General features: G+C 41.6%; 2 protein-coding genes across 3 annotated transcripts; one reads left to right on the top strand and one right to left on the bottom strand.

Moving 5' to 3' along the window:
• Positions 1-310: 310 nt before the first annotated feature.
• TMEM169 (transmembrane protein 169) lies at positions 311-6,886 on the bottom strand. Its single transcript, XM_061204805.1, has 3 exons — positions 6,796-6,886; positions 3,100-3,495; positions 311-1,392 (listed from the first exon to the last, which is right to left on the bottom strand). Exons 2-3 carry the CDS (start codon positions 3,368-3,370, stop codon positions 770-772), a joined length of 894 nt encoding a protein of 297 aa, XP_061060788.1. The 5' UTR covers positions 3,371-3,495; positions 6,796-6,886; the 3' UTR covers positions 311-769.
• A 6,911-nt stretch (positions 6,887-13,797) lies between these two features.
• On the top strand, positions 13,798-155,661 carry LOC133100552 (melanoregulin). Of its 2 annotated transcripts, XM_061204785.1 has the most exons (7): positions 13,798-13,981; positions 30,446-30,542; positions 39,593-39,705; positions 115,100-115,259; positions 153,177-153,267; positions 154,469-154,632; positions 155,195-155,661. In XM_061204785.1, the coding sequence occupies exons 1-7, from the start codon at positions 13,845-13,847 to the stop codon at positions 155,327-155,329; spliced, it is 897 nt and encodes a 298-aa protein (XP_061060768.1). In that variant the 5' UTR covers positions 13,798-13,844; the 3' UTR covers positions 155,330-155,661. The 2 variants fall into 2 exon arrangements, with proteins under 2 accessions (XP_061060768.1, XP_061060777.1); XM_061204794.1 differs by lacking the exons at positions 13,798-13,981; positions 30,446-30,542; positions 39,593-39,705 and adding an exon at positions 79,832-80,022.
• Positions 155,662-232,196: the final 76,535 nt, after the last annotated feature.

Here is a 232,196-nt window from a genome sequence, read left to right as displayed (position 1 = left end):
GGGCCTTCTGAGAAGCCGCCTTAGCCTAGGAGTGTGTATGTGCTCTTTGTTACCCTTTCCTCTGTTCTATCCGAAACAGGGATGTGATGGCTGGAGATGTAGTCAGCACTGGGTGCTGAGGATAAAGGCAATGAGGGTTGGGGAATAAAAAAAGCCTGGGATTCTGATGACTTCCTCAGTTTCCCTGATGGTCTGCCTCCAGACTTCTTCTATACAGGGAAGAAACAGACTTCTATCTTGTTTAAACTACTGATATTTGGATTTTAATTGTATTTAATATATAAATCAAAATCTAAGTGGTACACACATATCTTTACATTCTGCTACACTGTTGCAGCCTGCTTCTTAAATATTTCACTCCATCCCTATCTATTATCTTATTGGTGGACTTGGTCTCCCCTGAGCCTCCTTATTCTCCCTGTCACATTTAGTCACATCTCCCCTGGGTTCCAGGCACCAGGAACACATCCAAGCTCCTGAACTGACATACACCTGAGCTCCCTTGTCTCAGATAAATGGTCATCTTAAGGCAAGGAATGAAGAAGAGTTTATCCATTGGATGGACTATTTGGGCACAAATTGCTTTTCTGTTTCCTGCCCTCCTGGAAACCAACAAGATGGTAGGACAGATCAGTGTGGGCTAAAATTTTCCAGAAGAACTGTGTATGGGGGAAGGGGGGGGAGGAATAATTTAAAGAAGGAATATTCTGAAATTGGAAGATGATATACAGGCTACTGAGACCAGAGAATGAAGTAAGTTGTTGGGAGTTTAGACGGTGGATGTTTCTACCTCCTGGGTGGCATCCTTGTTGGACAGAGTGCCTGAGATATTGTCAGATTCAAGCAGCTCCACAATGCTGTAGGGAGAACAGTCTTCCAGACCCAGCTTGCTGCACAGCCAGCCACAGAAGCCTTTCTCCATGTCCCGGGCAGCTTGCCACCATGCTCCCCAGGACCATGAGAGCTGGACCACGGCAGCATAGAGGCCCAGGGAAGAGGCCATGGCCATGATGAGCACTGGATAGAAGAGAATGAGGCAAGGGCAACATGAGATCTTGTGCCAGAAGGTCCTCTCCTCGTTGTACACAAGAAAGATATTGTACCAGGTGATGGTGCCATAGTAGAAAGAGACCACGAAGGAGAGGATGAAAACCACAGGCAGGCAGACCAGCGTCCAGAGGACCACGTGGGGCCCACGGTCTGCTCCCAGCTGGCAGGCCTTTCTGCCTTCAGGTGCCATTTCCCTTGAAGACATTTTAGGCTTGGTGAGTTCCTGCAGCTCCTTCTCTGTCAACGTGACATGGATGTCCACCATCTGCCCCTTTTTCTTCCCTCGGGTGATGGTCCCAGTTAATGTGACATAGCGGCTGTCCACAGGCATGTTCCACATACCTGCAGGGCATAAAGAGGGGAAAGTCAAGATCAGAAGAGTAGACATTTCATCAGAGCGTCATCCCCTGAGACTGGAGCTGAGTACAAGAATGTCCATTATTATAGCCCCTGACACGGTACACCCTGACATGGTACGAAGTCAGTGATTCCACGATGGACTGAATAGGTCTCCCTCAGGGGAGGGATTAGTGCTCCCACGGTAAACTCTCACATCAGGGCCCTGAAGCAGGTTAAACTTGTTTCTTATATTCTCTCTCCACTTTTCTGGGCCTCTATCATGTCTGTGATATGCAGGGGAGTGAGGAACTCTACCACAGACACCACTTCATAGTGACTTTATTTCTAGTTTACAAGTGCTGTGAAAATACTGTTTCTGAGTATCAGCTACTGTGTGTAAAGGCGGTGCTCTTCTCTCCTCATTCCTAACCCCATGCTTCTCTGAGAGGGTCCTCCTCATATGCTGGTGGACATCCCAGCCTTCATATCCAAATTCTGTACACACACAGGCACCACACATACACACACACAACATACACACATTCCCCAACAAAAATACACCAGCATCATCACCACCGCCACCACCACCCCCACCAAACAGCCACTCTTTGGCCATCCCAGCGGTGAGATTGCAGGTAGTAAAACAGCAAAGTCCGCAGTCCTTAGTATGTGAAGTGTAGTCTAGAAGTGGAGGATGGGAGGAGGGTATAGGCTTTCGGTTGGCATGTCCCCCAGGCCCTGTGGACTCCTAGCCCCCAGCTGGTAGACGGACAGAATGGGGCTGCCTCAAGAGCAAACGTCCCTTCCTCCGAGAAGCATCCCCAACCATGCAATCTTTCCCTCCACCCGCCTCCCTCACTTGCTCATCTTCCCGTCACTGAGGTTTACTGTCTTTGGAACCTGCACCACTACCTGCAATTGTCTCTTATCTGCTGACTTGTTTGCTGTCTGTCTTCCCCTGACTGGAAGGTAAACTGCATGAGGGCAGGGGCATTGCTCGTCTCGTTCACCGTGGGCATATGTCTTAGGGATGACCATCGACACAGAGATCTACCTCATCCATCTATTGCTGTGTAGTGACACTTAATATGGACACTCCACAGTTTCCTTAACAGCAACAAACATTCTTATACATGCTTCCTTACGCACATGGGCATGGGGTAGATACTGAGAATTTCTTGGACATAGTCTATGCATATTTTGAATTTTAAATTTAATAGATATTGACAAATTTCCTTGAAGCGGATTCCTCTTCCACATGAGGTATATGAGAATATATCCATTTCCTCACATTGATGTTATCATGTTTTACCCAATTTTTGGCCATCCTACATGTGAAGGATTACTATAACTCGTTGTTATAATTCACATTTTCCTGATTATTATGAAAGTCAACTATTAGTTTCTTTATCTTACATGTATTAAATAGTTAGCATGGTCGTCTTGTATTACTATTTTTTGTGTATAAATCGGTCTCTTCCATTACACAAGGAGCTCCAAAAGGGCAGAGATCTCTTCCGTATCACCTAGAAGAGAACGTAATAAATGCTCAACAAATACTATCGATTTGTTGAATGAAGACTGCAACACTGCGAGAAGAAATGTATCAATAAGAAGTACGTCAGTGAGCAAATGCCTGTCTGTCTTCTGGAGGATCCTCATTTGGTTTCCTTCCTGTGGCTTTAAGTAGGTGGCCCCAGAGAGACTTACCATCATCCGCAGGATAGTCTAGGAAATCATCTCCCTCCTCCTCTTTAGGCTGATCTCCACCTTCTAATTCCCCAGGCTCCTCATCCAGTTTCTCACTCTCTGACCGGTAGATGATAATAGATTCTGGGCGGGACTCTTTCTTCTTCTTTTTCCTGCGACCCAGTGTGGATTCCCCATCAAGGGCCAGGGCAGCTGCCATGGCTTTCCTCAGAGAGCCCTGGTGGGGGCTTGGGAGCTGGCCCTGGCCTTCCACTGGTGCTGGCTCTTCCATCCTAGTCCTCAAATCTAGCTATTCCTTGTAAAGAGTCCAATTTGCTTGAGCAAACTCACGATCCACACATCACAGAGCTTCTTCCAGGATGGGGCTATGCAAAGACGTTCCAACGGTGAGTTGCACTTGAAAGATAGGAAAGCAAAATCATCAACATGGAATGAATAGGGTGAGATGGAGAGGGGTTTAGGAAGTGGTCCTCAACTTGGCAGAAGCCTTTGCCTCCCTTTATTTCTCATAAAACTTTATTTTGGGAGTGCTATGGAAATACTTTTACAAGAATGAATCGTTAATGAAATTTTGTGTTGCCATATTTTGTGTTGCATATATTATGCAAAACTCATCAATCTAGCTGGGGGATGCCAAGTATAAGGAAGTTGGGTGAGGAAGCCTTACAGACAGATTAAGGACCATTCTTCCTCCCACCATAGATGGAGAGTGCTATGGCTGGGACCAGCACTCCAGGTTTCTGGCTATTGGGTCAGCCATTAAAACTATACTCAAATGGTTGAATGAACTTTGAACAAGCCATCCAACGATGGCACAACTTCACTAACCATGCCTTCTCTGATATTCTATAAAGACACTTGCCTCCTGGCTTCTTGTTGGCCCAAGATCCCAGAATGGCTGGGATCTGTACTATCACCTTCTGGGAGACCAGTGGAAAGAATGCACACTTTTCACGCAACACTTTTCTCCTCTTTTGTTCTCCAGGTAAAAAGAGGTGGGAGAGAAGAGAGTCTATACAACATCTTTTAAGGAAGAAACTGATCGGCCTGTGTTCTTGGTACATGGAGCCATTAAGAGGAACGGAATGTTTTGAGTGCTATTGCTAAAGAGGTGCCAATTAGCAAATACCCAGCCAGTCACATTTAAACAGGTGGCTGCGGGACTTCCCTGGTGGTGCAGTGGTTAAGAATCTGCCTGCCAGTGCAGGGGACGTGGGTTTGATTCCTGGTCTGGGAAGATCCCACATGCCGTGGAGCAACTAAACCCGTGCACCACAACTACTGAAGCCTGTGCGCCTAGAGCCTGTGAGCCATAACTACTGAGCCCGCTGCCACAACTACTGAAGCCTGCACACCTAGAGCCTGTGCTCCACAACATGAGAAGCCACCGCAATGAGAAGCCCACGCACCGCAGCAAAGAGTAGCCCCCACTCGCCGCGACTAGCAAAAGCCCATGCATAGCAACGAAAATCCAACACAGCCGAAAAGAAAACACACAAAAAACCAGGTAGCTGCTTGTATGCTTCTTTCAAAAAAATGTTATTATATTATGAAACGTTTCAAACATGTAAAATGAGAACATTTTTATTAGGGAAAGTGGCAAACCTTTATAAAATCAAAGAGAATAATTCAAATGAATCCTTATTGTACCTCTCACCCAATTTCAACAATAATCAAAATATTAGTAGCCAATTTTGTTTTATCTCCTCATATTATTTAAAAGCAAATGTCAGATATCATTTCATTTCATCTGTAACTGTTTCAGCATGTACCTCTTACATATAAGAACTCTCTTTTTAAAAAAAGATTATCACCATACCATTATCGCACCTAATTTTTTAAACGATTCTTTAATATCATCAAATATCTGGTCAGTTCAAATTTCCCTGTTTAACATTTTAAAGTCTATTTTCTTGAATTAGGATTCAAATAAGATCTATGCAATGGAAACAGATCGTACACCTCTGTCTATAGCAGCGCTGTCCAATAGAACTTTCTGCCGTTGCACCTGAAATGAGTCTAGTGCAACTGAGGAAATGAATTTTATTTTTATTATTATTAATTTTTTGGACACGCTACTCAGCTTGTGGGATCTCAGTTACCCGACCAGGGATTGAACCTGGGTCCTCGGCAGTGAAAGTGTGGAGTCCTAACCACTGGACCACCAGGGAATTCCCCAGGAAATGCATCTTAAATTTTATTGAATTCTAACCAATTTAAATTTAAATAGCCACATGTGGCTACTGGCTACTATATTGGATGGAACAGGTCCATATGTTCCCCAACCAATTTTTTTCCTTTTCCTTTCTATTTATTTGTTAAAGAAAGGTCATTTACCTTGCAGATTCTCATAGCCTAGATCTTGAGGATTGCAACCCGCATAGTGTGTTCCTCTGAACCATATATTTCTTACAAATTGGTAGCTAAATAAAGAGGCTTACTCAGATTTGGGTTAGAATTTTTTTGATTGGTTGGTTGTTTTGGCAAGATGTTATAGATGGTGTTTTGTATTTCCATCAGAAGGTAGCTAATATCTGCTTGACTCTGTGAAATTAGTAGCCATTGACGACTGTCGGCCAGACCCATTCGTTCATTAGGTGTTACAAAAATGATGACATTCTATTTCTCTCATTTCTTCTTTATTTATTAGCCAGAATACTCTCATGGGCCCTTTTTTTAAAAAAAATTAATTAATTAATTAATTAATTTATGGCTGTCTTGGGTCTTCGTTGATGTCCACGGGCTTTCTCTAGTTGCGGAGAGCGGGGGCTGCTCTGCGTTGCAGTGCGTGGGCTTCTCATTGCAGTGGCTTCTCTTGTTGCGGAGCACGGGCTCTAGACGCGCAGGCTCAGTAGTTGTGGCACACGGGCTTAGTTGTTTTGCGGCATGTGGGATCTTCCCAGACCAGGGATCGAACCCGTGTCCCCTGCATTGGCAGGCAGATTCTTAACCACTGCGCCACCAGGGAAGTCCCTCATGTGCTTTTAACAAACCCAGTTTTAAACTTAGTGGAGGAGGCAAGTGGCGCCATTGTTATATAATATTATTGTCAATTATACTGTTAAATACCTTTCTTTAATGACAACAGTGGCAGCTTCTATTGATATGAAAAGTTTCTGAATTATTTAACAAATGTCCTAATTTCCAAATAACTGTATTTATAATTGAGAATTGTAGTAGAATGTGAGTAGACTCTACTCACAGTTCTGTTGCTCCAGGCGCCCGGAGACTGTTTGCTCTCAGTAACTCCAGGGTGCCAGCTTTTTGTTACTTTTGTTCCCAATTCTCAAATCTTCATTTTGTTTCAGCTCTCTGAGTACTTCCTTTCTTTCAAAGCCACATGCACACTCTTTGGTGTCCCTTTATCCCAAACAATAAAACTTCTCCTCTTATTTGTATTAAATGGTCCCCATGTTTAGTGGACTGGCCCAGTCAGGGCAGGGTGGGGAATGGGGAGGATTATGAAACAGACAAAAACCTAACTAGGCGCTAAATGCCATTCAATTTGAAGCAAATCCCATGTCTTAATATGATGCATCTTCTGTATTACCAGGTACCAAGAATGACTCTATCACATTTCTTTAAATGCCCAAACTCCCCAAAGTCTGAGCAACCTTCTCAGCAGGTAGCTCTCCTCCATTGTCCAAGTATCACCTAAATACTTCTCCTTTGTCCTCTAATTGTTAATTTTCTTACCTGTTTCCCCACTGGCTGGCAGGTGGGTACTGGGTCTTATCACCTTTGTATCTTGGGCACATAGCCCAGTGACTGAAACAAATGAGGTGCTCAGCGACAGAACTGAAAACGCCCACAGGTGGAATTAAGGTTTCACTGAATCCTCAGAGCCTGACTTTGCCTGTTTGAACAAAATAAGTACCATTACCTTCACATTCTTATGCATGGAGCTTGTTGGACTATGAAATTCATTTGGTGACGTCTCTAAGAGCACATGATGTTCTAAAAGTGGGAAGATCCAGAGGACAGGAGCTTTCTGTGATGAAGTATCTTCTAGTGTCCTCACTTGACATTATGAAGCTCATCCACGTTAAATAAAGAAGTGAGAGAACTGGATTTAAGCCTAACTTGCACAACTCCAGTCTTACGGAACAAGCACTATTTTGCAATGAGGACATCTGGACTTAATAATAGTAATAACTAAAACTTACTGGATGCTGACTGTGTGCCAGGTGCTGTTCTAAGTGCTTTTCAATAATCATTATTGTGTAATCCTCACAGCAAACCAAGGAAGGAGGTCCTATTATTATCCCCATGCAGAGGAGTAATTTGCTCAAGGTTACATAGTAATGGTGCTGTGACTCACACGCAGGTTTACTAATTTCAGAGCCCATGTTTTATTTACCATGCCTTGCTGCCTGCCAACATTTACCCCAGATTTTATACTTAAACCTCTAGAGCTGTCTTTGATGAATCCATCTCCTATACTAAGGATATATTCCTATGTCCCTATTACTAATCAGCTTCTAAGTCCTGCCACTCATTCCTATGGAATCTCTTTGGTAATGTGTACATTTCAATTTCTACTACCATCATATGCTAGAATACAGCCCCTACACTACTTCCCGTTCGTAGGTTCCTCTGCCTTCCATTTCAGAGTTCTTCCTCTACCATTTTAAACGGTGATTAATGACACAAGATATTTTAATTTTATCCAGTAATCGTCACTATCTTGCCATTTCTGACTAAAATATATCTCAAGGGTCTGCCTGGTGTTTGAGGCTCTCCATATTCATGTTCCATCCTAGGGTTCCATAGCAGTTTTTCCCACTCCCCATAACATGACTAGTTGACACATTTACTTATGTCGGTTCCTTCACCTTTTTCACTCTTCTCCACCTCTTTCAAGCCTGGCTCAAGAGACTCACTCACTCATGTTCCCTTCTGTGACCACCCCAGCCTACACATGTCTCTCCCCGACCCCAATCCTGTTGTTGCAGGAGTGAGGTGAGAATGCCATGAGTGTTCGAGTGTCCAATGCCTAGTATGAGTTGATGCTTCATAGATGTTAGTTTCCAATCCCTTTCTTCTGCCTTTTCCTACTCTGTACCAGTAGTATTTGTCATCTGTACCATACTCTTAGTGCTTAATTATGCAGCATTTCATATCATCTTGAACTGATTATGAATGGCTTTATGATTTTTCATTCATCTCCCCACTGAAGATTATAAAATTTTAGAAGTCAGGAACTGTCTTATACTTCTTTACCTCTAATGGGAAGACCCCAGGGCTGGACATGTAGCAGATACTCAGTACGTACTTGTTGACCCGGTAAGGCAAAGGGGAAGGGAAAATGCCTATTTGTAAATATGACGTGAACGAGTGTTAAGAGAGGAAGGCTTAATTATTTTCCTCATTTTTGTACACTTTATTATGCTGTTAGCATTTGAGCTGAGAAGTAGGTTTTGAACATTTCTCCTTTCTTTTACATATCATAAGAGAGAGGGTAGGAAGAAAATTTCTCTAGTTTCCAAGGTTTTAGTCAATAGAATTAAGAGAAGACACAGGACTGTGCTCTTTTTCCTGGAAGGTAGGCTTTGCCCATCCTCCACCTCCACCCCCAGTCCAAAGATTATTAATGAATGTGATACTGCAGACTGTTAACCTCAATCCACCATTAGCTCTGACTCCTCAGTCATTCTGGGGGGAAAAATAGGTTTTAAAGTATATACTCAGACTCTGGACCTTACACATAAAATAACTGGTTTTAAGCCACCCTTGAAGAAAATTCTCCAGATAATTCTTAAATGCATCCACCACTTTTTCCCATCTTCATTGCTACCACTCTGGTCTAAAAGGCCATCATCTCTTACTAAGGTTCTAAAAATGCTCCTTATCTTCTGGCTTCTACTCTTGCTGTCTTCCAATCAACTCTCCACTTAGCAGTTAGAACGATCTTTTGAAAACATACATAAAATCAGGCCATTTTCTGCTTAAAATCCTCCAGTCACTTCCCATTGGTATAAAATGAAACTCAAACTTTTCATGTGGCCTAAGGACTTGTGTGATCTGGCCCCTCCCTGTCCTGCCATCCTAGGCTATACCATCTCCCTCATGTATACCTCCAATGCTTCAATCACACTAGCTGCCTATGTACTCCTCTAGAGTTTCATTAAAAGAAAAGCAACAGCTCTTAAGCAGTCAGTAAACACCCAAAAACTCACAACACCACAAAATGAACTTACCTACCCAGGTATAGTGCCTTGGTAGAGCTGAGTCATCAGCAGGAAGTCTGGTCATTACTCCCATCCTGTCACTTGGTCACTAACTCCCACTCCCACCTCCACAGTGGTGGCTCACTGCTGCTTCACGGACCTCTCATCATCACGCATGAATTCCCTGGAGTCTGCTCATGATTCTCTGCTCCTAGGTGGTCACTGAAGCAGACCTGATCCAGGGCCTTCTCCAAACCCACCCAGATACTCAGCAGAACTTGTGGGCTTGGTGGGTGGAAAAGCCAGGGAGTTTTGAAGCCTCTGCTCTTAGATTAATTGCAGGGAAGCAAGTAACATATATGGATGAAGTGTGGTTGGAAAAAGCTAATAAATGGCAATGACACCAAGCCTTAGCAACTGGACACAGGGAATGGTGGGGGCTATGGTAAACATAAGCGCTCACTCAGGTCTCATCTGAAATAGCAAGTTACTGTTCTCCTCTCTTCTTCCCGCCAAGCCCACTGTTCAGCCAACTGCTTTCATAGAGAAATTCAGGTCCATTTGGTATGGGTTGTCTGAAATTTCATGAGAAAGTTCCTGATTTTAATTACTGCAATTAGTCCAAATTTAAATAAATTACCATGTGGACAAACAACCAAAACAAATCACAGATAGGCTGCCATTTTGCTGTCTCTGGCTTATAATGCTTCCAAATTAGGGTGCCCTGCTCCACTGGTTTAACTAAGTACAATCAGGAATTGACTTTTTTGCACCTTCACTGATATTAACACATCTTCCTCTTCCAAGGAACCTGAACCGGGGCTAAGTGGGTAAAGTATCATCATTTTCAAGTTCATTTACGACTACTACAGTGAGCTGTGCCTTGCTCCAGCCCTGCTGTTCTTCCAGTTCTTTTCTGACTTGTGTATCTGGCACTCAGAGGGCTACATATCACCTGTCTGGGGTGGCCAAACTCCCCCATTAGCATCTTGGTTTGCCACCATTAGAGGTACTAGGCCAACCAGGAAATAAAATGTTTGCCATTTTCTCACTGAAAATTACTATTAGCCGCTCTCAGAGAGACAGTCTCACCAATGTAAAGATGAAAGGAAATTTGGTTCAGACCAGTATCAAGTGATTGGAACGACGATGGAACAGCAACTTAGAATTCGCAGCTTCCAGCCAGTTGCTGTGATTGGCTGTGAGCACAGTCAGGCTGTAGCCTTTTCCTTTGTGGTCCTGTGAGCAGCATTTCTCTTGTCTCCTGGTCCTGAAAGACTCCCACACTGAGGCTGGTTCATCATCTGGGGAGCATCTGACTGTCTACAGAGGAAATATTTCCCAATAGTGAAGGTAGTTGGTTATAAGGAGCTTGAGCAGCTTTAGTGTAAGAGCTGTCAGATCTGATCTTTATTGTCTGATCTTTTGTTTACTTATTGTCCTACCTCTCACGGCACACATACCCCTTCCACCCCCAACTACCAACATGTGTACATCCTAGAACATAAACTCTACCAAGGCAGGGACACCTAACTGTCTTGTCCACTGTACTGTAACCCCCATGTCTAGAATAGTACCTGGCACATGACTCAATAAATAATTGAGTGCTCAATAAATATTGGCTGAATATTGTGAACTGGTTAAGAATCTTACTTATAGAAGTTGGCTCAGGACTGCTTTTACATCAAGGCAGGCGGGGCTAGATATGCCTCACTGATATTCCTTCAGCACTGAGATTCTGTCTCAGTGTTGAGAATCCCACAGGCCCCTGTCAGTCTGAGCCAGCAGCTGCTTCGTGAAGGGGAGAAAATGAAGTTACTAGGCAGATGGGGTGGGGGAGGGGTGGGAAGATGGGTGAGCAGCCATGCAGAGCATCTCAGAAGATGAACGGAGGGAGTGCTAATGGGCTATGACAGAGCGGGAATGTGGAAAGATCATAGCCATGGTGATCTTTCCCCAGGACAAAGGGGGCAGTGATGCAGAGTGCCAGGTAGCATTTGATTTGGCCAAAGGGACAGTCATTGCAGCAGGGCACGGATGCCCTGAGAAGAGAGGGCTCAACCAGGAGTCAGAGCTAAAATCTGGAAACAAAGAGCCTTCAAGAGGCAGAACTACTGTTGTGCCTCCAGGCCTTTTGGGGTTAGCAGACATTCAAACCCCGACTGAGGTCAGAGGCAGGGGCAGAGAGGACATGCCTTTTTCTTTTTAACAAAAGATCTCTTGAAGAGACTCCACATCTCCCTTAATCACAGGCTCTCTTTGGACTGTGAGAAAGAGCTTTCTGACGGCTCATAGTGCAACTTCCTTTAGGCTGAGGAATGGCTCCTTGTCATCCTCAGCAAGCAAAACTGGCTTGAAGCCAGTCCAGTCACCTTTTCACTGGAGGACTGCAGAATCCCTCTCTGAGGCCACTCAGCCACCACACAGAGGCTGCAGTACAGCCAGGCCCATGTTGACCCGCCCTGGCAGAGTTCCGTGAATCCACAAGTCCAGACCAGGTCACAAATCACATTTAATTAGATCTTCAATAAAAGTACCTTTGAAAGAAATTTAAAGTGTTCCTTCCTCCCAAGAAAGAAAGCCTGGAATTTTTTGGAATAAGAAACCTCTTAGAACTGAGTTAGTAGAAGTGATTCCTTGATAAACTAACCAGCAAATGAGAAGTGGAAGAGATAGCTTCCCTTCTTTAAGCGGTGTTGATTGGAATCTGTCAGCAACAAAGATAGAGGGGTAAGTGTTTCTCAAAGGAGGTCAGAGGAGGGCAGGGGGATGGAGAAACAGGGAGGAAGTGATGTCTGATTCCACTCTCAACCAGATCCATTTCCAATTCACTCTAACTCGGTGGTGGACCCAATAAAAGAATGATGGCATTTGTTTGTTTTTACATTATTTTAATACCTTGCAGGGGAAAATACAGTACTCTTGTTAGGGGAACCACTGACTGAAACCACCCACCCTGGCCAGGCCCAAGAGTAACCACTTGCATGAGTTATCTTAAACAGGAGGTCCTGGTAAGGAATGCGGAACTAACAAGCTGCCACCAACTGGAAGAATTCAGGAAAGGTCAAAAGGAGAGAGGAGACATCAGTCCATATGTCCTACTAACCTCCCAGATTCCTTCTCGCTGGAATCCATCTTGGCTGAGTGATGCGGGAGCCACCAGGAAGGACCCTGAGTCAGAACGATTGGCCAGGGACAAACTGGAAACTAACCCCATCACCGTAAAACCCTGAGACTGTGAGCCACGTGGTGGAGCAGTCCTCCTGGGTTCCCTTACCCTACTGGTCTCTGCCCGGGGAACCCCTTCCCAATAAAATCTCTTGCTTTGTCAGCACATGTGTCTCCTCCAAAAATTCTTTTCCGAGTGTTAGACAAGAGCCCACTCTCGGGCTCTGGAAAGGGTCCCCCTTCCTGCAACACTCTGACAACAGACTTAGAAACATGATCCTGCCTGGATTGTTAAGACCACAGCACCTGACACATTCCCTAGATTTGTCAAGTTCTCAGGCAAAGTCTCCCCAGGCTAGTCCAGGTGTAATTCCACTCCGGTGGGTTGACAGCAGGAAGCAAGATGGAGAATTTGAATAATAAATCACTGTTAATGGGCACCAAAACACGGATGAGAAATTTCCCCCATCCTCAGGAGGCTCGCTCCCCTGCATAAGGAATGAACTAGAGGGTAGGATCTCAAACACACACCTACAGCTGCATTCTTGCAGGAAGCATACACCCTTCGAGGAAAGGTCCTCTTTTGGACTCATCAATTTATGCAGCCCAGCTGAAATGTATCAAATCTCAAATCTGGTAAAGGTTCCTTCTTCCCTTCATTCCTCGGTGAGGAGAGGGAAATGAGGTGGAGGTGGGCTCGAGTTTTTTCTAAAAATCAGTTATTATCTTGGTTCTCTGCATAACTACAATTGTATTTCCCTCCTCCCCCTCTCATTCGCATCCCTTCCGGAGGATGAAGCCGGATTTCTCCGCCCTCAGCTAAGGTTGCCCCTTTCCCTCCCAGCCAGCTGCACACAGCAGCTGGAGCCAGAGCATCGCTGGACTTCCAATGCGGGCGGGCGCAGCAAGGAGGCAATACGGGAGGCTCCCGAGCTGCAGCCTCTCTTTACCCAGATGCACTGGAGATTTAATTTTAAGTAACCGTGAGAGTTATGGCACTGAGGATTGAATTTTTCAAAATAGAGCACAATCCCGCTTTTTGTCTTCTTCCCTTTCCCAATAGCATCGAAATAACACACACACACACACACACACACACACACACACACACACAAAAGGAACAAAGAGTCTCACCTACACATGCCGGGGAGATAGGCAGGCGGACAGTTTGGACGGTAAGGACGCCGCCTTGGGAGAGCGGTTCTGCGCTGGGAGAATAGAGAGCCCCCGAGGCGGCCGCGCGGGGTGAGGCGGGGCGATGGACAGGGGCGGGGCGACGCGAGGCAGTGCGAGCGGACTGGGCGGGGCGGGGCCCGGGCGGTCACGTGGACGTGAGCCCTCTCTCCGGCATATTTAAAAGGCGGCGTGGACCCAGTGACTTAACCTGGCCTACACTTCATCACTCAAATGTCCCGTGGCCGTGAGTTCTTAGGTCAAGGGCAAAAGCTGCCTGGCAGCAGGCTTGATGCAGCACCAAGTGGCCATCGTCACCGGCGGGGGTACGGGCATCGGAAAGGCCATCGCGACCGAGCTCCTGCATCTAGGTGCGTGAGCAGGCCCCTGGGCTACGGTACTCAGAGCGAGGGATCCTTAGAAGCTGGCGTAACCTGGGGTCGGAAGCCAGGGGGCCAGAGGCGGGCTTAGGAGAGCGTGAAGTTGCAAAGTAAAGGAAGTGTAGCTGTGGGTGAAATTTAAACCGCGAGGGAGAGTGGAGAGAGGAGAGTTCTAAGAAAAGTTGTGGAGAAGCGGTGGATGATGAACCACTATTTGTAAACTAAAGGGAAAATTTAGAGCCAGAGATACTGTGTCCGAGGTGGGGATTAAGGAGACGTGTGGAATCATGCTATGGAACTAATTACGGATGTGAGTTTAAAATTAATTCTTTCTAGGGAATTCCCTGGCGATCTAGTGGTTAGGACTCAGGGCTTTCCTGCTGGTGGGCCTGGGCTGGATCCCTGGGCGGGGAACTAAGATCCCACAAGCGGCGCTGCTGGGCCAAAAAAAAAAAAAAAAAAAAAAAAATTCATTCTATTTATTGCCTAATGAATGATTAGGAAACATGGGAAGACTTCATTTAGCTGGAAAAGGTGAAAGGCTCCCATCATATAATCTTCTCGAATCTCTTGTAATATTTACCTTAACTTGGGTGAAGGGAGGACTTTATAAGCAATAAACAAGGAAAGAAACCACAAAAGGGAAAATAGATAAATATGAAGATGTATATCCTCATTGAATTAAAAAATATATATGAATAAAGTTTGAAGGAACATGAAGAAAAACATTTACAATATACAACAAATTTATTATATAAAGAGATCTCATAAATAAATAAGGAAAAGATCTAACAACTGATAGAAAAATAGGCTTCTGTTATGGGCCAAGCATTTTAAATCAAGAACTAAAAAAAAAGCAGTAAGTATATGAAAAAATAGTCAACTTTTTTGGCAAGGAAATGCAAAATATAGCAATAAAAAGGTGCCATTGTTTTTTTAAAAAAATTTTAAAACATTGGGGAAAATGAACGTGTTGATGAGGAAGTGAGAAGACAGGCAAGAATGTAAATTATTACAAGCTTTCTAGAGGTCAGTTTGGGAAAAAGAATCCAAAAGTGTTAACAGTATTTGTGCTGTATGACCTAGTAATTCCTCTCTCAGGAATTTACTCTTTGGAAATAATCAGGGACAAGCACGGATTTGTGTACAAGAATGTAGTGTTGAATAGTGAAACATGATAAGGGAAATGACTAAATCAGTAACAATGAAATATGCTGCTATTTAAACATCTTGCTATTGAAGATTTTGTTGTCAAATGCATACCATATAATTGAAAAAAATCAGGATTCTAAACAAAATGTAGCATTCCAATTTAATTGTTAATGAAAAATATATATGCAGAAGAAGACTGAAAAGAAGTTTATAACATTGTTATCAGCAACTACTTTTTCTGGAAATGATTTGAATGATGAGTGGTTAAATTGTACTCATTTTTCAAATTTTTTTAATGAACATGTAAGTTGTCTTTGCTTACCATTGTGTTTCTAATGCCCGGCACAGAGTATGAACTTAAAAAAAAAAGTATGTTGAAAAAAAGGAAAAAATACATCTTAATAAGAAAAAAAAAGGAAATTAGCATTTCTTAATCTGACCCTGGTGTAGCTTCATCACCATTACTACCCACTTTACTTCCAACACCAAAACTCTAACCCTGTTCAGGAAAATCCTTTAGAAAAGTAGAATCGGTTATTATTTTCTGTGAAGGTCAGATACCAGGCTTCACAGCAGATTGGTCAGATCCTGGTTCAACCTTCCAATGTACTTAAAAAAAAGTAATGTTGTATTGGAAATGCATTTCCTTCAGTGAAAGAATATACAAATAATTTTTACTCTGACTTGCTCAGCTTTATTTTTTTATGCCAGGATTAATGGCTGTCTCCTGAAAATTGTTATAGAAGCCCAGATTGGGCAAATAAAATAAAATGTTAGCCAATTCAATTTCCAGTGAGAAGGCTTCTATTTTTTGGTGTGAATTACAAGCTGGATTTTGAGGCATGCTTTTTTAAAATAAATTTATTTATTTTATTTATTTATTTTTGGCTGCGTTGGGTCTTCGTTACTGCGCGCAGGCTTTCTCTAGTGGCGGTGAGCGGGGGCTACTCTTTGCGCGCTGTGGTGCGCGGTCTTTTCACTGTGGTGGCTTCTCTTGTTGCGGAGCATGGGCTCTAGGCGTGTGGGCTTCAGTAGTTGTGGCGCGCGGGCTCAGTAGTTGTGGCTCGCGGGCTCTAGAGTGCAGGCTCCGTAGCTGTGACGCACAGGCTTAGTTGCTCTGCATCATGTGGGATCTTCCCGGACCAGGGCTCGAACCCGTGTCCCCTGCATTGGCAGGCGGATTCTTAACCACTGCGCCACCAGGGAAGTCCGAGGCATGCTTTTAAAAGTGATTATTGTGTTGTCTTTCACATCCAAATGATTTTGACTGTCCCTTTTCTGAGAGGATGCTGAAAGCCCTAGCTCACAAGGGCAGGATGTAGCGAACAGAATTGGAACCCTCTTCCTCTATTTGACAGATACTCTTAGACCAGAGGAGTCCTGATTCCATCAAAGAATATTGAACCTAAGACCATTCACATTGAATTCAAGCCAGATCCTTGTCTCTGTCCTCAAGTTAGTCATTCTCTTTCTGTGACAGTGGATGAAATGAAAGTAGGAATTGCAAGTGGAAATTGTGAGGCAAGACAGCACTCTTTCTTGCTCTGGCGACTAGGCTCTTATCAACACCAGGGACCTAGAAGGTGCTTAAATGTAGCACTCTGAGTTGAAGATTGAAAGGAATCAGTATCAGCCCAAGCAGAAAAGCAATATATTTGGCTACAAATGCCTCTGATGTGGAAATAACTCATTATTTGCTAGTTACTTCTGTACCTTGTTCTAAGTAAGTTTATCAAGCTTTCTGAATTTCTCTAGCAACTCATATAAACAACAAAAAAAGTCCATCCACATCATTTAGCATAATGGTGAGGAGAAGGATATCATTTAATAATTTTCTAGTTTATTATAAAATAAGAGCATTGCAATAAATTCAGGTAGTATGGAAGTATATAAAAGAAAAAAATGAGCTTTCCCATTCTGCCCATCTCCTAAATCCCTTTCCTGGTGATTTTCTATGAGTCACCCACATGCACACATATACACGTGTGTATTTTGTTATTTACAAAACTGTGACTGTAGTATTCTTACTGCTCTGTAATTTTTCTTTCCATGCTAGTGCATATAGTAGTACTTCATTCTTCTCTAAGTTATATAGTATTCTATTGTATGGATGTGTAATAATTTATTTAACCATTCCTTTAATGGAAATTTAGGTTTCTAGTTCTACCCAGCACTGCAGCATTCTGCCTTGTAATACCTTTGCCCCCTGGTTCAAGTTTATATAGCAGTTAAAATAAATAGCCTTTTAAAGTTGTGTCCCAGTATAGCTCTGCTAATATTAGATAACTTTCCTGAAGCCTTCAGGGTTCAGATAGTAATTAGTGATAATTTAGTAAGCTTCTAATTAGATAATTCCTGTGAATAATCCTATTTATATTTTCATTATATCTCTTATTTGAGGCCTTGGACAAAGTCAGGCATTAATCACCTTAGTATTCTTGAGGATTTTTTTTTTTTTTTTTTTAATGAGGCTTAACTTCTTAATGTGGATTTAGGAAGAGTTGTAGATGTCAGATTTCCATGCCTTGTTAGCCTGTGCTCTACTCTGGGAACTAGAGCAGTTAATGCCCATCTTTAAGGCAGAAAGATCAAAGAAAAGAAGGTGATGGGCAGAGACAGTGGCTAATCCAGGGGAACTTGTTTCTCCTTTCCATTTTATTAATCAGATTAGCTATTCCTCCTAACTCAGGGAAACCTGGCTGAGGGTTGGACCTGGGCTAGAAATGTGTATTTCAATTCTTTCCCCTCCTGGGAGTAGAAGCTTCCTCCTGGAAACAGAAGATGAAAGGAATAACGGTTCTCCTGACAGTATAATATATGCTTTATTGAAAATTATACATCGATTTTTTTAAAATAAATTTATTTATTTATTTATTTATTTATTTTTGGCTGTGTTGGGTCTTCGTTGCTGCGCGCTCCTCTAGTTGCGGTGAGCGGGGGCTACTCTTTGTTGAGGTGAGTGGGCTTCTCATTGCGGTGGCTTCTCTTGTTGCGGAGCACGGGCTCTAGGCACGTGGGCCTCAGTAGTTGTGGCACGCCAGTTCAGTAGTTGTGGCTCACGGGCTCTAGAGCTCAGGCTCAGTAGTTGTGGTGCACGGGCTTAGTTGCTCCACGGTATGTGGGATCTTCCTGGACCAGGGCTCGAACCTGTGTCCCCTGCATTGGCAGGCGGAGTCTTAACCACTGTGCCATCAGGAAAGTCCTATACATCAATTTTGATAAATTGAATTCTATTTTAAAGTTAGTCTTGTCTTGCAAGGAATTCATGGTGAATCTTTTTAATATTTGCTTTATAAAACTCTCAGATTGCCTATCAGAATTTCCAAAAGTTGTCTGCATTTGTAACTCACTAAATTATAACCTAATCTTGAAAAGTAGTTTTTTAAAGTGCCTTATTTTAATATGTGGAAGCTACCTCATCATGTACAACTAGAATGGTTGTGGTCAAACAGAGAGCCATTTTATTCTTTACCTTTCTAAGTGTCATTTATTCCATACATGAATATTGAATGTGGACTGTTTGTGAGTGTAATAATTACAATGACAGGGTCCCAATCCTCCAGTAGATGATAGGGAGTGGGGGGAGACTGTTAATTATCATACAATACTGGTTTAAATGCTGTATTAGAATGAGGTCAGGGATATGGGAGCATGTAGAAGGAGCTGCCAATCTGGGCTCAGTGAGAGAGAGGAAGGAGGGTCGTCAACATAGTTGTGATTATCAATATAGTTCGCTTTAAATCTGCCATATACATCTGGGCTTCCCAGAGGTGGTGAGGCTCTTCCCTCTCTCTGTTTCAAGGCTGTCTTGGCACGTATTTCTGCTTTTTATATTTGTACATGAAAAGAGGGAAGCATTCTCTTTAGGATAAACTAACATGTAAGGCAACAATGAGCAATAAGGTTCAGGATTACTTAGTAAGGTAAATGAATAGTCCAGTGTCTCATAGCTTAATATTTTTACTTAAGGAAAGCACTGGTGGAGTGTCAGCATTCCCATGGGTAGCTCTTCCTTTTATAACTCCATTTACATACAATTCTAATTTCACTTTCAGTGTTACCAATTTTTATTTCTTTGTTGCACTTTCGTCTTCGTTGGCCAGTCTCTCCTTCAGTCATCGGTGTTTGTAAAATGTCACATGGGTTTATCCTTGGGAGACAAGGAAGCAACACAACTGCATTCTTTGTCATCTGTGCACGAATTGAAGAACAGATGCACAGTGGCCAATCACTTACAGACAGTGAAAGAAGTGAAACGATTAGTCACTGACCGTGATGTGCGTCTGTTATTCGCATGCTGATTTGTGGATTTGTACTGGCGGTGCAGTTTATATCTTATGCAATTACTCACAGTTAATCTGCCATGGTAACTGGAATTTGAACAGTGTTGTTGGGGGTCTGGTGTTATTTAAACCAAGGTAACTGAAATTAGCGTGTATTAGAGCTGAGCAAAACAAGGACTGCGGATACTTCTATTTCACCCTTCCTGGACATTGTGTAACAATTAAATGCTGTTCTCATACATTTTATTTCTACATATGTTATAAAGCCTACAATACACTGATATCATTTTTACTTTAAACAATCACTACCTTTTAGAGAGATTGAATAGAAATAAGAAAAGACTTCATATTTACTTTATTTACTCACATAATTACCATTTCCAGTTCTCTTTCTTCTTTCGTAGATTTAGATTTTCATCTTGTATCATTGTCCTTCTGTTTGAAGGCCTTCCTTTAATCTTTTTGTAGTGCAGGTCTACTTTAATGAATTCTTCTGGATATCATATGTGTGAATAAGTCTTTAATTTGCCATTACTTTTGAAACCTATTTTCACTGGGTAAGAGTTCTAGGTTCCAAAACTCCCACCACCACCCACATCCCCAGTACTTTCAAGATATTCCACTATCTTCTGGCTTGCATTGTTTCTGAAAAGAAGTCTTCTGTCTTCCTTGTCTTTTTTGTGTTTTTTTTCTCTGGCTGCTTTTAATATTTTTCTCTTTATCATTGGTTTATTTAATTATGTCATCAGTGCCATTCCTGGGCCTGTTTTTATTAATTTACTTTTCTCCTCATTCTGGGTTGTATTTCCCTGCTCCTTCGTATGCCTTGTGGCTTTTTGTTGGATGCCAGACATTTGAATTTTACCTTGTTGCAGGCTAGTTATTTTTGTATTCTTACAAATATTGCTGAACTTTGTTCTGTGATGCAATTAAGTTACTTGGAAACAGTTTGAAACTTTGTAGAGATTGGGAACAATCTTTCCCCAGCCTCAGATTGTTTCCTTACTTGTATGTACTGATCAGTGCTCAGCTGAAGATCTGAGGGAACTCTACAGATCTCTGGAGTTCTCTCCCTGTGTACCTCCTTTCTCTCTGTGCCCTGTGTAATCTAGCTGTCTTGGCCTCCCTGGACTCCCAACTTCATCTCTTCTACCCAGGAGACTGCTGGGCTCTGAATGGGTTCCTCCTCCCTATGCTGCAGCCTGAAGACTCTCTAGGCAGCAATCTGGAATAATAATAGGGCTCACATTGTTTGTGTTCACGCTCTGGGATCACTATCCTGTGCTACCTGATATGCAGTGCCTGGAAATCATTGTTGCGTATATTTTGTTCAGTTTTTAGTTGTTTTGGGCTGGAGGGTAAGTTCAGTTCCTATTACTCCATCTTGACCATAAGCAGAGGTCCTAATTCATCTTTTTTTACAGGAACACATGAAACATTTTCTAAACATTATTACTTTCAGAATTTGGACAATCAGTGAAAACATATTTAGTTGTTCTTTGACTGTTGTCTCCTCAGGGTGTAATGTGATCATTGCATCCCGTGAGTCTGATAGATTAAAATCTGCCACAGATGAACTGAAGGCCAGTCTGCCTCCTACCAGCCAGGCTCAAGTCATGCCCATAAAATGCAACATCTGTAATGAAGAGGAGATAAAGCAAATCTATCTTTGTTTTTTTAAATTTTATTGTAGTATAGTTGATTTACGATGTTGTGTTTAATTTCTGCTGTCAACAAAGTGACAATTATACAGATATATATTCTTTTTCATTTTCTTTTCCATTATGGTTTATCACAGGATATTGAATATAGTTCCCTGTGCTATACAGTAGGACCTTGTTGTTTATCCATTCTATATGTAATAGCTTGCATCTGCTAATCCCCAACTCCCAATCCTTCCCTCCCCCTTGGCAACTACAAATCTGTTCTCTATATCTGTGAGTCTGTTTTTGTTTCATAGATATATTGATTTGTGTTTTATTTTAGATTCCACATATATGTGATGTCATATGGTATTTGTCTTTCTCTTTCTGACTTAGTTCACTTAGTATGATAATCTCTAGATCCATCCATGTTGCTGCCAATGGCATTATTTCATTCTTTTTAATGGCTGAGTATTATTCCATTGTGTGTGTGTGTGTGTGTGTGTATGTGTGTGTGTGTGTGTGTGTATTACATCTTTATCCGTTCATCTGTTGATGGACATTCAGGTTGTTTCAGTGTCTTGCTATTGTAATACTGTTGCTATGAACATTGGGGTGCATGTATCTTTTCAAATTATAGTTTTGTCTGGGTATATGGCCAGCAGTGCAGGAGTGGGATTTCTGGATCATATGGCAACTCTATTTTTAGTTTTTTGAGGAATGCAAATCTATCTTACTTATTCATTCATTTTAATTTATAGTAGTTGTCCCTAAACCTGACCGTGCTTTAAGTTTTCCCATAGTAGCTATCTTAGATGAGGTTCACTAGAAGCAGAGCCTGTGAAGGAGATTCTTGAGCTAATGATCCATTGAGTGAGTGGCCTCAGGAGAAAGAGAGGAAAGGAAGAAATATAGGGAAGCTAAGCAAGGACAGTTTCATCTGGAGACTACCTTTTGTGCCTTTTGCCCTTTAACTCATTTCGTAATGTCTGTTTCATCCTATCCATTATTCTGTGTTGGTAGCTTACAAATTAAAACAATGGAGAGGGTGATCCAGGTCCTTGGATAAATCTTATCATTAAAATTCCAAATTTAGCTTTATGATCTATGGGTATCGGATACTGGTAAATTATTCACTGATATAGGATTTTCAGGTTTATTCATTGTGACTACCTCTCCGTTTACTGTGGTTCTCAGAGTTACTATTCACTGTGAGACACTGCAAGCTCTGCTACTCTCCTAAAGCAGGTGATAAAGTCCAAGTAGCAAGTTAGGTTATTAACCAGTTCACTTTTAACATTTTATTTATTTATTTATTGAAGTGTAGTTGATGTACAATTTATATGTTACAGGTGTATAATATAGTGATTCACAATTTTTAAAGGTTATACTCCATTTATAGTTACCATAAAATATTTGCTATATTCCCCATGTTGTATAATATATTCTTGTAGCTTATTTTATACCTAATGGTTTGTACTTCTTAATCTCCTACCCCTACATTGCCCCTCCCTGCTTCCCTCTCCACATTGGTAACCACTAGTTTGGGCTCTATGTCTGTGAATCTGCTTATTTTTTGTTATATTCACTAATTCATTTTTTTTATTAGATTCCACATATAAGCGCTATCATACAGTATTTGTCTTTCTCTGTCTGTAACCAGTTCATTTTTTTTTAATAAATTTATTTATTTTATTTATTTTATTTATTTTTTGGCTGCATTGGGTCTTCGTTGCCGCGTGCGGGCTTTCTCTAGTTGCGGCGAGCAGGGGCCACTCTTCGTTGCGGTGCACGGGCCTCTCACTGCGGTGGCCTCTCTTGTTGCAGAGCACGGGCTCCAGGCATGCGGGCTTCAGCAGTTGTGGCACGTGGGCTCAGCAGCTGTGGCTCGCGGGCTCCAGAGTGCAGGCTCAGCAGTTGTGGCGCATGGGCCCAGTTGCTCCACGGCATGTGGGATCTTCCCGGATCAGGGCTTGAACCCGTGCGCCCTGCATTGGCAGGCGGATTCTCAACCACTGCACCACCAGGGAAGCCCCACCAGTTCATTTTTTAATGTTTTTCTTTAGGTGAATAATTTGGTCAAAACCACCTTAGATTTTTATGGTCAGATCAGTTTCTTGGTAAACAATGGAGGAGGCCAGTTCTTCTCTCCTTCTGAACACATCAGTTCAAAGGGTTGGAATGCTGTGATTGAAACCAACCTGACGGGCGCCTTCTACATGTGCAAAGCAGGCAAGTGTGACCAATCATCCAAGAAGTCCAAGTGTCTTTATGTAAAGATCATGGAGAATCCTGAAAGAGAAATTGTTATGGGCTCAGAAGCTCCATGTCATCAACACTTACTGCCCTGATTTAACTTATATACAGCATAGCAATGCAAATTGCTGCATTTCTGGATAGTAATTTGGCCACATTTATAAAATACAAATATTGTTTGATCTGTTAATTTTATTTCTAGGAAGTTATCATGTAAAAATTATTCAGAATTTGTACAAAGATATTGCTACAAAGTGCTTCATAAAATAAAGGAAGACTCCACACTTATTTTGTTTTTAAGAAATGAATCTGTTGAATCTATTACAAGGACCTATTAATTAATTCAGTGAAATCTTCAGGGAGAATACCAGAGTCCACATTTGTTATGACTAATAAGTAATTAGCACACATGCATAGTCTTTAGATTAAAGCTTATGTTTCATAGGTGGTAATACTCAACCCTGAAGTTGGGTAACTGAAGAGTTCCCTTACAAACTATCCAAGACATTTTTTATGCTGAAAAATGTAGAACGAGTATAATTCTGAACCACAGGGTCTTCACCCCAACATGGGTTAGGCTTTATATTCTTAGTATCTCTAAATCAAAGATCTTGCAGACACTTCCAGCCTCATCTTTATCTAACTGGTAATATACAGTTCTGTATTAATTGTGATACAGGATGAGCTGCTGAAGTGTAGAGACCCATAAAAAAGAGGAGCTTGAATAAGATAGTTGATTTCTCCCTCACATAGAAACTCAAGGTATATAGTCCAGGGATAGTATGGTAGTTCCATAATCATTAGGGAATAAGGATCCTACTTCTTGCTTTACTATCTTTGACATGTGGTTTCCATCCCATGGTCCAAAATGGCTGCTCCAGTTCCTGTCATTGTAACTGCATTCCAGACAGTAGGAATGAGGAAAAATGTAATACTCACTCATTCTTTTTAACAGCACCATCTGAAAGTGGCGCCATTACATTCACTGACATTCATCATCAGCTAGAACTCAGTTAAACGATCATACCTACCTATAAGGGATACTGGGAAATAGAATCTTTAGGTGAGTAGCTATGTACCTAAGTACAAATTCAATTTCTATGTAAGAAGAGGAGAATGAGTATTAGGAGATAGCTTGTAGTCTCTAACCCACCCTTCATAGCTCAGCACTTCAGCACCTTCCAGCACTCAAGTCAGCAGTCTCTTACCAACCTGAGGTTCCTTGCCAACAGCCATTAATTAGAAGTCTGCAGAGTCTAGATTCAGTTATGATTTTTATTAGCCAGAATTGAATTAAAGAATACAGGGCCTATAGTTTTTGTTTTGTTTTGTTTTTACTCTAAACAATGGGACTTAGCTTTTGGTTTTGAAAACAAGGAATATGAAATATACATTTTTCTGTACCATAATAATAATAGTGGAAAACTGAAAACCATTTAAATATTCTAGAGTAAAATATTAGTTGAGTGAAGTTTTATACATCTACAGGATAGAGTGCTATGCAGCCACTAAAAATATGGGTATAAAAATATACTTCTCAATATGAAAAGATATTCCCAGACATCGAGTGAAAAGCAGGTTATAAAACATTCTATCCAGCATGATCACATTTCTGCAAAAAACAGTATATATTTATATATGGCTGTATATGAATAGACATAATTCTGAAGGAGTTTATACCAAAATACTGACATATTATCTATGGGAGGTAAAATTACACATTATTTTCATCTTTTTGCGTATCTGCTTTTTCTAGTTTTTCTAAAATGAACATGTATTTTTTATGTAATTAAAATGATTTAAGTCATGACTACCCTGAAGTTCCAGGTTTTTCGACTTGTACTCTTTGACACAATATGCTATTGTTAAAGACTTGTGGGAACATCCACATATAAATTACTGGTGAATTTAGACTTTTCTATAGCCTTTAATTATTCATTTTACTAATAGAGAAATTTCTTTCTCCCAGTTTATTTTTGGAAACCTCTTGAATGTGTGAAAAAGTTAAAGAAATAATACAGTGAACTCCTATTAGGCATACCTCATTTTATTATGTTTTGCTTTATTGCACATCGAGGAAGTCTGCCAGCACTGTTTTTCTAACAGCATTTGCTTACTTTGTGTCTCTGTGTCATATTTAGGTAATTATCACAATATTTCAAATTTTTCATTATTATTATATTTGTTATGATGATTTGTGGTCAGAGATCTTTGATGTTACTATTGCAAAAAGATTACGACTTGCTGAAGGCTCAAATATTTTAAAATTAAGGTTGTACATTATTTTTTTAGACATAATGCTATCGCACATTTAATAGACTATAGTATAGTGTAAACATAATTTTTATATGCACTGGGAAACAAAAAAATTTGCGTGATTCACTTTATTGCAATATTGCTTTATTGTGGTGGTCTGGAACTGAACCTGCCGAATCTCCGAGCTGTGTCTGTATACCTTTCATTTAGATTCACCAAGTGCTAACATTTTGCTGCATTTGCATTCTCTCTCTGTGTCTTTTCCCCCTCTCTTCCTCCCTCCCATCTCTGGAGCTCATTTAGGCGGTGCCCTGAATCCCCTCTCCTCGCGCACCCTGAAACAATGGTCTCTTGCCTCTTGGGCAGGTCCAGACTTTTTCCCGGACTCCCTCCCGGCTAGCTGTGGCGCACTAACCCCTTCAGGCTGTGTTCACGCCGCCAACCCCAGTCCTCTCCCTGGGATCCGACCGAAGCCCGAGCCTCAGCTCCCAGCCCCCGCCCGCCCTGGCGGCTGAGCAGACAAGCCTCTCGGGCTGGTGAGTGCTGGTCGGCACCGATCCTCTGTGCGGGAATCTCTCCGCTTTGCCCTCCGCACCCCTGTGGCTGCGCTCTCCTCCGTGGCTCCGAAGCTCCCCCCCTCCGCCACCCGCAGTCTCCGCCCGCGAAGGGGCTTCCTAGTGTGTGGAAACCTTTCCTCCTTCACAGCTCCCTCCCACTGGTGCAGGTCCTGTCCCTATTCTTTTGTCTCTGTTTTTCTTTTTTCTTTTGCCCTACCCAGGTACGTGGGGAGTTTCTTGCCTTGTGGGAGGTCTGAGGTCTTCTGCCAGCATTCAGTAGGTGTTCTGTAGGAGTTGTTCCACATGTAGATGTATTTCTGATGTATTTGTGGGGAGGAAGGTGATCTCCATGTCTTACTCCTCCGCCATCTTGAAGGTCCCCCCCTCCCCGAAAGTCCCGCTTCTATGTTTTTTAGCCGACACTCTTCCATAAAAAGACTTTTAGTTACACCACAACCATCACTTCTCCCTATATATGTTATTATTATTATTATTAACTTTTTTAGTATACCACTATGGAATCAAGGATTTCTTTTCAAATTCATTGTTTCAAATGCACACATTGTCTCAAATTTAATAGAAATTTGTGTTTCTATGTTTCACTATTACAAATAATTCTGTGATGAATAACATTGTAAATATTTGTTTCATATTTGTGGACGTATATATTTAGGGTGTATCCGGGAAGTTGGACTGCTGGGTGAAGAGTAAATGCATCCTGTTAGGCATTTGCAAGTTTCTTTGCATTTTGCACTCCATCATCAATGAATGAGAATGCCTGTTCCTCACAGCCTCACCAAAAATGTGTCTTGTCAATTTCTGGACAACTCTGATGGGCAAGAAATGGTATCTCAGTGCAGCATCTTTTCATTTGTTGAAAGGCTACCTGGATATCTCTTGTGTGTGTGTGTTTGAATTGTATTGCTGTCTTTGCACGTGTTTCTCTGGGGTTCTGATCATTTTCTGACATTTTCAGTGTTGTCTAAGAATAGTCCAATTTCCATTACAATCTGTGCAGAGGAGCTTAGACTGACCTGCTGATCTTTTGGGTCATTGTCAATAATTACAAGGGCAAGAGATGGGCCAAAAAGCAACTCATATCTCCCATGGAGAGAGAATTCATAGCCCAAATGCCTATCAATGAGTGAATGAATAAACAAATCGTGGTATATATGTATAATGTGCTACTCAGAAATGAAAAGGAGTGAACTATTGATTCATGCAGCAATGTGGATAAATCTGAAAATAATTATTCTGAGTGAAAGAAGCCAGATAGAAAAGAGCATGTATGTATGATTTCATTTATATGTTTAAGTCCTGGAAGCATTGAAAAAGAATTGTTAGTGCTAGATTCACTGAGAGTTAGGTATTATTCTGCCTCCTATTCATAAATTACAGGAAGAAAATGAAGCAGTGTGACAGCCTTTAGGGTGGTTTATCGCTCATAATCTCTTCCTTCACACAGTGTAAGACATTTCAAATCATATCTGATACACAAATAAAGCCTTAGTATTTCAGAACATTTTCTCAGTGAAAGAATGGCTGTGAGACGTTATTCAGATGCCAAAATGAAATCTCATGGAACTCCTAGTCCAGACAAATGCCCTTCCTTCTCTTCTGGGCTTTTGCTTCAGAAAAGTGGCTGGAACAATGCCTCATGCGACATAGTCACCATCCTGCAGCTGAATTGTCCACCATCTGTTCTGTTTTGATGGAGGTCACTTTTTTCTCCTGGAAGGGGAGTTTTTACAAACCTCGTGGTCCATTCAGGCATCTCATCCACCTGGACCTCCCAGTAATGCCAGCTGGAATCAAATCCTTCAGAACCCAGGACTACTGGATAAGCCGTAAATCTCTCTGGATAAACTCTGCTTTTTCTTCGCAAATGTCACCAATTTTTTTTTAATCCTCGGAGACAGAGAGACTAGGATATGCTGTTTCAAGATCCAGAGTAACTTTCAGTTTCTGTGTAATTTTCTGCAGTGCCAAATACTGCAGAGGAAGACCGTCTTCTTCCTTCCTTATGGAACGAACAGAGAGCTGGGCGCTTCAGGCTTTCACACCTGTCATGGGTGGTCTCGACATCCAGCAGCACTTTCCCTTCTGACATCACACTCTTCTCTGCCAACTTCTTTAGTAGATCTTTGAGTGTGGAGATGTAGTCTGAAAATGCTATTGTGTTTGCATTGAGTTTGTATTAAATGTCCTTCTTGGCTAACCTTGAGAACTATGTAGGGGAGGATAAATAATTTTCCCTCTGCCCTTCTGAGCTCTTAGCTGAGACTCCTGTAATAAAAGACAGATGAACAGGAGAAAAACAAATAGAAGTTTATTCGCATGTATACCTCATGTATACATGGGAGGTACCCAGGGAAAAATGAGCAACTGCCTGTCGTGGCTTCGAATTCAGGGCTAAATACTATCTTAATAGGGAAAGGAGAGAGGGGAAATAGGCCTCTTGGGGTGGGGAGTATATGATTTTTAGGAAAGATGAATGGGCCCTTTGAAGAATGGATGAGAGGTATGAGAGTTGGTGACAAAGTTTGTCCGCATGTGGTGTCGACATCTAGTCTCCCGTCATGTGACAACAGTCAGCCTTCCCTGGTTGATGAGACTCCCAGGGAGAAGATTTATGACCCTGCGTTCCTTTTAGCCGATGAGGGGGGTTCAGAGAAAGCCTCTCTCTGCATTTGCTGTTTTTCAAGTGCCCACAGCTGAAAATAATCAATATACCAGCGCAGCAGCATATTTGGGTGGCATCCCACTCGCTTCAACTGCCTCTCGCTCACATTCAACAAACTGGTCCAGGTGCACAAATTCAGAGAGTAATTTCTGTCTCTGATTTTCCAACTCTCTCTCTCTCCCCCTCCCTCCATTCCCCCCCCCACCCCAGTCCTAGTGTGTTTCTTTCTTGGGTGGCTATTTGTTTCTGAACACCTGCCACTTTCTTCTTCAGGGGCTCTAGGTCACTGCTGAGCCTTTTCCTATGATGAGAGGCAGGACCTCATATGGTGGCCCTGGTGGTCAGGGGATGAGTGCAAGGGGACAGACACCTCTAGGTTCTCCTCACAGAAAATTGCCCGAACTCGACTATGCTCCCTGCATATGCTCATCTGTTCTGCCCCGCCTCTTGCTCCTGGTGGTGTGAAGCTGCGTGTTCACCGTCGTGTCATCCTATCCAGCTGGGCATTACTCCACAAGGGCCCCTCCTAGCATTGGTGGCAAGCAAGGAAACCTGTCCTATAAGTCCACCCGGGACTGTTGGATGCAGAGTGGCACAGGTGGTGGCCACATTTGATGGTGGTGAGGTTGCTCAGGTGATTCTGGCAGATGGAGCCGTTGGTTTCTGCCTGGAGTCCTGCCAGGGCTTTTGCAGCCAACATGGGGGCTGAGGGGGACTTTCTTCAGGAAAATGAATCTATGGAGGTACTCTCTAGTGAGGAGTGGGTACACCCCCAGATCTCACATACTTGGTTCTGAGGACCTTTTAATTAGAAATTCTAAGCCATAGTATGTCTATACCTTTTTGCACCATATGGATACAGACCTAAGTATTTGAACCTCTTCTCTGGAAACATATTAAAATTAATTTAAATTTTTTTATGTCTAGAAATTCTGTTGGTACTATTTCTAGCCTGAAGTATGGATTTCATATCCCTTATTATCTAAAATTGATTTAAAAAGTAACCACACTTGTAACCCTCAAAATTACCAATTTGTTTGTTTTCTTCCATAATCAAAAGTTCTTCAGAATATTCCTCTTTTTTTTTTTTAATTAATTAATTTTTGGCTGTGTTGGGTCGTTTCTGTGCAAGGGCTTTCTCTAGTTGCGGCAAGCGGGGGCCACTCTTCATCGCGGTGCGCGGGCCTCTCACTATCGCGGCCTCTCTTGCTGCGGAGCACAGGCTCCAGATGCGCAGGCTCAGTAGTTGTGGCTCACGGGCTTCGTTGCTCCGCGGCATGTGGGATCCTCCCAGACCAGGGCTCGAACCCGTGTCCCCCTGCATTGGCAGGCAGACTCTCAACCACTGCGCCACCAGGGAAGCCCCAGAATATTCCTCTTATGCACATGATGATTTGGGGGATCTTATGTGGGCCTTGACTTACGTGAGATTTGTTTGACTATCAGATAGCTGTGGTTTTGCTTTAATATTGAAGGACCTGGTTCTTTCTTATGGTTCAGACAGGGACTCATAACAAGAACATTGTTGTGGGACTCTGGCAGGTCATTGGTACACCTATCAATTTAGTTAAGGGAGACATACTCAACAGAAGTTGATTGTAATGTTTGTATTTTGTCTTTTAAAGGCATAGTGGAGCTGCCAGAGAAGGTGTTTACAACCTCACCAAATCCTTAGCTGTGGAACGGGCCAGCAGTGGAATAAGCATCGATTGTGTTGCCCCTGTAGGTAAATGTTCACTATGAAAGCCGTTGACAAATTGTGTTCTTCTGATTCCATTTGTGTTGTTAATAGAGGTATTTGTTAATATGCATGTATACTAGAAAAGATTGGCTTTTAAAAATAGATAAAACCAGAAAGAAGTAATCTTTGATTTACAACCAGATTGTCAAGAAGGTTAAGTTAAGCCAATGATTCTCACTCCTGGCTGTATATTAGAATCCTCTGTGAAATAAAAAATAGTGGTATATAAGCTTGACTCCAAACTATGAAATCCAGGTGTTGGTATTTTTTTAAGCTGATTCAATTGCACAGTGAAGGAAATTCAAGTTCACTGTGAAGGTTGAGAATCGCTGCTTTAAAGAATGAATTTTTCTAGATTATCTTGTTATTTTTTGGTATATCATTAATCCTTTATTAGGAGAGAGAGAAACTTAAAGTCAAAGTTCTAGGAAGGAATTTCCAGTTGAAGATCAACTATAAGTCAAGGGGAAATTTCTCTGAAACATAATGTAAATGATAGGGAAAAAAATAACAATTTGTTCAGCTTTAAACACTGTCATATTATGTGAAGTAAGACATAGCTTAAGCTTCCTTGGGCATTACATATTGGCCATGTACTCCACGAGAGATAATAAATGAAACGTCTCACACGTTCTGCAAAACTCAGCTCAAATTCACTTCTCTGTGATGATTCCTGGTCATTGCTAAGATAGTAATCATCCCTCAATCTGAAACTCTGTCATATCTGGGGGTATTACTTATGATCTATCTATATAGTATCCATAGATTTTGTTATCTATGCTACTCAGTGGGAACTAAGCATGAACTGACTTGTAGATGTTAGAGAAATCTCATCTCTAACAAATGCAGGTTCCTAGCCAGAAACTTCACATCCCTTCAATGCTTTGGGGCTGACATTACCTTATCTACCTTACTCTCAAATATTTATAGGGTAAATTAGATATAGTTGCATTCTGAATGTCGATACTTCGGAATACTGGCCTCCAAATGTGTATTTCTTGGTAACCTTTAATGATGTGTTGGTGTTATAAGCACAGTACTAAAGTCAGGTTTGTCCTCCACAGATTTTTTTTTTTTTTTTTTTCACACACACTGTATTTTATTTTTACAAGAGATAAATAGACTGACACCAAGCATTGTACATGGATGACCACAACAAAAGCAACAATGATTGCAATTACCAAACATGAAACACACTCATACTATGTCATAATATTGACATTCAGTCCAGTAATCCTCCACTGTAACAGCTCCTTTACTTTGCAGTGAAAATTGATTTGTATATTCTTTGCCTCTGAGTTCTTGTGGGATTTTTTCTTTTTTTAAATTCAACCAGAAAGTCACAAAAATTATACTCATCCTCATCAGTTCACTCAGTCCCATGTAATTAATTTTTTTTTTTTCATCTTGATCTTTTGTTAGCACTTTTATGAGCTCCTCAGTTTTTCATTAGAGTTCTGAAAATGCTTATTCATTCAGTTCAGCAGTACAGTCAGGTACCAGAAACCTGTACTTGTGAGAGTCTTTTCCATGAATTTCGTGAAGATGAAACCCTTTTATAGGAACATATTTACAAAAGCATCAGGGTACACCCAGAACTGTCTGTAAATGACAAAAGACTTAAAAATGACCACGGTTAAAGATTTGATGAAAGTTCATAATAATGCAGTTGACAAGAAAATTAGTTATTTCTGAGATGTACATTTTAAAGTAATAACTAGGGTTATGACTTATAACATTATACCAGAACATATAAGATTTTTAGAAATTTCATGTAATGTCTGAAACATTTATATTAACATATTTCCATACAAATAACTGAATGAAAGTTTAGTATTAGTTGTTTTGTTTGTTTGTTTATACTGCAGGTTCTTATTAGTCATCCATTTTATACACATCAGTGTATACATGTCAATCCCAATCGCCCAATTCAGCACACCACTATCCCCGCCCCACCGCAGTTTTCCCCCCTTGGTGTCCATATGTCTGTTCTCTACATCTGTGTCTCATCTTCTGCCCTGCAAACCGGCTCATCTGTACCATTTTTCTAGGTTCCACATACATGCGTTAATATACAATATTTGTTTTTCTCTTTCTGACTTACTTCACTCTGTATGACAGTCTCTAGATCCATCCACGTCTCAACAAATGACTCAATTTCGTTCCTTTTTATGGCTGAGTAATATTCCATTGTATATATGTACCACAACTTCTTTATCCATTCGTCTGTTGACGGGCATTTAGGTTGCTTCCATGACCTGGCTATTGTAAATAGTGCTGCAATGAACATTCGGGTGCATGTGTCTTTTTGAATTACGGTTTTCTCTGGGTATATGCCCAGTAGTGGGATTGCTGGGTCATATGGTAATTCTATTTTTAGTTTTTTAAGGAACCTCCATATTGTTCTCCATAGTGGCTGTATCAATTTACATTCCCACCAACAGTGCAAGAGGGTTCCCTTTTCTCCACACCCACTCCAGCATTTGTTGTTTGTAGATTTTCTGATGATGCCCATTCTAACTGGTGTGAGGTGATACCTCATTGTAGTTTTGATTTGCATTTCTCTAATAATTAGTGATGTTGAGCATCTTTTCATGTGCTTCGTGGCCGTCTGTATGTCTTCTTTGGAGAAATGTCTATTTAGGTCTTCTGCCCATTTTTGGATTGGGGTGTTTGTTTCTTTAATATTGAGCTGAATGAGCTGTTTATATATTTTGGAGATTAATCCTTTGTCCGTTGATTCGTTTGCAAATATTTTCTCCCATTCTGAGGGTTGTCTTTTCGTCTTGTTTATGGTTTCCTTTGCTGTGCAAAAGCTTTGAAGTTTCATTAGGTCCCATTTGTTTATTTTTGTTTTTATTTCCATTACTCTAGGAGGTGGATCAAAAAAGATCTTGCTGTGATTTATGTCAAAGAGTGTTCTTCCTATGTTTTCCTCTAAGAGTTTTATAGTGTCCAGTCTTACATTTAGGTCTGTAATCCATTTTGAGTTTATTTTTGTGTATGGTGTTAGGGAGTATTCTAATTTCATTCTTTTACATGTAGCTGTCCAGTTTTCCCAGCACCACTTATTGAAGAGACTGTCTTTTCTCCATCGTATATCTTTGCCTCCTTTGTCATAGATTAGTTGACCATAGGTGCGTGGGTTTATCTCTGGGCTTTCTATCTTGTTCCATTGATCTATGTTTCTGTTTTTGTGCCAGTACCATATTGTCTTGATTACTGTAGCTTTGTAGTATAGTCTGAAGTCAGGGAGTCTGATTCCTCCAGCTCCGTTTTTTTCCCTCAAGACTGCTTTGGCTATTCGGGGTCTTTTGTGTCTCCATACAAATTTTAAGACGATTTTTTCTAGCTCCGTAAAAAATGCCATTGGTAATTTGATAGGGATTGCATTGAATCTGTAGATTGCTTTGGGTAGTATAGTCATTTTCACAATGTTGATTCTTCCAGTCCAAGAACATGGTATATCTCTCCATCTGTTGGTATCATCTTTAATTTCTTTCATCAGTGTCTTATAGTTTTCTGCATACAGGTCTTTTGTCTCCCTAGGTAGGTTTATTCCTAGGTATTTTATTCTTTTTGTTGCAATGGTAAATGGGAGTGTTTCCATAATTTCTCTTTCAGATTTTTCACCATTAGTGTATAGGAATGCAAGAGATTTCTGTGCATTAATTTTGTATCCTGCAACTTTACCATATTCATTAATTAGCTCTAGCAGTTTTCTGGTGGCAGTTTTAGGATTCTCTATGTATAGTATCATGTCATCTGCAAACAGTGACAGTTTTACTTCTTCTTTTCCAATTTGTATTCCTTTTATTTCTTTTTCTTCTCTGATTGCCGTGGCTAGGACTTCCAGAACTATGTTGAATAATAGTGGTGAGAGTGGACATCCTTGTCTGGTTCCTGATCTTAGAGGAAATGCTTTCAGTTTTTCACCGTTGAGAATGATGTTTGCTGTGGGTTTGTCATATATGGCCTTTATTATGTTGAGGTAGGTTCCCTCTATGCCCACTTTCTGGAGAGTTTTTATCATAAATGGGTGTTGAATTTTGTCAAAAGCTTTTTCTGCATCTATTGAGATGATCATATGGTTTTTATTCTTCAATTTGTTAATATGGTGTATCACATGGATTGATTTGCGTATACTGAAGAATCCTTGCATCCCTGGGATAAATCCCACTTGATCGTGGTGTATGATCCTTTTAATGTGTTGTTGGATTCTGTTTGCTAGTATTTTGTTGAGGATTTTTGCATCTATATTCATCAGTGATATTGGTCTGTAATTTTCTTTTTTTGTAGTGTCTTTGTCTGGTTTTGGTATCAGGGTGATGGTGGCCTCATAGAATGAGTTTGGGAGTGTTCCTTCCTCTGCAATTTTTTGGAAGAGTTTGAGAAGGATAGGTGTTAGCTCTTCTCTAAATGTTTGATAGAATTCACCTGTGAAGCCATCTGGTCCTGGACTTTTGTTTCTTGGAAGATTTTTAATCACAGTTTCAATTTCATTACTTGTGATTGGTCTGTTCATATTTTCTGCTTCTTCCTGGTTCAGTCTTGGAAGGTTATACCTTTCTAAGAATTTGTCCATTTCTTCCAGGTTGTCCATTTTATTGGCATAAAGTTGCTTGTAGTAGTCTCTTAGGATGCTTTGTATTTCTGCGGTGTCTGTTGTAACTTCTCCTTTTTCATTTCTGATTTTATTGATTTGAGTCCTCTCCCTCTTTTTCTTGATGAGTCTGGCTAATGGCTTATCAATTTTGTTTATCTTCTCAAAGAACCAGCTTTTAGTTTTATTGATCTTTGCTATTGTTTTCTTTGTTTCTATTTCATTTATTTCTGCTCTGATCTTTATGATTTCTTTCCTTCTGCTAACTTTGGGTTTTGTTTGTTCTTCTTTCTCTAGTTTCTTTAGGTGTAAGGTTAGATTGTTTACTTGAGATTTTTCTTGTTTCTTTAGATAGGCTTGTATAGCTATAAACTTCCCTCTTAGAACTGCTTTTGCAGCATCCCATAGGTTTTGGGTTGTCGTGTTTTCATTGTCATTTGTCTCTAGGTATTTTTTGATTTCCTCTTTGATTTCTTCAGTAATCTCTTGGTTATTTAGTAACGTATTGTTTAGCCTCCATGTGTTTGTGTTTTTTACGCTTTTTCCCCTGTAATTCATTTCTAATCTCATAGCGTTGTGGTCAGAAAAGATGCTTGATATGATTTCAATTTTCTTGAATTTACTGAGGCTTGATTTGTGACCCAAGATGTGATCTATCCTGGAGAATGTTCCGTGCGCACTTGAGAAGAACGTGTAATCTGCTGTTTGTGGATGGAATGTCCTATAAATATCAATTAAATCTATCTGGTCTATTGTGTCATTTAAAGCTTCTGTTTCCTTATTTATTTTCATTTTGGATGATCTGTCCATTGGTGTAAGTGAGGTGTTAAAGTCCCCCACTATTATTGTGTTACTATCAATTTCCTCTTTTATAGCTGTTAGCAATTGCCTTATGTAATGAGGTGCTCCTATGTTGGGTGCATATATATTTATAATTGTTATATCTTCTTCTTGGATTGATCCCTTGATCATTATGTAGTGTCCTTCCTTGTCTCTTGTAACATTCTTTATTTTAAAGTCTATTTTATCTGATATGAGTATAGCTACTCCAGCTTTCTTTTGATTTCCATTTGCATGAAATATCTTTTTCCATCCCCTCACTTTCAGTCTGTATGTGTCCCTAGGTCTAAAGTGGGTCTCTTGTAGACAGCATATATATGGGTCTTGTTTTTGTATCCATTCAGCAAGCCTGTGTCTTTTGGCTGGAGCATTTAATCCATTCACGTTTAAGGTAATTATCGATATGTATGTTCCTATGACCATTTTCTTAATTGTTTTGGGTTTGTTTTTGTAGGTCCTTTTCTTCTCTTGTGTTCCCCACTTAGAGAAGTTCCTTTAACATTTGTTGTAGAGCTGGTTTGGTGGTGCTGAATTCTCTTAGCTTTTGCTTGTCTGTAAAGCTTTTGATTTCTCCATCAAATCTAAATGAGATCCTTGCCGGGTAGAGTAATCTTGGTTGTAGGTTCTTCCCTTTCATCACTTTAAGTATATCATGCCACTCCCTTCTGGCTTGTAGAGTTTCTGCTGAGAAATCAGCTGTTAACCTTATGGGAGTTCCCTTGTATGTTATTTGTTGTTTTTCCCTTGCTGCTTTCAATAATTTTTCTTTGTCTTTAATTTTTGCCACTTTGATTACTATGTGTCTCGGCGTGCTTCTCCTTGGGTTTATCCTGTATGGGACTCTCTGCGCTTCCTGGACTTGGGTGGCTATTTCCTTTCCCATGTTAGGGAAGTTTTCGACTATAATCTCTTCAAATATTTTCTCTGGTCCTTTCTCTCTCTCTTCTCCTTCTGGGACCCCTATAATACGAATGTTGTTGCGTTTAATGTTGTCCCAGAGGTCTCTTAGGCTGTCTTCATTTCTTTTCATTCTTTTTTCTTTAGTCTGTTCTGCAGCAGTGAATTCCACCATTCTGTCTTCCAGGTCACTTATCCGTTCTTCTGCCTCAGTTATTCTACTATTGATTCCTTCTAGTGTAGTTTTCATTTCAGTTATTGTATTGGTCATCTCTGTTTGTTTGTTCTTTAATTCTTCTAGGTCTTTGTTAATCATTTCTTGCATCTTCTCAATCTTTGCCTCCATTCTTATTCCAAGGTCCTGGATCATCTTCACTATCATTATTCTGAATTCTTTTTCTGGAAGGTTGCCTATCTCCACTTCATTTAGTTGTTTTTCTGGGGTTTTTTCTTGTTCCTTCATCTGGTATATAGCCCTCTGCCTTTTCATCTTGTCTATCTTTCTGTAAATTTGGTTTCTGTTCCACAGGCTGCAGGACTGTAGTTTTTCTTGCTTCTGCTGTCTGCCCTCTGGTGGTTGAGGCTATCTAAGAGGCTTGATGGGAGGCTCTGGAGGTGGGTAGAGCTGACTGTTGCTGTGGCAGTCAGAGCTCTGTAAAACTTTAATCCACTTGACTGTTGATGGGTGGGGCTGGGTTCCCTCCCTGTTGGTTGTTTTGCCTGAGGCAACCCAACACTGGAGCCTACCCGGGCTCTTTGGTGGGGCTAATGGCAGACTCTGGGAGGGCTCACGCCAAGGAGTACTTCCCAGAACCTCCGCTGCCAGTGTCCTTGTCCCCACGGTGAAACAGAGCCAGCCCCCGCCTCTGCAGGAGACCCCCCAACACCAGCAGTTATGTCTGGTTCAGTCTCCCCCAGGGTCACTGCTCCTTCCCCTGGGTCCCGATGCACACACTATTTTGTGTACGCCCTCCAAGAGTGGGTTCTCTGTTTCCCCCAGTCCTGTCGAAGTCCTGCAATCAATTCCCACTAGGCTTCAAAGTCTGATTCTCTATGAATTCCTCCTCCCGTTGCCGGACCCCCAGGTTGGGAAGCCTGACGTGGGGCTCAGAACTTTCACTCCAGTGGGTGGACTTCTGTGGTATAAGTGCTCGCCAGTCTGTGAGTCACCCACCCAGCAGTTATGGGATTTGATTTTACTCTGATTGCGCCCCTCCTACCGTCTCACTGTGGCTTCTCCTCTGTCCTTGGATGTGGGGTATCCTCCTTGGTGAAGTCCAGTGTCCTCCTGTCGATGATTGTCCAGCAGCCAGTTGTGATTCTGGTGTTCTCGCAAGAGGGAGTGAGAGCACGTCCTTCTACTCCGCCATCTTGGTTAATCCTCTCTCAATTTTTCTTTTGAAGATTTTCATGTTAGAAAAATACAGATGGATCAAGAAGTTCAATCCCCGGGTCTCTCCACTAAATGTTAGAAACTCCCCACCGTCACTCTTCCTCAGCTGGAGTTCCTTCTTCCTCCACAGATGTTTTTAGGTTTAATGTCTAAACCTTAATACTACTGGAAGATTCCATCCTCTTTATTTATTTTTAAAATTTATTTAATTTGTTATTTTATTTTTGGCTTTGTTGGGTCTTCGTTGCTGCGTGCGGGCTTTCTCTAGTGGTGGCGAGCGGGGGCTACTCTTCATTGCGGTGCACAGGCTTCTCATTGTGGTGGCTTCTCTTGTTGCAGAACACCGGCTCTAGGTGCGCGGGCTTCATTGGTTGTGGCTCGCGGGGTCAGTAGTTGTGGCTCGCGGGCTCTAGAGCGCAGGCTCAGTAGTTGTGGCGCACGGGCTTCGTTGCTCTGCGGCATGTGGGATCTTCGCGGACCAGGGATCAAACCCGTTTCCCCTGCATTGGCAGGTGGATTCTTAACCACTGCCGCCACTAGGGAAGTCCCGATTCCATCCTCTTTAAATAAAAGGTTACAAATTGTTTAATTGGAAACCAGTATATTACCCCAGTATTGTTTGGAGTAATTAATACTGCTAAGTTTCTTCATCTTACTCTCATCCCTCCTGTTTCCTCCCCTTTGAATAACCTCTGCTGTATATAATTATAAGCCAGTAATAAATAGCTTTATCCTGTGTTGAACAGTTTTTGAGTAATTTTTTTGGCTTTATAAACCATTGAAAGCTACTGAAAGCTGAATAAAAGAATTCTTAAACAATTAAAATTTAAATTTATTTGTATTGGATCTAAATTTTTTATTTGTGATTTTTCTCTAGGTAAGAAGCCATGAAAATATTGCATTTTCTAAGTCCTACTTAACCATAGGCCAGTTTTCCATTGTAAAACATAGAAGCTTTAGTGGAAGGTAAAATAGACTCCCCTGACCTATTGTTCCCAGTTAAGGGCTTCTCTGATCTACTCGTATGATTATGCTTTCAGAAACCAAGTCTTTTATGAAAAAATCTCGAGCTTGGCTGGTTATTATGGGAGGGGAGGTCACAAAGTGAGCATTCAGATAATCCTTTTGAGTAGTGGTTGACTGTACTGCTTTGACCATTTTGAGAAAAATTAATATTAGAAATGTTAACTTTTCTATTAAACGTAAACAACTTGGTATTGGATGACAGACTGCCTTGTCTTTACAATTAAAATTTAATTTTATGTACTTTATTTTTTCCTGTTTTATTTTAAACATAGGGAACCATTTATTCCCAGACTGCTTTTAACAACTATGGTCATTTGGCAAAAGACTTATTTGAAGGGTACTTTCAGAAAATCCCAGCTGAAAAAGACTTGGAGCTCCTGAGGAGGTGATGTATATATCTAACATTGGTTGGAGTTACTTTGTTTTATACTTTGGTGACTGGTAATATTTTGGTGTCCTTTTTAAATAGTCTGGTTGGCTAATAGAGAAGATTGCTCCCATGCCAGGAAGCCATTTCCCCTGTTCCTTCTGGCTCCCAGGAATCCTATCCTGATGGTGCTTTGAATACTCACAGTAGCATTTATTCAGGAGTGAATGCAGTGTGGATTAAGAGCAGCATGTTTTTATTGTTTCATTGTACTTTTCAGCTACTTTGTTTTATCACGTGGCATTTATGGTACACAGAAACCTACGCAAGTCAGACAATTATGACAAAATGAAGCTCCATACACGATTTCTGGAAGGTGGCCAGTTTTAAGTATGTAAAAATCAATAGCTTTCTTAAATGCCAGCAAGATCAGTCTTAAATTGTAATTTTTTTATAAAAAGGAGATCTTTTCCACAATAATAATAAAAACTAAAATACCTGGAGTAAACTTAACTCTAAATGAAAAAATGTGTATTACTGAAGAACAGAAAAAAAAGACCAGAATAAACACAGACATGTAACATTCCTCAATGGAGAGGCTCAATTTGACTAAAAAACAAGTTTCCCTAAATCAGTGTATACATTTAATGTATTTTTGTAATTAATATACTGATTCTAAAGTTTGTCTTGAAAAATATTTATGGCAAAACTGCCAAAAATGTTTTGAAAAAGAATAATGAGGGGATTTGACCCTCCTGCTACCGAAACATACTATAAAACTATACTTATTTACCACATTGGGGGCTGGTACTAGAAGAGGTTAAAATTAGTGGAACAGAATGGACTCTCGTATCAGTACCATATATATACGGGGAGTTTATAGGATAAAAGTAGCATTTCAAATCTGTGAGAAAAGGATAGACCATTCAGCAAAAGTCTTGCAGCAATTGGCTGTTCCTTTAGAAATAAATTAGAGCCCCCTATCTCATATCACATGCAAAATGATTTTCAGATATATATATATATATTTTTTTTTTTAATTTTTATTTTATTTATTTATGGCTGTGTTGGGTCTTCGTTTCTGTGCAAGGGCTTTCTCTAGTTGTGGCAAGCGGGGGCCACTCTTCATCGCTGTGCGCGGGCCTCTCACTATCGCGGCCTCTCTTGCTGCGGAGCACAGGCTCCAGATGCGCAGGCTCAGTAATTGTGGCTCACGGACCCAGTTGCTCCGCGGCATGTGGGATCTTCCCAGACCAGGGCTCGAACCCATGTCCCCTGCATTGGCAGGCAGACTCTCAACCACTGCGCCACCAGGGAAGCCCAATTTTCAGATATATTAAAATGCTAAATATAAAAGCAAAGCCATAAAACTCTTAGAGGAAAATGTGTTCTAATTCCTAGAGCTAGCTTTCATTATCAGTTTGATGTATATCTTTCCAAAATTTTACTGTGCATGCTCAAAAATATTTTTATTTACAGACTTTTTTACGAAAATGGGATTCTACTGTATGTTTTCTGCCACTCGCTATGGATGTAGCATAGTATATTTAATTAGACCCTATTGTTGCACATTGAGATTCTATTTATATTTTTTATACTTCAGTAATTCTGCAGTGAACATCCTTCAATGTAGTCATGCACTCTTGGGTGAGGAGGTAACTTTCTAAAAGTAGAATTCCTGAATTAAAATAGACTTGCATATTAAATTTTAGAAGATACTGTTAAATCCAACATTTGATGAGCTATTTTGAGCAAGGTGCTTGGATTTTTATCCTGAAAACTGAGTGATTTTTAAAGAATTTTAATCAAGAGAATGATATAACTAAATTTTTGTTTTGGAGAGAACACTCCTTCTATTTTATGAACTATATTTTCTATATTTACTGTATTAAAAATTGAAATTGAGAAATTTAAGAAATATTTATAAATTCATTTAAAATCATCTTAATAAAGGCATTACATGCTATGAATAATATTTTTACTGAAAAATAGCTACATTTTAAAATACAAAAGCAAACTTTTTTTTGCATTTGTTTTACATTTTTTACAAATGGCTTAATGTATGGCTTAATAGAAAACAGCTGGACTCACATCTGCTTCTGCATTCAGTCTGTTACAATATGTTGTTTTGGTTAAAGCATGTGAAGCAAATCTGGCTTTGTGCCAGTTGGAAAAGGGAGGAGTATTTCAATAGCCTTTTTGGGTAATTGTGGATATTCTTCTTTGATACGCAACAAGTGGCAGTTTCTTAAAGATTAATTGCAGTGTGGAATCTGAAACCATGTCAGTGAACTTTTTTACTCTGTTACATTAAAATTCCTTGGTATTCCTTGCACTTTTACTGGGTCTTTCACCCATAGATGATTTTGTAACATCAGACATTGGTCTTTTGGAAAATATGGGTTCACTGAATTACAGACATCTTCTAAATGTTGACACACAATTCATGATACAGTATCAAAAGTTCACATTTGTTAATATCACCACCAATCTCTTCCGAAAAATCTTTAAGTATTAGAAAACTGTCAAACTCACAGTGACATGTACAACTTTTCCAAAATTCTGGTTTTCACTTGAAAGCTCAAATCTTGTCATTGACACCAAGCACCATCAGTTGTCTTCAGCTGCTTGACGTGGCAGTCTCACTTGGTTCATTATTGGAAAAAATGTCTGCCAAATACCCAAGTGTGAATAACTGTAGTTTGTTAGTCATTCTTTCAAGTAAAAAATGATGTTTTGTGAAAAAAGTGACTAGTTCGGTTCGTAGCTCAAGCACACGTTCTTCTCCTTGAGACAACCTTTATACTTCCATGTGCAGCACAAGAGCTGAAGGTGTAATTCTCACCTCATCACACAGGATATTAAAAAGATGTGTACTCAATAGTTGAGATTAATATGATTAATAATTTTCAATGCTCATCAAGGACATCTGAAAGTGAAACAGACTTCCTCCCACCAGGAGTGCTTGCTGGTGAAGAATATCATGATCATGCTAGTATAATGACCCCTACTTCACGTTTGTGTTCCTGCCGTGATTTGTGCTGAGGCTGCAGCTATTTTTCCCATCATGGCTTTGACACCATTAGTACAAATGTCAACACTGTGAAAAAGGTAGATAAGGACTCAGTATTGTTATGAAAACAGTTTTGACCTCGCAAATCCCCTGAAAAGGTCTTAGGTATGCCCAGGGTTTTGCCAACCGTGCTGTGACTAATGTAGGTAATACCTTCAAAAAGTTTGCTTGTAAGGGGAAGAAGAGGTGATGAATTGCCATGAGTTGCAGAATAAGGAGAGCGTTTCAGCCTCTGCTTGATAGGGTCCTAGCATCCCTAGGTCATGTTTCCAAGCTACTCTGATTGCCCCAGCTAATCACTAATGCCTTTTTTGGGGCAGAACTTTCACAACAGGCTATTGGTGAACTGCTTATCAGTGAGTTGTCTTCTTTTAAGTGACGGTTCCTGGGACTGAGTCAGTCCCTTTTAAAAGGAACTGCCAGGGCTCCTGTGGTGCCCTCAACGTCTCTTAGAAGGGAGTACAGCACTTGGCAGGCCCTTCAGACGGCTTATACTTACACTGTACACTCATTTTACAAATTAAGAAACCAAGAGCCAGTGAGGTTCAGTAACTTGCCTAAGGCCATACTCAGGTCATGGTACTAGGATTCAAACCCAAGTCTACTTATTACTGCAGCCCTATTTACAATAGCCAGGACATGGAAACAACTTAAATGTCCAGTGACAGATGAATGGATAAAGAAGATGTGGTACATATATACAATGGAATATCACTCAGCCATAAAAAGGAACGAAATTGGGTCATTTGTAGAGACGTGGACGGACCTAGAGTCTGTCGCACAGAGTGAAGTAAGTCAGAAAGAGAAAAACGAATATTGTATATTAACGCATATATGTGGAATCTAGAAAAACGGTACAGATGAACCTATTTGTGGGGCAGGAATAGAGACGTAGATGTAGAGAACGGACATGTGGACACGGGGGTGGGGGGAAGAGGAGGGTGGGACAAATTGGGAGATTAGGATTGACGTATGTACACTACCATGCATAAAATAGATAGCTAGCGGGAACATGCTCTAAAGCACAGGAAGCTCAGCTTGGTGCTCTGTGACGACCTAGATGGGTGAGATTAGGGTGGGGGGATGGGAGGGAGGTCCAAGAGGGTGGGGATATAGGTATACATATAGCTGATTCACTTCATTGTACAGCAAAAATGAACAACATTGGAAAGCAATTATACTCCAATAAAAATAAATAAAAAATAAAATAAAATCCCTGTGATCTTTAATAAACAGAGCTGAAAGTAAACAGATAACTGAGCTAAAAGAGGTGTTACCCACATAGATGACGTGGATACAAGTTGCTAGACTCCTATAGTGTTTATTGATTGATAACATGCCTGATTTAGTACTTCATGTTCATCTGTCAAATGGATTCCATTAAAATGAAAGTTAGGAAGAATCTATCTGAAGGTATTATAATAGTGCTTAATTTGGTAATTATAAAAATTTTTTTAGTTCATTTTACCTCCAAGTTGAGTTCCAAAAGTAAATCAGGTATCGTGAATATTTATGTCTTTTATTAATACCTCGCAGGTAGTTTCAGTCCAATTCAGTATTATTTAATGGTGCCTAGTCTGTTGGCAAAACACTGTATTGAGAGCTAGGCAATGAAAAATCCCTTTATTTGAGGGGGAGAGGTGCAAAAAGATTCTTTCCCTCTGTCAACATTTATTAAGTAGTTATTTTATGCTAAACGCTGTCAAAGGATGGAGCCACTGCTCAATATTTGAAACAAAACTCAGCACAAAACCACATTTATTGCTGGTCAGGCACAGTCTCTTGGAGTAGACTACTGAGGCTTTTTTTCCCCCGCCTTGTGGGGAAGTATGGTTTTAGAGATTTGCAGAAGTCATGGTTACTTGGGTGAGAGGGTTGCTGTTTGGCTGACACTCAGAAAGGAGCTTATTGGACTGAGTCTTCCTGACTGGCTAACTTGCAGAGTCAAAGAGCTCTCACCGATTGGTTGACTAACAAAGCGTGTTCTCAGGGCGAGTTGTCATTGATTGATTACACAGGGTAAAACTAGTTCTGATGGTTACCTGTTACTAGGCCCCATCAGCCCTTTCCCAGGAATGTGGGAACTTTTAAATTAATTCTATACTAACTCTGTCCAATAGAAATGTGATAATAGTCACATATGTAATGTTAAACTTCATAATAGCCACATTAAGAAAAGTTTTAAAAAGAAGTGAAATTAGTTTTAGAAATATATTTTATTTAACCCAATATATCTAAAACATTATCATTTTAACATGTAATCATTATAAAAATTATTAATGAGATTATTTTACATTCTTCTTTCCATACCAAGTCTTCAAAATCTGATGTGTGGTTTTACACTTATAGCACATCTCAATTCAGACTAGCTGTATGGGAATGCTTTGGTTGTGTCATGCGGCTAGTGGCCTCCATTTTCGACAGTGCCGTCCTATAATAGCTGCTGGGGATACAAGGATGCAGAGAAGGCTATGCTTCCCTCCAGGGTCTCAGAGTCTCAAAGAGTCACGGCCATGTAAACAAACATGCTATAGTGCTCTGTGCAGGCCCAGGACTGGGGTGAGGCAAGCAAGGTACAAACACAATATTTAAGGACCCACTTGCTCTCAGGGTTGCATAGGTGCAGGGTCTGCCTCCAGGGTGAGCACCTCCTTAACTGCTGCACCCTTGACCCCAAGCACCTCGTTAGCCTCACCCTAGTCCCAGCCCTGCTTGGCAACCTGATCAAATGGCAGATTCTGGGGCCCCAACTCTAGAGCTTACAATTCAGGCAATCTCAAGTAGGGTCTTGGAATCTGGAGTTTCAGTAAGCACCCCTAGGGATTCTAATGCAGGAGTTTAAGATCACCCTTTGAGAAACTCTGCCTGTGCCAGCAGCCTCATGTGAGAGTTCCTTGACATCCAGTGAAATAATTTCTGTCTTTCTCTTTGGTTTTGGAAGTAGATGTTACTAAACTCATCAGTTCCCTATCTGTACTTTTCGGGGCTGCAGTGGGATTCTCAGGTCCCTCTGGTAGAAAGCTCTGAGTTGCTGGGCTTTTGGCCTAAAAGGACCATGGACTAAACAAACTAGAAAGCCAGTTTATTGTAATACAGACACAATGACTATTTCAGGGAGAAAACTATAAAAGGCATGTGGTGGTGTTGAAAACAATGAGGATTGTGGAAAGAACTGAATTATTTGAGATGGGGGAGAGCAGACCCTGAGCACTGCATGCATGCACTTTTGGCTGCTTCACATTGCGTAGTTCGTTTGACACTGTCCAAGGCTCTTTTTATCTTGCCTTCACCCTAGTCACGTACCTAATTTTAATGATGCTCAAATAGAAAAAGGCGTCTGTCTATGCACCTTCAGATTATAGCGCACACAGACTGGCATTCTAGGCTGTAGGATTCAAGATACAGACTTGTAATTTCAGATGCGTTTACTCGGGAATGTGAAGCAGCCAAAAATGAGGAGTATCTGATTTTTCGTATGCATGTGTGTGCCTCTGTCTCCACCTTGGTATGCTTCCTGCTATCTCCTGCAGCTTCCTTTATCACCGGACAGTTGGTGGATGTGGATGGGGGCCAGTCTCTGTACACACACTCATTTGAGATACCAGGTGAGCAGTCGAGAAATGAGTAGTCACTCACTTTACGCCTTCTCCTGTTCAGGTTTTCAAAAGTTCTTTAGGTACTTAAGAGATAAGCGGTTTTTTTCTTGTACAACATCAAAAAAATACAAAATATTTATAGTTCTCATATGATTTTTAAAGGCAATGTCCCTAGTCCAGAAAATATCTGAATATATTATAGCACACAGCTTTACATATTAAAAAAGTTGTTTGTGTGTGCATAGGCTGGTAAATTTTAACCTTGAAAAATACTCTCAATATGAGTATATATGTACGAGGAAGAGATAGAACAGAGGCAAGAAGGTGCCATACTTGTGAGAGTGAACTTCTCTTTGTTTCTCCAGTAAGAAGTGGCTTGTGTATCTGAGCGGAAGAATCAGACCTGTTAGGTGGGGAGGGATGATATGGTGCTATTTTATACTATCTTTGGGTTATAGATTGAATGAAACCATATGAATTTGCTGTGTTCATTCATTTTTGATGTACAAAACAGCAGTTTTATAAGGCTCATCCAAATGTAGATATTACACACAAATATCTGTGTGTGTGTGTTTATCTTATGACTGGACCATAGAACTTTGGGGTTGGAAGGGTCCTAAAAAATCTGTCCAGTATCCTGATTTTACAGATGACAAAACACATCCATGGATTCAAGCCATGTCCAAGCTAATCACTCCCAAAATGTAGAAAAGAATATGAAATTCAAATGTGTTTGAACTGTTGCTAAAGATAGTTGATTAAATGGCTGCTAGTGAATTAAAATGTGGTTGATGTAACATATGTGTACTTGAATTTAGTATCAGGGACCTACTCTTTTCAACCTACTCTTTTATGTGCTAATAGTCTTATCAAGGGTTCAGACCTTCTTTGCATCAATCACTGATTAGTTTGGATCTGTAATATTACTTATTATTTTCCCCTCCCGTATACTTCTTTACTAATAGCACCAGTGTGGTGATGTGCATAAGATACTGTGGCTTTAAGGATCTCATTTGGAAACACAGAAATGCCTACATGGTTATACAGTATTGTTTTCTGATAGTACTTAATGTAGCAAGGGTGGGGGGAAAAATCTTTCCACTTCCCTCACCAGTGGAGTTGAGTCAGTATTTGTTAAAGTGAGGTACATCGTTTTTCCTTTTTTTTTTTTAATTTATTTTTTGGCTGTGTTGGGTCTTCGTTTCTGCGCAAGGGCTTTCTCTAGTTGCGGCAAGTGGGGGCCACTCTTCATCGCGGTGCGCGGGCCTCTCACTATCGCGGCCTCTCTTGTTGCGGAGCACAGGCTCCAGACGCGCAGGCTCAGTAGTTGTGGCTCATGGGCCCAGTTGCTCCGCAGCATGTGGGATCTTCCCAGACCAGGGCTCGAACCCGTGTTCCCTGCATTGGCAGGCAGATTCTCAACCACTGCACCACCAGGGAAGCCCCGTTTTTCCTTTTTAAAGAAGAAGAAAAAAAAAAAACTCGAGGTGACTGCTTCTCCAGGCCTCCAGTGAAATGGTTTTCTTTTGTAATTCTAACACGGTTTTTTCATCAGTACAAAAAACATTTTTTAAGTTTTTGAAGAAAGCAGCCACATCCATCTTTTAAGAATATACTCCCCCCAAATAATGAGCAGGCATAGTCAGCCTTTCCTTCTAAAGTTTTCTTTAAGATTGCCAGCCCTGCAGTGAGAATGCCTGGGATGGAAGCTTGGCTATACCCTTATTAGCTGATGTTCTTGGGAAAATTCATTTCTGGAAGCCTTCATTTTCTTTTCTATAAAGTTAGGTCCCTTATAGTATTCATTTCATCAGCTGTTGGGAGGATTAGATTAGTTAATGCATGTTTAAAGTCCTGTGTCAGATAGGATGCTTTTAGCTACAACTCAAACTGGCTTAAGCAATGAAGGAATTTGTTGTCTCAAATAACAGGTGAGACTTGACTCTGCAGCTCAGTGATCTCATTAAGGGCATTTTTTTCCTTTTCCCTCTGTTTTTGCTGCTATGATGTTGGCCATATCATAAGATGGACTCTCCTGGTAGCAGGATGGCTGCCTGCTGCACCTGCAGCTACAGGCTTCTTTGTTCACATCCACCTGGACAGAGACAGAGGGGAGGGAATGACTTTGTCTCAGCATTTCTAACCAAATTCTGAGACTCCCTCTGCTTGGGACCAGCTTATGCAAGTGTTCATCCTCAACCAGTAACCCCAGCCAGGGGAACAGAGTGCACTTATGACTTAGATCAGTCAGTGATCTGAGTAGGGTCACTTCCCCAGAACCTCATGGTTTTCTAAATGGAAACCGAGGCTGTTGGAGAGAGGAGATGGGAGACTGGCTGCTGGGGGTGTGGGCAACTCTAAGTGTCTGGTACAAAGTAAGCATGTTTTAGAAGGTGTTATTATTAAGGAAGTAAGATTGATTGAATGTCTACATTATGTCCAGCACTGTACATAGGAATCACATTAACTCTCTCAACTTTAACAGATAGATGTTGTTATCCCCTTTAATAGATGAGGAAACTGAGGCTCAGGAAGAGTAACTTCTCCAAATCTGTAGAAGTAACTTCTACAAAAGCTGCTAAGTGGCGGAGATGGGATTCAAATTGAGGTTTTTTTCAAAACCTTTGCCATTCGTCCCAGTAATTTTTTTTTTCTTGCTGACAGACGGGGTGAACCAGGGAAAATGACAAAATGGTTTGGTGGAAACTGAGAGGACTAATGAGGTTAATAGATTTGCGTCTGACCTGAGGTTTTCCACTTACTTAACAGATCATGACAACTGGCCCGAGGGAGTAGGGGACCTTTCTTTTGTCAAAAGGATGAAAGAGTCTTCTAGGCAAAGAGGCAAGCTCTAGGCTAAGGAAACATGGAAGTGTCCTTTGTCCCCAAATGCCTTAACATCTCAACAATGCACTTCTATACTTTACAGGAACATATAATCTGTATGGAAAACTTACATTCTGATTTTTTAATGTTATCAATTACATCTATGCAAAACTATTCCTGAAATAAATGCATTTTTAAGTCCCAACCAATGCCCTTTAGCTTGTGATCAAAAAAGTTTTTAGGAATGGAAGTTAACATACTTTATGATTGTACTTTTTATTTCTAAGAATGGCATTTGAAAAGTGAAATATTTCAAATTAATGATAGGGGTATCATGATCTCCCAAAAGGATTTAATATTTAATTGTAAAGGTAGGCAGTAAATCTAAATTGTGGCATCATTATGATTTTTACAACAGAAATATACAAAGAATCATTTTTGTTGGCAGATATAATACTTTTGGATCAGTAAAGCTTTATGTAATTATTGCTGCCTGGTTTGTCCATGAAGCCAAACTTGTGTAAACCCTCTTAATTAAAAAGAAAAATAAAGTCGTAAGTAGTATTTTTTGCAGTGCTTGATATGTGTCTTGATTTCTTAGCCAAAGATTCCTCTTTCTTCATGTTTCTCCTTTTGTATGCAAAAAAATTTTTTATTTAAGATTTATGCAGTTGTATTAGGGTTCAGTATTCTTCCTTCAGTTTATCCTTTCTGGCAACCAGTCCCGATTTATGAAGTGCCATCTACAAATTATGTATGTTCATTTCTTCTCTTAATCAATTAAACCTCTTTAAAGTGACTTCTTCCCTCTTGAAGTGAAATAGTTTCTTTATCAGTAACAGTCAGTTCAAAGTGTATGATTGACCAAGCTCTGGGGTGGGGGGCCCAGAATCTGTAATTTTAGCAGCATCCCAAGCAGGTCTGGGACTAGGATGAGGCTGATGACCTGCCTTGGGCCCCACGTAAGGAGGTGCTCACCCTCGGGAGTGAACAAGTGCAAGGTCACCCTTGAGAGTGAGCCCATGTTCACTTAAACGTTGTCCTCATTCTGTGAACGTGGAAAGATCAGAAATCTTCTTTTCCTCCTAGACTACGTTTTAACAGTAGCCTTCTGAAGATGATAACATCACAGCTTCTAAGAATTACAAGCCACTTTAGAGGGCAGGGTGGCCCTGGCACAGGTTGGTGTGGACGATGGAAGAAGCAGGGCTTGCTTTTCAAATCACTTCGTGTTGATGACTGCTGACAACCCCTTATATCTCCATAGGTTGACATTTGCTTATTTCTGTTTAAGACATGGAAGCTGCCCTACGTAGCACTGAACTTAGCTCCAACTCCTTATTAGATCTTCTTGTTCGACTGTCACCGTACAGCTGATCATTATCTGTGCTCTAGAAATATAAGTCTGCTCTCCAGGATTTCTGAGTGTGTCATAATAGCGTCTTGTCAATAACAGTCTTCTGCTACTACACTTGGTAAATTTTGCTGTAGATTGGATGTTCCTGAATAGCCTTACTCATTCATTCAACTAATAATTTGGAGCCCCTACTATGTGCTCAGCATTATGGTAGGAGTTGGGTGTTCAGTAGTGAAAAAAAATATTCACAGAAATTTAAAATTCCCAAATAATCTTTTTTTGTTCTATTTATTTATTTTTATTGAAGTATAGTTGATTTAAAATGTTGTGTTAGTTTCAGGTGTACAGCAAAGCAATTTAGTTTCATATATATATATACACACACACACACACACACACACACACACACACGTATATCCTTTTTCAGATTCTTTTTCCATTATAGGTTATTATAAGATATTGAATATATACTAGTGTGTATCTGTTAATTCCAGACTCCTGATTTATCCCCGCCTTTCCCCTTTGGTAACCATAAATTTGTTTTCTATGTCTATTTCTGTTTTGTAAATAGGTTCATTTGTATCATTTTTTAAGATTCTACATGTAAGTGATATCATATGATATTTGTTTTTCTCTGTCTGACTTATTTCACTTAGTATGATAATCTCTAAGTCCATCCACGTTGCTGCAAATGGCATTATTTCATTCTTTTTTATAGCTGAGTAGTATTCTGTTGTATGTACCACATCTTCTTTATCTCATCTATTGATGGACATTTAGGTTGCTTCCATGTCTTGGCTATTGTAAATAGTGCTGCTATAAACATTGGGGTGTATGTATCTTTTCGAATTAGAGTTTTCGTCTTTTCCAGATATATGTCCAGGTGTGGGATTGCTGAATCATATGGCAGCTCTCTTTTTAGTTTTTAAAGAACCTCCATACTATTTTCCATAGTGGCTGCACCAATTTACATTTCCACCAGCAGGACAGGAGGATTCTCTTTCTCCTCTCCAGCATAAAATTCTCCATTATTTTAAGTGCTACAGAGGATAAGGTCATGGTACTAAAGGCATATAACAGGGAGAAAAAGACACCTCGAGAAAAACAAAAGCAATTCTATAATCATGTTAAAAGAGGTTGTTGATAAGATGACCTTTGCCATCCCCTTCCACACACACTGCTCTTTTGGTTCGTGGCTTGTGTTAGTTCAGGTCCTCAGAGAAGAAGATGCCAGGGAAGAGTAAGATGTGCTTGAGACTTCTGGGGAATGTGCCTGTGGAGGGTAAAGGGCAGGGAGCCTGAGAAGGCATCCACAGCCTTCAGACTGTGATGGAGTCTGACACCTGTAAAAGAAGGAGGAAGAGAGGAGTGGGCAGGAAACACCTTGGACTGTAGCCACGGTTGCCACACGTGCGCAAACACAGTCACAGTGGGGCAAAAGGGTATCAGGAGGCATTCAGTGGGTCACCTGGTTCCCTGTCCCTCCCTGTCCCCACTGTATAAGAGTAGCTCTGACTCCTGCTGGTGATGGCAACTCCTTTTCTCACCAGCTGGTACCTGGTCACAGGGAGTCCAAAGTGCCCTAGAATCAGACACAGTTTAGTTCAGTGGAGCCTTGCTGTGTCCCTTGACAAGAGTTGCCCCTTTGGGACAAGGACCTCCAACGCTGCAGAGCCCAGAATTGCAGGGATGGGGAGGACAAAGTCCCATGGTGGATCTTAGGGAGTGATGGCAAGTAGGACCACTCCCTCTTCCACTCCTTGGTTCCCAACGTGTTCCCAAAGCCAATGGTGACACGCGTCCTGAAAAACAGTACTCCGTCCTTTCAGATGGTCGATGGCACTTCAGCTGTGCCTTGGCTGCTTTAGTCCTCTGTGAGGCTGGCTGCCTCTGGAGGTGTGGGGTGTGACACAATCAATGGTTCCATGATCAGGGAGCCACTCTGATCACCTGGTAGGATGCTGGTGCACGGGATTCCACACCTGTGGATCCCACCTTGTATAAGCCCCCAGATAGCAGTGATGTCTGAGTCCCTGTGAACAGGAAAGGCAAACTCTTACCTGGAATGGTATCTATCACTTCTCTCACTGTAAGGTGTGACACAGATAGTACGCAATCATTTGAACAGGGAAAGTTTAATATAAAGAATTATTAACTCTAACAGGGGATTGGCTAGTAGGAAATAAAGAGAACTTTAAAGAATACGGGAATAGTAGACAGAAGGGGTAGCTATACAGGGCTGATAGAAAGAGAAGAGCCCATCCACCCACCCCTCTGCCCAAGGGCTGAGGGAGGGCATGACTGTGGTTCATTGGATGGCAGAGAAGTCACTCGTCATCTGTGGTGCTCTGCTGGTGGAATTTGCTAGAAATCCGCCCTCTAGGGTGCCGGGGGCAGCTGCTGCAGTTGCTGGCCGTGGTGCACTGCCGCCTGGGGGCTGCCGGGTGGCGGGCAGTCCAGGAGTCCAGAAGCAAAACCCTTTTCCTCCCGCGTCTCTCCATCGCCCTCTACTGACAAAGCTTTGGTGCTAGCTGGCAAGGAGAAGCTATGTAAAGGGCCTGGATCCATTTTCACAGAGCAGAGAAGAAGTACATCCATAACTGACCCACGTGTCGACTTGCCGTCCAGCAGCACTTGTTCACCACGAGGAATGTGCCATCTCGGGGCTCAGCGTTGGTCTCTGTGTGGACAGATTGGACATTCAGGGGCAGCACTAACTATATGGGCCTTGGGTAGTTGGGGTTACATGCTGGATTTCTGCTTTCCTCCATCCCTGAGCCCATGGTGCCGGCTCTGGGGTGGCCGATGAGGAAGCCCGCGCAACACCGACGGGCTGAGTCTTCTTTTCTGCTTGGTTGTTCTGTGCCTCTTCCATGATGGGTGCTTTCTGGGGAGCATTACTGTGTGAGACGGAAATAAACACTTTGTGCCCACTCCCCTGTGTTTATCCACGTGTCTCTACCCCAGACCCCCTGGTTTCCAATCTTTCAGTCCTTTTCCTTCCAGGTTCTTGGCCAAAGAACCAGACCTTGGGCCACTGTGCAGGAATCTGTACATTCTCACCTTGGCTTCCTTTCTTTCCAGTGTGGATACCAGCTGCACTGCCTGCAGACTGCCTCTGAGAAAGATTTTTCCCACTCCACTGTCTTACAGGGCCACCCCTGAATGTGGCTATAATGAAGTTCTGACAACGGTGAAGGAGAGAGAGAAGGAAGGAGGCCTGGGTAGGAAGAGTCTCAGACTGCCGCACGGTCGGAGGAAGGGTCCACCAGGCTGACCCATCAGCTGCCCAAGTTTTTGGGCCAAAGTCACCCATTGGTCTCTCAGGAATGGGTGTGAATTAACAGCTTAGCTGTGCTCAGTCGAGGTGGGAGCAGCCCAAGGGCAAATGCGGTGGTGGATACACTGGTGCCGCAGCTAGAGCTGTCAATCAGCTCTGTTCCCCATGGCAGGAGATGTAAACAGTGCATTTTCATGGCTGCCACGGGGCTAGATGCTGTACCTGTAAAAGTTACCATTGGCCACAATTGTTTTTGTTTTTGTTTTTTTTTGAATTCTTGAATTTTATTTTTATTTTTTTATACAGCAGGTTCTTATTAGTCATCGATTTTATACACATCAGTGTATACATGTTGATCCCAATCGCCCAATTCAGCACACCACCATCCCCACCCCACCGTGGTTTTCCCCCCTTGGTATCCATAGGTTTGTTCTCTACATCTGTGTCTCAACTTCTGCCCTACAAACCAGTTCATCTGTACCATTTTTCTAGGTTCCACATACATGCATTAATATACGATATTTGTTTTTCTCTTTCTGACTTACTTCACTCTGTATGACAGTCTCTAGATCCATCCATGTCTCAACAAATGACCCAGTTTCGTTCCTTTTTATGGCTGAGTAATATTCCATTGTATATATGTACCACATCTTCTTTATCCATTCGTCTGTCGATGGGCATTTAGGTTGCTTCCATGACGTAGCTATTGTAAATAGTGCTGCAATGAACATTGGGGTGCATGTGTCTTTTTGAATTATGGTTTTTTCTGGGTATATGCCCAGGAGTGGGATTGCTGGATCATATGGTAATTCTATTTTTAGTTTTTTAAGCAACCTCCATACTGTTCTCCACAGTGGCTGTATCAATTTACATTCCCACCAACAGTGCAAGAGGTTTCCCTTTTCTCCACACCCTCTCCAGCATTTGTTGTTTGTAGATTTTCTGATGATGCCCATTCTAACTGCTGTGGGGTGATACCTCATTGTAGTTTTGATTTGCATTTCTCTGATAATTAGTGATGTTGAGCAGCTTTTCATGTGCTTCTTGACCATCTGTATGTCTTCTTTGGAGAAATGTCTATTTAGGTCTTCTGCCCATTTTTGGATTGCGTTGTTTGTTTCTTTAATATTGAGCTGCATGAGCTGTTTATATATTTTGGAGATTAATCCTTTATCTGTTGATTCGTTTGCAAATATTTTCTCCCGTTCTGAGGGTTGTCTTTTCGTCTTCTTTATGGTTTCCTTTGCTGTGCAAAAGCTTTGAAGTTTCATTAGGTCCCATTTGTTTATTTTTGTTTTTATTTCCATTACTCTAGGCGGTGGATCAAAAAACATCTTGCTGTGATTTATGTCAAAGAGTGTTCTTCCTATGTTTCCCTCTGAGAGTTGTATAGTGTCCGGTCTTACATTTAGGTCTCGAATCCATTCTGAGTTTATTTTTGTGTATGGTGTTAGGGAGTGTTCTAATTTCATTCTTTTACATGTAGCTGTCCAGTTTTCCCAGCACCACTTGTTGAAGAGACTGTGTTTTCTCCATTGTATATCCTTGCCTCCTTTGTCATAGATTAGTTGACCATAGGTGTGTGGGTTTATCTCAGGGCTTTCTATCTTGTTCCACTGATCTATGTTTCTGTTTTTGTGCCAGTACCATATTGTCTTGATTACTGTAGCTCTGTAGTATAGTCTGAAGTCAGGGAGTCTGATTCCTCCCACTCCGTTTTTTTCCCTCAAGACTGCTTTGGCTATTCAGGGTCTTTTGTGTCTCCATACAAATTTTAAGATTTTTTGTTCTAGTTCCGTAAAAAATGCCATTGGTAATTTGATAGGGATTGCATTGAATCTGTAGATTGCTTTGGGTAGTATCGTCACTTTCACAATATTGATTCTTCCAATCCAAGAACATGGTATATCTCTCCATCTGTTGGTATTATCTTTAATTTCTTTCATCAGTTTCTTATAGTTTTCTGCATACAGGTCTTTGGTCTCCCTAGGTAGGTTTATTCCTAGGTATTTTATTCTTTTTGTTGCAATGGTAAATGGGAGTGTTTCCTTAATTTCTCTTTCAGATTTTTCATCATTAGTGTATAGGAATGCAAGAGATTTCTGTGCATTAATTTTGTATCCTGCAACTTTACCAAATTCATTGATTAGCTCTAGTAGTTTTCTGGTGGCATTTTTAGGATTTTCTTTGTATAGTATCATGTCATCTGCAAACAGTGACAGTTTTACTTCTTCTTTTCCAATTTGTATTCCTTTTATTTGTTTTTCTTCTCTGATTGCCGTGGCTAGGACTTGCAAAACTATGTTGAATAATAGTGGTGAGAGTGGACATCCTTGTCTTGTTCCTGATCTTAGAGGAAATGCTTTCAGTTTTTCACCATTGAGAATGATGTTTGCTGTGGGTTTGTCATATATGGCCTTTATTATGTTGAGGTAGGTTCCCTCTATGCCCACTTTCTGGAGAATTTTTATCATAAATGGGTGTTGAATTTTGTCAAAAGCTTTTTCTGCATCTATTGAGATGATCGTATGGTTTGTATTCTTCAATTTGTTAATATGGTGTATCACATTGATTGATTTGCATATATTGAAGAATCCTTGCATCCCTGGGATAAATCCCACTTGATCATGGTGTATGATCCTTTTAATGTGTTGTTGGATTCTGTTTGACAGTATTTTGTTGAGGATTTTTGCATCTATATTCATCAGTGATATTGGTCTGTAATTTTCTTTTTTTGTAGTATCTTTGTCTGGTTTTGGTATCAGGGTGATGGTGGCCTCAGAATGAGTTTGGGAGTGTTCCTTCCTCTGTAATTTTTTGGAAGAGTTTGAGAAGGATGGGTGTTAGCTCTTCTCTAAATGTTTGATAGAATTCACCTGTGAAGCCATCTGGTCCTGGACTTTTGTTTCTTGGAAGATTTTTAATCACAGTTTCAATTTCATTATTTGTGATTGGTCTGTTCATATTTTCTATTTCTTCCTGGTTCAGTCTTGGAAGGTTATACCTTTCTAAGAATTTGTCCATTTCTTCCAGGTTGTTCATTTTATTGGCATAGAGTTGCTTGTTGTAGTCTCTTAGGATGCTTTGTATTGCTGCAGTGTCTGTTGTAACTTCTCCTTTTTCATTTATAATTTTATTGATTTGAGTCCTTTCCCTCTTTTTCTTGATGAGTCTGGCTAATGGTTTATCAACTTTGTTTATCTTCTCAAAGAACCAGCTTTGAGTTTTATTGATCTTTGCTATTGTTTTCTTTGTTTCTATTTCATTTATTTCTGCTCTGATCTTTATGATTTCTTTCCTTCTGCTAACTTTGGGTTTTGTTTTTTCTTCTTTCTCTAGTTTCTTTAGGTGTAAGGTTAGATTGTTTATTTGAGATTTTTCTTGTTTCTTGAGGTAGGCTTGTATAGCTATAAACTTCCCTCTTAGAACTGCTTTTGCTGCATCCCATAGGTTTTGGGTTGTCGTGTTTTCATTGTCATTTGTCTCTAGGTATTTTTTGATTTCCTCTTTGATTTTTTCAGTGATCCCTTGGTTATTTAGTAACGTATTGTTTAGCCTCCATGTGTTTGTGTTTTTTGTGCTTTTTCCCCTGTAATTCATTTCTAATCTCATAGTGTTGTGGTCAGAAAAGATGCTTGATATGATTTCAGTTTTCTTAAATTTACTGAGGCTTGATTTGTGACCCAAGATGTGATCTATCCTGGAGAATGTTCCGTGTGCACTTGAGAAGAAAGTGTAATCTGCTGTTTGTGGCTAGAATGTCCTATAAATATCAATTAAATCTATCTGGTCTATTTTGTCGTTTAAAGCTTCTGTTTCCTTATTTATTTTCATTTTGGATGATCTGTCCATTGGTGTAAGTGAGGTGTTAAAGTCCCCCACTATTATTGTGTTACTGTCGATTTCCTGTTTTTTTGTTTTTTTTTAATAAATCAGAATCTCTTGGTGGAACATGGTATTTTTTTTTTAATTAGTTAATTAATTAATTAATTAATTAATTTTTGGCTGTGTTGGGTCTTCGTTTCTGTGCGAGGGCTTTCTCTAGTTGCGGCAAATGTGGGCCACTCTTCATCGCGGTGCGTGGGCCTCTCGCTGTCATGGCCTCTCTTTTTGCGGAGCACAAGCTCCAGAGACGCGCAGGCTCAGTAGTTGTGGCTCATGGGCCTAGTTGCTCCACGGCATGTGAGATCTTCCCAGACCAGGGCTCGAACCCATGTCCCCTGCATTGGCAGGCAGATTCTCAACCACTGCGCCACCAGGGAAGCCCCGATTTACTGTTTTTATAGCTGTTAGCAGTTGCCTTATGTATTGAGGTGCTCCTATGTTGGGTGCATATATATTTATAATTGTTATATCTTCTTCTTGGATTGATCCCTTGATCATTATGTAGTGTCCTCCCTTGTCTCTTGTAACATTCTTTATTTTAAAGTCTATTTTATCTGATATGAGTATTGCTACTCCAGCTTTCTTTTTTTTAAAAATTTATTTATTATTTATTTATTATTTATTTTTGGCTGTGTTGGGTCTTTGTTTCTGTGCGAGGGCTTTCTCTAGTTGTGGCAAGCGGGGGCCACTCTTCATCGCGATGCGCGGGCCTCTCACTATCGCGGCCTCTCTTGTTGCGGAGCACAGGCTCCAGACGCGCAGGCTCAGTAGTTGTGGCTCACGGGCCTAGTTGCTCCACGGCATGTGGGATCTTCCCAGACCAGGGCTCGAACCTGTGTCCCCTGCATTGGCAGGCAGATTCTCAACCACTGCACCACCAGGGAAGCCCCCAGCTTTCTTTTGATTTCCATTTGCATGGAATATCTTTTTCCATCCCCTCACTTTCAGTCTGTATGTGTCCCTAGGTCTGAAGTGAGTCTCTTGTAGACAGCATATATATGGGTCTTGTTTTTGTATCCATTCAGCAAGCCTGTGTCTTTTGGTTGGAGCATTTACTCCATTCACGTTTAAGGTAATTATCGATATGTATGTTCCTATGACCATTTTCTTAATTGTTTTGGGTTTGTTTTTGTAGGTCCTTTTCTTTTGTTTCCCAGTTAGAGAAGTTCCTTTAGCATTTGTTGTAGAGCTGGTTTGGTGGTGCTGAATTCTCTTAGCTTTTGCTTGTCTGTAAAGCTTTTGATTTCTCTATCGAATCTGAATGAGATCCTTGCCAGGTAGAGTAATCTTGGTTGTAGGTTCTTCCCTTTCATCACTTTAAGTATATCATGCCACTCCCTTCTGGCTTGTAGAGTTTCTGCTGCGAAATCAGCTGTTATCCTTATGGGAGTTCCCTTGTATGTTATTTGTCGTTTTTCCCTTGCTGCTTTCAATAATTTTCTTTGTCTTTAATTTTTGCCAATTTGATTACTATGTGTCTTGGCGTGTTTCTCCTTGGGTTTATCCTGTATGGGACTCTCTGCGCTTCCTGGACTTGGGTGGCTATTTCCTTTCCCATGTTAGGGAAGTTTTCGACTATAATCTCTTCAAATATTTTCTCGGATCCTTTCTCTCTTCTCCTTCTGGGACCCCTATAATGCGAATGTTGTTGCATTTAATGTTGTCCCAGAGATCTCTTAGTCTGTCTTCATTTCTTTTCATTCTTTTTTCTTTAGTCTGTTCCACAGCAGTGAATTCCACCATTCTCTCTTCCAGGTCACTTATCCGTTCTTCTGCCTCAGTTATTCTGCTATTGATTCCTTCTAGTGTAGTTTTCATTTCAGTTACTGTATTGTTCATCTCTGTTTGTTTGTTTTTTAATTCTTCTAGGTCTTTGTTAAACATTTCTTGCATCCTCTCGACCGTTGCCTCCATTCTTTTTCTGAGGTCCTGGATCATCTTCACTATCATTATTCTGAAATCTTTTTCTGGAAGGTTGCCTATCTCCACTTCATTTAGTTGTTTTTCTGGGGTTTTATCTTGTTCCTTCATCTGGTACATAGCCCTCTGCCTTTTCATCTTGTCTATCTTTCTGTGAATGTGGTTTTTGTTCCACAGGCTGCAGGATTTTAGTTCTTCTTGCTTCTGCTGTCTGCCCTCTGGTGGATGAGGCTATCTAAGAGGCTTGTGTAAGTTTCCTGATGGAAGGGACTGGTGGTGGGTAGAGCTGACTATTGCTCTGGTGGGCAGAGCTCAGTAAAACTTTAATCCGCTTGACTACTGATGGGTGGGGCTGGGTTCCCTCCTTGTTGGTTGTTTGGCCTGAGGCAACCCAACACTGGAGCCTACCTGGGCTCTTTGGTGGGGCTAATGACAGACTCTAGGAGGGCTCACGCCAAGGAGTACTTCCCAGAACTTCTGCTGCCAGTGTCCTTGTCCTCAGGGTGAGCCACAGCCACCCCCCGCCTCTGCAGGAGACCCTCCAACACTATCAGGTAGGTCTGGTTCAGTCTCCCCTGGGGTCACTGCTCCTTCCCCTGGGTTCCAATGTGGACACTACTTTGTGTGTGCCCTCCAAGAGTGGAGACTTTGTTTCCCCCAGTCCTGTCGATGTCCTGCAATCAAATCCCACTAGGCTTCAAAGTCTGATTCTCTAGGAATTCCTCCTCCCGTTGCCAGACCCCCAGGTTGGGAAGCCTGACCTGGGGCTCAGAACCTTCACTCCAGTGGGTGGACTTCTGTGGTATAAGTGTTCTCCAGTCTGTGAGTCACCCACCCAGCAGTTATGGGATTTGATTTTACTGTGATTGCGCCCCTTCTACCATCTCATTGTGGTTTCTCCTTTGTCTTTGGTTGTGGGGTATCTTTTTTGGTGAGTTCCAGTGTCTTCCTGTCGATGATTGTCCAGCAACTAGTTGTGATTCTGGTGTTCTCGCAAGAGGGAGTGAGAGCACGTCCTTCTACTCCGCCATCTTGTTTCCTCCATCCACATTTGTTTTTAACACTACCAGGCGCTTGGCTCAAAAGTGTCACCCTGTGGTTAATTGTGGAACACCAGCCTGTCTGAGCAGCACCTTCTTGGATTTCCAAGATCTGGCTGCAGAGCTTCAACTTGAGCTGTAGTTTCCTCTCTTAGGATTTCTTCTGCACTCCTAGTTTACAAGGGTTTCACTTCACCAAGTAGCTGTTGATTGAAATAAGACCAACTGGCAGGAAGATTTGAAACCATATTCAAAAAAGGCCTATTAGATCAAAAGCTAGGGATTATCCAGCCTTTGTTTTGAGACAGTTATCTAAAGGGATACTTAAATCTCCAGTTCTCTAAAGGGATCCTTTGAATCTTGTCTTATGGTCAGTGCTATTTATGATTTGTATGGTGACCAAAGCCATCTGCTGGTTAGTGTCAGCTTTTGCCCAGCTGTGCCCTGTTGAGTGAGAGGCACATCTGCGCTTCACCCTAGTGGGAGTCAGATTGTGGGGACCTGCCAAGTCTCGATGCTGTCAGCATCAGCACTACATTTCTGGGAGTCTCCTGACTCCTCCTCTGCCCTCCCACCTGGTTCCATCTGCAGCCTCCAAACTTGCTCTCCTGGAGGTTGTCAGTTCTCTAAAAGGAAACACCTTGAAAACCCCCTCTGATTGAGGCCACTTTGCTGAGGTTACTAACAACCTTTCTGCTTATTGCTTCTTTGCATCCTCTCCCCCTGCTTATTTTGTCGTTTACTGTCCATTTCTGCAGAGCTCTTGGTGAACTCTCTCTTTCCATGAGTTATAGATTTTAGGGTCTGCTGGAGTCCCAACTGCCTGTGTTCAAATCCCAACTTCTACCACTTACTTGCTCTTGTGACAGCTTTGAGACAATTGAGGAATTTGAATATGGATTGGGTATTAGTAGGTAATGTCAGAGAATTACTGGTCATTTTGTTAGATGTGCTAATGGCATGGCAGTTACATTTTTCTAAAATACCTTTACCCATTAGGGAAGAAATGTTGGTATTGGGATTTGCCTTAAAGTACTCCAGTTTAGAAAAAAATGGTGGTGGTGGGGGGAAGCAGGTGAAACCACATTGGAAGCATGGTAATAATTGTTTAAGCAAGGTGACAGATACATTGTATGTTATATGGCTAATCCTACTGTGCTCTCTACCTTTGGATAAGTTTAGAAATTCCCAAAATAAAAAATTGTAAAATAAAAATGGTCTCATTAATTACTTGGGTAGAGGGTAACATGGACAAGAGTTAGTTGGTTATAAATAAACGTTATTTGGGAGAAACAGGAGGGAATTTGAACTGGACAGCTGGTGGTTTATGGGAGTACACAGGTGTGGCAGAGGGCATGGAAGCCCAGATTCAAAATGGAATATGTATTTAGTGGTACAAAGCCATTGCTTCTTAGACTGAATTCTGCCCTGCAGACCCTGGACATAACCCATATGCTCCTGGCCAGCCTCCCACACTGGCTTAGTCAATATTACCAATTAGTCAGCTCCAGCACAAGTCAGTTGAGCAAACGTGGAGGCTTGCCAGAGATGGACTCTAGTCCAATTATTCTGGTAGCATTGATGTACCTGAGTTCATGTATTGAATGGGAAAATGATATCCAATTGGTAAATGTGGACCAACTCAAACAAATCAGCAAAGTAAAAACAATATTCCTGGTTTCACGTGCATATTTTGGATCATTCAGTTTCTTCTTTTCATCTGTCCTGACTGAAGCACAAATTTATTTAGAGTTTATAGTTCTAAGTGTGACTCAACAGAGTCCCCTTCTTTCAAATGCTAATAATTATCATGGACTTAAATAGCAAAGATTTTTAAAAAGTCATTTCTATGGGTGATTCAGAGTAGATGTTATTCAGAATTCCTTACCCTGTAATTTTAATATTCTGAAGTAAGAGCTGTATATCAAAGCTTGTTTTGTTAGATTTCTTCAGCTTCTTGTTTTCAGATGAACCAAGAGGAATAGTCTATTTCTTCCTGGAGGAAGATTCACCTGTAAGGCATTGAGTCTGGATTTGGTGTTAGTGGGATTGACTGTGGAGGGGAGGGAGAAGAGATGGAGCAACTTCTCCTATATTGTTGGGATGGAGATTAGGGGACCTGGGAGGGTGGGTGCCCTTATCTGATTCTTTTTAATTAGTTCTTACTATTTTACTTGGAGGAATGAAACTACAGAGATTTCAGTGGAATACAGAAGAGCAGATTTTGATGAGCTAGCAAAGTGTGTGAGTGTGTCTGTGAGTGTGTGTGTGTGTGTGTAGGAATGGGCCTTGTAGTTGGCTTATGAGCTCATATTGGAGAGTAGAAATACAATGCCCACAAAGTTAAACTATAGAATCAATACGTGATAGATAATAATAGGTAGCATTTATTGAGCTAGTACTATATGCTGGACACAGCCAAGCACCTTCCATGCATGATCTTATTTTTAACCTTACGAAAACCACATGAGGTAGATTTCATCAGTACCAGCGTTTTACAATGAGGAAACTGGTACAAACAGATCAAGTAACTTGTTTAAGATCTCAGTTAGCAAATGGCAGAAGTGGGATTTGAACTAAAGGAGTTTAGTTTTAGAGCCTGTGACCAATGCAGTATACTGAGAAAGACCAGAACCAAGACATCAAGAAATAATTTAAAAAAAACTTTAATGGAACTATTCAAACACACGTTAAAGTAAAGAGAATAATATAATAATATCCACTGCCCAGCTTTAACGATGATCTATATTTTTCCAAATCTGTCTTTCTCCCCTACTTGATTTTTAAGTATTTTAGGGTAAATTCCAAATGTCCTGCCATTTCACAGAAAGTTAATTTTAATCTGACTGAAAATATTAATGCGAACAGAAAAACATACATCACTGTCAAAAGTGGGAGAGTGATCCACCGTGGTAGCGTAAGAAAAACCCATGTGGCCACCAACAGTAGTGCCCACCTACCACTAGTCATAAGGCACATGCCCCATCCAAGGGCAAATGTTCACTTTGCTTGGCGTATACATCCCTCTTTTGCAGAAGGATGCATCAGACTCTCAGTGCTAAATTCATTAAACCATCTATCTCCCTTTCCTCCAAAACCATGTCCAAAAATACATTCAAAAATTTGATCTTCTGGGCAGCTTTGCTAAAGGGAGCTAATGGGCTGCTCTGGCCCATAGGAATTTTCAGCCAGCTTGGGAGTTTAATTAATTAATTAATTAATTAATTAAATTAATTTTATGTTTGGCTGCGTTGGGTCTCCGTTGCTGCACGTGGGCTTTCTCTAGTTGCGGCAAGCAGGGGCTACTCTTCGTTGCGGAGCGCGGGCTTCTCATTGCGGTGGCTTCTCTTGTTGCGGAGCATGGGCTCTAGGCGTGCAGGCTTCAGTAGTTGCAGCACGCGGGCTCAGTAGTTGTGGCTCGCAGGCCCTAGAGTGCACAGGTTTCAGTAGTTGTGGCTCACAGGCCCTAGAGTGCACAGGTTTCAGTAGTTGTGGCGCATGGGCTCAGTTGCTCCACGGCATGTGGGATCTTCCTGTACCACGGATTGAACCCATGTCCCCTGCATTGGCAGGCAGATTCCCAGCCACTATACCACCAGGGAAGTTCCGTGCTTGAGAGTTTTATGTAAGTCTAGACAACATCCTTCAATTTCTGGTGAGTTTGTGAACATAATTCAGCATCCTTGAATTCTGAGAACTCTGGACAGCTGGATAACAAGTTTGAGTTTCTACACCTGCAAACAGGTTTGAGTTACTAGACCTGGAGCGCCAGCCTCCTGGCAGTGGGAATTGTTTATTACACTTCCTGCCTGGTTTTAATCATTTGCCTTGGCTGCCCTAACTTAGCAGCCTCAGTCCTTCTTTATATCACCTTCTATGATGCTATACAAATTCAAATTTTCAAAATTCAAGTATGAGAAAATATCCAGAATATATCAAGATCAAGTAGAATTAAATTAATACACTATAACTGGGAAAACATCAAGATATGACACATTTAAATCCTGCCTGGAAAGATCAAGTGGAAACTTTGCTGTTGATTTGTATATATTTTTGGATTGTCTAAGTTTTTTGGAGTCAATTTCTAAAAGGCACCTTTGGTTTACAAACATAACACACTTCAAATGTAGTTTATTTCAATTTAAAGCACATGTTTTATATCATATTTACATGAAACTTTAGCTTGTTAGTTTTAGTGCAGAAATACAAATTCTTGTATGGAATTCAAAATGCCATGTCTCAAATTTAAAATTTTTAGTCCGGAGTAACTGTACTGAAGAGAAAGAAAGAAAATTGCATTCTTGAAAATTCAGGTAAACATTAAAATTTTAAATTGCATTATATAATAGGTTTTAAATATGTTTTGAAATTCAGGAAGTATTTTATACAGAAACTTCAAATTTGGAATGCTTTAGAAAAACAATGAAATTTATAAATGGTTCTTTTATCAGAGAGAATGGGGGAGAGGATAATTGATTTGACTCTCACTTGCCTAGAACATGGACTTTTGCTGTTAGGCATATTTTATTTATTTTTATGTATGTATGTATGTATGTATGTCTGCGTTGGGTCTTCGCTGCTGCGCATGGGCTTCTCTAGTTGCGGCGAGTGGGGGCTACTCTTCGTTGCGGTGTGTGGGCTTCTCATTGCACTGGCTTCCCTTGTTGGGAGCATGGGCTCTAGGCGCGCGGGCTTCAGTAGTTGTGGCTCACGGGCTCTAGAGCGCAGGCTTAGTTGCTCCACAGCATGTAGGATCCTCCCAGACCAGGGCTCAAACCCGTGTCCCCTGCATTGGCAGGCGGATTCTTAACCACTGCGCCACCAGGGAAGTCCCTGTTAGGCATATTTTAAATCGACACTTGAAGGTCCTGGTATCTTAACTGTTTCATGGCTTTTGGACTATTCCTTTTACTTCAAAGTTAAATTTCTCTTATGGAATTTCAGACTATGCTGGGTAATAGTGGTGGAGTGGTCGTAGGGGTAAAGGGTGTTATTTGTTTAAATATAGCTTAATTCATATAACGTTTAGCTTCAAACAAATATATTTACACTGTTACTCTGTCTTTCTTGTCACCAAACACCAGACACATTAAAGCAAAGTATTCAGATGCAGTTCTTCATGTTTTTACCAGTAAAAGATGAATGTTTTTCATCAAGTATTAAAAAAAATTGTTTGTTTGGAGTGTGCCTTTCCAAATCATTTTGGAGATCCTGAAATATCTGAACATTATTTTTATTTCAAAAAATTTTTCAGGCTGTATTAATCACAATACTCCAAACTCCTTTTGAAGGAAAATATCCTTTAGTTGTAAACAGAAATTACTTGCCCCGTTTAAATGAATTGCTTATAGTTATACATAATTTTGTTATCTATTCAGTATCTACTTGACTACGATGCTTGATTTTAAATACAGAGTTTTACCTGACTTGCCTTGTGTAATCTAAAGTTACTCTGAGGACAGAGTTACAATGTTTTGATAATATCCAGTTACTCAAAAGTAGGAGGCTTCTACAGTAGAGGGTTAATTTTTTTTCTTTTTCTTTTTTTTTGGGGGGGGGCTGCTGTGTGGCTTGTGGGATCTTAGTTCCCCAACCAGGGATTGAACCCGGGCCCTGGGCAGTGAAAACACAGAGTCCTAACCACTGGACTGCCAGGGAATTTCCAGTAGAGCGTTAATTTTAATATAACAGACTGCCTCCAAAGAAGAGGATTTTTTTAAAAACTCATTTTAAAAAACTGAGGTGAAATTGACGTAACATAAAATTAACCACTTTTAAATGAACGATTCAGTGGCATTTAGTATATCACAGTGCTCTGCAACCACCACCTCTATCCAGTTCCAAAATATTCCCAAAGGGAAACTCTATATTTATTATAATCAGTTGCTCCCCATTTCTCCTCCCTGCAGCCCTGGCAACAACCAGGTGGAGTTCTATCCCTGTGGATTTACCCACTCGGGATATGTCATGTAAATGGAATCATACAACATGTGACCTTTTGTGTCTGGCCTTTTTCACCTACCATAAGTTTTTGAGGTTCATCCAAATTGCAGCATGTATTTTTAATCAATTTAATATAGGTGGGATTGCCTCCACTGTTGGACAGAATTCTCTGAGCCTTGATTTCTAGAATGTTCCCTCCTAAGAGCAGAAGGATTTTGTGATAATGCCTGGAGGACTTAATATATTTTACCACAGTAAAATAAAGGAAGGAAAAAAATAAAGATCAGCCTATCTTATTTTGAAGTAATCTGGTAAAAGAATTCCTGGCATTTCCAGAGGAAGGAAATTCTGAGCTCGTGGAACAACCCCAGGGATGGATTTAGGTCTAGGGGCTGCTGGGCAGCAGATGCTATGACGTGCCACGCAGATCCTCCCTCAGGAGGAAGGGAGTTACTGGGCCGGCTACTAGAAGTGCTGCCAGCAGACAGCCCTCAGCTGTCAGCCCCCTGCTGGACAACCTCAGCTGAAGAGAGCTGCCCTAGCCAAGGTCATGTTCCCTTCCCAGGCGGCCCTCATCTCGAGGTTGATTATCGTGGGAGTAGAAAGGCTCAGCCCTCTCTTACCAACCCAAACAGCTCAGCCATGAAGTTCCCCTAGGGCTGGCTGAAGCCCAGCCCTGCTCCCTTTTCTTCCCTTCCCTTCCACAGGTGTTGATTCCATGAGTGCTTCCCACTAGGCCTCCTGTAAGCCACGAGTGCTCCCTAGTAGGCTTCCTGCAAGCCATAAGTGCTCCCCTGTAGACCTCCTATACCTGGGTGCTCCCCACTAGACCTCCTGTAAGCTGTGAGTGCTCCCCACTAGACCTCCTGTAAGCTGTGAGTGCTCCCCACTAGACCACCTGTAAGCTGTGAGTGCTCCCCACTAGACCACCTGTAAGCTGTGAATACTCCCCACTAGACGTCCTGTAAGCTGTGAGTGCTCCCCAGGAGACCTCCTGTAAGCTGTGAGTGCTCCCCACTGGACCTCCCGTAAGCTGTGAGTGCTCCCCACTAGACCTCCCGTAACCTGTGAGTGCTCCCCACTGGACCTCCCGTAAGCTGTGAGTGCTCCCCAGGAGACCTCCTGTAAGCTGCGAGTACTCCCCACTAGACCTCCTGTAAGCTGTGAGTACTCCCCACTAGACCTCCTGTAACCTGTGAGTGCTCCCACTAGACCTCCTGTAAGCTGTGAGTGCTCCCCACTAGATCTCCTGTAAGCTGTGAGTACTCCCCAGGAGACCTCCTGTAAGCTGTGAGTGCTCCCCACTAGACCTCCTGTAAGCTGTGAGTACTCCCCAGGAGACCTCCTGTAAGCTGTGAGTACTCCCCACTAGACCTCCTGTAAGCTGTGAGTGCTCCCCACTAGACCTGTAAGCTGTGAGTGCTCCCCACTAGACCTCCCGTAAGCCGTGAGTGCTCCCCACTGGACCTCCCGTAACCTCTGAGTGCTCCCCACTAGACCTCCCGTAAGCTGTGAGTACTCCCCAGGAGACCTCCTGTAAGCTGTAAGTACTCCCCACTGGACCTCCTGTAACCTGTGAGTACTCCCCACTAGACCTCCTGTAAGCTGTGAGTGCTCCCCACTAGACCTCCTGTAAGCTGTGAGTGCTCCCCAGGAGACCTCCTGTAAGCTGTGAGTACTCCCCACTAGACCTCCTGTAAGCTGTGAGTGCTGCCCACTGGACCTCCTGTAAGCTGTGAGTGCTCCCCACTGGACCTCCTGTAAGCTGTGAGTGCTCCCCACTGGACCTCCTGTAAGCTGTGAGTGCTCCCCAGGAGACCTCCTGTAAGCTGTGAGTGCTCCCCACTGGACCTCCTGTAAGCTGTGAGTGCTCCCCACTAGACCGCCTGTAAGCTGTGAGTGCTCCCCACTAGGCCTCCTGTAAGCCACAAATAATTCCTGCTAACCTTCTGTAAGCTCACTCCATCTCAGAGTCTGCTTCCCTGGAAACCCAGTGCATGATTCCAGATTTCTTGCATGGTTACATGAGGTGTTGCAATGGAGGAATGAAGGCCTGCACCTCCTCTAAACTGAGAAGCTTTGCTTTTTTCCTACTGGAGACTTGCTATTGTACCAGAGGTCTTCTCTCCAAGTTAAAAAATTTTTTTCCTCTCAAGGTCTTTAAAGCAACCTCTCTTCTGGGTATCGGGGGTGGGGAGCAATGAAGGATTTTGCCTCTATTTTCAAGTCTTACTTTCCCCAAAAGTCTTACTTTTTCCAAGATGTAAGACTTATTTTCAAGTCTTACATCTTGGCACATCTGGCCAAGATGTGTATGTTCAAGGGTTCTTTCATCTTGTCAAGGACATCAGTGATGCCAGGAATCATGAAGGGGATATACTCAAATTTTGGGTTAAATTGTTATACCGGTTCTTCATGTTTATAATACATTTTCTAGAGGCAGGAAACCATCAATGTTTAATATGAACCGGGCAAGGATGGGTCTCCCTTGGACTGAGGAGTCCTTATGATCAAAGTAGTCTGTGGACAAAAAACAGGACACGTCATCTTCTTATGGGGTGTACAGGAAAGATGTAAGAGATAAGGAGGGTGGCTCCATGTAAAATTCCTACCCGAAGTGACAAAGGCCTTTCTAGATTGGAAACAGCTCAGGCAGAGCTAATGCAGGGTTTAGCAAGGGAAGGGAGAGCAGAGTTTACAGACTTAAGTAGCAAACTCTACAGTCAAATGAAAGGACCCTCTTGGCATATACTTAAAAGAGCCAGAGCTTTGGCCAAGTAGAGCATTAAGCATCTATCGCTTTGTTGGGGGTTTGACTCTTTCCCAGTCTAAGCACGGGCATGTGGTGCTATTGCATGATGGAGGGGTGGAGGACCACCTTCCTTCAGGTACAACTCACTGCCTGTGCTCGTCTGGTACCGGCCTTCCTCCTTCCTGCTCCGTCTTCTCTGTTCCAGCTTGTCCCCATTCCCTGCTCCTCACACTCATACTTGGCCTCCATCATTATGCAGAACAATGTAGTTCTCTTTTTTCCCCCTCTTCTACCCCCTTTATCAGAGGGAATCTTTACACAGTCCAAATGGCCTATCAGCACCTTTCACCAAACTTAAGTTCTTTCCCTGGGAAATTGCACGCCCACCTTCGAATTTATGTCATCCAGCTGTTTCCAAGATAGATTTATTTAAGTCGATAAAAAGCAAAATAAAATAATAAAGTGTAAAACCAAAAACACTTCCATTTTAATCATTTATTTAAATTACTCCTTTTAGATAAGTCAGGAAATATAGGTAATAGCCTCTGCTCTTTTCCATGGTTTTCAAGCTAATAAATCAAGTAGCAATGCTTAATAAGATCAAATGAAAGAGTTAGACAGTAATTGTGCAGTTTGGCCCATGCTAGTCAAGAGAAGGGAGGGCTTACTGCTCAATTTAGCAGCGCCCTGACAGGTTTAGAGTTTAGCCTCGAGCCAGTTTAAACCTCCAATTTGAGTATTGCTGTGGCCCTTTAAGACCTCAGTCTGCACAGGCTTTGTCGCTGCAGCAACTTTCCCTGTGTTGAGTGAAAGAAAGCTTTCTAACCTATGTCAGATCCTTAGTCCCATCTCCGAAGAAACTGCAGTTCATTTACAACGGAAGCCCATGAGATGGCAGCATGGAGAATTACAGGAGGGTTTATAGGGGAAGATTTACCTGGTCCTTTTACATTTGTAGAACTTGCATGGAAAATTTCCAGGGTTTTGGCCTGTTTCTGCATCCCTGTGAGTGTTATGGAGAAAGAAGTAATATAAATGAGTGGGAAACTAAAAACCCATTGGCATAATTCTTGTTGTCTGTTAACATTCATATTGGTAGGATCTGGGTGTAAGCTGGGACAAACCTTTAGGGGCTTTTCATAGCAAATATGAATGGTGGTAATGTTTTCTCCATTATTATAGTTTTTGATGCATGTCTTTTATTTGAAAACTTTGTGTCACCTTGTGTACAGCAGATGCTTAATAAATGTTTATGAAGGTGAGTTTAATTGAATTAGGAATAAATGTGGCATGATTAATGGGTCTGGGTTTATGTTTAATTTAGTTAGGTAGAATGTAGAGAGACTTTGGAGAATGTAGAATTCTTGGGATTGTAGGGGGAGGTGGTTTTCCAGAGGTGGGAAAAGGTCCGATTCCAGATCACATCTGAAGATGTGAGAACTGAGGCTGTTCTGGGCATCTGAAAAGTGTTGTTGTAGCAGGATAGTTAGCTATGACAGTAGAGTTAGATAAACGTATAGTTAGATGTGGGAATATTGTCAGAGGAAGCAGTATAATTAGCTATGGGAGTATAGTTAGGCATGGCAGGATAATTAGCTATGGGGGTATAGTTAGTAAAGGTATGACAGGATAGTTAGTTATGGGAGTATAGCTAACTCCCATAGGAGTTAGGCGTGGCAGTATTGTTAGGTATGGCAGCCTAGTTAGGCATGGCAGTATTGTTAAACATGGGAAAGTCGGGAGTGAGGCAAGGAAGGGCACGTTGCAGGAATCAAAATGATGGGTGCATTGCAGCACAGATGGACATTTCAGTTTCATAATTTTCCAGTTTTTACTCTTGGTAGTGCTCTGAAGATGACTACTGCTTATTTTTCATCTTTGATTCCAGAAGAGGTTGAGCACAGTGCTATGTTTATAAAGTTGACACCCAATAAGTATTTGCTAAGTTGAATAATTTTAGGTGGTCACAATTGGCTGTGTAACGTGATGGGTTAGAAGCTGACTAAAGTATATATGTTTTATTAACAACAGTGATTATAGCTAGCATTTACAGGGTGCTTGCTTCCCATTTTTCATGAAACTGTACGAAGTGCTTTACGTGATTATCTCACCTAATCCTGACTGCAGCCACAGGGGGACAGTGTGATAGCAGAGCCCCTGCTCTCAACAGCCTTGCCACCGGTTCTCAAACATGGTATGTGTATTGGTTTGCTGGGGCTGCCATAACAAATACCACACTGGTGGCTTAAACAACAGAAATATATTTTCTCATAGTTCTGGAAGCTAGAAGTTCGAGATCAAGGTGTCAGCAGGGTTGATTTTATTCTGAGGTTGGCTCATAGATGGCTGTCTTCTCCCTTTGTCTTCATATGGTCTTCAGGCTGTGTCTGTGTCCTAATCTCCTATTCTTATAAGGAGACCAATCATGTTGGATAAATGCCCTCATTTAACCTTAATTACCTCTTTATAGGCCCTATCTTCAAGTACAGCCACATTCTGAGGTACTAGAGGTTAGGACTTCAACAAAGGAATTTTGGAGCAGACATAATTCAGTCTATAACGGTGTGCTTCAGAATTCCCAAGCCTTGGGAGCAGGGCCAGGACTAGGGTGAGGGAAGTGAGGGGCTAGGGTGGAACTCTTAAGGACCTGCTTGCTCTCAGTGTTGCACAGGTGCAGGGTCTGACCCCAGAGTGAGCACCCCCTTGACTGCTGCACCCCGAGCACCTCATTAGCTGCACCTTAGTCCCAGCCCTGCTTGGCAGCCTCATCAAATGGCAGATTCTGGGGCCCCAACCCCAGAGCTTACAATTCAGATGATCTCAACTAGGGTCTAGGAGTCTGGAGTTTCAGTAAGCACCCCTAGGGATTCTAATGCAGGAGTTTAAGATCACCCTTTGAGAAACTCTCTGCCTGTGCCACAGCCTCATGTGAGAGTTCCTCTACAGCCAGTAAAATAATTTCTGTTTTTCTCTTTGGTTTTGGGAGTAGAATTGCTGAACTCATCACTCACCCATCTGCTTTTTCAGGGACTGCAGTGGGATACTGAAGTCCCTCTGGCAGACAGCTCCTGTGCTCTGAGTTTCTGTGCATTGGACCTGACGGAACCATGGATTGGCTCTTCTTTGTGCAGCCCTTTCTGTCCATTCCATATGGCACACATGACCATGCTTGGACCAGTGCATCAGCAGCTGCCACTGCTGAGTGTAGTTGGCATACGTTGTTTTTCCTTGCCAGCATCCATTCCCTTTTTTGGTTGCTCCACCTGATCTTCCTTAGGAAACTCTCCCACTCTTAGTACAATTGGCTTGCTTTTTCTGTCTCCCCCATTCCTCTTCACTTGAGCACTGCAGGAGAGTACATGAGACTCAGTAGGTGTATTTCTCCCTTTGAAAATTCAGGCCAATTAAAGTTGGGCCCAGGCCTGCTGATCAACTGGGAAGGAGCTGTTCTCTTTCTGCTGAGATTATCAGCAGAAAAGATGGTGAAATCCAGGGCTACCAGGGGCCTGTGAATGTCACCAACCCAGACCCAGAGAAGAAAAGAGAGTGTCTTATTCTGTTTGGGCTACTGTAACAGACATTCTATAGACTGGGTGGCTTTTAAACAACAGAAATTTATTTCTCACAGTTCTAGAGGCTGGGAAGGCCAAGATCAAGGCACCAGTAGATTCAGTGTCTGGTGAGGGCCTGCTTCCTGGTTCATACACAGCTATCTTCTCACTGTGTCCTCACATGGCAGAAGGGGTGAGGGAGCTCTCTGGGGCCTCTTTTATAAGGGCACTAATCATATTCATGAGGGCTCCATCCTCATGATGTAATCATCTCCCAAAGGCCTCACCTTCAAATTCCATCACATTGGGGATTAGGTTTCAACATATGAATCTGGGAGAGACACAAACATTCCATCTCTAGCAGAGACCAACCCTTATTGAGTGCCTGGATCCATTTATGTTTAAAGCTAGCATGACTTCCTGAATTTTCCAGATACTTGAGCCAGTAAATTTCCTTTTATACATAAACTAGTCTGAGCGATGTTTTTGTCATTCACAATTAGTTGCTGATTAATACCCAGAGGATTATCACAGAGGTCACAAAGATCTAGACAAAAAAGTATTATACAGAATTGACACACAGCAGGGTTAGATTCCCTTCATGTTGGGACTATAAGAATCCAGTTTTCAGGGACTTCCCTGGTGGTCCAGTGTAAAGAATCTGCCTTACAATGTAGGGGATGTGGGTTCCATCCCTGGTCAGGGAACTGGGATCCCACATGCTGCGAGGGGTAACTAAGCCCACGTGCCACAACTACTGAGCTCACGTGCCTCAACTAGAGAGCCCACGTGCTGCAAACTACAGAGCCCACGCACCCTGGAGCCTGCATGCCACAACTACGGAGCCATGTGCTCTGAAGCCTGCGTGCCACAACTAGAGAGAAGCCCACGCGCCGCAGCGAAAGATCCTGAAAGATCCTGCATGCCTCAACGAAGATCCCACGTGCCGCAACTAAGACCTGATGCAGACAAAAATAAATAAAATAAATAAGTAAATAATAAATAAATCTTAAAAAAAAAAGAATCCAGTTTTCTTGAAGAACCTCTCCATATGCTTTATACCTGTTCTAGCTTACTTTATGTGTTTTTATTCTCTCCAAGGGCATCCTTTTAAAAGGTTAGACATTCCTGAGTATGAAGTTATTTAGAAAATTTTGAGGACAGCCAAGATGTTTGTTGTTTAAAACTAAAGAAGGAACAAGGACTGATCATTAAGGTTTTCTCAGAGTATACATTTGGGAGGAGGGAAGGAAGTGAAATTGACCAGCAAACTATACCAAATAAAAATAGTTTGAAAATTTAGAAAGTATTTTGCATTATGGGAAACCACAGAGTGATAAAACGGAAGGATTCTCAGATGGCAGATAATATCTGTTTCTCTTCAGAGAGAAGCCAAGCAGAGAAATAGAAATAAAAATCTCACCTGATTAAATCAAACTGGATTGTTGTGCTTGGCTTGAGAGAGAACTCTTCTTTCATAATTCTCTCTCCCTCTCTCTCTCTCTTTCCCTCTCCCTCTCTCTCTCCCTCTCACTCTCTCTCTCTCCCTCTCTCTCTCTTTCTCTCTCCCTCTCTCTCTCCCTCTCTCTCTCTCTTTCCCTCTCTCTCTCCCTCTCTCTCCCTCTCTCTCTCCCCCCCCCTCCTCCCCACCCCCTCTCGTCACAAGTACCCTTTTCTTGCCTTGTAAACCCCCGCAGTGGGACTGTATGGGTTTAGTTCTGAAAGCAACAGAATCTGATTCTCGTTTACTCAAGCAAAAAAAGAAAAAAAAAAAAAGAAAAAAAAATGTATTGATCAACAAGTTATGGAGTAACCCACAGAATGACGGGAAAACTAAATAGCTAGAAAAACTAGATTTTGGAAAATACAGGAACAGGAAAGCTCCAGGTATAAAAACGCCCATTGCTGTTGGACCTCCTCTTCAAGATGCTGTCCCCAAAATAATTCATATCTCAACTCAAGCCATTTTCCATCTTTGGGTCCTTGCCCTTAAGTTGCAAATTTCAGGAAGAGTATCTGGACTGGTGCATCTTGGTCACCTGCCCATCCCTTGTTGGGGGTCAGGGGCTGAGGGATGGGGGGAGTGCCTTCATTGTCTGCCCAACTCGTGGAATTGGAGGGGGGGGTGTTCCTCAAAGGAAAACAAAGAGCTGTTACCAAAAGGAGGGCTGAGGCATACTACAGAGGCAGAAATAAGAGACCGACGGGGACTCTTGGCGGGCTTTTACGTTGGTGACATCCAGTCCTCTCTCTGGACCTTTCTGGAGTCCCCTAAGGGGCATGTGGGCTGTCCATCTTGGGCCCCTTGGGGAGAGTGATAATGCTGGCCTTGGCTTGGGGTGCTGGCTTGTTTCAGGAGATGTCCTTTTTCTCTAAGGAAGACAATGGTTTTTAACTCTCTACTGGATTTGGGCAGCTCGTTAACAGACTCTTCAGAAATTGGCATAATGCAAACTCTGCGTTCACTAGCTCTTTTTCTGTTTTCATACACACATTTATTCAACACATTTATTAAGTGTCTACCATGTGCCTGCACTGTTCTAAAAGTTGTGATACAGTGTATCTTTCTATTTATTAAGTCTCTGTGACAGGTCTGTACTATTTTAGATGCTGGAATATTGCAAAGAACAAAGTCCCCGTCTTCATGAATGGAACCTACATTCTGGTTCACCATTGTACCCTAGTACTGGGCTCTGTAAATACTTGTTGAATGAATAATGAATGACACCAGCTTGTGCTATGTTGCTGCAAGCATAGCTTTTCTGTGGAATGCACTAATGATGTGGTGTTGGAACTTAAGAATTTTGATTTTCTAGTTTTTCCCGTCCTGCGTATGCCTTTTCCTCCAACGCTCAGAAGTCATCAGTAAGTTCTCAAAGAAAGAGGACTTCAAACTGTACTACTTGTTTTCAAAGCAAACTCTAGAGTTTTCCCTGCCGTGGAGAAATCTGAAACTATAGGCTGGCAGTTCTGCCTTGTAAACAAACAGCTAATGGGTCTGTGAGTCACCAGTTGCCTCAGGGGACTGCCCACTCCCCTGACATCAGGTGCCCAGGGGCTCTTGGTAAATGTCAGATGTTGCTGCCAGTGGTGGGTGGTGTTGGCGTCAACTCAGGCTGTAGGAACAATCTAGCATCACTCTAAAAAAAGGAAAGCTTGCTGCTCTCTTGCTAACGAAGTCTGAAACAGGAAATGGGGGTGCCAAAATATGGTCTCAGATATCTGCAAGCTAAAGCTGCAGGGTTTGGTAGCATTGTCATTCCTTAAGTTTCCAAAAAACAGAGAAATCATGAAGTTATTTAACTTCTGGGAAGATGAATACTTTGAAAACACATATAATAATCCTTAGAAAACTAATAAATAGAATACTCACATCAGTTAAAAAGAATGAGGTAGTATTATGTGTACTAATAAGGCTAGATCTCCAAGACATATTATTAAGTGGAAAAAGCCTGCAGGTAGATGAATGCGTACCTTGTATATTAAAACCAAACTCACTACCCAAAATGACAACATAGGGATTCCCCTGGCAGTCCAGTGGTTAAGACTCCGCGCTTCCACTGCAGGGGGCGCCGGTTCAATCCCTGGTCAGGGAACTAAGATCCTGCATGCCGTGCGGCGCAGCCAGAAAAAAATGACAACACACGCAATGATGCTATGTATACATCACGGGGCACATATGTGTATATGTGTCCGTTTGTAGCATACGGTTACCCTGAGGAGGCTAGAAAGGAGACAGGACTGTGGATTGTGATTAGAGGGAACCTTAATTGTAATATTTCAATTTTTTAGAGGAACGTTTCATTTATAAGTTTTAACACTTAACATTAATTTTAAAAGAAAATATTAATAAGTTGTTAGAGCAGGCAAACACTACATGTGATCCTTAGTAAAGCAGAGCATTAACCTCCTGAGCAAGTTTGTTATATAGACATGGTTCTATGGCCTTCCAGAAATATCCTGTCTGAAACGGACCACATGAAAGATGCCCACACATGGCAGAGGTACAAACGTGAAAGGAAATACTGTCATATGTAAGCCAAGTAGTACTGGAACTGACATTTGCTCAACAGGCCTATACTATTTGGATTTAGTCAACTGTGTTGAATTCTGCTATTTCTATAGTACTTGATGGCTTTCAAATGATCTCATTTGAGTCTCACAACTTTCTAGTCGGTAGGGCTCGACTCATCATCTCCATTTCACAAATTAGAAAACTGAGGTTCAGAAAAATTAAGTGACTTGTCTAAGATCAAGGTTAGTAAAGGGGCAGAGTACCTGTATTTTCCAGGAGCTGAATGCCTTCTCTAATTTCTCCCTTCTCAACAAATCCAGCTCCAATAGTTAACAGAAGCTGTCAGACCCTAGCTTTCATCTTCTTGCTGGCAGCCCCCTTGGCCCACTTTCTACTTGAACCTAGGTAGGTGAACTCAAATCCAAAATCCAATGTCAGAACATAGTACATAGTACTCCATCCTGGCACAGTTGCAAGTGATAAATGACACGGTGCTGGGCTTGATACCACAGCCCTGTGCTGCCTGGTGACAGCTGGTACTCTGTCATGTCCTCTCAACTTTTCATGATGGGTCCATATCCTGTCTCCCCAGCTAAGTCAGAGCCCTCGGGGACCTTCTCTTATCCTTCCTTAACTCTCAGTAGCCAGCCTCTCAATGAATATGCACTTGATAAGTTCCTTCAGCCTCATAATGTAGCCAGAACAGGATAAACTTACGTGTCGTAACACACTTTTAAATGAACACACTGCCCGTGAGAATTGACACTTCTTGCTCTTCCTCCTCACCCCTCCAAACCTGCCTGTCCCACGTCCTTTATCACAATCAGTGACAGCTCGACTTTCACAGCTTGTAAGCCCCAAACCTTGGACTCCCTCCTCGCTTTCTTTTATACTTTACTTCCAATCTGTTATAAGTCTCGTTGGCTCTGTCTTCAAATCCATTCAGAGTCCAGCCATTTCTGCCCACCTCTAACTGCTTCCTCCCTGTTCCAAATCATGGTCATCTGGGTCATTAGAATGGCCTCCATTTGCCTCTCCCTAAAACAGCCCTTGACACCCAATTTCTTCTCAAGACAGCAACCAATGGATCCTAGGGCCATCTAGGTCGACCACTTCTCTCCCTCTACTCGAAAACCTCCAAAGGTTTGCTTAGCTCACATGGAACAAAATCCAGAGTCCTTGCCATGTCCCCAAAGGTCCCACATTCTATCATCTCCTATTACTCTTCCTCCTGGCCCATTCCTCTCTAGGGCCCCTGGAATCCCTGCTCTTTCTCAGGCACCCTGCTGTTTATTCTCTCTTCTCTGGGGTTTTGCACGTGGCTTTCACTCTCCCTGAAATGCTCTTCCCCTTGGAATCAGGGCTAGCTTGCTCATCATCTTTAAGTCTTTGCTTAAGTGTCACCATACAGGGAGGTCTTCCCTGATCACCCCATTTAAAACTGCAGCCACCACCCCTCTCCCCAGCACACGCGCATACACACACACACACACACACACATACAACTTCCTGGCACTTCTTATCCCCTTCCCTGCCTTATTTTTCTCCATAGTACATACCACTTTCTAACGCACTCAATAATGTATTGTTTCGTTTGTGGAACTTCCCTACTAGGATGTTTGCTCCAAGAAAGTAGGGATTTTTGTTTCTTTTGTTCATTGCTGTATTCCCAGAGCCTAGAACATGCCTGGCACATAACAGATGTTCAGTAAATATTTGTTGAATAAATCAGATTGACAAAGTTGAAAATTCCACAGTATTGGTGGGGATTTAGGGAAACATCCTTTCATACGTTGCCGGTCAGAGTGTAAACTGGAATTACCTCTTTGGAGGGCAATTTGGCAAGATCCATCAAAATTTAAGAAGGCATCTTACCTATGACCCAGAAAGTCAGCTGCCAAATATTTATTCAAGGGATACACATGTCCAAACACATAGTGCAAGGATATTCACTGCAGCATTATTTTAATATCAAAAGGCTGGAATGAACTTAAATGTCCATTCATAAGGATCTGGTTAAAATAACATAAGGGCATCAACTACATAAATGCAACTACATAAATGCAAAGAACAATAGAGGAAGTTATACATGTAGTGGGTGGAACAGTCTCCGTGGTAAATGGAGTGAAACAAGCCAGGGACAGAAATGTGTGGAGTATGCCACTGTTGGGGTAAAAAGAGAGAGGACTATGGGTGCCTATACTTACAAGTGTGCAGAAGCGTAAGTAAATATACACACACACGCACACATAAATAGCTCTGGAAAGTCGCAAAATACTGATGATGGAGGTTGCCTTTTTTGAGGGAATTATTTAAGGACTAGGAGCCTTGAAAACGATTAAAAAAAAAAATCCGTTGTGAATATAGTACTTTAAAAAACTCACTTCTGTAATGCGTCAACCCTTATTCTTTCGCTAACTTTTACTCTTTGTGGGACTGACATGTTAAAAATATGCCCTAACCTCCGCTTTGAAGGCAAGGGTGGGGCTGGGAAGGAGGACTTTTTATTTCCTCGGGGAGTGAAGCCAGTAAAACGTATGAATAGATCCAGCCCAACCTCGTGCTCCGTGACTCGAGGGCTTGCCCCTCCTTCCCCCAGCCCCGTCCCCCACGGTGCCCTCGGATTTTGCCGTCTGGCGGCTGGAGTCCCTGCTTCCTCCTTAGAGGGCAGCAGCGAAGCGTCTCGGGAACGCATGCGCCCCAATTTGCGCCCGGGGAATTAAAGCGAGAGAAGAAAAGCCCCAACAAAACCCGCGCCCTAAACAAAACCCAAGTGGAGGAAAGCGCGCGGCCCTGCAGCCCCGGAGCCGTGAAGGCGCCTCCCGCCTTGCCCGCGTCCCCGGCCGCAGCGTGATGCGCACGGACCGGCCCGCGACGCCCCGGCCGCCACTGTCCCCGCACCTGGACGCCGGTCCGGTGGCCGCGCCGCAGCCGCGCTCGCTCGCCGCCGCCGCGGCTTCCTCGGAGTTGTCCGGCGCCGGCGGGGCACTTCGCTCTCCATGGGGCTGAGGGCCTGGCTGAGGACGGTGTGCTGCTGCTGCTGCCCGTGCAGGTGCCTGGAGGAGCCCGCCGTGCCCGAGAAGGAGCCCCTGGTCAGGTGGGTGCGCGCCCCGGCCGCGATCTGGGGCTCCCTGGCCGCTGCCGGGCGCCGCGGAGTGCGGATACTCTTGTGCTCGTCAGAGCTGGGGACGTGCGCTTGCTTTAAGGTCACACTGAGGCGCAGACTAAGCCCTTGGGTTCCTTACAGGAGATCCTGCTCCTTGGGTTTGTTCCTCGGGTAAAATGTTTGCCTGAAAGCACAGATCCTCAGAGGCATCTGAGACCCAAGTGGAAGCCTGTGGAAAACGGCAAGAATTCGGGTGCAGTGCCCCCGCAGAGAAGTATGGGAGAGAAGTTTGCATAGGGGTCTGATTAAATACATCTGTGACTGCCTATTTCTGTTTCAGTGAAATGGGCAACTGTGAATTTCTGTTTCACCTAGGAAAAAAGTTGGATACGTTGTCATTCAATTTTATTACTGAAAGAAGACAATCGCAGTGACTGAGTGCGAGGAAATATTTTTCACATTAAGAAAAAGTACATATTTTTCTCAAGGGACAGCTTATTCACTGGGACGTTGATTCATTACAGATTAAGCTATGAAGTGTGAGGAAATTTAATGCACATTAGCGATGTGCTAAGTGGCTTTGTGAAGGCACCATCCAACACAGCTTTGTTCAGGGCTGTGATTGTAAGCAATTATTTTATATCTTGACTCTGATGAAATTAAGGTTTCACTAGGGCATGACTTGGAGGTAGATATGATAGAAACAAAATATTTAAAATGAAATTAGGAAATAGTAGATGAGGCAGAACTCCAGGGTTGGGTAAGCAAAGTGGAAGCCAGTGTTTGTTATGAAGTATGCAACTAATATGATAAAGCTTTCACAACTTTTTTTTTTTTCGGCTGTGTTGGGTCTTCAGGGCTTTCTTTAGTTGCCACGAGGCTGCTCTTCGTTGCGGTGCGCGGGCTTCTCATTGCGATGGCTTCTCTTGTTGCAAAGCATGGGCTCCAGGCACGCGGGCTCAGTAGTTGTGGCGCAGGCTCAGTAGTTGTGGCACACGGGCTTAGTTGCTCCGCCGCATGTGGGATCTTCCTGGACCAGGGCTTGAACCCGTGTCCCCTGCATTGGCAGGTGGATTCTTAACCACTGCGCCACCAGGGAAGTCCCTCACAACTTTTTTAAAGCGTGATTTACCTTTTCTTACTCTATCGAGTCCAAACACTTTACCTTGATTTTTGAGATCTTACATAACCCCTTCCCTCCTGTCCACTATTATTATCTGGTACATTACACACTGTACACTCCTTGATTTAATCAGACAGGCATCTTTACTGCTCTAGGAACAATCCAACCTTCTTATTCCCTCCAAGCTTGCTTCAAGTAGTGACCTTTATTCTTTCTGCCCCTTCCTAAATGCTAGTTCTCAAGGTCTCCTCAAGCAGTCTTCTTTGATTTTTTTTGCCCTTATTCATCTTTCTCTCTTATAACATAGGATTTAGAACTTGCCATCTGCCCCTCACTGTTTAGTGAGCACACATGTACGTAAACATGTCCTGTTTGTATTCTATATATAAAGTCACACACACAATACCCAATGTTTTTGTTTGCTCTTGCAATGGTGTTCCCACTTAGATTATTAGATTGTTGTGGGCAGGGAGAAACCCAGTAATCTACCGCGAGTCTTAAAAGTAGTGGGTAACAATCTGGAATTTCATGCTTGGGTTTTACAGTCAACTTATCAATATTCATAGTAACATGAAATACAGCTCTCAGCTTGGTCTCATTCTTAGAGCCTTGGGTCTTTCCAATATTCTTTCCGGAATTGCTATTTAAAATGATAGTTTTGGTTGTTTTAAAACCTCAACCCTCCCCTGCCTTGGTTTACACTGTAAGTCAGTGAATTTTGCAAGTGATTTTAAGAAGACAGAGTCAGTTGGAGCAGAATAGCATAGTGCTCATGAGTCAGATTGCCTGGGGTTAAGTTCCAACTGGGTGACCTGGCACAAGTTATGAAACTTTTTTGTGCCTTAATTTCCTCATCTGTAAAATGGGGATGGTAATACCTCAAAGGGATGAAGTGAGAAACAAAATGAGCTAATCCATGTGAAGTGCTCAGTATAGTGCCTGACACATAGTAAACAGTCAATGAATTTTAGTTATTATTAAGTATCATTGCTATTCTTCTGAGCATATGCATATGAGTGGACTGGTCTTTTGTGGTTTAGTGTCATTCTGGCATCATTTCAATATAATATTTGGGAAGAGCAGCCTATTAATGGGTGTGTGGAGCAGTGACTTGTGTGTGTGTGTGTGTGTGTGTGTGTACCTGCATGTTCTTTCCTGCCCAAGTCATTGGAAGGTCTAGTTTGAAATTTTTTTTAAGTGTGAAGTTCAGTGCTTTTTAATACATTCACAAAGCTGTGCAATCATAACCACTATCTAACTCAGAACATTTTCATCAGTCCAAAGAGAAGCACTATATCCACTGGCAGTCACTTGCTGCCCTCCCCTCCCTGCCTGCTCACCCCCATCCCCCAACTCCCCGCAGTCAACCACTAATCTACCTTCTGTTTTTAGAGATTTGACTATTCTGGACATTTTGTACAAATGGAATCATTCATTATGTGACCTTTTACATCTGACTTCTTTCACTTAGCGTAAGGTTTTCGAGTTTCATCCATGTTGTAGGGTGTATCCGCATTTCATTCTTTTTTTGTCATTGGATAATATTCCATTGTATGGATATATTACATTTTATTTATCAATTGTCCCTCCGTGACTGCATGCTCCCCCCACCCCATCCCCCGCATAGGTGAGCTCTAAATTGAATCTGTGTTTGGCCTTCTTAACTTTATATAAATGGTGCGTACTGTATGTAGTTTTTTTTTTTACATACAGTCTGTCATTTAATTGTCACTATGACCAAATGAGATAGGTGTTATTTATCCCCATTTTATAGATAAGGAACTCAGGACTTAGAGTTCAGATAATTAATTCAAAGTCACAACTGATAAGTCGGAGAACCAGAATTTGAATCCATGTCTGTGTGACTTCAGAGTCCATGCCTTGCATTGCAGAAAATTCAGAAAACTACCAGTGTCCAACATTAACTGATAATATTTATATATTAGACACTGGTGGATATCACTAGCCTTAGCTCCTGCCCATTGTGGCCCCTTTCTCCTGCCCTTCTTCCGTGTCCTTCATTAGTATAATTCTTCTACCTGGTTGTAGGAGCAACCTGGCCCTGAGAGCCAAGCCCGGGGGGAGTTTGGAGACCCGAGTCCTCGTCCCACCTATTAACGGGCTGTGGGATTTGGGGGAACTCTCTTAACTTCCTTGAACCTTAATTTCTTCTTCTGTCCAATGGAGAGATCCAACTTTAAGATACAGCCTTGAAGGGCCGTTCCAGGCTTGATGCAGACTGTCCTCTTTCTGTGGACCTGTGTCAGCTGAAATTCTATTTGACATGGAATACAGGGGCATTGAGGCTCTCTGTAGACGTAGGAAGGAGCCTGAAGGCCCAGGACGTGTGAATCATGACTGTTTGTCAAACGCTTTAGCTGGCAAGGTTTGCTTCACCAGCAAATAGGTGAATAGTCATTACTAATGCCAGGAAGCTTAGAACAAGTCTGGGCCTGGAGAAATGACCCATGGCCTGACATGGGCTTGACACCAGGCTTCGGCCACAAAGAAAGCCAAAGGTTTCATTCGATCTCACCTTCACCCCAATTTTAGGACTGAGTCATATAACATTCATCCTGTCCATCATCTATGTAAGGTTTGAGGTTCTGAACGCCATTCTTCCCTGCACTGACTATATTCCTAAAGTAGAGTAAATAGTGATCAAAATGACAACAAAATATCATTATGCTCTGAGGACAGGCTAATAATGCATATGGATTGTTTTGGAATGTCTAGATTATTGCTTATTTGCCTGTAAAATAGTGAATGACCTTTTGGCTCAAGGTTTCATGTTACTAATTAAAAGAAACATTGGGGTGTGTGTTATTAGGTTCTAGGGCTGCTGCAGCAAGTCACCACAAATTTGGTAGCTTAAAAACAACAGAAGTGTATTCTTTCAGTTCTGGAAGCAAGAAATCTGAAATCAAGGGATTGGCAGGGCCATGTTCCCTCCGAAGACTCTCGGGAGAATCATTCCTTACTGATTCTAGCTTTGGGTGGCTCCTGGTGTCCTTGGCTTGTGGCAGCACAACTCCAGTCCTTACCTCCGTCGTTCTCCATGTTTCTGTCCTCCTCTTGGTCTCAAATCTCCTTTTCTTTTCTCTTATAAGGATACCAGCCGTTGGATTTAGGGTCCACCCTAAACCCAGGATGATCTCGTATCAAGATGCTTAACTAACTATTGATACATCTGTAAAGCCTCTATTTCCAAATAAGGTCACATTCATAGGAACTGGGGATTAGGACTGAAAGATGTCTTTTGGGGGGACACTAGTCAACCACTGCAGGGTACTTTTGGGAAAATGTTTGAGCTCAAAGCATTGGTTTTTATTTCACTTTTATAGCAGAGCTTTCTTCCATCAGTGATGAAAGCATTCTCTTGTCTTGTAAAAATCCACACCTAAGCATGAGTTGTGCCCCTTGAATTTATGTGATTCTGGAGGCGCAGCTGCAGTCACCTTTAAGCAGAGAGACGCCCAAATCCTCTGTCCATTAGAAAGGCTATCACCAGATGCCATCCAATATGGACATCAGAGGCCTGGAGAAGTCTAAAATGGAAAGAAGTGCAGTGTCAATGTCACTCGCTAAAGCATCTTCCATGAGGCTTACTTGGAACTTTTCAGGGAAGTCTAATTCTTACTCTCTGATTTATTGGCTATTAATAACTGATAAGCATCACATGTCCAGTTGTTCAAAAGCAGAAGAAGAAAGGGAAAGAATGAGCAAACCATGGTTGAGTTTTTATTCGTGGCTCTCTCTTCAGCTGCCTAAGTGAACCTAACAATCTTCCAAATCTGTTTTGCTCCCTGCTCCTCTCAATGCCCACCCGCAGCTTCCATTCCTAATAACAGAATTTATGCACACATTTGTGGGCAGTGAACGGAGAACAGATGTCAGTGTTTTATTTTTCTACAGTGCCTGGAATTCCCATTAGGGGAAAAGAAAATAAAACCTCAGTTTGCTCTTGATGGTTGTTTTATGCCCATAAAGAGGGGCTGTTCAGAGGAGGAACTGATCGGGGCCTGTGAGTGTCGGCAACAGAATTGAATTTTCCTGATGATAAAGAAATGGTTCAGTCAGGACTTCCCTGGCGGTCCACTGGTTAAGACTCCGCGCTTCCACTGCAGGGGGTGCGGGTTCGATCCCTAGACCCCTGGTCTGGGAACTAAGATCCCACATGCCGTGCCGTGCAGCCAAAAAAAAAAAAAGAAATGGTTCTGCGTGAGTCATACTACTCCAGCATGTTGAAGAGGGCGAGAGATTGAAGTTGTAATGTGCGCCTTCCCGTCAAGCTCTGCTGATCCTTTTTTTTTTTTTAACATCTTTATTGGAGTATAATTGCTTTACATTGTTGTGTTAGTTGCTGCTGTATAACAAAGTGAATCAGCTGTTTGTATACATATATCCCCATATCCCCTCCCTCTTGCATCTCCCTCCCACCCTCCCTATCCCACCCCTCTAGGTGGTCACAAAACACCAAGCAGATCTCCTTGTGCTATGCGGCTGCTTCCCACTAACTATCTATTTTACATTGAGTGGTGTATATAAGTCCATGCCACTCTCTCACCTCGTCCCAGCTTACCCTTCCCCCTCCCTGTGCCCTCAAGTCCATTCTCTATGTCTGCATCTTTATTCCTGTCCTGCCCCTAGGTTCTTCAGAACCTTTTTTTTTTTTTTTTTTTAGGTTCCATATGTATGTGTTAGCATACGGTATTTGTTTTTCTCTTTCTGACTTACTTCCCTCTGTATGACAGACTCTAGGTCCATCCACCTCACTACAAATAACTCAATTTTGTTTCTTTTTATGGCTGAGTAATATTCCATTGTATTTATGTGCCACATCACCTTTATCCATTCATCTGTCAGTGGACACTTAGGTTGCTTCCATGTCCTGGCTATTGTAAATAGTGCTGTAATGAATATTGTGGTACATGACTCTTTTTGAATTATGGTTTTCTCAGGGTATATGCCCAGTAGTGGGATTGCCGGGTCATATGGTAGTTCTATTTTTAGTTTTTTAAGGAACCTCCATACTGTTCTCCATAGTGGCTGTATCAATTTACATTCCCACCAACAGTGCAATGACTTTTCTCCACACCCTTTTCTCCACTCCCTTTTCTCCACACCCTCTCCAGCAATGACTAGATTTTTTGATGATGGCCATTCTGACCCGTGTGAGGTGATACCTCATTGTAGTTTTGATTTGCATTTCTCTGATGATTAGTGATGTTGAGCATCCTTTCATGTGTTTATTGGCAATCTGTTTATCTTCTTTGGAGAAATGTCTATTTAGGTCTTCTGCCCATTTTTGGATTGGGTTGTTTTTTTGATATTCAGCTGCATGAGCTGCTTGTATATTTTGGAGATTAATCCTTTGTCAATTGCTTCATTTGCAAATATTTTCTCCCATTCTGAGGGTTGTCTTTTTGTCTTGTTTATGGTCTCCTTTGCTGTGCAAAAGCTTTGAAGTTTCACTAGGTCCCATTTGTTTATTTTTGTTTATATTTCCATTTCTTTAGGAGGTGGGTCAAAAAAGATCTTGCTGTGATTTATGTCATAGAGTGTTCTGCCTATGTTTTCCTCTAACAGTTTTATAGTGTCTGGTCTTATATTTAGGTCTTTAATCCATTTTGAGTTTATTTTTGTGTATGGTGTTAGGGAGTGTTCTAATTTCATTCTTTTACATGTAGCTGTCCAGTTTTCCCAGCACCACTTATTGAAGAGGCTGTCTTTTCTCCATTGTATATTCTTGCCTCCTTTATCGAAGATAATGTGACCATATGTGTGTGTGTTTATCTCTGGGCTTTCTATCCTGTTCCATTCATCTATATATCTGTTTTTGTGCCAGTACCATACTGTCTTGATTACTGTAGCTTTGTAGTATAGTCTGAAGTCCTGGAGCCTGATTCCTCAGGCTCTGTTTTTCTTTCTCAAGACTGCTTTGGCTATTTGGGGTCTTTTGTGTTTCCATACAAATTGTGAAATTTTTTGTTCTAGTTCTGTGAAAAATGCCATTAGTACTTTGATAGGGATTGCATTGAATCTGTAGATTGCTTTGTGTAGTGTAGTCATTTTCACAATGTTGATTCTTCCTATCCAAGAACATGGTATTTCTCTCTATCTGTTTGTATCATCTTTAATTTCTTTCATCAGTGTCTCATAGTTTTCTGCATACAGGTCTTTTGTCTCCTTAGGTAGGTTTATTCCTAGGTATTTTATTGTTTTTGTTGCCAAAATGGTAAATGGGAGTGTTTCCTTAATTTCTCTTTCAGATTTTTCATCATTAGTGTATAGGAATGCAAGAGATTTCTGTGCATTAATTTTGTATCCTACTACTTTACCAAATTCATTGATTAGCTCAAGTAGTTTTCTGGTAGCATCTTTAGGATTCTTTATGTGTAGTATCATGTCATCTGCAAACAATGACAGTTTTACTTTTCCGACTTGGATTCCTTTTCTTTCTTTTTCGTCTCTGATTGCTGTGGCTAAAACTTCCAAAACTATGTTGAATAATAGTGGTGAGAGTGGGCAACCTTTTCTTGTTCCTGATCTTAGTGGAAATGGTTTCAGTTTTTCACCATTGAGAATGATGTTTGCTGTGGGTTTGTCATATATGACCTTTATTATGTTGAGGTAAGCTCCCTCTATGCCTACTTTTTTTTTTTTTTTTTTTTTTTTAAACATCTTTATTGAAGTATAATTGCTTTACAATGGTGTGCTAGCTTCTGCTTTACAACAAAGTGAATCAGTTACACATATACATATGTTGCCATATCTCTTCCCTCTTGCATCTCCCTCCCTCCCACCCTCCCTATCCCACCCCTCTAGGTGGTCACAAAGCACCGAGCTGATCTCCCTGTGCTATGCGGCTGCTTCCCACTAGTTATCTATTTTACATTTGGTAGTGTATATATGTCCATGACACTCTCTCACCCTGTCACATCTCACCGCTCCCCCTCCCCATATCCTCAAGTCCATTCTCTAGTAGGTCTGTGTCTTTATTCCCATCTTGCCACTAGGTTCTTCATGACCTCTTTTTTTTTTTTTTTTTTTTCCCTTAGATTCCATATATATGTGTTAGCATACTGTATTTGTTTTTCTCTTTCTGACTTACTTCACTCTGTATGACAGACTCTAACTCCATCCACCTCATTACAAACACCTCCATTTCATTTCTTTTTATGGCTGAGTAATATTCCATTGTATATATGTGCCACATCTTCTTTATCCATTCATCCTATGATGGACACCTAGGTTGCTTCCATGTCCTGGCTATTGTAAACAGAGCTGCAATGAATATTTTGGTACATGACTCTTTCTGAATTATGGTTTTCTCAGGGTATATGCCCAGTAGTGGGATTGCTGGGTCATATGGTAGTTCTATTTTTAGTTTTTTAAGGAACCTCCATACTGTTCTCCATAGTGGCTGTATCAATTTACATTCCCACCAACAGTGCAAGAGTGTTCCCTTTTCTCCACACCCTCTCCAGCATTTATTGTTTCTAGATTTTTTGATGATGGCCATTCTGACCGGTGTGAGATGATACCTCATTGTAGTTTTGATTTGCATTTCTCTAATGATTAATGATGTTGAGCATTCTTTCATGTGTCTGTTGGCAATCTGTATCTCTTCTTTGGAGAAATGTCTATTTAGGTCTTCTGCCCATTTTTGGATTGGGTTGTTTGTTTTTTTGTTATTGAGCTGCTTGTAAATCTTGGAGATTAATCCTTTGTCCGTTGCTTCATTTGCAAATATTTTCTCCCATTCTGAGGGTTGTCTTTTGGTCTTGTTTATGGTTTCCTTTGCTGTGCAAAAGCTTTTAAGTTTCATTAGGTCCCATTTGTTTATTTGTGTTTTTATTTCCATTTCTCTAGGACCTGGGTCAAAAAGGATCTTGCTGTGACTTATGTCATACAGTGTTCTGCCTATGTTTTCGTCTAAGAGTTTGATAGTGTCTGGCCTTACACTTAGGTCTTTAATCCATTTTGAGTTTATTTTTGTGTATGGTGTTAGGGAGTGTTCTAATTTCATACTTTTACATGTACCTGTCCAATTTTCCCAGCACCACTTATTGAAGAGGCTGTCTTTTCTCCACTGTATATGCTTGCCTCCTTTATCAAAGATAAGGTGACCATATGTGCATGGGCTTATCTCTGGGCTTTCTATCCTGTTCCATTGATCTATATTTCTGTTTTTGTGCCAGTACCAAACTGTCTTGATTACTGTAGCTTTGTAATATAGTCTGAAGTCAGGGAGCCTGATTCCTCCAGCTCCATTTTTCGTTCTCAAGATTGCTTTGGCTATTCGGGGTCTTTTGTGTTTCCATACAAATTGTGAAATTTTTTGTTCTAGTTCTGTGAAAAATGCCAGTGGTAGTTTGATAGGGATTGCATTGAATCTGTAGATTGCTTTGGGTAGCAGAGTCATTTTCACAATGTTGATTCTTCCAATCCAAGAACATGGTATATCTCTCCATCTGTTTGTATCATCTTTAATTTCTTTCATCAGTGTCCTATAATTTTCTGCATACAGGTCTTTTGTCTCCTTAGGTAGGTTTATTCCTAGGTATTTTATTCTTTTTGTTGCAATGGTAAACGGGAGTGTTTTCTTAATTTCACTTTCAGATTTTTCATCATTAGTATACAGGAATGCAAGAGATTTCTGTGCATTAATTTTGTATCCTGCTACTTTACCAAATTCATTGATTAGCTCTAGTAGTTTTCTGGTAGCATCTTTTGGATTCTCTATGTATAGTATCATGTCATCTGCAAACAGTGACAGCTTTACTTCTTCTTTTCCGATTTGGATTCCTTTTATTTCTTTTTCGTCTCTGATTGCTGTGGCTAGCACTTCCAAAACTATGTTGAATAATAGTGGTGAGAGTGGGCAACCTTGTCTTGTTCCTGATCTTAGTGGAAATGGTTTCAGTTTTTCACCATTGAGGACAATGTTGGCTGTGGGTTTGTCATATATGGCCTTTATTATGTTGAGGAAAGTTCCCTCTATGCCTACTTTCTGCAGGACTTTTATCATAAATGGGTGTTGAATTTTGTCGAAAGCTTTCTCTGCATCTATTGAGATGATCATATGGTTTTTCTCCTTCAATTTGTTAATATGATGTATCACGTTGATTGATTTGCGTATATTGAAGAATCCTTGCATTCCTGGAATAAACCCCACTTGATCATGGTGTATGATCCTTTTAATGTGCTGTTGGATTCTGTTTGCTAGTATTTTGTTGAGGATTTTTGCATCTATGTTCATCAGTGATATTGGCCTGTAGTTTTCTTTCTTTGTGACATCTTTGCCTGGTTTTGGTATCAGGGTGATGGTGGCCTCGTAGAATGAGTTGGGGAGTGTTCCTCCCTCTGCAATATTTTGGAAGAGTTTGAGAAGGATAGGTGTTAGCTCTTCTCTAAATGTTTGATAGAATTCGCCTGTGAAGCCATCTGGTCCTGGGCTTTTGTGTGTTGGAAGATTTTTAATCACAGTTTCAATTTCAGTGCTTGTGATTGGTCTGTTCATATTTTCTATTTCTTCCTGGTTCAGTCTCGGCAGGTTGTGCATTTCTAAGAATCTGTCCATTTCTTCCAGGTTGTCCATTTTATTAGCATAGAGTTGCTTGTAGTAATCTCTTATGATCGTTTGTATTTCTGCAGTGTCAGTGGTTACTTCTCCTTTTTCATTTCTAATTCTATTAATTTGAGTCTTCTCCTTTTTTCTCTTGATGAGTCTGGCTAATGGTTTATCAATTTTGTTTATCTTCTCAAAGAACCAGCTTTTAGTTTCATTGATTTTTGCTATTGTTTCCTTCATTTCTTTTTCATTTATTTCTGATCTGATCTTTATGATTTCTTTCCTTCTGCTAGCTTTGGGGTTTTTTTGTTCTTCTTTCTCTAATTGCTTTAGGTGCAAGGTTAGGTTGTTTATTCGAGATGTTTCCTGTTTCTTGATGTAGGCTTGTATTGCTATAAACTTCCCTCTTAGAACTGCTTTTGCTGCATCCCATAGGTTTTGGATCGTCGTGTCTCCATTGTCATTTGTTTCTAGGTATTTTTTGATTTCCCCTTTGATTTCTTCAGTGATCACTTCGTTATTAAGTAGTGTATTGTGTAGCCTCCATGTGTTTGTATTTTTTACAGATCTTTTCCTGTAATTGATATCTAGTCTCATAGCGTTGTGGTCTGAAAAGATACTTGATACGATTTCAATTTTTTTAAATTTACCAAGGCTTGATTTGTGACCCAAGATATGATCTATCCTGGAGAATGTTCCATGAGCACTTGAGAAAAATGTGAATTCTGTTGTTTTTGGGTGGAATGTCCTATAAATATCAATTAAGTCCATCTTGTTTAATGTATCATTTAAAGCTTGTGTTTCCTTATTTATTTTCATTTTGGATGATCTGTCCATTGGTGAAAGTGGGGTGTTAAAGTCCCCTACTATGATTGTGTTACTGTCGATTTCCCCTTTTATGGCTGTTAGTATTTGCCTTATGTATTGAGGTGCTCCTATGTTGGGTGCATAAATATTTACAATTGTTATACCTTCCTCTTGGATCGATCCCTTGATCATTATATAGTGTCCTTCTTTGTCTCTTGTAATTGTCTTTATTTTAAAGTCTATTTTGTCTGATATGAGAATTGCTACTCCAGCTTTCTTTTGATTTCCATTTGCATGGAATATCTTTTTCCATCCCCTCACTTTCAGTCTGTATGTGTCTCTAGGTCTGAAGTGGGTCTCTTGTAGACAGCATATATATGGGTCTTGTTTTTGTATCCATTCAGCCAGTCTGTGTCTTTTGGTGGGAGCATTTAATCCATTTACATTTAAGGTAATTATCGATATGTATGTTCCTATTCCCATTTTCTTAAATGTTTTGGGTTTGTTATTGTAGGTGTTTTCCTTCTCTTGTGTTTCTTGCCTAGAGAAGTTCCTTTAGCATTTGTTGTAAAGCTGGTTTGGTGGTGCTGAACTCTCTCAGCTTTTGCTTGTCTGTAAAGGTTTTAATTTCTCCATCAAATCTGAATGAGATCCTTGCTGGGTAGAGTAATCTTGGTTGTAGGTTTTTCTCCTTCATCACTTTAAGTATATCCTGCCACTCCCTTCTGGCTTGCAGCGTTTCTGCTGAAAGATCAGCTGTTAACCTTATGGGGATGCCCTTGTGTGTTATCTGTTGTTTTTCCCTTGCTGCTTTTAATATGTTTTCTTTATATTTAATTTTTGATAGTTTGATTAATATGTGTCTTGGTGTGTTTCTCCTTGGATTTATCCTGTATGGGACTCTCTGTGCTTCCAGGACTTGATTAACTATTTCCTTTCCCATATTAGGGAAGTTTTCAACTATAATCTCTTCAAATATTTTCTCAGTCCCTTTCTTTTTCTCTTCTTCTTCTGGGACCCCTATAATTCGAATGTTGGTGCGTTTAATGTTGTCCCAGAGGTCTCTGAGACTGTCCTCAGTTCTTTTCATTCTTTTTTCTTTATTCTGGTCTGCAGCAGTTATTTCCACCATTTTATCTTCCAGGTCACTTATCCGTTCTTCTGCCTCAGTTATTCTGCTATTGATCCCATCTAGAGTATTTTTAATTTCATTTATTGTGCTTGTCATCGTTTCTTGATTCCTCTTTAGTTCTTCTACGTCCTTGTTAAATGTTTCTTGCATTTTGTCTATTCTATTTCCAAGACTTTGGATCATCCTTACTATCATTATTCTGAATTCTTTTTCAGGTAGACTACCTATTTCCTCTTCATTTGTTAGGTCTGGTGTGTTTTGACCCTGCTCCTTCATCTGCTGTGTGTTTTTCTGTCTTCTCATTTTGCTTATCTTACTGTGTTTGGGGTCTCCTTTTCACAGGCTGCAGGTTCGTAGTTCCCGTTGTTTTTTGGTATCTGTCCCCAGTGGCTAAGGTTGGTTCAGTGGGTTGTGTAGGTTTCCTGGTGGAGGGAACTAGTGCCTGTGTTCTGGTGGATGAGGCTGGATGTTGTCTTTCTGGTGGGTTCGTCCACGTCTGGTGGTGTGTTTTGGGGTGTCTGTGGCCTTATTATGATTTTAGGCAGCCTCTCTGTTAATGGATGGGGCTGTGTTCCTCTCTTGCTAGTTGTTTGGCATAGGGTGTCCAGCACTGTAGCTTGCTGGTCGTTGAGTGAAGCTGGGTCTTGATGTTGAGATGGAGATCTGTGAGAGATTTTCGCCGTTTGGTATTACGTGGAGCTGGGAGGTCTCTTGTGGACCAGTGTCCTGAAGTTGGCTCTCCCACCTCAGAGGCACAGCCCTGATGCCTGGCTGGAGCACCAAGAGCCTTTCATCCACACGGCTCAGAATAAAAGGGAGAAAAAATGGAAAGAAAGAAAAAAAGAGGATAAAATAAAATAAAATAAAGCAATTATAATAAAAAAAAAGAAAAAAAAGAAAAAAAATTTATAAGAGTAAATTTATAAAGAAAAAAAATTTTTTTAATTTTTAAAAATAGATTTATTAATTTTTTATACTAAAAATAAGAAAAAAATTATTTAGAAAAAATTTATTAAGAAAAAAAATCTTTTAATTTTTTAAAATAAAAAATATGAAAAAACTTATTAAAAATTTTTTTAAAAATAGAAAATAAGGAAAAAATTATTAAGAAAACATTTATTAGGGAAAAAAAAATTTTTTTAAGCCAAAAAAAAAAAAAAAAAAAAAAAAAAACCGGACGGACCTAACCCTAGGACTAACGGTGAGAGCAAAGCTATACAGACAAAATCTCACCCAGAAGCATACACATCTACACTCACAAAAAAAAGGAAAAGGGGAAAAGTTAATATATCCTGCTCCCAAAGTCCATCTCCTAAATTTGGGATGATTCGTTGTCTATTCAGGTATTCAACAGATGCAGGCACATCAAGTTGTTTGTGGAGCTTTAATCCGCTGCTTCTGAGGCTGCTGGGAGAGATTTCCCTTTCTCTTCTTTGTTCGTACAGCTCCCGGGGTTCAGCTTTGGATTTGGACCCGCCTCTGCATGTAGGTCCCCTGAGGGCGTCTGTTCCCCGCCCAGACAGAACGGGGTTAAAGGAGCAGCTGATTCGGGGGCTCTGGCTCAGTCAGGCCGGGGGGAGGGAGCGGTACGGAGGAGGCGGGGCGAGCCTGCGGTGGCAGAAGCCGGCGTGACGTTGCAGCAGCCTGAGGCGCGCCGTGCGCTCTCCCGGGGAAGTTGTCCCCGGATTACGGGAGCCTGGCCGTGGCGGGCTGCACAGGCTCCCGGGAGGGGCGGTGTGGAGAATGACCTGTGCTCGCCCACAGGCTGTTTGGTGGCGGCAGCAGCAGCCTTAGCGTCTCATGCCCGTCTCTGGGGTCCGCGCTGATAGCCGCGGCTCGCGCCCGTCTCTGGAGTTCGTTTAAGTGGCGCTCTGAATCCCCTCTCCTTGCACGCCGCGAAACAAAGAGGCAAGAAAAAGTTTCCTGCCTCTTCGGCAGCTGCAGACTTTTTCTCGTGCACCCTCCCGGCTAGTTGTGGTGCGCTAGACCCTTCAGGCTGTGTTCACGCAGCCAACCCCAGTCCTCTCCCTGGGATCCGACCGAAGCCCGCGCCTCAGCTCCCAGCCCCCGCCCGCCCCGGCGGGTGAGCAGACAAGCCTCTCGGGCTGGTGAGTGCTGCTCGGCGCCGAGCCTCTGTGCGGGAATCTCTCCGTTTTTCCCTCTGCGTCCCTGTTGCTGTGGGATCCGCGCTGATAGCCGCGGCTCGCGCCCGTCTCTGGAGCTCGTTTAGGCGGCGCTCTGAATCCCCTCTCCTTGCGCGCCGCGAAACAAAGAGGCAAGAAAAATTCTCTTGCCTCTTTGGCAGCTGCAGTCTTTTTCCCGGACTCCCTCCCGGCTAGCACCGAAGCCCGAGCCCCAGCTCCCAGGCCCCGCCCGCCCCGGCGGCTGAGCAGACAAGCCTCTCGGGCTGGTGAGTGCTGGTCGGCACCGCTCCTCTGTGCGGGAATCTCTGCTTTGCCCTCCGCACCAATGTGGCTGCGCTCTCCTCCGTGGCTCCGAAGCTTCCCCCCTCTGCTACCCGCAGTCTCTGCCCACGAAGGGGCTTCCTAGTGTGTGGAAACCTTTCCTCCTTCACAGCTCCCTCCCACTGGTGCAGGTCCCGTCCCTATTCTTTTGTCTCTGTTATTTCTTTTTTCTTTTGCCCTACCCAAGTACGTGGGGATTTTCTTGCCTTTTGGGAGGTCTGACGTCTTCTGCCAGCGTTCAGTGGGTGTTCTGTAGGAGCAGTTCCACGTGTAGATGTATTTCTCATGTATCTGTGGGGAGGAAGGTGATCTCCGCGTCTTACTCTTCCGCCATCTTGCCCCTCCCTCCTATGCGTACTTTCTGGAGAGTTTTTATCATAAATGGGTGTTGAATTTTGTCAAAAGCTTTTTCTGCATCTGTTGAGATGATCATATGGTTTTTATCCTTCTATTTGTTAATATGGTGTATCACATTGATTGATTGGCATATACTGAAGAATCCTTGCATTCCTGGGATAAACCCCACTTGATCATGGTGTATGATCCTTTTAATGTGCTGTTGGATTCTGTTTGCTAGTATTTTGTTGAGGATTTTTGCATCTTCGTTCATCAGTGATATTGGTATGTAGTTTTCTTTTTTTGTGACATCTTTGTCTGGTTTTGGTATCAGGGTGATGGTGGCCTCGTAGAATGAGTTTGGGAGTGTTCCTCCCTCTGCTATATTTTGGAAGAGTTTGAGAAGGATAGGTGTTAGCTCTTCTCTAAATGTTTAATAGGATTCGCCTGTGAAGCCATCTGGTCCTGGGCTTTTGTTTGTTGGAAGATTTTTAATCACAGTTTCAATTTCAGTGCTTGTGGTTGGTCTGTTTGTATTTTCTCTTTCTTCCTGGTTCAGTCTTGGAAGGTTGTGCTTTTCTAAGAATTTGTCCATTTCTTCTAGGTTGTCCATTTTATTGGCATATAGTTGCTTGTAGTAATATCTCATGATCCTTTGTATTTCTGCAGTGTCAGTTGTTAGTTCTCCTTTTTCATTTCTAATTCTATTGATTTGAGTGTTCTCTCTTTTTTTCTTGGTAAGTCTGGCTAATGGTTTATCAATTTTGTTTATCTTCTCAAAGAACCAGCTTTTAGTTTTATTGATTTTTGCTATCATTTCCTTCATTTCTTTTTCATTTATTTCTGATCTGATCTTTATGATTTCTTTCCTTCTGCTTACTTTGGGGTTTTTTTGTTCTTCTTTCTCTGAGTGCTTTAGCTGTAAGGTTAGGTTGTTTATTTGAGATGTTTCTTGTTTCTTGAGGTAGAATTGTGCTGTAAACTTCCCTCTTAGAACTGCTTTTGCTGCATCCCATAGGTTTTGGATCGTCATGTTTTCATTGTCATTTGTTTCTAGGTATTTTTTGATTTCCTCTTTGATTTCTTCAGTGATCTCTTGGTTATTTAGTAGTGTATTGTTTAGCCTCCATATGTTTGTATTTTTTACAGTTTGTTTCCTGTAATTGATATCTAGTCTCATAGCGTTGTGGTCGGAAAAGATACTTGATACAATTTCAATTTTCTTAAATTTCCTTATTTATTTTCATTTAGGTTGATCTGTCCATTGGTGAAAGTGGGGTGTTAAAGTCTCCTAATATTATTGTGTTACTATCGATTTCCCCTTTTATGGCTGTTAGCATTTGCCTTATGTATTGAGGTGCTCCTATGTTGGATACATAAATATTTACAATTGTTATATCTTCCTCTTGCATTGATCCCTTGATCATTATGTAGTGTCCTTCTTTGTCTCTTGTAATAGTCTTTATTTTAAAGTCTATTCGTCTGATATGAGAATTGCTACTTCAGCTTTCTTTTGATTTCTATTTCCATAGAATATCTTTTCCCATCCCCTCACTTTCAGTCTGTATGTGTCTCTAGGTCTGAAGTGGGTCTCTTGTAGACAGCATATATACAGGTCTTGTTTTTGTATCCATTCAGCCAGTCTGTGTCTTTTGGTTGGAGCATTTAATCCATTTACATTTAAGGTAATTATCAATATGTATGTTTCTATTACCATTTTCTTAATTGTTATGGGGTTTTTTTGGTAGGTCTTTTCCTTCTCTTGTGTTTCCTGCTTAGAGAATTTCCTTTAGCATTTGTTGTAAAGCTGGTTTGGTTATGCTGAATTCTCTTAGCTTTTGCTTGTCTGTAAAGGTTTTAATTTCTACGTCAAATCTGAATGAGATCCTTGCTGGGTAGAGTAATCTTGGTTGTAGGTTTTTACCTTTCATCACTTTAAATAGGTCCTGCCACTCCCTTCTGGCTTGCAGATTTTCTGCTGAAAGATCAGCTCTTAACCTCATGGGGATTCCCTTGTATGTTATTTGCCGCTTTTCCCTTGCTGCTTTTAATATTTTTTCTTTGTATTTAATTTTTGATAGTTGGATTAACATGTGTCTTGTCATGTTTCTTCTTGGGTTTATCCTGTATGGGACTCTCTGCTCTTCCTGGACTTGATTGACTATTTCCTTTCCCATATTAGGGAAGTTTTCAACTATAATCTCTTCAAATATTTTGTCAGAGCCTTTCTATTTCTCTTCTGCTTCTGGGACCCCTATAATTGGAATGTTGGTGTGTTTAATGTTGTCCCAGAGGTCTCTGAGACTGTCCTCAATTCTTTTCATTTCTTTTTCTTTATTCTGCTCTGCAGTAGTTATTTCCACTATTTTATCTTCCAGGTCACTTATCCGTTCTTCTGCCTCAGTTATTCTGCTATTGATCCCATCTAGAGTATTTTTAATTTCATTTATTGTGCTTGTCATCGTTTCTTGATTCCTCTTTAGTTCTTCTACGTCCTTGTTAAATGTTTCTTGCATTTTGTCTATTCTATTTCCAAGACTTTGGATCATCCTTACTATCATTATTCTGAATTCTTTTTCAGGTAGACTACCTATTTCCTCTTCATTTGTTAGGTCTGGTGTGTTTTGACCCTGCTCCTTCATCTGCTGTGTGTTTTTCTGTCTTCTCATTTTGCTTATCTTACTGTGTTTGGGGTCTCCTTTTCACAGGCTGCAGGTTCGTAGTTCCCGTTGTTTTTTGGTATCTGTCCCCAGTGGCTAAGGTTGGTTCAGTGGGTTGTGTAGGTTTCCTGGTGGAGGGAACTAGTGCCTGTGTTCTGGTGGATGAGGCTGGATGTTGTCTTTCTGGTGGGTTCGTCCACGTCTGGTGGTGTGTTTTGGGGTGTCTGTGGCCTTATTATGATTTTAGGCAGCCTCTCTGTTAATGGATGGGGCTGTGTTCCTCTCTTGCTAGTTGTTTGGCATAGGGTGTCCAGCACTGTAGCTTGCTGGTCGTTGAGTGAAGCTGGGTCTTGATGTTGAGATGGAGATCTGTGAGAGATTTTCGCCGTTTGGTATTACGTGGAGCTGGGAGGTCTCTTGTGGACCAGTGTCCTGAAGTTGGCTCTCCCACCTCAGAGGCACAGCCCTGATGCCTGGCTGGAGCACCAAGAGCCTTTCATCCACACGGCTCAGAATAAAAGGGAGAAAAAATGGAAAGAAAGAAAAAAAGAGGATAAAATAAAATAAAATAAAGCAATTATAATAAAAAAAAAGAAAAAAAAGAAAAAAAATTTATAAGAGTAAATTTATAAAGAAAAAAAATTTTTTTAATTTTTAAAAATAGATTTATTAATTTTTTATACTAAAAATAAGAAAAAAATTATTTAGAAAAAATTTATTAAGAAAAAAAATCTTTTAATTTTTTAAAATAAAAAATATGAAAAAACTTATTAAAAATTTTTTTAAAAATAGAAAATAAGGAAAAAATTATTAAGAAAACATTTATTAGGGAAAAAAAAATTTTTTTAAGCCAAAAAAAAAAAAAAAAAAAAAAAAAAACCGGACGGACCTAACCCTAGGACTAACGGTGAGAGCAAAGCTATACAGACAAAATCTCACCCAGAAGCATACACATCTACACTCACAAAAAAAAGGAAAAGGGGAAAAGTTAATATATCCTGCTCCCAAAGTCCATCTCCTAAATTTGGGATGATTCGTTGTCTATTCAGGTATTCAACAGATGCAGGCACATCAAGTTGTTTGTGGAGCTTTAATCCGCTGCTTCTGAGGCTGCTGGGAGAGATTTCCCTTTCTCTTCTTTGTTCGTACAGCTCCCGGGGTTCAGCTTTGGATTTGGACCCGCCTCTGCATGTAGGTCCCCTGAGGGCGTCTGTTCCCCGCCCAGACAGAACGGGGTTAAAGGAGCAGCTGATTCGGGGGCTCTGGCTCAGTCAGGCCGGGGGGAGGGAGCGGTACGGAGGAGGCGGGGCGAGCCTGCGGTGGCAGAAGCCGGCGTGACGTTGCAGCAGCCTGAGGCGCGCCGTGCGCTCTCCCGGGGAAGTTGTCCCCGGATTACGGGAGCCTGGCCGTGGCGGGCTGCACAGGCTCCCGGGAGGGGCGGTGTGGAGAATGACCTGTGCTCGCCCACAGGCTGTTTGGTGGCGGCAGCAGCAGCCTTAGCGTCTCATGCCCGTCTCTGGGGTCCGCGCTGATAGCCGCGGCTCGCGCCCGTCTCTGGAGTTCGTTTAAGTGGCGCTCTGAATCCCCTCTCCTTGCACGCCGCGAAACAAAGAGGCAAGAAAAAGTTTCCTGCCTCTTCGGCAGCTGCAGACTTTTTCTCGTGCACCCTCCCGGCTAGTTGTGGTGCGCTAGACCCTTCAGGCTGTGTTCACGCAGCCAACCCCAGTCCTCTCCCTGGGATCCGACCGAAGCCCGCGCCTCAGCTCCCAGCCCCCGCCCGCCCCGGCGGGTGAGCAGACAAGCCTCTCGGGCTGGTGAGTGCTGCTCGGCGCCGAGCCTCTGTGCGGGAATCTCTCCGTTTTTCCCTCTGCGTCCCTGTTGCTGTGGGATCCGCGCTGATAGCCGCGGCTCGCGCCCGTCTCTGGAGCTCGTTTAGGCGGCGCTCTGAATCCCCTCTCCTTGCGCGCCGCGAAACAAAGAGGCAAGAAAAATTCTCTTGCCTCTTTGGCAGCTGCAGTCTTTTTCCCGGACTCCCTCCCGGCTAGCACCGAAGCCCGAGCCCCAGCTCCCAGGCCCCGCCCGCCCCGGCGGCTGAGCAGACAAGCCTCTCGGGCTGGTGAGTGCTGGTCGGCACCGCTCCTCTGTGCGGGAATCTCTGCTTTGCCCTCCGCACCAATGTGGCTGCGCTCTCCTCCGTGGCTCCGAAGCTTCCCCCCTCTGCTACCCGCAGTCTCTGCCCACGAAGGGGCTTCCTAGTGTGTGGAAACCTTTCCTCCTTCACAGCTCCCTCCCACTGGTGCAGGTCCCGTCCCTATTCTTTTGTCTCTGTTATTTCTTTTTTCTTTTGCCCTACCCAAGTACGTGGGGATTTTCTTGCCTTTTGGGAGGTCTGACGTCTTCTGCCAGCGTTCAGTGGGTGTTCTGTAGGAGCAGTTCCACGTGTAGATGTATTTCTCATGTATCTGTGGGGAGGAAGGTGATCTCCGCGTCTTACTCTTCCGCCATCTTGCCCCTCCCTCCTATGCGTACTTTCTGGAGAGTTTTTATCATAAATGGGTGTTGAATTTTGTCAAAAGCTTTTTCTGCATCTGTTGAGATGATCATATGGTTTTTATCCTTCTATTTGTTAATATGGTGTATCACATTGATTGATTGGCATATACTGAAGAATCCTTGCATTCCTGGGATAAACCCCACTTGATCATGGTGTATGATCCTTTTAATGTGCTGTTGGATTCTGTTTGCTAGTATTTTGTTGAGGATTTTTGCATCTTCGTTCATCAGTGATATTGGTATGTAGTTTTCTTTTTTTGTGACATCTTTGTCTGGTTTTGGTATCAGGGTGATGGTGGCCTCGTAGAATGAGTTTGGGAGTGTTCCTCCCTCTGCTATATTTTGGAAGAGTTTGAGAAGGATAGGTGTTAGCTCTTCTCTAAATGTTTAATAGGATTCGCCTGTGAAGCCATCTGGTCCTGGGCTTTTGTTTGTTGGAAGATTTTTAATCACAGTTTCAATTTCAGTGCTTGTGGTTGGTCTGTTTGTATTTTCTCTTTCTTCCTGGTTCAGTCTTGGAAGGTTGTGCTTTTCTAAGAATTTGTCCATTTCTTCTAGGTTGTCCATTTTATTGGCATATAGTTGCTTGTAGTAATATCTCATGATCCTTTGTATTTCTGCAGTGTCAGTTGTTAGTTCTCCTTTTTCATTTCTAATTCTATTGATTTGAGTGTTCTCTCTTTTTTTCTTGGTAAGTCTGGCTAATGGTTTATCAATTTTGTTTATCTTCTCAAAGAACCAGCTTTTAGTTTTATTGATTTTTGCTATCATTTCCTTCATTTCTTTTTCATTTATTTCTGATCTGATCTTTATGATTTCTTTCCTTCTGCTTACTTTGGGGTTTTTTTGTTCTTCTTTCTCTGAGTGCTTTAGCTGTAAGGTTAGGTTGTTTATTTGAGATGTTTCTTGTTTCTTGAGGTAGAATTGTGCTGTAAACTTCCCTCTTAGAACTGCTTTTGCTGCATCCCATAGGTTTTGGATCGTCATGTTTTCATTGTCATTTGTTTCTAGGTATTTTTTGATTTCCTCTTTGATTTCTTCAGTGATCTCTTGGTTATTTAGTAGTGTATTGTTTAGCCTCCATATGTTTGTATTTTTTACAGTTTGTTTCCTGTAATTGATATCTAGTCTCATAGCGTTGTGGTCGGAAAAGATACTTGATACAATTTCAATTTTCTTAAATTTCCTTATTTATTTTCATTTAGGTTGATCTGTCCATTGGTGAAAGTGGGGTGTTAAAGTCTCCTAATATTATTGTGTTACTATCGATTTCCCCTTTTATGGCTGTTAGCATTTGCCTTATGTATTGAGGTGCTCCTATGTTGGATACATAAATATTTACAATTGTTATATCTTCCTCTTGCATTGATCCCTTGATCATTATGTAGTGTCCTTCTTTGTCTCTTGTAATAGTCTTTATTTTAAAGTCTATTCGTCTGATATGAGAATTGCTACTTCAGCTTTCTTTTGATTTCTATTTCCATAGAATATCTTTTCCCATCCCCTCACTTTCAGTCTGTATGTGTCTCTAGGTCTGAAGTGGGTCTCTTGTAGACAGCATATATACAGGTCTTGTTTTTGTATCCATTCAGCCAGTCTGTGTCTTTTGGTTGGAGCATTTAATCCATTTACATTTAAGGTAATTATCAATATGTATGTTTCTATTACCATTTTCTTAATTGTTATGGGGTTTTTTTGGTAGGTCTTTTCCTTCTCTTGTGTTTCCTGCTTAGAGAATTTCCTTTAGCATTTGTTGTAAAGCTGGTTTGGTTATGCTGAATTCTCTTAGCTTTTGCTTGTCTGTAAAGGTTTTAATTTCTACGTCAAATCTGAATGAGATCCTTGCTGGGTAGAGTAATCTTGGTTGTAGGTTTTTACCTTTCATCACTTTAAATAGGTCCTGCCACTCCCTTCTGGCTTGCAGATTTTCTGCTGAAAGATCAGCTCTTAACCTCATGGGGATTCCCTTGTATGTTATTTGCCGCTTTTCCCTTGCTGCTTTTAATATTTTTTCTTTGTATTTAATTTTTGATAGTTGGATTAACATGTGTCTTGTCATGTTTCTTCTTGGGTTTATCCTGTATGGGACTCTCTGCTCTTCCTGGACTTGATTGACTATTTCCTTTCCCATATTAGGGAAGTTTTCAACTATAATCTCTTCAAATATTTTGTCAGAGCCTTTCTATTTCTCTTCTGCTTCTGGGACCCCTATAATTGGAATGTTGGTGTGTTTAATGTTGTCCCAGAGGTCTCTGAGACTGTCCTCAATTCTTTTCATTTCTTTTTCTTTATTCTGCTCTGCAGTAGTTATTTCCACTATTTTATCTTCCAGGTCACTTATCCGTTCTTCTGCCTCAGTTATTCTGCTGTTGATTCCTTCTACAGAATTTTTAATTTCACTTATTATGTTGCTCATCATTGTTTGTTTGCTCTTTAGTTTTTCTAGGTCCTTGTTAAATGTTTCTTGTATTTTCTCCATTCTATTTCCAAGATTTGGGGTCGTCTTTACTATCATTACTCTGAATTCTTTTTCAGGTAGACTGCCTATTTCCTCTTCATTTGTTTGGTCTGGTGGATTTTTACCTTGCTCCTTCATCTGCTGTGTGTTTCTCTGTCTTCTCATTTTGCTTAACTTACTGTGTTTGGGGTCTCCTTTTCACAGGCTGCAGGTTCATAGTTCCCGTTGTTTTTGGTGTCTGCCCCCAGTGGGTAAGGTTGGTTCAGTGGCTTGTGTAGGCTTCCTGGTGGAGGGGGCTGGTGCCTGTGTTCTGGTGGATGAGGCTGGATCTTCTCTTTGTGGTGGGCAGGAACGCGTCTAGTGGTGGTGTGTTTTGGGGTGTCTGTGAACTTGGTATGATTTTAGGCAGCCTCTCTGCTAATGGGTGAGGTTGTGTTCCTGTCTTGCTAGTTGTTTGGCATGGGGTGTCCAGCACTGGACCTTGCTGGTCATTGAGTGGAGCTGGGTCTTAGCGTTGAGATGGAGATTTCTGGGAGAGCTCTCGCCGATTGATATTACGTTGGGCCAGGAGGTCTCTGGTGGTCCAATGTCCTGAACTCAGCTCTCCTACTCAGAGGCTCAGGCCTGACACCCGGCCAGAGCACCAAGACCCTTATTAGCTGAAATGCCAAATGGAATGTCTTTATGGAAAAGTCTCTGCTGATCCTTTATAAGTTGTCTGTAGCACTTACGCCACACCAGTCATTGTCATAAGTGCTTTATATCTATTAATTAAATCCCCGCCATAACCCTATGAGATATGGTCAGTTCTTGTGAGTCATAGTAGTTACATTCTATGGTCACCGTGAACACTGAAATAAAGAATCATGGCTCCAAGGGGAAAATCCACGGTTAGGTCCCTGAGAGCCGATTCATCAACTGGTCAGTATATAACCTTGTTTTATGTGTGTTTCCGCTTAAAGACACCTTATTAAATATATATTGTTGATTCATTAACATTGAACTGACAGCCAATAGCTCAATAATTCATGCCTCAATGAAGCTTATCTAACACATGTTTTTTAGCACTTCAGCACTATGCTTGGGAGCTAAACAGCGAAATCACCAACAAAAAGCACAAAAATGCAAAAAAACGTGGCACTAATAGACCACAAAAAGGACACTTGTTCCCATTACAAGAGTGGAAACATGAGAACCTGTGCCTCGGATACTGCAAAAGCACCACGAGTATTGATTTGGGGATCACAGATACATTTTAGTGAGTGGGCCAGTTTGCAAATACAGAATCTGGGAATAGTGAGGCTGGATTGTAATTACATCTGTAATCCCTACTTGACAGCAGAAGAAACTGAGGCCCAAGAACTTCAGTAGCTTGCTCAGGGGCACTCACGGCCGAGCTGGAATTCAAGTCCTATTCTACTTCAGTTCCATAGAAATAGTAGAGCCCTCCTAGGGTGCAGGGAGGTGTGTATCTAGCTGCTTATGTGGTGTGTTCTAGACATGGTGTTTGAAGTCTGAGACCTGCCTTGAATTGTTATAGCTTGGGGTCCAGAGACACTGGCTTATTTTTCTGTCTTAAGGCTGTGAAGCCAGGGGCCAGTGGGAAAGAAGGGTGGTGGCTTGAACACATTTAAGAGGTGATCACCACCAACTCTAGGACAGTAATCTTTCGCATGTCTAGAATCTTTCATTTCACCATGTGGACTCACATGACCTCCAAGCTGATCAAATTGTCTTCTACCTTTGGAAGGCTTTAAAAAATGTTGGCTAATGTGCTAGTGTCAGTGGGAGCTCTCAGACTGGGGCCCAGATGGCCTGACTCTTTTCCCGTAATCTGCTGCTGGGTTACCTGAGCTGATGCAACTAACTCACCCAGGTCTTTCTGCACTGCCCGCAGTTACAAGGCCCGTACCCCTGGGCCAGGCAGTGACTCTTAGGAAGTGACTGCAGAGGCACCAAGGATTCCTGTTGCAGGAAGGTGCTCCTGGCTGGAAGAATCCACTCCAAGAGTTGTACTTTAACTTTCTTGAAAGACAGAGGAGAGAGGGGGGAGGGTCCTGCATGCTGTTCCCAGAAACTGGGCCTCAGGTCAAGAAGTAGGAGGTACACGCTTTACCAAGAAGTCAGCCACTCAGAATTCATTGGAGGATGACTTTTAAAGATTTACTTCCCAGGCAACCCCCAGTATCCTTCTTCCCTTTTTGTGAGTTCTGTTGTGTTAGTCAGTCTTGGTGACATTGGAAGTTCCTGAGAAGATATTTCTTGCTCGTACATATCCTTTGATCTAGGTTTCCTGGAACTTTTTATTCTCTAGATATCTTGAAGTGATCTTGCCACTACACCTTTGTTTAAAAAGCAAATTCTGCTTAAATGTTGGGTAAAATAGCTTGTTATGTTGGCAGTGGAAGTCCTTTTCAGTATGGTTAATACATGTTTGTTTTGTGCCAATAATGTGCTGTGCACTCTATTCTTTGGTGTCTTTTTTACAAAATAATTTTGGTGAGACAGTATGTATCTAATGAACCCCTGTACTCCCTGGAAAGGAATAAGAGTTTACTGAATTGTCTCTCACTTATTTTTTGTCCTTAACTTTTAAAGTTTTGTGTTTGTATATCAGAGACTAAAAACATACAAACATATGTACAGTGTAAAGAACAACTATAAAGTGGATATTCCTGTAACCACCGCCCAAGGCAAGAGGCAGCTATCAGTGGTCCCACATCTCTCACCCCTGATTGTATCTAGACTTTTGTGATAGTCATCTCCTTGCTTTTCTTTATAGCTTTACCACCTATGTATGCACCTTAAAAATGTTGTTTAGTTTTGCCTGCTTTTAAACTTTACATACATAGGATCAAACTGTGTATGTTCTCGCCATCCAAGTTGGTGCATGTAGTTGGTGGTTCTCACTGCTTTATAGTATATATTTCCTTTGGTTCACCCATTCTTCTGTCGGTGGACTTTTGGGTGGTTTCCAGTTTGGGGCTATTATGCATGGTTTCGATTTTAAAGTCAGCACATAAGGGGAAATTGTTCATCCTTTAGCCGTACTGGCCTTCTCCTGGGTCCTTAAATACACCAAGCACGTGCTGTCTCAGAGCCCTCCCTGCCTAGAATGTTCTTTCTCCACTTACCTGTCTGGGAAACTCCCTCACTTGATTCAGGTCTCTGCTCAAAGTCATTTTATCAGAAAATTCTTCCCTGACCATCCTCTTTAAAACAGTACTCTTCGCCCTCGCTCTGTCCCTTAGTCACCGTGTATTCCTTCAGACCCCTGATCACCACCAGACATAAACATATGTGCTTACTGTCTGCTTCCTCTGGAAGACTCTAAGCCCCACCTTCATGAATTTAAGCAGCTCAAGCATGTTAAGAACTTGTCTGGAGAGTGGATTCCAGCCTCATTTTTACCATTCAGAGCCCTGTGAAGTTGGGAAATTGCAGTTCATTCATTCAGCAAATTGAGCATCTACTAAGCGCCAGGTCCTATTCTAAGTACTCCGGATACATCACTGAGCAAAAGAGATACAGATCCTGTCCTCAGGGGGCTTTTATTGTAGTGTGTTTGTGTAGGGGGGGGGTGGCACAATAAACAGTAAACATAATAAGTAAATTAGAGGATAAATAAGTCCAGTTGTCCCTCAGTATCTGCAGGGGATTCATACCCCCCACCTCCCCCAACCCAGGGATCCAGAACTCATGGATGCGGAGGTAGAGCAGGGGCAGGGGAGCACGCTTGCTATTTTAAATAGGTTGGTCTGAGTAGGCCTCATTGACGAGGGGATGTTTAAACGGCGATTTGAAGGAGGGGAGGGAGTGAGGCATATGGATTTGTGGGGGAAAATATTACAGGTAGAAGAAGCAGCCAGTGCAAGGGCCCCGAAATGGCAGCGTGACTGGTGGGTTCAGGGAACTGCAAAGAGGCCAGAGTGGCTGGTGTGTCACGAGGGGATTATAGACCATTGTATGACCTTGGCTTATATTCTAAGTCAAATGGGAGTCACTGGAGGGTTTTGAGGGAGGGGGTGACATGATCTGATTTACATATTAAAAGGATCCCTTTGATTGTGTTAAGAACTGCGAATTGGTGGAGGCAATGGTAGAAAGAGGTAGATCAGTGAAAAAAAATTGCAGGAATTCTTTTGCAAGACAGAGGTGCCTTGGCTTGGGAAGGGGTAGTGGTAGAGGTGGGTATTTGTTTAATGTATTGTTAATAGGATTTTCTGTTGGATTAGATGTTGGGGATGAGAGAACCAAGGATGACTTGAAGGATTTTGGCCTGAGCTATCAGAAGTTTGGATTTCCCATCATCTGGGTGGGGAGGCTGCTGGTGGGGAGGTTTGGAGGGAAGGTCAGGGGCTTGGTCCACCATGTTGAGCTTGAGCTGTCTACTAGCCATCCATATGCAGGTGGGAAGAAGGCAGGTAGATGCAGGAGTCTGGGACTTGGGGACGAGGTCTGAGCTGGGGCTACAGGTATGGGTTTGAGAATCTTCCTCAAGAGGATGGTATTTAAAACCATGAGACTGGTATGACATGACCGGGAGTGAATATAAACAGGGAAGAGACCAAGGGCTGAGTCTAATCTTCCTGAGCCCCAGCGTTTCCTCAGCTGGGAGACATAAAAATCATGTTGCCCCTTCCTACTTCACAGACTTCTTGTCAGGACCATCTTCAAGGCTTTAAAGCACTTAAAGCAATGAATGAAAGGCGTGATCACACGGTGCTCTGTTTCAGCCTTGGGATGAGAAGGCATGAAGGGTGGGAACATGTAAGGGAGTGGGGCCCAGAAAAGTACCCAGAGTTTTTCTTCCTGTACTTTGAGAAGGTTGATACCTCTGGTGTTGAAGGAAGTCATGAGCCTTGGTAGTTAAACAATGAGAAAAGCTCCAGAATCTATGGACCGATGTTTAGACTTGGGGTTAAATAATGTTTAGACATTGAATTAACTTGGTCAGAGGATCTGTCTTGGGAGCAGTGAAGGAAGGAAGGAAAGAACAAGGGAGGGAGGGAGGAAGGAAGGGAGGAGAAGAAGGAAGGGAGGAAGGGAGAGAGGGAAGGAGGAAAGGAAGGAGGGAGGAAAGGAGGGAGAGAGAGGAGGCAGAGAATAGAGGAGGGAGGGAGGGAGGGAGTAAAAGGAGAGGGTAAGGACCTTCGCTTCTCCTGCTCCTTCACCAGGAAGTCACCACAGAAGGAGGAAGGGAAAAGTCTGGAAGCCAGGGGCAAAGAGGCAGGCCAGTTCCTAGTGGGGAATCAGATAGGAGGCCTTAGGTAGTCAAGAGGGTCGTACTAAACAGCCTTTTGGGGTCTGTTTTTTGAGACCTTTGTTTGCTGTTTACTAGAGATATTCTCTCTTCACGGTCAGAGCTTCAGTCTTGGACCAGTGAGGGCTGACGCCCAGCCTGCCTGTGGGAGAGCAGTAAAGTCACTGGAACCACTGGCCTCAGCAGCCGGCCTGTGTGTGCGTGTTTTGTGGGGCTTTCCAGAAGCTTTCACACACGGTCCTTTGCTGGTAGTGAGGACTCACGGGAAACCCTTGTGAGCAGCTGTAATGCTGAGTGGCACTTAGCATGCAGTCCCCGGGCACGGAGTCCAGTGTTTCTAAGCCTGGAGTCTCCTTTTAGCCCTAGATGGTATTGAAAGAAAAGATTCCCAAGTGATTTGGTCCAGCGCCCTAGGTGAGATTGGGGGTGGAACCTGAGACTTTGCTCATCCTACCTTTTGGGAGTAAAAGCAGCCTCTGCTCCGCTTGTGTGTAACTTCAGAGCCACTTCTCAAATGCCCGAGGTTAATAAAATATTTATCATCAGCAGATGGTGGCCGGGGGCAAAACGGCCACTCTCACTTTCCTCAGAACCTTTTAGAGGTCATTATATGGGGGAGGGAGGGAAAGTGAAGCTTCGATTCAGTGCCCTCTTCACCCGCCTCTGTCCTCCTGGGGCTTCTGGCTCAGACCCCAGGACCTTTGCATGGAGCTCTCTTTACACAGGTCCCACAGTCCTTCACAGTTTCAGGAGCACAGAGGTTCCCAAGCTGCTTCTTTAGTTGTTTACTTTAGGCCTTTCTTTGCTCTGGTCTCTTCATCCTAAAGGTTCAAAATAGAGACACACATGTAGAGAACAAACGTATGGACACCAAGGGGGGAAAGCAGGGTGGGGGGGGGCAGTGATGGTGGTGGGATGAATAGGGAGATTGGGATTGACATATATACACCAATATGTATAAAATAGATAACTAGTAAGAACCTGCTGTATAAAATAAATAAAATAAAATTCAAAAAAAAAGAAAAAAACCCCAACAAAGTGGATGCTGCCTTGACTGGATGGTGGGGCAGGACGAAAGGAATGGGGACCAGGGATCCCAGGAGCCAGGCTGGTCTGACAGGTCCTTCCCTCATTCACTTTCACCTTGACCGGTGTTTTGGTGAAATTATTAATGATTTATTTATTTAGCAATGAACCCCACCGTGTCTGTGCCCCCAAAGAAACCTGACTTGTAACTCTTAACGGATGAGAAGAAGGTGGCGGGAGCGAGGTCCAGGTGAGGTAGGCAGCCAAGCGGAGTAGGGGCTGCACTGCAGAGGAGAGCAGCCTAGACCCCGAGCTTGAGAGCATCGCCCTGGGTGAGAGTCATTGCTCACCCAGGGGCAGAAACCCTTGGTTCTCTTCCCTGTTTTATATTGTCCCCTGGGGGCGGGCGGATTAGCGACTAGGCAGAGTCTGAGGCTCACGGGATGTCAGGGGAGCACTGCTCCTAATTAGGGGGAGGTGGGGAGGCACTACCTGTCTGGAGACATCCACACAGGCCCGATGCTGACCTGCCTACAGGGATTGTAAGTTAAGGCTGAGAGGCGACTGTTTGACATTGGCTGGAGTCACACGTGTATGGGGGTGGTGGGGGGAGAAGAGAGAAAAAGAGAAGACAGAGAGATTCATTGATTGATTGATTGGTTTTGAGAGGGTAGGAGCAACTGACCAGGGAGGCGGCTGTCTTCTCAAAGCATGCAAAGAAACTGTGGGTTATCAAGCAGATAGGGACTAGCTGATTCTTGGTCAAATGTTGTCTATGACGGATTATTCAGGTGGGTACCGGCCAATGTCTAAACCTCCTGCTCTAGGGAAGTTTTACTGAGCTATGTCCGGGATTTCCTTTAGCACGTTGGGATCACAGCTCAGTTTGTTCCATTTAAGTATTGGATACTTTTTAATACTTTTAAAGCAGCTACTCTGTGCCTGCCCCCGCCAGGTGATGTGGGATGTGAAAAAAATACTGGGTACAATCCCTGCCCTAGAGGAACATATCAACTTGGTGAAGAGACAAGACTCATACAAATGAAACAAACTTAGGGAAAAATAAAAGACCGGTTTCGGAACGTACTTGAGTTTTAGGACCCAGGAGGGATGTGTGCTGTGGTGTCAGCAGCCAGTGGCTGCAGCTCCTGGTGAAAGCTGTGCCCCCCGGGGTCTGGCTGCCTTGAGGAGAAGCCCCAGGGGAATTTGCCGGTTTGCACGGGAAACACTTGACATATGTAGTCGTTATCTGAGCCTCTGCGTTTGTGGGTGTATCTCCGTCACAGCACTTGGATTCAGTCTCATGACCGTGGCTGCTTGGAGATGCTCCATCGAGGACCTCGTGCTGGGGGGGACTGTCCGCTGGCTGCCTGTCTCGGGAGAAGTCAAACAACTCGTTAGGCTTGTCCCTGCCTGCAAAGTGGGATAGCGTCATCCATCCTTCTGACCTCAGATGGTTGTACAACAGGAGGGATGGAGCGTGGAGCCCCTTGGGTAGAGCACCGTGTGGTTTATCACTGGCTGCAAAATCTATTTAGGCAAAAAGAAGTTGGAGTTAAAACTCTTCACGCTCTGACACTGCAGTGCTGCCTGCTCTTGGGAATTCCTCTTTGTCCCAGTGTTCTCTCTCTGGGCTCCCCTGCTCTCTCCAGTCTGCCTGCCACCCCTGCTCCTTAGGTCAGCCATTCCCCTGTGGTCTTTCGTCACTCCCTGCTTGTTCCCAGACGCTTCCTCTGATCCCCTGGCTTCTGCAGTGATGGAGATGCACGAGCATTTCTCCCAAGTCTAGATCTCCTGCCCTGTCCTCACTCCTAAGCTCAGATCTTGATCGCTGTCTGCACGTCCTGCAGGCGTGCAGGTCGGCCTTGGCTTCCTCCGAGCCGTCCCAGGTAAAGGCATCGCCCTCACACGGTCAGCACTGACCCCTCTCCTCCCACCTCTGTGCCGCCCGTCACCAGTCACCAGGGCGGCCACGTCTGAGAGCCTCTGATGCTACTGGAACCCATCCTCTCGCAGCTATTCCCCCCTCTCTTTCTCGAGCCCACACCCTCATTCACTCTCACCCCAACCAGTATTTTGAAACGTTTAGAATTAAACATGTACTTATTTAGCGATAGAACTCCACCTTTCCTATGCCCCAAAGAAATCTTCCTTGTAACTCTTAACAAATGAGGTTTAAACAGAGGGGCTTCTTTCTCTCTCTGCCCGGGCAGCCCTGCCCATCTCCTCCCCAACAGTGGCCCCGAGGCCCCCTGACACTAGGAACTCAAAGAACGTGGCAGGAAAGCCACACCTACCCTCTTGTGACAGTTGATTGTGACAGCCTCCTAAGCCATCTCTCTGTTCCTTCTTCGTCCAGGGTTGTTTCTGTAAAACCCAGACCTGACAAGGCTCAAAACCGCCTTGATGACTGGTCGCCATTCACAGAACAAAGCCTGGACTCCAGCAGGTCCTCAGTCTGACCCCACATCACCTTCTCTTCCCTCGCTCTGGGCCTGTGTGGTTAGCCCCGCGTGAACACTTGGAACTCCCCGGCCCTGCAGGCACTTTCAGCCTCCGTATGCTGCTGGTGCTGTTCCCTCTGCCAGGAACACCTTTCCCCTTGCTTCTCGTCCTGAGGAAAGGCTGTGTACTTCTCAGGTCTGGGTTAGATGTCGTCGCCTCCACGAAACCTTTCTCGAACTTCCTTCTCATCAAGCATAATGTGTCACTCCTTCCCTGTTCCTACAATTTTCTGTTTGCACTTTAAAAAAAAAATTACCTCCTTGCATTATAGTCACACCAGCAGCAGGGACAATGTCCACTTTATTTTCGAGTCCGCAGAGCACCCAGCCCGGCACCAGTATACACTTATTGAATAAACAAACAACTGAATGAATGAATGAATGAGTTTGACATGCTCGTTAAAGCCCATATGGGCACCAAGGCATCATTTGCCTCCTCTTTCATTGGCTTGTCATTCTTTTTTTTTTTTTAACTTATTTATTTATTTTTGGCTGTGTTGGATCTTCGTTTCTGTGCGAGGGCTTTCTCTAGTTGTGGTGAGCGGGGGCCACTCTTCATCGCGGTGCGCGGGCCTCTTCACTATCGCGACCTCTCTTGTTGCAGAGCACAGGCTCCAGACGCGCAGGCTCAGTAGTTGTACCTCACGGGCCCAGTTGCTCCGTGGCATGTGGGATCTTCCCAGACCAGGGCTCGAACCCGTGTCCCCTGCATTGGCAGGCAGATTCTCAACCATTGCGCCACCAGGGAAGCCCTGGCTCATCATTCTTAAGAGGAACGGGCCTCTCTGTACTTCAGCCTTTGCGGCGTCAGGCAGCTAAGGGAAAACAGGGAAGTTCTAAGAACACGGTGGCTGAGCTGTGCCTGGTTCCCTGTAAGTCGCTCCTTCTCCATAATTCTGGTCACTCTGCCCAGTCTCAGACCCTACACTTCTGAACCTCAGCTAGAGGGATTTGAAGAGCACTTTCCAGCATCCATTTAGGTAGCTGGCCTCCTGCCGGCCTTGGTTCCAAGATCCCATCCCCTCTTTTCCCCCGTTTTCACAGGTGGGCCGTGGTTGGCTCTCTCAAGCCTGACCTGTGCCCCATCACTCAAGCGCTGGAGCCCTTCCCTTGATGGGAGGGTTCCTGTGCTGAGCCCCAATTTCGTGACCAGGACTTTGCTTTTCGTGGCAAGATCTCCTTAGTGCCAACTTCTGAGTATTTCGTGTTTGTTTAAACCTTAACATTTCCCTTCAGTCCAGCTGTCAGTTACTCTCATCCCTCCTTCCCAGGTGCTGTCTGCTTATCTGGTGTCCACTGTCTGTCCTCATTTGCTGTTCACTCATGTCACACCTGCAGATGTGTTTGCCACCACTTGGCCGTGGGGCATCCTAGCTCTGCCTCAGACAAGGGCATCACTCACCATACAGATGAAAAGCCAGAGAGCTTCTACCCTCTCCTGCTCCCGGATAATGCACTTTTCTTCAGCTGCACACTGTCATTCTGATCTTGATACCGATCCTGTCTCACCCGAGTTACCTCAGCTGCATCTTAGTGAATCCCCCAGGTCCACTCTTCACCCCTCTGTAGTATGCTCCACACTTTAGCCAGAAAGATCTTTCAAGATGTAATACTGTTCACGTCACATCACAGTCCTGCTTAAAACCCTTCCTCATCTTACCTCGTTCTTAGGAATAAAGACCACATTTCTAAAGAATGTTAGAAAACAGGGCCCTACAAAGCCAGGGGTATCTGGCCCCAATGGCCTCCTCAGCTTCTTTTTTCACTCACTAGCCAACATCCCCCTTCTTCTCATGCATACATCCTGCTTCCTCCCACCCCAGGGCCTTTGAACATGCCATTTCCTTTGTTTGGAACTCTGTTCTTGTCTTTCAGCTTAAAGCTCAAGCACCCCTTTTCCACAATGTCTACCTGTTGCTACCCTCGCTAGCTCTCACCAGCTCCCTGAACTCCTCCTTTATAGCACTTATCACAGTTTTTAATTATATGGTCACGTGATCATTCATTACTGTGTTTCCCTCTAGTGAGGTCCAAGGACAGGGACCATGTCCGTGTGGCTCACAATTTTATTGAGCCCTGTGATTAACATGGGGTCAGTGCCTCATACACATTATTTGATGACGGGGATAACACCAGCATGATCCTACCTGACCAGTCCTACAGAAGTTAACCAGGTCTGTGTATAAGCATGTCCTAGGGACGATGCTCTGCCACCCAGCTCCTCATAAGCCCGAGCACGGATACCGCCTCATAGAGGGTAAACCATGAAACAAATGTACAACATGGGGCTCCTGAAATCCTTACTCAACCTCCCATATTGTTTATTGAAAGTATTTGGATGTGCATATTTATTACTTAGTTTTCTTGTTGTAAGGAATTTGATAGATACTACATACCATTGCACTCTACATTTACTGCATTTCCTTGAGTTCAGAGCCAGTAAAAAGTTCATCTCTTCATGTTAATTGTTTCCTTCTTTTAATCACATGAGAATTCTACTCCCCATTGGATTTCTTTTTTTCTTTTCTTTTTTTTTTTCTTAGCTGCCGGGGTACTCTGTGCTAAATTTCATGCTTAACAGAGTAAAATTACCTCTGCCCAGGTATCCTGTTATATCTGTCCTCTGTTGTTTTTATTATTTAGTTATTTATTTTTGGCTGCTTTGGGTCTTCATTGCTGTGTGTGGGCTTTCTCTAGTTGCGGCGAGCGGGGGCTACTCTTCATTGCGGTACATGGGCTTCTCATTGCGGTGGCTTCTTTTGTTGCGGAGCATGAACTCTAGGCGCGTAGGCTTCAGTAGTTGTGGCTCGCAGGCTCTAGAGTGCAGGCTGAGTAGTTGTGGCGCACGGGCTTAGTTGCTCCGCGGCATGCGGGATCTTCCTGGACCAGGGCTCGAACCTGTGTCCCCTGCATTGGCAGGCGGATTCTTAACCACTACGCCACCAGGGAAGTCCCTCTGTTGTTTTTAAAGTGATTTCTTTGTTGTTCTATTGTGTTATGCTTAATTATTAAAGACAATTTAGATTCTTTTGTTAGGAATATATATATATTTATATGTTATATAATATACATTTTTATTTATATTATATATTAGCTACATATGATATATATATCATATGTAATATATATTACAAAGCCCTTATATCCCCTTTTTTATCCCATAGTGATAACAATCCATATTCTTGCTTCGGAGCCACACTGGTGAGGGAAGATGAAAAGAATCTGTGGAGCGTGCCTCGCGATGTGTCCCACACAGAGGCAGACGACGACAGGATCCTCTACAATTTGATCGTTGTTCGTAATCAACAGGCCAAAGATTCAGAGGTAAGCACCTTTTGAGATCTTGCTGTGTGCAGGTGATAATGTCCAGTGAAAAATAGCAATAATGGAGAAGACCAGCTTAGAATAGAGAAAAGAATGAAGGATGAGATGTGTGAAACATAGGGCAGGTCTTTTAGCAGCATCTAGTTGCTAATTTTAGCTGGTCTTGGTACACCTGTTTAATACACAGATAAGACTGATTTCTAATTGTTACTTTAATGATACAAATTATAGCAGTACGGAAACAGCAAGGCAGTGCTTTTCAGATCGTGAAGATACTTTATGGTCTTAAATGGCTTAACCAGTCCATCTCTAATCTTTCCAATTGTTTAGCAAGCCACCATTAAAGATTCAGACTGAAGGTTGGGAGGTACTTTGCATCATCACTACTTCTGAATTAATGGGACCTGAACTGTTTTTTTTTTTTTTTCTGTTTATATCTTCTTAAATTGTGCTTATGGATCAAACAGTGTATCTACCATATTTGAGGTGATTTTTGTGATAAGGCTTGAAACCACTCTTAATGGACTTTTAATCAAAGTTATTGATATGGGAACACCAGAATATTGAAAAGGAGACAACTTCATAAATGAAGAGAAAACAGCGCAAAAGGGATGATGTTTTATTTTCTCCTTTATTCCAAAAGTAGTATTATAGTACTATACATAATACAATATAATGTTATGTGTATCATTTTCCAAGTAATACAACCTAAGTTTTCTAACTTCTGTGTTCATCTGTTAGTTCTGAGTAGATGCCTATATTAGATATGACTTTATGTTTTCCTTTGTATCATGTAGTAATTGAGAAGAACAGAGACATTTAAAACCTCAGGCTTAGGCTATGAAGAAAAGCACCAGAGTGTGTATGTATGGGAGCAGGGTTATGGCAGGGGGTGTGCCTGTTCCTTATCTAGGTTTCTTTATTTCTGCTAATAAATTGTTAACTGTTTTTCCGCCCGAAAACATGCTTTAGCAGGAGATGATAACTTTAGAAGAGTCCTGTGTCCCGGTCCTTTAATTCTGGTGTGACTTGGGATGCCTTTCGGGGGTTGGAGGTGGGCTGAGAGGTGGGGAATGACAGTTGCCTCTGATTCTTGAGGCCTGGGGGAAGAGTAGGCTGGAGAGTCCTGCAGTGGCTTTGATGAGCATCCTTTCTTGGGTGTGGAGTGCTGGTAGGGACAACTTCTGCTAGATATCCATCACAGCGCTTAACTCAGAGGCATAGCACATTAGTGGCCATGCACTGCGCTACCCCTGGCTTCCCCCCTGCTATGCCCTCCTCCACTGGTAACATTTAAAGGACATCATAAAGGCTGCTCAGGCCAGGAATAGCCATCCTGGCTGCCCTTCCTGAGCATATGGACAGTAATGCTTGCATGACCTTGTTTTCCCTTTAATGGGAAGCGCTAATCCTTACCCTGCTGTACTGGGCTGACCAGTTAGGGTTTCTGCTGGTGAGAATGGAACTACTTCTTCTCTTTTCTTCCTTTTCTTTCTCCACTCTGTGCAAAGCTGGGACAACAATAGGGAAGTGATATATATAGCACACCTTTCTCTGTCTCCCCAGGGCCTCATGCCAGATGTGAAAGGGGCTTGAAGGGTGTTTGCACTGAGCCTGGCCGCTCTCTCTGGAGGAGCTCCTGTCTCTCTGCCCTGTTGGTCTTTACTTTTGAAAAGGCAGTAGAGGAGGCAACGTGAGCTGCAAAGCGCTCTGAATAAGCACAGCTTCCAAAGCGGCCACCGTGTCATTTCTGTGCTGCTCTTGGACCTGTGTGAAGCGCCTTCCACAAGGCTTTTTCTTTTCTTTTCTTTTTTTTTTCTTATTAGCTGAAATTCAATCCTTTATTATTCAGGTACAGAAGAAATAAATAAGAATAGAAGCAATGTCTTTTCTCTCATATTTTCCTCAGTATGTTGGAAAAAACCTCTTCTTGATTTGAATACAAGTACACCACTACTTTGTCATCTAGGCCATTTAATGTTGTGTAACATGTATATATACAGCACCTCACATTCATATTTAATGGAGTAGTGTACAATGAGTGAGTTCCAGATGTAGAAATGTTCTGTACGTAGTTTGACTGGTAAACTTCTCAGTGGCCCGGATCATGTCTCTGTCTTACACTTTACCTATACTTTAAATGGCTACAGGTCCCATTTTTTTTTTTTTTTTAAATAATTCTTTATTTTTATTTATTTATTTTTGGCTGTGTTGGGTCTTCGTTTCTGTGCGAGGGCTTTCTCCAGTTGCGGCAAGCAGGGGCCACTCTTCATCGCGGTGCGCGGGCCTCTCACTATCGCGGCCTCTCTTGTTGCGGAGCACAGGCTACAGACGCGCAGGCTCAGTAGTTGTGGCTCACGGGCCTAGTTGCTCCGCGGCATGCGGGATCTTCCCAGACCAGGGCTCGAACCCGTGTCCCCTGCATTGGCAGGCAGATTCTCAACCACTGCGCCACCAGGGAAGCCCTACAGGTCCCATTTTTGGGAACTTTTTATAACAGTGATTCTCAAACTTGAGTGTATATAAGAATTACTTTGAAAATAAGTTTCCTGGACTCCATCCCCAGAGATTTTATTTTTTGAATTTTATTTTATTTTTTTATACAGCAGGTTCTTATTAGTTATCTATTTTATACATATTAGTGTATATATGTCAATCCCAATCTCCCTATTCATCCCACCTCCCCCGCCCCGAAGGCTTTTTCTTCTCCTTGCCTAAGAAATGAAGTCAAGTTTAACTCTAGAGGAACTCTGCAACCAGGACAGGCCGTCAGGTCAATAACATGAAGATGTGATGATGATGATTTTACATGAAATGATGTGAAATGTCTCTGTTCATGGTGCTTCCATTTTTTTTCAGGTGTAAAAAAAAATACATAGACATACACAAGATATATATAAAATATATATTTTAAGGTATGTATGTATATATACATACATAATATATATACATGGTTAAAAAATGTTTCTTATATTTTCTTCCAAAAATTTTCACAATGCATATAAAAGCATATACTAATATATTAATATATCTATTCATTTTCCCACAGGTTGGATCATACATTACATATCATTCTGCACCCTGCTTTTTTCCCACTTAATAATATATTTTGGACATATTTTCACTTCAACATGTATAGATTTACCTTAGTGGTTTTGGGGGCTCTCTTGTATTCTCTTGCATGAATTCACTATCATTTATTCAGCCAGTCCCTATAAATATTTAGGTTGATTCAGGTTTTTTGCTATTAGGAGCAGAAGCAGTGCTACAGTGGGTATCCATATATACTTGTATGCCCTGCCATCATTTTTTCAGGAGTAGAATTGCTGGATCAAAGAGTATGTGTGTATTTAAAATGCTGGAATTGTCACAGTGCTTCCTTCTTGGGGGAACCTAGGAAGAACACTTCAGGGCGCAAAACTGACTAGCGTTGGGAATTCATACAGTGTTTAAGAGGAGCAGCTGCTGAGCTCCAGATAGCTGTTCGCCATGCTGAGGATGGAATTGCCAGAACTTTGGATTTTTAAGAGAAGCTAAAAATCCAAACTTACATATAAAATGTCCAGATTTTTAAATGATAGTTCACATTAAAAAAATGTGTCAGCTAAACAAAATAACGTTTATGGGCTACTGATATATAAGGAACATTTACAGTAAGGACTACTACTACTTAATATTATTGTTATTTTGTTCAGTATGATTGAAAAATGAGCTCACCATTGATTTAGAAGGTAGAAGTGGGAAGCTGGGGTTGTTTTAAGTTTGAACATTCATATTGCTTATTTTCTTTTTCATGCAGGGTAAAATTGGTACAAATTTTAATAAAACGGAGGATTTTAGTTATGAGGGTAAAACAAATTCCACCTACTAAGGAACAAGAAACCCTAGATATTTTTGCATGATACAATTTAGAAGCTCAAGCAAGGCATTAAGGAAAACTGAACATTATGTTTTTCCTTGAGTAGCAATAGCGTGAAAGACCCAGGAACGTCCATATTTGGAATTCTCTGAAAAACGAAGAGTAATTTCAAAACAGTCTACACTGCACCGCCTACATTCCCTTTCTGAATCTGGAGCTGGTGGAGGAAGGGCTGCAAATATAGTTAAAGCTACATTCACTGTGTTGTCCCAAATTGGAAAAAAAATCAGAAAAGAAGATATATAGGAGAGTAAATAATGAAGCAAAGGCATGAACTTAAAATTACTTGCAGTGTCAGAAAATAAAACAGTAACATTATTTAATTCTAATATAATCCACTTTCATTTACACAAGCCTTCAAAAGCTTGAAGACTGTCAGCAGAATAACTGGTGCATTTACAGATCTCCAAGTAGTGGAAAAATTTTGCTCTTGTCTTTGACTTTGTAAAATACTTTATGTTTAAGAAATAGTAAACAACCTCAAAATCATGTCACTAAATCATTATCCTTATGTTCATTTTCATTAACCTAGTTGTACTTCATCTAACACTCTGTTCTAGGGAGCTTAATAATGGTTAATGAAATATCACTGTACCTTATTTACTTATTTTGTATAAATAATTCTAATCACACTGAACGATCTTGTCCTCCAAGATAATAATGAAAACAGTGCCAAACACTGTTCAACCACTTGACGTAGACTAATTAAGTCCTCTACACAACAACTGTGAGGTGGGTGCCGTTATTATTTCTATTTGAAGCAACTTGTCCAAGGCCACACAGTTGAAGGTATGGAGTCAGGATTTGAATCTGGGCTTTATGAATCCAGAGACAAAATATATAATGAGCACCACGATTGAAGTTGTTAGAGGGGACTGGATATTGTCTGTGATTCCATGTAGATTTCAAAATGCATGAACAGAATCTGTCCAAAGCCTATTTCTGTGACTTTTTGAAACCAATGATATGAAAGGGACCCTCACATAGTGGGATGAGAACTATGTTTGGTTTGGGGATTGTGATTGCAGTTCAGGAAGCGGTCCCAGTCATAATACACTTTTCCCAAATTATGCACTTACACAGTGAGTACAGCTGGTTAAGACTGCAACCCATGGTTTCAGTTTTATTAGCGTCAAGATATTTCATCATGTTTCTTTCCATCCCTTCGTCTCTTTGTTTAGTGTTCTCTGACGTGTTATTTGGTGCCTCTTCTGAAGGTTCAGTAATAGTTCTTTTAGGAGTTCGTGCATGGCTTCAAGATTTTTACTCTGTTAAAGAAGGCTTTTACATTTTTGATTAAGAATGTAAGTACTGGGCTTCCCTGGTGGCACAGTGGTTAAGAATCCACCTGCCAATGCAGGGGACACGGGTTCGAGCCCTGGTCCGGGGAGATCCCACTTGCCGCGGAGCAACTAAGCCCGTGAGCCACAACTACTGAAGCCCGCGTGCCTAGAGCCCGTGCTCCGCAACAAGAGAAGCCACAGCGATGAGAAGCCCGCGCACCGCAACGAAGAGTAGCCCCCTGCTGGCTGCAACTAGAGAAAGCCCGCCCGCAGAAGTGAAGACCCAACGCAGCCAAAAATAAAAAATAAATAAAATTAAGAATGTAAGTGCTGAAAATCAAATCGTTTTCATAAACACTTTTAAGGACTATGCTGGTTCAAAATAGGTGATGTTTGTTTGACATAATCGGTGATAGAAATTCTAGGCTTATTTTTAAAGCTATTAAGTAATTGCATGCTCGGAAATGTACGTCGTTCTGATGATGAGTGCCTGTCACTGAGCAAAGCAGTGTTTATACACTGGCAGGAACCATGTGAACACCAGATGCTTGTGTGGCTCAAGCCATCCTGTGAAAACCTGAAAACTTCCCTCTGCTGAACACCTGGGAACAGCTACATGTTATTATTTTTTAAAACTATAGAGGCAAAAACATAAAATGTTCCTGGTTTACCATTTGTTTGCTCTTCCTGTGTGTCAGGACTCCCTGCTGGCGTAGTGTTGCCAGGCATTGTAAACAGTTCCTATAAAATGTTTAAGGTAGCAGCAGAAGTTCCCAGGGGTTTGTTTGCAATGTCTGGATTATAGGCTTAGCCTGTCATATCCCTGGTACTAAAAGAAAGGGTAAAACAGAGTTAACTGGAATGTTTGGTTGGAGGATGTGAGGCGGTGGGAGAGAGGGTTGGATTGATTGGGTACCAGCACATCGCTCTGAAGCGCTTGGAGGTGGGATATTCCGGTTGGACTCTGCACGACTCCGTCTTAGCAAGTCTCCACTCGCTGGACGAGGCTCGCTCTGGTCAGGCCATCTGACTTCTCTATAAGTGGGTGAACACTGGCTATGGTTGGCGATAGAACTGCAAGTTTTACGCCAAGCGTGAAGGAGCCAAATAACAGTGGAAAATTGAAGCAATTCTCTAGATCATTCTGGGCTTCTCAAAAGACCTTTTTGTTTGGGGTCCAGATGATCCGGACTGTTGAATGCAACCATTCTTTATTTGACTTTGCTAGTGACTGTTTGGGTTAGAGGGGGAGGGAATAAAGACACTCATTAGGATCTGAGAGTCAAGCCTTCTTACCCTCTGTGTTCTAGGTAATAATATTTATGGAGGATTATGTTAGGTGCTAAGCAGTAGCATGCTGCTTAATGCGTGTGTTCCAGGCAAGAACTGAAGCCTCACAGAACCCCTGTGAAAGAGGGATTTTGACATATGAGATCAGAGACTTTTGGTCATCTGTCCAAGGTGTTGGAGTGGGGGAATTGGGATCGTAGTTCAGTCTGTATGACCTGGAAGCCTGTATGATGGGAAATGCTGCCCCCGTCTCTCTACTGAGCTTAGAAAGAGTCTCAGTGGAATCTTTTTGGTCAAAGACAAAGTTATCAAATGGGTGTTAACTTCCTGCCGAGCAGCCGCTCTGGTCTGTGTATTTGTCAACCATTACTCACCCTGCACCAACTGAATCACCGAGTGGACGACTTTAGTACTTATTTAGTATCAACCTGTATTGGGCAGTGCATGTAACATCCTCTAGGTGATGCTGCTTCGGAATTTTTAACGCCTTGGGCACCATTCTGGGTACAAAAATCTATTGGACTCCACCGGAAGGCATTGTTTGTCTGTCTGTGAGGTTCTTTTCTATTCTTTGCCCGCCCCCAACTTTAAAAAAATATCTAAGCATTTTGGATATTAACATTAAGGTCATCCATGTTTCTTACCAAGTAGGTAGCACATCAAAGCTCTGTGTAAGCCAACAAAGTTGAGACAACAAATATTAGAAAACGATGCAGGCGAGGGGAAAATCATTAGATATTCAGTAGCATGTGAGGTGCTGAAAAACATACCTTTTGGAATTAGACAGTTGGGGATGAGAGTCATACCTCTGCCGTGTCCTAAGATGACACTGAATAGTTATTTAAACTCGGGGAGATCATACTATTTATTGTCCAGTTTGGGACACAGTCACAAGGTCTTAACTAAGAAGAAAGGGGGTGCTAATATTGAGTATGCCAGGCCAAAGATATAAATTGGGGCTGCCCTAGACAAGCTGGGATATATGATCACCTTTTTAAAAAATTGTGGTAAAATATAAATAACATAAAATTTGGCATTTTAACCATGTTTTAGTGTCAGTTCAGTGGCGTTAAGTACATTCACATTGTTGGGCAGCCATCACCACCATCCATCTCCAGGACTTTTCATCTTCCCAAACTAAAACTCCATACCCATTAAATGATAACTCCCTATAACCCCTTCCCCCAGTCCCTGGAAACCACCTTTCTACTTTCTGTCTGTGAATTAGACTACTTTAGGTACCTCATATTAATGGAATCATACAGTATTTGTCTTTTCTGTGACTGGCTCACTTCACTTAGCAAAATGTCCTCAAGGTTCATCCATGTTGTAGCATGTGTTAGAATTTCCTTCCTTTTTAAAGCTGAATAATATTCTATTGTATGTATAAACCACATTTTGTTTATTCGTTCTTCTGTCACCAGGCACTTGGGTTGCTTCCAACTTTTGGCCAGTGTGAGCAATGCTACTATGAACGTGGGTGTACAAATATTTGTTTGAGTCCCTGATTTAAATTCTTTTGGGTATATACCCAGAAGTGACATTGCTGGATCATATGGTAATTCTATGTTTAATTTTTTGAGGAACCGCCATACTGTTTTCCACAGTGTCTGCACCATTTTACATTCCCAACAGCAAGGCATGAGAGTTCTAATTCATCCACATCCTCACCAACACTTGTTATTAAGATCACCTTTCTTAACCTCTAAACTGATCAATAAAACAGCTGATGACTTCATATTGATCAGTTTTCATATCCACATAGAGTAGAGACAGTTGAAACTGTGGGCCAGTCACCACCGCTGAATATCAGCGTTAGAGATGTAAACCCAGAAGAGGCTGGTATCTTGACAGAGCCTCTCTCTGATCTGCCTGTCCATGGAAGGGAAATAGAGAGGTCAGAAAACTGGGGGAGCTCTTTGTACCTGAATTCTATTCTGCTTTTTCCAAGCATCCATATACTAAAATGCAATGGCCAGGCCCTGGTTCTTTTACTGCCCTTTAGATTCTGTCCTCATTGGCCCCCTTCCCCTGGAGCCCCAGAAAGATAGTAGATAATACACCTTGGGAGTACTGACAGGTCAGTGACAGAGAGGGTGGACAACACATTGGGGACCTCCAGGAAGATGCAGTGCCTGTAGGAGAAGGGCAGGGAGCTGGCCATCTCTTTCCATGACTAGAACTTCACTGTTGCAGTAACAGGTTGCTGCACCTCTGGGTTTTCTGAGTTATTGTGCTTGTGATGGTGAATTTCCAGAAGGCAGACCACATGTTTATTGGCACGCATATGCAGTGCCAATAATTCACTGATAAAGAATTCTATCTCTCCATTAGTTTTTTTTACAACTTGCATAAACCAATTGAGCCTGAGAAGAAACAGAAACCATAAAACTGCCTCAAGAGTTGTATTTTTTTTAAGTTATAGTTGACTAGTTGTAAGTTTGAAACACAGGAATTAATACCAAGTTAAGCCTCCAGTGACCTACCTCAGTGATGGCTTTGGCTTTTTCTAGAACAAGTGAGATCATCAGAAATGCCTGCCTGTCATAGAGCCAGGGTGCCTCCTCCATGCATTGCCTGGATTTCCACAGCAGTCTTTTGATGTAGGTGAGTTATTTATTAAAAAGAGAGTGAAAGAGAGACCCGAAGAGGTTTCCTCTTCTTGATAGTGTCCAGAAATGGGCTTCTGACTCGGGGTTCGATGCCTTCCCTTTGGGGTAGAGAAGGAAAGCTAGAAGGATCTGAAGATTTAGGGCAGATAGCTGAATGATTTTCTTTGTCCTTTATTTTAAATGTGAGCAGGAATAATCATGTGGTAAAAGAAGCTTATAGGCCTAGAACTCTATAGAAAAAAAAAAAAAAGGCACTTTCCAATTTATTTCCCTCTTTAGAAAACACCAATGTGTGATTGATTTTTCAAATGTATCTGTGCTATTTTATATACAGGATTTGTTTCAACGAAAGTTCAAATTCTGCCTGATGTGTCTATTTATTGGTTAATTTTATTAAAAACAATGTGTCTAATGTTCAGTTAGGCAGGCTTGGTTTGAAATGAGTGTTTTCAGTTCTCTGTATCCCTGAGAGTCTAATATTTTTTAGTCTTGATGTTAATTTAGGGTCAACAATGTAGAAAACTCTTTTCTGTTCTTCCTACATCCCCTGCCTCTCAACTTAATAGGAGGACGAACTGATTTCTATTGCCATTAAGTTAGAATTTCTGGTTTCATCAAAGTAAGGACCCACTTTCAGTTTCACAACTATTCTTAGGTCAACACAATGGGCACGTGCGTGAGGGAGCCTGGTTGGTTGTTCATGCAAAGCTCACAGGCTTGTGATACTGTGGGTGTGTCACTTCTGCCCCAGATCTAGTAATCGGCTTTACAGGTCTCTGAACTTGATTTTCTCAGGGCACATAGAGCTACTTGAACTTAGGGAGTGTATTAGAGAAAGAGATCCAACAGGCTGGGCTGTGTGTGTGTATCTATCTCTATAGCTCTTTATCTCTATACTTATACCTATATCTGTCTCTCTCTATTTCTCTGTCTTATCTATCTCTATCATTCTGTCATCCCTATCTATCTATCTATCTATCATCTGTCTATTTACATTTTTTTTAAAAGAATTGGCTCACACAATTGTGGAGGCTTGGTGAATCCAGAATCTGATGGGGGAGGCCAGCAGGCTGGAGACTTAGGGAATAGTTGCAATTCAAGTTCAAAGGCAGAATTCCTTCCTGCAGAGAGGAGGTCAGTCTTTGTTTTATTAGAGCCTTCTGGTGATTAGGTAGGGCCCACCCACATTATAGAGAGTAATCTGCTTTACTTGGAGTGTACTAATTTAAATATTAATCTCATCCACAAAACACCTTCACAGAAACATCCAGAATAATGACTGACCAAATATCTGGGCACTGTGGCCCAGCCAAGTTGGAACATAAAATGAACCATCATAGTGGATTTTACTAATGCTAATCAGATTCGCAAGAGACTGCCGTATAAACGCAAATGCACATAACCATTTGATGGGCCATAAACTTGACTGGTCTGTCCAGCCTCTCCCCTATAATGAAATATGTAAAGGAAACTAGTGACCACACTAGAAGGTGACTGGGAAAGAGGGATCGGAGATCGGTGGCAACTGCCATCTATGGAACACTTACTGTATACCTGATGCTGCTCTAAGTATGTTACATATACAGTGTTAACTGCTGTTGGCCTCCAGATGTGATAACCTGGTGCTTTCATCTCCAGTATAAAGCTATTCCTGTGATTTGGTTAGGACACCCTGCCCCTTGATGGTGGTAGATAGAGGTTTCTGAACATCACCCCCAGGTGAACTGTAGCTTCAGGAACTGGACACAGGCAGGGATTCGGGAGGGCAGGCAGCAGAATATGGAATCAAGGGAAATCCAGAACCATGTAATATTAGACGAATCTGCGACTGAGACCAAGGGAGATATTTCGAATAAAGGCTCAAATTGAAGGGGCTAGGCAGTTACCCGAACAGAGCCAGCAGACTAGCAGTGGAAGATAGGGATCTCTAGACATCGCAGTCCGAGTGAAATAATCTGTGTAGATTATTGCAGTAGAATTTAATGCATTGCCAAGGCTTGGCAAGTCCTACTATCCCATTTTCTCCCGTGGAACCTCTTGACTATTTCCCCAATCCAATAATGATGTCATCTCTGTTGCCCATGGACAGCTACACCTCTCCAGTTGAAGGCACATTCATTTTCTTGATTTATTATTTAATATATAAAGCTGGACTGAAGGCATAGAAACTGATGAGGCTATTGAGCTTTGAGGAATCTCTGCCCAGACTGTGGCAGCATTCAGTAGAGTTCTACATTTTCCTCTTGGCTGAGACACAAGAGAGCCCAGGGGAAGTGGTGGCCTCAGAGTGGTATCCCTTGTGATCAAAATAGCTCCTTTGCTTCCTCAACAGTCGTTTTGGCCCCATTCACTGGTTTGAAATTCTTTTAAGGTGGAGCAGCCTAAATATATATTTAAAATATTTATTTATTTATTTGGCTGCGCCGGGCGTTAGTTGCAGCATGTGGCCTCTAGTTCCCTGATCAGGGATCAAACCCAGGCTCCCTGCATTGGGAGCGTGGAGTCTTAGCCACTGGACCACCAGGGAAGTCCCTGGAGTAGCCTAAATATTGAATCTAAGTTATATCAACTCATCCGGCAGTTCCGGTGTTTGCACTCCATCCTATGGATATTCTCACACAGTTAAACAAAGATATGCATTCTCTGCAGTAGTGTTTTGAAAAGTCAAAATCTGGAAATAAAAATATTTGATGAAGGTACTGGTTAAAAAAATAACAGGGTAGGATTTATAGATACTGGCTTGGAAAGATAATTATGATCTATTGCTAAGTGGACATGTATAATATTATCCCATTTGTGTAGAAAGAGATCCCATTTGTATAAAAGCATATGTATGCTAATATATAGCAATAAAATTTCTTCATAGGAAGGTTACCTATGAACTTTTTTTAGCCTTGGTGACCACTGGGGAGTAGAAGTGGATGGAGAAAGGGATGCTTTTACTTTCTTTTAACTTTATGGTCTTCTGTACTGTTTGAAAGCAATTTTAGACTATAGGTGTGTATTGCTTCTGTATATATATACTTGGTATAAAATAATTATTTCACAGCACACTTTGTGGTGGCTATTTCCTTAGGTCTTTCTAATCTGTCTTGTTTTAATGTGGGTATGTTGGAGAAAGGGGAAGGGGTGGGAAGAAGGAGGGAGGGAGGAAGAGAGAGAGAAAAAGAGAGATTAAGAGAGAGAAAATGAGAGTTAGTTTCGGAGGACTGGAGCACACTTTGAGGAATCCTGCCAGAATGGACTGAATGGCAGAATGTGCATGAAGCAGTCAGCTGGTATTTATCTTTTTAACATTGTAAGATTCATCTAATAGATCAGGCTCTTTCTCTGAAGCTCGCCTCCCCTCCAGCTGCCTGTGAATTCACATGGTAATTAACAGAGATGTATTTGTACTATTCTTCCCCACCCGCCCCACCACCCTCCCCCCGCCTCTTCCTTTGATTGGTCTTGTTCATCTTAGAATAACTGAAAATGGCTCTTAATTGCACAGAGCCGGCGAGAGCCCTGGATACTGGTGCGCTGGGTCTCCACGGTGTGAATGTGCTCAGCTGGGGAATCTCTGAAGGCTTACAAGGAGTCCTCCATAAGTACAGCTTTTTGGTTTTGAGTGGATGCCGAGGGGGAATGGCAGCACCTGTCCGGTTCTGATGGGGGCCCAGATCTGTGGCTTTTCAGTCCTAAAATCACCAAAGTGTTCTGGAAGGAGACTGTATTTTTCTTGATATGAAACCACCCTTCCATTTAGCTACCCAGTCCCTGGGTACCTGTTGTCACATAATCATTACACCATGCTGTTTACCGCCCTGGAGGGAGCTGTGCCCTTTGGTGGTTTTGCAATAGGAGAGGCAGGTCTGGTGGCTTATGAATACAAACTGAGTCTACCGTCTTGAAATAATCGTCCTGTTTAATTAGAAAAGAGGTGACATAAAGTCACATCCAAGCTTGTTTACCACGTTTCTGTTGTCATTGTTATTATTAAGTAATTTGGAGCCCGGACCTAGCAATTATCATACTAAGGGAAGTAAGTCAGACAGAGAAAGACAAGTTATCATATGATATCACTCATATGTGGAATCTAATTTAAAAAAAGATACAAATGAACTTATTTATAAAACAGAAGCAGACTTATGGATATCGAAAACAAACTTATGGGTACCAAAGGGGAAATGTGGGGTGGGGGGAATAAATCAGGAGCTTGGGAGGAACACGCACACACTGCTATATATAAGATAGATGACTGACGGGGACCTACTGTATAGCACAGGGAACTCTACCCAATATTCTGTGATAAGCTATATGAGAAAAGAATCTAAAAAAGAATGAATATATGTATATGTATAACTGAATCACTTCGCTGTACACCTGAAACTAACACAACATTGTAAATCAATTATACTGCAATAAAATTAAAATATTAAAAAAAATAAAGTAAGCATAGACAGAGCTTAAAAACATAAACAACTTGGAGCCAGGTTCAGTGGACCTGAGCCACAGTTCACCTCATTCCTTCTACACGGATGCAGTTTGCGGTAGGAGGCCACACACAGGTGGGCAGGGTGTGTTTGAACCCCATGTTGTCAGTCCTGGCTGTGGCTCCAAGAACCGGAAGATCTACATGCTTTTGCTGCTTCCCCAGGTCCAGATGCTGGGCAGTCATCAGGGAGGGGCGAGCAGGAGGAAGTCCTCATAGATGCTTTTTGTTTCATTGTGCAGCCAAATGTACTTGTCTCTTGGCACTGATTTTTATTCTTACTTTTTGTGCCAGCCTTGTTGAGTTTACCAGGAAGTTTTGAAACCAGGTACAAGGGGTGGAGATAAACCCCCCCTGCTGTTGAGTTTGTTGTTAAACACAGGACATGCTCAGGGACGTGAGCTTTTACCCGTTGGTCCCTGTCTCTTTGCCAGCACAAAAGGACTCCGAGGAAAGCTATGAGTGGGAATGGCAACAGCTTGTAAGAAGAGAGACCTTCTGACCAAGGACTGGTCAGGGTGCCTGCTCTTCCAGCCCGGCCTTGACAATCGGCGAAAATACGTTTAAAAATGCCCTCTGTCGTCTTGTACTGCGTAGACTGTCATCTGTCTATCTGAAGTCAGAGAGGTTTCCGTATTTTTTCTACTGGGAAATGACTGTAGGCCATGCTTTTAAGCCATCACCCATTTGCTTCTCTAGGCAGACGTCTGGAGGGAAGGGGTAATGTGTCAGGATGCAGTGGACCGTCTGGGGTAGGACTGAGCTACCCAAGGATGTATTGTCACCCGCAAGATGGGCAGAAGGCTGCAGAACCCTTCTCCCTGCCTTTCCGGGGCCCCCATTGACTTCTGGGGGGCCCTCCCCCCAGGGTTCTTCTCATGTTTCCCTATGGCTGTGTCCCCTTTGGTGGCTCCTCATCAAGCCTGCCCCAGCCCTCTCCAAGTATCCCATCACTAACATTTTCTCTCCCATCTTTCCACCCAATTAAATGTCCATTTACTCTGTGTAGGCTCAGCTTAACTGGAAGTTTAAAAGAAACAGGTGTTAGTTCAAAACCAGAGGAATTCAGTGAAGGGTATGAATGATTTAAGGAGGCACTTGGGAACGCAAACTCATCATCACTGGGGAAATCTGAGGAAGAGGAGAGGTTTTCTGAGCAGAGAGGGCAGCTCAGCTCAGTGGTCTCCTGCCGGGCTTCCAGATGTATTCATGCCTGTTGTCACTGTGATTTTCAGTCTTTCCTGAATTGGGGTTGGAGCAGCCTCATCACGTTGGAAACACTGCCAGAAACTTGCCCTGTGAGTTTCCTGGCCCAGAGGATTTTGTGGGGCCCAAGGCCTGAATTGTTGAAAGGGGTGGACCTGGGCATGAGCTGGCTGTCAGCATCGACCACGACAAGCACACCCGTGAGTTGCACACGAATGTGGTCAATGAGCCGGGGGTGCCTGGACGGCTTAGCAGTCTGACTCAGGGCAGGTAAGGGGGTGGCATTTGAGAAACAATCCCCCTTCGAGCTGGCAGATCCTCTGCTGATGTTGAAACACTGGCTGCCGTTCTTACCACTCACTCTGCCTGTTCCTCTGCCCTAGTTTGGAAAGGTCTTTTCTTCCTCTCCTGTTTCTCCTGCTCCTGGCTCTTCTTCCAGCCGAGGGCAGGGCTTTGTAAAACACCCAGGTGGGGAAACAAGCAGAACCTGCTTTTTCATCCATCCTTTCCTCCATTTTGCTTGCTCATATTTTCACCTCTGTCTGTGCTTGTCTTTAAAGTGAACGTCTCAGCCGATGCTGGGTAAGATTTAGTCATTGAGAGGAACTCGCTCAGGTCCAAATGTATCTAGGCTTTTTTTTTTAAGGGAAACTTTTTTTTTTTTTTTAATTAATTAATTTATTTATTTATTTATTTTTGGCTGTGTTGGGTCTTCGTTTCTGTGCGAGGGCTTTCTCTAGCTGCGGCGAACGAGGGCCACTCTTCATCGCGGTGCGCGGGCCTCTCACTATCGCGGCCTCTCTTGTTGAGGAGCACAGGCTCCAGATGCGCAGGCTCAGTAATTGTGGCTCATGGGCCCAGTTGCTCCGCGGCATGTGGGATCTTCCCAGACCAGGGCTCGAACCCGTGTCCCCTGCATTGGCAGGCAGACTCTCAACCACTGCGCCACCAGGGAAGCCCTGTATCTAGGCTTTTGATTGCTGAATGTTCAAAAACACAGCGTTTCATTAATGCTTCAGTCCTCGTCTTCATATTTTAATCCATGACATAGTATGTATCTTTTGCCTGCTTTAAAGTGATGTTTGGGGACTAGAAAGCACCTTTGACTATATAGCAAAAGGCACATACTGAAATGTTTCAGAGTGATGGTTTTCTATTGTATGGACTGCAGTTGGCACTATTGCTTTTTTAACCAATCATGGAAGTTGACACTGTGCTTCTGGCAAACATCCTCTTCTTAAAAGGTCACCAGTCATATTGGATTAGGGCTCACACTAGTGATCATTACTAATGATCTTGGTTACTTCTGTAAAGACACTGTCTCCCAATAAGGTCCCATCCTGAGGCACCAAACATCAGCATATAAATTTTGGGGGGACACAAGTCAACCCATAATTGTAGGCATGCCATTGATAGGATTAAAAATACTTACTTTGTTTGGTGGTCAGATGTAGACCCTGTGGGTGTAGTGTGTTTAAAGAGTCTCCCCTCAGGGAGCTTACATTCTATTGAAGGGAGACGGACAACAAATAACTATAATGTAGGTTGTGTAGGGGCAGAAAAATTTTCCCTTCCTTCTAGGTTCTTTGGCTGGTCTAATAATTAAATTGATATAAGACAGATTAACAGGAGAAAACCAAACTTAATTATGTGTATACAGGATTCCCATAAAGATGTGAAGACATAATTGAGGCTTATGTAATATCCTGAGCTAAGAAAAGGGGTAGGCGTCCAGGGGTACAAAGTGGAGGAAAGCCATTCATGGGAAGGCAGTGGAGATGTTTGAAAAACAAAAGTTTCCCTGTTATGCAGATAAGTTTCCTAGATAAAAAATGATTATGGATACAGGCCCCCTTTCCAATATAAATTTAGGCAGTTGAGGGGGAGGTAAATGTTCATTGCAGCTCTATTTACAATAGTCAGGACATGGAAGCAACCTCAGTGTCCATCGACAGATGAATGGATAAAGAAGATGTGGCACGTATATACAATAGAATATTACTCAGCCATAAAAAGAAACGATATTGAGTTATTTGTAGTGAGGTGGATGGACCTAGAGTCTGTCATACAGAGTGAAGTAAGTCAGAAAGAGAAAAACAAATACCGTATGCTAACACATATATATGGAATCTAAGAAAAAAAAAAAAAAGGTCATGAAGAACCTAGGGGCAAGACGGGAATAAAGACCAGACTTACTAGAGAATGGACTTGAGGATATGGGGAGGGGGAAGGGTAAGCTGTGACAAAGTGGGAGAGTGGCATGGACATATATACACTACCAAACGTAAAATAGATAGCTATTGGGAAGCAGCCACATAGCATAGGGAGATCAGCTCGGTGCTTTGTGACCACCTAGAGGGGTGGGATAGGGAGGGTGGGAGGGAGGGAGACGCAAGAGGGAAGGGATATGGGAACATATGTATATGTATAACTGATTCACTTTGTGATAAAGCAGAAACTAACACACCATTGTAAAGCAATTATACTCCAATAAAGATGTTTAAAAAAAAAAAAAGTCCACATAAGCCACTGTCAAACCTAAAAAAAAAAAAGAGCTTTTCCTGAATCTGCTGGGTTTTGATTGCCTTTAGCTCAAAATAATCCTTATGCCGAAGATACGTATTTTGGGGTAACAAAACCTGCTCCCTTTTGGCTGTGATAAGCACTTTGAAGAAAAATCAGATAATATGAGGGGACAGAAAGTGACTTTGGGCTGGGGAGCAGAGACCTGAATGAGGTGGGAAATGAGCCTTATGAAGGGCATCCCAAGCAGAGGAAACAGCACGTGTGGAGGCTCTGAGGCAGGAACGAGCGTGGTATGTGCTGGGGACAGCAAGGAGGCCAGAGTGGCTGCCGCAGAGGGAGCAAGGGAAGGAGCTGTGCTGTGTGACCCTGAGCAAACGGGCGAGGACCAGACCATGAAGGCCCGGTAGGCACAGTGAGGGTTTTGGATTTTGTCCTAAGACGGGTGGGGAGTTCTTTCGAACTAATCAAGTAGAAAATGCTTATTTGTCCCTTTGCAAGATCTGTGCTTCTCCTCTGGCCCCGGTTACTTCTAATCTGGGCAGCTCACATTCCCTGGGAGTCCTGAGCAGGCCTGGCCTTACACCATGCCTCCCCCTCCCTGTTGGGAGATACATCTCCGGGGGTCTCTTGGTCTCTGCACACATTGTGAGCAGAGGTACTGTCTGCCCTTTGTCTGGACTGTCTTTTCAAGGGTGTTTTCATAGTGAACAGCCTTGGGACGTATAGCTAGTTCTCCCTCTGGAGCAAAGGGCAGGCAGGCCTATCCCATTATAAAAGATCAGGTTCCCTGAGTTTAGGGTTCCACGTGCAAATGATGCACGTGCAGGCATCATTTGGCCCTCTTCCCGTTACTGTGTGGGATCTGGCATGAAGAATGCTGATCTGGGGACTTCCCTGGTGGCTCAGTGGTTAAGAATCCGCCTGCCAATGCAGGGGACATGGGTTCGAGCCCTGGTCTGGGAAGATCCCACATGCCGTGGAGCAACTAAGTCCATGCACCACAACTACTGAGCCTGTGCTCTAGAGCCCGTGAGCCACAGCTACTGAGCCTGTGCGCCACAACTACTGAAGCCTGCATGCCTAGAGCCCGTGCTCCGGAACAAGAGAAGCCCTGCAATGAGAAGCCTGCGCACCACAACGAAGAGTAGCCCCTGCTTGCCACAGCTAGAGAAAGCCTGCACGCAGCAATGAAGACCCAACGCAGCTAAAATGTAAATTAATTAATTAATTAATTAAAAAAAAAAAAAAAAAAGAATGCTGATCTGCTGTTGCCGAGTCCTTTGTCTCTGACCCTGGAGTCTCATGTCTTTTGCCAGCACCCATGAAATTGTGACAGGAGACCAGACCGTATTAGCTTGTTAGCTTGTTAGTCAAATCTCGTACGCTTCACAATTCTTGACACCCTTAAAATAGCTTTCATGTTGGCATCACGACTGAGAGCTTGACCTGGGTCAGTGCTTTGGTGTATGTGCGTGGTTTTTAAACTTTTTTCTGTTATTTTTGGAACCCTGACCCCACCCCGAATGAAATCTACCAGAAAACGGATCAAATTAAAGCTGCTTTGGTCTAAGTAAAGGCAAGAACCTAGATTCCCCATCTCAGGAAGTCCCCCAGGCATCTTTGGAAAAGCCACCCAACATAATTTCAAAAACACTGTGTTGACCTACTAAAGGCCCCTTTAAAACTCAAATTTGATATCTGATAGCAATAATACATTAATTCTTATCAGAGACATATCAGTTATGTCTTAGCAAAAAATTAATTTCCCAGTCATAAATAGGTCAGCACAAATTCGTTTTTTTAAGGAATGAGTTCCAGGTTTAATAAGTTTCGGTTACAGGATATGGAGGGGGAGGTTGGGAGAGGGGGGCACTGCAGTGGTGGGCCCTGGGCATTTGGGCAGGGCTGTAAGGGAGAACACTATAAACCAGAGGTGCTGAGAAGATAGTAGATGATAAATCACATCACATTTGAACTACTTGGTTTCCTTGATCCTGATCCCTTCGAGTTGCCTCAGAAGCTTTGAGTGGGATCTGGCAGAGAGAGAGGGGCACCGTTCCTTTTCACATATCTTTTATGGTGGGGTTCTGTGTGAGGTATCATTTGGAAAAATGACTGTCCCACAGAAACAAGTTTGAAAGCTCATCTTCTTTACTCTGTTACCTGGAGCTCTGGCAGTGGGTATTCAACACGAAAGCAGATACTTATTTAATAGAGTCCAAGGAGGAATGGGGCACAGAGAAAGGATTCCTGGGGTTCAGGCCCAGCTCTACTGCTGTCTCCTAACTCTCCCGCTAATGTGCTGTGTGACCTTCGGCAGGCCATGCAACTTCTCTGGGCCTGTTTTCTCATCTGACAGAGGGAGATGTGGAGGACATGGTCTCAAAACTCTCTGTACTTAAAGGCTTGTGAACTATGGAGCAGTAATGTGGCTTTTAACCCAAGAAACATTGTGCTGTAGTCCTGGGTGTCTGCATTTTAAGGATCCAGACCTCATTCACGCCCTTTGAGTGAGATGCACTCACTGTGGGAATGGGGATGGGGGCATTTCTGAGAGTAAACCAGGTGGCTTTGATTCCTCCATGCCACATTTCCCTCCACAGTCTAGACAAGCTGTGGCCCAGGGGCCAAATCCAGTTTTATTGGAACACAGACACGCCCACTTGTTTATGTGTATTTTCTGGATGCTTTGGTACTACAGTGACAAAGTTGAGTAGTTGTGACGGAGACCTTATGTCTTGTAAACCCTAAAATATTTAGTATCTGGCTTGAGGCCATGCTTTGCCTTTGGTTTGGCACTCAGTAGACTTGGCTCAAATGCTTGTGTGAATTTAATTTTTCATACAACAAGGATACACAACCAACCCCCTTAAGGGGGGCATCCCATAGCCACTGCTTTATGATACTCTGGAAGAAGACATCCTCTTTGGAAACTGAGAGACTCTTCTAGCCTTTTCATTTATGGGTGCAAAACATCTTTCAATTACTGATGATTTTCTCTTTTGAAAAATGCCTATACAATTATGTATCATGTGAGATTAGTCAAAATTTTAAAAAATAACTGCAGTTTCTAAGCTTGTTAACTGTACCATTGACTGGTGCCACAGCACTGTTTTCCCTTCACATTCGGGGATTTTAAATGCAGAGGAATTGTTTTAGGGGCTTTGTTTGAATTAATTAAAGCCTGCCATGTTGATAAGGAAAAAGGCAGATGACTGACAAGGTAAAGGTCTTGAAAACTGGAAATGGCTGCTGAATTTAGGATTCATGAGGCAGCTTCCTAATTGGCTTGGCAAAGGGTCATCCATGTGTCTATAATAGCCAGTAAAGACTGGAGTAATTATAACCCATGTGTTAACCAGTGAGTTTCCAGGCAATTACAGGACTGCTTCCACTTAAGCAATTATTTTGCCTTGAGGCCGCGGCATTACATCATGCTTGAGGCTTTGTCAGCGTAACCTCCAAACACTTGAGTGGGGGAGGCGGAATCTGGGGGCTCCACTGAAGATTGTAGGGGAGTAAAACGTGGACAGCAAATGAGATGCTGAAATTGTAAGGAAAATGTTTTACAAGGCTTGAATCTAAATAATAACTTCCAACTATTACAGGAACCCTATTGTCATTGACAGGTGACAGAGAGAGTAAGCATTTTGTGCCTTTTTTTTTTTTGGCTGCGTTGGGTCTTTGTTGCTGCACACAGGCTTTCTCTAGTTGTGGCGAGCGGGGGCTACCCTTTGTTGCGGAGCACGGGCTCTAGGCACACGGGCTTCAGTCGTTGCAGCACGTGGGCTCAGTAGTTGTGGCTCGCGGGCTCTAGAGCGCAGGCTCAGTAGTTGTGGCGCACAGGCTTAGTTGCTCCGTGGCATGTGGGATCTTCCCAGACCAGGGCTCAAACCCGTGTCCCCTGCATTGGCAGGCAGATTCTTAACCACTGCGCCACCAGGGAAGTCCCTTGTGCCTCTTTTGAAAGGGTCAGTGTGACTCTGGGTTGTGTTCGCAGGGGTATAATATGCTGGAGATGTGCTTGGAGTGATTAGGGAAGTGGTTTAGTTTCCAGGTACATGTCTTAAAAAGGATATAGATAGTTTAGAGAAGGTCTGGAGTAGACAATGAAAATATCAAAAAATTAGAAAGTAGGAATCAAGTGATGGGGGAGAGGTGGAGTGAGCAGAACACAGACTGTCAAATCAGATGCACATGGATCATAGATTGTACCCAGTATCAAGCTTTACTAATATTTTCAAAGACACAGACGATCAAGAGGCTTAGGAGAAGCAGAGAGAGGTCTGGGACCTTGAGAATGTCTCCCTAGGGCCCCTGTCCCCACAGGGCATGCACCTCTGACTCAGAATACTAGATGAGTCTCAGTGAGGTTCACTGGGTTACCTCACACAGTGCAAAGCATTCAAATTATGAAAGAGCTCTGTTGTATACTTCTCATTATTTTGTCAAATATGTGGCATTCTCCAGGGGGCCAGACCCCAAAGATGTTGGGTGTCTTGAGTCCACGTCATCCTTTGGCCAGAGACATCCTGCTAAGGGCATTCTGTAGTCAAGGCTTCTTCCTAGCAAATATCGTTAGTCTAGTTACATGGAGGTTCACTTGATAAAGAAATTAGATAGGGTCACCTGCCTTCTTTCCTTTTTTTTTGGGTGGGGGCTTATCTACCCGTACCCCCCAACACACACACACCCCCCCGCACAGAGTCAGTAAATGGACCACAGGCCAGCTGTTTAAGTCCTTCCTACTGGTCGGGGTCAGGCAGAAATAAACAACTTGACAGCTTTCGAATAAAGGAAGAACAATTATAATTTGGGTCCCTGGTGATAAAGTATGGAGGAAGGGTAATTACAAAAAGGGTTATCACTATAATGAGAAGTATTTTGGTTAAAAAAATAGGAAACTTTCAGATTTGGGGAGTTGTTAGTTTGAAAAGCAAACGATAACTTCCTACTTTCTTTCCTTCCTTCCTCTCTCCTGTGTCTCTGCTTGGCTCTGCTGAATATCGAGGGCACCACACCCCCTTCCTGGTTATCATCTTGTCCTTGCTCTGTCCCCCTGGTCCTCCTCCTCTTTGAAGCTGGCAGAGATCCTGAATACAGAGTAAATGCCTCACAGAAGCAACAGTATTTTCAGCTAAATATTGCGACATACACAGGAACTTGCAGATTTATTGACAGGCTTTTCAGTTTAACAGAATTCATTGAAATCAGATGAGCTAAGGTCTGTGCATTGCCATCCAGACACAGTAAATACTTTTTAAAATAAATTCAAATTACAGTAATAGCCATAACTAGACTTTTCTATTTTTGAGGTAATTAAGATACTTGGTCAGGTTAACAAAGGAAGCCCTTAAAAATAATCCTTCTTGGGGATTTTAAAGTTTCTGTTCTGATTATAAAAGAAGTACATGACCATTGTGGAAAATTTGGAAAGTATAGGAGAAAAATACCACTATTATACTGTTTTATTGAATTTTTCTTCTGCTTTTTTTGAGACGAAATATATATACATATGTATACTATACATATATTATGTATATACACTATTATATATTATATATATTATGTGTATGTATATATTATGTATATATATATATCATTGTGAATATACACACTATTGTTTCAAAAATATATATGCTGTAATAAATATAGTCTGCTTTAATACTGATCACTAATATATCATTTAAGTCTTTTTTCATCACCTTTTTGTGTTTATAATCCATGCTTTAAAGCACGTTATTTGCATTCACTTTTTTGCATTTGAGATTATTTCCTTAGGAGAGATTCTTAGAACTGGAATTCATGGATTAAAGATTTTACCCATTTTTATATATTCTGATACATACCGCCAAATAGTTTTCACTGTCTTTGAGGAAGAAAAGTAACACCAATTTTGTAACTCTCAATCTTAATACAAAAGAGCCCCTTTCACCACACCCTTCCCAGCACTGGACGTTCTCATTTTCTTTTATTTTTAATAGATAATTTGGCTGGACAGCAAGAAAATATTCATTGTTTCACTGAGAATTCTTGAAGGGTGGGTATTATTTCTTGAATGATCCTTTTGTGAATTATCTCTTGATGGGTTCTGTTCTTTAATATGATTTTTCTTTCTGTATTCACCCCTTGCTATATTTGTATCAAACACTTTTTCCAGTATTTTGCTTGCCTTTTTATTATTATTATTTTTTCTTCATGACTAAAAGTTTCAGGTTTTTATTTGGTCAAATTATATATTTTTCTGTTGTCTTGGAGGTCTTTTAAAAGTAATACATTTGTCTTGGTGTAGCTATCAGTTCAATGAGATTATGGGTACGAAAGCATTTTAGACAGTGAAAGACACACTACCTGTAATAGGAGCAGTGACTCCTCCCCGCCCCACTGTCACCTGGAAAGAACCTGTAGTCCTTAAGGACACACGCAAGAGTGTTCCCTGGTAGGTCTGGGTAAAGAGGCAGCCCTTTGCAAACTTTGCCACAGTGTGTATTGACATTTGGACAGCACTTTTCGGTTTGGACGAGCCACACTTGAGCTGCTGACTTGCCACGTGTGGCCAGAGGCTGCCGTATTGCACAGCCCAGGGCTGGATGCTGAGAGGTAGACAGACCTTTGAGATGTCCTCTAGACTCTGCATTCAGACAATCCATTGTTACGTCCAAACTTGCCTCCGTACTTTGAAGAAGCAGCCTTCCTTGACGGTACACACTTGAAATAATTGGCTGTTTCTGTCTTGCCAGAAATTCAAGTCCCCCTTTCCTCTCCATGAACAGGAATTTAATCTTATTCTCCTTTGCCTTTAGTGACAGCAACTAATTGTCTCTCTTGCCTGCAGTGGCCTGAGCGGCAGAACTGGGCATGGGTTGCAGCGAGTTGATTAGGAATAACGACATCACAGGAAAACATCAAGGCCCAGTTCTTCCCACGGGCAGCGTTAGCCAAATCACATCCTGAGTTTGGCCCTTCTCCCATCGCTAAAGCTGTACGTGGGCTGGAACCCCCCAAATTTGGCAAAACTGACTTGAAATCTCTTTGCTTAACAGCCCCATGCCAGGCTTTGCTGGCACAGTTCCCCAGCCCGATCTGCGAGCTATCCCTTGGCTTAATCTGGTTCAAACCAGATAAGAATTAGGTCAGGGGCCTCTGGCTGCAAAACAGTCTGTTTCCAGAACTCCAGCAGAGCTGTGGCATAAAAATAAGCAGGGAGAGTTGGAAAAGCATTACTTGGTATCTACATTTGACTTGTTCTAGGTCAGACTTCTAGCTCTGGTTCTAGGTCATGACACAGGAGCTCACAAAGGGCAGTGGGACTGCAGTAGCAACCAGAGGAGGATGTGCCTTTCCCAGGTGCCTCAAGCAGGAGCTGCAGGATGATATTTGGGGTTTGAGGCTCTGCATGGTATATTGAGTCAAACTGCCCAAACTGCTAGACCTTAGTCAAGTTTCGCTTTATTATCTTTTAAGTATTAGAGCATCTGGGGTGGGGTTCTCAGGGCCTAGTGGTCAGTGAAGCAAGCTCACCCCACTAAGGCCCAGCTTTCCCTGGGATTCAGAGAGAAGGCAAGTAAATAGCTCTGGAAGGTCAGTAAGGAGGAGACCCAGATGCAAACATGTAAGGCAGAGGCTTGTTCTTATCTCACTGGATTGGTGGGTCTGAGGAGGCTAGGAGAGAGAACCACATCAGAGTTTGACCTTCCCAGCTGAAAATGCTCCTTTCCGTAGGCCCTAGTTACCAACAGACAGGCCTTTTGTAGTGCGAGTGTTCCAGAGTAGTGAGATGTCCAGGCAGAAGCAATAATGAAACTACACACCTCAGATTGGGACTTGAACCCAATTACATCTCAGTTGGGACTCAAAGCCACAATCTTCTAACTGCACTCCTTTGTATGGGACTTGAACCCACAATCTCTGGTTTAGGAGGGAACTCGAACCCACAGTCTCCCAGCTGAAACCGCACACCTGGTCACGGGACTTAATGGAACTCAGGCTCTTTATGTCTCAGCACAGAAGGAATTCAGCAAGAGGCAAAGTGATAGGCAAGAAGTAGATTTATTAATAGAGGACGCTCGTGAAGGCTACACGCGGGCAGGCAAGAGAGCTCTGCCCCGAGAACTAAGTGGGAAAGCGGGTTTATTTAGGGAGATACGCGCTCCATAGACAGAGTGTGGGCCGTCTCAGAAGGCTAGAGGCCCCGGGGGGTGGGGGGTGATTAGTTTTTATGGGCTGGGTAATTTCATAGGCTAATGAGTGGGTGGATTATTCCAACTATTTTGGAGAACGGGTGGAGATTTCCAGGAATTGGGCCACCACCCAATTTTTGGCCTTTTATGGTCCACCTCAGAACTGTCATGGCGCCGGTGGGTGTGTCATTTAGCATATGCCGACGTGTTACAATGAGCGTGTGATGAGGCTCAAGGTCTACTGGAAGTGGAATCTTCCACCATCTTGGGCCTAGTAGGTTCTAACCAGTTTGTGTTGTCTCCTCAACAGCTGTGTCATTCTTTTAAAGGTCGTGCCCTGTCCCCTTCCCTCCTGTCTCAATAAGGCCAAGCCTTGTTGAGAGCAGTTGGAGGGTCCTCCAAATTCTGGAGCCCCCGAGGACCAAGTGCCAGACCCCCGGGCACTGGCTCCTCCTTGGCCTCCACTCCCTACCACCCCCTCCTGCAGGGTTCATCTGGTCTGTGATTCATCCTCTAGTACGCTGAGTTTCTCTTTCTGTCATCTGATCTATGCCGTTTGGGCCGAGGTGGGAACAGAAGGCGAATGAGTGAGGCGGCTGTGTAGGAACAGTGAGATACAATCCCGTCTTCCCTGCTCATACACCATGCGTGGAGGACAGAGAGAATGGGCTTTTCTAGTCCTGACAGAGGATGCCTCTCCGGGGTGGGTGGCCTTGACACTGTCCAGACCAGCTCTGAGCTTCCTCTGCGTGATCTCCTCTCTCCTCCCTTCCCCGCCGGCCCCTCGCACTGGGATCTGGTTGCTGGGCAGTGAGTGGTGTGTGGCCAGGGGCAGCTGGAGAGCAGGGCGGGCCTGTCCGTCCTCTGGACCCAAGTGGCTGTGCCAGAGCTGCTTTTGGAATGAAAGTCCCTGCACGTTATGTTCCATTTCTTTCGTTGTGTCCCAGTTTCCACATTGGTGACAGGGAAGGACAATGGAATGGGCTAAATTTGGGCCTAATTGGTGCAGCTTAGGGTACTGGGAGGAGCACAGGCTATGGAGTCAGACAGACTTGAGTTTAAATTTTAGGTTCCCCACTTAATAGCTGTGAGGTCGCAGCTGAGTTGTTTAGCCTCCTGGGGTCTCACTTAACACGTCTCTAGAAAGGGATCCATAAACCCATGTCGTCGGATTTTCTAAGGAAAGGAAGGACACATGTAGAGCGGCCGGGGTGGTGCCTGCCCCACAGTGCAGCCTCCATATCTATGATTATTTAAAGAGACATGTGAAAAGTACTCTTCAAATATCAGATGCTTGATGAGCACAGAGCAGGAGAGGTGAATGGATTGTTTTGTTTTATTTCATCTTTCTTGAATTTATTCTGTTTCCCAAAAATATGGGGATCAAAATATCTTGATTATATAAACCTGCCTTGTTCAGAATACACATGGATTAGAACCCATGTGGCTTTTCCTGATAAAATTTAGTGCTGCTTTCTAGATTCAAAACAGGCACTCAGTCACCAGCAGAAAGTGGCCTTTCTGTGAATTGTCATATTCATTTGCGTTCAGCCAACCCATTGGGACGCCGGCTGTGTACAGAGGACTGTATACAACATGGAGGAATCCAGGTTCTTGTATCCATGGAGCCCACAATCTAGTAGTAAAAGAGACATTACAAATGCCTATATAACTATCTCGACAGTAAATAACTCTACAGCAGTTCCCATAAAGGGGCCGAGGAATTTCAAAAGAAGCGACAGTTACTTTCAACTGGTAAGAAAGGCGAAGGCTTCTCAAGGTGGTGGCATTTGAGCTGAGCCTGGAAGAGTGAGTAAGAGTTAGATGGCAGTGAAACGCGGGCGGGAGTGAACGTGGTCAGAGGCACACAGGGTCAAGATGGAGGGGCCTGTCCAGGATTGAAACTTTTCAGTAAGTGGTGGGGAACCACTGGAGTTCTCTGGGAGGGAAATGACCCAATCTGACCTTTGGGAAGATAGCTGGTTGGGAGGAGACTGGAGGAGTTAGCTTCTGGAAGCAGAGGGACCTTTAGTGGAGCTGGTCAGTCCAACGAAGGCTGCGGCAGTGGGGAGAGAAAAGAGGGGAATCTTGTGATAGAGACCGAAGCAACAGGATGCGGTGACTGATTTGGATGTGGAAGGTGGGATGGAAGGGGAGTGAGCGGCAGATGACCACGTCGGGAGTGTCAGAGGGCGGGCGCTGGCTTGGTGGAGGCCAGTGGGGAGTCAGATTGGGCTCTGTCGAGTGGCCTGGTCAGCCTCCCATCCACATGGAGGTGTCCGGCAGAAGGGGGGCATTGGAGACCTGGAGCTGAGGCTTGGGGTCAGGGCAACAGAAGGAGACTTGGGAGTCACCGGCAGGGAAGTAGTGACAACAGAAGCTAGGGAGTTCGGGGAAATTACCCAGGCAGGTGGAGATGAGAAGATCCAAGACAGAGCCTTGGGAAAGGACTACATGAAAAGAAGAGGCAGAGGAAGAAGAGAATCCTGCAAAGGGAAGAAGAAGGGTGAGGGAGATGACCATTTTCTGACCATTTTTTATCTCAGACCTCCTGCTGGCTGACTCCAGGCAAGCCACCAGACCTTTCCTCCGAAGTATGGGGGGACTAACGTCCACCCCGCTAAGTGTCCTGAGGGGTACTTAGTAGACGCTCATTCCTTTTCACCTTTCCCGCAGAAACCTGGGGAGGCACGGGAAGAAGGGGAGGCCATCAGCATTCAGTGCTTTAGCAAAGGACATCCCTGTTCAGTCACTAGTGAACTGAGAAGGTGGGGACAGTACTCTGGCACTTGCCATGGGCTGCAGATCTGAAAGGCCGATTGCCAGGGACTGGTGAGTAAGGAGATGAGGAGGAAATGAGAACAGCTATGGAAGCTCCCTTTGAAGCCACGTGGCAAAGAAGGGAGGGCGGAGAACGACGTGGCATTTGAGGAAGCCTCGGGGTAAAGGGAAGGGCGTCCTGGCTAGTGCGTCAGTGAAACCAGCTGTCCTCTCAGGAAGAGGGAGCTAGTTTCTTGCAGAATTCTTTTTCTTGGGTTTGGCATCTGAGGTTCAGGCTTTCGGGTGTTTGTTCAAAGGTGCCAGCTGATTAACTCTGGAAGGTGGAAGCCCGTCACGTGAGCCAGGGAAACTGCGGCTGGTCGCCTGAGCCCATCGGCCGTCGGGCCCTTGGCTGGGTTTCTGAATTAGGCGTCCTGTGACCCTGTCATCTTGTAAGCCTGGGAGGAGAGGGCCGCCAGCTCTCCGGGGACTTTTCCAGGGACGGGAGATAGTGTGGCTGGTCTCCTTCTGAAATGAGCAATGGGGCATCAAGGGGAGGAGCAGGGGAAGCACCCAGTAGGTAGGTGAGTCTAAGAAACCTAGGGTTTTCCTTAGTCCTGAAGCCTGAAGCTTAGTTTCAGAAAAGTATGAGCAGTTTCACAGCTCTTTCTGTTGCAGACAAGCACAAGCCGGCTCCAAACATTCACCTTTTCAGCTCTGTCTTCATAATCTCAGACCTTGGCAGTGAGCTGCCCACCCTGTCTGCATCTCAAAGGGAGTGGTTTTGCCTGTCTCACTCCTCAGGGATGACTTGGAGCCAGGTGGACGGGAGGGCATGTGGGGGGGGGGTGGGGAATGTGGGAGGTGGGTGAGGTCCTTCCACCCGTTCCGAGGAGGGGAAGCAGAACCGAAGTCCCCAAAGAAAGGACCGGAGCACAACGTCCCGGGGAGTCAACCATCGAGAAGGACATTCTTGGATCTGGCTGCAATCTTGGCTAGAGCCTGGGAATACTTTGCTTCTAGAAAAGTTTGTTTTTCTTCAAAGATTTCAATGGTGTTTTCTTAGTTCCTCCTTCAGGTCGGTCTCTGTTCTAAGCATCTGCTCTTTCGTCCTTCCCTCGCTTCCTACCTTGCTCACACACCCCCTCGCTTCCAGTTTGAAGAGGCAGTGTGGACAGTGGCTAAGTGTGTTGGCCCTACAACCAGACTGCCTGGGTCTGAAATCCCAGCTCCTCACTGGAGTGCACACTTGAGCAAGTACTTCACCTCCCTGAGCCTCAGTTTCCTTGTTCTTCAGATGTTATAATCATATTCATCTCATAGAGTAACATGTCATAGTATGAGAATTAACTAAGTAAATACATATAAAGAGCTTAGAGCAATATCTGGGAAGTAGTAAATCCTCTGTAAATATTATCTATCTGTCTGTCTGTCTACTGTCTGTCTGTTGTGCTCTCTGTCTCTCTCTCTCTTTTGTTGTAAATGCCTTCAGATCCTTTTTGGATTTTTCCAGGTGACACAGAAAGAATATATTATGTTGAAAGAGCCTATAGAAATTATATTTCTAGAAGTTATAAATTATATAGTTATAAAATATAAATTATAAATTTCTAGACGTTATGAAATATAAATTATACATTTCTACCAAAGTATAGAAATTATAGCTTAGAGTCCCAGTGATGGAGGGATCATCATCTTACAAAACCTTCATTCTGGATAGAACGTTCCTTCTAACATTGATCTTCTTTCTGTGGCTCTGCTAACACTAACAAGGCTTAGCAGACTAAGGAATAAATAAAGTTATTAGTTCTTGTTATTAGGAGCAAATAAAAATACATCCGATTCTTAGGTTGAAAAATGTCAACATAGCCAAAGGACCAGATGCAAGGATGTGTCTTTCACATGAACTGCTGCTAATAAATTTTGACCTACAGTTTTTATGTCATAGGCCTTATTTGTTACATGTTTCAAACCTTGATTCTCACATTCCGTGTGTTAGTTATCTCTGCTACTTTTGTGACCTTTGACCTCACGAAGTCACTGATAAAAATGACTAGGCCCTGAAATGGAAACCGAGCCCTTTCCTGCTTTACTAAAAACCTTCCTCCAGGCTGACATCAATAGTTTTGAGTACTCTTCAGTAGCTGCAAAACTACCCGAGCATTATCCATTTCACATTTCTCTTTGAAAAGCAAACATGAGAGAACCTGTTAGGGGCCTGTTAAAATCCAGATATACCTCCCACCCTCCCATGTAGTACATGTCTTTCTCTTACTTATCTGAAATTTCCCACTACCTACAAAATGAAAGAAAGCTGTAGGCAGAATGGAAAGCAGAAAGCAAAATGGGAGAAGAAGTCAATATGATTTTTCTATCTTTTAGAGACTCTCTCTTCATTTTAAATAGAAAGTAGCATAAGACGATATGAATTAGTGAAAATTGAAAGGGAAGAGATAACAGTTACAATGTTCAAAGAATTCATTTTACCAAAAAGCTATCACTTTCAAGTAAAAGTATTTGGCTACTCTTCATTTTTCAGTTCCCTGATTTAGATGTTTACTTTTTGCAGTACAGTGTTATTATAGCCACAATTGTATGGAGTCTTCTTTTAATGTCAGTGTTGAGTTGAAGTGGAAATTCCCAAAGGGATGTATACAGTGTATGATACATGTGGGTACTTGGTACTTTTTTTTTTTTTGGCTGTGCCACATGGCATGCAGGATCTTAGTTCCCCAACCAGGGATCGAACCCGTGCCCCCTGCAGTGGAAGTACAGAGTCTTAACCACCGGGCTGCCAGGGAAGTCCCTACTTGGTACTTTTTGATGGTGATGTTAAAAATAATGACTAGGAAGTAAAACGTCTTAAGGCATTTTCTACTTTTAAGGCACATTTAGGAAAATATTGTAATTTTTTTAGGAGACCATTTTCTATAAAACAAGTATATATGTTTATTATAATTTTGTTTCTGTCTATACCAGACAAAAAATCAAGTTAAAGAAGTATCTGGAACCTTATATTCTGGTACAGAATGATTGCTAAAATATATTATTAAGTGAAAAGTACAGGGTATAGTTTGCTACCATTTATGAGAAAAAATGGAAGGGTACAGGAGAAATTGGTACCATTTATTACTTGTGGAGAGGACACTGGTGGCTGAGGGACAGTCTTTAGTGCATTTTGAATTGTGAATCATGTGACTGTATTACCTAACTTAAATAAACAAACAATAAATGCATAAGGAAAAAGAAGCTGGGTCAGGGAAGCAACAATAAGTAGTTATTCTTTTTTATTTCCTTTTATTAAGGGTGTATGGGTTTTGGAATTAGATGCACTTAGATTTGGATTCTGGCTTGGCTGCTGTTGGCAGTTGAACGTAGGGAAAGTTACATCACTTCATGTAAAATTTGGGAAAGACCTTCTTGGCTGGGTTTTTATGCAGATCAAATATAATAAGGACCATTTCTTAAACTTCAGTTTGTGATGATCTGATTTGAGGGTATGAAATGAAGGAGATGAAGCAGATTTAAGCCTGGATATGAGCATCTTCCTCTGAAGATGACTTTTCACTATCCAAGAAAGACAAAAGACAAGATCATCTTAATGCTTGGGTTCCAGGTGGTAAATAGATTTTGGCTGAAAGTTATTATGAATCAAAAGTTAACTTTGAATGGATCATTATATCCAGCTGAAAGGGTTCAACATGTCTTTGCAATTAAGGAAATTGAGTAGTTAAGCAAATGATAGTTAGACCCTTCTCCTCCGGATTTTTGGAAGAAATTAGCTAATGAGGTATAAGCCATCTCCTTTCCCCTGTTATAGCAACAGTCTTGTGAGAGTCGAAAAGCTCTGCTCTGGTGGACAGAATTCAGGGGAGGCACCGTAAAGCAATCCCTGGATGCAGAAAAGGACTGCTGTTATATCTGTGTCATTGCCTAAGTCACTCCTGGGACAGAAAGGTTGAACCCCAAGTAGAGCCATTAATACTGCATTCCGTGTAAGCCATATCCATTCCCAGCTAAACAGCTCGATATGCTGAACATTTTTCCCTAGGGGTTAGAGGTAGGAAAATATGAGATTAATATTTTGTACTGTATTTATAATTACCTTTTTGTGTATGTACTCAATGAGTGGGCTTTATAACGTGAATCTTTCAGATGTAAGGACCAGAAAGAGAACTCCAGTTGTCTAAACCAGAAGGGAATTAGCTTAGGTAACCGAGTTCCAGAAACAGGACTGACTTCAGATGAAGTTTGATCCTGAGGCCCAGGATGGCCTTAGGCTCTACCTCTATGTGATACTTTCGTCTTTGTCCTCTTCTGAATATTGATTTTTCTTTAAGCTGGCTCTTCTCAGTGTAGTAAAAGTGATGGGACCATTTCTAGGTTTTGTACCCTCACACCCCATCCTCCAGGGGAAGAGAGAACATCACTCCTGATCATCCCAGAAGCCCCATGGATTTTGTTGCATCTCCTTGGCTTGAATTGGGTACTGTGCCCATACCTGAGCCAATGGGATATGCTGATTAGCTTAAGTTATTGGATTTCAAGCCTGGCAACCCTTCAAAGGATTCTGATTTCATTGCTCTGGGAAGTGGATCCCACGCATTGGTATTTTCAAATATTCCCTGTTGGTTCTAATATGTTGCCAGGGTTGAGTTTATTAGCTTAAGCCAATCAGTGTCCAGTCTTAGAGCTGAGAATATAACTGTTCTCTAAAGGAAAATTGGGGTAAACTTGACAGACTGATGAGAGAAGGGGAAAATATATCTTGGAGAAGCAAACGTCAAATGTCTGCTTGTGGCAGACAGATCAGTTGCCCCAGTGTCTGTATCACATCTTTCTTTTTTGCTACTAGAACCCAGATTTTGTTTGGGGCCACAGTGTGCCAGCCCCAGGGGATAGATCGTGATTTGTCCAAATACTAATGAGAATCTGTGTCCCCACTTGTCCTGTCTCCCTTGCAATGAGAGAGAGAGAGAGAGAGGGAGGGAAGAGCTAAATTGCTCTCTTTGTCCATAGCAGAGAGCACAAAGAAATTTTAAAGTTAATGCATATGAGATTGGAAGTGTAAACCTAATATTTGGAGGAGTTATGGAAGTAGCTACCAGAGAAGAAGAAGAAATGAAAGGAGAAGGAGGAGGAAGAAAGAGGGAGGGGAGGAGGAAGTTTCTATGTGATTATATTATTTTTATAATTAAAAATAAATTAATCTCTTTTGAAGTTGTTCCTAAGAGTATAAGATTATTTTAAAATATATGTCACCTATTGTTAGAGTACATTTCTTTAAATGTATAAATCACCTTTTTAACAAGAAGGAAGAGTACTTTTCAATGGTGCTATGTTCCCACAACCTCACACTAACACAGTATAGGTATGAATAAAATGTTTTAATTTTATGCATGAGAAAATGATCCCAGGAGCTTAAATCAGAACTCAAGGTCAAGGCGAGCTCATGGGATCGAAAGCTGCGGGACACCTAGCTCCTGATGGTGGCAGGAGATTGAGCTTTGTTCTCCTTTCATGTTTGGCCTCATCCTTCTTATCTAGCAACCCTGATCTGATTTGGCCAACAACTAGGGAGGAGAAAAACCTCAAAAATTCAGCTAAGCATCTTCAGTTACTTGTTTTCAATCAAACTTTTTCAGTTTGACTTGGTTCCCAGGTACCTTATGAAATTAAATCTGCATGATTTCTTTTATTACACCTCTGCTAATGTACTCATTGTTAAAATTTCGGGCCACAGCATCACAAAGACCACAATGTATTACTTCAGAAATTATGAGTAAACAAAGATTTTTTTAAAATAAGAGTTTAACTTTTGATGTCTAATAGATTTGAGCATCAAGTCACTTGTGAAGAATATTTAACTTGTTATTTTCAAATTGTTCGTCTAAAGAAAATTGATACAATTTTTAAAATGTAGAAGGACATCATAAGACTTGTTTTTCTCTAATACCAGGGAAGAAATGAGTTTCTTTAGTTGTGGGTAAGATTTTGTTCATCACCGTTTCTCATTTGCTACATTTAGATTCTGTTCTTTGGGATCATATGTTAAAGAGGAATTCAAATTCCCCTCTTATTTATTTTTTCAAAAGCCAGTACTTAGTTAAAACTCTGCCCAAGCTTCTTCTGGTTTTAGAGCTTTAAATTTTGCACAGAACTTTCAAATACTTTCATATATGATTATCCATGACTATTCTGTCAAAAGAAGACAGTAATAATATGGATTTATGAAGCGCAGCGTTTCATTCTGTTAATCCTAACAGGCACTTACTACGTGCATCGTGTGGGGATCCATCCTTAGCAGATTTTAAAATGTTACATCGTTGCTTCACCATCTAACCGTTTATCAGAGGAACAGACACTGAAACGGAATGGATTTGTATAACATTCCGTGTTAGTATTTAGGATAGCAAAATAACTGATAGATGGACAGCAAGAAAAGAAAGATTAAAAAAAAGTCTGAAGCCCGGATTACCCAATGATGAATGGGTCTCCGAAAAATAGAGATTTGGCTACACTTCCCTCAGGACAGAAGTTCTGAGGCATCAGCCTAAGGAGCTAAAAGAAAAATTAGCAGAGACCTTTATTCGCACGTTAATGAAGCCACCTAGTGGTTTGTTACATCATTTAAGGTTGTGTGAGTATGTAAAGCACCTCATCTGTGGATTGGCTGTGTGGGTCTCTAATCAAGTGTGAGTTGAAGCCTGATCACTTTTCATTTAGTCCAGCAAGGAGGGTCCGTTTCATTGAGAATAAGCACAGTGCTGCTCTGTGTAATCTTTTGTTTATTTACAGTCTTTTTTTAATCAAAAAGGACTTAGGGTAACGTACATGAAAATACAATGAGAGCACAAACTAGAAGAAGATGAGAAAAGAGAAAAAACATAAAGATATAAAAAGTAGTAAAAACTTCTGATAATTCAAAAATGCTTTCAAAATCCTATATGTTTTCCATGAAAGGACTCTACATTTTCAGGTAAGCGTGGGAACTGATCAGTTATAAAATTCACAATGTTCAGAACAGTGAAACATTTTTTAGGAAAAGTGAAATCCTAACCTAATGTCAAGAGCAGAGAAATTTTTCTTCTGGAGGTCCTCACAAATGAGGTACTGCCTAATGTCATGTATAATGTCCTCAATCCTCATAATAGAAATCATCCTGAGTCTTGGAAGATTGTTTCTTAACTGTGTCTACACTGGTTTGGAGGAGAATGTGCACCAAACTCCATTTTCAGGGCATTTGATCATTTGATTTGATCCTCACAATAAGCCTGAGAGGTAGGTAGTATTACTATCTCCATATTACAGATGAGGCCACTGACACACAGTGAGGTTATGAACTTGCCCGAAGTTAGGCTGTTAATAAATAATGGAGCTGGGATTCAAACCTGGGAAGTCTGGCTCTAACACCCATGCTCTTTTCCAAAATGCTATATATACCGAATGACCCATCCAATGAAAATGGCAATACTGTATTGAATACTTACACAGTCTGTGGGGCATTAGATAGGAATGCTTTAACATGGTGCTGAAGATGAGGTCAGGATTGCATATTTCTGAGATGACCCAGTCAGCCTTGCCCTCCAGTGTCACAGACTTCATCCCTGACCCCAGTCACTGCACACTTATGCAAACACATGTCTATACACACCTTTGGTCAAAAACAGAGGACCAGGAAAGAGTACTCAGATTCACCACTTCCTGATTTCTAGGAAATTGCTGAAATCCATGACCTTTTTATAAAAAATTTATTTTATTGAGGTATAGTTGATTTACAGTGTTGTGTTAATTTCTTCTGTACAGCAAAGTGATTCATTTATACATATATATACATTCTTTTTCATGTTCTTTACCATTTTGGTTTATCACAGGATATTGAATATAGTTGCCTGTGCTATATAGTAGGACCTTGTTGTTTATCCATTCTCTATATAATAGTTTGCATCTGCTAATCCCAAACTCCCAATCCTTCCCTCCCCCTTCTCTCCTCCCCCTTGGCAACCACAAGTCTGTTCTCTGTCTGTGAGTCTGTTTCTGTTTCATAGATAAGTTCATTTGTGTCATATTTTAGATTCCACATATAAGTGATATCATATGGTATTTGTCTTTCTCTTTCTGACTTACTTCACTTAGTGTGATAATCTCTAGGTCCATCCATGTTGCTGCAAATGGCATTATTTCATTCTTTTTATGGCCGAGGAGTATTCCATTGTATACATGTACCACATCCTCTTTATCCAGTCATCTGTTGATGGACGTTTAGGTTGTTTCCATGTCTTGGCTATTGTGTATAGTGCTGCTATGAACATAGGGGTGCATGTATCTTTTTGAATTATAGTTTTGTGAAATCCATGACCTTTTGATGCCTTTGTATCTTCAGATACAAGATCTAAAATGCAATCATAACAAAACGGGCTTTATTTTGCTAGCTTTTCTTTCTCAAAGTGGTATCTATAAATGTTTGGGAATGGCAGCTAAATTGATTTCTCTTAACCAGTCATGAAAGTTGATTAGGGATGAGCAAGGCAAGCCTTGAAAGGAACTTGGTAGGGAAATAATGGCATCATTGAAACATTTCCGGTTAGTGGAGTCAAAATATCATATAACTTGAGTCTTAAATTGAGCATTTAGAATGATGTTCTTTTAAGCTGTGCTTTAGGATAGTTGTGTGGTTAATGTTCTTGCCAAGAGGAAAAGGTATACTCTATAAAATGACCCTTCTATATAGAGAAGGCTCCTTGAAAACAAATTTCCATGGCATTTAAAACAAATGCCTAGCTCAGTAAAGATTCTAATGCTCCTGAAAGATTCAAGTTCTGTTTGGGGACCAACATGATGGCCTACTACTCATAAGATTGAAGTTTTCAGAATGATAATCTTTTAATAGTTCTGATGAATGCTTGAAAGATTCATCCTATCATGGGAACATAAATGAATGAGAGCAATGCTGAGATACGATGAAAGAAACATTGGCTGGAAATCAAGAAACTTGGGATCTACTTCAGGTCTGCTTTATTCTGATAACAAAGAAAGACACAAATTCTTTGTGTGTCGTTTTTCTTTTTTAAAGATTTTTTTTTTGATGCGGACCATTTTTAAACCACTGGACCGCCAGAGAAGTCCCTGTGTGTCATTTTTCTCGTGAACTTTGGAGTGAGATCTGAATTCAAACACCAATTCTGATACCCGTTAGCTGGATGATACTGGATTAGCCAGTTAACCTCTCCAGGCTTCAGTTTCATTATCTATAAAATGGCTTCAGTAATACTTAGATTTTATTAGGTGCTCACTGTGTGCAGGTGTTTTATATATAAAGGTTTTTTTTTATACCTTTTATCTTTATAACTATCTTAAATGGAATGTTCACTCTTGTTATCCCTACTTTACAGGTGTTATCACTGCAGTTGAAAGAATAGGTAACGTGAAGAGTCTAATTAGGATAATTTATGTAATGTGTCATATCACCTGGTATACAGCAGATTCTCCAGACACGGAGCTGATGTATTCCTGTTGACTTCATCTTCCCACCTTCTTCTCTTCTTTTGGGATTTGTTTTGAAGATTAGTGAAGAGGAGAACCACAGGCTTAAACAGCTTAACTTCGGGAATTAGGGATTTAGGCCAAAATGTAAAAATAAAACTGAATTTTTAAAATTTTCCTACAGGAGTGGCAAAAACTCAACTATGATATCTACACCCTGCGACAGATTCGAAGGGAAGTGAGAAATAGATGGAAACGCATTTTAGAAGATTTAGGTGAGTCTGAAAGTGATTATGAAATGGTAAAAATAACCAGTTGTGATCGCTCCTCTTCACTTTCTCCAGCATGGTTTTTATGAAAGGAATGTCAGTAACTGACTGATTAAGACTACTGTGTACTAATTATTTTCCCAATCCCATCCTCCCTGTATCCTCAGGCATAAACATCTGATGTTTCTGTTATCACCAGACCCTGTCTTGAGGACATATTTTGCCATGTGTTACTCCATCTGTCCTCAGTATCAAGTAGCACAGGGCAGTGGAATCATATGGGCACCACCATTGACTTTTTGGGCATTGTACATTGATTGCATTAGATGGGAGTGCTGGGCCAGTTAATCATAGCTTTATAAGGTAAGGCAGATTGGGAGAAATATTATTTGTAAGAGAGACAGCAAAATACCTGTGGTATTAGAGTAGATATTGGGTATTGATTTTTCTTAAATCTGCCAGGGTTGTGATACAATAAACATGGTCCTCACATTATAAAGTAAGCTTGTTTTCATGTTTTAAAATAATGATTTTATCAATTTTGAAGTCCTCAGTCCTTCTGCTTTGAAAGAGAACATGACACCTTGGCATCATAACCTTTCAAAAGTGGGGTACCAAGTTGCTAGCCGCTGTTGCTTTAGTTGGGATATGATGGGGTGGGGTGGACTGCCCTCTTTACTCACCCAGTATTGTTCTGACTTAATAGTCTCCTCTTTATGATGTAAGTTATCCCAGGAAGGGTAAATCTGTGGGTCTTTTAGACCTTTGGGTAAGTAATTTAACCAGTCAGCCATATTGCCCCGGGGAAGGGAATCTGGGCTTGGAGAAGTAGGGGCCTGAAGGTGACCATTGTGCAGGTTGCAGGGGAAGTAGGAATTCAGGAGACAGGGGAGGAGGTGAAGGGTAGGGAGTGGGAGGAGGGTTTGCAAACCAAAAAAAGGGGCAGCAGGCAGTCAGTGGATGAGTATCTGAGGCTTAACTCGGAGGAAAAAGTTAACAGAGAAAATCTGGTAAGAAGAAATCGCAAAAGAATTTTAATTAAAGACCCCACCCACCTCACTGTGCTGGGAAGCAGCACAGGGAGTGGTGCCTTGGGCTTCAGTTTTCTCATATTTGTTCCTAATCCACTGTTGGGTCCCTTAATCTCCTGCAGGACCATCATGTCCTTGTGACTACTTTACGTGAGGGTTCAATCTCTTTACCTTAGGTTTTCAAAAGGAAGCAGACTCTTTGTTGTCAGTGACAAAACTCAGCACCATCAGTGATTCTAAAAACACAAGGAAAGCTTGGGAGATATTGTTGAGACTGGCTGAAGAGACCAATATTTTCCCAACCAGTTGGGAGCTTTCGGAGAGATATCTCTTTGTTGTGGTAAGTGGATGTCTTGGTCCACCTGCTCTGATTTTGCTTTAAAGTTTTGCTTCTCTATTAGTCCGTATTCTCAGCATTCTCACACCACCAGCTCCACCATGGTATGAGATATGGCAGATGATGCTGGCATCTTATGCATTGGTACCCAGTGGCCAGCACATCATAATCACTTGGAGGGCTTTAAAGATTCAGGTTTCTGGATTGCACTTAGACCAGCTGAGACTTGCATTGTGGCTCAAGAATCTATCTGTATTTTTCATCCAATTTTGCTGTGCACTCAGGTTTTTGAACCATTTTTAGGTCAAAGAGATGTGAGAAATATTGTGTATATAACCTAAGATTGAAAAATGATTTGAAAGGACTCTAAGAGCAGTGGAATGTTTCTTGGATAATGTAAGTAAGGGCTAAGGAGTGTCTCTCAATTTGTTGGGAAAAATTTAATAAACGTTTTACGCACTCATCATTATTTCTAGGGTGGATATTGTGGTTTTTAGATTGGTTTTCCCACCAGCATGGCTTGGTTCCCATCTTGACAACATTTGTATTCTTAATTTTTTGGCAGGACCGTCTCATTACACTCGATGCTGCGGAAGAATTCTTTAAAATTGCCAGTCAAACTTACCCCAAGAAGCCTGGGGTCCCATGCCGGGCAGATGGCCAGAAAGAACTGCACTACCTTCCCTTTCCGAGTCCCTAAGGGAGAGGCTACGAGGCAGAATGGGATTTCTTCCACTGGAACTCAACAGCCTACCAAAGTTGGACAGATGCATGTAAAAGAGAATGAGCAAGAAGAGGGCTAGCTAAGAGAAAAAGGATTCTGAGTCCTACAAAAATCTAAGCGTTGGCCATCATGAGGACTTGACCATATGAAAGTTGAGGCTGCGTTGAAACGCCCTGGTGATCTTGCATCAGAGAGTTGGCCAGTGGGATATTTCATCATGGGTGATTAGATTCCAAGAACCCATTGCCCCCATTTTGGTTTTGGTTGTACAATAAGCTCTAGCCACTAATCCTATTGGGAGAATAAGATGTTCTAGTTAATAAAATAAGATTAATAGAGCTATCATGGAACCCAAATATGGATTACCAATTTTTAAATAATTGTCATATAATATAGGCTAACACCAAAATAATACCAGGCGTGACAAGACCTTTCTTTGATTTGGAATCACCTACAGAACCTTGGAGATGTTTGAGGCATCATTTTGAGATTATTCAGAAGTTTAGATGTACCAAATAAGAGAACTATCTAGGAGTGCTGCTCAGAAGTGAATCCTAAATAGAATGCTCCCAAGCAGAACTTCCTGCAGCTACACGTGAAAAGCTGTGTCTTCAGCTGTGCTACAAGCATCTTGAATTCTCAACGTTACTGATATCTGGTTACCTCATTTTTACATAGTGTCCAGCTCAAGTCCACAAGCCCTTGATATTTTATCTGGGATAGCATCTATTTGACCTTTACTGTCTTGTCTTCTCTTTAACCTGTTTCCGGCTTATTGACTGAGAGTTGCACCTGCCCAGGGACCTCTCATGCAGCGTGGCCTCAGCTCCAGGACCCAGAGTGGGCGCGGAGAGCCCGTGGTCACAGTGCACTGGGGTCAGTGCTCACCCTGCCAGCCTGGGGCTGAGCCCCGCGAGCCACCAGCAGCAGCAGTAGCAACTCTGCAGGCAGTGTTGCATTGAAGAAGGTCATTGCTGGACTTTCTTCCATCCTGAAGATCATTTTCGAAGAGGAGCAATTCTGTCAATACAGTTTGCTTCTATCCAGAGATTGAGCAGCCCAGTTTCAAAAGTTAATTGCCACCTAAGCAAGGAGCTTGCCATGAAATCAGGGTTCATTTTATTGAAAAGACTTTCAGAGCTTGTCGGATTTATCAGTAGACTGCTGAGAACAATGGCAATATTTTTACTTTTACAGATTTTACTTTTCTGACTTCAAGTTAAAAAGTAACTTGTATTTAGTCTGTGCAGGGGATTGTGACTTGAAAATTTCCCTACCCTGATTAGCTCTTTTGGTAGTGAACACAATGTTTAAAGTATTTGTTAGAGGAGATACATGTTCTCCGTTTATGAATGCTTTGCAGACCAATTTAACTCACATGTTTCAGGAATATTCTTCCTAGTTTAATAAGTAAACTAAAAGTTTTATTTTTTAAAATAAAAAATACATTTTTATTTTGTTGTATTTAGTACTTAATACCTCTCTCATGTTGTTTAAAATTAGCCTGCAGATATTTTCCCTCACCTCTATAGGCTCTTGCAAGATAAACATACAAAGAGTGAGACAAACAAAAACAAACAATAAATTAAACCAAAAAAAAAAAAAACTTTGAAAATCATATTGTTTTCATCTTTGTCCTTGGAATTTGTATTTTGTCTTTCTGCCTTTTTTTGGTGTCAAAATAGATGAGATTGTTTGCATCTATGGAGAATACATTGTAACCATAGTCTTTATTTTTGGTAATGAATAAGTAAGGATAAAATTGTCTCTGATTATAAAAACTCATGGAATTATCCAGGAAATTTTCCTTGCAAAGAATTAAAAGGTTTCTGTATTTACTTTTCAGCTGAATGTGTGTCCTATTTCCAAGAATTAAGAAGGAACAGATATTCTTTCCATAATTCCTTTAAATTAAAGGGTAAAGAGGTTGAGAGACAGATGGGCTTAAGGACCTCCCATCATTCTAAAGCCAGTCAAGGGGCAGATCTGTGCTCAAGTCCATTGAGAAGTACATGAGAGGGACTTGAGGGTGACCGAAATGACCACTTCAGAAGTCACAAGGTGCTCAGCACAACCAGGATCCAAAGGTTCATGTGTGTATGCAGGGCAGTTTCAGGTGGTAGATGGATGGAAAATTTTATATTAATAGTTACTTATTTTAATGTGCACCAGGGGGAAAACCCTGTAGTTAGCAGATAAAACACTTGATTTCCTATTGCATGAATATTATTGCAACAAATAGTAAAGTATTTATGTTTTCTTAAAGGAGGCCCCAGGAAGGCACAGTGGACACACTGACCAAAGTGATAAAGAATGCTTTGGTGAGGAGTCACCAGCATCACTGAAAACTCCGTAGTATCCCTGTAGGCCAGAGGCTGTTCCAGAAATGGGCTCACTGGTAGCAATGGGGATGGAAGAATAGGGGCCCAGTGGCAATGCTTCACTGTCAGAAGACAAGTGGACACAATTATCATAACGAATGGCCAGATCTGAGAGGTACCTGCAGAGAGATTTGGAGATGGTTGATGGATCATGTCATCCCTGGGGGCAAAATAGATGGGTAGCCAATAAGAGTATTGCTCAAGCTGTACCATCGAACGATCTCAAGGATGGATGATCAGGAGATAGGTAGGACACAGCCACAGCCACATAATAAATAGTTACAATCTCTCGCCAAGTTTCCAGACCTTGGCTATTTTCTAGACCCAGAAACTACTGACTAAAGGAAAGACTAGATCCCCAAGAAGGAAGACTTTGAAACACCACTGCAAGTGTATATGGCACTGCTTCCCCTAGTCCTGCCTCTAAAGGACCTATGGTCATTTACTGAGATAACTGTACACTGGGGAAAGGAGTACACACAAACACTCTGAGGACATGGGACACAAGATCCAAGTTGACATTGATACCCAAGGACAAGAGTATCATTATAGTGTGCCATTTAGAAGGAGGATGCATGGAATTCAAATAATAAATGGAGTCCTACCCCAGTTCTAACTCACAGTAGGTCCATGGAGTTCATGGATCTACCCAGTGGTCACCTTCCCAGTTCCAGAATAAATTATTGGGCTGAGCATACTTGGGACTCGGCAGGACCAACATTCATTTTTTGGCCTGTGGGTTAAAAACCATCTTAATGAGAAAGCTAAGTGAAAGGCTCTGAAACTGCTTCACCCCCTGGTGGCCAAGATAGTAAACCAAAATCAATATTGCATTCCAGAAAGATGACAGAGATTAGTACCCTTAAAGACCTAAAGGATGCAGGAGTGTTGGTCCTGATTATAATTCCATTTAATTCACCACTCTGGCCCTAAGACTAGATGGACACTGGAGAAGGAAAGTGAATTATTGAAAATTCAACCAAGCAGTAGCCCTAATTGCAGCTGCTGAGCTAGAGGTGGGATCTTTGTGAGAATAAAGTAACAAGTCTCAGCTACAATGTGGCTATTGATCTGGCAAATGCTTCTTTCCATACCCATCAGAAAGGTAGGTCAGAAAGTGTTTGCATTCACTTGAGATGGACAACAGTATACATTTATGGTATTGCTCCAGAGCTATCTTAACTCTCCTGCCGTCTGTTATAATATAGCCCCAAAGGATCTGGACCATCTGGGCTCTGCAGAATATCACATTGGTTACTATATCGGTAACATTAGATCCGATGAGTACCAAGTGGCAAATGCATTGGAGACCTTAAGAAAAGACATGCACTTCAAAGGATGAGAGATAAATTCTACAGAGTCTCAGGGACCTGTCACTTCGGTGAAGTTTTCAGGGGTCCATTGGTCTGTGGCATGCTGAAACATCCCCTCAAAGGAAAGGTTGAGTTATTTCATCTTACACCTCCCACCTCTACGGAGCCAGAAGAATGCTTGGTAGGCTTCTTTATGTTGTCACCTAGAAATACTGCTCCATCCCATTTAACTGGGTGACATGAAAAGCTGCCAGCTCTGAATGAGGTCCAGGGCAGGAAAGGGCTCCAAAGCAGGTCCAGGCTATGGCTAAGTGGCTTGACACTTGTATCATAGGACCCTGCCGACCCCTTAGTATTAAAAGTCAGTGATAAGAAAGGCTGCTATGTGGAATTTATGGAATAGGAGAATGACAACACAGACTCCTTGGGTTCTGGAGTAAGGCCATGCCATTTGCAAGGGATAATTACACGTTACTTGAAAAACTGCTTATCATGAGTTGGGTTTTTGTCAGACTCACGAAGGCATGAGTGCAAAGTCTAGCAACAGTCTACTTTTTCCCTGTTATTTTTAATATAAACTATTAATTTTAGAATAGTTTTAGATTTACAGAAAAGTTCCAAAGGTTGTACAGAGCATTCCCATATGCCTCATATCAAGTTTCTATTATTAACATCAAACCATAGAATGGTACATTTGTCACATCTAATGAACCACTATTGATGCATTATTATTAGCTAAAGTCCATAGTTTATTCCAATACCTTAGTTTCTACCTAATGTCTTTTTCTGTTGCAGGATCCCGTCCGGGTCACTGTATTGCATATAGTCATCATGTTCTCTTAGGCTCCTCTTGGCTGTGATAGTTTCTCAGACTTTCCTTGCTTTTGAGGACCTTGACAGTTTCGAGGAGTACTGTTAGGGAATCTAGAAGAGAGATGATAAGTATTACTGTGGCCTTGAGACCAGCTGTAGCAGTGGGGCTGTAAGTTGTTCAGTTAGCCTTTCCTCAGGAAAAGAAATGCCCCAGACTCCCAGAGGATCCTCTCCCAGGATGTGCCAGAAAAAGCAAGTGGATCCAAGCTTGGTGTCTGAGATCTCAGCCGGGTCTCTCTGTAGGAATTGACATCAACCAGTGAGAGCTGCCTTGACCAAGGCCACTCCCCTGTTAGGGGCATCCTGCCTCTACTGTCTAGTTAGTTGGTGCAGGGCTAGGAAGAGTTATCCTAGCTCTAGAGCTCCCCATTAGATTGACTGAGGCCTTTATTGTGACGACATCTCAGTACAATTTTCCCAACCCTGCCTTTCCTCTCTCCTCCGTACGTATTTGCTTATAAACTTCTTGCACGCCAATCTCCGTTTCAGAGTCTTTCTTTCAGGAAACCCCATAGTGACAGTATCTTGAGTCAACAATAAAATACACAAGTCTGCAATTGTAGCTAACACATTCATAGTGATTCTCCATTAGTTTTAGTATAACTAGGCTGGAGCATTTATCTATTGACATGCATATTGTTTCATTATAAGTCATTAATATATATTAAATATGTATTTATCTTTGGTATTTGGGCATTATTTTTAAAAATGTTAATTAGGTAGTTGTTGTTATTTGTAAATTCGTTTAACATAAGTGGTTAAATCATTTTTAAAGATCATCATGAAAGTTAACTTTCCTTTAGCTAAGAAATTAAAGTCAGTAACTTCTGGAAGAGGACCGCATTGACAGCAGCAGAAACTAGTTTATGTGATTACTCGCCAATGATCAAAGAGGGATCGTGGCACAAAGATGGCTTGTTTTCCGTTGGAGTAATGCATTTATCCATTCTCTCAGATCACTTTCTATTACTAACATCACAAGAAATCTGTTTGAATTGGAGTAAGTTGCATTGAAAGGAGTATACTTATAATTTCCAAATCACTACTGTGTACAGAGTGAAAACGGCCAGCCACTTTGAACTTTCTTTTACAATGTTTCAAAGAGTGTTATTGTTAGCTTCCAGAGTATTATTCTATATTTTGCTTTGACAGACTACAAATGGACATATGGCATTTCAATTTTTATCTCCCTTAGCTTATGGGTTTAGAAACCTGGGCTGTGGAGAACTGAGTCAAGGAACCAAGTCTTAACTGATTCTCATCCTTTAATCATTTAGTAACTAAATAGGATATATCTGATTTTGCTACTCATCTATATTCTAAGTGTTTAGTGAGATTAAATTTAGAAAGAACAGTATTTTGTATATATGTATATATATTTCTATATTATATATTATAAAAAGAACAAAAGTAAAATTATGAGATTTATAAGAGCTAAATAAAGCACAGACCAATCAATCAGTACTCTTTCAAAAACCAACAGCTGTAGTTTTTAGGTAGCAATTTACTTTAAAAATTCTTCCGCATTAGTAGTGTGAAATGTGTAAGTAAAGTTGATCATATATCCTAGAGACGTGTATTTAGCATTTGAAGTATCCTAATCAGGAACCTTTCCAAGATGGTTGTTTAATCATTTCAATCATCTTTATCAAAATGTACACCAGAAAATTCATTAAGTTGCGTAAAGTGTGTTAGGAATGATTTTCCATTTATGAAATGAGTAGTAGTCAGGGTAAGTGGTTAGCTAGAAAGACTGACTGGCCTCCATCATCTTTGCAGGATGAAGGTGTTAAGAATCTCTTATAACCAGCCGTGCTGAAGGGCTAGAGCACCTTTGTCTGCCTGCTTCAAAGACCTGACACCAAGTTATCTGATTTGGTTATCAAAACACTGTGGTGTCTGCCTAAGAATGAAACTTTGACTCAAGTTTCTTTCAAACGTTTATTTCAATATTGTGGGTCCTGAGAAAAGAAAGAGGGGGACTTCTTTGGGATTACAGGAAGCAGATGCATAATTCCTGGTTAATGAGTGTTGTATGTTTAGAAGAATTGAGGCTAAGATTTGCTTTCACTTGGTTGCAAGATTATGGGAGACGAGACCTATGGCCCTCACCTTCTTCTTGTAATTGCTGGAGATCACTGATATTTACTAAAAGCCTGGGCATCTGCTGAAAGGTCGCAGTGACTTAGGTCAACTACTACCCTCTTTTAAAAATATAAAAGTAATGCAGAAAATTTTAAAATAGTAAAAAGCCAACCATAATACTAGAATTCTATTATAATCATTCATAACATTTTGGGAGGGTTCACTTTTTATGTGCATATTTGCAATTTGTATGTACAATTTTCTATCCTGATTATTAAATTTAGGTCGGGGTTCATGAGCTCAAATGCCTCCAAGGGTAACTGGGTAGGGACTGTGGACCAAAGAGAGTTGTGTCCCTTACTCTAAAGGGAACAGTTACAGCCTCCCGCCTTCTGAGATGGCCCACAATCTGTGCAGTGTGCTTCTCTGAATAAATCCACTTCTTACCTAAAAAAAAAAAAAAAAAAAAGGAACAATTATTACTTAGCTCCAAATGATTGTTGTCATGCGAAAGGGTTCAGTTCTGCCAGTTATCCTGATTTTTTGGCAAGAGCCAAACAAACATGATTTTTATGTAAATTTTATCCATTTAAAAATACTGGTTACTAAATTTAAAATTTAAAAATATTGTGTTAGCCAAAGATATATATACATATATGAAAGGACAGTTTACCACATTTCACAGATCATAAACATTTTCTGTTACTAAGTACCCTCTGAAAGCATCATTTTTACAAAGCTGCATATTACAGTGAGTAGATGTAACAAATTATACAATCTTTCATCTATTTTTGGACATTTAGGGGTTGTTTCCAATTTTTCTCTGCAATGAACATCTTCATGCACATTGCTTTGTCCTGTGTTCTTAGTGGAATTACAGAATCAAAACATGAATATCTAAATCATACTTTATGTACATCATGAAATATTTCCAAAAGGTTTGTACCAATTTATGCTCTTTCTAGCAATGATGTATGAGAATATAGTTTCACCATATTTTTGTCATCATTCAGGGATATACCAGGAAAAAATTGGCAACGAAAGAAAAATGGTACCTCCTTGCTGACTTAATTTGCTTGTCTGTTTATTAGTTAGGGTGAGCATTATTCCGTAAGCTTGTTTACCACTTTTATTTCTTTTGTGACTGGTCTATTTGTTTCCTTTGTCCTTTGTCTATGGGGAGAACTCCTACTTTGAAATGGTAACAATGTCAATCTATAAAGCAACCAGGTATAAATAAACATCAACACCTGCTTCATGTTTAAAACATTTGTTTCATGGGGCTTTTCTTTTCTCTACTTGTCACCTTTCATTCTGGGGGCTTTCACTGTCTCACATGGCAGCATCCACAATAGTGGGAAAATGAATTGAAAGGCATCTTTAAATAGGCTTTGATACTGGCTGTGTCTCTTTAATTCATTGTGTGGGATATAATTCTCAAGGATTAAGACTGCTGAAGTTTTACACCTATATTTTGTGATTGGTTTCTGAATTATTAGTTATGAATTATTTTGAATTTATAAATACAATCTTAATGTTGTGTTATTAGGTGTAAGACTAACTCCTGGCTTTGAGATTCCATACTCAAAATTCCAGAGCTCAGAGGGGTCTTTAAAGTCATCCATTCCAAACTGCTAATTTTGCTAATGTGAAATTGAGTCCAGATTACTTCTCCAAAGCCACACAGCTAGCAAGTAACTGCACCACCGTCTACCACCTGGGCCTCTGATCTCTGGTTTAATTTTCTTTCTGTTTCACCATGCTGCCTTCCTCTCCTGCTGCGTGTATTGCTACATTCTGCAATATAATTTGATCCTGATATATCTGAATTCAACTAATGAATGACTGCATTTCTGTATATTCACATCAGAAATCCATTACAGAAAATATTTTGCTCTTTCAAGCCTGATGAAAAATTTTCATAGAGCCATGGAAAACCTTTATAAATATTGGTTTTGTTACTCGTTTACTCCAAGAGATTATGGTGGTAACAGTGGGAGCCAAGAAGTAAGAAAAATTATTTCTTTTTCTTTTTTTTTTATTGGAGTAAAATTGCTTTACAAAAGAAGACATACAGAAGGCCAAAGGCTCATGAAAAGATGCTCAACATCACCAATTATTAGAGAAATGCAAATCAAAACTACAATGAAGTATCACCTCACACCGGTCAGAATGGCCATCATCAAAAAATCTACAAACAATAAATGTTGGAGAGGGTGTGGAAAAAAGGGAACCCTCTTGCACTGTTGGTGGGAATGTAAATTGATACAGCCACTGTGGAAAACAGTATGGAGGTTCCTTCAAAAACTAAACATAGAACTATCATATGACCCAGCAATCCCACTACTGGGCGTATACCCTGAGAAAACCATAATTCAAAAGGACACATGTACCACAATGTTCATTGCAGCACTATTTACAATAGCCAGGACATGGAAACAACCTAAATGTCCAATGATAAATGAATGGATAAAGATGTGGTACATATATACAATGGAATATTACTCAGCCATAAAAAGGAACGAAATTGGGTCATTTGTAAAGAAGTAAGAAAAATTAAGTCACCAAATGTTTTCCTTTATTAATGATAGAAGCACAAAAATGCAGTCCAGATATTTTATTAGAGGTAACTCTATTAGCATCATTATTGCAGAGGTTCAGATTCAATTTGGGGGCAAAACACTGAACTAGTGACTTCCGTCCAAAGGCATTTGGTGTTAATAAAATACACACAACAAAGGAATTACCTGCTTTGTTCTAGAAGCTGAACATTTACTCTTGGATATCCTGAATATCCCTGTCTGTTGAAGAATCTGCATCTTTCTTTATGGCAGCCAAGAAGGTGGCCTAAAGGGTCTTGCCTTTCAAATGTAGCAGGGATCTTAGATTAAGCCTAAACTAGTAGTTTTCACACTTGAGGGTATGAAGGTACCTGAGTTCCACTCATGATAGTATGATTCTGTAGGATTAGCATGGAGACTGGGAATATTCGTTTTAATAGACTTTTAATTTTAGAATTGTTTCAGATTTATAGAAAAATTGTAAAGATAGTGCAGAAAGTTTCCATATACCCCACTCCCAGTTTCCTATTTTATTAACATCTGACATGAGTATGGTACATTTGTCACATCTAGTGAATCAATACTGATACATTATTATCAACTAAAGTCCATACTTTATTCACATTTCCTTTATTTTTACCTAATGCTCCAGCTGTGAGTCATAGAGAACCCCACACATAAGGTCTTATTTGTCTTACTCAACAAGAAGTCTGGGGAGGGGCAGTCCGTGGATCAACTGTGTAGTCTGTGGCTTACTTCCTGCTCCTCATCCTTAACTTGTGACTTTAATCCTCGTGGCTCCAAGAGGGCTGCTACCTCCAGACTTAACATCTATATCCAGGGAAGGAGAAGGTACAAGAACAAAGGAACAAAGGGCATGTTAGCTGTACCTGTCACTCTGAAAAAGAGTTCTGCTTATAAAATACGATTGTCCAGAACTGGGTCACTGGGTCAGCCATGAATACAAGGGGGTCTGAGGAGGCGAGTAATTTTAACTGGGCACCTTGAACAAAAGTAGAATCCTGTGAGTTAGCAAGAAGGGGAGTACGGCTATTAAGTGGGCGATCAGCAGTATCTGTTTCAGGAAAGCTGCCACCAAAAATGTGTTTATATTCTGCAAATAGTTCATGTCCTTTCTTCATCCTTCCTTTCTATTCTTTCACAGCAAAGTGATCTTCTAAAAATGCAAATAGGTTCATGTCCTCTCCTGCTTAAAGCAATATCCTTTGGAAAAAGTTCAAAATCCTAAACATGCTTGTCTCTGCAGCTTCACTCTGCAAGCCGGCTGCAATGGCCTCCTTCTAGTAGCGTAAACCCTTTTGCTCGCTCTTTCCACTTCTCAGCCTGCACACGTGGTGTTCTTTATTTGGAACACTCTCCAGCTGCCTGCACTCCATCTCCCTCTTAGCTTGTCTGCTCCTACCTTCCATTCATTCTTCAGATCTTCATGTTTCAGTTCAATACAACTTCATCAACGAAGCCTTCCCCAAGCCCACAGATTAGCTTAGACCCTCTGTAAAATACATCATCTTAGAGCAGCATGCACTTTTCTTCCATAGGTTTTGTTTTTTTTTTTAAGATTTTTTTGATGTGGACCATTTTTAAAGTCTTTATTGAATTTGTTACAATATTGCTTCTGTTTTTTGTTTTTTGGCCATGAGGCATGTGGGATCTTAGCTCCATGACCAGGGATCGAATCAGCAGCCCCTGCATTGGAAGGCAGTCTTAACCACTGGACCGCCAGGGAAGTCCCTCTTCCATGGTTCTTAACACAGCCATCATCTTGAATTTGGCTATGTGATTATTAGATTAATGGTTGCCTACTCCATAAACTGTTAACTCCATGAAGCTGGTAGGCACCACATCTACCTTTGCTCATTGATCTATTCCCTGTGCCTAGTAGAGTGGCTGGTGTATGGAAGATATTAAGTAATATTGGTTGAGAGAATGAATGAAGGAAGGCTGTATCCTGAGGGAGGAGAGTCAAGAGACAGACTTTGTTTCAAGGACAAAGGACCAATGATGGAGGGGAGGCATTCTGAGCTTCGCTCTGTTTGCCACTGACATTTTCCTTCTTCTTTCCCACTCTGGGATCATACTTGAATTTTAAAGTGAGGAGATTCAAAAAGAAAAGGAAAAGACTAAACAAGCTATTTTCTGTGTCCCTCGTGAGACGCTGGGAGATGCTTGCAGTGTTGGCACCAGTGGCATTGACAGCTCATAAGAACGAGCTCTCTATGCAAGGTTGGTGACTTCTACAGCAATGGCCATAGTCTTAGCCTGTTGGTTGTGGCTTCTGCAGAGGCGCAGGGCGGGGGGAGAGCTGCAGTTTCACCACAAAGATTGGTGACACCATAGGTGGCCAAGGGGACAAGCACATCTTAAGGGTTAAAAGCACAGGCTTTGACATTCAGATCTCAGCTCTGTCACTAACAAGGTACATGACCTTGGACAAGTTACTGAACTGCTTTAATCCTCAATTTTCTCTACAGAAAATGGGTAAAATGCTTGTTATGAAGTTTCAGTGAGCTCATGCAGGGAAAGTGATCAACACAGGCAGCATCTACTAAGGTCCCACTTGTGGTGGCTCCAGCTGTGGATGGGGAACCGGAAGATTCTGGAAGGCATTTAAAGGTGATGGTGGAATTCCACAGTGAGTTGAAATGAAGGTAGAGAAATTTTGTTTTGTGACTGCTCTTGTAACTTTATAGTAACCTCTAAGCTGACAAGGCCTGAGGAGTATAGTTTCACACATTACGGCAAACCTGAAAGTGATCAAATTTAAATTTTGTCTTTCTTTTCACTGCACAGGTCTCTAGAAGGGCCAGCAAATCTTCACAAGATTGCAGCAGCAGCAGGGAAATTACCAACTCTCCTAAGATTTTTGTTGATCCTGGGCAGGAAGCAGACTAGGAATTTTGAGGAGGATATAGCAGAGTAGTTGAGAGCATGCACTCTGGAGTTGGATTCTTGGGCTCTAAACTGAGTCCAAGTGTGTAAAGCTGGGGAAGATATGCAAATTTTGGTTTCCTCACCTGTTAAATAGGAGAAGTAAGACTATCTAATTCATAGGGATTTTTGCAAGAATTGTACAATTAATTCATATAAGGCAGTGATTCTCAATGGGGAGAGGGGAAATTTTGTCCCCCAGCGAATATTTGGCTATGTCTGGAGACATTTTTTGTTGTCCTAATTAGAGAATGTGCATTTGACATCTAATGGATAAGACGCCAGGGATGCTGCTAAACATCCTGCAATGCACAGGACAGCCTGCACAGCGAAGAACTGTCCAAAATGGCAATTGTGCTGAGGTTGAGAAATCCTAAGAAAAGGTATTGAGAAGAAATCCTGTCTTGTAGAAATTACTCAGTGTCAACGCTCATTAATAAACTTTGAGTAGAAATGACAATGCATTTGTCACATAGAGCTTACCAAGTGCTCATGCTTGTTTTGACCAAGTGAAAAGGACCAAGAGGAACTTTTCTCATTTTATTTTCTGATGAACCCATACACATGACATTTCAGTTGTAAGATATGGCTGTCAGTTTCTTGTTTAGAAGATGTTTTTAATTCCATTATCAAGAAAAATAAATAACTCCCAACCATAAAAAATGCCGATCTTTTGATTTGGATGGTTTGGAAGATGCTCCAGTATACTTTCTTAGTGAATGAAGAAGTGAATGAATTGATAATTATAGAGAAACTATGTTCTTCAAGGTACAAAGTTTTAGGAATATGTCGCAGACAGGTCTGGAGCATGGGTCTGTTAGGGGGATGTTACTCCTGGGAAATTGACTTTGGGATGCTGACCATTGGCTCTCCTTCTTTCAGAAATTTGCTTGCGTTGTCACTAATTACTGGCTCCTGTGAGAAGACAGGCAGATAGCCCTGGTGGGGGGTTGGGGGGGGCCAGAACAGAAGGGTATGAAAATGTCCCGGAAGGTTGGCAGAGGAGAGTTTCTCGATGGATCTGATGGCATCCTCATCCAAAGATGTGGTGCCATCAGCAAAAGCGTGAGGATGAGGGTAGGGCACCTTCATGGATATAGAAAGAAAGGGAAGCTTATCTTTCCAACTGATAAAAAAGCTGCCCAGCCTCCTTCATAGTTTTCTGTGTTAAGTAAATTCCATCTTTACCTATATTAAAGTACATTGTAGCCTTTGTGTAGGTCTGCAGGTAACTTTCTGTCAATTGTCACCTAGGGAAAATAGATCCAAGTTTAAAGGGCTTGTGTTGGGAGGATCTAGGGCTCCACAGAAAAACCCCAGAAGCTGGGGTCGGGGTAGGCCTGGAGTAAGGGGATGTGGAGGGAGTGGCAGAGAGAAGGGTAGGGTTCAGGAAGCCTGAAAACTGGGGATCCCGTTCTTCCACCTAGCCTTGCTTTAAATGGAGCAGCTATATCTTATCTAGTTTTATTTAAATTTATCTATGCTTCATAAATTGTCATTCCAAACAATATTTCACTTTTTCCCCTAAAGGGTTCCACTGCTAGTAAAAGAAAAAAAAAAAAAAAGTTGAAAATCACTGGCCTCATCACAAGGAAAAAAAATATTTTTTTTCTATTTCTTTAACGTTGTACCTACATGAGATGATAGATGTTTACTAAACCTATCCGGGTAATCATTTCATGATGTATGTAAATCAAATCATTATGCTGTACACCTTAAACTTATATGGTGCTGGATATCAATTATATCTCAATAAACCTGGAAAAACAAAGAAAACCACTGGCATGTACAGATAAAAAATAGCCCCTTATTTATAGAATGCAATAGGTTAAATCGTTCCCCCCAGAATTTGCTATTCATTGAAGAGTTCAGGATGTCAAGAAAAAGTTAATGCAAAACCAGGATTATTTCCCAAAGTTAACAAGATCTATTCAATTTACTCCAAGAGAAGGCTGTTAACCAATCAATCACCCTGGGCTCTCACCCCTGGGACTCTCAGACTTACCATCCGGTCTTTGAACGTGGGATAGAGGGGAGGCTGAGGCAGAAGGGATGGACCAGCTCCTGAGCTTGAGGTGTGCTCCAAGGCTTCGAGATGTTGGGTGTCTCTGGAATTAGGACGACCTGCGTCCTTTCCCTGTGAACATTTGTAGAAACAGCACTGTAAATGCTCAGGTCTCAATGATCTCAGTTGGTTAAAAGTAACAGATTTGCATCTTAAATGAACACATGGATTCTCCTATCTCCATCCAGAGGCTTTGCAGAAAGAATCTGGTTGAACACTAGATGTCACTGTTGACTCATTCTGCTGTCTGTTAGCATCAAGATTTCCCCTGGCCTCTGTGAGGAGAGGCAATTAAAGAAAAAAGAAAAAAAAAAAAAGCCTGAGTAAATATGCAAAGTTCTGTTAATTTTCCTCTCTTTTAATGACTGATTTAGAGGTTGTTGTTTTTTTTAATAAATTCCAGAGGTTGTCTTTTTCTAGAGAACATTTGACAATTGGCAGAAAATGGAAAGATGAAGAGGTATGAATGTCAACTAACTCACACTTGGGGTTTGTAAATAAGATCATTTTTGTATCTAACAGTTTCTGCTGGAAAAGAGACTCCAGTTCCCCTCAAACCTATTTGTTTCTTTATCTAGTTCTGTGACATCCCAGATTTTTTCCACCTTTGGAATTTATTTGAATATCATAATCAGATATATGCCTAATGGTTGCCTTTATTACTCAGTAGGCCAGGTTGTGGGTGGCATTATGGACTTTTTTCCCTTAATAGACTTTATTTTTTAGAGCAGTTTTAGGTTCACCAGCAAAATAGAGCAGAGTGTAGAAAGAGTTCCCATACACTCCCTCCTCCCCACCACACACAACCTCCCCCATTATCAATAGCTCCCACCAGAGCGGTACCTTTGTTACCACTGATGAACCTACACTCACATGTCATTATCACTCAAAGTCCATAGTTTACATGAGGGTTCACTCTTGGTGTTGTACAGTTTATGCGTTTGGACAAATTTACAATGACATGGATCCACCATTGTAGTACCATACAGAGTACTTTCACTGCCCTAAAAATCCTCTGTGCTATTCATCCCTCTCTCCTCCCTAAGGACTGGCGACCACTGATCTTTTTTTTTAAAATTTTTTCTTTCTTTCTTTATTTTTGGCTGCATTGGGTCTTCGTTGTTGCAGGCGGGCTTTCTCTAGTTGCGGCGAGCGGGAGCCACTCCGTTGTGGTGTGTTGGCTTCTCATTGTGGTGGCTTCTTTTGTTGCGGAGCACGGGCTCTAGGCGTGCGGGCTTCAGTAGCTGTGGCACACGGGCTCAGGAGTTGTGGCTCTTGGGCTCTAGAGCACAGGCTCAGTAGTTGTGGTGCACAGGCTTAGTTGCTCCGCGGCATGTGGGATCTTCCCGGACCAGGGCTCGAACCCATGTTCCCTGCATTGGCAGGCGGATTCTTAACCACTGCGCCACCAGGGAAGCCCCCTTTTTTTTTTTTTGTAAGCATGTTCATGTGCTGAATTTACTGAGGCCCATCGGTCAATGGCAGGCTTCATGGATGTTGGGGGCTGAAGGCTAATGGAAGGCTTAAGTTTTCTAGGCGTTTTTTTTCTTTTTTGCCACCCTTCAAGGTATGCAAGATCTTAATTCCCCAACCAGGGATCGAACTTGTGCCTCCTGCAGTGGAAGCCAGGACTCTTTAACTACTGAACCACCGGGGAAGTCCAGCCACTGATCTTTTTACTGCCTCCATGGTTTTGTCTCCATTACTTGTTTTTCACTTAAAAAACCCAAAACTCTTCACTTTAAAAAAAGTTTTACCACAAAAGTAGAAAGACTAGTAAAGCACACCCCGTGAACTATCTCATCACTTTAAAAACTACCAAACTTTACATAATTATCTCCTTAATCTTCCTCTTAGGCAGGTTTTACTATCTCCATTTTATAGATAGTGAAATTGAGGATCAGAGAGGCTAGGGAACTGCCCAAATTGATGCAGCTAACTGATTGTACAGTCTGGTTCAAACCCAATTCTATTTCCAAAACGTATTTGTATGACAGTACTCTTCAACTTGATTTCTGCTTGCATGTCTGAATAGCTAATTCTCTTCTGAAGACCAGCCCTGCATATACATTTTCAAAAGCTCTTTACTGTTAAATTTAGTTAAAGATAGATTTATAATAGCTGTGTGTATTGTAAATGTGTATATATTTTTAAGTATTTTATTCTATAAAAAAATTCAAAACAACCAGGATAGACTTGCGATCCCTGGGAAGCTATAAACTGTCACACAATTGGAGGTTGCCAATGTCAAGGACAGTACAAGGTCCTCTCCAGCTTGCATTTCCAACCTGAAAATACCCCTGTAAGAATTTCCCTAGAGATCTCACTACATTCACAGAACCCAAATATTTTTAAATGAAAGCTGTGCGAATTCTTATTGTCTCCTATCTTCAAAACTACCTATCACTCCTTACTTTTACTAAAGTCCCTGATCCCTCCTCTAGCAACCCCAGGCAACCCCACATGCCAACCATGGCAAGTTGGTTTCCCTTCACATAGTGTATAGTCTGGGATGCCATTTAACAAAACTTGCGAGGTCCTTTTAGCTTCCTTTCATTATTATTATAATTTTAGCAAACTGAGCACTAAAGGTACATGGGCCAGTTAAGACCAGTTTCAAACTCTCTATGATCTGTTGACGGGTGGTAAAGAGGGTTCTCTCTCAAAAGACAGATCACTAAAAGTCATTTGGAAACTTAGAAAATTGCAAACAACATTGGAGAGCTCTTGCTCCACACTAGTCCTCAAAATTCCCTCATTCTTCAGAACAAATGTGACTCAGACTCGGAGACAGCTCTCCCTCTGTACTTTCATAGCAACGTGCTCAGAATGTTTATCGTATTGCATTGAAATAGTTGTTTACAAAACTATTGCTCCCAGAAGGGAATTCCTCTAGGATAGCACCAAATCCTGGTCATCTTTTCACTTCTGTGACTCGATTTTTTTCACAGTGCCTGGCTTACAAAGGTTTTCTCCAACCTTGACTTCATGTCAGAATGTTTTTGGAGTTACAAATGTACAGATCTCTAAAGCTCCCTGAAGACCTCCTGAGTCAGAATCTTGAGACAGTATGGTTCTGCATGGTTTGGCACGATGGAGGGATAAAAAACAGGTACTTGGGCAGTTGTAGATCTGAATCTTCCAGGACATCTGCCCAACTACTTCCTTTCCTCCATCGTTCATTCCTTGCCTCTCATTTAATTGAAGTATGGACAACCTTCCTCATTGCTATCCTCAAACAACCGATGATACAATACTCTATTCTTTTTTTTGCAACAGTAAGAATTTTGGAAGAATATAAGTGAATTGCTAGTCTCTGTGAGTCATAACTTGGGAAAAGTGACTCAGTGACTCTGAGATAGCCAATATTAGAAAACCATCCAACTTTTGAATGGAGAACCACACCCGTAAGAAAAGTGCTTCTTTAATTCATACTATCTTCACACCAGACAGAACAAATTTATAAGCACCTCTTTAGAATTATGTGAGGGAAATCCCCAAATGTTGAATTCAAACTAGAATAACAAGTGGGGAAATTAATTATGTCATACCTAATATTATGAATTTCAGTTCTGCAAAATGTTATTGATAAGCTCTTTGCTTTGTGTGCTATTGTTATTGTTTTCGTTCAGTAAAATATAAAAAATCATTGTCAGGTTTTTCACAGCTTCACTGGGATCCTATAACCCTATTTTTCCCATTAATTTTTTTTTCTGGAGATGTTTTCAGGAATATAGCTCTTTTTCAGTCTCCTTTGCTGGATCCCTTCCTAACTAGTCTCAAAATGTTGGGATTTCTGTGGGCGTTCATTCACTCTTTCATTAGAAACAAATGTTTAATTAATTATAAGTATATTATAAAGAAAACATTAAACCTAGTCTCTAAGAGGGAAGACAAGAGTAGACAAATAAACAAGGTAACTACAAATTACAATAAGAACTGTAAAAATGAACAGGGATGAGATAGAGTGGAACTAGACCCCTCTACATAAGGCAGTCAGGGATGCCTTCTCTGAGAGAGGACATTTGAGATCTACAGGATGAGTGACAGCCAGTCATGCAAAGATTTGAAGGACGACTAGTTCCGTCAGAGGGAACAGCAAGTGCAGAGTCTCTTTGAGCTGTTGTTAGGAGTAAATAAGGTAATGCTGAGCACCGTCCTGGCACAAAGTAACTACTCATAACTGATTTTATTATTATTATGCAGTCACCTCTCAGTGGGCCACCAGTAATATAATATGAATATTCCCCCTGTTTGGTCTGGCTATTACCAAGTCTGCTTAATATCACTTTCTGCATCAATAACACAGGGATAGTAATATATATCTCATAGGTTATTACAAAGACGAAATGAGATAAGAATGGTAAAGGACTTGGCATAAAATATATGATCAATAAATGACAGCTATGACCATTTCTTTGTTCTAGTCGTGGGAATATAGCAGTGAGTGGAATCAAGTCTGTGCCTTTGTGGACTCTACCTCGTCACTATCATTACTATTACTGCACATCTGGTCTGGGTTGCTGTGTACAAAGGTGAAACGAGAGCTAGGCATGTCTCAGGTGATGGACTATATTTCTACTTTACCTGGAAGAGTGGGTTCACGGCTCTTGATCTTTTCTCCTCCATAGGAGCAGACAAAAAAAAAAAAACCTCTAAAGACTTGAAGCTGTTACGATCAGAGCCTGTTGACTCTCCCTCGGCCTTTCCCACAGTCCTTGTGAGGGTCCCTCCCGAGTCCCGCCGCTCCAAGCCGCTTGCTCACAGACCACGCAGTTGAATTCTGCTGTTTGTACGGTTCTAAGTCAGATTGCCTGCAAACCTGGAAATTATGATTGATGGTCTCGACTGTTTACTAATGTGGCAGCAACTGTGATTTGTGCTTTAATATCTTTCAAAGCCCATTCACTCTGCAAGTGCAGTTGTAAAGTGCTCAGGCAGATTCCCGGGTAGCAGATGCTAATGGACGCCCGTGCTGGACGTGTCATCAGAAGGTGGCAGCAGAGACACCTTGTGCAGGTCCCTACGAAGGGAACCGGACCTCTGCGGCAGGGTTCCTCAGACTGGTCCCGTATCAAAAACTGAATTTGTTGTTGCTCTTGTGGGTTGTGTTTTTTTTTTTTTTTTTTAAACGTAAACATTGCAGATAATCCCACAAACAGGACATTTTAAAGGATCCATTTGGAAAAGTGAACAAGATTATTTGTGGACAGGATCTTCCATCCCCTTCACAGCTGCGCAGTACTTTGCTGCTGATGGACCTAAGGGAGTAGATTAAAGGCGATTAATAAGAAGCAAAGGGATGGTTCTTATCCCACTGGGGTTTTTAATAGGGCATTTTAAGCATAGTCAAAGGTTTGTTAAAAATGGAGAACATTATATGTTATATGACTCACAAGAAGAAGATAGATGTGAAAGCTGATTTTGATTACAGGTATTGAGATGCTTGCCCTGGATTGTTTTTGTCCTCTATCCGAGGGTTATTGGAGCAGAGCCCTACTGCCCTTGCAGGAAAGAACACCCTCTCTAGTCCTTACAGCTTCTTTTCCTTGAGAAAATGTCTATTTATGTCACACAATTCACTGCCTGCCCCTTGGTGCCTTGTATGGATTTCCTGGACAGTTTGATGGGAAAGAGGGGACTCTGCAGGCATTTTGAAATCCATGACATGGGTATATTTTCCAGGTTCAGCTCTGCCATATGCCAAACAGGGGTTTTAAAAACAGAACAATAACGTGCACTGCTATGTTGAAGTGGAATGTCGGGGGTGAAAAGGGGGTGCTGTGGAGAACATATGCTTCTGCTGCAGTAAAGGACTGACTCTCCTAGGTGACGTGCATCTGCACCAGTACTAGCTGCACAGTTTGTGGATTCAGGGTAAAATGAAAATGCAGGGACTCTTATTCAAAATTATTAATAATTTCAAGGCGGCAACAGCAGAGGATTCTATCAAGTGCGGGGACTCTTCTGAGCATGGGGGTCTGAGAATCTGCACGGGTTGCACATGCGTGACGCCAGGCATGTGTGTGTGTGTGTGTGTGCGCGCGCGTGCACACACACAGAGGGAGAGAGAGAGGGAGAAGCTTTTTAAAAATTCTGTTTTCACTGCTTAGTCTATTTAAGGCAGAGTTTCTCAACCTCAGCACTACTGACACACGGATGAGATCATTCCTGCTTGCGGGGCAGCCATGTGCATTAAGTGTGTTTAGCTGCATCCTCTTTGTTGTCTACCCTCTAGAAGCCAGTAGCACCTCCCACCCCCAGTTTTGACAATCAAAAATATCTTGAGACATTGCCAAATGTTTCCTTGTGGGGCAAAATCACCCCAGTTGAGAATTACTGCTTTAAGATAAGGTTTTACAACTCATCCAAAGAGAGTTATCTCTCTTTGGTTTATCTAGCTTTTTTCTTGTTTTTCCTTTCTTCTTATCCAAGCATGAAGGAAAATATGAACTGTGCTTTTTGGCCTGTTCCTGGTGGGTGCAGAATACCAAACTTTACTTTCACGCCAAGCTAATCCGACACGGAGACCCCTGCAGAGCTGAAGACACGCCCTGGTTCTGCAGATGCGTAATTTGTCCTGGTTGCCTTAGGTGAATATACATTTCACAGAGTCTGTTCTCTGAGCCCTGAAAATGTATCCTTTAATCTTCAACTCAGAAAACCCCTCGACTCTGGGAGGAGACACCAAAGACCTTCTCGTGACAGGCAGGGAGAGGGCTGTTTGGGTTGCTAATTTGTTTTCACTCCTTAGTCTGTTTTCCCTTCGTGCGGATGTTCCTCTTTAGACCTTGGGTATGAATAATTCCGCATAGCCTGAGGGGAGAAGCGGTAGGCTGGCTGGTACAGTTGTTTGTACTGTAATGAAACAGAAAGTTTAAAAGCCTAGTGAAGCCTGAGTGGTTGGAAAGGAAGGGAGGTCTAGAATGTACTTTGAAAATGACTCATAAAGCATGACAAACTCTGGAAGCTTCTTGGAGGTCGGGGGAATAAATTGCCCACTCACTTTAGAAAGGCATCCCCAACCAGAACTGCCCCCCCCAATGTGAAGTCTCAATGCAGAGTGTCCCAATCACTCACGTGCCCTGCGAGATAGCTTTCTTAACCTTGTATTTCATGAATTGTCATCTTGAAAGGCAAACTAAGCAGTGGCATTTTCTGTTTTTTTGGTTTTTAAAAAAAAAAAATTATTTATTTATTTATTTGTCTGTGTCGTCTTAGCTGCGGCTCACGGGATCTTCGTTGAGGCATGCGGGATCTTGTGCTGCAGCGTGCAGGCTTCCCTCTAGTTGTGGCGCACGGGCTTCTCTCTAGTTGTGGTGCGTGGGCTCCAGGGCGCATGGGCACTGTAGTTTGTGGCACATGGGCTCTCTCGTTGAGGCGTGTGAGCTCAGTAGTTGTGGCGCGTGGACTTAGCTGCCCTGCGGCATGTGGGATCTTAGTTCCCCCACCAGGGATCAAACCCATGTCCCCTGCATTTGTAGGTGGATTCTTAACCACTGGACCACCAGGGAAGTCCCAGCAGTGGCATTTTCTGGATTGTGAGTAGTAACTTGATAATTAGCCATCTGAAGTACCTGATCTCTGTGTTCAGATAGGTTCTGGTCTGAGATGGTTGGGTTTATTCAAATTTATGCCAAAGAAATCAAGGACCTTAGGCTTAAAAGAATCTAAAAAAGAATAAATATATGTATATGTATAACTGACTCACTTTGCTGTACACCTGAAACTAACACAACATTGTAAATCAACTGTACTTTAATATAAAATAAAAATTAAAAAAAAAAAACAAGGACCTTAGGCTTGAGTGCTCCTCTCAGCCTTTAGTTGTGTGAATTTGCTACAGGCTGGTCATTTCCTTCATGACAGACACCCTGAAAGTGTACAGGTTTATTAAATGCCACACGGCTGCCTTGTTTTATGACTCTTCATTCACGTGGAGGTGATTCTCTCAAAACTGTGAGCCCTTTGAGGTCTGTGAATCTCCAGCAAATAGAATGATGCCTGCCATAGAGCGAAGGCTCAATTACTGTTTCACAGAACTGGTTGAGAGCCATGAAAGAAACAGGATGAAAGAGCAGAGTGGATGCACAGAAACCATCTTCACTGGTGGAAAGATAAATTAGCAACATCTCTTTATTTTCCTCATTTTTATTGCGGTATAGTTGATTTACAATGTTGTGTTAGTTTCAGGTGTACAGCAAAGCGATTCAGCTAAATATATATATTCTTTTTCAGATTCTTTTCCCTTATAAGTTATTACAGCAACATACCTTTTTAACAGGAAAAGAAAGGTAATACAGAGTGGCAGAACAGAGTTTTAGGCCCTTCCTTCCCACCCTCTTTCTTGGAGGTAATCTTTGAAAATTGAAGTTAGTGTAACACACTGAAGTTTGGGTCTCATTAACACTAGCAATAGAAAAGTTAATTTTTTCTGTAGCTGTTATATGCTGAGGAAACTGAAGAATCAGAACATTCTTCTCTCCTCCCTTTAGATGGAACTGGCCGGCTGGGAGCCCATTGTGAGGGGTAAATGACTAAAAATAATGAGGAGACTTTTTAGCGGTAAGTGTGGCAGAGAACAAGGATAGAGACCAGAGAAGGAGGGGCTCGTTGATGCCCACCTGAGGGGGACTCTGGATTCCTCAGTGAGGAAAGTGAAGAACAGTTTTGTACTGTCTTCTGGATTCCTTGTGTTAATGGATAATTTTCAAAATAGAATATCATCATGAATCTCAGATACAAAATGAACATGCGTTAGTGATGCTATTTCAATAATGAATGAGGGCACCAGTAAGATGTTACAACTGGTTCAAAGGAGAATTCAAAGACCGGGCAATAATGCAGCAATGAATTTACAAGTAGATGCAAAACCGGCTCATTCCACAGTAGGAGAGAATAACCAATTGTATTTTCAGGGAATAAAATTCGTTTGCATGTCTATGGACAAGAATCATTTGCATTACCATCAGTTATCCACAATTTACGGAGTTATAAAAATAGCTCGGTCAGTGAAAGGCACAGAGGCCTAGTGAAGTCAGATAACCTGGAAGTGTGCACTTCCACAATGCCAAGTTTTCCATTGAAGGCAACCCGTAGTGGTTTGGGACCATTTCAAAGTCTTTTACAATTTTTTTCTCCACCCATGTATGTTTGATTATCTAATAATAACATTTTGTTTTGGGAAACAGACTGTACTTTCAGGAAAAGAAGCTGATCAGTAACTTCCTCTTCAAGCTACTGCGAAAAGCCAGGATGAAACGTCTGTGGGTAGCCTTTAGGATGAGCGGGAAAGGGTGTTTAACCACAGGGTGTGAGTGGACATACCTCCTCAGAAAAGAGTTACAGCTAAGCTTTAGACCAGGTGTTTTTTTGTTTGTTTGTTTTGTTTTGTTTTTAATAATTTTATTTATTTATTTATTTTTGGCTGTGTTGGGTCTTTGTTGCTGCGCACAGTCTTTTCTCTAGTTGCGGCGAGCGGGGGTCTACTCTTCATTGCGGTGCGCGGGCTTCTCATTGCGGTGGCTTCAGAATGTTGCAGAGCACGGGCTTTAGGCGCACGGGCTTCAGTAGTTGTGGCTCGCGGGCTCTAGAGCGCAGGCTCAGTAGTTGTGGCGCACGGGCTTAGTGGCTCCGCGGCATGTGGGATCTTTCCCGGACCAGGGCTCGAACCCATGTCCCCTGAAATGGCAGGTGGATTCTTAACCACTGTGCCACCAGGGAAGTCCTAGACCAAATGTTATTAACCTAAGTGTCATCTTTTTTAACCTCTGCCTTACCTTGAGCTACATCCTGTGGATACATGAAATCCTTGGAAGGTTATGACTTGCAGCTCCCTCAAGACCAGAAAAGCATGGCATCACCCTTCCACAGTCCTTTGAGTGCTCATGTGGGGCTGGCTCTTTGCTGGGTCTTAGGGCAAGAAGTGTCATTAGAACAGTCCTTAATGTGATTTGGAGGGTGGGAAGGACTTGGACATGTGGAGGGGGGCGAGGAGGACCGTCTTTGTGAAAGGAGAACTCTGAGAGCAGTGCACTAAAAACCCTATACAGTAATGGTTTTCTGACGCTACGTGTTCTTTACTTTCACCAGAGCATTCTCACAAAGATAGAAAAAAAAAAAAATACAACGTCTGAAAAGTCAGTTCTGACTGGTTTTTGTTGATCTCATAGCTCAGACCAGACGAGGCCATTTGAGGTTGAGTGGTAAAAATAGGAAAGAAATTTATGCTTTTTAAAGATGGAGACATAGATATTGGTGGGATAAGCAATGTGCCCAAAACAGGCTGGTATTTCTGAGTCATGGAATCATGAATCCTATGAGTAGTCATACACAAGATCAACTTCTTGTCCTGGGGTTGAAAGGTGACCCTTGAGAATTTACCTGTTTATGAAGAATTTAGCACAAGCCATTGCTTTGAATCATAAAGCTCTGTCTGCTTACTCATTTTTCTCCTCTTCCTTCAACAGGCAAACATTGGTGGAGAGCTTTTTATTCTCTCTTGCCCTTGAATTTTTGAAAATCCATTATGAATAACAATAGTTCACTTAACTCGAGGTCTTAGCACCATGGAACTTGAACACATCAGTCTGAAGAAAAGGGAGGAAGAAGAAACAAACCTTCTTTTAAAAACCATTAAAACTCTTTTGGCACAAAGTGTGGCTAAATTATATCTGAGCATTAGAGATTGTTTAAAAGCCAGATATAATTTGTGGTTATAACTAGTTTTTATAATTTTAGCTTTAATTCAGAATAACTGGGATTTTTGGATTGGCTTGGAATCTTCCTCTTGCTGTTAATTTAAAATATGAAGATGAAACTGTAGGCTTGGTCTCCTTTCTGAGTAAACAAACAGACAAAAATGTGTCTGTGAAACCTGAGAGCATTTGAGGGTTTTTTTTCCTTATGTGAAGAGTTAGGACAATAAGAAAGTTAAGCCAGAGCGGAGAATCACTTCTTACTGCATTGTATCTATATCAAATCCAACATCTCAAAAAGAAGTTGGCTCTGAAGCATTAACTTAAAACAGTTTGTCAGTGAATTAATAGAACCTAACACCCCAAATTCTCAGCTGAATTAAGTAAATAACCCAGTCAGAGCCCATGGTAGCTACAAATGTCTAGTTTAGATCTCCCAAGTTACTAAGAGAATGATTACCGAATCAGGGAAAAAGAGCAGAGTTTGACACATATAGTGATTTATAAGTCTCTGTTCCTGGAAAAATCAGGCTAAGATCCATTCAGGTTTTACTTGCATTATGCTCTCTTTCATACTGCACGAGGATTCAGGCATAGTCAGTATATCAGATGTGTAAAGATATAAATTCACATCGTGTGCTTGCAAGTATTTCTGCTCCCATAGGTGCATTTTGATGGCACATAACGAGACTGAGGAGGGCAAATGAGGCTGTCTCCTTTTCTTGATCCATGTCAGAAGCTCAAGTTGAGAAGGAAGAGTGGGTTGTTAAAAGCGTCTTAGCATTCTAAGATTGCTTGGCGCCCAGAGAAAGTGTGAGTTATAGTTTCTGAGAACTATGCATTTGGATTTACCACACCTACAGGAAAGTTGTAAAGAAAGACTAGTCTTTGTTGTAAAGAAAGACTAGTTGTAAAGAAAGACTGCGACAGAGACACAGAGAGGGTTTTCAATCGCTCAGTGGTCACTCACTCACAGGCTACCTGGCAATGGCCAGGCCCTCACCTGCCACTCGTTCTCAAGTCCACTGCTGCTTGTAAGAGATGAAGGGCTGGAGTGTTCCCCGGTGGGGTGGAAACATCAATTTTGGCTTGAACTGATAAAACTTTAAGGCTGGAATATCCCTGGATGGCTGTTCCAGAAGAACCAAAGTATCAATCCACTGCTGTATTCTTATTATTAAAAATTTATTTCCACTCAACAACAGTGGCTGCTGTAAAATCACCTTTCCAACAATAACTGTTAAGAGGACCTCAGAGCTGCCTGAGGTCCCAGGATGTCTGCTGATGGCTGACTTCTGGTGCCTCCTAGACGGCTCAGGGCATTGGTCCCCAACATTTTTGGCACAAGGGACCAGTTTCATGGAAGACAATTTTTCCACGGACCGGGGGACAGGGGGAGGGATGGTTTAGGCGGTAATGTGAGCGATGGGGAGCGATGGGAGCGGCAGATGAAGCTTCGCTCGCTTGCCCACCGCTCACCTCCTGCTGTGCAGCCCGGTTCCTAACAGGTCGTGGACGGGTTGGGGGTTGGGGACCCCTGGCTCTGGGGATCCTGTCTCCAGAATTTCCCCTTCTCTCCTGGGGTGTGAGGTTGACTGCTGAGAAGATGTCAGATTAGGGGGACTCCTGAGGGAAGATAGCAGTTATTCTGAGCCAGAAATGGAAGGTCTGGACTTGTCCTGGTGCCATAAACTAGCAACTGAGTGTTGGGAATAGAGAGCTTGAGGGGATAGCTGAAATGATGGAGTAATATTGACTTAAGCATTATTGACCTTAAGATGCCTCCTTCTACCTGCTATAAAGACAGACTGGACTGTGGCTGGTGAAAGTTATTGCTTACATTCTGAGACCCAGAACCTGGAAGATGGAAACGTATTTCACGGAGCAATGAGACTGTCCCTAGAAACATCTCCCATGTATAGCTGATGACCATTGTATGACCAAGGAGACACGAATATGAACTAATGAGACTGGCTCTTTGTCTGGATTAAGTAATTTGTGCCTTCTTTATAGCAATACTTCATTTAAAAGTTCTGAAGACAGTGAAACTCAAAACCAGTGGGAGGCAACATAAAATTCTCTTTCATCCGAGATCCGTGGCTGATACACCTCAGTTCAGAGTTGGCCCACGCATGTCTTTCAAATCTTACAGCAACTCTTCACACTTAACTGAAAATGTTTAAATTACATTTTTTTTATTATTATTTTTTGTTTAGTTTGGCTGCGCCAGGTCTTAGTTGTGGCACGCGGGATCTTTTTTAGTTGCAGCCTGAGGACTCTAAGTTGCGGCATGCATGCGGGACGTAATTCCCTGACCAGGGATCGAACCCGGGCCCCCTGCATTGGGAGCGCATAGTCTTACCCACTGGACCCCAGGGAAGTCCCCTAAATTACATTTTAAAATGTTTAAATTATAGTTATTCTTAACACTTAATTGGGAAAAAAGATTTTCAAATTAATCCAAGCTTAAAAAAATTTCTTTTTGTTTAAAACTTTAAAAAAAGTTTAATGCTTGCTTTAATGCTTGCACAAACAAAAATTTTAAGTCAGCACATAAAAATCTAGAGGGAAAGAAAGTTTTCTTCCCACCGCAGGTCTACAGTCCCCTCCCCAAAACAAGCGCTAAGAGAATATTCTGGTACAAGCAGCCAGGGACAGTCTTTTCAAGTCCAAATGTGTGTCTGTTTATAGGTCTATAGTCTTTTCAAATGCAAGTTTGTGTGTGTGTGTGTGCCCTACCTTCACAAACATTAGCACATTGTACACGTTCTATATATCCCTTTTTTTGCATATCATATCTTGGAGATATTTCATATGATGTTACAACACACCTTTCTTTGTGCAGAGATATGAGTAAACCTGTGGAATTAGTTCTAAAAGAGTAGAATTGCTGGGTCAAAGAGTATATGCATTTTTTATTTTGATATATATTAATACATTTTCCTCCCAAAATGTGTTACCAATTTACACTCACACCAGCAATGCATCAGAGTGTTTCCCCCCGCCCCCCACATTCCTGGTAACACAATTAACTCAAGTTTTTAACAGAGCTAACAATTTCTTCTTTCCATCCCTCCTCCATCTATGGAAAGTGGGATTTCTATGTAATCTTAGCCAGCCTGCAAAAAATTGTTGTTTCCTAAATAACATCACTTTTCTTACTCCTGTTCTCTGAAGTTATGGAAGCTTTGGTATTTGAAGAACAAGTGCAGTTGATTTTGTCTTGTAGAAGTGGTTTGAATTCTATTTGATTCTAATTGGATTGCATGCATGTCCTGAGGCCCACTACTGGAAACAAGAGGACATAGTTCTTTCTTCTAGGTAGCTTGAATTGTTTAACAATTAAAATGAAAAAAAAGACCCAGAAACATATTTAGTAAGTTGCTTTAAATACTTTGTGGATAAGAATGTGTATCTGGGTATATCTCCTCTTGGCATACAAATCAGCATATGCTTGTTTGGCTGAGATCTGGATGGAATCTGAACATAGTAAAAATAAAGGAAAAGACCAACAGTGAAATGAAGCTGTCTTTCTGGTGGGCAATTTCAAGGGAGTGAGCAGCAGATAGGAATTGAGCAACGGGAAGAGTGTGGTTGGCTTTTCAGGAATCTGGCTGTGATAGGAAAGGAGACAGAGGGAGGAGCTCAGAGAGGCTGGACTTCCAAGCATGGGTGGAAAGGAGAGAGGACACTTCCTGCAGAGAGGAAAGTAAGTAAACTCATGATGCTGGCTGAGATAGCTCACAGCAGAGGGAAGAGGAGCTGAATTTCTCTATTTAATAGACAGCATGTGAGACTTGGAGAAGACCCGGATGTAAGCCCTGGGTCAACCACTACAAGTTCTGTTACCCCCACTGCCTGAGTTTTGCTGCTTGTGAAATGGGGGCATTCTGCTTATCATGAAGCTTTGGGGATCAAATGAAGGAGTGGGTGGGAAGGTGTTTGACACAGTGCCTGAAGCAGCAACTCTAGTAAAGAAAGGTGGATAGAATCTAAAGGCTGAAGGTTTGAGGGACAGGATGCTGTCTGGGCCCATAGCCTGGGAACATAAAACACAGTAGTGGGGCTTCCCTGGTGGTGCAGTGGTTGAGAATCTGCCTGCCAATGCAGGGGACACGGGTTTGAGCCCTGGTCTGGGAAGATCCCACGTGCCGTGGAGCAGCTGGGCCCGTGAGCCACAATTACTGAGCCTGCGCTTCTGGAGCCTGTGCTCCGCAACAAGAGAGGCCGCGATAGTGAGAGGCCAGCGCACGCGATGAAGAGTGGCCCCCGCTTGCCACAACTAGAGAAAGCCCTCACACAGAAACGAAGACCCAACACAGCCATAAATTAAAAAAAAAAAAAAAAAAATTTAAAACACAGTAGTGAAAAGGGTGCTTGGGGGTGGGGTGATAAAGTGAGTGATATTGGGAGATGTGGGAAGGACAGGTCACATTTTTTTTTAAGATATTTTTTACTGAAGTATAGTTGATTTACAATGTGTTAATTTCTGCTGTACAGCAAAGTGACTCAGTTATACACATATATACATTCTTTTCTTGGTATTCTTTTCCATTAAGGTTTATCCCAGGAGATCAGCTATAGTTCCCTGTGCTATAGAGTAGGACCTTGTTGTCCATCCATTCTATATGTAATAGTTTCCATCTACTAACCCCAAACTCCCAGTCCATTCCTCTCCCACCTCCCCTCCCCCTTGGCAACCACAAGTCTGATCTCTACGTCTGTGAGTCTGTTTCTGTTTCGTAGATAGGTTCATTTGTGGCATATTTTAGATTCCACATATAAGTGATTTCACATGGTATTTGTCTTTCTCTTTCTGGTTTATTTCACTTAGTGTGATAATCTCTAGGTCCATCCATGTTACTGCAAATGGCATTCTTTCTTTTTTTTTATGGCTGAGTAGTATTTCATTGTATATATGTAAGGCCAGGTCACATTTTGAAGCCAATTTTAAAAATACATTTTTAATATACTCCTGCAATAAAGGGGCGATTGAAGAGAAAATCCCAAGCAATTAAATGAATACAGTTATTTACAGTCAACCTGGACCATTAAAAAAAAAAAGTGATCTGTTCTTGTGGCAATGGAGGTGGCTGAGGACAATTCCCAGCAGGACCTGACTGTAAGCAGGGAACTGCACCAGACAGAGGGTACCCTGTGTGCAAATCCCTCTCAGGAGAGAATGTAAGCTTGTGCTCTTGGTCCATTTTCCATTTGTACCACCATCCTTTGAGGTGTTATCAAACTGTGAAGTTCCCCATGTTATTAAGTACAAAAGCTGTGAAGGGCAGTGCCTGGGATATCAGTGTATTGGTGTAGCTGCAGCATGTTTTGAATCATTTCTTTCATAAGCTCTGGCCTTCAAAAGACGATCCAGATTGTTTCAATAAGAGAGTTGCTTTCTTTCCATGTTAGGAGGCTCTGATTTGGCTGACGGAGGCACAGGGACAAGCCAGGTAGGATTTAGGAGATGTTTCCTCTGTGTGTATCTTGCCTCTCCTTTCATGGTGATCAGTTATCAGGTGAAGTTCTCTCTTATACTGAGATGTGTTCCCCACAGTGAAAATGGACACAGGACTCAAAAGAAACCCTTTGATACCTAAGGGTTGTTGGAATCAGGTAGGAGATCCCCCCAAAGGGCATCTGTGATATTGGGGTTTCACTGATTCATCACAGATAACGGTTCCTACCAGGATATCAAAATACTCCATGAGTGTTGCCTTCCTTATTCTCATTTCGTGTGGATAATGAGGAGGAGCAAAAAGGAACAGTGATTAGACCCTCGTCCACATTCACAGGCTCTGTCTAAAAACCACATTCCTCCCAGGGTGAGGACCCAAGGAATTTTTAAGTTGCAGGAGCTCCCAAAGAAGGGAAAATAAAAGTTCCCTCATTGAGATTTATACTCATATCCATGTCTCCAGATGGCCACAGCTTCAACCTGGCTGAAAATGTGAGAATGCAACCTTCTTCGGCCCTGCCTGCTACCTTCAAAAAAAAATGTCATGGCCGTTGATTGAGGGTAATGACGCCCAGCTGCAGTGTTTCCCTCCCCCTCCAGTTCTTGTAGGGGAAATGGGGCTATAAACCAGACCCCTCTTGAGGCAGTGAGGGAAGAAAATGTCTGGGCCCTCGCCTGACACCTGGACCTCACCGTGGTGCAAAGTGAAACGCATCAGCTCAGGTGGCCAAGAAAAGCAGATGTTTAGCCTGGTGAAGTGTGAAGTGTGAGGGAAAATGGCTTTATGGGCCTTTGGCTGAGATGCTCACATTTGAATGTTATACACAGGAAGTCATCAGGTAGTGGAATAGTATAAACAGACCTTCATGAAGTAATTTATTTTGGATTGGCAGCAGAAGCAACAACCTCGACAGCACAAAGGAACGTAAGAATCTACTTTTTACTTGAAAGATTTTCCAACCAGCGAGCGCTACTTGTAGTGAAAAAGTAGGGGCACCATTTCCTTAATTTTAAGTATTTCTTCATCATCAGAGGGGATGATGTTGACTTGTGGCCATAATGTTTCCCAAAGCACTTGCAATGGTATGATTTCTTTAGTCTCTACAGCCACTGGCGAGAGAAGTAGGGATTCCTGTCTATAGTCACCATGTGGGGAAACTGAGGCTTACACTGGTCAGAAAATTTGCTCAAGGCCACACAGCAAGTAAGTAGTGAAGAAGGAATTGAAGTTAACTCTTCTTCTCTGAGTCCAGCGTTCTTTTCCACTCAGCTGATGCTTCTCCAAGTGTGGTATATAACACTGAGTGGTCCATGAGATGATTTTTAGGCAGTATATGAATCAAAATGAAAACTTTTTAATAGTTTTAAAAATAGAGCCAAATAGCATAGAGGTTAACTTAGTTTAACTCAGGTGAAACTCAAGTTCTAGAGCCCTCCTACCTGGTGAACAATCCCAGTTCTACTAATTACTGTGTGATTCCCTCCTCATCAATCTAAGCCTCAATTTCCTCATCTGTAAAATGGGAATAATAGCAGCCCTTACCTCATAGGGTTGCTGTGAGGATTCAATGGGCTGATATTTATAAAGCACTTAGAGTGGGAGCTGATGTACTGTAAGAATTCTCTAAGTGTTTGTTAAGGAAATAATACAAATAGCACATTAAACTTATGATTGCATGACTCTTTTGAGTTTGGAGAGGGTAAGTAGGAATTTATGTTTGAAATAATGTTGAAATAAAATAAGTAACTAACAGACAGGTAGCAATCTGTATCCGGGGGTTCTGTACCCACAGATTCAACCAACCTTGGATTAAAAGTATCCGGGAAAAAAATTCCAGAAAGTTCCCAAAAGCAAAACTTGAATTTGCTATGCACTTGCAAGTATTTACATAGCATTTAGGTTGTACTTACAACTATTTAAATAACATTTATAATGTATTAGGTACTATATGTAATCCAGAGATGATTTAAAGTATAGAGGAGGATGTGTGTAGGTTATATGCAAATACTATGCCATTTTATATAAGAGACTTGAGCATCCATGGATTTTGGTACCTGCCTGGGGGGTCCCGGAACCAATCCCCCGGGGATACCGAAGGACAACTGTACAAAGAAAATGATTGGCACTTGTGAAGCACTCATCTATACCAGGAAGGACAGTGGCACAAAGAAATTTGAGCCCAGTGGGTGGGCTGCACAGGTGGGCTTCACCTGGTTGACTTTTTTCTGAAGGGAAAGATGGCAGTGGAGTCTCAGCTTGTATCAAGACACGTGCTAGTTTTCTGTATCCTTTTCTCCTCTCACCTTTTCTAAATAAGTCATCTTCTCAGGCAATGTTCCTTAGACCCAGAGAGCAGGCATGAAAACTTGCTTTAATAAGAAATCCAGTTACTGTCACTCAACCAGACCCAGGACAGGAAAGCCACATTGGTTTCTCGCTCTGCTTGTTGGAGTTGGAGTGTCAGAAGCAGGAAGATGGAAGCCAGACCTGACACAGGATGTTGGAGGTAAGGGACTTGGGGAAACTGGGACCAGGGGAGGAATTATCAATTCAAAACCCAGACACCATGACCATGAAAAGGAGACAGGAGGAGAAGTGCCTTCAAGTGAGTCACCCTGCTTCTGCACTAGACAGTTACCTCAGTGAAATGGAGGGACACAGATCTGCTGATGCCTTCATTCCTGTGCACTGAATGGCAGGAGAAAGAAACGAACACGGCATTTGTGGTGCGTCTCCTCTATGGACGGATTTATTGTAACTGACTTCTCCCTGGACTGAGGTCTGTGCTTGGCCGAGGGTCAACCAGGGGAAGCATCCTGGTCTTGTTTACCTGAGTTTTCACTTCCTGCTCCCTAATGAGCTGCTCCAACTACTCACCCTCCCTGAGCAACTCTCTCCTGAGACCTGTGTTCTCTGACAACATTCTGCCTTCAAGTCACTAGTAAACACGGTGACCTGAAATCTCAGAGGGAGGGGAGCCCACTAACACACTTCTTCCTTTTTCATCCTTGACGACAAAAGCACCTTAGGCTCTGGTCACTCTGGGCCAGAAGGACATTGGATGTTTCAGGCTCTCATGTGGTCATTTTAGAAATCTGGCACTTAGGAGAGGGTGTGAGAGCCAGGTCGTGTTAGACCACCTGAGTCAGACAGGCTCCCTTTTGTCTGGTTACTCTGGGGTAACCAGAGTTGATCACTCACAGTAGAAAGGTACTCTGATTAACTGAAGCAAAAGTTCAACTTACTGGAAGGATTACTGATGGCTAAGAGAAGAAAAAATAAAAAACTGGAATCATGTTTTGGAAAGGAGAGAAACCCAGGCAGCTCTTGAAATCTACAGTAACAGTAGCACTTATGGAGGGCTTACTATGCTCCAGCCCTTGTTCTAAGCCCTGGACAGGTGATAATTCATCTGACCCTCACAACAATGCTATGAGTTGGGTACCATTATTATCCTGTGGGTGAAAGGGTTCACAAAACTCAGTGCTCCTGCAGCATGAAAATCTGACCTTAGGTTAACTGCTTAACTGCTACTCTGGAGACAAGATATAATGATTTGTGTCATCCCTAATGCCAGGCAACATTCATTATGGTAAAAATGACCCCTGATTGGTAACTGGCTCCGACACAGGGAGAACTATACATACCGTTTTGGGTTTCTATGTCTCTTGCAACTGGCATGTTTTTATGTAGAGACTTGCAAGCTATGCCTAAGGAATTGTTACAGGAACTACTAGCTCCTGGAGGGGAGGTTGTACTTTTTTTAAGCCAAAGTTGTTCCTGTTTGGTGTGGATCCTGGCTCCTTGTACTTGAAATGTACTGTGTAGACTATTGCAAGGGCTCTTGGGCTGAAGAAGAACATCTGATATGCTTCTGAAGAAACTGATGCTAAGTGCAGAGCCTATTGCTGTCTTGTGAGTCTGAATCTTTATCTGAACTTAAGAAGACCACTATGGGCATTGCATATTGTTTTTATACAGAAAAGGAAACTGAGGCAGTGAGGAGTTAAGTAACTCTAATCCAAAGACACATGGATAATAAATGGTAGATCCCTGTTTGATCCAGGGCACATGGTGCCACCCTGCCTCTTAAACCATTGGCCGCTCTCTGCAAGACATAGCCTTCTGGAGGAATTTGCTCCAATTATTTCAATTCTTGGGTCACTCAATGCAAGAGGCAAATCCCTGGAGTGGAGAGGCTTGCACAGCCTCATCAGACCATCAGCTTGTCTCTTTGTCACGGTGCCTTGATATCCCATTCCCAAGGAAAATCAGAAGAAAGGGAATGGATGCCGATTGGACAAAAACAATGAATGTCCATAGATCCTGGAGTCAGATAGGGCTCCAAGGACAGCTACATAAAGGGCATTAACTTCATAAGATATCTTCTATTGTTGTTACTGTTGAACACTTGTGTCACTCAGGGGAACCTCTATCTGGTAGTTTTCACAACATCCCCTGCCAGATCTTATAAAGCATTCAACGATTCATTCATTTATTCATTCACTCATTTATTCTCATTATTTTTTCTCATTTACTCATAATTCATTTACTTACTCACTCACTGAACACATTTAGAGAGCCCTGGGAATGAAAGGATTCAGCAGTGGGGTTTTGTGATGCTAGGCAGGGAAAGCATCCCTGGGTAAACTGCTCAGTAACTAAAGTTCATCGGAGTCAGGGGACACGAGGTCTAGCAATAAGGAGCAATTAGAGACACGTGGGAGAGGAATAGGGCTGGTGGACGGGAGAGGCTCTGGAGAGCCAGAGCTTATTGGGTTCTGGGCACAGTCTGGGCTGGGTCAGGACAAGGCCCTGGAGCCCGCCAGAGGTGAGAGGTGCAGCAGGTGGGAACAGAGACAGAGCAGGGATAACAGGATGAGGGTGGTGTTTGGAACCAGGTGAGGAAGCTGGCAGGTGGGGTTGTTAGAGAAGAGAGAAGAGTTAGTGAGTTAGCTGAAGCGTTTGCTGAGGACGTGTCTTCACTCCAAAAGTACACCTGGTGCAGCCACTGTGTGAAACAGGATGGGGGTTTCTATAAAAACTACGAAAAGAACTACCATATGACCTAGCAATTCCACTCTTGGGTATATACCTGAAGAAAACAAAAACATTAATTAAAAAAGATACATGCACCCCAATGTTCATAGCAGCATGATTTACATTTACCAAGACATGGAAGCATCCTAAGTGTCCATCAACAGATGAATGGATAAAGAAGATGTGGTATATATACACAATGGAATATTACTCAGCCATAAAAAAGAATGAAATATTGCCATTTGCAGCAACATGGATGGACTTGGAGGGCATTATGCTAAGTGAAATTAGTCAGACAAAGACAAATACTGTATGATACCACTTATATATGGAGTCTAAAAAAATACAACAAACGTGAATATAACAAAAAAGAAGCAGACTCACAGATATAGAGAGAACAAACTGGTGGTTAACAGTGGCGGGGGGAGAGGGGGAGTAGGAGGGGCAAACTACTGAGTGTAAAATAAGCTCAAGGATGTATCGGACTACATGAGGAATATAGACAATAGTTTATAATAACTGTAAATAGAAAGTAACCTTTAAAATCGTATAAAAAATTTAAAAATTAAAACAAAAACTAAAACAAAAAGTACACCGTGTCTGGTGGGTCAGGGCCTGTTACTCAGGGGGCTGGGGCTCAGGTCTGTCTCTGGATCTGTCCTTTCTCACTGCTTCAGTTCTTCCTCCACCTTGCTGTGTGTTCTCTCTGGGCCTTGCCTCTTGGTCACCTCACGCTTTGGAATCTTTTCCTTCTTCATGCCTCATAGAATGCCTCAAGGTATGGCTGCTTGCCTGACTGGCTAATTTGAGAATTGAGTTCAAAGAATGAGTTTGGTGTCAGTGACTGAAGGGTTTACCTGTTTTAGGGGATATATTTATATGTAACCAGTCTTTGGGAAGTCAGTGTGGGAACTTTAGACTTGAGACATTTCTTCTGGTTGATGGAGAGAAATATTTTCAAGCAGAAGGACCTTTGGCCAGACCACAAACCCTGCCAAAAATCTGGCTAAGGAAGACCTTTCATAAAGAAAAACTGGCCCCAAATTATGCACATTGCTTTGTGAAGTAAGAAACTTGTTGCTGAATGTATAGAGGCAGGATGATTAACCAGTTAGAGTTTTCACAGAGGCTCCATTTAGAATGGACTGGATCAGTGGCATCCTTTTAAAAATGAAGTTTTCTGCGGGATCTCGAAACAATAAAGAAAAAAAACCCCCACTCTATTAGAATTCATAGTCTGTCTCCATTTTCCCTGCCTTGTAAGGAAGAAGGATTCATACTCGCTGCACTAATGTCTGGGCTTTCCTGTATGGGACAAGGGGGGAAACCCCCAAACCCCAGCCAGTGGAGCCGGAGGGACTAAGCTGAGATACCGAATGGAGAAGACAAGGGAGGGGGAGGGTGGGTGACCCATACAGGCTTCATGTCATGGAAAGTTTTCGGTCTGGCTTTGGGAGTAGGAAGGAGAGTAAGATTTCAGAAAGCAGCTGCCATCTGTGTAGAGGATATTGAGAATAGCAGAGATGGGGAGTAATGGATTTTAAAGATATCCTGGTGCTCATTAAGAATGCATTTTACCCCTTTGGCTTTTTCTTTAGAGGCTGAGTAGAGATTTGTATTGCTTTGGATTATATAGTTTTGATGGACAGCTGTTTCTTTGAATGTGACTCCATGCTGAGGGTGGACCACAAGGCTGTCTGGCATTCACAGGGAAGAAGTCAGATAGAAAACAGGTAAATACTGAACCACTCTAAGAAGCCAGAACGGGCAGCTCAGATACCCCCTTGGCCTCACCCTTGTCCCCTGAGATGCCGGCCCTGACTCCTGGGACTCTGGGAAGCCCAGTTTTAAATCACCCTTTGAATCCACCCCATAGTCACTTCCAACTCTGGAAGTCATTGTGCAATGCCAGTCTCGCCTCCTTCTCAGTCACAGACACTGACCACAGGGAAATGCAGACTCTTTCTTTCTGGTTACACGTCTGAGTTGCCACATTTTGGAAAAGGTGCCCTCAGCACGGAGCCTCTGGGCCACGGGGTGCGGCTTTTTGAATGGGGGCCACTGTGGCTCTGGGGAGCCCAGGTAGCACGGCCCAGCTCCCCTCCTGGTCTTGGGGCAGACGTCTAGCTCCACACCGCAGGCAGCCTCTGGAGGAGGCTGCTCCTATTACCCACATTTTCCTCTTGCCTCCAGACGCTACTTCTCATAAATATCTTTGCTCTATCCCTTTGGAACAAGGCTTGAGGGTTTAAACCAGTCTGTTCAGCAGAACTCTGGGTGTCCTGCAAACAAAGGACCATTTGAGATGGACTGGGAGTAGCCCTGGCCCCGGGCAGGCCGACTTGCAGAGGACACAGCAGGCTGCCTTCTGGGGTAGAACTGTTTGAAAAGTGAATATGAATGTGGCTCGTAGAGGCTAAAGACACACAGGAGAATCCCAGGTGTGGAGCCCCATCTGAGAGGTGAGACGCTGGTTTCCGGGATGACGTGGCTCGGGGGTCCCGAGCGGATAAGGTATGTGTTTTCCATGCTTCCCACCGCAGCAGGCTGGAGCTGTCTCTCCCTGAGAATTTACATACGTCATGGCACGTCTGTCTACTTTCATCCTCCAATACAGAACGCCTAAAACAAGAGACTCACGATTGATTTTTTTTTTAGTTACAAAAGTAATACAAACTTGGCCCATTTATCCTCATCTTCACAACCTCCACCCTAATACATGCTTGTTTTGACACATTTATAAAATTCAGGAGTGCATGAGTTTAAAAGCAGCCCCTCCGCTTCTCCTAGAGCTCTTGTCTCAGACGTGACCGTTGTTAACGACTGAGTGTGTGCCCTTCTGGACTTTTTCCAGGAGAGACCGCCTTCCATCTCAGAAGGCGGGGGGATCCTAAGAGCCGAGGCTACTGTTTTAGATTTTAGGAGACAAGTAGGATTTGAGTGATTGGGGCTGACTGAGGCCTGGTGAGATGCAGGGGCCCAACCCAGTCCCTTGTTCTGAGCAGATGATTTTTCCAGCAACCCTGCTTTTGTCTCATGGGCTCCATTTGCTCATGTATATTGTTTTTAATGCAGTTTTAATGGCCCAGACCGTGTTGGATTTATCTACTTTATGGCAGGTGGTGATGGACTCATGAGCTGCGTCCAGGCCTGCTGCAGGGCCCTTGGTGAGCAGACGACAACTCCCTAGGGCTTTCCGATCAAGAGCTACTTGGAGTTTCTGAACGCCTTGAAGGTTTTCTAATGAACCAAGGATGGAATGGTGGAGGGGGGCACATAGGGTGTAAGTCCAATGGGGCAGCATTTCTTTATCCCTGTAGGAACTTCCAGGAGTCTTAGGGAGGAGGTATCAATACGTTTTAGCTCTCCTGTTTGCTGCCACCCAGGCCAAGCTTTAGGATTGACTGTTAGGTTGGGTCTTGTCAGTTAAAGGTCTTTGTTCTAGAAATTCGGTGGGGATGAGGAGCTCTATATTAAGAAACATGGATGCCTGTGCAGTGCCCAGCACGGGGTGGGTCCCCCCTGCCCCTTCCTCTCCAGTTAACAGCTGTGCTTTTAAAATATACTTATTAGCCATCAATAACACACAATCATTATTATTATTATTATAAGAATTTAAATTATATCATTACAATTGACCCTTGAACAATGTGGTGGTTGGGCCACTGTCCCTCCACGCAGTCAAAAATCCGTGTGTAATTTATAGTCACCCCTCCATATCCAAGGCTCCACACCCATGGATTCATCCAACCATGGATGGTGTAGTACTATAGTATTCACTATGGAAGAAAATCTGTGTATACATAGACCCACACAGTACAAACCTGTGTTATTTTAGGGTCAACTGTAATTCAATCTGCTTATTAATGTAATTATATTATATCTATTATATTATTAGTATTAATAGCAACTATTTATTGAGCACCTACTATGTGTCAGGCACACTTGACACACATTGATGAACAAAATAAATATTCCTGCCCTCATGAAGCTTACAACCCACGGAAGAAGAAAGACGTAAACGATAGACAATATAAGCACATAGATTTTACTGTATCTTGAATGTTGATAAATGTTATGGCAGAAAGAAAAAAAAAATTGGGAGCGTGGGCAAGGGGTGAGGAACAGGTGTGGTTTTCAATAGGATTGCTCTGGGCAGACCCCATGAGAAGATGAGATTTGAGCAAAGTCTTGAAAGAGGTGTGGGAATTAGGGAAATTCCCAGGGGGGTAAGAAAGTTTCACCATTGTCCCTGGGTAACAGCTTATGTTCTCAGTGTTTCCCTTTCCCGTGCCAGGCCCAATGTGTTTATGTCATTCTTAATGATTTTAGGAAGCCAAAAGTAGTTCTTCATCAGGCAGAGGTGGGAGGGCTCCAGGGAAGAGGGTAAGTTTTGGCTCTTCCTGAAGGAAGAAATGACCAAGGGTCAACAATGACAGTCATGCCTGGCTACGTAGCACCTCAGGGAGACTAAGTTCCAAGCATGGCCAGGGCGTGAGACTCGAGCAGCTTGGCTCTGAGTTCCGGGGGTGTGAGCATAGTGACTCACCGTTGTCATTGGGGATCATCTCTCCCCCACCGCCACCCCAGAAATTCCCTCCTGAAATTCCATTGTGAAGAATACAGATGGTCTCTGACTTAGGATGGTTCGACTTTTTCTATTTTATGGTAGTGTGAAAGCATAACTCATTCAGTAGAGACCATACTTCAAATTTTGAATTTTGATCTTTTCCAGGGTTAGCCATATGTGGTACCATCTCGTGATGCTGGGCAGGGCAGCTGTCACAGCTCTCAGTCAGCCATGTGATCAGCAGGGTAAACAAGCAATACACTTAAACCATTCTGTACCTGTACAACCATACTATTTTCCACTTTAAGTACTGTACAGTATTCAATAAATTACATGAGATATTCAACACTTTATTATAAAATAGGCTTTGTGTTAGATGATTCTGTCCAACTGTAGGTTTATGTAAGTGTTCTGAGCATGTTTAAGCTAGGCTAGGCTATGATGTATGCTAGGTTAGGTGTATGGAAAGCACTTTCAATTTACAATTTTTTCAATTTATGATGGGTTTATCGTAAGTCACGGAAGATCTGTACATTCTTTTGGTTTCCTCTTTTAAATCACACACAGCACTATGAGGGGTAACACAGTAAACTAAATCAAAGTCATGTTAGTGATTTATCAGTTTTCTCCCTCTGCTAGGACAGATTCAGGATACAGGGCTTCGAGAAAAGGGAGAAGGAGGGGTGGCAAAGGATATGGAAAGGGGAGGTCTGGGCACTGCAGCAAACCAAGCAGACCTCTCTGAGTCCACCTTGCTCAGTTATATCCACTTTCCAATGGAGAAGAAGAGGAAAGTCCCATCACCAACACAGACTGGCTCCTGATAAATAGAAACGCAGTTGACCTTTGAAGAGCAAGGGTTTGAATTTCATGGGTTCACTTATACATGGACTTCTTTCAATAAATATGTACCGTAGTACTACACAATCCTTGGCTTTGTTTGAATCCACTGATGCAGAACCAAGGATACGGAGGAACCAAGTGTGGGGAGGGCTGACTATAAGTTCAGATTTTTGACTCTGAATTTTTGGGGTGCAAAGGAGTAGCACCCCAACCCCTGTGTTGTTTAAGGGTCAATTGTACAAGACAGTTTTTGAAAAGTCAAGAAAACCTGCCCATTGAGAACTGATGAGGAGAGAGTGCCTTCTTTTAAATCCCTAGACCAGGGAAAGAAGTATATTCTCTTCTAGTCACTTGCTGATTTAAAAGCTGGATCCCTACAAGTTTCCACAAGTAGAGATCTTGACCCAGAATCTGCCATAGGATTCTGCATCTTAAGGATAAATGATTTTGGGGGACTGATTATGTTGTATTGACTGTCCTCCCCATGGGATGGACAGAGCAAACATAACATTCAGTGTGCCCCTCTCCCAGCTCAACAATTCTCTCTATTGTTCTTTTCAAAAACCCCTTCTGGATGGAGGACCCCTCCATGTCTGTCATAGTCATGTAAGTATACATTTGATTTATTTGAATGGCAATAGCCCAGTGCCTACCAGCACAGGGTCTGCATGCAGTAGATGCTTGGTGTTAGTTAACATGACTGAATGCTATCGGACGAATGAATAATTATAACAATTTATGCTCAATTGGTATTCAGCAGATTTCAAAAGTCTTTTTCATATAGTGCTTCACTTACTCCTCACAACATCCTGGTAGATATTTTCATTGTTCCCAATTTAAACATGGAGAACATGCTCAGAAAGTTGAGGTGACCCATCTAAAGCCATAGAGCTGAGGAGTGGCACTTGAGTCCTGCTCTAGATTCTTGCTAGCCCTCACTGATCTGGGTGAGGGTTTGAGTCTCTCCATAGCAGGCAACAAGAATGCACCCTTGAATATTTAAATATTGGTTTGAATATACTCTATACCATAGATAATCAATAAAAATGATGTGTCAGAATGTCCTTCTATGAACACGAACTCTTAACCTGGATGACTCAAAGAGTAGAATGACAAGGAATCTATCTAGAAGACAGGGAGTTGGGAGAGTCTCTGACCCTGAATAACCCCCAAACCTAACTCCCATCCTCCCACCAAATTTTATAGGTCTGAGATATGTGATTAAAAATGATTTTACACATACTGTACATAAAGGAAAAATGATAAGCTTTTGCTTCTGCTGTCGTGCATTTTGCTACCTGTAACAACACTTACTGTTCAAGCCTGGTCTAATATAATGGTTCTCAAATTTTAATGGTCATGAAAAGTCACTCAGGGGGCTTATTAAAAGTGCAGCTTCCTTAGTCATGCTTGCCATTCTGATTTAGACGGTCTGTATTTAACATCACCTCAAAGGGGTTCTGATGCAGGTGGCCCAGTAGACATATCTGCAGGGACATTGGTTTGGAGTCACTCAGAAAACTGTTCTCCTTGCATGACTTGAGGCTTTCAAAATACCAACTAGGAGCTCCAAAAGTCAACACCTTGTGGATTCTCACCTGAAGTCTGTCTGCAGGACATTTTGAGGGTTTACTTGAGTTACTTTACCTTGGCTGTGGCCAAGGTTTCTCACCAACAACTTACTGTGGTGTGTGGATTTTGTATTTGGTTTTAACTCTGGGGCCAGGGCCAGGGTTGGATCTCCTCTTAAAATGCCTTCTACTTTTTATAATCATCAAAAGCACTACCTGTGTCTGAAGGTCATTGACCTAAATGTCCCACCGATGACTCAAAATGGTGCGAGGAGTCCTTACCGATGGCCCAAATTCTGCACCTGCTTCTCTTCTTTCCTTGTTAAATATTTGCTGTCTGTCTGAATTGGGAAAGGATATTTCACACCAAAAGCAAATGGGGATGGTTTTGGCTGATGCCTCTTTGTACTTCTATGTGATTTCACTTTCTTGAGAAATGCACAGTGGGTAGAAGTGTTGTCTATGCCTCTTCCTAAAGGGCTATTCATAAAAGTGCCCCTCAGGTCAGTCACCTTGTTTTGTCTATTCTGTGGCTTTATGGAGGCTCTGTTTGCTCACCTGTAGCAGATGTTCTTGGATCCCAGATGTTTTTAAGAATCTTTCTGTGTGGGTCTATGTAGTGTTATATAGCAGCAATCACCCTGTTAAAGGCATGTGACTTTGTAAGAAGTTTTGATTGCTGCTGTTTGGAAAGTGTTTGTGGTTCTTAATTAAGCATTTCATTAATAGCTGCCAAGGTCTTTTGGTCTATAAATTGACTCTATTGAGTTGAAGTGTTTGTCCTAACTAATTCAGTATGGTTTTACGTCTGTGTTTGGTGATAAGTGAATTTTGTTAAATTGAGACCCACACATGAGGCACTTAGTAAAGAATTTTTAGTAGATGATAACAGTAAAAACACACCCACAGAAACTTATCTCAATAAAAGTATGTTTATATTTTTAAAGAAACTTGGGAAAGGCAAAATCTAGGAGACATAGGAGTGTAGGAATCTTAATCTTTAAAAAAGCATTTGAAGAAAAATTTCTAACAAATACAAAAGTAGACAATTAATATGTTAACCTCCTGTGTATCTATCACTAAACTTCAACAAGTGTCAGTTTATGATCAATCTTATTTTTCCATAGCTCCTCCTATTACTCCTACCCCTGATTATTTTGAAGCAAATCCTAGGCATATCAGTAATATAATTTCATATGTAAATATTTTAGAATGTATTTCTAAAAGACAAGGACTACACTATTAAAACATAATCACAATACACAAAATAATACACAATAATCACAGAATAGAAATTCCTTAATAACATCTGACTTTCAGTCAGTATCTGTTTCCTTAATTGTCCTAGGAATGCATTCTCTTCTCTTTCTTTCCATTTTTTTTTTTTTTTGGTATGAATCAGGATCTAAAAAAGTTCATACAGTGAGATTAGTTAAATATCTTTTACGTCTCTTTTAATCAATAGATACCCTCTTCCATTTCTTTATATTTGTCTTGTGATTTTGTTGTTATTATTTTTGTTGAAGAAATTGTGGTTTGCCCTAGAGTTTCCACAGTTTGGATTTTGCTGATTCCACTCCCATGCTTATGTTAGATAAAAATGAAATTATGTGTTCACATAGATATTTCCAACTGAAATTTAGTACTAGGGGTTTTTAACTTAATCTCTTCTTATATTTGTGTCTTCTTTCTCTCACTCTCCAAAATCCCAGTTCTTAACAGTAGCAACAGAATTACCCATTTGTTTATCCTGTACAACACACAAGACAATCTCAGAATAACAATACCAACACTATTACAAACACCATGATTACTGAAACTATTTTGTGATGATTTTGTTTTGAATTATTTTTGTCTCTAAGTAGGTACCATTAAATTCAGTGGTATGCTGGTAAATGTTCAATAGTCATATTCTGAAAACAAAGAAACAACAACAACAAAGCCAGAATAAGCAAAAGCCTGATTCGTAACATTTGCTGATTTCCATGGTGCAAATATATCCACTGTGGCTGTTTTGATGCCACTGAATGCAGATCTGGGGAGAGCTGCACACAGCTCGTGAGAACCAGTGCTGGCTGGTTCCCACTCACCCTCGGGGGATTCCTCTGCTTTGAAGTCACTCAGAAAGGCTCCTCACTGTATGGTTGTGCCACCAAATGGACACAGGCTCATTTGTCCCATTTCATGTTAAGGTTTTAGGAATTGCATTTTAAATTTAAATTTTGTTTTATAATTATGCAAAATATTTATGGTTTCAAAGTCAAATCTACAAACATTCAAACAAATCTAACTTCCATTCCTCTCACCTTCACCCTATGTCTTCCCTCCCCTATAGATAACCAATTATTTTAAAGTATTATTATACATGTTTATATATATAAATATATATTCACCTTCTTAATATATATTTAAATATAATTATATATAATACATATATACATACATGTATATATGCATATTATATATAATAATATGCATATGTGTGTATATTTATTTATATATATATTATATATATATATAATACACACACACACACACACACACACACACACACACACACATATATTCCCCTTCTTAGATACTTTTATCTAAGCACACTTTTCTACACCTTGCTGTTTTTCACTTCACAAAATATCCTGGAGGTCATTTCATAGCAGTGTATAGAGATACACCTTGTTCCTTTTCCAGCTGAATAGGACATCTTTTCTGAATGGACCATGGTTTATTTAACCAGTTTCCTATTGATGAATAGTTGAGTTCCTTTCAATAATTTTAAAAAATTTAATTTCTTTTGATGTGGACTAGATAGTACATTCAATAATTTAAAATTTGGATGGTACAAAAGAGTATGCAGTGAAAATAACCTTTTCACTTCTTTCCCCCAGATGGCTATTTCCCATTTCTAGAGGCAACCTGGTGTTTCATATGTGTTTAGCTTATAGATACTCCTATTTGTGCTTGCAAGATGAGGACTGCTATTATCAATTTTATTTAGTAAGGGGGATAAATAAGAAGGAGAGAGCTCAAATATTTCAATCAATTTCAGTCAATGACATGTCATTGGATACGGGACTAAGCATTAGGTTTCCAATTGCAGTTGGCTTTTCTATTATGTGCATTTGCATTCCTCTTTCCAACTTCCACATCAAAATAGCAGAGTTACAAATTTATTAAATTACCTTTCTCTGGATTGGAATAAGGAGTAATGAACTGAGAGGAGTAACCACTCCCATCATTATCAAATGATGAATTTTCTCTAATTATTATGTTCTAATATGGACAGAGATGATGGCATGCTGAGAATTAGCCATTTTCTAAACTAAATGAAATTGATTCAGACACATCTTTGAAAATATACAAAAGACACACATTTTGCTTTACCAGAGGCAGTGTAACAAGAGCGTAGCACTAAAAAGCAAAAATCCAGTCATATCACAATTGGCAACTGCCAATAGTACACAGTACACATAGTTGTGAGAGTTCACGGGCATCTTGTAGGGAGAAAAATTAAAGTTCCAGAGTTTCTTCAATGCCCCAAATGGTCCATGCCTCTCAGTACTCTGGCCCCAGTGTGGTCTCCTCTCACACTGAATCAGGGCTGACTCCATGCGACCAATAGAATATGGTGGGCGTGACAGTATGTGACTTCCGAGGCTGGATCATAGAAGGCACTGCAACTTCTGTTTTGTTCTCTTAGATTCCTTGCCTTGGGGGAAGTCAGCCATCAGCCTGGGAGTACAGTCAAGTAGTTCTGTGGAAAGATCCAGAAGAGGAGGAAATGACCAATAGCCAACATCCATTTGCCAGCCATGTGAGTGAACCACCATGGAAGTGCATCCTCCAGCCCCAGTTGGATGACTGAAGATGATGCTGTCCTGGCTGTATTTGACTGCAACCCTATGAGAGACCTGAGTCAGAACTGCCCAGCTGTGCCCCTCCTGAATCCCAGAACCACAAAGAGATCAGCAATACTGCTGCTGTTTTACGTCACTAAGTTTTGGGAGGTAGTTTGTTACTCAGCACTAGATAATTAATATACTATCTGAATCATAAGTTAGTGGAAAACAATAGTTTTCACAGTATCTTTGCAAAATAGTCATTTTCTAAAATAATACTTACTGTTCTTCTCTGATTAAAAAAATTGAAACGTACAATAAAATTGTAAGAAAAAAATACAAAGCACCTTCAACCTACTATGAAACAGAATATATTATCCCAATTATACAGTTTAAAAACCCAAGATGCAGAGAGGGAAGAAACTCCCCCAAGTTATACAGCTATTAAGTGGAATGAGCAGTATTTGAAGACAAGGCCTGTTTAACTCCACTGTATATTTCTCTATATTCTGCTAATCTTAAAAAAAGGAAAGAATCTAAAAAAGAATGAATATATGTATATGTTTAACTGAATCACTTTGCTGTACACCTGAAACTAACACAACACTGTAAATCAACTATACTCCAATAAAATCAAAATTTTAAAAACTTAAAAAAGGAAATAAATACTAGGACCTTTTAAATGAAAACTCTCTGAATAGCAAAAATATCACGAAAACTTGGTTTCTGCTCATTTATTCATCTACACATTGAACAAATAGCTCTTGAGCACCTGTTATGTATAAGGGTCAGTGCTGGGGAAGCAGAGGTGAACCAGAGTGACACACCTGCTTCCTGCTGTCATGGAGATTACAGTATAATGGAAGACATTGCCATTAAGAAGGTAAACACACAATGAATATGGTAGATTCAAACTGCCGTGAGTGCTAAGAAATATGTACATGCCTTGAGAAAGAATACCGTAATTTAAAATAATTTAGGTTGATGGGTCAGGAAAAACTGTACATTTTACTTGAGACCTGAAAGAGGTAGGAATTAGCCAGATGAAGACCAGGTACCAGAGCATTTCAGGCAAAGGGAACAGCATGTGCTAAAACCTTGAGGTGGGAAATTGATTGGTATATTGATGGAATCAAAGATAATGTCTCTGGAGAGTAATTCATGCAGTGGAGAAAGGTGTGGGGTGAAGCTGGAGAAGGGGCTGGGGCCAGATCACATGTGTGACTTAGCTTAGGACATGTTACAAGGTGTGGGTTTCATTTTAGGAGCAAAGGGAAAGCTCAGAGGGACTTGTAATTTCTGATTTGCATTTAAAGATCATTCTAGCTGCTATGTTGGAGAAAGACAGAGAAGGTAAGAGTAGAGATGGGGGTACTAGCAGGGAGACTCTTGCAGCTCTGCAGTTGGTATGATGACATGGTGTAGTGAACTAAGGTGATTCAAGTGGTTTGCGATTCCGAGAGAGATTATTTGAGGATTGGAGACCTGGTAATGGACTGAATGCGAAGATGAAGGAATGCTTGCAGAAATGCGCAGCAGGGCGCTCAAAGCGACATTTATGAAGGCGGGAAAGACTAGAGGAAGAATAGATTTGGCTGGGGAATTAAGAATTCAGTTTTATATATTATGATCTTTAATTGCATAGTGCTTGGGCAAGATAAAAGAACATGGCCATTCCTTGGGAAATAACTTGTCTTATATCCATTTCTAGCTTTGCCAGCAACCAGCTGTTTACAGATACCATTTATCAACCATTATCTAGGTACCTTCCCATGCTTTTCTTCTGCTAATGAGCGGATGTTTGAGGATCTCAAACTGCAGATAAGGAAAGCTCTAGCTGGACAACCCTGTAGGATTAAATGAGCCGTGCTAACCATATTTGAGCAGTCACCTGAAGGTCTCCTTTGAAGAAAATACCCCTACACTTTTCCTTTTTGGTCACTGCCAAGGGAGTAGGGGATTTTGTTCTTAAAGGTCATGTGTTTGAGATAAAATCTTTTCTGTTTACTCCTCTTTGGCATGCTGTCTCTGGATGTTTTCTGAGTAAAACACTCAGTTAACTGGTGAAACAGAGAACTATTTCATTACAGTGCATACACGTTTAAGGTAGATGTACCACTTATTTATTTAGCTATTTTAATATTGCTTGTTCTAAAGAGATATAGTTATGGAGTTTTCCCCTTTCAGAATTTGAGAGGGTAATTCACCTTTTATGTATCTACTAGATGTTCTTGGGGCAGTACGATATACATATAATTCTCCAAATCACATCTTGGGTAAAAATAGGGCCTAGCTATTGAAATATAGAAAAGAAAAAATATAAGATAATGTAATATTTAAAAAATTGAAAAACCCTCAAAGCAAAAACGTCTCATGTAATTCTTTGGTTATTTAACTGCTCTAAAAATGGCTCTCAGAGCGGTAGTGTTTTCTGAACAACAGAAAGAACTGTGTTTTTTTCCCCTGAGAATTTCTCTTCCTTAACTTGGTCTCCTTGCCAGTGGGATTTCTCTCAAATCACATGTATTTTCTCGGAGTACAGTTAGCCGCAAGACATAAGCTCACTGGTTGCAGGCATTAGGGTACAGAGGAGAGAGGCCTGGCCTGATGACGTGGCATCTCCCTGGGAGGCAACTTCCTACCTGAGTTCACCACCTGGAGCCCATTGCTTTTTAGAGAAGTAAAACTCTATTGGCGATCCTTGCCTGGCTGAGTTTGTGTGAGGATAAATGAGCTGGGTGTGAGTTCAGAAACCATCGAGGACTACACCAAGGTAAGATATTGTTCTGGTTCCTTCTGCTTGGAGGAAGTTTTCAACAGCCTCTCTTCTCAACCCTGCGGTCTCTGCCTTAGCAAAGACCACTTTCCCCTCTGCCCTGGCTGGCTGAACAGACTCTAGCCTCATCCTCTTCCACAAAGCTGCCGTTGCAATCTTTCCCAAATGCACATCTCGAGAGGCTGAGTCGCCACTTAAACCTCGTGGTGCCTCCCTGAGTTTTACAGAAAAGCCCACCTTTTATGAAATGGCTTTCAGGGCTCCCCCAGCCGTTCTGCCATCACTGCTCCAGCTATGCTGACCCACCTTCCATTCTCCAAACTCATCCGTGGTTGCGTTCCTCTGGGCCTTTGCAGAAGCTGCTTTCTCTCCCTGGAATCCCCTTGCCCTAGTCGGCCCGGTGAGCTACTCTTACTTACCTTTCTTGCCTTAGTTGAAGCCTTACCATCTCTTCCCTGAGTCCCCAAACCCCTGTTTTCCTCACCTCATTTATTTATTCTATTGCTTGTTTGTGGGGGCCATATCCCAATTATAGCCCCTAAACTGTTTTGTAGTTCCACATTTTGTGGAGCCCAGGTGTTCCAGGCTTCAGTACTCTGAGGAAAAATGCAACCAGTGCCCCATCCAAGGGGCTCTTCTCTCTTCTCTGTTCATAGGCTTCTCTTCTCCAAGCATTTCTGGGAGTTCCAGGGTTGGGGGGGGAGGGTCATAGCCGGGTCCTTGAATCCTTGCTCCCTTTTGCTGTGTGGCCTGTGAGGCAGCTGGTGATTGACTGACTCCCTCTCCCTCTGAAGCTTCAGTCTGAACCCCCCTGGATGTTGGCCGCCATCACGTCCATGGGGAGGAGGGATGAGGGAGGCCTGAGGTGGGCTCTGCTGCTCTCCCTGCCCCCGCCAGCTGAGGTGCAGATTCCTGCCTGGTTTCCCTCGGTGACTTTTTGAGTCAGAAGAATGTTCATCCAGGGCTAGAAGCCTCCAGGAGTGACAGAGGGGATGATGCTATACTGTCAGCTCACGCTACACTCTGTTCTCTCCCCAGACACACAGTGCTGTGGATTTGGGCTGGGGAATTGTCCGCTGTCCAGTGGAAAGCTGTATTGATGGTCCCCACAAGCAGGGTGATAGGAAATGGTTAATATGAATACAGGGATCCTGGCTTGTCTTATATTACCGAGAGCAGGAGGAGGTGTGGAGACTGCTAAGTGTCATTTTTACATTTATACTTGTTTTTAAATCCCAGGGACTGTGAGAGCAGGCATCCTACAATTTCCAGAAGTCACAGTCTAGACTAAAGATAAGATGCTCTAGTCTCTCTGGCCAGTCTTCTTCTCTTCCAGCCCCCCCTCATCAGAGGAGGGACTCTTTTTACAGTTCTGAGGTCTCTGGGGACATTATTCTGCCTGATAGAAAAGAAGAATTCCTTAGATGAAAGAAAAAAAGAAAAAGAGAGAGAGATGAATATTTCAGATGAAGAATTAGGGATGTATCTGAAAATTTCTGGCATAGATGGGGAAGAAGTCCCAATATGTTTTTGTGGTTATACAATCCCAAATTATGTTCACTACATGAATGATGTGACTTGACTGGGAAAAGGTAACCTGAGAGTATTTTAAGATTCCTTGGTTATGTAATTATATATCCAGAAGGTACCATATCTAGCAGAGTGATAGATTAAAAATTATAATGGGTGTTCTTAAGCATATAATTAGCATATTGAACAGCGACAGTTCAGACCCTAATTAAGTACACAGTCTGCTAACAGAGGGCATTCTGATTTTTATAGTGACATAGGAGCCTTACTCCCCAGTGAAGGAAAATTTTATCTAATCATGTAACGTTTCTCTTCCATACCTCTTGGAGCAAGAAATCAGAACTGCCGTTTTTCCTCTTAGATCTGAGCAGGAGAGTGAGCACAGGGAGTGTAGGGGGGAATTTTGCTGCTCCGTCAGAAAGGTAAATTGAATACTTACCATCACAATTTCCTTCTGTATCTGAAATAATTTCATATGTGACTCTTTGGAGCATTATGGGTAACCTTTAAAATACTTAGTGCTTTTTCTTATACCACTGAAATAAGAAATCAACCTCTCTTCCCTCCCTCCCTCTTCCTCCCTCCCTCCCTTTCTTTCTTCCTTCCTTCCCTTCTTCCTTTTTCTTTCTTTCTTTCTTTCTTTCTCTCTCTCTTTCTCTTTCTTTCTTTCTTTCATTCTTTCTTTCTTTCTCTCTTTCCTTCTTTCTCTCTCTCTCTCCTTTTCTCTCTTTCCCTTTCTTTCTTTCTTTCATTCTTTCTTTCTTTCTCTCTTTCCTTCTTTCTCTCTCTCTCTCCCTTTCTCTCTTTCCCTTTCTTTCTTTCTCTCTTTCTTTCTTTCTTTCTTTCCTTCTTTCTCTCTCTCTCCCCCTTTCTCTCTTTCCCTTTCTTTCTTTCTTTCTTTCTCTCTTTCTTTCTTTCTTTCTTTCCTCCCTTCCTTCCTTCCCCCTTCCTTCCATCCTTCCTTCCTTTCCTTTCTTCCTTCTTTCTTTCTTTCTTTCTTTCTTTCCTTTCTTTCTTTCCTTCCTTCCTTCCTTCCTTCCTTCCTTCCTTCCTTCCTTCCTTCCTTCCTTCTTTCTTTCTTTCTTTCTTTCTTTCTTTCTTTCTTTCTTTCTTTCTTTCTTTCTTTCTTTCTTTCTTTCTTTCTTTCTTTCTTTCTTTCTTTCCTTCCTTCCTTCCTTCCTTCCTTCCTTCCTTTCCTTTCCTTTCCTTTCCCAAGATCTATTTGGAAGTACATTTGCCTTATACCCAAGGGTAATCTCATCACTGAGCAATGCTTCTATTCGTACGTCTGTCTCTCAGAGTCTGTCTGTATCTTAAAGAAATCCCCAATGCAGGAGGCAAGATATAAAATTGAATACCATCATGTAGTATCCCAAGGGGACTTGTTTAGTGTTTTCTTATCCAGTTACCCATGGCTACAGGGAAAGATTTTTCAAAATTCAATACAAATTGTGTTAGGTTGTTTTTCTTCTTGACACCCTTAAGTCTTCTTTGATCACAGTAGATTTTAGAGGAAAGGAAAAAAAAATTCCTTTAGCTCTCTCAACGTCAAGGGGCACCCAGATAGTTACTCCACTGCCCTTGCACAGAACTGTTAATTGTATAGAAGGACAAAGATATCTCAGAGTAAGCGTTTTGGGATCTCAATAAAAGCTGTTTGCTCTGCTCAGTGCCAGAAGGGCCTTGGGCACTAGCCAAAGGGAATTAATTATTGAAGGACTTTATTAGGAGATAGTTATCTCTGAAAGACAATTCCGTTCGTCATATCACTGATCAAGCATCAAGTAATCAACAGGTATTAATTACTGAGAAACTATTATGTTTTGTGTACTTTAATTAATTAATTAATTTATTTATTTTTGGCTGTGTTGGGTCTTCATTTCTGTGCGAGGGCTTTCTCTAGTTGCGGCAAGCGGGGGCCACTCTTCATCGCGGTGCGCGGGCCTCTCACTGTCGCGGCCTCTCTTGTCGCGGAGCACAGGCTCCAGACGCTCAGGCTCAGTGTGTACTTTAAACTCTTATGAAAGAAGTGGATAAAATACTGTCAAATAGCATTGCACGCTACAGAGAAATTGTTCATGAAAGGAAGAGTCAATCCACGCAGCAAACTTCACATGGCATCTTATTATAACAAATTGCCGTAGCCACTGCCACCTTCAGCAACCACCATCCTGATTGGTGAGCAGCCGTCAACATCAAGGCAAGACTCTCCAGCAACAGTGTTGGCCAAACGCTTGGCCTTCTTTGGGTTCATAAACTATAGTCACTCCACAGGAGCCAGAGACTCCACAATTTGAAGGGAAGGGTAGAAAACAGCATCCTCACGGTTCATCAGGTGCTAGAATTCCTCAGATCTCACTGAAGACATTATAATGCAGTTAATATAAAAGACTCGGTGCTCTAATTCATTTTGACTTCCCTGAAGTAATTTTATAATGGAAAGGGTCAGTCTCCATACAGTTTAGAAAGAGAAGGCCAAAAAAGTGAGGCATGTTTGTGTTTGTCCTCCTGAGAGAAGACCTCATGGTTTTCAGCATACTGAGAAAGGTAGCCACTCAGTGAAGTAGACATAGTCAGCCCCACCCCCTCCTGGTCTGAGGGAAATCTGTCATGGAGCCATCCAATTCCCTTTGCTGTGATTCTATGTCCAGCACATGACCTTGGGAATGCACATATTTTTCCCCCCAGGGGCAGGAGGATCACGTTGGGTGAGTCAGGATCTCCCAAAATTAGGGACCCTTCCCCTGCTTGCCCTAGAGCATACAGGCATATCATGAAGATATTGCAGGTTGGATTCCAGACCACCACAATAAATTGAGTATTGCAAATAAAACAATTCATGCAAATTTTTTGGTTTCCCAGTGCATAGGTTTACACTATATTGTAGGATATTTAGTGTGCAATAGCATTATGTCTAAAAAAATGTGTGTACCTTAATTAAAAAATACTTTATTGCTAAAAGAAATGCTAACCATCTGAGCCGTCAGCGAGTCATAGTCTTTTTGTTGGTGGAGAGTCTTGCCTTGATATTGATGGCTGCTCACCAATCAGGATGGTGGTTGCTAAAGGTGGGAGTGGCTGTAGCAGTTTGTTAAAATAAGATACCATGTAAAGTTTGCTGCGTGGATTGACTCTTCCTTTCATGAACAATTTCTCTGTAGCGTGCAATGCTGTTTGATAGTATTTTATCCACTTCTTTCAAAGAACTTCTTTCAAAATTGGAGTCAGTCCTCTCAAACCCTGCTGCTGCTTTATCAACTAAGTTTATGTAATATTCTAAATCATTTGTTATCATTTCAACAATCATTACAGCATCTTCACCAGGAGTAGATTCCATCTCAGGAAACCACTTTCTTTGCTCATCCATAAGAAGCAATTCCTCATTCATTAAAGTTTTTTCATGTGATTGCAGCAATTCAGTCACATCTTCTGGCTCCACTTCTAATTCTAGTTCTCTTGCTATTTCCACTACATCTGCAGTTACTTCCTCCACTGAAGTCTTTTTTTTTAAAGTGAAGTATAATTGACTTACAATATTATATTAGTGTCAGGTGTACAACATAGTGATTCGATATTTTTATACCTTACAAAACTAGACCACCATAAGTCTAGTTACCACTGTCACCAAAGTTATTACAATATTATTGACTATATTCCCTATGCTGTGCATTACATCCCTGTGACTTATTTATTTTATAACTGGAAGTTTGTACCTCTTAATCTCCCTCACCTATTTCACTCATTCCCCTGCTTCCATTTCCTCTGGCAACCACAGTTTATTTTCTGTATCTAGACTCTGTTTCTGTTTTGTTATGTTTGTTCATTTGCTTTTTTAGATTCCACATAAGTGAAATCATATGGTATTTGTCTTTCTCTGTTTGATGTATGCCACTTAGTTTAATGCCTTCTAGGTCCATCCATGTTGTTGCAAACAGCAAGATTTAATTATTTTTCATGGCTGAGTAATATTCCATTGTATAAATTGATATATGTATGCCACATCTTTATCCATTCATCTATCAATGGATACTTAGGTTGCTTCCATATCTTGTCTATTGTAAATAATGCTGCAATAAACATAGGGATGCATATATCTTTTCAAATTAGTGGAGGTTTTTTGTTTGGGAAAAGATGCAGAAGTGGAATTGCTGGATTATATGGTAGTAGTATTTTTAATTTTTTGAAGAACCTCCATACTGTTTTCTGTAGTGACTATATCAATCTACATTCTTACCAACAGTGCACAAGTGTTTCCTTTTCTCTACATCCTTGGCAACACTTGTTATTTGTTGTCTTTTTGATAATAGCCATTCTGACAGATGTGAGGTGATATCTTATTGTGGCTTTGATTTGCATTTCCCTGATGATTAGTGGTGTTGAGCATATTTTCATGTGTTTATTAGTCATCTGTGATGTCGTCTTTGGAAAAATGTCTATTCAGGTGCTCTGCCCATTTTTAAATCAGGTTGCTGTTCTTTTTATTTTTTAATGTCAAGTTGTATGGGTTTTTTGTATATTTTGAATATCAACCACTTATCACTCCACTGAAATCTTGAACCCATCAAAGTCATCCCTGAGGGTTGGACTCAACTTCCAAACTCCTGTTAATATTGATATTTTGACCACCTCCCATGAATCATGAATATTATTAATGGCATTTAGAATGGTGACTCCTTTCCAGAATGTTTCAATTTACTTTGCTCAGATCCATTAGAGGAATCACTATCAATGGCAGCTATAGCCTTATGAAATATATTTCTTAAATAATAAGACTTGAAAGTTGAAATTACTCCTTGATTCATGGGCTGCAAAATGGATGTTGTGTCAGCAGGCAAGGAAACAACATTAATCTCATACATCTCCATAAGAGCTCTTGGGTGACCAGGTGCGTTGTCCATGAGCAGTAATATTTTGAAAGTTTTTTTTTTTTTTTTTATGAGCAGTAGATTTTAGCAGTGGACTTAAAATATTCAATAAACCATGCTCTAAACAGATGTACTGTCATCCAGGCTTTGTGTTCCATTTACAGAGCACAGGCATAGTAGATTTGGCATAATTCTTAAGGGCCCTAAGATTTTTGGAATGGTAAATGAGCATTGGCTTCAACTTAAAGTCACTAGCTGCATTAGTCCCTAACAAGAGAGTCAGCCTGTCCTTTGAAGCCAGGCTTTGTCTTCTCCTCTCTAGCTATGAAAATCTTAGATCGCATCTTCTTCCAGTAGAAGACTATTTCACTACCTTGAAAATCTGTTGTTTAGTGTAGCCACCTTCATTAATTATCTTAGCTAGATCTTCTGGATAACTTGCTGCAGCTTCTATGTCAGCACTTGCTGCTTCACCTTATACTTTTATGTTATGGAGATGGCTTCTTTCCTTAAACCTCATGAACCAACCTCTGCTAGCATCAAACCTTTCTTCTGCAGGTTCTTCACCTCTCTCAAGCTTCATAGAATTGAAGAGAGTTAGGACATTCCTCTGGATTAAGCTTTGGCTTAAGGGAATGTTGTGGCTGGTTTTATCTTCTATCCAAACCACTTAAACTTTCTCCATATCAGCAATAGGGCTGTTTTTCTTTCTTTCATTTGTGTGTTCACTGGAGTAACACTTTTAATATTCTTCAAGAACTTTTTGCTTGCATTCACAACTTGGCTGGATTCTTCTGGTCATTATTAGTTCTACTGGGTCTTATCACAGCTAAAACTAAAATGTAAAAATAGTGTGTTAGGGAGAATTTTGGTAAGTTATTTCACAAGTATACAGTAACATGTCTATAGAAAATTATAGGTATTACAGATATTTTCAAAATGGGAAATGTATACTTGTATTAGTTATCTATTGCTACATAACAAATTACACTAACTCTTAATGACATACAACAACATACATTTATTACCTCACAATTTATTTAGGTCAGGAATCTGGGCATAGCTTAGCTGGGTCCTTTGCTTCATGGACTTTCACAAAGATGCAGTCAAAGGGTTTTCCAGTGCCAAAGTCTCACCTGAAGGTTCAAGTGGGGAAGGACCTACTTCCAAGTTCACTTATGTGGTTGTGGGCAGATTCAGTTCTCAAGGGCTGTTGGACTTGAAATGCCTCAGTTCCTAGCTGGCTGATGGCCAGAGGCCACCCTCAATCCCTTGCAATGTGGGCAAGAACACTCTACTCCTTGCGACATGACAGTAGCTTCATCAAAGCCAGCAAAAGAGAGTCTATTGATTAGAAGCAAATTACTCAAGGGTAGGAGATTACTTGGGAAATACTAAGAAGGGGGGATCATTAGAGTCATTAAGAGGCAAAGTATATTCAAAGATATTATGAAAAATTCCATTTCATAGCACAGCTACTTTGGGAACTGCAATTGCGTAGGCATGTTTAGTGGAGAAGTCTGTCTTAAGTCAAATACAATTTCCTTAATTAATGCACTGCTTTATTCCTCAAACATTCTGCAAACTTCCTAATCTAATCTTTGGAATCTTTGAAGCCATTGTCAAATGCTCTCAAACTTCTGCCAAATATTTTCCTCTCTTTTATACTCCCACATGAAATTTCTCTTCTAGGTCATTAAAGAAAAAGCTCTACAGAAAGACCACTGTGAGTGTGTGTACTTTGAATTGTGGGCAAGGGATGGTGTTTATGAAGGTAAATAAAGCAGTTTCTGAAATCTTATGAACAAGATCCAGCCTTCAGATAAGCTAAACAGATTGTATTTCATCTGCAATTCTCAGCATGGTGTATCTGTTAATGGCTGAAGAAAAGAGTTCTTTATTTTGAAAACATACAGAGAGAGAAAAACTCTCATATGGAAAAGAAAAAAGGTGGCGTGAGTCGCGTTGAGACAGTTTATTTGTGGAAATTGATAAAAATGTGTTACAAAGCTCACTTTAAATTTCCTAATTGCCAGCTGTGGACCTAAACGTGGGATGGGTCTTAATTTCCATTTCATGAGATTTTTCTCTACAGCTGTCCTGATTGCCTGGTTGCAATATGAGTGCATTTTTTTGAAAAAGTTGAATTCTCTGATTTTTTTTCTCTTTTGCTCTTGAATTCTTAATAAAATCAGAGCTCTCTCCTTTCTATCTATCTGTAGCAAAAGAATAAGCAAATGGAAAGTGAGGGGAAGGAGAGAATTTACAAACAGATTAAATGGTGAGATTTGAAGTTTCACAAATGCCTCTCCTACTACACAATGTCTGATAGTCCCCATATCACAAGGAAATTGCCTTTGGAGAATTGTTGTATCATTTTTTATTTTCTGATTTAAATCACAGCTAGCGAGTAGAAGAAACCTAGTGATAGCACAATTGGGAATGCTCTGGCTAGTTAAGAACCAGAAAGAAGACATGTTCCTGGAAGATTGGTTCAGTGCTAGAAGAGAGAGGAGACCCAAAGGGGAAGCAAGTGTGCCAAGATAAACCTTAATTGTCATGTGCCAAGTTTGTCTACAATTGATCCTGATAGAGGCTGGTTAATTTTTCAAAATGATTATGCCCTTGGAGATATGCTTTGTCTTCTGAACCTCACTGGCTAAAAAGTTATTTTAAAGGGCATTCATTCATTTGGTCTAAATATAGAAATAATAAAAAATTTTGAAGTATAGAAAATTTGAATTACATGAAGCTGAGTGTTTGATGAAGATGAGACTTTAAATTATCTTTTATTGAGATAAGTGCCCTTAGGAGAGTCCTCAATTTTTGGTTGCTGCAGATAACGGGAATCCTAGTTCACACTTGGAGCAACTTTGATTTCGCTTTATCATAGGAATGAGTGTAAAGCAAATATTTACCTAGAGTTCTTAAAAAAGATTTGAAGTCACTGTGTCTCTGACTGCAGATGGTGCAACTGGAGGTATTAAGTGTTCAATTCAGTAGTATGAACTGGATGTATTTTGAGATGGACAGTTATGTGCTTGAAAGAGTTAAAGAAAAAAATTTTTTCCCTACATATGGATTTTGATAAACTTTTAATAAATCTCACTTGATGCTATCCAACAGATTTTGAGAAACATACCTCTGGCTATTGTGATTTTGTCTACTGAAAGAAAAATATCATTCCACTGCCAGTTATCCTGGGGCATGAAATGAGTGTACCTCAGATTGGGGTAGAGGAGGATCTCTACCTGTGGTTGAGGCTAAAGCTTTTATGGGGCTATGAATGGGAGAGACCTAGAGGTTCTGGGTGGTGAGGGGGAAGCTGGCCTTGTCTCATGGTAGACAATTAAGAGTAAGATAGAGAACTTAGGAGTAGAGTCAAGTTGCAAGTGACCACTTTTAGTAGCAGTAAAAGTCACTCTCCAAACTCTACATTTGTTATTCCTCAATCACTCATAAAGTGTTATTTAAAACCACATTCTGGTCCCAGCTCTTCTTTGGATTGGAAAGGGAAGGAACTGGATCTGGGCTTTGAGTGAAAAGGTGAAAGGCAGAGAAACTAACCCAGAGGAGCCACTAATGTGAGGGATCAAATGACTTGAGAGATTGGGAGTATGATGTCTTCTTCCTCACCTCTGACAACACTGGGTAGTATCAAGCTTCCTAAGTTTTGCTCATTGGACTGGAACAAAATAACACTTCACTATTATTTTGACATGCATTTCTTTAGTTATCAATGAAGTTGAACATCTGAATATCTTTTCAAATAAGTTATTGACTATTTGTATTTATATTTTTGGTAAACTTTTTATATCTATCTCCATTTTTCTATTGCATCGCTCATCTTCTCCTTTCTAAAATTTATCTGAATTATTTTTTCTTTTTTCTATGAGTTCTTTTTAAACAAAAGAAATTAGCCTTTTATTGGGTGTAAGATAGACTCAAGGATGTATTGTACCATATGGGGAATATAGCCAATATTTTGTAATAACTGTAAATGAAAGTAACCTTTAAAAATTCTATAAAAATTTTTTAAAATTAAGAAAAAACACCTTAGGAGAGTTTTCTATTAAAAAAAAAGAAATTAGTCTTTGTGCTTCAAATGTGGTGTACATATGCTTTCCAATATTTGTTGTTGGTCTTTCAACTTTGTTTATTATGTATTTTTTCTATTAAAAAGCTTTACATTTTAATATAGTCATTTTTATCACTCTTTTCTTTATATGGCTTTTAGGTTTTCCATCCTGTGCTTTGAGGCCTTCCTCAAACATGTTTCAACATCATTAAAAAAAATCCTTCTTTTCCTTACTAAATTGACATACACTTTTATTAAAATTCCCATATATATTTAGGTCTGTTTCTCAACTCTTTTCTTCCATTGTTCCAGTATCAAAGAGCTTTAATTATTGTAGCTTTATTACGTTTTAATATCTTGTGAGACAGATGCCTCCTTTTCCTTTTGGGAATTTTCCTGACTATTCTCACATTTTTATTTTTACAGGTGAACTTTCCTAATACATCTGACAGTCTTGCCCCCACAAAATCCTATTGGTAATGAATTTATAAATTAGTTTAGGTGAAATTGACATCTCTACAGCAGGGAATCTTTTTGTTTTTATTTTTGTTTTACTGAATGTTTTATTTTCATTACATGTTTACAACAAGTGCAATTGGCATAAACAGGTTTGGGAACAAAGCTAAGAGCCTTTGGTAAACATGTACCACAATTTTGGGGGGCTGAAGAAACAGAGAGCAACCCACTAGCATGCCCTGATTTACAATGCCAAGTCTGCTTTACAATGGGAGGAGAAGGTATTGTTTAATCTGATGATTTTGTTATGTGGAGGTCGGGTAAAGGAGTCTTTTTTTTTTTTTTAATTTAGCTTTTATTTTATATTGGAGTATAGTTGATTTACAATCTTGTGTTAGTTTCAGGTGTACAGCAAAGTGATTCAGTTATATATATACATATATCCATTCTTTTTCAGATTTTTTTCCCATATAGGTTATTACAAAATATTGAGTAGAGTTCCCTGTGCTATACAGTAGGTCTAAAGGAGTCTTTTTATTCAAGGGCACAATGGGTCTTTTTGCAGTTTTACTCATCACCTTGGCTTTGTTTTTCAGCATCTTCTTCCCTGTGTAGTTCCAGGTTGGAGTTCACCAGAAGAGAAACTTGTGTGAGGTTTGCAAGGCAGATGTGAAGCAGCAGCCCTTAGCTCTAATGTCATTGTGGACAGAGGTGATGAGAGGCAGGTGCAGAGGGGCAACTGGGTTCCAGTGGATTCTTACTCTTCTCCACTCCATGTCCTGCTTCTCTTCCTGACTCTGACCCTACTGACCAAGAGCAAACCAGTCCCATGAACTGATATTTGGCTGTGAACTCACGGAGGTGGTACCTATGCAGAGGTGGTAGTCTTCCCAGGTTAATATGCTCATCTCTCTTTGCATATCACCTTTGGCAGCTGCATGTGCCTTGCTTCCTGATCCCCCTGCAAGCTCTGACTTTTCCATCTGGGCTAGTGCTCAGGAGAGCTGGTGACTCTTCTCTGATTTTAAGGTTTCCCATTGGACATTTTCTTCCCCAGCTCCTTCCACAGTTGAATGAGGTCTGATTCTGTAATCAATTCTGTATTTCTTAGCACTCATAGTGATTCTCCTTCCTTTGTGGAGCCCTAATGGATACACTGCCCACTTACATAGCTCTTCTTGTATTTCTTACTACAGTGTCAATGTTTTCTTCACATAGATTTTACGTACTTCTTTTAGTAATTGTCCTTAGATGTTTTCTCTTTTTGCTTGCTTATTGTGAATGGAATTTTCCTTCCATAATATTTTCTAATTGGATCCTATCTCAAGTCCTTTGTACTTGCTGTCCTTCTGCTTAGTACCTTCATCCACCAGATATATCCATCACTCCCTTAAGCTCTTTACATATTATCATCTTTTCAATAAGACCTTCCCTGGCCACCTTGTATAAAATTGCAGTCCCTCATACACCATGTACCCTCCTTCCTTGCTTTATTTTTATCCTTAACACTAAACACCGTTTAGCATACCATACGTTTTACTTATTGATGAAATAAAATTCATATTTTAAGACAAGACAAGAAAACCTTATACAAATTTTTTTCTCCACCTGTTTGGCCTTCTCCCTCCCCCTAGTGTGCATTGTGCGTCTACATTATGCATTAACCAGACCTCCCCAACGGCAGAAATACCTGCTCGACCTTAAAGATCAAGTTTTCTTCTCCTGGTGCCAGCCATGTAACTCCTTAGAAGGTAATGTTTCTTTCTTAATCTTGTAGGTGGTCACGATGACCCACCACCCGCCTTGTATGTGCAGACATCTTTGGTGAACTTTACATACAATGCTTATATATCCCTTGCCTTAAAGATAGCAATTAGTGCAGAAAGACTGGGTCAGCCAACCTGGGGAGATACGGGGTCACACCTAATGAAAGTTCTAAGTATTTACTTATGACCTTATTAATGTTACTAGCTATATTACTTGTATTCTGCCTATTTTACAAGATGATTGTTTCTTGTATTACCAAATGTGCAACTGAGCCTCTGATAAAAATAATGACTAGGTGACTTGAAATGATTGACCAACTATATCTTTCTGTAAGATCAATGATTATAATAGTGTAACTCTAGATATGGGAATAAGCAACAAGAGGGAACCATTTCCTGGACCATGGCAGACTAGTAAGACTAGTCTCTGGTCCAGAGATTTTGGCTACTGTTAACAGGGCCTAGTCCAGTAATAGAACATTGAGTGCACTATCAATGAAACCCTTGCCTGACCTGGGAATGAGCATTCCTAGTGCCGTGGTACAAACTGGTCATGAAGTGCCACACAAAAGTTGGTTGAAATTACGACTGAAAGGGAAGGAATTGTAAAATAAAGAATGTTGCTTACCATCCAATTCTACAAGAATCAAATCATTAGCCACTGTAGTTGCTAAGGGTGAAGATCAGGATGAGGCATCTTGTTCTGTGGGAAAACTAGCAGAACCGGTCCTCAGATAGTGACACATTTTCAGGACAAAATTTTATGAACTGAGTTTCTTGCACGTTCCCATACTTAGAAAAACACTAAAACCATTCAAGATACCTGTTCCTTGAGAATAGCAGTAACCTTCTACCAAGATGCACTTGATTGCACGTACCCCTTCACCAAAATCACATATGTACTGGCCTCCTCCCATTACCTCTTTGGAACAGTCCTCAGAGCTTTCTGAAAGACTGTTTCCTGGACTATAATCCTCAGGTTGGCTTGAATAAAATGCTCCATTTTGTTCTCAGGTTTATAGAGTAATTTTTTCATCAACATTATATAGTGTCTGTCTTTCCTCACAGAATATAAGCTCCATGATGACAGGAATTTTTCATCTGGTTTGTTTACTTCTGTATCTCCAGTGCCTAGAATGTTGTATGGCAAATAATAGGTGCTTACAAAATATTTTCTGAATGAATGAATATATAGAAAGTTATTGATTTAACAAAAAACTTTGTGTAACTCATCACCTTACTTTTCTATTATTGTTTCCGGTAGTTCTTACATCAACTCTTTTGAGTTTTCTAGTCTGTAAACTCACATCATCAACAAATAATAATTTTGACTCTTCCTTTCTACTACTTATACCTCATTTATTTTTATTGTCTAATTACCTTGATTAGTTCATCTATAATGATGTTAAATAATGTTGGTGATAATGAACATCATTTCCCCCACAATTTTAATGTTTTTCCATTAAAATCTTTTAGATCAAGGTCACTAATCCTAGATTTTTTTTTTTTTTTTTGCCACTGCAGGGCACGTGGGATCTTATTTCCTGACCAGAGATCAAACCCGTGCCCCCTGCAGTGGAAGCACTGAGTCCCAACCACTTGACCACCAGGGAAGTCCCAGGACATTTTCTATTTGCACATACCTTCTTTAAAAGTAATTACTTAGAGTTACTTATAAGGGTTATTAATGACATAAATAAGGGTTAATAACACAAAAGTATTATTGTTAAATCAGCTTTTTGGATCCCAGAATTAATTTTTCCATGTAAGCAATGGTATAAATAGCAACCAGGCTTCCTAGCTAGTTCATATGCCATGCTTCAAGTGTGTTATTTTTCTTCAAAGTAAGGCATCAAGGTCCATTTCCCTCATGACATTTCACATAGACAGAAATGAAAGTTCCATTCACTTAATAGCCATTGTCCTAATCATTTCTTGGCGTCAACACACCACACTGTATAATGGTGATTTGTGTTCAAGACTCTCTTTTTCCTCCCACAGATTTAGCCTGAGCCCACAAACTCAAATTAGGATAAAGGGACAAGCAGATCACATAAATGTTTGAAAGTTGGCCAGTGGGTCACATAGTAGGCAATGGTGGGGACTGGTGGGTAGGAAATATGAGATCTCAAAAGGGGCACAGATAGCAGCTGCTTGGGAAAATGAACCTCATATTGCCAGATCTTCTGATTTTTAAGATGGATGTGAAAATCCTGACCTCTATGGGAAATCTCCCATTTTTTAAAGGTGAATGCATTGTTCAGTCCTGGCAGGGCATACATGGCACATTCAAATTAGCTCATTGACAAATAAAGGAATTGTTTAAAAGATGCGAACAGGGTTTCCTTCACCCATCAAGGTATGGTGAAGCACTTTGGAGATAGCAAGAGCAGGGAGCATTACTGCTTCTTGATCGAAAGGGCTCAGCTGTGGCTGTAGGGGACGGCTGAGAGGGCTGTCTGACAGGAGCATGGTCTTGGATGGAAAGAAGTAGCCAATCCATGGTAGGGAAGGAGCCAACTACATAAGCACCGCCATCTCCTTCTCTCATGCTCTGATCTTCTGCATAGTCCTCTATTGGCTGAAACCAAGAGAAACCCTGAGGGCAGAGGGGCCCACTGATTCAGTCCCCATAAGCCAGCCCCCTGGGTACAAAGCAGGGTGGAACAGAGGGGGAGTGGATCTCGAAGGCCAAATGAAAAATATCCAGCATAGATAGCTCTTAATTCAGATTAAATAAAATGCAAACAAATACTAAGGAGGAAAACAAAACATGCTGCAAGGTGTCAGTGTGGGACTATTAGTTTAAGCATTTTAAAGACATTGGTGTGTCTTTGTATGTCTATCATTTTATCCTAGTAGTGTGTGTATACAAGATGCTTGACAACTGGGTGAATGAAAGTCATTTGAAAACCTAATTTCATATGGCTAGAAAATGCATTTTACATTCTCCCAATAAGATAAAACAGTTTCTCTTCCAGATATTTCTTTTTCCAAAAGAATAAATATAACATTATCATCAGGGATATGGTCTAAATTTCTCAAATGTTGTATTCTAACTTATTGTATTGTTATTTATTGATACACAACAAATAACACCCATATTTAGTGGCTTGAAACAACATTTATTATCTCACAGTTTCTGAGGGTCCGGAATCCAGGAATAGCTTAGCTCGGCGGTTCTGGCTCAGGGTCTGGGTTGCATGACCTGAAGCCTGGAGTGGTGCTGGAAGATGCATTTTCAAGAAGTCTCACTCACACAGCTGTTGGCTGAAAGTCTCAGTTCCTTGCCATATGGCTTCTCCATGGAGTTTCCTTAATGTCTTCAAGACCTGGAAGCTGGCTTCTCCCAGAGCAAGTATTCCAAGGGAGACAGAGAATGAGATGCAACCAAGAGGGAAGCTGCAATGTCTTTAGACATTGTACTACATTCCACTGGTCACACAGACCACCTTGGTATAATACAGTGGGGGAGGAGATAGGAATCATAGGAAGCCATCTTGGAGGCTGGCTACCATACTTATTCTGCCTTGTTTTCACATAATGTCTTATTTTCATATGTTATTTTGTTCCTGAGTATCTTTTTCTTTACCAACACTAAAGAGTGGATACAGCAGAGGGAGGGCTGCTGTTTAATTAATGTTTACAGGCAATGTCAATCAGTTTTGACAAGGGAGTGTTGATCCTCTCCTGTAGGGTGACTCTTGCATCCAAACTGTCAGCTTCACCTTCTCTGTAGAGCTTGGCATATAGATAACTAAGAAAAGAGAGGAAATGGTACTGGGAAGGATCCAAAAGAGGGAAGTCAGATTTTTCCATTGTTGGTCTGAGTCTGCCAACTCCAAGAGAAATCCCTTCACCTACACTCCTACCCTGTGATGTGGACAGGTCTAGATGATCACAAATGCTCTGGGGTTCTGTATTTCCTTTTCCATACATACACACACATACCCTGAGCACGTGAGTAAGGAGATTGGCCTCCTAGGAATTGGAATTCTCTCCCACCATCTGTAAAAAGTTAGGGCTGCAATTTGGCTCCAAGATACCAGGGATTCCCAGTGATAAACAGATGATAAAACTCTGAAGTAACAGATCTTCTTATATATTCCCAATCTCCCACTCCTGACTTGATCTGCTCTAGACATGGGCTCTGTAATCGATGGACAAACTATTCTTTATCTCCCCAGATCTTAATTTCATCTTATTTTTCCCCCTCAGCATCACATCAGTTTCATCCAAAATAAAGGCAGCTTTTTGTATTTATTAAATTCCTTTTCTGGTTAGAAGATTGGAATGATTCAACTTTCTCACATGTTTCCTCCTGCTTTTGTCCTTGTTTTGAGAATACTGCATAAACCCCAAGGAATTTAAGGATTTCCAGAATCAAGTGATAGGTGTTCCAAATGAGACATGAGCATTTACAAAGCATGTTGCTAAGCAGCTGTTTACAAATAAAGGCATTTTTCCAACTGAAAAGAATTAAAAAGCAAATGTTATCATTAAATGGTGAATAGTCAGGGAGACTACCTTGACTGCATAAAAATGTATTACTTGATCTCATTTTTTATAGCACAGATAATGGTTGCTTGAAGAAGGAGGAAAATGTGTCAAGGGATTTTTATGAGGAAAAAAAAAAGTAAGTCTGTATGTTGGTTTGAATTGATGACCGAAGAATGATTTCATTTCACTGTAGTCCAGCAATAAATCTCTAACTCTTCTCTCACTGGTGACACTACACCCTGTAGGAAATCCAGGCCAGCTAGTTCCAGGCACTCATCTTTCATGCTGGGAAAAGCATCTGCTAGGTGTATTGGACCCAGAATGTCTGGCAAGACCAGTTTTTGTATGAATTGGCCATTAATCTTGACCACTCTTGCTTACAGTTCATCACTTTAGGGGCTACAGTCTGGTTGTGCTGCGTTCTGGGACATTCTTAATGAAGAGTTACCTTAGCATGTCTCAGATTTTTCCATTGAGTGTGAGGAAGCAGCTACTTGGATGTTCACATGCTTTTTAGACAAAAATGAAAAAAAAAAAAAAACCGATTGCAGGAAGTAGAGAGAAGTAAAGAGATGCAGCTGGTGTCATTACTTGGACTTACCTCCTGGTTTTACCACCCACTAACTGGCACTTTATCTCATAGGACCTTAGAGTCTGCCTGTATAAAATAAGGTGATTGAGTTAGAACAATTGTTCCTGGCTATTTTTATCACTGAAAACCCATTTTATTATTTTTTTCCTCTATAGACCTCATGTTTTGAGAGATTTTATCTAGATGATGACATTTATATTGTAGCAGTTCATTTGTTCCACTTTTTATTGTATTTCCATTTCAAAGTTCTCCATATTTTAAGCAACAATGTATTTATGCAATGGTTTATAAAAATGTTATGAAATCATATAATCAAAGCCATGGCTGAGATGCTAGTAAACATCTCACAGTACTATCTACTGCTGTTGTTTGCTTTATTTTGTGTACTAAGTGTCACTGTGTGCTTTTATTTTGTGTGCCAAAGTGTCACTTTCACCTTCTGTACAGAGCATTGGCATGGAAGTAACTAAAAAATAAGTAGGAAATGGCACTGGGTAAGTAGGATCCATAAGAGGGATGTCAGATTCAAGGTCCAAGGTCATATGTCCAAGGTCATGACTATGGGCTCTTTCTTTACTGTGACTACTTCATATGTGGATTTAGTAACAACCTCTCATAAACTGATAGAAGCTGAAGAGAACTGATAAGTAGAAGATGGCTGGTATTACCATACTGAGTTGATTTACTTCTAGTAGAAAGCAAAGACATATGCGTATGTGGCTTTAACAGAAGTGTTTGTATGTTTCCTTAGGTTATTAGTTTTGGATGGAAATATTGTAAAACCTCTAAGTATATAGAAAAATTTCATAATTCTAGAACTCTTGTGCAACAGTGGCTGTACTGCCTTCTCATTCACTCTGTTGTGTTGTGGATAAATGGAATTTGGGGTTGACTAGCACAGTTGATTGGAACAGAGTGCTAACTGTATCAGAAGTTTTATTCTGTTTATAGCCATTGGTTTCCCTGCTCATCTCTGCCATCCTTCTGACCAATGCCTGCTACTTGTCACCGAAGAGTCACTCAAAGTCCCTTGGTCTACCTTGATTGACAACTCTGGCATGAATTTCAAAGAGGAGTTTCCTCTTAGTATCTTGGAAAGCATTAGCTCTGTGACTCTACTGCTTCAAGGAAACATATTCTCTTTGTTTCCGCTCTCTTGTCATATGGTATACCAGGTGACTGAGTATATGTGTCAGAGAATAATTAGATTTTCAATCAAGGCAATACTTAGAAGATGCATATTAGCTTTGCAGACAGGGTATCTGTGGTAGGCAGAATAATGAGACCCACAAAGACATCCATGTCCTAATTCCCTGAACCTATAAATATGTTTTGTTCTGTGGCAAGGGGAAATTAAGGCTGCAGATAGAATTAAGGTTGCTAATCAGCTGACCATAAAACGGGGAGATTATCTTGCATTTTCTGGGTGGGCCCAATGTAATCACAAGTGTTCTTATAAGTGCAAGGTGGGAGCTGTAGAAGGAGAAGAAATGACAGTGGAAGGAGAGGTCAGAGAGGTGCAATTTCTGGTTTAGAAGGTGGAAGGAGGCTACGAGCCAAGGAATATAGGCAGCCTCTAGAAAAGGCTAGAAAATAGATTCTCCCCTAGAACCTCCAGAAAAAATAAAAACCCAGCCCTGCCAATACCTTGGTTTTAGCCTCATGAGACCCATTTCAGACTTCGACCTTCAGAGCTATAAGATAATAAATTTGTGTTGTTTTAACCACTAAGTTTGTGGTAATTTATTACAGCACCAACAGGATACTAATATAACATCCACCAAAACTGACAAGTGAAATATCCCAGGTATAAGCTTCATAGCTCTGTCCTACTTTTCTGTTGTCCCTCTAAGGGTCTCTTCTTATTTAGAGCACCTCAGAGGAGGAGTTTGGGATCCACATTGAAATAAGAAGGCTTCTTTGATCCATCCACTGGTTTAACCGTTGTATTTAAACCAATTGTTTATGTACAGTTATATGAACTGTTTAATGATAATTTGGATACAAGAGATGCCGATTTCTTTAGTTTTCTATATCAAACTTATTCCAGCTTGGTTCTGTACTCCTGGGAGCTTTGTTAGAGGTCAATAATTGCTGTTACGGGTAGCAGGGGATCGGGGTGAAGGGAACGGCCTCTCTACTTCTTAGATTCTGCAAGAAAATTGAGGATTATATGGTCCTGGAAAATAGGGAGCAGCCTTGGTCATTCTTCTGGGATGGCCTTCAAAGGCAGGTGGCTCTGCCAACAACTCCATTCCTTCCATGCCAGGCTCAGCCACAGAAGCCATTCCTGAGGCTCCTGAGAAAAGGCACCTTGTGCTGCTTCTTCAGTCACTGATATACCTGTCCCCATCCAAGAGCGCAGCACCCCAGGTGCAATGCCCTAGCAAGCTCTGCTCTCATTATTTCACTGAATTGCATCCTTCCATTCTCCAGCCCTGTCTCAGGGGACCCAAGCAGGCTCAGGTCACTTGGCCTCTGCCATCGCTACCCTCCCTCTCTTGGATGGGCACTTAATTCCCTCAACGCACCTAGACCAGGCGTGGAAGTTGAGCCCTGTGGGCCATGTTTGGCCTCATTTCCCTCTTGTTGTCTTTCCTTCGTGTGCACAGTAGCATCCCGCACAGAGTTTAAAGTCTGAATTAATTGCTATCATTTACCAATGAGGATTTTATATGAATATGTCCAGGTTTTCTTGAAAATTCAGCAGGTTTGGAAAGGTGGAATCTTTACTCCTCCATGGCAATAGCCAACTTGGCAGTGAGTAATGGCTGGCATTTGCTTTCTTCATCTCTGTACTCCCCACCTTTCTATATGTATCCTCATCCCTGAGGCCAAGGTCAGCTGTTGTTTTTCATCTCACACCAGGTTCACTTTACTCATTTATATGATCTTTCTGGCCTTTATATATCTGAGAGTCTGTAAGCCCTGGTCTAGACTTTCCAGATATCTGATAACTTGTGTTTTTTTCTAAAGCCCAGAAATACAACAAAACCTCTATCTTCTCTATGGGGTAAGCAGAGAGTTTAGATCTTATCAACAAAGACTTGGCTACCAGTCTGGTGAGGAAGAGGCCATGGGAGGAAGGGAAGCTGGATTGCTTTCTGTGGAGTGTCTAGCAGCAAAAACAAAGCACAGGATACTTTCCTTTCTTGGTGAGTCACTGGGCTACATGAAGTTGTCAATGAGTCAGCTCACCAGAATATGACTTCCCTGATGGCGGGGATGATGTCTAACCCAATGCATGGCTTATTGACACATTGTCAGCATGTTTTTTGGGTTGGGTGAATGAATGGAGAGGGTAAATGATGGGAGCTTTTTGCCACTACCTGGTGGAGAAATAAGATGTGGGCTGACCCACCTTGCTTTTATACAACAGAATTAAGAGTAAACACATTAGAGAACATATCTCCTTTCTATGGTTTTGTGTCAAGGAAAGAAGGTAGAAATACTATGTTCTCTGAAATTGTTTGTGGTAATGCTGTAAAAAAGACAGTGTTTGTCTTCATCACCAGTTCCAGTTGATCCGATCTTACGTTGCCTGAAACAGTCCTGTCTGAGACTCCTTCCTAGATTCTTCCCTACCTGGCACCAAAAGCTATAAATCAGGCTGGCAAAGGGAAGTGCAAGCTTCCACGATCAGCTGGATAATGAAGGCAAAGGACTTGGTGCAGGGGGTTGTGCCTATCGCTACAGGAGAGGAGCATCTGATTATTGGTGGCGTGAACACAAACATGGAACGATGGAACTGGCAAGGACCTCCGTGACTGCCAAATCCAACACCTGCAACTTGAAGATGAACACAGTGAAGCCTGCAGAAGGTCAGGGCCTCAACAAAAGTCATGCATCGAATTAGTGGAAGCTCTGGTTTTGGAAACCAGAACACCTGGACCCCCTGATTTCCTGTCAGGTGCGTTTCTCACTATCTCAGTTTTTTGGAGGGGATTAATTTTGTAACCCAATTTTTTTTTCTGGATTTCCAAATTAATTTTCTTAGTATTAAACAAATTATTCTTCTGTAATTCTTTTTCCTAAGCTAAGGCTGACTTAGTGGTGTATTTCTAACTTTTTTTCAAAGAAATAACTCTTTATTCATAAAATTCTCATATCTTAGGTGTTTAGTTGGATGGATTTTGATAATTGTATACAGATGTGTAACCACCACCCTAAACAAGATATAGAACATTTTCATCATTTCAAAAAGTTCTGTGTGCCCCTGTCCAGTCCATTCTCCCCTCACCCCTATCAGCATAGGTTGGTTTTGTCTGTTCTTGTAATTCATATAAATGGAATCACATACAATATATGTTCTTTTGTGCCTGGCTTCTTTCACTTAATGCAGGGATTGACAAACTTTTTTTTGTAATAAAGGACCATAGAGTAAATACTCTTGTCTTTGCAAGCCACTTGGTCCCTGTTTCAACTACTCAACTCTGCTGTTATTGCACCAAAGCAGTCATAAACAGTACAGAAATGAATGGGCGGGGCTCTGTTCCAATAACGCTTAGTTACAAAAACAGATGGTGGACTAGATTTGGCCTGTGGACTGTAGTTTGCCAACACTTGGCTTAACATAATATTTTTGATATTTATCAATGTTGTTGCACGTATTAGTAGTTCATTCTTTTTATTGCTGAGGATTAGCTTTATAGTATGAATATACCACAATATATTTATCCGTCCTCCTGTTGATGGACATTTGGGTTGTTTCCAGTTTGCAGCTATTATGCATAAGGCTGCTATAAACATTCTTATACAAGTCTTTTGGAGAACATATGTTTTCACTTCTCTTGGGTAAATACCTAGGAGCGGAGTTGCTGAGTCATAGGGTAGATGAATGCCTAACCTCAAAGAAACGGCCAAATAGCTCTTCAAATTTGTTGTGCCATTTGATGGCCCCATCAGCAACGTCTGAGAATTACATTTGCTTCCCATCACTGCTAACATTTGCTGTAGTTAGTTGATTTTAGCCACTCTGATGGGTGTAACTCAATTGCTGTTTGGATCATGCCCTCTGCCCTTCATGATCATCCTTCTGTCTGTTATTTCTTACACTGTTTTTAACCTCATCTCTTTTCCTCTGTGCTCAGTTTATACCTATATCTGTAGGTTTGGTACTCTTTACCTCAGTATCTCCCAGTCTATTCCTAACCATGTGTCTCATTCGCCATCAACCATGTAACATTATTTTAGCTCCTTTGCCCAAGTGAGTTTCCTCCAAGCCTATCTTCACCTGAATACAGAGTCAGGACAATCTTACCAATCTACCAGCCTGCCATACCATCCTCATTTACTGGTTTCTTTTTTCACTGAGGCCTTTATTCCTAAATACATTGGTGTGAATATATCCAAGCCAAACCTGGTGTGGACATGGCCACAACCTTCTCTAGCTCCAGAAAGATCTTCTGCCATGTGCTCACTGTTCCTGGAAATTCCTTTAACAGAGCATTTTCCTCCTATAATGAGAAGACCTCAGATGTAATTTCTCTGGAACAAATAGACAGGTTCCTTTAAACTCATTAGTATGCAAATAACCAAGAGCTGCTTTCCTGAGAGAGGGTTTTGGTGGACAACAGAAAAAAGAGAGACTAGTTCCAGGACAGAAGGCGATGTTTCAGGCAGGGGTGCAGTGAAGGCGGTGGGGATGGGGAAGGAGGCAGCGGGTTGGAAGAGGGAGTAACTATAGTACAGTGAGGGCCAAATTCACCTTCCCCATTATTTGTACCAAAACTGACTCTTTGCATGGACCTGGATTCTAGCAAACTGGATGAGCCCTTGCTCATTCTTCTTCCTTAACTCCTTTCACTTTTTTTTTTTCTTGCTGGGGATTAAATAGCTGCCCTTTGATTTAGCTATGAAGGAAGGTTTCACCCCTTCCAGGTTTCTTCTCTTCCTACTCTTTCAATTCTTAACCTTCAGTTGTCGAGTCATTCCATATCACCTCTGGCTGCTGTTACCCAATGGGGTATTTCTCTGTCTTTCTGTCTCTCCTAAACCATGTCCAGGCAATGATTGTCCCTGGCTACCCTCGTTGTATTTAAGACTTGATTATTCTGTACTTCACCTTGTAGGAAACCATTCATAGACGAATTTAGACACTGCGGAGTTAATGACTACTCCTCCCAGGAATATTATTTGCTATCTAGCGAGGACAGTCTACTAAACCAAAACAATAAATCTGATGGGGAGGAATGAGTGAAATCTTTTCTAGAATAAGATGAGAACCAAAAAGGAAACAACTAATAAAGTTGCATGTAATTGAATTTTCAGACACTCTCTCTCGATGATTTCTTCTTAAAGCTCTCTCATCTATGTAGGCATTGGCAAACATTTTCTGTAAAGGGCCAGATAGTAAATATTTCAGTCTTTTTGGGGCATATGGTCTTTGTCAGAACTACTCAACTTTGCATTGTAGCATAAAAGTAGCCCTAGACAATCTATAAATGAATGAGCATGGCTGTGTTCCAATAAAACTTTGTTTATAAAAACAGGCAGTGGACTCTGCCGGTGAGGTTGATTACTGTCTATCTGCTGATAACTTTCATTTCTTCAAGTCCACTCTCAACTGTTCCCTTCATTGCAGCAGGAGTAATTCCCAGAACTGAATGTGATCATTTCTCACTTGCTTAAACCCCTCCAGCACTTCCCATTGGTCTCAGGATAGAGATGAAATCTTGAGCACAGTCTGCGAGGCCCTGCAAGATCTCACTTGACACACCCCTCCAGCTTCATGCACCTCAACCTTCCTCCTTACTCTCTGAACAATACTTTCAGGGCCCCCAAGCTTGTTCCTCGAAACAGGCATGCTGCCTGCACACCATTTCCCTGCTTGGATGATTCCCTCTCTCTTTCTTTCTTTTTTTGCAATATCTTTTTTTTTTTTTAATTTTTATTGGAGTATTGTTGATTACAATGTTGGGTTAGTTTCAGGTGTGCAGCAAAATGAATCAGTTATACATGTACATATATCCACTCTTTTTTTTAAGATTCTTTTCTCATATAGCCCGTTGAACTGAGTAGAGTTCCCTATACTATACAGTAGGTCCTTATTAGTTATCTATTTTATACACAGTAGTGTGTATATGTCAATCCCAATCTCCCAATTTATCCTTTCCTCCACCTCCCCCTTTGACAACCATAAGTTTGTTTTCTATGTTTGTGAGTCTGTTTCTGTTTTGCAAATAGGTTCTTTTGTATCATTTTTTTAGATTCCACATATACGCGATATCATATGATATTTGTCTTTGTCTGATTGGGTGATTCTTCACATCTCGTTTTTACCTCATTATTTTTGACCCATCCTTCAGCCCTCAGCTCATCTTATCTCCCCTTGTCTTCAGAGAAGTCTTCCTGATCCCCAGACAGGATCCAGCTCTCCTATGACCAAGCACACTCAACCTACGGTCATGGTACTCCAGAGTTTTATATTATTCAATTATTTGTGATTAATTCTTGTGATAATCTGTATTATTGTTCAGCAAATGTTTATTTCCCTTGCCATCCCATTGTGGGCAAGGTATACTTTCCACCCCATTGGTTTTGGGCTTGGCCTTGTAACTGGTTTTGGCAAATAGGATGTCAGTGGATATGACGTGAGCCAAGATCTGAAGAGTGCTTTTGGGGTGGGTCTTCTTCTCTTGTAGCTCTGCCATTGCCTTCAGAAGAACATGTACCTGGTCATTTGCTGGTCCCAAAAGAATGAGACACATATGGAGCTGAGCTGCCCAGCTGACCTGCATACCAGTGAGTGTGATGATAAATGCTTTGGGGTCGTTTGTTCTGCAACAGTAGATGACTGACGGAAATATATCAGTCTCTCCCACCCCACTGAAAGAGCCACACAGAAGATAAATATGCTTGTTTTGCTCACTGTTGTATTCCTATTGCTTAGTACAGAAGGTGCTTAATAAATATGTGTTGAATAAATACATAATTAAGTGGGTCAGTGTATGTGAAAGCATTTAGCATATTACAGGGACATAGCTGGCCTTCAGCAGATGGTGTTTTAAAATGGGTTAGGTGATGCTCAGTAGAATCTGTACCTAGCTCTCTTCTGGACTTGAAAATACTCTCAGCTTTATAACTCAGGTTTATGTGCAAGAAAAATGTCCCTAGGTCTATAATCAGCTGTGTATTGACTCTGCAATCACATTCCTTTACCTACAGGAAATTTAAGATTATTAAGGAAAATAAAAAATAAATGCAAGTTCAGGAAGTTCTTTGCTCGTGTTACTTTGTTTTCTAATTCTAAATCTTATTAAAGTGATAATAAAAAAAGCCATTTGGAGACAGGACAATATTATCACATCTGGAGAAACTTAATAAGTTTAGGACAAAGGCTCCATTCTCTTCTTCATGCACATGTGCAGTTCTCATTAACTTTCGTACTATCTCGAGGAAAATATTAGAAAATGTCACGCACCATAAACATTCCACACAAAGGGGGTTAATTAATAGGTACATGTAGTATTAATGCAGATGTTAACTATTAACTATGATAAGTGTTTTCTAATAGCTGGTGTCCATGCATAATTAATGCTCACCAATCCCTGCAGTACTTAGAAAAAACATAAAAATAAGACACCAGTGCCTTATTATTTGAATAATTCCAAATAATTTTGAAAACATTCTTAAGATTTATATATCCAATACTTTGTTGATTAGGCAAATCCTTAAAAATAAATATGCAATTTCTATAAAACAATTCAAGATAAACTGAATGCCAAAAAAAAAAAAGTCACTTCCCAAACTTCCTATATCTATAAAATACTAGGTGTGGACATTTGCATATCTTTCCAATACCAATGTGTCATTTTAATACTTTATATATACATATAATCAAAACTTCCTTTACAAATAAAACTGATTCCTGTATAAAGAACTGTATTTTTCTTTCTCCACTCATTTTGGGTCACATCATGCCTTGTCTATTGGATTTCTAACACTGTGTATTTTTAAATGTTTATGTGAAGAAAATATGATTACAAATATTAACAAGTACTGTATATGTGTGTGTAAGTTTGTGTACAGTGTTAGAAAGCTAAATAATGACAGTGCAGTGGATATATTTATGTATTCTGATGCAGTATTTAACTCTATTGGTCTTAAAATTTCCCATTGCTTTTCAAAATACTGCGTCTGATCATTTGTCATTTGTTTAAAGTAAGATAGAATCCCATCTGCAGCAGATACAGAAATGGACCACTCAGATCCCCCTTCAAGAAGGGAGCCGTTGCCCAGCTGTGGGGAGTGTGGTTGGTGGACACCTCTAGCCATGGCTCCTTGGGCATCCATCACAGCTTTGCACTGGGGTCCTGCTCTTCTTGTGGAAGCCTGCAGCCAGCCAACAAGATGGTGATCCAAGGCCCTAACCATTTCCACCCAAGTGGGACTCCCCTAGTGGGCAGTCTTTCCTCCCTGTAGGTCAGAGAGATGATTTATATGGTCTCCATCGCTGTCTGATGGCTTCTTCTGCCTAATCCTGCCTCTTTCCTTTCACGGAGGCTACTGTCCAATAAACCCTTTGTTCCCTTAATTTCTCCTCAGTGTCTCCTCCCAGAGAATTCAATGGCACACTGTATTTCCCAGGACCTAAGGGACAAACACAAACTTGGGATCTGATTTGTGATGACAATGGTAGAAAAATTCAATACATGAACAAACGGTAATAACCATACTCTGAGTTAGATAGAATGAAGTAAAGGAAAAATGAGAAAAAGAAGTTAATTTTCTAAGCTATGAAGAAATATTGGTGATGAGGAAATCAACAGAGCAAAAAAGGAAAATAGACTTTACTACCAACAGAACATGTAGATAAATGCTATTGCAAACACTTTTTAAAAAAGTGCCAAACTCTTTATCATATTTGAAATACATATTATGTACAGATTCTGTATTAAAAAGATAATTTTTTGTTGTAGTTAAATAAATCTCAAAAAGGGGATGTCTTATAAGTGAATCTGTATAACACTAAAATATAATTTATAGTACGTACATGAGCAAAACTGTGTTAGTCTGTGCTAACATAAGGGCCA

This window comes from Eubalaena glacialis, chromosome 1 (genome assembly GCF_028564815.1).
Source record: "Eubalaena glacialis isolate mEubGla1 chromosome 1, mEubGla1.1.hap2.+ XY, whole genome shotgun sequence".
NCBI classification, from domain to species: domain Eukaryota; kingdom Metazoa; phylum Chordata; class Mammalia; order Artiodactyla; family Balaenidae; genus Eubalaena; species Eubalaena glacialis.
Note: the sequence above shows the minus strand (reverse complement) of the source record. Positions and strands in the feature narration are given on the sequence as shown.

Bases quoted from the DNA above. Each gene is read 5' to 3' on its own strand.
- TMEM169 (XM_061204805.1), bottom strand. From the start codon at position 3,370: ATGGAAGAGCCAGCACCAGTGGAAGGCCAGGGCCAGCTCCCAAGCCCC. The intron at 1,393-3,099 runs GTAAGTCTCTCT...TATGCCCTGCAG, and splicing joins AGACTATCCTGCGGATGATG to GTATGTGGAACATGCCTGTG.
- LOC133100552 (XM_061204785.1), top strand. From the start codon at position 13,845: ATGTCCCGTGGCCGTGAGTTCTTAGGTCAAGGGCAAAAGCTGCCTGGC. The intron at 39,706-115,099 runs GTGATGTATATA...TTTATCCCATAG, and splicing joins GACTTGGAGCTCCTGAGGAG to TGATAACAATCCATATTCTT. The intron at 153,268-154,468 runs GTGAGTCTGAAA...TCTTTACCTTAG, and splicing joins ACGCATTTTAGAAGATTTAG to GTTTTCAAAAGGAAGCAGAC.